The 258,793-nt window shown below is 41.5% G+C and overlaps 20 protein-coding genes across 44 annotated transcripts; 9 read left to right on the top strand and 11 right to left on the bottom strand.

The window, feature by feature from the left end:
* The first annotated feature begins 738 nt into the window (after window positions 1-738).
* Window positions 739-14,803, top strand: gys1 (glycogen synthase 1 (muscle)). 2 transcript variants are annotated; one of them, XM_012882246.3, is made up of 16 exons: window positions 739-880; window positions 2,568-2,686; window positions 2,810-2,991; window positions 5,774-5,965; window positions 6,970-7,155; window positions 7,335-7,479; window positions 7,600-7,717; window positions 7,848-7,968; window positions 8,049-8,155; window positions 8,257-8,316; window positions 10,154-10,346; window positions 11,906-12,032; window positions 12,115-12,210; window positions 12,302-12,465; window positions 12,548-12,628; window positions 13,559-14,803. In XM_012882246.3, exons 2-16 carry the CDS (start codon window positions 2,569-2,571, stop codon window positions 13,796-13,798), a joined length of 2,130 nt encoding a protein of 709 aa, XP_012737700.2. In that variant the 5' UTR covers window positions 739-880; window position 2,568; the 3' UTR covers window positions 13,799-14,803. The 2 variants fall into 2 exon arrangements, with proteins under 2 accessions (XP_012737700.2, XP_035988077.1); XM_036132184.1 differs by lacking the exon at window positions 739-880 and adding an exon at window positions 902-978.
* On the bottom strand, window positions 14,801-21,662 carry aspdh (aspartate dehydrogenase domain containing). The gene is made up of 8 exons (XM_036132186.1): window positions 21,511-21,662; window positions 21,338-21,395; window positions 21,087-21,231; window positions 18,836-18,920; window positions 16,972-17,121; window positions 16,528-16,751; window positions 16,295-16,434; window positions 14,801-15,040 (listed from the first exon to the last, which is right to left on the bottom strand). The coding sequence occupies exons 1-8, from the start codon at window positions 21,577-21,579 to the stop codon at window positions 15,003-15,005; spliced, it is 909 nt and encodes a 302-aa protein (XP_035988079.1). The 5' UTR covers window positions 21,580-21,662; the 3' UTR covers window positions 14,801-15,002.
* Window positions 21,663-21,689: 27 nt separating this feature from the next.
* On the top strand, window positions 21,690-24,974 carry tmem86b (transmembrane protein 86B). 2 transcript variants are annotated; one of them, XM_021308493.2, is made up of 4 exons: window positions 21,690-21,758; window positions 22,164-22,469; window positions 22,618-22,861; window positions 23,654-24,974. In XM_021308493.2, the coding sequence occupies exons 2-4, from the start codon at window positions 22,419-22,421 to the stop codon at window positions 24,103-24,105; spliced, it is 747 nt and encodes a 248-aa protein (XP_021164168.2). In that variant the 5' UTR covers window positions 21,690-21,758; window positions 22,164-22,418; the 3' UTR covers window positions 24,106-24,974. The 2 variants fall into 2 exon arrangements, with proteins under 2 accessions (XP_021164168.2, XP_012737704.2); XM_012882250.3 differs by lacking the exon at window positions 21,690-21,758 and having other exon boundaries at window positions 22,119-22,469.
* A 196-nt stretch (window positions 24,975-25,170) lies between these two features.
* hspbp1 (HSPA (heat shock 70kDa) binding protein, cytoplasmic cochaperone 1) lies at window positions 25,171-28,488 on the bottom strand. The gene is made up of 8 exons (XM_012882247.3): window positions 28,331-28,488; window positions 27,992-28,122; window positions 27,416-27,632; window positions 27,114-27,338; window positions 26,852-27,007; window positions 26,112-26,208; window positions 25,803-25,914; window positions 25,171-25,443 (listed from the first exon to the last, which is right to left on the bottom strand). The coding sequence occupies exons 2-8, from the start codon at window positions 28,109-28,111 to the stop codon at window positions 25,363-25,365; spliced, it is 1,008 nt and encodes a 335-aa protein (XP_012737701.2). The 5' UTR covers window positions 28,112-28,122; window positions 28,331-28,488; the 3' UTR covers window positions 25,171-25,362.
* Window positions 28,489-29,064: 576 nt separating this feature from the next.
* Window positions 29,065-38,756, top strand: tufm (Tu translation elongation factor, mitochondrial). Its single transcript, XM_036132185.1, has 10 exons — window positions 29,065-29,169; window positions 30,591-30,637; window positions 30,731-30,869; window positions 30,975-31,141; window positions 31,609-31,878; window positions 32,015-32,147; window positions 33,693-33,797; window positions 37,649-37,800; window positions 38,023-38,142; window positions 38,320-38,756. The coding sequence occupies exons 1-10, from the start codon at window positions 29,133-29,135 to the stop codon at window positions 38,488-38,490; spliced, it is 1,341 nt and encodes a 446-aa protein (XP_035988078.1). The 5' UTR covers window positions 29,065-29,132; the 3' UTR covers window positions 38,491-38,756.
* Window positions 38,757-48,457: 9,701 nt separating this feature from the next.
* kcnj12b (potassium inwardly rectifying channel subfamily J member 12b) lies at window positions 48,458-55,410 on the bottom strand. 2 transcript variants are annotated; one of them, XM_012882297.3, is made up of 2 exons: window positions 54,863-55,410; window positions 48,458-50,652 (listed from the first exon to the last, which is right to left on the bottom strand). In XM_012882297.3, the coding sequence occupies exon 2, from the start codon at window positions 50,528-50,530 to the stop codon at window positions 49,259-49,261; it is 1,272 nt and encodes a 423-aa protein (XP_012737751.2). In that variant the 5' UTR covers window positions 50,531-50,652; window positions 54,863-55,410; the 3' UTR covers window positions 48,458-49,258. The 2 variants fall into 2 exon arrangements, with proteins under 2 accessions (XP_012737751.2, XP_021164154.2); XM_021308479.2 differs by lacking the exon at window positions 54,863-55,410 and having other exon boundaries at window positions 48,458-50,149; window positions 50,334-50,475.
* Window positions 55,411-64,153: 8,743 nt separating this feature from the next.
* LOC105939884 (trichohyalin) lies at window positions 64,154-76,841 on the bottom strand. Its single transcript, XM_036132176.1, has 11 exons — window positions 76,522-76,841; window positions 76,333-76,443; window positions 71,355-74,219; window positions 67,623-67,770; window positions 67,349-67,454; window positions 66,889-67,045; window positions 66,743-66,811; window positions 65,950-66,036; window positions 65,710-65,818; window positions 65,528-65,610; window positions 64,154-64,548 (listed from the first exon to the last, which is right to left on the bottom strand). The coding sequence occupies exons 1-11, from the start codon at window positions 76,579-76,581 to the stop codon at window positions 64,492-64,494; spliced, it is 3,852 nt and encodes a 1,283-aa protein (XP_035988069.1). The 5' UTR covers window positions 76,582-76,841; the 3' UTR covers window positions 64,154-64,491.
* A 201-nt stretch (window positions 76,842-77,042) lies between these two features.
* Window positions 77,043-82,166, bottom strand: LOC118560769 (myosin phosphatase Rho-interacting protein-like). Of its 2 annotated transcripts, none has more exons than XM_036132175.1 (7): window positions 81,629-82,166; window positions 81,226-81,289; window positions 80,159-80,432; window positions 79,902-80,007; window positions 79,698-79,785; window positions 78,560-78,669; window positions 77,043-78,409 (listed from the first exon to the last, which is right to left on the bottom strand). In XM_036132175.1, the coding sequence occupies exons 1-7, from the start codon at window positions 81,646-81,648 to the stop codon at window positions 78,142-78,144; spliced, it is 930 nt and encodes a 309-aa protein (XP_035988068.1). In that variant the 5' UTR covers window positions 81,649-82,166; the 3' UTR covers window positions 77,043-78,141. The 2 variants fall into 2 exon arrangements, with proteins under 2 accessions (XP_035988068.1, XP_035988067.1); XM_036132174.1 differs by having other exon boundaries at window positions 79,698-79,788; window positions 81,629-82,164.
* Window positions 82,167-83,707: 1,541 nt separating this feature from the next.
* Window positions 83,708-86,635, top strand: natd1. The gene is made up of 3 exons (XM_012882300.3): window positions 83,708-83,889; window positions 85,598-85,716; window positions 86,151-86,635. The coding sequence occupies exons 1-3, from the start codon at window positions 83,799-83,801 to the stop codon at window positions 86,265-86,267; spliced, it is 327 nt and encodes a 108-aa protein (XP_012737754.1). The 5' UTR covers window positions 83,708-83,798; the 3' UTR covers window positions 86,268-86,635.
* Window positions 86,636-90,834: 4,199 nt separating this feature from the next.
* Window positions 90,835-95,265, top strand: tmem11 (transmembrane protein 11). Its single transcript, XM_012860242.3, has 2 exons — window positions 90,835-90,973; window positions 94,257-95,265. The coding sequence occupies exons 1-2, from the start codon at window positions 90,927-90,929 to the stop codon at window positions 94,771-94,773; spliced, it is 564 nt and encodes a 187-aa protein (XP_012715696.1). The 5' UTR covers window positions 90,835-90,926; the 3' UTR covers window positions 94,774-95,265.
* Window positions 95,266-97,099: 1,834 nt separating this feature from the next.
* On the top strand, window positions 97,100-103,196 carry dhrs7b (dehydrogenase/reductase (SDR family) member 7B). Of its 3 annotated transcripts, none has more exons than XM_036132227.1 (8): window positions 97,116-97,227; window positions 98,238-98,294; window positions 99,292-99,484; window positions 99,569-99,687; window positions 100,482-100,692; window positions 102,014-102,106; window positions 102,203-102,355; window positions 102,496-103,196. In XM_036132227.1, the coding sequence occupies exons 3-8, from the start codon at window positions 99,331-99,333 to the stop codon at window positions 102,699-102,701; spliced, it is 936 nt and encodes a 311-aa protein (XP_035988120.1). In that variant the 5' UTR covers window positions 97,116-97,227; window positions 98,238-98,294; window positions 99,292-99,330; the 3' UTR covers window positions 102,702-103,196. The 3 variants fall into 3 exon arrangements, with proteins under 3 accessions (XP_035988119.1, XP_035988120.1, XP_035988117.1); XM_036132224.1 differs by having other exon boundaries at window positions 100,479-100,692; XM_036132226.1 differs by lacking the exon at window positions 98,238-98,294 and having other exon boundaries at window positions 97,100-97,227; window positions 100,479-100,692.
* Window positions 103,197-104,510: 1,314 nt separating this feature from the next.
* Window positions 104,511-125,673, bottom strand: cramp1 (cramped chromatin regulator homolog 1). 3 transcript variants are annotated; one of them, XM_036132223.1, is made up of 21 exons: window positions 124,126-124,285; window positions 123,348-123,724; window positions 120,751-120,947; window positions 120,509-120,662; window positions 119,986-120,069; window positions 119,093-119,141; window positions 118,913-118,998; window positions 118,489-118,612; window positions 116,100-116,181; window positions 115,460-115,994; window positions 115,101-115,408; window positions 113,675-113,852; window positions 113,391-113,557; window positions 113,224-113,298; window positions 113,057-113,138; window positions 112,783-112,899; window positions 112,450-112,604; window positions 110,600-110,786; window positions 110,247-110,414; window positions 107,583-107,728; window positions 104,511-106,289 (listed from the first exon to the last, which is right to left on the bottom strand). In XM_036132223.1, the coding sequence occupies exons 1-21, from the start codon at window positions 124,173-124,175 to the stop codon at window positions 106,176-106,178; spliced, it is 3,435 nt and encodes a 1,144-aa protein (XP_035988116.1). In that variant the 5' UTR covers window positions 124,176-124,285; the 3' UTR covers window positions 104,511-106,175. The 3 variants fall into 3 exon arrangements, with proteins under 3 accessions (XP_035988116.1, XP_035988115.1, XP_035988114.1); XM_036132222.1 differs by lacking the exon at window positions 124,126-124,285 and adding an exon at window positions 125,586-125,673 and having other exon boundaries at window positions 115,101-115,994; XM_036132221.1 differs by having other exon boundaries at window positions 115,101-115,994.
* A 2,886-nt stretch (window positions 125,674-128,559) lies between these two features.
* jpt2 (Jupiter microtubule associated homolog 2) lies at window positions 128,560-135,355 on the top strand. Its single transcript, XM_012882284.3, has 5 exons — window positions 128,560-128,718; window positions 131,209-131,360; window positions 131,725-131,876; window positions 133,046-133,118; window positions 133,936-135,355. Exons 1-5 carry the CDS (start codon window positions 128,663-128,665, stop codon window positions 134,169-134,171), a joined length of 669 nt encoding a protein of 222 aa, XP_012737738.2. The 5' UTR covers window positions 128,560-128,662; the 3' UTR covers window positions 134,172-135,355.
* A 4,183-nt stretch (window positions 135,356-139,538) lies between these two features.
* Window positions 139,539-183,076, top strand: mapk8ip3 (mitogen-activated protein kinase 8 interacting protein 3). Of its 13 annotated transcripts, none has more exons than XM_036132195.1 (34): window positions 139,540-140,546; window positions 150,334-150,454; window positions 150,772-150,842; window positions 152,133-152,224; window positions 152,774-152,797; window positions 154,173-154,224; window positions 156,358-156,583; window positions 156,666-156,768; window positions 158,525-158,643; window positions 159,270-159,281; window positions 161,493-161,510; window positions 162,263-162,320; window positions 163,468-163,620; window positions 165,551-165,599; window positions 166,615-166,766; window positions 167,008-167,064; window positions 167,221-167,388; window positions 168,633-168,759; window positions 173,294-173,344; window positions 174,231-174,317; window positions 175,625-175,774; window positions 176,548-176,713; window positions 176,816-177,013; window positions 177,359-177,536; window positions 177,626-177,745; window positions 178,010-178,090; window positions 178,187-178,254; window positions 178,375-178,523; window positions 178,642-178,813; window positions 178,901-179,014; window positions 179,463-179,501; window positions 180,779-180,943; window positions 181,936-182,082; window positions 182,429-183,076. In XM_036132195.1, exons 1-34 carry the CDS (start codon window positions 140,247-140,249, stop codon window positions 182,554-182,556), a joined length of 3,915 nt encoding a protein of 1,304 aa, XP_035988088.1. In that variant the 5' UTR covers window positions 139,540-140,246; the 3' UTR covers window positions 182,557-183,076. The 13 variants fall into 13 exon arrangements, with proteins under 13 accessions (XP_035988090.1, XP_035988088.1, XP_035988087.1 ...); XM_036132194.1 differs by having other exon boundaries at window positions 168,600-168,759; XM_036132192.1 differs by having other exon boundaries at window positions 154,173-154,278; window positions 168,600-168,759.
* A 1,016-nt stretch (window positions 183,077-184,092) lies between these two features.
* nme3 (NME/NM23 nucleoside diphosphate kinase 3) lies at window positions 184,093-195,757 on the bottom strand. 2 transcript variants are annotated; one of them, XM_012882270.3, is made up of 5 exons: window positions 195,657-195,757; window positions 193,756-193,886; window positions 193,561-193,662; window positions 193,312-193,424; window positions 184,093-184,851 (listed from the first exon to the last, which is right to left on the bottom strand). In XM_012882270.3, exons 1-5 carry the CDS (start codon window positions 195,700-195,702, stop codon window positions 184,737-184,739), a joined length of 507 nt encoding a protein of 168 aa, XP_012737724.2. In that variant the 5' UTR covers window positions 195,703-195,757; the 3' UTR covers window positions 184,093-184,736. The 2 variants fall into 2 exon arrangements, with proteins under 2 accessions (XP_012737724.2, XP_012737723.2); XM_012882269.3 differs by lacking the exon at window positions 195,657-195,757 and adding an exon at window positions 195,200-195,334.
* A 2,680-nt stretch (window positions 195,758-198,437) lies between these two features.
* mrps34 (mitochondrial ribosomal protein S34) lies at window positions 198,438-202,268 on the bottom strand. The gene is made up of 4 exons (XM_012882266.3): window positions 202,160-202,268; window positions 201,612-202,033; window positions 198,988-199,030; window positions 198,438-198,864 (listed from the first exon to the last, which is right to left on the bottom strand). The coding sequence occupies exons 2-4, from the start codon at window positions 201,927-201,929 to the stop codon at window positions 198,566-198,568; spliced, it is 660 nt and encodes a 219-aa protein (XP_012737720.1). The 5' UTR covers window positions 201,930-202,033; window positions 202,160-202,268; the 3' UTR covers window positions 198,438-198,565.
* Window positions 202,269-204,498: 2,230 nt separating this feature from the next.
* spsb3a (splA/ryanodine receptor domain and SOCS box containing 3a) lies at window positions 204,499-211,980 on the top strand. Of its 2 annotated transcripts, none has more exons than XM_012882265.3 (7): window positions 204,499-204,716; window positions 206,812-207,024; window positions 207,238-207,418; window positions 208,723-208,910; window positions 209,005-209,107; window positions 209,201-209,326; window positions 210,651-211,980. In XM_012882265.3, the coding sequence occupies exons 2-7, from the start codon at window positions 206,899-206,901 to the stop codon at window positions 211,034-211,036; spliced, it is 1,110 nt and encodes a 369-aa protein (XP_012737719.2). In that variant the 5' UTR covers window positions 204,499-204,716; window positions 206,812-206,898; the 3' UTR covers window positions 211,037-211,980. The 2 variants fall into 2 exon arrangements, with proteins under 2 accessions (XP_012737719.2, XP_012737718.2); XM_012882264.3 differs by having other exon boundaries at window positions 206,809-207,024.
* A 2,490-nt stretch (window positions 211,981-214,470) lies between these two features.
* Window positions 214,471-226,488, bottom strand: atp6v0ca (ATPase H+ transporting V0 subunit ca). The gene is made up of 3 exons (XM_012882296.3): window positions 226,225-226,488; window positions 220,424-220,607; window positions 214,471-215,633 (listed from the first exon to the last, which is right to left on the bottom strand). The coding sequence occupies exons 1-3, from the start codon at window positions 226,298-226,300 to the stop codon at window positions 215,429-215,431; spliced, it is 465 nt and encodes a 154-aa protein (XP_012737750.1). The 5' UTR covers window positions 226,301-226,488; the 3' UTR covers window positions 214,471-215,428.
* Window positions 226,489-230,649: 4,161 nt separating this feature from the next.
* On the bottom strand, window positions 230,650-237,176 carry ypel3 (yippee-like 3). The gene is made up of 5 exons (XM_012882294.3): window positions 236,803-237,176; window positions 235,310-235,428; window positions 235,109-235,152; window positions 234,472-234,580; window positions 230,650-231,880 (listed from the first exon to the last, which is right to left on the bottom strand). Exons 2-5 carry the CDS (start codon window positions 235,424-235,426, stop codon window positions 231,791-231,793), a joined length of 360 nt encoding a protein of 119 aa, XP_012737748.1. The 5' UTR covers window positions 235,427-235,428; window positions 236,803-237,176; the 3' UTR covers window positions 230,650-231,790.
* Window positions 237,177-240,891: 3,715 nt separating this feature from the next.
* On the bottom strand, window positions 240,892-254,321 carry gdpd3a (glycerophosphodiester phosphodiesterase domain containing 3a). Of its 3 annotated transcripts, XM_036132205.1 has the most exons (11): window positions 254,082-254,312; window positions 253,714-253,780; window positions 252,029-252,071; window positions 248,773-248,908; window positions 246,530-246,575; window positions 246,285-246,403; window positions 244,774-244,863; window positions 244,416-244,549; window positions 244,146-244,205; window positions 242,047-242,098; window positions 240,892-241,717 (listed from the first exon to the last, which is right to left on the bottom strand). In XM_036132205.1, the coding sequence occupies exons 3-11, from the start codon at window positions 252,043-252,045 to the stop codon at window positions 241,589-241,591; spliced, it is 783 nt and encodes a 260-aa protein (XP_035988098.1). In that variant the 5' UTR covers window positions 252,046-252,071; window positions 253,714-253,780; window positions 254,082-254,312; the 3' UTR covers window positions 240,892-241,588. The 3 variants fall into 3 exon arrangements, with proteins under 3 accessions (XP_035988098.1, XP_035988094.1, XP_035988097.1); XM_036132201.1 differs by having other exon boundaries at window positions 253,714-254,316; XM_036132204.1 differs by lacking the exon at window positions 244,774-244,863 and having other exon boundaries at window positions 253,714-254,321.
* Between the last annotated feature and the right edge of the window lie 4,472 nt (window positions 254,322-258,793).

Below are 258,793 nucleotides of genomic sequence, written 5' to 3'. Positions count from 1 at the left end.
TCACATGCTTGTGTAAAACTCCCTGTCTTGTTTCACTCAGTGCCTACTCTGTTTTGGAAAACTCACATTTTTGCAGATTATTGTTAGCTCAAATTGTGAGTTATAAATGACCAGAGAACGTTTTCAGACATGTTTATATTTGTGGGTTTACAATACAACATGCAAATAAAAAGATCTAAAGAAAACTTGCTCACAATCAAATGACAGGCAACTTATTTTTTATTGTCAGTGTTTTGTGCCTTCTCCTCCCATGGCTATGCCGCCCTGGGAGGAGAGCCTTATCACCCTTGTAAAAATCCATCCCTTTGTTAGATAGCTGATAGACAGTAACAAGCAACAAAAAGGATCTAAATATGCAAGTAAATAAAAAATATTAAAAAGTATTACATTTTATTCCATAATTGTTTTATCTGTATAATTCCAGTAAAACATGTCTTTCTGATTAATTGAACTAAAAATGTGTTAAATTTTTGCCTATTTTATATTTACATGCAGCTGTAATGTACCGTTCAAATAAAATATTAACACAAAAAAACTGAACCCCTTTAATTTTTGTTCAACCAATCACGTGCCTTTGTTGAAGAAGGAAACATCCAATCATCTTCGCGTTATTGCGGAGGCGGAGACAACGACTAGAACCTGACCAATAGGGGCGAAGCTCATGAATAATGCGTCAGCAGGGACTCCGCATTCGGCCCCTCCTCCTTCAGCTCCACAGCGTTTTGTAGCAAACCAATGTGAGTCGGTGACATTTAACCATAGCCGCCGCCCCCCTTCTTCCTCCCTCTCACTAGTCTCCACTGTTTTCCACCTTTACGGACTGACCGCGACAGCTGCCAATGCTTAGCTCCTCTTCGTGAAGCTGGGACAAAACTGAAGGGTGAGTCGACCTTTCTATTTTATCCCCACGCCGCTGTGGACGAGCTTATATTGCGGGGGGGGAACGCTCTGACGGACTCGGCCTCTCTGAGCTGCGCTGTAGGTGCTCCATGTCACGTCCACCTCGCCAGCCCATTAAAGGAGCTCAAGCATTCGCACATCGGCATGCTGTGCGGACGGAGAGCTCTGCTCGCGAATTTAAATCGCATTTCAGGGCGTTATTTCCCGCAAGAGTCAATTTTAATGCTCGCTCGGGCCTTCCGGAAAATTACTACTCTTACCATTGCGCGCGTATCGGCGAGGTCAAACGAGTACAAGGCTATAATAGTCTCTGCAAACTGGTTTATTCTTGCACAAACTAGGCTAAATTCACCAGAAACCGTCTGCAAGAAGTGGCAGCCTGAGGGGCCCCTGACAAAAGTTCAGCTCCAGCTAAGAACACATTCAACGATAGCGGTTTATTCATTTGCTACTTTAATTGTATCTAATTTCCTGTTAATTCAGTAGAAAATGTAGATCTGCATGCAGTAGGCTATAAATTGATCTAGGGCATTAAAAAAAGGCTCCCCTATAGCTGCTATGATGGTGGTCCTCTCCATTTAGGCCTTAGGTCAGTCTGTGTGGTGTGTCCCTTATGTCCACTGTAGATGCAGTTCAGCATAAATCTCCAGTAGTGCGAGGTCTGCATGCTACTTCTTTATGCATAAACATGAACGGAAATGGAAAGATAGATAGCTGGGAGCGAACCCCTTAGGTTGGGGGTGGGGGGGAGAAACCCTCCCCCACCCTATTGTATGTTCATGTGAACAGGGGCCCATTTTTGTAGTTTTCCATGTGCCTCCGCTCCATGTGATTTCAACATTTCACAGGGGAGAACTTCAGGTCGTGCCAAAATAAAACCCAACGGATCAAGTTTGTACTTGCTCATCTGTGGCTTTTTTTTATTTTATCTTTTTTTTTTTATTGCAACCTCATCCTGTGTAACCTAGTAAGGGACAGTATGTTGTAATTTCACTCGAGCAGGAAGAATCCACCTGTCTGAATCATGCACTGCCCTTGAGAAAATGGCTGTTGAGAAATTTAAAGTAAAAAAAATGTGAGCATACTAAAGCAAGTGCTTAGATTATTTAAAAACAAGCCTGGTGGGTAATGCTAATTTCTCTTATAAGTAAAATAAAGAGATCGATAAATTCAAATTCTTGTACGTTTTCGCATGACTAAATGAATCCTTTTCTCTTTTTCGTGGTTACTCTCAGTGATTTAGGTTTCCGCATCAGAAGGAAAAGCCTGTTTATGAAATGATCTGCAAAAAACTGCTGCGTTCAAGCTTATAAGTCAAAGAAGTGAGACAAATATTTAAAAAAAAAAACTGTTAATTCTGTGAAAGAATTGGGAAAGGCGGGGTTTACGTCATAGTCAGCTAATGTAATGCGCAGTTATTCAAGAGGAAGTTGCATTTCACGCAACGTTTTAGGTATGTTTGATGTCAAAGCGTGTGCTGCACCAAACAGCAGCTTGATAACTGAACTGCTGTTAACCGTGAAGCCGAAAGCAAACGGAAACATTTGACGGACCTCAGGACTTTCCCCCATCCCCCGTGTGATTTCAGAATGCCGCCTGAGGGACTGCCGGACAGTCACGTTTTGTGTATACATAGTTGTAAAGAGTGTGTTTCTATATTTACCCAGCATGCCGCTGGCTCGCAGCCTGTCCGTCACGTCCCTGTCGGGGCTCGACGAGTGGGACGAGGAGTTTGAGTTGGAGGATGCCGTCCTTTTTGAAATTGCATGGGAGGTCGCCAACAAAGGTAAACTTCCCTGCATGTTTTGTGTGGAGAAAGAATAAAAAAAAAAAAGCTCAAATTTATTTTACACAATTAGGTAAAAGCTCTGACCCTGGTTTGACTAATTTTTGTCCGGCTTGCTTGAAGTTGGAGGCATCTACACCGTCATCCAGACCAAAGCCCGTCTGACCGCAGAGGAATGGGGGGAGAACTATTTCCTGGTGGGTCCCTACGTGGAGAGCAACGTGCGAACCCAAGTGGAGCTGATCGAGCCGACCAATCCCGTGCTGAAGCGGACCATTGACAAAATGAACGCCAGTGGCTGTAAGGTACTATCATACATACCAAACACACATGCATTCCACTCATGGACAGGCCTTTTTTATTTATTTTTTGCTCGCAGCGATTCACAGAACCGAATTTTGAATCCATTCTTTGAAAAGTGATCAGCGATTTATCCGGCGCCCCTCCTTTTAATCTGGGCCGCTCTCTGTCTGCTGTGTGTTGTGTTCCTGACGACAACTCGAAAGCCGGTGACATTTCCCCGCAAAGGTTAGAAGCTGTATCGATGTCCCACTCTCTTTCACACAGATGCTCTCCAGAAATAGATGACCGATTGGGATAGTTTTAAGTTTTTTTTCTGCTGTGTCACTCAATGCTCGCTGTGGTGTTAGGTGTCAAAGCTTGAAACTGCGCTGGGGCTATTTTTTGAGCGCAGCCGTTTCAACAAAGCCTGTAAAATGTTCAGCTATAGAATCATGCCTCAGAGCTTAATAAGATGGAATGATTTCAACAGATTAATTTGTTGTTTGCAGTCTCGTATTGGTCTGAATAACTACTCAATTAGAGGAAGGTAAAACCATACCTGGAACAGTTAAAGTGTGGTCGACCTGCAACTGTGTTTAGGAAAATATAAACGTTGCAAAAGCATTCACACTTGTGGAACTTGTTCTCACTTTGTCTTGTTACTGAAGCTTCTGTGTATTTTGTTAGAAGTTTGGGTGAAAAACAAATGCATATTTGTTAAGGTGGAAAATGATACATGGTTTCCAAAAGCATTTCCAAATAAGTCAATACCCAATATATTGGGGTATGTTGACTCTTTGCACATCTAGAGTAACATTTTTACCAATTCTTCTTTGCAAAATAGCTCAGCCTCAGTCAGACTGGATGGAGAAGAAGTGAGAAATGCAAGTATCCCTCCAGTCTCTATCTTTTGCAGCCTATAACAGATCTTTTCCTCTAAGGTTGTCTGTGCTGAAGAAAAGCGTCCCTCCAGCACAGTAACACCACCTCTTTGGGGATGGTGTGTTCAGGGTGATATTCAGTGTTTGTTTTCAGGGACATAAAGTGATTTGCAGTGCAACAAAAAAAAACTTTTCCCCTGAAGGCCAGATTGGTGGCGTGCGGATCAATTAGTTGTCCTGGCAACAGTATTTCCCACCTGAGCAGTGGTGGGAGAAGCTCTTCCAGAGTCACCATGTGTCACTTGGTTGTTTCTCTGATTCCTGCTCTCCTTGTCTGATCTTTTTGTCCAGATCAGGGCCAACCAGTTCAGCATCAAGAGCCAGAATAAGATTTACAAAATCTCCACACATAATGCAAAAGCCTTATAAACAGCTTTAGTTGAGTTACTGATAGATTGTAGTGTAATCTGGCCAAATTAGCTTTAAAATGCATGGGTAGAACTCAGTAGAGGAGTAGTCGAGGATTGCATGTATTTTTTTTTTTTCTCTCCTCTTGTTAGGGAAAGGGTGGGGTTAAGTTGTATGTGTGCTCTACCAACAAGTGAAAATGACTTGTTATGAGGTGACGGCTGTCTGATTCTTCCCTATTGGATCTATTCACGTAACTCCAGTAAGGATGGCTGAACAGCAGACATGTAACGTGTCAGAATCAGCTTTACTTGGCCATTATTGTGTGCACATGCATAACATTTGCTATGCAATATAAACTGTGTAACAGTATGTTTGTTTGTTTTTTATGTAGAGAAAGAATATGGGGAGGTTGTGAAAGTGTAATATACTTAATTTTTTCATAGCAGTATAGCTGTCTAATAAGGCTGTAAAGTGTAAGTTGAACGCAGGCGGAAGTTGATCTATTTTTTAAAATAAAGTACTACAAAAACTACAGTTAAAATGAGAACCTTGACAGATCAGTCCAATCCATGTTTGGGGGTTTCAGAGTAAAGGGGGGAGTAAATACAAATGCATGCCACACTTTTCAGATGTTAAATGGTTAAGTTATGAACAACGCTTTGGGCTGGGTGATATGGCTTAAAAATAAAATCTCCATATTTTTATTTATTTTTTTACAAAATCCGATCAATCGATTTTTCTTCCCTTTTTTTAGATTAAAAAACAAACTGTAGAAATTATTACTAAAAACTTACTTTGATTTCAATAATTTCATCTGTGAGTTGACCTGAATTCAAAGTGCAACTTATTCCTAGCTTTAAAATATGCTTCTAAAACAAGATAGCAGGCCCTGCGCTGGTAAATAATGAAAATATTACACAAAATATTTGCTGATAGTTGTATTACACTTCTAAGAAGCATCTTCACTTCACTTGTGTAACTTCATGGCAACTTAAATGAATAAAGTAAAGTGCCTTGTCTACAAAGGTTTCCTCTTTTGAGTATCTTGACAATATATTTTCCTAAACATGTGTTTAGCATGGCATGCTATTACCAAAACAATTTCATGTTTCGGGACTGATATAGTGCAACGTTTCATAGAATCCTAGTAAAGTGCATTGGCAAAAAAATAAATAAATAGATTTTTCAAAATTAAATCTTCAGGAGTTGCAAATTTTGAATTAATCAATAAAATTGGTTTATCACCCGGCCCTAACACCATATATTGTTTTCCTTCCACCTAACAATTATGAGCTACTTTATGTTGGTCTATCACAAATAATGTTAATAGAACAATTCTAAGGTAAATCCAAAACCAATAATGCTGTTATGGCTACAACTCCTAATATTTATTGCTGCTTAGAAATAAAATTGTATTTTTTTTAAAGCAGAAACCAACTTGCTGACCTTCACAGGCAATTTGTTGCGGCATATTTCTAACCTTCAAACTTGATCTCCTCTCATGTTGTCGCAGGTCTACTTCGGCCGCTGGCTTATTGAAGGCAGTCCTTACGTGGTTCTGATTGACGTGGGCTTCACTGCCTGGTCTCTGGACCGCTGGAAGAGCGAGCTGTGGGACATGTGCGCTATCGGCGTGCCGTGGTTCGACCGCGAGGCCAACGACGCCGTTTTGTTTGGCTTCCTCACCGCCTGGCTCCTGGGAGAGGTCAGCTGCTGGGTTTGAGTGTGTGTAATGTAAAAGTTTGATATCTCTGAGTTACATTTCTTGCTGTATTTGCTTAAGTCTGTGAAAGGGGGAAAACCAGGAGGAGGTAAAGAAAAGAAACGTCTGGTTTAGAAATTATAAATAGTGGTGTCACTGTTTTTCTGTAATTCTTCAGGAAGATTAGAAAATTTGTTTCTTACTACTTTGTTGTGGAAGAAAATTAAGGAAAGTACGATTGCTTTAAATCAATTTGCTGAAATCTATTTTTGAAAAACTGACTGTTAAAATTAAATGAGGAATTGCATTCCAGCTTTAAAATAATCCTAATAAAGTGGTAGACAGGTATTTATGGGTAATTAGAGCAATTAGCTTCATTTTGATTGATCGGAACTAAAAAATCTGACTTGATTTGAGTAAGTGAATGTTATAAATAAATAAATAAATAAATAAATAAAACAGGGCAAAAAAAACAACGCAAGGAGTAGTATTACAACTAAGTATGATAGCTCTCTTTTCTTGGAAGCTGGTTGTTTAAAACTGAGTCAATATTAACTTAAAAATGGGCGGGGGATGCAGACGGTTTAGGTTTGACGTTCATTATCGTGTTTTTCAAACTCTCATGCCGTAGTTGGTTCAAATTCCAAAAATGTATAAAAAAAAAAAACAAGGACTCCTCAAACCACGTGGCAATCAGCAGGTGTGTTCCACGTAAAAATTCAGCTAGAACGTGGCAAACCTCAAAATCGTCTTTTATGAAAAGAACAGATCATGGGTTTTTGCTCTCTTTGCAGCCAAAATAGTGCAGGAAACATCTGACTAGAAAAGAAAACACAAATAGGAAGTAAAAGGTGACTTCCACTGCAATGTAATGTCAGAATTAACAAGTTATCGAAGTATGTGTGGACAACATGGGCTCTTAAGATGTAAATAAATGTTCTGCGGGAGCTCACACTTTCATCTTACTAAAGTTTTTTTTTTTTTCATTTCATTTATTGATATTTCAGTATGCAGCTCAGTCCGAGGAGCCGCCACATATTGTGGCCCAATTCCATGAGTGGCTGGCTGGTCTGGGCCTGGTGCTGTGCAGACACAGGCAGCTTCCCGTTGCAACCATTTTCACCACCCATGCTACGCTGCTGGGTCGCTACCTGTGTGCTGGAAATGTGGACTTTTACAACAACCTCGCACAGGTACATTTTAGGTATTTTGTCTATGGCATGCCTTTGATTGGAAAATGGTTTGGCCAATATCTAACAGTAGATACAGAATTAGATTTTATTTACATAGAGGAATTGGGAAATTGAAAGGCGGCTTGTTTTATTGAATATGTGGTTCACTCGGTGTACTTCGTCCTTCCTGCCCTGTTCAGTTCAACGTGGATAAAGAAGCCGGGGATCGGCAAATCTACCATCGCTACTGTCTGGAGCGGGCGGCTGCTCACTGCACTCATGTCTTCACCACTGTTTCACAAATTACAGCCATCGAGGCCGAGTACCTGCTCAAGAGGAAACCCGGTATGTTGAGTTGGACTTTCGGGAAAATGTTTCTGATGGTCTTTGATGTCGCAGAGAGATTACGTCTCGCTGATTATGGCTCTAATGTGTTTATGGACGCTGTTCTCTGTTTGTCTGCAGACATCGTCACTCCAAATGGGCTCAATGTGAAGAAATTCTCTGCTATGCACGAGTTTCAAAACCTCCACGCTCAGAGCAAGAGTCGCATTCAGGAGTTTGTCAGGGGGCACTTCTATGGGTCAGTACTGAAAAGATGACGCCGCACATGTTCAGCCAAAGACTTTGAATGCTAAACATTGGAAGGTTAATTTAACCGGATTGTGTAAAATAAAGACGTGGTACTTACTGCTGTTTGTCCTGACCGCCAGGAACCTTGACTTCAATCTGGACAAGTGTTTGTTCCTCTTCATAGCTGGAAGGTACGAATTCTCCAACAAAGGAGCCGACATCTTCCTGGAAGCTTTGGCCAGACTCAACTATCTACTGAGAGTAAGTTTGTGCGGTGGTTCTGCTGAACGTGTTGAACCTGAGGTGTTCAGAGGCGAACCAAGAGTTCTGCTCCTCCGCAGGTCAACCACAGCGACGTGACCGTTATAGCCTTCTTCATCATGCCAGCCCGGACCAACAACTTCAACGTGGAGACCTTAAAGGGCCAAGCAGTCAGGAAGCAGCTCTGGTGAGGCTGTTTTTAAACATTCTATATATATAAATCTGCTTTTTATAGCTCCATTTATTTGACTAAAGATTTTTTTTTTTCTTTTCTGTTGCTCCTGGCAGGGATACAGCTCAGACTGTGAAGGAGCGCTTTGGAAAGAAACTTTATGAATCTCTCCTAGTGTACGTTGACCACATTTAATGCACCTCTATGCCGAGCTGTGTGTTTTTGAACGACATCAAACTCTAATAGATGCAAATTTCAAGGGGGGAAAAAAAAACAAGTACAGTAGTACCCTTAAGTTTTCTCTTCACACTCTAACCATAAAGCCAACCTTTATGAAATAGTGGCACGAAGAAAGCCATAAGAAACCCTGTTTGCAGTTTGCCACACAGCAAACATGTGGTAGGAGCTGCTCTGGTCCGACGAGGCCAGAACTTAACATTTAGGTATACACACAAAAAAAAAAACTGTGGAGGAAGAATAACGCTGCTCAGAACCAATCATTTAATTGCTACAGTAAAACGCATGGTGGTGGCAGCATCATGCTTTGACAATGCTCTTGTTGAGCAGGCACTGGGAAGCTGGTCAGAGGTGATGGGGAAAGTGAATGAAGCTAAAAACAGGGCATACCTGGAAGAAAGTCTGTTAGACGCGTGAGACTGGTGCAGAGATTAGGGCTGAAAGATTTTCGAAAATAATCTAATTGCGTTTTTTTTTTCTTAATATTGCGGTTTTAATGCAAATTTTTTTTTTCAGTTTAATTTATCATGTGTTTTAAAATATATACAAACAACAAATCATTTTGTTTCCTCGCCATGTGGATTAGTTGCTAAAAGACCCACAGCATATTGTAGGCAGATTGCGTTCTGCCTACAATATATTTCAACCAAAATTGCAATTTTGACTTTTCTCCGCATTAACCACAAGCAACAAAAATGGCCTCTAAATAAAGATGTTTGTAAACAAGGACTATTTTAAATATGAACTTTTAATGTTTCTATTGTTTAGAGAACAGCTTTTTAATTTATTTGGACATCAATCCTTGTTGAACATAAAGTGCAACCAACAAGCAAGTCTATGTATTAAACTGATTGACCAGTACTTAATGCTTTGTATGATTATATAAACTCTAAAACAAGTAATAAAATTTGATTATCTCACTGCTGCAACTGCCTTCCCTTGCATGTGGAGGCAAACCCACTTCACACATTTTACTGACACCTAATGGACGTGTCTAATTCCCTAATTGTTACATAGCCAAAAATTGCAGACCTCTGCGATTTGGAAATTGCGGGGTTTTTTTTAAATCACGATTATACTTAAAATGCGATTAATTGTTCAGCCCTAGCAGAGATTCAGCTTCAATGACTCCAGATATACAGTCAGAGCTGTGATGGGTGGGTTTAGATTAAAGCATTTTTCTATGCCCAGTCAAAGCGCAGATCTAAATCCAATGTAGAGTCTGTTGTAGGACCTTTTAAAATGCACTTTTACAGATGATTTCCGTCCAATTTGCCAGAGCTTGAGGTATTTGCTAACAGGCATGGGCAGAAAATGTACGCCTCTAGATGTGCAATGCTAGTAGAGACATGCACCAAATGACTTGCAGCTGTAATGACAACAAATGAGGCCGGATGCACTCCAGACTTGTCAGATTTTTATTGGCAAGCCATTTTGACAACCGTGTAACATTTTTCTCCCACCTAACAATGCGCCCTACTTTGTCTTAATCTGTTACATAAAATCCTAATTAAAAGCAGTCTGTGGCTGTTGCATGTCAAAATTGGAGGGGCAAAAGCGTACAGGGTCAGGGTGTGAATTATTTTTCAAGGTTCTGTGTTTACATTCAACACAAAAGACAACATTTTATTGATGATCGTCAAAACAAAATGCACTAATTCATCTGTTTTAGGAATTGACAGATTGGCTAAAAAGTTTAGTCCAGTTTATTAGTTATCAAAAGGTAAATTAATTACACAATTAGATCAACATGTTTTTTTTCTACTTACTTTTTAGAGGTCAGCTGCCAGATGTGTCAAAGATGCTGGATAAGGAGGACTTCACCATAATGAAGCGCGCCATCTTTGCGACTCAGAGGCAGTGCCAGCCTCCAGTCTGCACCCACAACATGCTGGAGGACAGCAGCGACCCCATCCTTAATTGTGTCCGCCGCATCGGCCTTTTCAACAGCTCTGCTGACCGAGTCAAGGTACAACACCAGATGGGAGGCTGAGCTGACAGATCAGGTGTCATCTTTTACGTGTGTACATTGTACCTAAATCATTGGACACGTATACATTCCTCAATGGCAATGCAGTGCACTTTGTCGTCATGCGTCCACATAAAGGTGCAGTCCCCATTTTGGACCAATAAGGTGTCTCGATGCTGTAGCAGATGGCTTTATTATAACTTTTTCAGAAAGTAAGCACCGTCAGCAGGTGGAATCTGAGAAATGTGAAAATTGCCAAGATCGGGCACCAGACCTTGCAGCTGCTCAAGGTTAAAAAATTGCTCCTGTGATTTGGAACAGCAGCCATTTCTTTAGATCTTCACGTCTTGTGTATTTATTTATTTTTCTGTGTGAGAGAAAGAGGTCCTGCTTTCTCCCCCACACACAGAGTTGTATCAACATGGCGACCCAGGTGTGACCCTGACAGGAGAAAGTTAAAACTATAGTTTCACGGTAAAGCTAAGTGCTGCTCTTCAAAGTAAGAGTGTAACTAAGTATTTTAACCATGCATGGAAAACAATGGTTTTGGCTTTTCAAAATAAAGCTCACAGAAGCATTGCTTGTCCATGGTTCAGTTTTTATAAAGGTAGGTTCCACATTTGTGGCAGTCGGGGTGTGATTGGGTTGAACGTGGCTCTAGTGTTAAAAGACCTTGAGTGGTTATTATGACTAGAAAAGTGACATATAAATTTGTTTCATTTACTAGGGCTGCACAATTAATCGCAATTGCAAAAAAACACGCAATTTCCAAATCGCAGATGTCTGCAATTTTTGGCTATGTAACAATGAATACGACCATTAGGTGTAGGTAATATGTTCAAAGTGGGTTTACCTCTACATGACAGGCAAGAGAGCTGCAGCAGTGAGATAATCTAATTTAATAATTGGTTTTAGAGTTTATATAATCATACTGTTTTTACCAGAAACTTTCAGGAATCTCATCAAAGCATTTAGTAGGGGTCAAACTGTTTAATACATAGACTTGTTTGTTGGTTGCCCTTTGCACATTATGTTCAACAAGGATTGTCCAACTCAACAAGCTCTTCTCTGGAAAAATATTCTGATTTAATAAAAACAGTGACATTTCTTGTTTTAAATAGTCGTTGTTTACAAAGATCTTTATCTACAGGTCATTTTTGTTGCTTGTGGTTGATGCAGAGAATTTAAATAAATTTTAATCACAATTGCAAATATGGTTGAAATATATTGCAATTTAGATTTTTGGCAAAATCGTACCACCCTACCATTTACTTATCATTGCAGGCTATAAACTCAGCAGTTAGGGCATGTTTGCCATAAACCAGCAAAGAAAAATGTATTTAAATGTTTGAACGTACACACCAAGGGACAGCCACCATTAAAGTTTCTTCACAAAGTTCCTAATTTACAGTTTCTTTTTCTTTATTTTGTGAGAACACTGCAGACAACTAATTGTGCGACTTTTATTATGAGTAAAGAACATTTTTCTGCTTAGATTGCTACCATAAACCCAACGGTTCCTTGTTCTGGTACTGAATGGCTTTTTCCTTCATCCACAGATCATCTTCCACCCAGAGTTCCTTTCGTCCACTTCTCCTCTGCTTCCCATGGATTATGAGGAGTTTGTCAGAGGCTGCCACCTTGGTGTCTTCCCTTCTTACTATGAGCCTTGGGGTTATACACCAGGTACGACACATGGATGCTGACATCTTTGATATGTTTATCGTGTCATGGTCGAATCACTTTGCAATGTTTCTGTCATCAACAGCTGAGTGCACAGTGATGGGTATTCCATCTATATCAACTAATCTCTCAGGCTTTGGATGCTTCATGGAGGAACACATAGCAGACCCCTCAGCGTATGGTGTGTATCTTTACACGCTTTCCCTATTTATTATTTTTTATTTTTTTGATGAAAAGGATTGCATTTCACATCATGCCTTTACCCCTGATAGGTATTTACATCCTTGACCGACGCTACAAGGGAGTCGACGAGTCGTGCAACCAGCTCACCTCCTTCCTTTTCCAGTTCTGCAAGCAGAGCCGACGCCAGCGGATCATCCAGAGGAACCGCACAGAGCGCCTGAGTGACCTCCTTGACTGGAGATACCTTGGCAGGGTACGGTTACAAATCCTGAGAATAATCTTTTAGCCACGCACTAACTTTAAATTGACCTTTTTGCCCTTCTCTTCTGCTTTAGTATTATATAGCTGCCCGTCACATGGCCTTGGCTAAAGCCTTTCCTGACACCTACGCATATGATCCTCATGAGCCCGCCTCGGTAAGATAATGTGGGGTATAAAGGCAGAGGATAAAATGTCATGTTTTTTTTAAAGATGTAAACAAATGAGACCAAGATAAATGAACTCAGAACTTCATTGAAGTGGGAAGAATCCTGCAGGATTTGTGCAAACACTTTAACTAAGCCCCAGTTGCACCTGAGTTATGGTGGTCCCAAACCATGATTCTGCCTCTACCATGCTTCACTGTGGGTAAGGTGATCTTTTGCTTACGTTCAAGGTTCTTTTTGGACCAAATTTGGAAGGATGATCAACCATTTCAGTTTCATTTCCCTACAAATGTGTGTTTTGCTAAATTTAGCCAGGCTTTGATGATGCTCTCTTCAGGACAAATAGAGTAGATTGCTGTAACATGTGCTGCAAATATCTCCTTTAAAGTTGCCGTGGGCCTCTTGGCCACCTCTCTTACCAGCTCTCAGCTCATCTTTTTATCATTTTGGGGGGAAAATGTCCAGTTCTTGTTGATGTCAATGTTACACCATAGGAAAATCCTGGTTACCCTTCTCCTCACAGATTCCTGTAGATTGAATCCCTCTGATTTTTTTGAAAGCTCTCGCTTTGAGTTTTGACAAAGGAAACCTCATTAAACTCGTTGCAGGAACCTCTGAACTCTTATCTGGGTTAATCAGGGGTCCTTTTTATGACAATAGGTGTGTAAGAACGCCTATTTAACATGCATTTGAATCTGGTGGTCAATTCCAGGAGTGCACACTTGGGCAGCCACAGTATTTTAGTTTATGTTTCCCTCTTTCAATTGAATTGTGGAAAAGTCCTTGAATGATAAGTCTTGGTCCATTATCTTTTTTTTTTCTTTTGTTTAAAGTTTGCATCATAAAAAGTTGTATAGTCATTTTGTCCAAAGTTTGTTCACCATTCCAGCTTTTAATCGAGATCCCGCTTTTGTCTCTCAGGCTTCAGGCTTCCGCTACCCCCGGCCGGCCTCTGTGCCTCCATCGCCGGCCCTGTCCCGTCACTCCTCCCCACACCACAGCGAGGCTGAAGACAACGACGAGGACGAGCGCTACGACGAGGACCTGGAGGCCGAAAAGGACAGGGTGAACATCCGCCAGCCCTACAACCTGCCGGTTAAAGGCAAAGCCGTCCTCGGAGCCGACGAGAACGGAGAAGACGAGGCGAGCGAGAAGAACTGAGGCGCGCGCACACACACCCGTATGCGTCACAATACATGCTGAACCTCACTAGTGAAACGTCATCTGTTGCAATCATTAGTCATCCTTGCACTACAAACTTGATAAATGGGTGCGGCTGTGTTCATGCTTGATGAATTTAGTAGTGGCTTTCTGTGAAAAAGAAAAATGCCTCGTTTTGTCTGTCTTCCCCAACCAATGCGTACCTCAGAACCGTCAGCCAGTTTTTTGGTTTCATTTCAAATACACCAGCACTGCAACCAGTAGTAGGCTGAAGAGATTAAAACAGCAACCAGTGAACTAAAATGATAGCCAAACCCTGTGTTTCTGGAGTAGAGAACTAAACGTGAATAATTTAGATCTAAAGCATCGATAAGCTAACAGAATTGATTAACAACATTAATTTCTGCTTGATTCTAACCAGGGTCAAAGCCAGGAGAAAACAAACGGCATAAACCTCCATCTTTTCACCAGCTTGTCTTTGTGTGCAAAGCAAAGAGATTCTCCTTTGTTTTAGGTTTCTTGTAAAATCCTTGTTAATCACAAAATGTCCCAGATTGGAAATGAGATGGAGCGCACACACACACACACACACACACACACACACACGCCCAGTAACAAGTAGCATCAGATATGAGATGACGAAACCTCTCCTTCAGCTCAGTGTCACATGTTTTCATTGTTTGTTTGTTTTTTGCCTTATTGTGTCAGTTTTCTCATGATGATTACTAATGAACAACATTTCACATCTGTTTAACATATGCACTTGTGTGGAGATAGTTTATGATGGTCAAGGAAGTACTGTGAAAAGAAGTGTTTGTGGAAAAGAAGGGAAGATGAACTTGTGCTTTAGGAGCGGAGTCACGATGAAGGTTGGATGATGATGGCTTTACCAGGGGGTGTCTTGTCACTGTCAATCCTCAGTATGGATGCATACCGTTTTGCTCCAGCGTTGCACCAGATGAACGTCAAATAAAATTAAGAGATCTGTTAGTATTTTACAAATGATTTGTGTCTCTTGTTTTTATTCCGAGCATACAGTATATTGAAACGCGTCCAAAGGCCGGCAAGTATACAGTGCAGAGTAGAGCTCCGCCGTGCACGCACGCATACCGCGTATCCATCCTGAGCTCTTTAATTTATCTGGGATTTGGCTCGGGATCTTCCGCCTACATTGCAGGTAACCCTCCATGGTCTTCTTCCACTTTCAGCACAAGTAAACCGTGCCGCCGTGACCTCTGCAAACTGAAGAACAACAAAAAAAAGAGAGATGCAGCAAATTTTATTAAAGCCAGATAAATCTCAGTAGAGGATGCAGCTTCATGTACCCTTACGGTGCCTTGCAAAGGTATTCAATCCCCCCAAGTACATTTTCACGTGTTGCCTTACACCCACAAGACTCAATGGATTTAATTGAGATTTTATGTGACTGAGCAACACAAAGGGAGCACAGTTTTGAAGTAAATGGGAAATGATACGCGGTTTTCAAAAATGTATTTCTATTAGATGCCCAAAATCTATGCCGTTCATTTTTACTCAACCCCCTTTACTCTGATACCCCTAAATGCAATACAGTGCAACAAATTGCGGTCAGAAGATTTCCAGTTAGTAAAAATTGTCCATTTGTGCATAAGTCACAAATTCGGCTTTTTTCTGAAGGTCTGAGGTTTGTTGGAGAACGTTAGTGAACAAACAGCGTCCAGGAAACGAGTCGGGGTTGAAGTGTTAAGCAGGGTTGGATTATATAATAAAATCCCAAGATTTCCACATCTCACAGAGCTCTGATCATCGTCATCATCCAAAAAATGGAAATGACATGGCTTGCCGCCTAAACTGACAGTGTGGGCAAAGAGCTGCAAACAGGCCTGTTGATATTCTTGAAGAGCAGCAGAAATGCACATCTCAGGCGGGCGAGTCTGTGGAAGAAACAGTTTTTTTTTTTGTTATGCACACCACAAATCTGGCCTTTATGAAGTGAGTGGCAAGAACAAAGGCATGAGGAGTACCGTTTGTAGTTTGTCACAAACAGTGCAAGGGACACATTAAACAAGTGGAAGCAAGGTGCTGAGGTTGGATGAGACCAGAATTCAACGCATTTCACCACATGCAAAAAATGCTAGGTGTTGTAGAAAATTAGCTGCAGGGAAATATGGTGATGGCAGCATCATGCTGTGGGCATGCTTTTCTTCAACAAGAGATGAGAAAGCAGGTCATCTATGGCAGCTTGGTGGAGCTAAATGAAACCATAGTTGGTTTCCTAGTCAAAGTCCAGAAGTAAATCCTTAAATCTGTGGCAAGATTTGAAAATTGTTGTTCACAGAGGCTCTCCATCCGGTCTAATTTAGTAGTTGGCAAAGAAAATTGCTGCAAACGTAACCCCTAAAAGTGCAAAACTGGCACCGCAGTTTTAGCTGTAATTACAGACATACTACAAAGCAAAGAGTCAGAGGAGCTGAATACACATGCACGCCTGCACTTTTCAAACCTCACGGCACTCACTGAGCAAGCTGTTCCAGAAGGAGTTGTATGTTGCACTGCCAGTCACAGCCCCGAGTTTGGCTGGATTCCTCCTCACTGTGTGCACCGAGAAACCGTCAGGCCCAGTCACCTCCACCTCCACCACATGAAAGTCTCTCAGCCTGAGCCGGGTGAGACGCAGTGCCCGATTACTCAGACAGAAAAGGATCAGCCTTCTGAGTTTTGACGTGTAAAGTAAAAAAAAAAAGACTCACGCCGTGTCTGACACGATCTCTCCCTGGACGCCCGTGAAGCCGAGCGTTCCTGCGGCCACGGCCGCCGCCGCCATGGTGTTGACGTTGTTGGGAGCGAGAGGACACAAGTCGGCCACCGAGCCTCTGAACAAAACCCGTCTGCCCTCCCCTTCCGTCCAGTCACCGAGGACGTCGCCGGTCAGTCGAAAGCACGACGGATGCTTGGACATCCTTATGAACAAAGCCTGAAAGGATTCCAGATGTTTTTCAGAAACATTTCATGCTCAGTGTGTGTGGGGGTCTGCTTATTCAGCTGCTCAGGCTTATGTTAGTCTTCCAAAAGCACAACTCCATATGTGCTGAGTTGATTTAAGCTTAACAGAATCGAGTGCAGTTAACACACTGATAAAAACGCTGATTTCTCCTGCAGTTTATTAAATCTCGGCATCCCGGCCATAGGCGTACCTTTAATGTCCCACTGTTGTTCATTCTTTGGATGTCCTGGCCTCCCCATAAGGCCCCGCTGGGGATATAAAGCGTCCGACCGTGCTGTAGAGACACCTGCCGCAGCTTCTGGTTCAGATCGGGATCAGAGAGGGCAGACGGAGAGCCCACCTGCAAGGTTTAACGTGTTATGAAGCATGGTGTGTGATTATACGGTGCTCATTTTCATGTGAAAAAATTAAGACATCTCATTTCATACTTTAAAAAAAAACACATTTCACGTGTTGATCTTTCTCATTTCGCATTGGAAACATTAACTTGTTTAACATTCCTCTGCACTTCTTTTCCTGGAATGCTCTTGTTGTTTAATGCAAAAGATCTCCTGTGTTCTGGCGAGAAAAGGATTGCGTTTTAGACTCGTCTCTAAAGAACATTGTTCCACAAGTCCTGGTCTTCATCTGAGTTCTCTCCTAGCATTGGGGCTTCACGTTTTTCCTCAGAGGCCAAAGGTTTCCTTCTTCCGTAAAAGTTAAAGCTGTCCAGTCTCCTCCTGATCTAGAGACTTACTGCTGTTCACATCCACAGTATCAAGAGTCTACTGTAAGTTTCACAGCGACGTTTGAGAGTTCTTTGAAGACTTCTTTTAGTGTCTTGCAGTCGGCTCTCGAGGGGGAAATTGCTTGGACGGACCCGCCTGGTCATGCTGACATTTGTTTTGAATGGCCTCCAGTTGTCAATTTTTTTTTTTTAATTCTTCAATAAGTGAAACATCTCATTTCAAATAGTTTATCCCTTACTAGACTCATAAGGTTTTACATTCTCTGCTTTGTGAAGGCCTCAGTCTGGTACTCTGATCTATGTAGTTCACTCTAAGTCCAGCAGTCAGGAACAACAAACTAAACGATTCTCTGTCTCCTTTAAAAGGCTGGGTAATGATGTTCTCATCATGTGCTCCTGATGTGATAACTCTGCCTACTACATTTCCCCTTCACCCCCTTAATAGACAAATTATACTGACTGCTTGGCAATTATGTCCATTTGCAAAAGACGTGGACATTCAAAGAGTGGAAGCCGAAGGAGGGCAAACATTGTTTTGTTTTAAAAATGTAGTTGGCAAGCTATAACCAGCTGACTGGACTGGTCTGCCAAATAAAAACCCTGCTGGTGATTAGTAGCACTCTGGTATCACCTTGTGGTGCCACTCTGTTAACAAGCAGAAAAGGTAAAAAATGATATTAAATTCTGCACTATAAGCAGTTAAAAACTACCATCAAACTTAGGTTTTTATGGTATATTTTTGCTTGAGCAGATGTTTAAAAGTCAAAATTAGCAATAAAAATGATACAGATATATCATTTCTGCACCAATCAGCATGTCACATTATTATTACAGCAGCCATTTGATCAGTTGTTGCATTTCTATTTTCAAATAAAAACAAGTCGAAGTCATATATTGTTTAGTTTCTAATATGGTGATACTGGTTATCATGCAATAAATATTTTATGATGCCCTAAATATGTGTTCTGCAGTATATCTGACTTTCTGGAGAAGTATGATTCTCTAAATGAGTTAAATAACAAATGCTGGAAGGAAATGAAAGATTGTTAAGAAGTATATAACAGTTAAATACCTATTTTTACAGCTTAAACTGAGATCTTCTTTACACAAACTTCTCAGCTTTGCCATCAACAGCAAAGAATTTTTTAGAAAATCCCAGTTTCACATTCAGTAAAAAAAAAAAAATCCTTCAGAGAAAGGCTTTTCTCTTTGTAACCTATTAATAAAAAAAAATTACAAACCTCCAGACTCTAGCAGAAAATACTTAAAGTAAGTAAAATGAAAGTAAGTCTGTAACTTAATTATCCGCGAGTGAAAAGGATCTCACCATGAGGTGGGACTTAGAGAGAAATTCGAGTCCAAAATCTCTCACGATCTGTGGATGGCACACCTCAACGATCACGTCACACCGCCTGCAAAAGCATCAGCAGAACAGCTGTAAGAAGCTCTGAAGCTCAATCCTCGCGCTGCTGCGTGCCAAACTTTTTCACATTCTGTCACGTGACAACCACAAACCTCCATGATCTTACATCATACGTCGTAAAAAGATTTATTGTTTTCTGAAATGTTTGACAAATCCTAATGTGTGGTGTGCATATCTATTCAAATCTTCTGAACCAGTACCCGGTAGAACCAAGTCTTTTGAGGTTTGTCTAAACCAGCTTCATCCATCTGATGTTTTTATTATTATTCTTGGAAAAAAAATACTTCAAGCTCCATCAGACTGGATGAAAGCAACGATCTCTGAAAATAAACTTTCATAAACTGCCAGAGATTCTCCACCTGGATGTCATATCTGGATTTTGACTGGGTTGTTCTGACACAGAAATATTGATCCAAACCAGCATTTTAAAGTAATTTTGTTTGACACAGTCGTGGCCTCAGCCGTGTTCTATGATGTAGTTTGTGTAATTGTAGTTTGCTCTGTCCTAGGATCTCCCCTCCACCCATTTCAGGTGGTCAGAAACAGAAGGACTCTGGCAATAATAACATCCCTGTTAGTGTCTCCCACCCCAGGCATGAACCTGTTGCAGAGCTGGAGAGCTCCTTCGGACTGCAGCATCCTAGGTGCACAAAGGAGCGTTATCACAGATACTGCCTCCCAGCAGCCTTTATACAACCATCACTGCTCCCTACAAACTCAATAAGTGCCCATCACCTCTGCTGTTCTTGGACGGTAACATTGTAAAATGCAACATTCAGTTTGATTAAAAACTTCCAGTGAGCAAAACTCAATTCTCTTCCACATGTTTATGCTCATTTTAAATAAGTGCAGTAAACTGTGGATAAAAACTGCTTGATAACTTACAATATTTAAGTGGAGTCCACAGATAAAAATTAAGTATTTGAAAGAGGTGGAGACTTGTGCAGATCAGTTTAACCTCATTAGCGGATGTTTTTTTTTTTTTTTTTTTTTTTTTTTTTTTTACCATAGTTGTCGCCAGACAAAACCATGAGCAAAGCTTCTCTTATGATTAATGGGATTTATTCAATAATATAGAATACAGGACTTTCTAAGAAGATAACACTGTGATCTGCTGGTTGTTTCATGAATCAAACATAAATAATTTACACAGATAAACAGTCCAAAATGTCTTGTTAAATTGCAAATGAAGAATTGCATAATTCCCAACATGGAAACATAATAAGGAAATATGAAAAGTAGCCTGGTATCCAGACAGGATGCTACCTGCAAGCAGATGAGCTCTAAAGGTTGATTCCTCAAAGAGAGCTTACTCTCACAATTAAATTAAATCTTCTCAAAATTATCAAGTTAATAGAGTTGTGCAAACTTAATGTGTACAACTTGACAACCCTTCAATTTTTTAAGTTTGCAAAAAAAAAGGTGAGGCAAGGAGTTTCCTTTTTTTTAAGTAAAGGCAACTTAATGCATCTTACAGTGTATGCCATTCTTGTAAATAGTCTGTTGGTGTTATTTACGTGCATAAATACACATGCATGTTTTGCACATATCTTGAGATCTCCCTACTCAGTTGCACACATCTTTAATTTTTTTATTATGATTTTTGATTTAACAACCAGTAAGTGCACAGTATTTGTTTCTCATGTTGCAAATTTGCCCAACCTGTTCAGTCTCCTATTTTTATTTTTTTTCATTATATTTTTACTTTTTTGTAAAAGAGAGAGACATGAGATTATAGCAGAGTGGTTACTTTCGATCCCTGATTAATTGAACAGCTGTACCTAAGATGAGACTAAATTACACACAGGTGGACTATTTACTAATTTACTGACTTCTGATAGCACCCTTGGCTTTTTTTTTTTTATAAGGTCACTAAGGTAAATAGGTCTGAAAGAAAATACACTCCACACTTTTCAGATTTGGTTTTCAAAAAATAACAAAAATAAACACGATTATGGTTTTAACATGACATGATGTGTGAATGGGAGCTCCGACCATCTAGTAAGAAATCCAGACAGGAGGCAAGGACCAAAAGTTACTCATTACTCAGGCTATTGCTCGGCTAACTCTAAAATATGATAAACTATATTGCTGAATCTTTTTTAACAATGTGATACTGATACTTTTGCAAAGTGCTGTACGTGTGTATTCTAACCTGTTTGCAAAGGACGACAGGTCATCAAGTATTAGTTCAGCGGGGACCGAACCCTGGAGCTTGTCTGGATTCCTGTTCCAGACAAAACCCAGAACCAAGCCAAGACCGGGTCCAGCTTTGAGGAGTTTGTCCACTAGGAACTGCCCTAAATCACACACACACACACACACACACACACACACACACACAACCACATGTTGTCAGAGAAACAACCATCAGTCCTCCAAGGAGTGTGAATGCGGGGTTCATACCTAGGTGTCCATATCCCACAACTCCGACTCTCAGAGAGGAAGACTCAGTGTCCATAATCTGTGCAGGTGACAGAAGAATAAGGAAAATCCACATTTAATGCAATAACATAATGCATAGGTCTGTTTTACCCTGAGGCTCTAACGCCGCTGCTCCATATAGCGGTCTCCTTTACCTGATGCGCCCCTCCACAGCTACGTCTTCTGCTTTGAACAGCCAGCCACAGCTCAAAACTAGGAATCATGGGTAAACAAAAGGACAAAGTTTGACTCTGAGCAGCTTCAGTTAATCATTGTTTGCCTGGGACAGTATTAGACGAGAGCGCTCTTCCTCTAAGCACCTGGATTTCAGTTTCGGATCCGTACGCAAGGCTACAATAACAATCAAAACTCTAGTAAAGACCGGAGGTTAAATGACAGAAAGGTAGTGAATTTATTAGAATACGAAGGGGCATCAAAGGTCATGAACTTCCGTTAACCTTTTGAATCATTTGTTGCAATTTCTGAAACTGTTTGTAAGGTTTCTAAATGATGTACCTTTTAAGTCTACAGCGTCGTTGATCATCTTTCCCTAATTTTAGTTTAGCTAACTGAATTATTTCAGTTTGTGGGAAGTATATTCACAAGCAATGTACTTCTAACAATTCCCTATTTGTTTTGATTAAAAAGCTTTATTTAGAAGCAGGCATGTCTCAGTATAAGCACCAATTTTCAGATGTCTATGTCTGACCTGGAAAACCTGTCTTTTCTAAAAAATCATAACTGCACATTTAAATTCCCAGCCATTACACGTAGTTCGACTTTGTCCCCCGTTTTCTGATGTCATCAGCATATTAGCACCGGAAAAAGGCGAAAGGTCAGCCGCTTGTCCATGAGAACTTGAAACGAGGAGAACATTGATTATCAGAGTGCAATCAGACAAGAAGGACCGGTCTAAAGTTCGCGCTCGTGGAAATCCAGCGGAGGGAGAGGAACGGCGCAGATTCAGGTCGACGGACGCAGGAGAACCATCTGAGGGCCGCACACTGGTGCCAAGACAGACCCGCTGTTAGTGAAGGAAAGCAGAAAACTGAGCTGGGTGAAGATGGACATCCTTGAGACTGATGCCTATGACAAGCGCCTGAGGAGAAATATGGTACGTTTTACCTCTATTTGCTGTGACTTAATGCTCTTATAGAAAAACCAAATAGATAAGCTGCTTAGAGTGATCAGTTAAAATATCTAATATATATAAAAAAATAACAAATCTCCCTTTTATTCATTTCTTTTTATTTTTCTGTCAGTCTTGTGCCCTTCTCCTCTCTCTTTTGCCCTTCTTCCTGTCCTCTGCTTTATACTTCTACCTCTGGTCTCCTGACGCGGCCCCGTCAGTGGCGTCCGCAGGTGTCAAATCAGCCCCGGCTCTCCTGTTGGCCGTGGTGGTGCTGAGCTGGAACGGAGGTCAGAGCGTCCTGGGTGTGGCGGGGGGGCTGATCTTCTCCGCGGTCGGGGACTGCTGCTTGGTATGGCCAGAGTATTTCATTCATGGTAAGCTCAGGCAGAGCAGATGCAAATGACTTCAGCTTGCAAGTGCACCACACACATCATCATACAAGCCATTAGCATGATTCCCTCTGGGACATTCTAAAACGCTTAACGTGGAAAAAGCTTAACGTGGCTTAAGGTAGGAAAACAACGAGGAATCATCACCAAATTTCGCATGGCCATATCTTGTCATGAAGACTTAAGCCTGTCAAAAAAAAAAAAAAAAACGAAATCCAACGATTATAGAAGATATCTCACATTAACGTTTTCTTCTTCATTGGCGCCTATGGCGAGAAAAAGGCTTAACGTGGTTTAATGTACTTAAACAATGCTCAGTGATCACCAAATTTCTCTTATATATTGCTTATCATAACCACTTAAAACTGTCAAAAAATCGAACCCAAAGTCCAATTATTATGGACGTTATATGACATTAAGTATTTCATAGGCATAGAGGCTGGCTATATGAAAGCAGAAACGCTTAATGTTAGATAACGTCCATAATAATTGGACTTTGGGTTCGATTTTTTGACAGTTTATGTGCTGATTAGGAGCAATATGAAAGAGAAATTTGGTGATCATTGTTTTCCTACCTTAAGCCACATTAAGCTTTTTCACATTAAGCTTTTTCACGTTAAGCGTTTTAGAATGTCCCTTCCCTCTGCAGGCAGATTTCTAAACTGTTACCATTGGGCCTAACTAATAGATAATTGTTGAACAGAAGTTTTGTTTAATCGTGAGTGGATGTTTTTTTTTTTATTATTATTTTTAACATTACAAAACCATCTGTTTCAGGAATGGGTGCCTTCGCTGTGGCTCATCTGCTCTACGCCGTCACCTTCCTATCCAGTCGTTACGCAACGTACTCTGCCTCCTCCCTGAACCGCGTTCTGTACCTGATCCTTCTTGTCGTGGGAGGAGCTTTTTACATCTATCTTTTCCCATTCCTGCAGAAGGCAAAGAACTCTGATCTGCTGACTCCCGGCGTGGGGATCTACTTCATCCTCATCGCCGTCATGGCCGCTTTAGCCATCCGAACCCGCCACGCAGCTATCTTGTTGGGGAGTTTGTCCTTCATGGTGTCCGATGCTTCACTGGCCCTCCAGGTCTTTAAGGTTTTGCCGCCAATTGAGCACGGTCAGATTTTTGTTATGGTGACATATTATTTGGCGCAGCTGCTGATTGCCGTGGGTGATATAAGAGCAGCGGAGGACAAGGATGACTTTTCGAAATGGAAGCGGTCCTAAACTGGATCCCTGAGGTATCCCTAAAATCAGGAGTGTGTATCCTGTCCCTTTTGTCCTCTGTGCCTTTCTTTTGACCAAACCCATAAAGATGGGTTAGTTTGTTAATCAAGATACTAGTAAAGTTCAAAGCTTAATGTGAAACGAGCATGGGACCAGCGAGGAACACATGACTTTGAGAATCCAATGATATTCACATTTCTATTTAAACACTGACGGTATCAGTGGGGGGCATGTTTAGTGTTTTGCCAAGGTATTCACACCCGTTGAGCTGCTTTGCATTTTATTTCAACAAACTGCATTGTATTTTTTTGGAACTTATTGGTGATTTTTGCCTATTCTTCTTGGCAAAATAGCTCAAGTCTAGACTGCGTTTAGTTTCTGAACTTTCACAGGACCGTTCTAACACGTGCTTTTATCCAACCCATTCCACTGAGACTCTGGCTGTATGTTAGGGGAAAGGATGTCCAACTGGACAGATCTAAAACTGCCTGTTTTAGATCTGTTCCCACTCCATCTCATGCAATTCAAATGGATGCTTTACCTTCTCTGTGTTTCATCAAGATCTGCAGAGGCTTACCAATTAAACAGGATGAAAACCTTGTATCATTTTACTTTCACAAATTTGTGTTTTTTTTAAAGTGTAGCTCTATTCCATAAAATACACAGAATTATATCTATATATAGAACAACTCAAAGGGGTTGAATACTTTTGTAAGGCTATGTATATTCAGTGATTTATTGTTAAATATTTTTATATGACATTCATGTTAATGCATTGATTCTACATGGGATGCCATGACGAAAACTGCCCATTGAATGTATAAGAACAGCAGTATTTTATTTACAATAAATGATATTGCCAAAGTCCATAACTGTGAGAGTTTTCTATAAAACGTTGACAAATTGATTCCAATTTTCATTTTGTAACCTTAAAACTACTACAATGCTGATGTGTCCATTACAGCTGTAAATATACTAAAAACATAAATAACCTTAAATTATTTTTTGGGAAAACTTGGGGTTACATAAAAGATTAAAAGAAGAACAAACAGAGGTGAAAAGGCAGCCGAGTTGAACAGAAACTTTATACAGAACAGGTATTTACACGGTAAAATCCAACATGTGGATTACATGCAAAATATCAACATCCACGGTGGTAACAGATGTTTGCTCCACATCCATGAGCTCATGAATCTTTTCATTTTTTTTCTGAAGCCAAAACAGGTAAGATTAAAAAAATATATAACAAAAGCATCCTCAACGATCCATCCCTACGTCATCCGTCTGCTGCCTGTTGAAGCACAAAAGTCTCAAACGCTCACAGAAGTCAAGTTGCTCCTGTTAATGTAAAAAAAAAAAAAAAGTAAGATGGCAGTAATGACCTAGGATTAAGATAATCTATGAAGCTTGGATTTTAAATATAAGCGTCACAGTTCCTAGTTCTATCGTTTTACATATAAAAAGCATATTTGTCTGTCACTGTACTTAAAAAGTACATTGCTGATACATACATAGCTTGTGAACTTTTTCACATTTTATCACATTACAAAAATAGTTTATTATTATTGACCAACACAAACGGATTTAAACTCTGATTATCTTTCAAACAACAGCTTCCCTTTCAAAGTGTGGAAAGTTGAATACTTTTGCAAGGCATTTAGATGTAATTTCAACCTATGATTGTCATTTTTATTTACCTGACATTCCTCTTTTCCGTGGAGCTCTTTGGTTCGCTGCTTTAGTAATTCCTCCAGACCCAGAGCTGGGTTCCTGCAGTCTTCAAGCCCTTGCGGAAAATCCTCCACCAAACTAGACACACAACAAACAAGGTTGGACCAGAGTACCGAACAGGAACCATAGCTTCATGCCTTTTAAACGCCGGCTTTGATCATTCCTTTACTTATGCACGGGAAGGGGTCGGGCCAGAAAGCCGCGAACCCAACGAAACACCTTAATTACTGCTGACATTGAGCAACAAGCGCGGAGAGTTAAGAAACCTTTCTTACCAGCAGAGAGCGCCAAGCACATGCTCATGGAAAGGAGAGTGTGGCATGCGGAGAACAGAAACTAGCTGCTGCACCATCCCCATCGACACAACCGTTTCTGTTGGAGGACAAGCAGAATGGAACACGCTTCAGTTCTGATATATTGCACGCTCAGTGCGTCAGTGTTAAACTTCAGAGTAAAGAGGAAAAGAAAAGTTAAGACAATCAGGGGAAATATTTTACCCTGAAGAAGAGGAGCTTATAAAATACAAATCAAGAACTTTTGAAGCAGATTACTAAAAAATAGAATTGAAATTGCACTGCAACTAATATATACTGTATATATATATATATATATATATATATATATATATATATATATATATATATATATATATATATATATATATATATATATATATATATATATATATATATATATATATATATATATATATATATATATATATAAATAAATAAATAAATAAATAAATAAAACAATAGAAGTGAGTACACCCCAAAGTGAAATTTATTGTTAATTGAATTTACACAATCATTTTATCATGGATCACATAAATTACTGACACCTTTTTATAAGCCTTCATATTTTTTTTTCAAATCAATGTATTAAATTATTTCAGCTATCACCGACTGAAATGTTCATCCGGCAAATTATTTGGTCGGCTGCGGTGATCCCAAACAGAAATCAGCATAGATGAATTATCAAAGGAAGATTATCAGCAGTGGTCTCTCCCTCCTACCTTTGTGTTCGGGGTTTGAGCTCAGCAGACAGAGCAGAAGGAAAGCAGACTTGGTCCTGACTTTCTCGTTTTCAGACTGCATGCCCCTCATCAGCACTGAGAAGCCATCGTGAGCGACAAACGCTTGCAGCCCAGCTTCCTGCTCTCGGACCAAACCTGCGGCGAAGATTTAAGCTTAGAGATTTGTCCACAGAACCCCGCGTCTCTTTGGGTACCTCTAAAGACGATTCAGCACGGAGGCCGTCGAGCCTCCGGGACTCACATGAGACGGCGTACAGGGCTTTCACTCGGACGGTGGGATTGGGGTCTGAATCCGTCAGCTGCAGCAGCTTTGGCAGCACGTCGATTTTAAACAGGTGTTCCTGGACCTGGGGCATGTTCTGAGCACAGGAGGCGAGGAGCTGGGCGGCCCGCCACCTCAGCCCGCCCTGCACATGACAAAGATACCTGGAGACGCACAGCTCCAGTCCACCAAGAATCATCAGATCTGCAAAGAGCATAAACAGGATGAAGCAAGTATATATATGTGATTGGCTTTCATGTTATAACAAAGCTTTTAAAAACCTCTAGCGTTGTCCAGGTTCTCGCACAGCTCAGACAACATGTCAAAGGCCGATTCTCGCTCGTCCTCCTCGTCTTCCTCCCTGTCTTCTTCTGCATCCGGCTCCTTGTCATTCGGTTCGTCTTTCCGCAGGACGGCCAGGCACTGCTTCATCTGCTCCACTTCATCCATCTGACCTCTGCAGATGTCTGACAGAGCTTCCCTCAGCCACGTCTTCCTCTGAGGGAAGGGACGTTTTATCAGACAGGATGAAAAACAATGGCTGGTGAAAGCGCTCGCAATGTTAATTGGAAAACTTCTTTACGCTATAACCATGGACTGGATCTAATTTATTGGGATTCGGATGTGCTTCGGAAGATCATTTTCATTAATTTTCCTGAAACGTACCATTAGAGGGTAAACATATTAGCTATTCCACATGACCATGCGTTACAACATTCAAATGACTAATTTGACATTAATGGCCACTTCTTTAAACTCATGATGTTGGATTAACCTTACTGATTATTATTTCCCTACTGCAGTCCCTACAGGACTAGACTCTAGAACTGCTATGGTGGTAGATAGGAGGCACTTACCTCCTCTGACATTGGCTCTGGAGGGGATGGACCCTCAGCAGCTGATCCAGCGTCCACCGCCAGCTGCAGGACCCCCTGAAGGTTCTGGGGGTATCTCCGGTTCTGTCTGTTATCTGACATGACTCACACAGCTGTACAATAAAAAGACACATTTGACACTGGACTAATTAATCTATCTATTCGTATATACAAACAAATGAGTTATTTTGACGAGAAAAATGCCTATTCGAGTTTGTTTGATAGGATCAGGAACTACACAAAAACAAAATGAGTAAAAAAGGATCTGCATTTCTAAGTTAACGGCTCGAAAACAGACAGAAATAGGCATGATCGGCTCACCGTTGAAGCGTCCCGGTAATCGGTGTTGTGACTGAAACAAGCTGCTTCTCTCTAAACTAACAGCGGGCGAGCGCGTCTCCTGTTTATAGACGCAGACACGTGAAAGCGCTAGAACGTTCCAGCTAGCCGAGCTCACCAGCGAGCCGCCATGCTTTACCGTAAAAAGTGAAGGCAGCGGGCAAGCAACATGTGCGAGTGGCTTTGCAAAAGAGGCCTGTGTCCAATTTTAAACAGTTTCCGGGTTTGCATGATTTAAGTAATTGTATCCATTTTATAATTACAAGATGCATCCCTCAATAGCTAAAATACGCCACAATAAGGTTCGCCGTGTTAACATAGTTACGGTAAGTGAGTCGGCGGGCGTACAAAGAGTAACGTTACAGTTTAAATTTAATCCCCCACTTTTAACCACAGACTGCACAATTTATCTTCCTATATAATCTATTACGGTAAGCTTAAAGTATATTTTCATGAATTTAAAATGTGTATCACTATTTATTGCTGACTCATCATACAAGAAGTAAAACACAAAGATGGGTAAATGTTTAAATCATACCTAATGTTTTTTATTTCAATAACATTGGGAAACTTGTAAATGATAAAGTTAAAATCATCTAACCAAGCTTCTCTAGTAAAGACAGTTACATTAATGCACAGACAAACACAATGCGACAAAAAAATTACCACAAAAAATATCAGTTCCAAACGCGCGCACACGTGCACGTTCACTGCGGCAGCGTTGGGCCGGGTCAGGGTATCCTCTTGATATTTTCATCGTCTTTGGTTTGTCTAACTCTCCAAGATGGCGGCGCTTGTGGGGCTGCGTGCCTGTTTCTCCGGTAAAAATGTTTAGATTATTTAACTTTTTGATTCGGTGTGTCTGTATTAAAGTTAATTACGCTGCAGAATAATTCATAATTTCCAGAACAAAACGCCTGAGTTGTTTTAAGGAGGATAAACGTGAGAGACGGGAGGCGATGCTGCCTCTTCCGATAGCGCAGCAAGGTCACGTTACCAGGTTGAGGGTTAGCTAACGATAAACGGATAAAGTCTGACACAACGAATTGCTTTTAATAATAGCAGAAGACAGCCATTTACACCAAATATCAGTTTATCAGAAGAATAACTTCCTGTGGAGATCACGGTTGGGTCAGATGGTGTGTTCGCTTCTTAGCTGCTGCAGAGCTCCTCAGACGTAAAGCTAAACTCTTGCTTATTCTTGCCTGGACTAATTATGCAATTAGATTTTTGGCTTAATTAAATAATAATAATTAAAAAAACTGCAACCATCGTTCACCAGTGCCTTGAAGGCGCAGGGTGTAGAAGCAACAGCTAAACACCGATTGTTACACAAGTGCCCAAAACAGTCCATCTTGATTCTGGGGATCCGGGTTCGAACCCCGGCTGCGTCAACAAGGACGTAAACAGTCTGCCGAGCATGTAAGCAAGATAATGAGTTGCTGTGGCGACAAATGAGTTAGAGAGCTGCCAAAAAGACTGCTTCTCTTTAAATAAGTGGCCAAAATGAGCTGACCTCGGTTGAATTGCGTTTAGACGTGGAAAATAGTCAGGTGTCCTTTTGGATATGTCCCCAGGTTAGAGCCAATAGTGAATGTTAGTTACCTTAACCTTAGATTAACCGTGAAAGGCTGCTTCTTTAATGAATTAAAGCCACACTTAGGCTTTAATAGAACCAAATAAGTACATGATTTAAATAGCCTTTATAAATCATGAATCATAATTAGATGGTTTAAATATGCAATTTAAATGTCTTCAAAGATTAAGTTGCAGTCCAGCTGCAATTTGGAGAAAGATCATGCAATATAAAGTAAATACGTCTTTTACCTGACCAGTAGGCGTGGAGTTTAAGTGAAAATACCATAGATTCACTGCCTTTATACAAATGCTTGATAGGTTTGCATATTTTTATAATAGAAAGGTATTAGTTATGCATACCACATTTGATTAAATTCATAGTTGATGAAACACATAGAAGTGGTTTTCAAGTCCTTATTGCTCAGAATATTAGACAGATTACCCAAAAGAAGTAGCCTACTTGCCGGGACCAGGGTTGTGTAATTAAACCAAAACCAAAGAAATAAATAACTATTGGCAGAGGAATCTGAAATGATGAAAACAGAAAGGGAAAAAAAAAGTTACATATCCTCAGTTGGAGCAGAAGTATCTTCACAAACGGGAGTTGTAATCTATTTAATCTAAACAACTATAAGCTAACCGTATTTGTATCTTCTGCCCTCAGCCCTTCAGCTCACTTCTCCAAGCCTTCTGCACGGCTCCTTCAAGCTCGTAAGCGCCCGGACGGATGACCATTTTGTTTTTTTCAGGCCGTTTCGGCGTCGATTTGTGTGTTTGAGTCCCTGTTTTGCTCTCTCCGTGCAGTGCGCCGTGCCTTTGAGTCGGCGGACCTATGCGGCCGAGGCTAAGAAGACGTACAGCAGAGAGAAGCCTCACGTGAACATCGGGACCATCGGCCACGTGGATCACGGCAAAACCACCCTGACTGCAGCCATCACAAAAGGTAGAGGCCCTGAGCCTGAAGCCCAGGAGAGAACCTGCTAGGTTCTCCTCATGGTCGCTTTATTTTCACCCCTCTCTCTTTTTTTTTTTTTTTTTTTTTTTCCAGTGCTCTCCGATGCCGGTGGTGCAAATTACAAAAAATACGAGGAGATTGACAATGCTCCCGAGGAGAAGGCCAGAGGAATCACCATCAACGCCTCTCACGTGGAGTACACCACAGCCAACAGACATTACGCCCACACAGACTGCCCCGGCCACGCCGATTACGTCAAGGTAATCTGCTTTTGCCTTCTTCCTGCACGCGGCGTGGCTTATAGGTGGAGCCGTGCTGCCATGCTGTCTGGGATTTGGTTTTTTAGCATCTTACGGCAGCTAGAGAAGTATGGGGAAAAATAAGAGAATGAGGAAGAATATTTGAATTTCCAGACTATATTTACTCACCCATTGCTGTCTTTAATATTTTATCTGCCCATCCATTCGTCAGTCTGTTTGTCCACATGGATGTCCATCAGGGCTATCCTTCCGTTCCTCCATTCATCCATCCATCCAGATGTTTTTCTGGCCAGCTATCCTTTTATCCGTTTGTCTTTTTAGCCTTTTGTCCACCGTTTGTCTGTCTACTTTTATATCCATGCAGAACTTTATTTACATTTAATGGGTCAAAAGCGGCCTGAGATTGGAGCTCTGGGTGAAACCTCATTCAGCTCGATCCCTGCTGATAATTTTTAATTTTTTTGCAGAACATGATCACGGGCACGGCTCAGATGGACGGCTGCATCCTGGTGGTGGCGGCCACCGACGGGCAGATGCCCCAGACGCGGGAGCACCTCCTGCTGGCCAGGCAGATTGGCGTCGAGCACGTGGTGGTTTTCATCAACAAGGCCGACGCCGTGGAGGACAAAGAGATGCTGGACCTGGTGGAGATAGAGATCCGCGAGTTGCTCACAGAGTTCGGCTACGCCGGCGACACCACGCCCGTCGTGATTGGCTCGGCCCTCTGCGCCCTAGAGGTGGGGGGGGGAAATAAAGCCACTAAATTGTCATAAAATAAAAAAAATTTATTTCGACAGATTTATTTGTTTTGACTGGAATCGTTGGCCCTGGTATAATGTATTTCATGTTGGTGTTTTTTCTGCTCCGTCGTAGAACAAGCAGCCTGAACTGGGAGTGGATGCGGTGATGAAGCTGCTGGAGATTGTGGATTCATACGTTCCTCTGCCCAAAAGAGAGCTGGAAAAACCTTTCCTCCTGCCCATCGAAGGTGTTTATTCAATCCCAGGTAAGCCTTTTTTTAATATATATATATATATATATATATATATATATATATATATATATATATATATATATTCCGGTGTTTTATGGGTTTGCCCATAAAGTGTGATATTTGATGGACTACAATGTTTCCCTTACCATTCTACAAGAATCAGAACAAAATCTGTGGAGTCTGTTCTGATGTTATTCCTGACAGTCTGTATCGCTTGTGTCAGGAACGCCAGACCCGACCAGATAAATGTGTCCGTTTTCTGTTGTGTGTTCAATAGAAAAGGACACGTTTGTTTATTTCACGTGGAGCCCTGATTACTTCAATATACCGAGAACGTTCGCCTCATACAAATATGATGATGGTCACGTCTGTTTAAACCCGATTATTGCAAACATTAAAGCGCCGCGCAGCACGTTCTCAACAAGTAAACGATTCTCTGATCATTTTCAGATGTCGCGAATCACCAAAAGTCTGCCTGTTGGAAACAAAAACCCACCTTCCTGCGTCCGTCAGGGCTGCTTTACAATTGGAAAACGCATTTTTGTTGCTAGGTAGACCCTGAGAATGGATCAGAAGCAGATCCCAAATGTAATCAAATTAAAATTGAATAAAGTTGACGCTCAAAAATATTCTAAACTCTGCCAGATCTAGATTTAAAGAGATTTTTATTCAGTCAAGAAGTAGGAAGGAAGAGAGGCAGGTAGCCTTGAAACTATACCCATGTATAAAGATACATGATAGAGACAGAACCATAAAAAAGAGAGACAGAAGATGGAGGGAGGTAGAAGATGACTGCCTGGATAAAGCTGATATTAGTGGAAAGCTAAGTGGAAGAAAAGTCTTTGCAACCCCCCCAAAAAAGAAGACGAGATTTCTTGGGGAAAAACTGGACTATTTCTAATATAAAACAGGTTTCATTTTATTTCATTTCAAAGTTTATTTGGTAGGGACCTACCCACATCGGCATAGACAAACTGAACAACACAGCAGTCTCATGTTTGCGTCATTCGCAGCACTTTTCCCTAGATGGGCTTTTTTTTAAAAAGTACCTCTAAAAATTAAAGTGATAGTCATTTAAAATAGCACAACATAATATTGACAACATCTACAAACAGTAAAACGTAAAAACATCAAAAATGGGGACAGTTCTGTTTTTGACATAACCAGAGTTTTGTTTGTTTTTTTGAACACACTAAAACTGGTTACAGACTTTAAATCACCAGGAAGTGAGTTCCAAGCTGCAGATCCTCTCACGGACAGAGCCCTTTGAGCAAAAGCGGTTCTTCCAAAGGGGACCTTACAATGTCCATCGGAAGCCGCTCTAGTGGATCTGCTATTGCCCTGCACTCTCTGAATGCAGCTGCTTAATGGTGTAGGTGCATGTCCACTTAAACACTTAAAAATTTATATTAAAAGATTGTAATTTATAAATTTAGGAAAGTTCAAAATGTCCAAAACGTGACAGTGGTGGAATCTGATTGTTTTTTGATGTGACAGCCAAGTTGGGAGCAATGAATTTTAAAACATAAACTCAGAGTTTTTCTGTCCCCCCCGCAGGCAGAGGGACCGTTGTGACCGGCACGTTGGAGAGAGGCTTGATCAAGAAAGGAGACGACTGCGAGTTTGTGGGTCACAATCGTTCCTCCAAGTCTGTGGTTACAGGTGAGTGAGCGCGTCGTGTGTGGACGGCAGACTAATCAATACATGGCTTAAAATGGGGTGCACTGCAGTAGTATTCATACCTTCTTCCTTGTTTTTGTCAGTTTCAACCGCGAACCTTAGCTCAGGGGTCACTAATTAAAAATCAGCAGGGTCCAAAAAAGGAAAATCAACAACCAGTAAAGGTCCGGAGACATTTTTAATTACAATCTGTTACTTTAAACAGCATTTAATAGTGAAATAAAATGCAGGTGTTTATGCATCCACCTTATACGTTGACTTTTTAAATAAAATGATATAAAAATATGTTTTTCTATTTTAAAATCTAAAGTTCTTTTTGAAATACAGAAAAACAATCTTTCAGTTTGGTATATCGACAATTTCCTGACTTTCACATCTTTTATGAAACACCTGAAGTGACCTTTTTTTTTTTACCTTTCTTTTTTATCACTTAATGAGAGAAATGGACTTTAGGCTGCCCTGCAATAGACCTTAACCTGGGTTTATATGGCGACAAAGCCATTCTCAAGCACATATCAAGGTGCTCATTCGTACTGTGCCTTTAAAATCGGCTAGTTTCTCCGTACATATGGCTGAAGCAAGCGGATATTTTTGAGAAAATGAGCTTTGCTTTATTTCGCAAGGGAATTCATTGCCGCTAAATGTTGCTGCTTTTGATGAGAGCGACTGTCTCGGAACAAATGAGACAGGTTATTTTGCTCCCACCTGGCAAGACGAACAGGTACGCGTCAGTCCATTCTTCTATAAAGACTTGTTTTTTGTGTCTACTTTCTTAATTTTTGAGCACGCCATTTCACTTTTCTTTCACCAGTTCACCACGCTTCTTCCAGCAGTCCACTCTTTCTCTGCTGTCTTGTACTCTTCGTCTTCTCCTTTTATCCCACCGCTCGGCTTGCCACAGGTTTGCCGCTCTGTATCTAAAAGTAGCTAAACAGCCGCAACCCTGAGTGACACAGCTCATTGGCTAATTTGCATCACGTGCAGCCTGGTGCCGGACGCTCCGGGGGGCTTTGCCATATTAACAGGCAAAGCGGCGCAAGTGAAATTTAGACAACATGCAGTCATTTAGAAATATTTCAATAGAGTTCGGTCCGGATTAGCCAGCAGGTGGGTCCGGATCCGGACCTCGGTCCGCTAATCCGTGACCTCTGCCTTAGCTTATTTAAATCTGAAAAGTGAGATGTGCATTGGTGAAGTGTTCACTCCTAATGGGGAAAGGGGTACAGCGAACCTACCCAGAGATGGTCGTCCACCTAAACTGACAGGGAAGCGTTGATGGGAGATGCAGCCAAGAGGTCCGTGGTAACTCTGGGGGAGCTGCGGAGCTCTACGGCTCAGGTGGAAGGATCTGTTGACTTTTTTTTTTTTTTTTTTTTTTTTTTTTTTTTTTTTTTTTCCCAGTGTCCTGTCTAGCACTATGGCAATAGGAATTGATATCTCAATGCCAGATGGAGCTCGACAGATTTTGCTTTTACAAGTGGAGCAAACAGCTTTCGCCATAGTGCTCCACTTGATTTATGCTAGTAAATAGCTTTATTATGATTCCTGCAAGGAGAATTTCAAATTATATGGACATGACAATGGGAGAGTAAAGGAAGAACAAAAAGTGAAAGAAAAGAAAAAAAAAAGAGTAGAGGTGAAAGAAAGAGGAGATAAAAGGAAGAGAATGATAAAATGTCCTCTGTCTGCTCCATCACCTGGAAAGAGACACAAAAAGAACAGCACAACCAACAGACATAAAGCAACAGATACACTCTAATAACACCTAGATGCCATTGCTAAATCATATATATTATTATGTAAGCTGACATGTGTAATGTGATATTTGAAAAAAGAAAGTGACACAACATAAATAAATAAATAAATAAATAAATTATAAGATTACTGTATATAAGTGAACACTTAATACCTGGGACCCAGCACCAGTGGGAGATGTGAAAGTGCACTAGTTTAGGTGAAGATTATCCAGAAATAGCTTGATAGTGATTGTGGAGAACCAAAGACCCACCTTCCCCGAGCACAGAGGCAGGCGTCAGGGGACCCGTAACCCCGGACTCCCAAAGGGGTCCCTAAAGCAGGTCGCCCAGGAGGGGCCGACACAGGATATCTGCAACCCCCCCCCCCAAGGAAGGAGCAGAGACGACCCCGAGGAAATCCCCCAGCCACCGCAATGTCGACGCCCTCAAGAGCCGCGGAGACGAGCCCGTGGGCTCCGCCGGCAGCCAGCCCCGCTGAAGTGGTCCCGGCCATGGGCCCTGAGGGCCAGAGGCCCCAGGGGCGCCCCGCCCCCGCGACGAGGGCCCCGGCCGCCCCCCGGGGGGCCAGGCCCCGCGAAGAGGCCGCCAGGAGCGGGCCGGCGCACGCCCGGGAACCCGCCCCAAACCCGAAGCCAACTAATGCGCCAGGGGGCCAAGGCGCCCGCCAACGAAGTGGAGGAGGGCGGGACGTGGGGGGATGGGCTCCGCACCTATCGGAGACTTGAGATGTTCTTGGGAGAGGGAGCGGACCACACCCATACCTGGAAAAAAAAAAAAAAAAAAAAAAGTCATTCACCCCATCCCTCCCTTGTGCCCCACTCGCCACACACAGAAAAAGAAATAAAAAAAAAAAAAAAAAGACGCTGTACACACATTCCCACATAACACTCACATCCAACACTGACCAAAGGGGGGGGGGACACCCCAAATCGACTATACGACTGCTTGTGCCCGACCCCCGGCCCCGGCCCCCGACCAGACGCCCCCCGGACCGGGCCCCCCCAAGAGGGCGGGCCAACACGACCCGCACGAGCCACCCGGCCAGAGCCCCCCCCTCCCCCTAAATACCTAATAAACCCACTCCCTCCCCCCACCTTACCCTTGCCATCCCTGCCCCCCGACCCCTGGGGGGAGCGGAGGCATCAGCCCCAGACCTGGTAGGCCGCTGACTGCACACCGCAGCCCCCCGCCAAGACCCCGGACACAGTGGCCCGCACCTCCTCCAGGCCCCAGACTCCTTGCCTCCATCGGAGAACGGGGGTGTGCAGAAGACCCCGACCCTCCCTACGCCTGCTCAAATGTTGTGTTGTTGCATGTTGTTCTCAAGTGCGTTTAAAAACTGGGAGCGCCGAAGGGGATGCACGGCACAGCCCACCCCCCTTTCGGAAGGTAGCTGTTGCCAGCGCACCCCCTCCGTGTGACTGCCCAGAACCCTCAATGTCTAAGTGGGAGAGGAGGTGAAGGGAGCCGTCCGAGGTGAGGCCCACACAACATAAGCCCCCTCCCAGACGTCTTCCCCCCACCCCCCCCCCCTACCATGGCCTATATGAGTGTGTGATGTGAAAAATGTTTGAAGTGAAAGTGTCTAAGATGCAAAGATGGAAGGATCTGTTGACTGCCATTAGTCTGGCCTCTGACGGAGGAGGGCGTTGTTCCAAGAGAGCCACAGGAAGTTGTTTTCCACAAGGCGTGTGGGCGACACTGCAGACATGCGAGACAAGGCGCTTTCAATTAGAGGAAATATGCTGGTGGAAACATGCTCGGAGCTGTAACTGCACGAAAATTGGCTTTTTGCAACCTGTTGACTCAGGGGACCAATGACAAATGCGTGCCACACTTTTCAGATTTGTATGTTTAGAACAATTTTCCTGGCCTAAAAGCGCTCTTTGCGTCGACCTGTCATAGAATCCCACTCAAACACATCGAGGTTTGCCGCTGTAACGAGACGAAATGTGAAAAACGGTTCATTCACTTGTTTACGTTACGGAAGCAGCCGGCCCGCTGGACCGCGCGGGGCTGAACACAGAAATCCGACCGTAAACCTGTAAGCAACCCTTCTCCCGATCTTCCCTTCAGGTATCGAGATGTTCCACAAGTCTCTGGACCGGGCCGAGGCAGGAGACAACCTGGGCGCGCTGGTGCGAGGCCTGAAGAGGGAAGACGTGAGGAGGGGGATGGTGATGTGCAAGCCCGGCTCCATCATGCCCCACCAGAAAGTCAAAGCCCAGGTAAGAGGGGATAAACGACGTGTCGTCATATTTATTGTCCTCCAAATTAGTCCAGGGCTGAAAACGTTCGGATTTTGTGAAGGCAAATTTTCCACAACTATCAGATATTTAAGCCTCAAACCTTCGAAATATTTTAGTTTTGAATCAGTATTTTCTGTTGTATCTGTTTGAAATGAGGGCCATTCACTAACGGGATTCCCCTTTTTGTTTAATGTTGCCCAGGTTTATGTTCTGAGCAAGGAGGAGGGAGGCAGACACAAGCCGTTCGTCACCAACTTCATGCCCGTCATGTTCTCTCTCACCTGGGACATGGCCTGTAGGGTAACTCTACCTGCAGACAAGGTGTGCATCTACCAGGCTCATTTCCTGTTGTGTTTTTACACGTCGACAGCTTCTCGTAACGCTCTGCAAATAATTAGCCTAGGTTGAGGAGGGGGTTTGGAAGTGGGACACTTTGGCTCAAAATTGTAAACCAGGTTCTTGCCAGACGACAAATGTGTTACTTTTTCCCTTTTCCAGGAAATGGTGATGCCAGGAGAGGACACGTCGTTGACGCTTACACTTCGCCAGCCCATGGTGCTGGAGAAGGGCCAGAGGTTCACTCTGAGAGATGGAAACAAAACCATCGGTACCGGCCTGGTCACCGATATCCTGACCGCGACAGATGAAGATCAGTGCAACTGGGGCTGAAGGGAATAATGCACCATAGGCTGGGCAGGGCTGGGGATTGGAGCACCAAGGGATACCAGGGGGGGGGTCTGTGAGGGGGCTGGCTGCCAGTCAGATGAATCTACTCAACAGAGATACAGAACACTGAAAAATAAAACGCCTAGGCAAGACAGAAATGCAACGATCTGTTGAGCAGTTCAACCCAACCAAAATACCTGTAATGGCTAGCCAAGACTTCATGTTGGTCAAAATTACGTCCTTTATGTAATAAAATGTATTTAATAATATAACTGGCTTATTTGTTTTGTGGCGCTTAGTATCACTTAGCTGACTGTGTTAAAAATGGAAAGAAATTTAATAAATTCACACCAAATCCTAAAAAAATGTTGCGTAAGTTTGAGGTCTTGGGGCACAACTGAGCTCATGTGAGAAGTGTCCACCTCCGCATGCTGTTTGATCAGTGTACCACAAGGGGGCAGCAGAGGCGGCTCAGCTGAAGTTCCGATTTTATGAAACGGAGAAACAGACGCTTCACCGTTCATTTAATATAGATTTCTAATTTATTTGTTTTTAATGGATTTATTTTTATGTATTTTTTTTTTTTTTTTGCATGTTATTTAAAAATGAGGATGATCTGATAGGAAGAAAACTGTGAAGTACCTTGAGAATGACTTGACTTGTCATACAGTTCTTTCTTTGTCATACACCCCTCGAACATTTCCACGTTTGGTTACATTACAAACATAAACATTTTTTTATGTTACAAATCTTTTTATGTGAGGTTTGTAAAGTTTAATGCTGCAACAGAATTAAGTCATTCGTAGCTTCGAGCTGTGTTTCCTCCGGGTCGCTTCTGTATTTAGCTGCATCTCACCTCCAATCTGCTCAGACCAGCTTCTCTTGTGTCTGATGTCGAAAAGCCTCCTCGCAGCATGACGCTGTCACCACCACGTCTTTCTTTGTGCATTGGATGACCAGGACTATGCGTAGTTTTCTGCCATATGTAGGATTATGCATCTTGACCAGAAAGTTAAATCATGGGCCCCTGACCAGAACACCTTGTTCCACATGTTTGTTGTGTCCCCTGCGTGGGGTTTGATGGTGACATCTTATTGCTTTCTTCTTGCTGCTTTTCCATTAAGGGGGAAATGATGCTTTTTAGTTTTTCCTTTTCACTTTGGACGCATTCAGTGGTGGTTTATGTAAAGTGGAAGAAGAATCGTCCCTTACCCGAGCTGGCCATCTCTGCAACTCCCCCAGAGTTCCCTCCAGCCCGCTGGCTGTTTATGATCTAAGCCTGCTTTAAACTTCGCTCCTGACCTCCTGTGTTCCTCGGTCACGATGCTGCTCGCTCACTAATGTTCTCTCAGAGATATTAAAAGCCTTCAACAAACAGCCAGAGGTTATATGAGAATAAAGTGCTTAAGAATAGAGGCGACTTCAGAAAGCTGGTTGCTTTGGATTTATTTAGCTGTAGTTGCATTTGGGAGGATTGAATACAAATCCATATCACACTTTCTAGTTTTTTCTTTGTATAACCATATATCCCTTTCCCTGAGCTTCACAATTTACCAATGCGTGAGGGTAAAGGTGTGTTTAAAATATACTGTTGTGTTCAGATTGAATCCCAGCTGGTGGAGAGGAGTCCGTCGGTGTTCCTGCTGCTCGTAGGACGTCCCTTGGTTGCTGTGCTTGCTGTCGGTATTTGAGTCAGAGTCTCCTGTAATCCAATCGGCCTCCCGCTGTAATCAAATACTGAGCGTCTGCAGCAGTGAAGGGCCAGGAGCAAAGAGCAGCGCTGAGTGATGTGCTCAGCTGGAGGACCAATGTTTCCAGGAGCAAAATAACTCAGAGGTTCAGACGGTTTCAGCAACAGTTGCTGTACAGTAAACCTGATTCAAGCAACCCAAAGTTGTTTTCCTTTCTAAATTTAACAGCTGCACAACACATAGTGACCTCTGGTGGTTTTTACACACGATAGGCTTGACTGAATACAGTATGGGCTGCTATTTAGTCGAGGGATTGTCCAGGTTTAATTTGGTTTGTGGCAGCTTTGTTATTTTAGATATTGAGACATTATTGCTTCAGAGTGACAACAGTTTAGGAGACGTTTGTCCTTTTTATTAAGTTCAGTGTTTTTTAGTGTATTTCCAGATAAAGAGCTTCAGCTGTTAACGGTTCAAATGATTTTCAGGTCCTACTTAACATTTTTTTCCCCATGTCATAATTTAATCGAAATAGGACCAAAAGTAATAGAAGTTCATATGAAGTCATTTGCGAGCGGTTGAACAACAGTTTCTTCCAGATCTAATCAGCTCTATGGCCGGTTTCCTTTGTCTGCTCTTCCCACCCAGGGTGGATTCTTCTTCCATCCTCAAGTTCACGTCTTTAACCTCTGAGCTGCCCACGCCCGCAAAAAGAATAACACAATGGCACTCAAACCTTTGGACTCTGGTGGTGCTGGAAAAAGGACCCGCTATGAAATATCAAGAAAATGTTAAGAGTGGCTGTCCTTGACGTGGCATGTCTGGATTGTATGTCGGCTCTTTGAGCCAAGAACAGCTTTAATATCTTATTGTATTCATTGAAAAAAAAAAAAAAACAACAACCCTACAGTGACTAGGATGTCTTGTATAAGAGTGTCAATGAGTTGTTTTAGCGATAAAGCAAGTTAAAAAAGCATAAAAAGGAGCTTTGTCTCAAAGGTTTACATACAATAATCTTCAGCATTAGAGTCAGAATAATTTGAGCCTTTTAATTGAACTACTAGTTATCAAAAGTGGAATTATTACACAACAATGTGATTTAAAAAAACTTACTGGGTTCATAAATTTCAATTTTCTGTGGATTGACAGGAGGAGCGGTCAAGTCCAGACACCAGTTTGTTGGTGCGGAAAGCCTAAGTTCCTTTAAATCAAGACTAAAAACACATTTGTTTAGGACTGCATTCGACTGCACTAGTTAAATAGTTGAATTAAATTTTTATTTTATTTTTTATATATAATCCAACTGCTTTTTCCTACTTGCACTTTGCATTGTCTGTGTACTGAATTGTGCTATAAAAATGAATTTGCCTTGCCTTGCCTTACAAACGGATGTAGTTTCTCTGTAACTGGCAAAGAAAACATTTAGCAAAGTAAAAGTGAGATTGTATGAATTTAAACTTGTATATGTATATCAGAACTGAATACATTCAGACCTCCTGCACCCATCATTCAAAGCCCAAAATGACTACAACATCCATGCCTATGATGAGTGTATGTAAACTATAATTTTGCAAAGCTTACATTTCCTCTCTGTTTATGGTTACCCACTTTCGTTAAATAACAAAAACAGACATTTGCTAATATGCTGTCATGGACAAGGAAGTAATAAAGAATAGGAATATGTAAAACAGCAGATAAATCAGAGGTAAAACATAAAGAAAAGTCCTGTTGATCAAGCTCTATTGATGAAGACCTGTAGATGAAGAGTTGTTGGTCGAGATCTGATGACCAGGACCACTTTAAAATATAACAAGAAAGTTAATCTGCTTGGTGGAAAAGCGTTTAAACAATAAAGGTGGCTTATTGTATTTATTTTTTTGCATAGTACTGTACATCCCTGAAAGGAAACCATTATTGTAAACATGTCTTTTTTTTCTGAGAGTATTGAATTAGCATTGTAGGACTCTGTAAACAAACACGTTAATTTCTGACAGTAATCTCTAATTTGATAGCGGCTAATTAGCGATGAATCGATGGTGTGCTGAAGGAAGTGCAGCTGTCAGCGTAGCACGGTGTTACTCTCCTTGTCTAACCCCTCCACCTCTCTCTGGCAGCTGAAGGAAAGTACAGAGCCGCCGCAATTAAGGCTGAATGCGGCTTTCAGCAGCCCACTCTGCGAGCTCGAAGACTGACCCCACACGACTTCTCCTCCTCCACCCCAGCCGAGTGGGTGGGAAACGTCTCCTCAGCGCACCTTCCATCTCAACCAGCTCGTCTCGGAGGATTCAGCTCCACGGAAGTGACAAATTATGCTCCTGTTGCAAAAAAAAGGAGTAGATTTACTCTTTTGGCATCGCGTATGTCAGGTCATGACAAAACTGATATGATTTCTGAAGACAGACGAAGAGCATGTCTCTACAGGGCCTACATTATCACTACCCCTAAAACTTCTGCACACCTTTTCATGTCACGACCAGAAACTTCAACATTTTTATCAGGATTTTCATATAACAGAGTGTTCATTTGTATGCCACCCCCCTTTTAGTCTGAAAAACCCGTAAATAATATCTAATGCAAACAACTGCCCTGAGAAGTAATATAATTAGTAAATACCACAATTACATACCCACCAACCCATGGCTGTCCATCTAACCTGATGCAGCCAAGATGTTCACGGTGGCTCGGGAGGAACAACAGAGGCCCACAACTCAGGTGGGAAAATCTGTTTCTGTCATGCAATGCACAAGTCTGGGAACAGTGGCAAGAAGAAAATCCCCCCCTCCTTCTGGGTTTCCAACAAGCCTAACAAGGACTGTACAATGCAAAGTCCTTGTCTTCACAATGTCAGTGTGCGCAATATTAATATGGTAAAGAAATTGGAAACGTCATACTTATAAACGTGCCTCTACTCACTACCTGGATTCTGCGATTGCTATAAAGCAGACCAACACTACCAATGTAGACTCAAGAATTTCGAGTTGGGTAAATCTGGCTCCAGAAAGTAAAAAAAGTGGAGGACTGCTTTAAATATTAGCCCCTGTCTATGCTGTGGAGCTGGAAATGCAAAACAGTGGGAGCTAACCTCTACAGTCTTTTTACTAACTTAACCTGGATTACCAACCTACAAGCATTTATTGCAAGTCATGTCACCATTGCAACATTAACCAACAATATTTCCACAATTTCCACAGCAAAACATGCTAGTAGCAGTATTGTGGTGTGTGGACGACTTATATCAGCGAGGAAAGGGAAGCCTGTCGGAGTTGGTAGTAAGATAGGTGGAGCCAGTGTGCGATTTGCAAAAAAAAAAAAAAAAAACAGAGGGGGGGATCATTTAAAAAGTTTTATTAATGAATATAAGTTTTATCATTAATGGTTAGCTAGCAGGTGCTCTTTCAGGTAGCTAGCTAGATCCAGAAGGTTAGACTACTGTTTTTAGACTTGCACCATTTTCTGTCGGGACTTGGGAGTGTGTATTAGTTTACTTTAACCGCTTTGAGCAGAAAACTTAATAATACTCTTTAAAAACAAACAAAAAATTAAATTTACAAATGTGAAGGACACAAGACATGGTGGGGGCATCACAAACAGCAAATCGCACCCAGGGTGGAGCTGATTGCAGAACTTTTTTGCCACAGATACCAGCATCACCCAGTTGAAAGAAGTCGTAGGCCACAAAAATGGGATTTATTTTCTTTTTTTAAAATAGAAAATGGAAAAAATAATTCCATAGCTTGTGTTTTTTCCTGCTGAACAATAACTAAACTTGCAATATTTTCCTAAAATGTCCAAAGCAGTCAGAGCTTTGTAGAAAACGGATCCGTAAATGATTACACAATCAAGACATACTAAAGAAAAATACAACAAGCCACAATTATTTGAGCAAAAGTCATGAGATGTTTGTGTTCTTACTTGCTATGACGTTAAAATGAAAAGAAGGGACTTTAAGCAAGCGTTGTACCTATCGTTTTCCATTTTACTAAGATTTTAATTTTGTCAGTGAGAATCTCACCCTAAGAAGGTTTCCTTTTGCAGCCAACGCCTGCACCGGTGGGCCAAATTTGTACCGTTTGTGAATAAGAAGATAAGAAGCTGCACAAAAATATTTTTAAGGGCCACGGATGCTCCTTGTGCAGGATTTTGGACACCCCTGGTTTAGATCCAAGCATATGCCAGCGTTAGAATGGCCCAGTCAAAGTCCAGACCTAAAGCCAGCTGAGAAGGCTTGAAAATGCCCTCCGTCCTATCAACCTGAGCTTGAGCTGTTTGGCAAAGAAGAATGAGGCAGAAATGTCAGACTCTAGATGTGCGAACATCATGAAGAGAGGATGTGATGTGTGTAGAGCTCAAGGTTACAGCGGAGTGTCATGAGGAAGAACAGCCCGGCCTTTTCCACGTAGACGCGAAGGCGTTCCTGATGGGTTGTGTAAGAGTGAAAGCAGAGACCTTTGGCCAAGTTGTTTTTCAAACAGCGTGTTCGCTCCCTCCTGACCTGCTGATCTCATGTTAAAACTCTCCACAGATTGCATGTACCTGCAGGGTCTGACTGTCAGGGACAAAAGGTAAAAGGTTGGCTTGGTCGCACCTTATTGTGGCGATCTAGAGATCTTATTTGTACTCTGTCCATTTCCAGGTTGTGGTTTCCCGCAACAAAGTAAAAGAAAGCAAGGCAAAAGTCGGGATAAAATGAGAGCAAATAAATCCACTTTGAATGTTATTTTAATTTCTGAAGCAACAACAAAAATAACAATAATAATAATGAAATTACTTATTTATTTCCCTCTCTTTCTTTTATTTATTCTTATTACCTTTTCAATCCAAAAGGAAGGAAATAAAACCAACTATTTCCAAATGAATCCTCCTCTTTCTCCAGGAAGTTCTGACCTCGCTCTTGGTGCCTTGGAATTGCCATTTGGGCTCCAGAGTGATCTGATTCTCCTGTCTTCGACACAAGTCAGCAAAAAATATTTATGTTTGGGAAAAAAAAATGTGCTGAAACGGGCATCAGGTGTGCAAAGCTAACCCACATAGAGCTTGTGGTTTGACTAATGTGGAGGGGAAAGTTATTTGTCTCAGCTAGCGGGAGAGAAACAGTCTGACCTACTGTTTTTATCGCTTATCTACTGGGAGGAAGACAGACACTAAAGATGAGCAGTTTAAGGCGTCTCATAACAGTACGTTAGCATTCTAATGTACTAAATGATTCTAAATGATTTGCAGCAACGTGAGCAGATCACATGGGACCTTTGAAGTGAGCGAAGCCTATGTCGTTACGCTCCATCAAGCATTAATGATTTATTAAGGTATTGTCTTTCTGAAGGTTTTTCAGTGTTGTTCATGCACCACATTGAACAATTTTTAATATGCTTTTAGAGCACAAATCTGTCCTGACTGATGACATGATTTTAAATCACTTTATTTAGACTCTCTTGTCTGTGCGGACCTTTGAAAAAACAATTTATTTTACTTTATCCACTTACCTTTGCTTTTTCTGTATCTGCTTTAATTATCTGGTAGCACAATGTGTTTAAAAATGAATTATAAACATGCTACATTTGACCTTTCCCTAACATCTTGAATTGAAATGAAAGTCCCTCCCTACAAATAGCAGGAGCTGCTTGGTGGTGAAGCTGATAGCCTTGCAGCAAGAAGGCCCTGGCTTCCCAGAATCCCAGTCTGGGCTCTTTCCACATGCCGTTTACTTGTTCTTACCAGTTCAAGCGGGGTTCTCTCCCAATATATGGCCTTCCCCCACAGTTCAAAAACTAAATTTTTAGGTTAATTGGTCTTTTTAATATGCCCTTAGGGACCCATAAAGCACATACCTGTATATAGTAGGAACTTAACACAAATGCCTACAGTGATCTGATGTTAAACCCAGGAAGAAGATGGTGAGTGCCATGCTTTGTTTTCATTTTTGATCCTTTTTGCACAAACCTTTTAAACAATGTAATATGTTTTGTTGTGTCCCTTTGCTTTAAAAGTGCCAAATCATTTTAATTGCATAGCACCATAGCAATACACATTAAAAACCTATGTTTAACATGACATATCAGTGATTTTATTCTTTCAACCTCATGATTTATGTATTTAGCCTTCATTTAACCAGGTTAGTCACATTCAGGTAAAATATCTATCTTACATTTTAGGAAAATATTCAAAAATGGAAGATATCTTTTGTCTAAAAAATCTGCTCCTTTTTTCATTCCTATGATTCATCACTTCTGTGCTTTATAAAATTCCTTGACATTTTTGTACAGTTTCTATTAGTTTTTTAGTTTTTTTTTTTTAGTTAGGACATTAGCTGCAAACCCAGATGCCTTCATTTCTATTTAAAAATAATAATAATTCATGAGACAGAACAGCTCTAATGCAATGTGAAAACTTGTTCTGATTTCTGTCAAGCCCTGACTCCCACGCTGGAAACCCTCATCAGCAGCCGACGCTGTTGTGACCCACCAGTGTGTTACCAACAGCAGAGGTTCTCCAGCTCCTCAGCACCAGCATCCCTTGTGTAACTGAGCCTGAGCAATTCGCCACGTTCTCATACACCTGTTCTCATAAATGTGCTGTAAAACTGCTCTGTAACCAGACAACATGGAGCAACAACATCCTGCAGGATTAAGGTAGATGGACTTGTTAAAGTATTCATACGACTTGAGCATTTCCCACATTTTAGCATGACACACCACAATCTGCAATGTGTTTTACTGGGATTTTATGATAAAACAACACAAAGTAGAGCATGATGTTGAAGAGGAAAGAAAACCACACAGTTTGGAAAACTTTATATGGATAAACATCTGTGTGAGATACACTGAAACTCAGCCCCTCTGGACTTATACTTTGTACAGTAGAACCACCTTTCTACTGTACAACTAAGGACTGAAACGTTTTCCTATACTCGTCTGTAAGACACAGCATCTTAAGCTTAGACAGACTGGATGAAGAGTGTCAGTAATTCCAAAAAAGTTAAAAAAACAAAACAACTGGACTTTTTTTCAGAAGTTTGAAGACGTTTTGCTTCCTATCCAGAAAGCTTTCAGTTCAAAATTCAACATTTTAAATTGAGAAAGCTTTCTGGATAGGAAGCAAAACGTCCTCAAACTTCAGGGAAAAGTCCAGTTGTATTTTTTTTTTCTTTTTTGGATTGACCATGACCTGGATGACTGAGAATCTTCACCAGTGTCAGTAAGCATCAGTTTTCAGGTCTTCCAACAGGTTCTTGGTCAGATTGAGGTCGGAGGACTTTGACTAGGCCATTCTAACTCCTGAAAAAGCTTTAAACTGAACCTTTCTGTTGTAGGTCTAGCTGTGTTTTTAGGGTTATTGCTGGCCTCTGTCTTGGTCATTTTCACAACTTTACAGGATTTCTTCAAAATTTACCGTTTTTAACTACATCTGTCTCCCCATTGGCCAAGAAACACTAGCCTGTCCAGCCAGACTGAACTACACGGCGCGTCAATCAGTTTGGTAAGGCTCCATTTCCTCCGGGCCAAAACAGACCGGACCAATCACAGCGCGGGAGGTGTCACTCTCAGTGGCAGAATTACCCATAATGCAGCAGTGCTTTTCTGCTGCCATAACAGTCAAGATACATACAGAGATTTTTATTGCTTGGTGCCATGGAAGATTAAGAAAGTGCATGTGAGTACATCATGTATCCTCTGATTTTTTTAGACAAAAGTGGCAAAAAAATTTTCACTGAAGTTTACTTCATGGCATGACATGTTTCACGGACTACAAATTGAAAAAACAGAGCACGTCGCTTGGAGTTTTTTGCGTTACATCCATAGTTGTCCGACTGGCTCCAACCTGATGATGCTGACCCTGTTAGTCCCGCCTTTATAATCGTGCTTTACCAGCTCCTTACCAGACTGATATGCAGTGTATACAGCAAGTCAGTCTTGCTGGCCAGGCTACAGAAACACATCCCCACAGCATGATGTTTCCACCATCGTGTTTCATACAGGTGGGTCCAGAACTGCAGTTTTAGTCTTTCCCTAAACAAAGCATATTGGATGAAGCAAGAGTTCAACGCTCAAATCGGCTCTATTTATACTAAGATTAAATCACACACAAGAAACACGTTCAGAAGGCAGCTGGACTTGGCAACCTGTCCACGTCTTGCCCAATGGGCCACTGGAGATAGGCATCAGCTGCCCAGCAAGACCACAAGGATGAGCGTTTATTGACAGTGGGTGGATGAATGGATGGATAAAGGCAATTAATTGCACTTGTGTAATACCAAAGAAAAGACGGCTAAACGAGACCGCACACCACACTTTTCAAAGTTTTATTTGTGAAAACGTTTTAAATCCATGTGTCTTTTCCCCAGGACATCCCAGTTCTTCACTGCATTCTGATGATCCATTGCATAAAATCCCAATAACAAACACTGAAGTTTGAGGTAATGTGACAAAATGTGGAAACATTCAAGGTGACAGGCCGTGATCTTAAAATATTTATTAACCTTAAGGAGACTTTTTTTTTTTTAGTATTAATCTGGCAGTGACAATTTTTCCCCTTCATGTGGCAGATTATCTACCCCGACGACATGTGTTTCCATCAGTGGGCTGTTTCCGAGTCAAGCTGTCAGAATCAGAAACAGACGTATAGTCTTGCAGCTGCAAGGTATCGATGTTGAGATGAAAACCTGTTTTCTGCAGGAAGAGCTCGGTGGAATATTCTATGAATTTGCTTTACTAAATTATACTCTTTTCTGTGTTTAATCTTGCGTCCACACATAGTCCCGTCGAAGCTGTGAGGCTTTTCTCCAAAATACGTAAATATAAAACCATGTTGATTTCATGCACTTCAGTATTAGGGTGCTTTGCAGTGAAACGGGACAGTTTTCGTTTGCATCTAATAAAGCTCAAGAACCGTCTCAAAAGGAAGAAAAGAAAAAAAAAAGCATGCTTCCCGTGAAGTTTTGAAAGTATTCCTTGTGTGGCGAACATGGAGAGCCACTGGTCTTCACGCTGTGACGAAGATGTCCTTATCGGCGTCTTTGTGTCAGCAGAGTGACATTCACAAGCCGACCCGCTTCAGCCACATCAGTCCCACAGCCCGGCGGATGAAGGTTAAAGAGCTGATTCTCGTCGAGAAGATGGCTGATTCCGTTCGGTGGGGGTTAGCTCCGACGAACACCTCTTGTCTTTGTCTTTCTCCGCGTCTCCATCCGCATCCTCGTCCCTGCTGATGAAGGCCAGCTCGTTCTCGTAGCAGAAGGAGTTGGCGCCGGACGCGGGGAACTTCCTCGCCTCCATGTCTTTGGCGCTGCACCCGGGGGTGGACGGCACCTCGAAGGTCTTGTGGAAGTAGGCGTAGTCGATCCTGTACTGGCTCCGCTCCTCGAAGACGACGGGCTCGAAGCGGTGGCCCCACAGGATCTCGGAGGGCAGGTAGGAGCTGCGCGCCTGCGTCGTCATGGCCGTCGCCTCCACCAGCCCCTCCAGGATGATCACGATCTCAAAGTCGGACGTTTCCAGGTCGTGCTTGCTGATCCCGAACAGAGGACTCTCTTCGTCGATCTCGTGGATGACGGTGAGGGGAGCGACCAAGAACAGGCGGTCTGTGCCCTTGTCGTAGCCGACGTTCATGTCGATCTGTTCCAGGGGAATGTACTCGCCCTCCTCTGTGTAGCGGGGCTTCACCATCTGAGCCCTAACGTGCGCCTCCACAATGTGGCTCTTCCTCAGGTTGGCAACCCTGAACATGAAGCATAGCTTCCCGTCCCGCATGGCGATCACCGCGTTGTGGCTGAACAGCAGCGTCTCCGCGCGCTTTTTGGGCCGCGCCATCTTGGCCATGATGGCGCCGATCATGAAGGCGTCGATGATGCAGCCCATGATGGACTGAAAGACTACCATGAAGACAGCCGCTGGGCACTCCTCTGTCACACAGCGAGCCCCGTAACCAATGGTCGTCTGGGTCTCAATGGAGAACAAAAAGGCCGTCACAAAGGTGTTCACCTGTGTGACACAGGGAACAAAACTGTCATCCCCCCGGTTGCTTTCCATGTCACCGTGCAGGAGGCCGATGACCCAGAAGCCCAAGCCGAACGTCAGCCAGGACACCACAAACACCAAGCTGAACAGCAGGAACATGTATCGCCAGCGGATGTCCACGCAAGTGGTGAAAATGTCTGACATATACCTTTGGGACTTCTCGTCCATGTTGGAGAAGTGCACGTTGCACTGGCCGGTCTTGTTGACAAACCGGCTGTGGCCTTTGCGTCTCGTGTGGATCTTGCCGTTGCCGAAGCTGCCCACGGCCGGCATGGTGCTCAGTCTGAGTCCTTCTTCTTCACAGGACAGAAAGCTGCGGTGGTGGTGGGCCCTGCCTACGCTCATGCCGCAGTGGAACACAGCCAGGGGGGGCTCTTCACGCAACCGGCCCGGCTCAGGCACAGCTGAGCCAGCTCACAGAGGCGCGCAGCTCTGTTGGGCGAAAACTTAATACCAGTCGTCGACTCCTGGAGAGGAAGGACAGACAGAATGTTATCATCAAAACACGAAACAGGTACAAAAAAGACAAAAAAATTATAGTATGATGGAAAACATTGTATCAGCCAAACTTTAAGATAATCATTTTCATATTTCCTTTTAATTTGGCCCACAGAGACACCAGGCAACCTCCAAAATGCCCTTCCTACAAAAATCACCCAAAAGGTATTGATCCGTGTCTGTCGTCCTTGCTTTTAGTCTTGCATGATCGGAACTACTCTGGCTCATATTGTGCACATTTCACAGATCATCAAGGTACAGAAATAGCCAGCTAATTCAATGCCCTGCCATTTTATGTGACGTATCTTGTTTTCCCTCCAGCTGGCACAACTATCAGAGGCACTGGAGCACTGCGATGAGGCTGTGTGATTCCCTTGCGAAGGCCAAAGTGGAACGTAACGGGGGCTAAAAAAAGATGGGGCAGAAAACTGGGTATTGAAACGGAGGTCGCCTCAGATACAACTGGTTCGATGGCGACTCTCAAAGTCATCACCGAAGATATGTCACCAAAATTCTGTAAAGATAGACATGCTTTATTTTTATTGACAGCTTAAACTACACTTAAAGTTTCAGATGTCTAATTAAGATATCTTTTTTTGAATTATTTGTTATTAATTAAGTAATTAATTATGTAGCTACAGCAGGTCTCCAATTATTTAAATGAAAATCCCTCAGATGATCCATTTTGAAACTGAAACATTCCTATTTTTGCGTACCGCTGTCTGGGCACCTTGTAAGTTTAGATATTTGCTGCGATACGCAGGTGTGTCTAAATTTTTTGTGTTGTTTAAATTTGTTTCAGAAAACGAACTTACACACCGACTGACTATCATCAGCAACGGAGGGAGTTATCCCCTCTCCATCAAACATTTTTTTCTTCCCATACCCTGCAATGAGCTAAGGTGCATGAAAATAGCCCATGCTAAGGTCCACATCTCTTTTCCATCACTTTTTAATCTTTAACAAGTTTTCTTGCTACGTAATTCCATTTATGTTTCTTCATCTCTGATCAGGTTCCTATTTCTCACTCATCAAACCAACGCCACAGTGTGTTACTGGTGTGCTCAGGGGGATGTACAGTCTTACTTATCCTATATTCAAAATTTTGGCTTGTAGTGAAAAAAGGTCCTCTTTGGTCTCATCTTGCCAGAGCACCTTCTTCCATGTGTTTGTTGTGTTCTCTAAGTGCCAAACCGCAGGACTTTTCTTTCAAGAGCCTGTCCTTCAGCTCATACTTAAAGGACAACCTCATCGTGTCACATAAGCAGATTTTCCAACATGAGCTGTGGATCAATGCAGCTCCTCCAGAGTTCTCATAAGCCTCTTGGCTGCTTCTCTAATTAGCCTAGGAGGGCGACCATGATCTGGCTGGTTTGTAGTGAGTGAATGAGCTGAACCCATACTTTTTTGAAATCTAACCGAACGAGGCTGTTTTTTTACACGACACACTTAAAGTGAATGCAGCTCGTCCAGACGTGAGGTAACGGCACTCTATCTGAGACTGATTGAAAAATTTACTCTGTCTTTCTGTGCTGTTTTAAGTCTCCTGTGACCAAAACTATATTTATGCCACCTGAATTATTTTTTAATTATTTTGGTTTGGAATAGTTTTTAAAATGTTACTCTGTGTTTTTATATGTTTGGATGGTCTGGCACCTGAAGTCAATCAGTTTTAAAGCATGTGATGTCCTCGTACAAACAATTATTGAAGGTTTTAGATGAAATGCCAAGGATGTAGCCTCATTGTAAAATCCACAAAAGGTGTAATACTCATGATTTGATAGTTCTATGTGTCAGTCTTTTTTTATTGACTTTTAGATGTGTTAAAAACCTTGCCACAGAGGAGAATACTAAAATTATTTCAATGCCACTCACAGCCGGAGTCCAAACAAGGACAGCTGTAAACAGAGACCACATTCAAGCAAGGTACAAAACTGCAAGAAAATTAAATTAGGAAAATTATCTTTCTCATTCAAATGGTCCCATGTTTAGGGAATAATAAAAAAAAATACTTTACAACTTTTACATTTCATGTGGACAAATGGCTAAAACAGAGACAAATATGTGAGCAGTGAGACTTGTTAAGCTTTCACTACATAGCACTTTTCATAGAAGGGTTGTTTAAATTATTGTTATGGATGTTCTTTTAATGAAGTCTTGTTTTACTGGTATTTATAAATAGGTTCCTTTGTGATAGTAGTTTTTTTTTTTTGCAACTTAGCCTTTTGCTGGAGGGCCAAAAGGCCGGACAAGAGTCTTTTTTAATTGTAACACTGATTACTGTCTTCATATTCAAAAACATTTGAAATAAATAATTTTCTAACTAGGTGACTTCTGAAATGAACATATTTCACTTATTTCAACTTATTTCAAACTCATCAGTTCTCATTATATATATATATATAAAAAAAGTAAAACCTTGTTTCATCCACTCCATAATTCACTGCTAATTTGTGTTGATCTGTCCCCCCAAACACTGACTAAACTAGATGGAAGTTTGTAGTTGTAACATGAAAAAATGTGGAATTGTTGTGTGAATAGTTTATTGGGAATTATAAAGTAAACACACTGGTTTAGATCACTAGATGCTGGCAGATAAATATAATATTGACATATCGAGTAAAACATGTATGCCTTTTACCACCACCTGGGATATCTGTGCCAACCAGAGCTTGGTTTGTAGTCATGAATTTTGAGCTCTCACATATATTATTTGACATTCATTATGTTCACATGCCACATTTCCCTATTTCTGCACATGTTTTGTAATTATGCATCAGACCAGTGTAGAACAAGTAATGAAGGGGTATAAAATGAAATTAAGAGCAAAACAGCTATTTCAATTGTATTCTGCAACATAAAACCAAAAATCTACTGTTGTGCAAAGGAGTAACTCCTTGGATTTTTTTCCCCTGAAATTTATCAAGAACTACACAAAAAAACTTGCTACGAGTAACAAGCAAAACCAGGAGTGGCTTTACAAGGTTTTTCACGGGTGTTTAGAGGAGATGCCAGGCGATCAATTACATTTTGGAAACTGTAGTGGAGCATTAATAAAAAACAAATAAAAAAACAAACTGACACAGCGATACATAAAAAAAAATAAAAGGTTATAATTCCAAGAAGTCTGTTCATGTTTACAAAAGAAACCTGAACACATGGCTTTGTTTCTAGCGGGAGAACCTAGTTTTAAATGGAGGTGTTATTGCTCAGCCTTGGTGTTTCCATTGCACAGCACTGGCCAAGCAGCATATCTAATGTTGACATTTAGAAATAGAATGCAAAGGCTTAGTACAAAGCATCCTTTGGCGTTAAACATAGTCCGTGCTTGAATTGTACACGGAGATACTAACACTGAACCACAAGACTCACAGGCATTGGAGAAGAAAACTGATCCGGTTTGCATAACCAAAAATTCACACTGTCATATCTGGGTCATTCCAGCCCATAGAAAAATTAGGATTTTGTCTTTTTGCTTTCTCTGATATTTATGATTCTAATAATAAAGTTACCAAATTTTGTCAAATAAATGTAATGTCGTGTAACAGATCGAGTCTGTGTCTTAAATTTGGACGGGGGCATCCACCATAAGGAATGCTCCAAAGGAAGCACAGATATGCGTTTGCAATAATACAGTAACACTTTTTGAATTTGTTTTAATGAAGCTTGCATAAGGAGTCCTGTAACCTGCCCCACCAGCGTCCCCATCATGGATCTTGGCTGACTCCCTGTGTATGCCCTTCATTTAACAGGTGTATGCAATAAAATGTAGGGCAGAGGCAAATTCTCTGCACTGAGACAAGTTTGTCTCCAGGAATCCAACTACTCTTCAAACTACAGCAGCTGGTAGTACATTTGCCATGTTTTTTTTTTTGCATGCTTCAAGTTTTGTGCATGTTTTATGCAATCACTTCTGTTTCCTGATGATCTAGTTGCTAGGAGGCAGAATGTGAGTTTCTGAGGGAATTATTATTTTCTTTCTTTTTTTTGTCCGCTTTCTCACAAATCACACTCTGCCTGCTGTGCTGTTATGTTAACGCTAAAGAGACGGTGAGGATCTTTCCTGCTGCGAATTGTTCTTACTGAAAATATATCTGAGCTGAAAGATGAGCAACAATCCGACATAAAATCCAGCTTCGCCCTGATTTGCTTCTGTGACTAAAACAAAAGAAAACTTACCTTTCGTTCATGTGCTCCTGATGAAAGTAGATCTTCTTTTAGTTTCCTTTCTTTTCTAAAGCTTCTTTTTAGCCAAATTGTTGCATGGTTTTCTTCAGGCTCCTTCCACTTCTTCTCGTCGGTCAGGGGTAGAACCACTTTATCATCCCAAGAAAGGAAAGCGAATAACCAGTGAATATCTTCATGTTCCTCCCAGGTTTAAAATTTATATATTTCTCCACCAAATCTGGCAAGGTTTGGCTTGATGTCCAAGGGGTTCAGAAACCGACTAGAAATCACAGAATGACTTCAGCCGAGCTCTGAAGTCATAATTTTCACTCTCAAAATAGAACAGCGGTCTAATTAAATAAATTCAGGGCCTGCTCATCCGGTCCAGTCAACAATTTGTTTCTTCACAGCTTCTCCTCACAGCAGCAGCAGCAGCGACCAGCAGTCTCTCCTCATCCACGTGTCTCTCACTTTCTTAGTATATCTGCCATCTGATCTTGTTCTGCTGCGTATCCCACTCTGTATCCCACATCTACTGAACTATTGCTCACAGCTCAGCTCCGGTCCTCCCCCCCTCCCTCCCTCTCATAGTGTCACTGTAGATACTTGGCATTTGGAAATGACTACATGCTCTTCCACTGTGAAGTGTTGATGGTCAGCTGATGATAACTGCTGATGAAAGGACCAACTGGTTCCATCGGGATGAACGTGTGCAAGCATGACCTAAACATGATGACTAAAAGTGATCCAATAGTGGGATAAAAAAAAAAAAACGCCAGTTTTACTGTACTGATGAAGACGCAGTCAGTACATTCAGCGCCTCTGCAGTTTTGTATTTGATCATGGAAAATATTTCCACGAGAACTAAGTTAGTTTTCATTTAGACTCATTATGAAATTGGAAATTTTTTATTTTGAATACACTCACTGCAAAAAGGAACTAAAAGCAAGTAAAATTTTATTAAAAGTTGTATATTTTTCCTTTATTTAGCGGCTAAATAAGACTATCTGCCAATGGAATGAGTATTTTTACCCCTAAAAATAGATCATTAGATATCCTGCACTTGAAATAAGATAATGGAGACGAACTGTTCATATTTTAAGAGCAACAATCTTATTTTATTGGCAAGTAGTCTGATTTACCTGCTCAAATCAAGGAAAAATACATTAATATCAAGAATATTTTACTTATTTGTAGTTTCCTTTTTGCAGTGCTTATATGGCGATTCACACTTACTGTAAATTTATTATTTTACATGATATATCAGTTCACAGGCAGTTTTTTTGTTTAAAAAGTGAAAACATCCATGTTAAAATGCCAAGAGATGTATTAGACAAGTCAGTTAGGTAAGAAACTGTAAAAGTTCTGAAAAAAAAAAAAAGTAACCTGGTTACATAAGCCAGGACATTGTGTCCAGTCCCTATGAACTCACACTTTTCATCAATTAAATCAAACATAAAAAACATCAAATGATTTAAAAAAAAATAAAAATAAAAAACACACATTAAAAAAAGCTCTGCCCAGGATGATGTGCCCAAAACGAGCTGCAAGAACACCCAGTGTAATTTTATTCTTTTACCCCCGGTAAAGAGAAAAATATTCCCTGTTCCAGTGGACGGTATATAAAGATTTGGCTGTTTTCTTCCAAAGAATATCTTCTGTGAGGATGTGTGATGGCCTAATTAAGGTAAAAGTGACCTTTTTGGTCACAATTGCTAAAGAAATGTCTTTCATACAAAGACAATGCAAAAAATAACCAAAACAACATCGGATCCACTCTGCAACATGGAGGCGGCATCATCTTGCTGCCACCTTACTTATCTTTAGATTAGGTTGAGGATTTGGAAAGGTGATTGAAATCATGACAGGTTTTACATACCTGTCAGTTTTTACACAAAACCTTCAGGTGACAGACTGAAAGCATCACTCTGGGTTCAAATATACACTGAAAGCAATAAAAGATGACCTTCCCCAGAAGAAAAGCGAAGATTTGGAACGGTCTCACTGGAGTTCAGACCTAAATCTGATGGTCGCTTCCTTGACAAAACATATCCTCACAATTTGATAGATTTGGAGAACTTTATTAAAGGGAACATATCAAGCTTTTCAGTTCTACTTTTTCACATTGAAACCATTCAGTTGTGCTCTATATAAACTGGAACTGCAATGCTTTGGGCTGAATTCCTTGTTAATTTATCCCCACGTCCCTTTCTTTTCTACCTATGTTCTGAGGTGCATCTGAAAGCAACTCGATTTGGTGCCGTCTCTTTAAATCTAAAGGAGTAAATTGTTCACACCCCCTCCAGGTCGCATTCGGCTATTTTTGTAGTATGCTGTGGGATGGTGTGAAGAACAACCAAACATTTTGACTTATCCACTTGTAGCTTTGGCATCCTTCAGCTTGGACTACAAAATTGTTCAAAGAAATAAAAATGGCGGATCAGTGAGTTGGAAGTCCAAGACTTTTATTAGCTGCACCTCAGCAAATATATATTTTTATAATTAATATAAAGATATCTGCGCAGCACATGGAGAGATAAAATGAATTTCTTTCTGCACTCCTAGTATACAACAAAATGTATTTAACTGCTAAAATTTGCATCATAGGTCCCCTTTAATGTAAATATGGTGAATATTGTCAAGATGTGGGAGGCTTCTCCCGAATGCTGTAATTGAGTTAAAAGGTGCTTTAACCATGGCCTCCTCCAGCAAATGCTTGTTAATTAAACAAAGATAAGACAATTAACCATATGTGCATTAACCATATTCAGCAAAACTCAGTAAACTAGCAAATACTACAAAGTTTCTGATTCACCTGCACTGAGTGCACAAGTTGCTTTGTTGTACGGCTGAATAACATCTACTAAAATATTTATTTACAATGGGATTTCAAAACAAATTGGAAAACAGAGTGAACAATATGTGAATTTGATTTATTTTTAGCCTCTACAGCTTGTTTGGAGGAAACTAAAGTCAAATTGGTCTTTGAGTCACCCTATATTTACAGTAGTAAAGAATACTTGACGTATCTGAGTCTGAAGTGACCATGGATGGGAATATTCTTGAGGGGCAAAAAAATAACCACAACACACAAACATTTTAAAACAACATAGCAGAAAACTAAAAGGAACATAGCTGCTTACTGTGGAGATGTCCACTGTGCTTCATAACAGAACTGTAAATGGGTTACAGGTTCAGTTAGGAGATGACTGACCAGATGGGGATGTTGACATGAAGCGTGCCGCCGGGACAGAGTAAACCCTTGTTGTTGTACGGAGCGAGTTATTTAAAGGCCTCCTTACTGCAGCAGCACAAAGTGGGCCGGGTTCAGCCAGTTCCAGTGGTTGGTCACACTTTATCGCCTTTCAGACGACCAGTACACCACTGGGTTATCCGTTTCACTGCCGGGATGTTTACCTTTAATGTTGGGTCAGATGTGAGAGGGAAAAAAAAGATTTGTTTGGTTTCATCAACTAAACTGGGTTGGTTTAAAATTGTGCCTTCTGTTGTTAATTTGCAGATTTGCATTCATTTTGGGAATGCTGTCAGTGTTTTGGTTGAAATCAAAAACTCTCATGTTATAAGAACAAATTTATGTTCATAGAAGTCATATAGGTTCATCAATCACCCTGATCGTTTTGTTTGAATTCAATTCAATTCAATTTTATTTATATAGCGCCAAATCATGAAACATGTCATCTCAAGGCACTTTACAAAGTCAAGTTCAATCATATTATACAGATTGGGTCAGATTATATATATATATTATATGCACTATTTTCCACTATTCTTTTGGACTCATAAAGAAAAAATACTTACTCACTGAAAAAAATAACAAAAACTACACAAAATCAGTATATAGAAAAATAGCTACGGGAATATGCCGTATTTTAGAAATATAGCATTTCTCAACACAAAAAAAATCTCAAATGCTTTCAGAAATGCACATCAATTTCAATGATAATAAAAATAAAAAAATTATCAATAAAGGTGGATTTTAAGAAATGTGCATAATTGAATCTAAACTTAGTAGCTAACAATTTACTGTTCAATGCTCTCTTTTTACTGCTTCTTAGCCATTTTCCGGCTTATTTTTGTCCAATTGCAAAAATCTACAAACCTCCCCTGGTTTTCTGAAGAACTTTTAACTTTTCAGGTTTTTTCCTAGTTTTATTTTCAGTGACAACAGCTTCACTTTAACAGGAATCTATGCAAAGAAAATAACTGCAGACATGTTGTTCTTTATTTGGTTTGTTTTTCAGATAAATTTGCAGCGCGTCTGCATAGTTAGCTTTTAGCGGCACCTGTAGTAAAATCCTTAAAATAAGTTCATCTTTCTTTGCAGCACCATAATCTCATTCTAAAAAACGTACTCTGAGAACATTTATGTTTTAGGGAGGTAAAATCCCAGGCTGAAGAAATAATTACTTCTACCAGCCCTCCTGCTGTTAATATTTTTGTCAAAACCTTTTTGCCAGCGACCAGCGCTTTGTGTTTTTGTAGAAAACTGGGCCAAACAAAGCTTTAAAGGTGCCAAAAAGAAACCTTTTCTGTGCCTCAACATTTCAATGTTCCAACAAACCAAATGTTCACGGTTTGTTCCTGACACAGTTTACAGGAAGAAAATGAGTTGACTGTATTACAGTTGGCTCCTCAAACATCAATCAGGCGCACCATCCTCCAGGCAGAGGCTGGTGTTTCCAACCAGGTGCCAAATTTATATTTGTCCCAAGTGAACAATGTGGGATTTATCCATTGTCATGGAAACGCTGATAAATCCAAGTTTGAGCAAACGAGTTGCATGTAGGTCACACTCCTCTGGACCTGACTTATTCAGACACTGTCTATTTTTTTGTTTCAATGGAGTGGGTTGAATTCAATCACTGAAATAAAATGAAATAAATAAACATTTTGTTTTACCAACAGCGTCACACGTGAAGGCAAAAACGAACCGCTGGGATGCTGTCAGCAGCAGAGTAAACACAACAGAGGAGGATTGGTTGTGGAAACAGGCTGTGCTCACGGCTCTGAGGCAGCCTCTGCACTGGTTGCAGTAATTGATCTCTGCTTGACTAAATGGGCCACTTATTTTTACAGACCGAGCAGGTGCACCTGCACACCGGTGTTTTTACATCAGCCGCTGATCAGTCATGAGGACCTGGTTTGCGGGGCAGCTCGACTCGGAAGAAACCCTGCAGGTGCTTTTAAAATACCCACTCCATCCCACATGTAGGAATGCAGAAACGAGCTGAAGCAAAATTCATGGTGGAGACGATGGTTTCTGATTTGATTCAGCATGCAGTGCTGCTTTTATTTATTTACCAAGATCGAACTGGAATGCACAAAATGTAACATAAATCTATCTATGCAATTGGGTCGTACAGAACAGATTTGATTATATGTTTCTGTTTGTCTTGTAACGTGTCTGGAGATGACATTCGTGGTGTATAGATAGACTTGAATTGAATTTGGTTGAAATATTTTTTTAAAGCATTAAAACTCTGAATCCTATAGCTCTTTGTGGCTATTGTACAACTTTTGCACAGCGGACTTGTTGAGACGCATCTGTCTGATTCAATGCAAAGACATTTATAGGGGGAAATAATTTGACTGCCAGAGAAAACTAACGCCACACAGTGCCTCTAAGTATTCAGAGCCCCTGTCCAACCACAAACAATCATTTATTTTCTTAGGTTTTATGTATTTGGCCAGCACAAAGTAGCATGTGAATGTAGATAAGAAATAATTTATTTATATGCTTTTTTTAACAATAAAAATCCAAAAAGTTTGGATTTTGTTTGTATTCTGCCCACCTTTTTCAGTACTTTTCATGCCATTTTAGCTGCAAATTCTTGCTCATTCCCGTTTGCAAAACAGCTTATGGTCAGTCATATTGGAGAAAAGAGTCTATGAACAGCAGTGTTCAGGTCTTTCCTCCCACCAGCTCTGACCAGCTTCCCTGCAGCTTTCACAGAGATCAAACTTTGATCTCTGTGAAAGCTGCAGGCCTTTAAAAACTCTGACCATCACTGCCCGTCGCACCGAAGAGCAGGGATTGGTCAGACTTTTGGTTCTGCCCTGATCCCCCTCTGTCTCTTGAGTTCTGGGGGTATCACCTTATCTATTGGTTGTCCCACATGCCAATCAATCCGACGTGCACATGTAATGCCAGTGTGCGTGAACGTTCCTTGTTAGTTTCTGCTTGCCATCTGTGCATGCGCACTTTTATTGTTTATGTATCCAGTTAGCTTAGCGGTTAGCTTCGGTATTAGCCTTTCCTTGTAGCTGAGAGACTACAATGAGAGACCCAAGAAGCAAACTGTGTTCATGTTTATAAGGAGAAGAAGAGGAAGACCTCAGTAGAAAGACCAGAGTGGATTTGGGAGTGTTATGGATTATGAGGTTACGGATGCTGCCGCTGCAGAGAGCAGTTAGCGGAAACAACAGATAAACCAGGGATATTGGAGACTCAGAGGCTGACATACTTAGATTGGACAGAATGACTGATTAGGGGTAAATGGTCAGCTTGGTCACATCTACATTATTGTATGATATTGTCCACCAATGTGATGCAAGAAACACAGATGTCATACTGGGCACGCCCTTGTATAAGTGTACACAATTGGTCTTACATAATGCTTGTGTGAGTATGGGTACTCTCTCTTGCATCCGGAAATCGACCGATCTTGCATTGGTTTGTGCGTGAGACTCCATTACTGAAGCTGTAACATCCCGCTGTCTTTTTAGATTAAATATGTTAAAGTATATAGTAGTTTCTGTTTCAAGAGTCGTTTTATTACTACATAAGTCTATAATAGAGAAGACCTTTGAGGGTAAAGAACCTGGGGGTGGACCGCAACTGGTTGCGATCAATTCTTATCAAGGGATTTTTTCACACGCTCCCCCTGAGGAGTGGAAGGCAGCAGGTCAGACGGTCTTCTGCATGCGCAGTTATTCAAAAAGGGACTTGGGGAAACATCTGGGAAAATCGCAGGCCCTAGTTTTAACACAGATGCACATTGTTGGGTTGGTTCAAAAAACAAAATGAAAAAGATTAGAATAATGAATTTTGTGGATATTTGGCGACAAACTGTGAAAATGTTCAAGGCGGGTGAATACCTTCTAATGGTGCTGTGTGTAAATTTTTGTATTGTTAGGATTTGTTTTTTAAATATTACACTGAATCCAGCCTAGCCTAGCCCCCCCCCTCCCTCCCCTTGGTGTGGGCAGCTAAGCGACTCTGCTTCTGCCTTTGGCCGGGTCTGCTTCCATACACATGTAGATTTCTGTCGTACCACCGTTGACAACTTTCAATCATTCAACACTTTTCATGTCTACGCGATACGGTAGACATGCTTACCCGTCTGACAGGAAAGTTCAGAAATGATGTTTGTGACGTTTCAGCTGTCATACAATCTAATCCCGCCAGCTCACCCTTCTACTTGCAGGTGCAGAGAGATTGGAGCAGCCTTAGTAGGTACGTTCTCAGAGTGTCAGCTCACATGACTTGAGTTTTTCCCCAGTGGAGGGTGAGTGTTGGGTTTTAACGAGGTGCGATGTTCCTCTGAAGCAACATGACTCTAGGGGACAGACGTGCATCCTCTGACCAGCCTCTGTATCATGTGATTTATATTTACAGAAATCACATCTGCTTCATTTATTTCCCAGTGTTACAAAGGAATAAAGAGGAGAGACCCCAAGTGCAAAATGAAAGTTCATTTCCCCTACATGTCATCGACGCTCTTAGAGGCACAGTGAAGCATTTAAGTGCTCAACACGTCTGTGATACAGAGTCTGTGGGACACGTCTGCTTTCTGGCCAACTCTCAGGAATAGTTATGCAGCGGGAAGATTTCCCTCGTGTCTTTGGTGGCACTGAAACTTCAGACTGTTTCTCTGCAAATGCAACAGGAGTGCGACTGTGAGTGTCCGCTGCTGCCATTAGTTAAAATGCTGACCCATTCTTTTCGTTTTTCTAAATACAAACTATATTCTTCTTTTTTTGCCTTGAATCAGTCTTTGCAGCCCATTTTCCTTTTATTTTTCTGTGAGTTTTTTAAATAATCTACAGCATTTTCTAATTATTAACAATGTCCTGCGTCAGACTGGTGACCTGTCCAGGGTGTACCCCGCCTCTCGCCCAGTGAACGCTGGAGATAGGCACCAGCAACCCCCTTAACCCCATGAGGGAATAAGTGGGTCAGAAAATGGATGGATGGATAACAATGTTCTCCAATAAGATATTCAGCACACGCCATGAGTTATGTGGCAAATCTGTTGCCACACTGAAGCAGACATACAGAATTACTTAATAAAATCATGGCAAAAATATAGTATATTTTTCACTAGCACACAAATTCTTTAGGTTCTTTCTCAGTTATTCAGAAATGTATGCATTTTTTTAACAAATAGTAAAAGTAGAACATATGTGGCGTGTTGTTTTGTACATTTGAGGTTAGATTGAAATAATTTTAAAACCTAGCAGAGACCAAATCTTTTGCACATTAAAGGATCCATAAACAGACAGAGGGAGGGTTGGGGATTTTCTTTTCCAATGACTGTACTTCTTTAGATATGAGAAAACCAGACTTGTGCAACCTTGGGTTTTAAGCACTCTGATGCACAGATTCAAGTGTCTGAATTTCCTCTTGTTTTAAATGTAAGGCTTTCCACTTTGCACATCTCCAACACAGCCGATCTGCAAAGCTTCACTCTTATACTTCACTTATACTGCACTCTGTGTTCAGTGATTTTTAGATTGTTAATGTCATTTCTAACAATAAAGTTGTTAAATATTTCATACATAAAATAAGGAATATTTTAACAACAGGTTTTCTAAAATAACAATAACTCCGATTTATCTTTTTTAAGTAATGAATTAATCTCCATCTCTACAAGTATAACAAGCTGTAATATAGATCTAAATGTCTCCTATTACTTTTAGTACAACAGTCTTCAATGTCTATCAGGGATTTGCGCAGTGATAGCCAGTGTTTTGGAAACCAGCCAGTATTCAAATATAATGTTTTAGTTTTTAAAGTGGTCCAGTTCTTTATGAGGGCAGCCCGTTAAAAACCCTAGCAGTGTAAATTGAAACAAATTAGTCTGTTTTAAATCCAAAATTATAGGGTGGCTACATTAATGTTGATTGGTCAGATTTTGTTTTGTTTTATTATCATGATTTAAAATTGGTGATTAAATGACAGTTTATTCATTTAGTTTAATTTTTGCAGCTGGTTCAGATAGTGATGCAGCAAACGGATTTACAATGATGAGATTTTTGCTAATAACCCAAAACAACGGGTGCAATAAACCATTTTAATGAAAACATCAGCGGTAAGTCTACAATTTACAAAATCCATGTGAAATACTAGAACCTGTAACCCAACATACTGTAAATACAGCACAATTTTAACCTGACAGAGCTGGCGTTTGCCAGCAGTGCATCTTTAAATATAAAAAAAGACTGCTTCTTGCTCCCTCTAGCGGTCAAGCCTTCAAGTCATACTCCAAATGAACAAATCACAGTAAACGGAGGATCTTGAACATAATGTCCACTGAACAGCAACAAAAATGTCTCTTTATGCACAAAATCCCAGACATCGAGCAGGTTTCTCGTGGAGTCAGTTCACCTCCTGTTAATCAGGACGACTCAAACGACTTCATCCTTTCTTGGATAGAATGGCCGTCTTTTAGACTCTGGAAAATAGAAGAAGAAAGAAAATGAGTTAAAAAGAGAGCTGAAAGAGAGGGGATGCTTTAATTCATAACTGGCCCAGTTAATTTAAACTATTTAATTAAACCCTTTGCAACTAATAATCCAGAGTTTCTTTATAATACAGCTGCCAAGAGTCGTACTTCTCTTGATCTGTGCATTTCTTTAGCTCCTTGTAGGGATTCATGGCAAATAAAATGGCTTCTAACAATTAAAAGACAGCTCATGTTATACTTTTCAATTCTGGTAACTAGATAATCCCTCCCTCAATGTTAGTATAATTAAATGAAACATGATCTTGATCCAAATGTCTATATATAGTATAGTATAGTATAGTATAGTATAGTATAGTATAGTATAGTAATACTTGAATGTATAATCTTGTGAAACAATATTTCATAATGTTATTTTTTATTTATTTCCGGAAAAGACAGTGACTTGTTGCACAACATCAAAAACAAAAAACGCACTTTAGTAGATAGAATTAAAACTATATTTCATTTTATTTTAAAGACAACAAAGGTGTCGAATGGTCTCACATTTTACACAAAATCCTTCGAATACACCTTTGAATTCATGGTGGATTCTAGGATGGTTAGCTGGCTGGCTCCTGCATCACCAAACCACGACATTCAGTATAAGGCTCTAGTCCTGATATGTTTATGATGATGTCAAAAAAATATATTTTTCATGACTGGACAAATGGCAAGTAAATAAAAAGTTAGTGCGATCCTATAGCTGACCATTGCAATAACCTTAATTAATAAATAATTTGAACATCTACACCACTCTCTCTGTGTGCTTCCACATCATGGATGCTAAAATCAAACTGCCTGTGTGAGCACTAAAGAGCAGTGAAGGTCCATCCTAATGTCAGGATCTATTTTGAAAGTTTTTCAGAATGGAGTTAAATGTGGAAGAAAAAATAAATTAATTAAAGGGCAGAAATGTTGGTGCTGGTACCCTTGATCTGAATCCTCGTATCTGACGCAGAAAGGATGATTTCTCTTTCTTTCTGACAGCAGGGTTGTTCGTCACAGAATCGTCTAGAACCGAAGACGGAGCAGGAGAAAACGTTTTAATAGATAAAAAAAAACCTTACTCCGCATTTTTTCATAATAAAGTCAAAGCGAGCATTTTCTCACCAACATGGCGTCCGGCTGGCGTTTCTCTGCTTGGAGACCAGGTGGCAAACTTGGCTTCGTGGTTGTTAGGATGGAGTGCCTTCAGTTTATTCTCTGCATAAACTTTGTCCTAAAATACAAAGGGATGGTCACATTTTAATTGTTGGTTTTTCTATATTTAGTTTGTGTTTTATTTAGAACTCATAAAACAACTTCATTTAGTACAGCAGCAAAAACAAATCTTTTTTTTTTTTTTTTTACCATTCGAGCGATCTGTAAGTCCTCTCTGAGAGAGAGAACCTCCTGTCTGAGATGCTGCGTCTCCGCCTCCTTTGTCCTCAGAGTCATCTGAGAAAATGGGACTAATACATCAGTACCATGCAGTACGACACACACACACCTTAACCCCCGAGTCGTTCCAAATATGGTCATGTTACACCAAAAATGTAATGTGTTTTATTGGGATTTTATATAAGACATCAACACATCAAATGTATACACGAATGTATATGCACATATACGTGTAGGTACGTATGTATGTAGGCGTATAGATATATGTTTATATATATATATATAGACCACTATGAATATAAATAAGACATCATATGCCCATTCCTATTTCTTTTTGTATTTTTTGGTATTCCTTTTGATCCATTGTATATATGAAGATTCACTGTATATAACTGAATGCACCTTCCCTACTCTGCACCTTCTTGTATGAGCCGACGTGACGAGTGAATTTCTCCATTGTGAGATCAATAAAGACTATCTTATCTTATATTATCTTATCTTAACACAGACTAGCGCATGGTTGTGAAGTGGAAATGTGTGACGTGAATTTCTATTTATTTGAAACTCTGCAGAACCATGTGTTGCTGTAAATTTTAGCTGCAGGTCTTTTGGGGACCGGGCAGAGGTCAGAGACAGTTCCTGCGAGTTTTTTTGTTTCGTTCGGTTTTGCAATCTCAGTCTCAGTCAGAATGGATGGCGAGCATTTGTAAACACCTAGTTGGACCTGGATTTAGATCTTTGTCAACATTTCAGGGACACCTACTTCCACCTGGTAGAGGCTGTTGACCTGTGCTTGGTTTCCTGGAGGCTCAGACATTTCTTCTGGCTCTCTCTTAACAGGAGATGAAATACAACATTAAGTCTACGGACACGTAAAGAGTCTAGAGGCGAAAAAGACGACGCTTCCACCTGCTTCTCTTTGAGCTCCTGGTTTTCTTTCTGGTGCTGCATCGCCGACTCCCTCTCGCTCCGCAGCTCCTGGCTCAGCTGAGAGTTTTCCAGGCATTTCTGCGTGTGCTGATCCGACAACGCCTCCAGCTCCCTCTGCAATAATTGGATCTCCTTCCTGCGACGGAAAAAAAAAAAAAGCAGAGGCACGGAGGATGCTGGACAGTTAAGTGAGTTCTGCAGGAAATCGCATCAGCAAGTGGCAGTTATTTGATTGATGAAGCGCAGACAGAAAGTAGCAGAGCCATAATGAGTAGCTGTGGGAAAACAAGTTTTCACTGCTGAATAACAATAATGAAATGAAGAGAAACAGAGAATGACTTATTTGGATTTCTTCTTTGAAAAATATAACAGTAATGTTTTGCGTGGAGACGCAAAGGAAGAACATTTTGGATCCAAAAGAGCCAAAATGGTGACCTACTCATATTCCAGGTGGAGTCCAGTGATGTCGGCGCTCTCCCTCATCTGCTGAGTTTGTCTGCTTCTCTCCAGCTCCTTTTTATGGGCTCGCCGCATTGCGACGATGGCTGTGAAACGTAGAAATTCATCTTTATATATCTGCTCCTGGAAATACAGACTTGTGTTTTTTTTCCCTTTCGTGATTAAGCGCTCGCATTAAGCTTTCAAAAGCTGTTTACCCACTGAGCACGATTCCTCAAATGTCTCCGAGAAAGAGAAACAGGCACTGGACCTACCCGACATGGTAGCAGCTGTCTCCTCCTGCAGGAGCTGGTCCTTCTCCTTCAGGAGTTCAGCTACCTGCTTCTGATGCTCCTGCTGGAGGTCCTGTATCACCTTCCTGTGCATTTCCTCCATTGCAGAAAGGCCAAGATCGCATGAAGCCTGTTGGAAAGTGAAGAGACTCGTTTTTGCAGCAACAAACGTGATTTAAGCAGTCAGTGCTGTTATTGCTAAAATAGAAAATAAAATCAAACACAAACATGATAATTTTGTCGTCGTCAGGTCTGATACCTCAGAAGAAGAAGAAGCACCGTGAACTAAAACCCTCAGTTAGATCCGTACTGTGCAGGGCCGGCCCAAGGTTGTATAGGGCCTTAAGCAGAATTTGATTCTGGGCCCCACTTCCTGTTCGGCCATCGCCACCAGTAACGGAGGTTTAAATCAAATTTAATGGAATCTGGGAGATGTGGATACATTTAAATGGCTAAACTTTAAAAGCACTCGTGGAAAACTGGTTGTTATTAGCTGAGTTGCATTTGTGAACAAACCAAGCTAAAACACAAAGGAAAGATTGAACTTGTTGCATCGGATTGTAATTGTAATTAATTTTCCTTTAAATTAACATTTTTTGATCAACAATTTGTGTTAAAATTAATTATGTGTGTCCCCTGATGGTTTGTGATCACTATACATCAGCTTAGATTGTGTGTGCCTTGGGCCGGCTCTGCTTCTCTGCACAGCACCATGGTTTGTCTCCAGCTTTTCCTCTTACAATAAAAATGTATTCTGTTTTTAGCTTAAACAAGATGCCCTTTTCTAATTGTGCTATCAGAAGACTATGTTTACTTGTAGGCATTTTTTGCTCTCTTTGATTTCAGGATCATCCAAACTTTTCAAAATGTCCAACTTTCTTGCTTTAAAATGACAACTTCAGATTCATGAGCAACGGCTTCTCTCAGATAATTGCTAAAACCCGTCTGGCCTCAGTATTACAGGTCAGTGTCGGAACAATCCCGGGGATTTTTCTAACACCGACCCGTGACACTGACATTCAGGTGTGTGTGGAGGGAAAAAACTTTTGCATTTATGGAGCACTTTCTGACAATTAATCAATGCATCTGGCTGCTTCTTACTCTTCTTCTCCTGTAAGGACGTTTCTATACATTCTTTATGCATTTTAGTTTCAGTTGCTATAAAGTAGGCTATAAAATTATGTGATATTTGATATTCTGTTCTATCAAAATTAGTCTTTTGAACACAATGCCTTGCAAATCTTTTAATTCCTGTTAAGCCGTCCAACTTTGTATTAAGAGTTTGACAGCAAGTAGCACATTTATAGTATTCCAATTATTATTTTTTTTACAAATAAAAGTCTGAAACGTGTGGCTTGCCTTTGTATACCTCGCCCCACAAACACATTCTGACACCACTGAGTAAATCCTGTGCATCAAGCTTCCTTCAGAAGTCATATGTTTGGTAAAGAATTTCTGTTTTTGTGTAATTTATGTCAGGATTTAGGTTTTTGTTGTGTTTTAAATGGACTTTTCTGGACTAATTAGGTTCCACTCCCATCTACCACCAGCCACCAGTCATCGTCCAATCCGCTCCACCTGCTGCACTCATTGCTGCAAACTCTACATATACCTGCCTCATTCATCCACTCACTGCCAGACTGTCTCGTCTTGTCTCATGTCCACGGCCGCCGTGCCGCTACCAGTTCCTACGTGCTCAGCCCTCACTGACGTATGCTGCCAGTGTTTGTGTGCTGAACAACTCTGCCTTGTTTCCCTGTGAGTTCCAGCCCAGCTTGTTCTGCCTGTTCTGGTGGTTCCTCGGCCCGCGTCGCCTGTTCTTGTCAGCTCCTACCTTCATCACTGGTTCTGGTCTGATCCTGCCCGCTATTCCTGTCCTGGCTGGGTTATAATAATATATAATAATATAAAAGCAGATGTTCAGTGAAGGCTCTCAACGGTCTGCTGGAGAACATCAGTGAACAAATGCATCATGAAGCCCAAGGAAAACAGCAGAGAAGCGAGGGAGAGTTGTGGAGAGGTTTAAATCAGCCTTTGGTTATAAGACAATTTATAAAACAGGTTTTGAAGATCTCATGGTGCACTGTTAAAGCTACGATCTAAAAAAAAATGGACAAGGTACGGCACAACTGGAAACCACAGCCGCCCGATGTATCAAATTGCGATAGCTATCACAGTATCAATGTTTGCAATATTGTAAATTTTATATATATTATGTTCTAAGAGTATTGCATGCAAAGTGTACATGCCAATAACATATTTGGGCTATTGGATAGGTTTCATGGCCCTCGGTGCCCTTAATGAATATTCTCAGTGTCTGAGATGCTAAAACTCCAAAAGAGTGGTGGAAAGAAAAAGAAAAGAGTAAGTTAAATGTAGGTTAGTTGTAAAAAAAAAAAGAAATAAAATAAATTATTGCAGTATTCAGCAATGATTTTGGAATTACACATTTTCCGGATATTGTGTAGCCCTCTGCTACACAATGCTACCAGGATATGAGCCTTGACCTAAACTGACAGGTTGTTCAAGGATAGATTAGTAAGAGAAGTTGCCCATGATGACTGTGGAGGAGCTGCAGAGATTCACAGCTAAGGCAGGAGAATCTGTTGACAGGACGTCCAGAACTTGTGCACTCCACAAATCTGGATTTCATAGAAGACGTTAGCAAAATGAACACCCGTAAGAAGATTGACTCACAATTTGCCAGACGCCACACAAGAGAGAAAGAGACAGCAACCATGGAAAGACTGTCTCTGATCAGAGGAGACCCAAATAAAACTGTATGGTCTACATGCAAAACAGTCCATATGGTGGAAAACCCACACTGCACATCACCCTAAACAAATGAATGAACAAATCATGCTATGGGGATGTATTTCTTTATCAGGAGACTGGAGAGAAGGTTCTGGGTGTATTTTCAGGACAACAACCCTGAACATGAGTTTAGATGAAAGCATATCCATTTGTTAGGACGGCCCAGTCTAACGTATAAAGAACAGGTTTAAACAAAATTCCGGCTTTGCAAAGATGGTGAAGGCATGGCCAAAAAAGACTTATTTCAATAGTTTTACAAAATATTTACGCAGGGGTACTGAAAACAACTGCACGTCCTACTTTACGGACTTACATGAAAACATTTTTAAAACCATAGTCTTTCTCCCACTTCATAATTTCAGTGTGTGTCGGTTGTGTTAGTTCAACACACGAAATCGCTTTGTTGACCAAATGTGGAAGAGGTCAAGGGTGTGAATACTTCTGGAAGGGACTATACACTGCAAAAATGGATCTAAAAATAAGTAAAATTTTATTAAAGTTAGTGCATTTGTCCTTGATTTGAGCAGGTAAATAAGATTAGCTGCCAATGGAATGAGTACTTTAACCCCTAAAATAAGATAATTAGATATACTGCACTTGAAATAACATGATGGAGATGAGTTGTTCCTATTTTAAGTGCAAAAATCTTATTCCATTGGCAAATCATCTTATTTACCTGCACAAATACACTAATTTTAAGAACATTTTACTTATTTTTAGTTCCGTTTTTGCGGTGTAGACACACCACGTTTGGCAACCACCATTTGCACTCTGGTCACCCATTTAAAGACACCATGAACACGGTTCCACTTTCTAAGAAATTGCTTCAGATGTACCTGGAGCTCATCCATAAGCAACAGTGGAGAAGGTAACCATTGAACCAAAAAATGTATTTATTACCTGCAGCTTTTCCAGATCCTTCAGGTAAGCTTCCCTCATGGCGGCTCCATCAGCTTCTACGGCTTTGGCCTCCTTTGCGGCGGCCTGGTCAGGCAGAGAGGAGTCCCCGTCCGTTAAAGGAGGAACCGCCTCTGTACAGAATTTGTTCTGTCCCTCTTTAGAAACACACGATGTGGAGTAGTAGCCGTGCAACTGCTTCATCTCCTCCTCGTGGATCTGCTGCAGCTCCTTTATTTTCTCTTGAAACTCTGCCTCGAGTTGCTGGATCCGCTCCTTGTGATAATCCTCGACTTTCTGCATGTCTTCCAGGAGTCTTTGGTTCCCGCTCTCGACTGACATTATCTTCTGCTCCGCCTGCTCCAGCTCCTCCCTCAGGGCGCTGTTGTCCTCTTGAAGCTGGTTCAGGGCTTCGTTCAAAACCTCCCGCTCCTCCATGGCACGGCAGAGCTCCTGCTCCTTGCAGCGTTCTAGGGGAGTGCTTTGCTGAAACTGTTCTATGTCTAAATAAAGCCTGTCAGACAAATAAATCAACTTCACCTGCTCCTGGAAAAAAATCAGATCAGATGCAGAAACGTGGTCCCCGCTGTGGTTCATGCATTCCTGGACCTGTGTGTGGAGAGCAGGGAGCTCCTGGCACACCTGGCACAGGAATCTGGCCCTCTTCTGCAGCCGAGACATGATTTGCTCCGACAAACCTCTCTTCTCTCTCTTGCGCCCCTCCTCGAGTCTCTTCTTTGTGCTTTGTTTTGCCGCTTCGCCTGAATCCTTATCTTGCTCGTCGTAAGGAGACAACTCGGAGGGGCTGATCTCTGCCAGGCCTTCCCTTTGACCCGGACTGCTTCCTCCGGTCTCGCTCTGCTGCTGAAGTTTTAGAGCAGCGTAAACGAGCTCGGCTTCGGCACAGAACCGTCCAATCACGTTCTCCAGAAGCTGACCGCCGTCGCAACCGCCCCTCCCAGGCTCCATCCTTCCTTCGGCTCTTAGGCTCAGGATTTGGGCGATCACGCTTTGGTAACTATGGACCAAATCACCTTTGTCCTCTCTTCTGACCTCTGCGGACAGCTCGCAAATGCCATTTTGGTTCTGCAGGACAGACAGCATCTTCTCTACGACGAACAGCTCCTTGATCAAGTACTTCCCGACGTCCGGCACGCCGTGCGACGGATGGGTGCTGGTGAATTTGGAAGCGATGTCTCTCTCAGCTCCAGCTAGTTTCTCGTCGCTGAGGATCCTGCCCCCGTCTTTGCTCGCGTTGCGCGACTCCTGCTGGAGTCTCTCCGCGTCTCTCTCCCCCTGCTGAAGGCAGCCGGCGACCCCGGCCAGCTGGGCCTCGATGTCGGGGACGTCGACGGCGGCTGACTGGAGCCTCTCCCTGCAGGCTTGGACGACGTTCAGGGCCACCTGAAACCTGCCGACGAGCATCCTGCAGCGGGCCTCCGTCTCCTGGGCAAAGCGCTGGCTCTGCTTGGCCTGGCTGTGGAGCAGCAGGCTGAGGTGCTGGGCCACGGCCCGGCTCTGGGTCAGCTGGGAGCACAGGTGGGGGTCCTGGCAGCTGACGTGACCCTGCTGCTCCTCCAGTCGCTGAGTGATGTCTCTCAGTTTCTCCTCGGTGACGAAGAGCTTAGTTTCCAGCAGCTGGATCACGGACATGATTTTTTCGGGATCTTCTCCTGCAGCCGTGAGGCAGTGGGACGACGCGTCCACTGAGCGAGACCGGCTCCTCACGTGCTCCAGGGAGTCGCCGCTGTTCCCTTGGAAGACCTTCGCGAACGGAGAGCTCGAAGGCTCGAGAGTAGGTTGTGTGTCTTTGTCCCCCAGCTGAGGAGGAGGACAGGCGCGAAGTCTGGTCACTTGGTTCAATTTCACTTCTGTCTCCTCTAAGCTGTTACCCAAGACCTCCATCTTCAGCAGAACCTCACTCAGCTCCTGCTCCTTCCTGTCCAGCAGTCTCTCATAGCCCTCCCGTATGTCCTGTGCCTCCGTCTCCCTCTGCTGCACCTTGCCCAGTGCCACCTGCAGCTCCTCAGAGACCCTCTCGTATGCGTGCTCCAGGTTGTAGTAGTGGGTTTCTTCTGTTTTCAGCCGGTCCTGCAGCATGCCCGCCTCCCTGTCCGCCTCCGCCAGCTGGCTCTGCAGCTCCTGACAGCGATGGTCCAGCTGCTCCCGTTCCTCCTGCAGGCGCTGCACGGCTGAGACGGTGCGTGCCAACTCCTCCTGCAGTTGCTGCTGCGCCTCTTCGATCTGTCTGGTCCACGTCTTCGTCTTGGTCAGGCTCTCCAGCTGCTGCTCGGCCCTTTCCAGTTTGTCCCGCAGGTCCTGGGAGTGTTGCTCGGCCTGGGCCAGGCTGGCAGCCAGGCTCCTCCTTTCTCTCTCCTGACTCGCCTGGAGGAGCAACAGGTGCTTCTGCAGCCGGGCCTCTTTCTCCGCCTGGGCGTCCTCGTAGGCGCGGAGCTGAGCCGACATCTCCCGGAGGTGTTTCTGCAGCTGTTCGGCCTCCTGCTGGAGGCTCTGCTGGCTCTGCAGCTCCTGCTGCAGCTGGGCCACCTGGGACTCCGTCTCCCTCCTCTTTTCTTCACTGGCGTTCAGCTGGGCCTGCAGGGAGGCCGTGCGGTGCTCCCACTCCTTCTGCTGCGCCAGGAACCGCTGGCGATCCTGCTCCAGATGCATTTGAGCGAGCGCCGTGGCGTCCCCCGTAACCAGCAGCTGGGCCTGCTGGGCCAGGAGGTCGACTCTTCGCCGGAGCTCTGCCTCCCTGGCTTCCTCGTGACTCCTCTTCAGCTCGTCAATCTCCTTGCGGAGGTTGTGGTTTATCCTCTGGAGCTGCTGGAAAGTTAAGGCTTGCTCCGGTGACGAGATGGTGTCTTTCTGCAGAAAGTATCAGGAAAACGAAGATTCCCATCTCATAACTCTGAACTGTGACATAAGCCGCATTTACACTACACTTGTTAAACCGATCCATGCCGAGCTCGGTCTGAGCTTGGTTATGACGACCGTTTACATATCACACTAGCACGGTTCCTCGCCTCCTAGTGACGATCCGCGGTACTACTGCTCTCTAGGATTGAAGGAGGGACTCAAGCAAATCAAAATGGAGGTGTCCGTAACATTCAGGAAGTTATGCTTGGTTATAATTCTGATACTTTGTTGTTTGCAGGGAGTCAGGCGAAGAAGGCAACCTTTGGTGAATTTACCTTGGTAAATTTGCTATTGGGACTTGGATAAGACAAACGAACGTCTAATCAGGGCTTACAGACGCAGGAAACAATGACAGACGTTGAGGTTCATCACAATGCTAAACAGAATCGTCACTGAAAACCGTGTAAGGAAGCCGGGAAGGAAGCTAGTAATTTTATGAATGTCTGAAATCGCAAAATTAGTCAGCTGACTGTAAGGAGATGACGCGGTCTGCTTATGCGCTCTTTGTTATCTGAGAACTGAGCCAGGGAAAAACTGGGACCAGTCCACCCATCGAACTGGTCTAGATTTAGTCTGGTTGTGTCTGGTCCAGTTCAGTTTGCGTTCAATTTACACTCAAAAGTTATCTCAGTTAACGAGCTCGGACTGTTCTCTGCATGGTCAAAAAAGGTTAGTGTAAATGATGTTTTACTTGGGTTTTTACAAGCCCACAGCATCACTGATCCTCTATACCACAGGTGTCAAACTCAAGGCCCGCGGGCCAAATCCGGCCCGTCAAGGTAATTTATCTGGCCCTCAAGAGCCAAAAAAAAGCATATCATGTCATAAAGTAAAGGCATATATCCTTTTAAAGTGTATAAAGTGGCTAAAACTGTGCCTCCTGTAATGTAACTCACCCCAATATCAGCTTTTTTTGCAGATAAACTGTATAAACTGGGCCTAAGGGTGCTACTTTTATGTTACTGTGCATTTTTTATACCTCTATCTGAACTGGAATGAAATTATGAAATGAAAAGTATCGTCTATACACGTGCAACCGGCCCTTTTCATGACTTCATGACGCCAAAGTGGCCCCATATAGAAATGAGTTTGACACCTCTGCTCTATACAGCGACCCTCAAACTGGGGTCCCTGGACCCCTCTGGTTCCAAGAACCACAGGTTGTGTACCCGTGAAATGCATGTTGTCTGGCCTGAGGAGGCACTGCTGAGGATGCATCGGGGTTGAGCTAAGTGACACAATGGACAAATATTTAACTCTGTCCACTTCATTAAGTCAGGTAAAAGCCAAGTCAGCTAAAATTAGGAAGTATGACAGCAGTTACATCAAGTTTGGCTTTATCAAGAATGAGGATCTAATCTCCACCAAATCTCTAATATTAAGTGTATTTATATATATATTTAAAAACATACATAATTCCTAATGTATTTAGCAGTACAAAAGGCTGTTTAAAAATACGATCAGCATGAGGAATTTAAAGGGGTTCTTGGAAAAATGTTACTGCTGCTAAAGGGGTCCCTGGCCACGAAAACTTTGAGAAGCCCTGTTCTATCAGTGGGAATGATGTGTTTTATTTTGTTTTCCAAAAATGAATCTTTTGTTTCACTCCGGCTCCGCCTGGACTGTGAGTTTCTGAAAAGGCCCGTCTTAGCGTCATTGGGGCGAAGAGTTAAAGCCCCAGCAGAGTTTAGTTGGTCGACTCCACATGTTCACGCTTGTGATGGTGGTCCAGAACAGTTTTATTTTAATAGCAATCTAAAGGTTGCCAGCGCGCTGCTCACTGTGTGATGTGCAAATAATAAAGTATTAAATAATATTTTGAAGGAAGTGTTAGGGATGCAAATAATTGTACGAGCTTTGATTCTGCTAAAAATAATTATAATTTTTGCACCATTTTGCAAAGGTACTCAAATTGACAGATTTTCAAGGTACGCTTCTGCCACTGCAAAATAAAATATATACATTTTTTAAGCTGTTTTTTTTTTTTTTACACATCTTTACCAGGGATGTCCACAGATTTCTGGACTTTAAAGATGCGAATGTGTTGTACTTTTTATCTTACCTGTAAACAAAGAAGTTTCCCTGAATTAATCTCTCTCTCCTGTTGTAGCTTGTCCTGCAGATTTGTGTTTAGTTGCTGGATTCGTGACAGTTCTCTTTGCGTTTGTTGCAGCTGTGGAGAAACAGCAACAAGCCTATGAACAAAACTGCAGGTAAAAAGAACTACTTGGGGTTGCAGTTGTCATCTCACCTCTTTGACAAGTTGCCCAGTTTGCAGAGCGTCACGGTCCTTTGCACATGTGGGGCTCATCGGTGCCTGTTGCTCTTCCTTCTGGGGCTTAGCGTCACATTCCTGTGAACTCGGCCGCTCAGCTGCAGTCTCGCTATGTTCCCTTAAATCCTCGCCGTCTGACAGCACCACCGTGGAAGAAGAGCTGTCACTCTGGAACCCCTCTACCGATATGGATGCATCCGTCACACCTGGGGTAAAGGAACCAAATCACAAACAACAGACCTTGATGTTTACACGTCTTTTCTTCTCAGTTTAGGGAAAAATAAAATGGGGGTCATAATTATTTAATGGGGAGGGGGGGTCAAATTCCTAATGGGGCTTTGGAAACGAAATTCACTTAATGCCAGCATGGCTCTGTGCAAAACAAAAAGAAGTAAATACCTGACGTGATAATCTTAAATTAACTGTGATTAATTAAATTCTTTAAATTCAGTTCAGTGTATAGCCACCTGGCTACAGTCAGACCTACAGAATCAAAATCATTCAATTAAATAGAGGTTTTCTTAGGACATGAAATAGACTAAATGATCGGAAAAAGCAACACATCATTCCCCAATCTAATGACATTCAAAAACAGAAACAAAGTTATTGACACCAGTCTGTCTGAAAAAGCTTATAAAGCCCGTCCAGTGAACCACAGTGAGATCCAATATCCACAAATGCAGAACACATTGAACAGCGGTGGACCTCAGAAGTGGCCAACCAACCAAAAATACTCCTAAAGCTCATCAAAACTTCATCCAGGAGGTCGCAAAGGAATCCAGAACACCATCTCTAGAGCAATGCAGGCTTTACTTGCCTCAGTTAAGGTCACTGTTGAAGATTCAACAACAAGAAAGAGACTGAACAAACTACCAGTGATCCTGGCAGAAAACTGGACAACTAGCCAGAACCCTGAATTCTGCTCTCTACTGGAAACTCCTGAAGGAGAAAGCCAAGCCATAAGCTCAGGGACACTTAGGTTATGCAGCAAGTCAAGGACTCCAAACACACCAGCAAGTCGATCTCTAAAAAAAATAAGTTTTTGACAAGTCTATTAAAGGCCCACACTTGAAACTGAATGAGATGCCATGACAGGTCGTGGTCAAAGCTGTTAAAACCAGTAACGTTTTCACATGTAGGGCCAGGCTTTTGTTTTTTTAACGAATTAAATCATCCAATTTGAAATGCTTTTTGCATTATTGGGCGCGTATTTGTCTAATCCTAAAATTTATTTGACGACCTGCAACACTAAAGCGTGACATAAAAACAAAAATAGATGACACTTGCAAGGGAGCAAGCAGTTTTTAAAGCACTGTATGTGTAATTAATTAAGAAAAGAAGATGCAAATCAGGCATAGAAAGCCAAGAAAGCAACCAGGTCCTTTTAGCTGGTTGAGTCCAATAAAAGCTTTTCTCATGACTAACATTTTGCACAAGAAGTATCTCAAGATGGGGGAGGGGAAAAGTATGGAGCTCTCTGCAGACCATCCACACCTTAATGTTGCTAAACGTAAACATTATCAGTCAGTGTTCCTCCATTACAACCAGCATAGATCTCATACTTTTACTATTTTTTTTAAATCAAACATGCTAATATCATCTAATTTGGTGACATGACTCGCCGGTCTTAGTGGTCTCCACATGAAGGTGGCGCTGGGCTTCTTCTTCACGCTCCTCCTGCGGCTGTGGAGGACCTGCAGGTGTTGGAGCAGGCGGAGAAGAGGGCGAAACGGGGCGGCGAGGGGGCGACGAGTCCAAATCAGCCGGGCTTTGTGCTCCTTCTAATTGCTGTTCAGACGTCAGTTCTTGCTGCTGTCCGCGCCACTCGTCTTCCAGCTCGTCTTCTTTATTCTCTGCAAGGGAGCTGGGAGGAAGAATGGCACTCCTTTACACAAAGGGTTGAATGTTTACTCAAATTAGGGTTATTGTGCTTTGTAACGTACTTCACGGCACCCTAAAGAGAGACGAAATGGACATATCGTACTGGAAAGTTCGACAACAGCTATTGGTCTACCTTGTGTCGACTTGCTGAAAACTGGGCTGCACATTTTTAAAAACGGCCTGCACCCAGTTGCGTCTCATCCCGGCGGTCATTGCACACAGTGTGTACACCCCATCTTTGATCTGTGGAAGCAGAGATAGTTTTGCAGCATCTTGTCGTGATTGATCTAGGGCGCATCTCAAAGGTGTGCACACACCTCTTACAATGAAACAAACAAGCAAAACCGTTCAGATAAAAGGCATTTTAAAAAGTCCAGCAAACCAGTGCGTATCCTCTAGCAAAGTCTTCGCTGAAGCACCTTTTATTTTCCAGATTTGTCTTTTGTCAGGAGTCTATCAGCATCTCTTGTGAGAACGTCTCTTCTCACGCCACAGATTTTCTGTCAGATTTAATCCTGGACTCTGGCTAACACTAACTTTCTTCCCATGAAGTCCTTTCTGTCTTGATTTGGACATATGCTTGTCTCAAACTTTCTGGAGGATACCTGAAGGTTTCGGTATGAAACTACTTAGAGGTCTTTGGAGGAAATGTGACCCCCCAGCATGATGCTGCCACCGCCATGTTAGCCCTGTAGGTTTGGTTTCATCCGTCATTTACACATTCTGCCAAAAAGGTTTTGGGAGATTGTAGTCAGATCTGGATGTTTTCTTTGGATATATGTATTTTTGTTTAATTACTATCAATTTTTACCCTGCTCCGTAGTCCGGCAACACACAGAATAAATGAGAGAGAACACGACCGTTATCTGTTTGACATTCTTGCAGCTTCCTTCTTGTTTCTTACATCACTTTTGCTAGAAATTATCAGCTCTTGAAATGCAAACGCTGTATAAATAATTCAATGAAATACTCTTCACCAGCAAGATACCTTTTTAAAAATCAGCTTTTTTTGAACGGGGGCGTGTAAACTTTTGACAGCCACTGTTTGTCAGAGATCGGCAAGTTTTGAAATCCAAGGAATAATTTGAGATGCAATACCTTATTGAGTCTGGGTGGGGAAAAAAGACAACTTATCGAGTTTTAGAAACAAATTATGTCTATATTTTTGATCTTCTGCAAATTTGACTTCTGTTCTTGTTTACAAAACGTTATATTTTAATTAGAATAAACATTTTAAAACATGGTTGAAGACTTAAACATGTACAATGTACCTGCTTCTTTTCTTTGCTGGTTTGATGATGACATATAGCAGTGGAGACCACGGAGGAGGAGGAGGAGGACGGCTGCAGCTGAGTGGAGCTGCTGTGCGACGTTAAGAATAGCAGAAATGTTTAGATCAGCAACACACAAATAAGACACTTTTCAGAAGGAAAAAAGACCAGAAATTTAAAGTAGACAAAAACTTTAAATGCAACCTTATTCTCTCCACAGATGACGACAGCCTGCCAGAATCCAGTGTTTTCCTCCCACTAGCTTGTCCTTTTCTGACTTTTGAACTTGCATCGGTATTATGTGTATCTTCTATAGAACCAGAAAGTAAATATCAAAGCAGCTCAAATAGATTTTGTTTTTTTAAATCCTTAAAGTGATTATCATGCTTGCATAGCGGATCTTGAGACAAATATTCAAGACAGTTCAAATGAACTTCAAAATGAGCAAACAGAGCGATTACCGGCGGATCTTTCATCAAGTCTGCTGAGTGAGCGGCTGCTTCTCATGAACGGAGCGGCAGGGAAGGAAGAGGCTTGCAGGGAGGAGAAGCTCCGGCTGCTCCTCAGGCGCAGTGCTGGCTTTGCTGGCTGCGATGATGGTCTGGTACCCTGGTACCCTCGGTTACCAACGGCTTTACTCCCAGCTGCTGTCGACTCGCTTCCTTTGATGCTTCTCCCGCTGGTTTTAGGAGCGCCGCTGGAGCTCTGCTTACCTCCAACACACACTCTGATCTCCTTTAAGAGAGAGGTGGGGGAAAAAACACAGAGTTTACTCACAAAAAATGTGTGCGATGTATCAGTAGCATCCTCAGTTGAGATATCAAACACCACAAGCTTATCCCCAGCCCGGCTTGGGTTTTTTGACACATGCAATCCAATAAACCTCGGGGAGAGGCTTTTAATCCTGACAAGAGGTCTTAATTTACTTAAGTACCATCTGACCCACACAACTGAGGCCACAGACGGAAACAGACACAGACACACACACACACTTTAGACTTAATCACACTTGATCATCTCCATGCCACCACGTATAGACCGTCTACCACAGTGTCCGCAGATGCAACCTCAACAACTTGCCGAGGCAATGAATCTGCGCCTGGAGCCAAAGGCAGGGAGAAATCAATGGGAAGAAGGCTGAGGAGGCCTGACTTAGCGGTTTGTGCAGACTGTAAATACACCGAGCTGATCTTCAGCCATTTACGGCGGCATAAATCTGACAAAACACATGCGGATCTCACATTATAAATCTGGAGCAATCAAGACTCATATTAAAGAGAACTTTTAAAATCCCCATAGTGCAACATTAATGCTAGAACATTGTTCCTGGCATAAAGTTTTAAATGGATTGCTGCATATATTAGAGATTCATATGGATAAATACAATGTATTCCCAATTGCTGGATGACTTATTTGTCTACAGAGTACAGATACAGTCCTAGTCTGAATAGATCTTTGCTTAAAAGCCGTTTAGTGTTTGTATAGATCTACTTCAACACCATCCTGATATTTACATGTTAATACTTACATTTTCTCTGTCCTTCCTCACAGGTTTGTTGTTTTTTGTGCTTACCACCAGTGCCTCGTTACACCTGTTATGGAAACACACTGCAGGTAAATCTCACGTCTGCAAAAGGTCTGTGTAACGTTGCTTTTTCTGAATCATCTGGGAAGTGTTTGAATTAACTTTGAGAAAAGCATATCTCTCTTTGCAGTCCGAGAGGTCCGAACCACAAAACAAAAAAAAAGCTCCTTGTGTGTAACCGGAAATATTCCTGCAACTAGTACAAGTTCTGACCAGATTTTTTGCTAAATTAAATTAAATATATTAACAGCAACGCAAGTTCTGCCTTAAAACATTTATACAAATGTGCAATATCTACTGGATTTACGTTATATAATGGATTGTTTCTTAATGCCTGCTGACTTACCTCTGCTTTTTGGATGCCATCTTTGCCTACAAAAACTAAGACGAAGCTAATGAAAGCGTTTTTGTTCATATGGTTATCCAGTGCAAAAAAAAGATCAGCCTGTCTGGCAGAAACCAGGGAATAAATCACAGACAGGTGAACACGACGACTCCCAAAGAAACCCACCCACACGTAATCCTTCACAGACTTGACACACTCCATTAGAGTTTGGTGGGATTAGTCCAACAGCTCGACGGGATTACCATGCTGTGATGTTAGAGAACGTGATGCACCAACCAAAGTTCTCCAAGTCTATCAGATTGTGAATACATCTTTCGTCCACAGAACTTCCCCAGGCCATTGCACAGATTGTCAGATTTGAGTTGGCTCTGATTAGGGCATTTTAAAACTTTGATTTTCCTCACAAGAAGTCATTCCTTTTCTGATTTGGATATTAGGAGAGTAAATCATCAACTTGATCATGACACGATGTAATATCGACCTGTTTGGATGACTATACCATATTTGCCACTATCACAAAGTCAGTTACTATATGATTTAGATCAAATTCAATTCACAAGTCTGTGAACGATATGATGCAGTATCATTTGGCCATCTAACACTATGGTTTACATTAACTCCAAAACTGATTTGAACATTTTATTTCTGAGCTTTTACAGTTGATGATGATAAACTTTATTGTCCCAAAGGAAATTTGTCTTGGGTACAGACTCTGGCTGCTACGTAGTCCAAACTAGGTGTCACACTTCATTCACACATAAAAACACTACTATAGAAATTCCATTATAAGAAAAATAAATACATAAAGAAGCATTAACATTACATTCACAATAATATTTTATTTTTTATAAAAACCCTTCTTTAAAAAATCTGTTATAAGACATAATGAATACATTAAAAAAGCATATCAGTTTAGTTTAAAATTTTGGATACCATTGCCTATTCCACTATTTACTGTTTGATTCTGTTTATTACTTTAATGGAAAGCGGAATAAATGAGTTCTTATAGCGGTTCAGTCAACAGGCGGGGACTCTAAGACGTCGACCTGAAGGAAGAAACTGATACTCTGAATAAATAATATGAGTGTGGTCTGAGATGATGTTCTGGGCTTGTCTGGTTATTGTTTCATTGAAGATGGTCTGAAGTGAGGGGTGCTGCTTGACTCACATCAACTTTATAGCTCTTTGAGTCAGGCAAGTAAGTTTGGCCTTCATTTCATTTTGATTTATAAACTTAATTCCATTGAGACCTGCTGTTTTTGTGGTCCGATAGATACAACATCATTTACTCAATGTTTAAGTGAAATACAATATGGGGAGATTTTCTTTCCACTGTCGCTTCTCCAGGAGTGAATGCTGCTTGTCGGGACTTTGATGCAATCAACTGGTTCCCTTATATAGGACATTTTTGACCAATCTGTATAATCTGATTGAATTTGACTTTGTAAAGTGCCTCGAGATGAAGGCTCGAAGGCTAAGGAACCAAGGAACTGCCAGGCACTGCAGGAGGCCTAGAGGAAGACCGAAGAGGAGATTTATGAATGGAGTTAAAGAGGACATGGAGATAGTTGGTGTGAGAGAAGAAGATGCAGAAGATAGGGTTGGATCAGACATATCCAGCTCCAGTCCTTGAAGGCTGGTCTCCTGCGTGTTTAAGATCCCTCCCTGCTCCAGCAAATTTGATTCAAATGAATGATTTACCATCGCAGTCTGTCATCAAGGCCTGCAGAGGCAAGCGCTCATTAAGTTAATCTGGGTTGAACCAGGTCAACATCTAAAACATGCAGGACTACGACACCAGCCCTTGAGGACTGACTTTGGACATCGGCAAGTTAGATGGGGGCAGATGACTCGCTTTTCCCCTGAAAGGCAAAAACCAAAAAAAGTATAAATTTTTGTTTGTCCGCACTTTATTAAACCTTATAACGACGCTTTGGTGAACAGAGCCAAAAAGTTTGGATCATCCTCCGAAGTCCCACCGCCGCGTTCTCCGCTGTGTGACATCTCGGCACCTGATTGGCTGATCATCACGGGACCTCACAGCTGATTCGGTGGGATGGAGTGTTTTCCTCTACCTCGATCATCATCACCACCACCATCATCATCGTGTGTGTCCCGTAGCCATTTCTGGTTAGCAGAGGAAGCCCAGCAGGCCAGGAGCTCTGCTAAAATGGCACAGGCCAATGCGTTTGAAGCCAGCAGCTCCCAGATCCAGGTGGAACACGACAGAAAGCGGCGGCAGTTCGTCATACGGCTGAACGGTAGGCGCTTACCTGGAAACAGCTGGCGCAGGCTGCTAGCTTGCTAGCGTTAGCTTCCTGCTCTGCTAACATTGTTGTCGCCCCCCCTCTCTCTCCCTCTGTGAAGGACTCCCAGCTGCCATTTCAGGCACAGCTGCCTTGTTTCACCTCAGTGGGGAAGACGTCTAAGCCATGACACGGAAAGCTGCTGCTTTTAGAAAATAAACTTTGAACAATACAGCCTCAGTCAGTAACTGCAGTCAGACTGGTTTATTTTTAACACCCGAGGCTGTTTAACTCTCCTCTGTACCAATGCGGTACAAAGTGTGGGAAATATCGGCTTTATTTTATTTTTTACCCCCATTTTTTAAGGTTTTAAACTAACTGTCTTTGCGTTTGGGTGTAAGTGACGTGTTTTATGTATCCTGGTGTGTACATGCGTGCTGCTCACTTTCATTTAGTGCGTGCTTGGCGTGTGGAGCTATGTGAGGAGCTCTCACACCATTGTTTCCATCGTGGTGAATGGTGATCTTCAGCCCTTTCTCTTTGTTCAGCAGCAGCTAGACTGTTTTTCAGGAACCCTATAATAATACTCGGTTAGGATCTATTTTTAAAGGGGGCATATCATGCTTTTAAATTATTCTTTTTCACATTGAAAGCATATATTGGTCTATATAAAGTGGAACTGCAATGCTTTGGTCTAAATTCCTCCTGAATTTACCCCCATGTTACCCCTTTTTTTTACCCCTGTTCTGAGGGGTGTCTGGGAGCAGCTCGTTTTGGTGCTGTCTCTTTAAATGCAAAGGAGGTACGTCAAACCCCGCCCCCCTCCAGGTCGCAGAATTCCACTTCACCCCATCCAGCCATTTTTGTAGTTTGTGGGGGGACGGTGTAATGAACAACCGATGGCTCATCCACTTGTAGTTTCTCCATCCTTCGGCTTGGACTACAAAATTGCATTGAGAAATAAAAATGGCGTACTCGCAAGACTGGCAAGCTGGAAGTCCGTGGCTTTGTTTAGCAGTTCCACAGCAAATACCGTGACATAATTGTTAAAAAAAAAACGTAATAGAAAACTGAACTGCTAGAAAAATATGAACATAAAGAAATCTATGCCGCACCTGGAAAGGCTACATTAAACTTTTCTGCACTCCTAGAGCCTCCCAAGTACACAACAAAATGTGTTTATGGGGTAAAAAAGTGGATTTTGCATGATATGTCTCCTTTAAATATGCGCCATATGGGCAGTTGCTTTTATTTGTGTGTAGTCAAGAGTAGGGCTGTGTTAAAAAAAATAGATTTTCCAATTATGAACCGATTCTCATATTAATACCAAAAGACTGATTCATAAAACCAAAGATTGATTTAATAATAATAATAATACTTTTCCACTGTGAACTTAGACGTATGAGTTGGCATTTCCGGCTAACATTTCATTCCAGGAGGTGAATTTTTGATGTCATCTTTTTAATAATGCACCTTTGGTTTAATAAAGTATTTTTTAATTGAACTTAATAGAAATAGCAGCTGTAGATGTCTCTGGTGTCCTCTGTTTTCTACCCTGGATCTGTTTGGGTATTCTGCCCCACAGCATGTCTGTGAAAGCTTACAGCCGCCATTAACTATCGTTACTTTATTGATCTGCTGTTGAATGTCACATATGTTGATTTGCTTGGGTGTAGGCCTCAAAGCAATCACCACGCTAACGTGTGTGTGTGTGTGTTCTCAGGATCCCACGATCGAGCGGTCCTCCTGTACGAATACGTCGGGAAGAAGACGGTGGATCTGCAACACACAGAGGTTCCAGATGCTTACAGGGGGAGAGGAATTGCCAAACACCTGGCCAAGGTTAAAACTGCAGCTTTCGTTACTTTCGCGTTCGGTAGAGTTTGTTGGGGTTCGCAACCAAAAGTCTTTCCAGACAAACAAATGCATCTTTCATGTAAGCAACAGGAAATTCTAGGAAAAGCCACTTGGTTCATAGTTAAAATCTGGCTGTATTTCAAAAAGTAACTGATGTCATTGCCACCAACATGCTTCCCTGGGCTTTAATGCGAAGCAGACCCACAGCATGACACATCCTCCTCCGTACTTAGCATTTCCCTCATATTCATCTTTTGTTTCACGCCAGGACCTTCCACATTGCTTTTTGTCGACTCAAGCCCAAGCTCAGTCTTACCTCACCCGTTTCGGTTTAAGTCCTTATAGAGTTTAGCAAGCTCAACCTGTTTATGTTTGTGATAGCAGTATATTAAAATGAGCTTATCGTTGTTTAATTCCAGGCAGCCATGGATTTTGTGGTGGAGGAGGACCTGAAAGCTCATTTGACGTGCTGGTACATCCAGAAATACGTCAAGGAGAACCCTCAGCCGAAGTACTTTGAACACATCTACCAGTGACCTCACATGGGACCGAGAAGGACTGAGAGACAGCGACTGTGCGGCAAAATGTTCTGGGTGGGAGGTTTCCAGGACGCGACACAAACAAACCTCCCCAAGCCTCGTTAAAGCGCAGAAAACGAGCGAACGCCGATTATCTCAAACCACCGCGTCAGGTCGGGTGGACGTGGACCGCTGAAGCAAATCACGCCGTACCAGACTGGCAGAGACGAAGCGGCCCGAACAGTGAGGGCTGCGACCTCCGGGACGTCCTCCTCGCCGCTGACGTGAAGCATTCGCTGATTGCAGCACGTCGCCGTCCTCCTTTTGGACTCGCTCGATCGGGAGATACAGGATCAGACCGATTTTTGTGTCTTTTTTTTTTTTTTAGTATTCAGATGAGAAGCAATTGTCGCACTTGCATTCCTAACATTTTTCTAGATCATTTTACTTTTGATATCTGCCAATATTACTCCTTTTTACTCTTAAAACAGTCGAGTATTGCTGAGTGCTGCTGCTGGGGATGGAAAAAAAAAGGTATCGTTAAAACTGGTTTATTTTAGATAATCAAAACGATTGCATTAGTGGTCAAAATATTAGTGATTTTAAATTACTTTATTTCCCTTTCTCCTTTTTTTTTTTTTTTTTTTTGCCAAACACGTTTTTTTTTTTTGATGATTCATCAATAGGGTCAAAGGTGTGGTGATTTATAAATAAACCCCAAGTTAGAGACTCTGATATCAGGACAATTTAACACTTCAGTGGGAGTATCAATAATCACTTAGGCTCAAACCAGCAGCAGTAACAGCACTACTAGAGTCAGGGCATTTTTTATTCCTTAAAGTGTGTTAATCCTTACTCTCTGATTCAGAAAAAAATAGTTTTCTCTTCTCACACCGCATGGAAATAAACTGACGAATCGGGGATTTTGCTGTAGACAATCAGTGTTGAGCGGACCTCATATATATACCTCAGGCTAACTCAACACACTCCGACACACTTTCTACTGATAACTGCAATAAAAAAAAAACTCCCTTTTGTATAACTTTTATTTGGGTGGCATAAGGCTATGAATTGGCCAAGGCAATATTTTGTTTTTCTTTTGTATGTAGGTGTTTCTGGTAATATTTATCTTCTGTTAAATGAGAGCTATGGTGGTTCAGTCTAACAGATGGGTCCCGATGTTCTTGTTCTGCTGTTTTATACTTGATATTGTTTCCTCTCTACTTGTTCTGAATAAATAACTCGTCACAAGTCGGTGTGCGTATTTGTTAAAAACCGGGCATTTAAGAATTTATGAAGTGCTGTTATTAGTAAAAATTCTACAAGTTTGCCATGTAATTTTATTCAGACATCTTTATTCTGATACGCCCTAAATGAAGTCCAGTGCAACAATTCGGATGTCGTGCAAAGGAGCTGAGGCTTTTTTTAAATGGAGGTAGCTGGCTTATTTATGGGTAATAGTGTAAAGAGGAGTTAAAAACAAACGTTTGTCCAAACTTTTTGGAGTTTCCTACTTTCACTCAACTTTGGCGCGTCTGCAGGAAGAATCGTGTCACTAAGATGTGGCAAAACGCTCCAAGGAATTCAGGACTTTGAGGGTCCGGACAGCAATGACATCACGTCACCACATAATTACACAGCCTTTAATGACAAAGTAGTTTATTAGTTTTTTGTCCTTAAATTTGTTTTAGTTTGGTTTATTAATCATATTTCCAAAAAGTATATTAGTTTGATAGTAAACATATGATTTAAACGGGAGCTCTATGTGGTCCCGCCCTTTACTTTGGATGATTTAATGTCTGATTATAGATAAGTTGTCATGCTGACAAATAAATGAAACGAAGTGGGTTTTTCTGGTGTATCATAGTTAATCATTCAGCGTTGGAGGAAAAGAATTTACGTCAGATCGGTAAACAGATTTGCAGATTGATTTTTGAGACTGATTTGTGTTTATTACATGGCAGCGTAATTTAAAAATGTTAAATTTTGTTCTGATCTGATCAGAGCACCTTCTCCCACTTGTTTAATGCGTCCCCTACAGGGCTTGTGGTATATTTTAACATTTGATGGTCATACAAGTCAAATTTGTGGAGTGCATGACTAATGGTTATCTAGCCGACAGATTCTCCCACCTGAGCTGTGAATCTTTGCGGCTCCTCCAGAGTGATTGCGGGCCCTGGCTGCTTCTGTGGTTAATGATCTCTTTACCTCGGCGACCGGGTTAGGCGGGCCCCCTGTGGGTTAGGTTTTATCTGGGCCACGCTCTTCCCATCTATATACAATGAATTGAGGAAGAAACTATTCGGTGATTTCTGAAGGCAACTGGTTGCCCTGGATCTTATTTAGGGGCATCGGTGTAGAAGGGCCCGAATACAAATGCTAACAACACTTTTCAGACTCTTATTTTTTAAGAGAAAATCATTACATACCTCTACTGCAATGAACAATCACCAGACAACAAGAATTTAATCCAGTTCATGTTGGACTTTACATAATAACATTGAGTTTGGCGCCAACAGATGGTAGCATGAAGAACAACATCAGGCATTCAATTGTCCTCAAATGTTAAAAAAAAAAAAAAACTTTTGATCTAAGTCTTGTCAGTAGTTACCTTTAGGCCTGTAATGCTTTGTGTTTATTTGTTTGTGTATACTTTAATTTATTTTTTTTACCTTTAATTTTAAACTGTCTATTGCATCATTGTAATCCTGCGCCTACAGAATACTTTCAGAGAGCTTTGCAAAGGTAGCCATTATACCTTTCGAACATTGTGACACAACACAACCACACATTTCAATGCATTCTATTGTTGTTGTTTTTTTATGTGATAGACCAACGCAAAGAAGTAGATAATAGTGAAGCGAGAGGAAAATTTAAACCAGCGTTATAAAAATTCTTTACATAGAAATTCTGGAAAGTTTATTGTGCATTCTGTTGCCCTCTTTAATTTGAAACCCTTAAACAAAATCCAGTGGCTTTTACAAAAATGACGAAAAAAAGCCTAATCATGTAATAATTATTATTTTTCTTTCATTTCTCAATCATGGGATAGTTTTATTGGTCTGTAATGTAACAGCCAATATGCCTGTGGACATTCTCAGCGATCCCGTTCACTTCAACATCAAACAGGCTTCAATTGGAGACAACCGGACTTTTCTTCAGTTCGTCATGGGAAAAAAAAAAATACAGATTTTTAAAAAAAAATTTCAGAAACAACTGAGCGAAAGTCCGGTTGTATCCGATTTAATCCTGTTTGCCATAGCTGCCAATTTTAATTTATTTTAAGCATTATATATGATATGCCTGAAGAAGCCATGTCTTTAGTTCAAGCAATTTAACAGACATATTAACATCATGAGAATATCAATTAATCACGTCCTTGTGAAGATGCCTGCTGGAGATGGTAAAGGCAGCGTCGTCATCCACAGTGAAACAAATCCAGTTTTTGGAATCCAATACTCCAAAAGCAGCATAAAGAGCCAGAGTAGAGTTTGCAAACGCACTCAGTAACAAAGACCATGAAGACATTCCCTGTTGTCTGACGAAACTAAAATTTAAAGTTGTTTTTTCTTCCATCGTCACAATTGTTATATTTGGAGGAAAAAGGAGGGAGCTTGCAAGCTTGAGAAGGCCACCCTAAAGAGCTGCAACATGTTGTTGTTGGGGCGTTTTGCTGCAGGAGGGACTGGTGCACATCTCAAAATAGATGAAGTCACAAGGAAAGTATTATGTGGGAATAGTGAAGCAGCATTTCAAGAATTCACCCAGGAAAGCTTTGACATAAACGGGTCTCCCAAATGGACAATAAGCACACCGCCTAAGTAGTCATTTAGATATTAAAAACCATTCTGGTAATCCTGACGTAAAACTGAAAAAATGAGGGGGGGGGGGGAATGCACGTGGCTTTATATACATTACATGATCATATATGGTATCAGCTATAAACAGTGTATAAAAAACTTAAACTTGTCAACACTCATTTTTTTTATCAAACTGGCTTGAAATTAGATACCTTAAGCCTTGCAGCTATATATAGCGGTATTAAATATCCCTCCAGAGGTTCACTTTGCATTGATACGTGATGCGTGCGTCACGCTGGCTGGAACTTTAAGCCGTCACATTATTGTCCGCTGCGCAGCATGTGGTTTAAAGTGATCTCACATTCCTGAACGTAGTCCTTATCTTTGTTACATCCGCAGAGCGTCAGGTTACGGCCGGTTGGACAGCAGCCCTCACACACACACACACAGACACACACACACACACCACAATATGGGTAAGTGTCCAGAAATATACTCATAAAACCGCAATCCAACAGAAGACAGCTGTATGTACGATATGTTGCAGTCATATCTAAGAGGCGTATTATGGCCACCCTTTGTTTGATTACCGATCGAATATCTAAAATTCTTATTTCAATTTGTATTAAAATTGTTGTTTAAAATTAAGTAGATTTACCTTTTATTGTTTTGACGGGTTTATTAAAAGAAAATCTCGCATGACCTCTCAAACTTGTTACAAAATACGTACAGCGAGTACGCATGACCTCGTAGCATCACGGGAGCTGTAGTCCGTCCATGCGGACACAGCCACGCGGAGCACACGTTCAAACACTACGGCACCCAAAATGCTGAGCGAGGCCATACGTCAACCGAAATCACAATCGTATCTTCCAACATGGCGTCGCTGGGAAGGAGGCGCGGTGTCCCAGTAAGCAGGGAGAGGTCAGTTACTCCAAATTTTGCCCTTAAAGTCTGTTTATTTCCGCAGGACGCGCGGTTTTGTCGACGTCCCACCCGGTGCTCGAACGCGCACTTCATTCCGGGTTCGACGGTTGAGCGCCAACGGCAGAAAACGTATTTTTTTTTAGCCACCGTTAGCTGCCGTTAGCTACCGTGGTTAGCAGGGAAACAAACTAGCTGCTCATGTGATGTTTGGATTATTTCAGGCGAACCGCAGGAAATGTGGAGAGAAGTTGCATTGCGACACGAGTCGGTTGGGAAACTGTTATTTTTTTTTATTTATTTTTTTTCTGGGTACCGTGGGGTGGGGAAGACGCCTGGGTTGAAGTCCGGCTGGGCTGCGGAGCGTCCGCGGCTGGGAAAGTAAACGCGTCCTGAACTTAGCTGGACAGCCGTCCAAACTTTTCAGCATGCAGGGGGGACTAGTGTCCCCCGCTCGGGGACACTATGTCCCTGGTTACACACGTCCGGACCGAGCTGTATTATCATGTAAAACGACCGCTTGAGGAAAAGCCCGCTGTCAAAAAATAAACTTAGATTAGTTTTAAGCGTTTGGTGTTAGGAGTGGCTGGCATTTCATCCGCGGGATTTGGCGGAACTATGCGTTAAACCCAAATCCAACAGCTTATATAAACCAAACATTTAATTCTATATATAGTTATATATCTATTGATGTGTTATACATCTATTAAACCTAACCAAAACATGTATTTAGGTGTAAAAAAAATAAAATAAGACCCATCTTAACATTCCACAGGGTGACATTTTTTAATAATAAAACAACTTTTAAATAGGATTGGTTTGATATACAAATAAAATAACTGTTTATTTCCATCATAATAATCATTTATTTATTTATATATATATATATATATATATATATATATATATATATATATATATATATATATATATATATATATACACATACACACACACACACAGTGTGCTTGCCTGCATTGTTGATTGGGGGGTTATTTTCAAGGCAAGTACAAACAAAAATAAGTGATGTGGAGCTAATGAGAACAACACAAATTAAATTGATCTTTGCTTCACCAGAGACCCTCTTGAGTACCCAGGACCGCAGAGACTGACTGACGTTTATTTATGCTGCGTTCGTTTACCTCCGAGATAGCTAACCCTAAACCTTCATCGCAGTGCAAGCTAATAACTATGTAAATGTCTCAATGTGTTGGAGCTTTAAACGGTTTCAGCGTGTTTAGGGCCGCCGGTACTGTAGTAAATGATTAAATGAAATGCAAATCACCAGAAGCGCAGATTAAGGAACTTTGCTGCAGCTATGACTGACTTTTATATGCTCGGCAGCCATGTTGGATTTTAAGGTGTTTGAGAAAAAACCTCCAACTTTGTCGTTCGGAGTTCTGACTTCCTGAGAGTTTACTTTTACATTTTGCAATTAGAAAAAGTGGAAACTTTTACCTTTAGAGTTACGCATAGTAAGTCTAATGCTAATGGGTAAACATGAATTTCATTAATGTTTTTTTTTTTTGTCTTTATACAAGGCAGCATAGAGAAAAAAGTATTGTTTTAAAATCTCTTTCAAGGTGGTGATACTTGGAAATCTTGACTTTTAAAAAAACGACGACCACTGACATTTCTTAAGCAGCTCTTTAGGTTTTTACTGAAATGTTGTAATTTTCTCGCTACATATAGTCCAAATCATAGTTTATTAACATGTCAATTGCCCTTTGAATTCATCGGCAAGCAATAAAGAATAATCTGTGTCTCTGTTTGTGAATGTGCGCACGTTAGTGAGTGCCATTGAATGGAAAAGCTCTAATTAAATCCAGTCAATTTACCTGTTTACTTTAGCAAACCACTGTAGGCAATTAAAAGCAAATATCAAAGAAAGGAAAGGAAAAAAACACCAGAAATAAACAAGACTAGACATTGAAAGAGAAGAGTGGAGGTAACTAAGGATTGCAGGACGGAGGGAAAGGTGTTTGTGTTGATGACCAGGTAGACTGGAGACGCCATCAGCTGAGGATGCCCAGATCTGTAGAAGTACAGAGGAAAGGAGCCTCAGTGTCAGCCTGCTGTTCTTATCATCCAGGTCATCATGTTTTCTAAAAGGTTTAAAAAAAAAACAACTGCCTTTTTGGGCTGGGCGATAAATCGGTTTAATCGATTAATTCCAATTTACAATTCTTTAAGATTTCATTTTTGGAAAATCTGGATTTTATTTTGCCAATACACTCATTGGGTTTCCATGAAGAGAACAGAATGCGATGATGAATATATGTTTAGGCAAATATATTGTCAAAATATTGTTAAGTGGAAACTTTTTTTTACCATATTACGAGGTACTTCATTTACTTATTTGCTTTTTTTTTTTTAACTTATTTTGAAGTTCACAAGTGCAGTGAAGCCTGTTCTTAGCTCAATGAGTAATACCACTACCAGCAAATATTTTGTTATATTTTCATTGTTTATAATGGCACGGCTACCATCTTGTTTTACAAGCATGTTTCACAGCTTGTTTTTAGTTGCACTTTGAATTCAGGTCAACTCCCTGACGAAATGCTTGACATAAAAAGCAAGGTTTTAGAACAATTTCTTTAATTTCTTTTTATACGTTGAAGCCCTCAAACAGCATGAGGGCTTCACCGTATAAAAACCGAGAGTAAAAATACCAAAGTTCGACAAAATGTCTTCTGACGAAAATCCAAAACAAGGAATGTGCGGCGCGATATCGCTGCTGCTGCTGCTGCTAAACAGCCAAGTTCGCCCCCCTTGAACGGCGGGGAAAAGTGCAGGATTCGTTCAGCCAGCTGACCGGTACAGTTTAGCAACAGGTGGGGTACGGGCCGTGCTGTGCACTCTGTGCTCTGTACCGTTAAGTAAAAGTCTGGCGCTCTCTCTACTCTCTGGTTAGAAAGAGTTCAAACTTTAAAAAGAAGGCGAGAGGGAACATTTCTAAAACCTTGTAGACTTTGGCGCTAAGGTGTCAGATCAAAAGGATTTAGGTGTTTTAAACATGATCCTGCTCTGAGGTTGTTAAAAAAACTAAAGGTCAGGCGGTATTGGTGTCAAATGTACATTTTCAATATACCATTTTTTTTTAAAGGCAAAAATCTGATTGCAGTTAAACATAATTAAATTGATCGGGAAACTGGGGTACTGGTGTGACTTAAGCCAATCTGGAAATGTTCCAGCATCAGTTGCTTGTTTGTTTTTGTTTTTTTAAATATCGCGCCGTTATCCTGTCGACTCACCGCTGCCCTTCCCGTCTGCTTCTGCCCAGGGGAGTAATGGCCGCGTCCGACTGCTACATCGTGCACGAGATCTACAACGGGGAGAACGCGCAGGACCAGTTCGAGTACGAGCTGGAGCAGGCTCTGGAGGCCCAGTACAAGTACATCGTCATCGAGCCCACGCGGATCGGCGACGAGACGGCCCGCTGGATCACGGTGGGGAACTGCCTGCACAAGACGGCCGTGCTGTCGGGCGCCGCCTGCCTCCTGACGCCGCTCTCGCTGCCCGTGGAGTACTCGCGCTACGTGGCGCTGCCCGCCGGCGCCCTCAGCGTGGCCTGCGCCGCGCTCTACGGCATCTCGTGGCAGTTCGACCCCTGCTGCAAGTACCAGGTGGAATACGACAGCCAAAAACTCTCGCGGCTGCCCCTGCACACACTGACCTCGTCGACGCCCGTGGTTCTGGTGCGCCGGGACGACGTCCACAGAAAGAGACTCCATAACACGATAGCGCTGGCTGCTCTGGCGTATTGCGTCAAGAAGATCTATGAACTCTACGCGGTATGATCGCGCCCCTGAAGAGAAATTAACAACCATGAAAACAGGAAGAAGAAGAAAAAAATATCTACCATTAAAAACAGAACCTGCCCACCTCCCCTCCTCCGGATGTAAGACAGGTGGAAAAGCTCCACATGTGTGGTGGGCACTCACCTAAACTCTGATCAGAGGGATATAGTTAAAGCTAGAGAGAAGTTCTTTTTTTTCCCCCGTATGTTTCCTTTACTCCTAAGTGACGACTACAGCACATAGTACCTTTGTGCCACCTCCCCCCCCCCCCCCCGGTCCTCTCCGCCTCCATCCCCGATACGCAACCAGCGGGCTAGAGCAAAAGGGAAACGGCTGCAGTTCCTCCGGACTGAAATGGCTTCGGGTTTGAAATGGGACGATGTGTTTTATGTACCCGGCTCGTTTTCTTCCTCGTTTTGCTGTACCCCCCTCCCCCTTTGTCGCTGATCATTGCACCACAGTTTCATTAAACATTAGGATATTTCAAACGTACTTTTCTGCATTTTATTTTCCCTGCCGGCATTAAGCAGATTCTCCCCGGTGTCTGGGAAAACGAGCGGCCCGTTGGAAGGGCCGCCCCGGGTTCGGCCGGCTGCTTTTAATCCAATTGAGATCACATGAGAAGCTGGTATGGCTCCTCTGAAACTACGTGCGTCACGTTAACTTTAAGGGGAAACACAATGTAGAGACTGTGCACCGCTGGAGACAAAACCAAACGATCGAGCTGACAAGAAATGCAACAACTGGACAATAAAACTATTCTGACATGAATTTGTTGACTTTTCTATAGACGCTGATTAAATGCTGAGTTAAATGTCCGTCACGGACAGGGAAGGGTCGCTGCCATTTGAGTAAACAGTTTTTATACACTGGCTTATTCCAGTAATGATTTAAGGCTTTTAAAGTTGGATTTCAGCTGTTTTTGCAGTTACAAATAATCACACAACCAACGACTTCAGTGATTTTCAAACGCAGGAAATGGATGAATGCATTTAAATTTATTGTTGGGCTTCCATAATCCATATATGATCCAAGTCACACAGACACCCCACACGCTTTTTAAGCATAGTTCTGTTTTTTTTTCTTCAGTATCCGAGAGCTAGTTTTTATGTTGTTTTTTTTAAATTACCGTCCCGTTGAAACAGCCAGTTCTAAACAAGTTTCAACCATCCGACCCACACCGTGACCACCAGGGCTCTAACCTGAACTTCAGTGTTACGTCCCCATGGACTGAGGGGGCCCGCCAAGTAATGAGCCCCTGCTTCAGTAGCTCTGCCTCCGAGCCCTGCTGAAATGCCCATATGGACGAGCTAAAAGCTTTCTACGGTTTTGTGGTCACACGAGGAAAAGACTGGGCCGTTTGGCCACAATGACAAGAAGATTCAAGGTGAGGCCTTAAGACCAAATCTGTACCAGCTGGGAAGCAGGGTGGTGGCAGCATCATGATTGGGCTCTCTTGCTGCCAGTGGTGTTGGCACGTTCCTCAACGTGGATGTAATAATGAATAAAAAACATATTAAAATCAGATTTGGGCTTCTATTTCTCGTTTGAGAATGAAGTCGCATAAACTACCCCACCCTGCCAAAAGTATGGTGCTAATAAATCAGAAAAAGCCTGGAATAGCTTTCTTGCTGATGAGTGTGTGCGTTCACTGAAATTTCTATTCAAGTAACTTGCACTGTGGTGCTGTTTCCTCATTATGCTATCTTTTTAAAAGAAAAAGACTCAAAAGAAGCGAAATTAAGACAGCAGCAATATTTAGAGAGTTGCTTTTCAGTTTATCGATACTCAGATCTGGAAACTCAGCAATGGCTGATGGATTTGGAAAAGAACAGGAAGATGCAGAGCGCACGAGGCCTAGGTTTGAAATTCAACTAAATGAAAATCCCTTTAAGCGCTAATTATGCCAGCATCTTCTACACACAGAGTGAAATGATTAATTCTGCCAAACAACCTTTGCAGACCAGGGGAGGGAAGGCAGGTTGGTCATTTCTTAGATGGTTTGCAGTCATAACTAGTTGCAGGAAAACCGAGCGGCCCACCAACCATTAATGGGGAGATTAGTTGATCTGAAGTTGGAGGTGAGCGCATCTTCTCCCAACCATGCAAAGCGCACGTCTTTGTAGGCAACTGTGACCAAGCAGCTGATCGACCAAAGCGGCATGGAGAGTAAAATAAACAAGATAATCCAATAACGCCTTAATATGATGCTCTTAAAAGCGGAAGCGTGCCAAATCCCAGCGGGTTTTAGAAAAAGCTCGCTTGCTTTGATTAGGTTCTTTTTTTAAAAAAACGTTGGTGACGTGAAACTACGCTTCCCACAATCCTGCGCGAGAGCCGCGCGCTGGTGGGTGAAGCTCGTCTAGAAACAAACCGACGGGGCAGTGGGGTTTTCCTACCAAACCGGAAGTGCCGCGTTTCACTGAAGCGCACGTTGTTTTCTGCACAATTCAGGTGAGCTTTTGGTTGATTTTTAATTATCTATATTTAAAAAATCTACTTTTATCAAGGTTAGGGGTTATTTGCGTCAATAATTATAGTTAGCGTTAGCAGCGTGGGTCATCCATTGGCAGCACGTGAAACTGTGCTGTTTCATGCTTCTTTATTTAGCCTAATTTGATAAAACTTGGTCTGATGTCGTCATTTAACAGTTGGTCACACTTGGCTTTAGATTTTACACAATTTAAACGGAGGTAGCGCAGCCTATAAACGCATCTGGTGGTCCAGAAAGTGCCTGGATCCTGGGTCGCTGTCAGCTTTTATGTGGAGCAAGCCTCCAACACACAGACACAAGCGTGATCCCACTACTACTGACTCCATCTACCTGGTTCTAAGCATTAATGTCAGGATTGACTGGATAAAGATTTGGATTGGCTCAGACGTGGGCAGTAGAAGAAACAATAGTCACAACTGTATCTGATCCACATTGCTTGTATACCCTTGTTGTCAAGCTAGATTAATGCAGTACACTCATGATATATATATATATATATATATATATATATATATATATATATATATATATATATATATATAATTAGTGAAGGTATTGTTTTACTCTGTAAACATAAAATGACAAGTGTGTGCTCATTGCAGGGTAATCCACCATATTATCTACAATATGTTTCAGCATGTTAACTTTAAATTAATATCATTAGCGAAAATATGATTTCAAACGCAGCTTTTGATGGATTGAAAGTCTAATGCTCTCCTTTTAAAACTGTCATCCCTTAAATAGAGAACAGGGAAAAAATATTTTATGATTCATATCTTGAAAGTGCTTTCTTAGAATCATGCACAGCTGTTCATAGTTGATGAAACTGGGTATCTTAGATATACTGTGAAGTACTTTATAGGAAAAAAAACGTTATCATTATTATGATATATGATATTATTATTGTGACTATAAGTGTTGAGATGGACACAAACCCTATTGCCAACTTCACTGCTTGTTTTTCTCGCAGCGATTTGCATTGAGTTGCTGTGAACAGTGATCGGAAAGAGTGAAATTAATCACAAAGGTAATGAAAGTTATCATTTGCTCCTTTTTAGCCCTGAAAGAAGCATTGTGCTTGCATCACTTCAATGATCTTTTAAATTGCTCAAGGGAAAAATTTAGATTTTTATTAATTATTTTTTTATTTTGTAAATCAAACATGTAGAAGGGTTTCTATAAAAGGGGAGTGGGTGTTGAAATCATTATTTTTTTTCCCAAGCCACATTTACTTCCAACGTCATTACTGCTTTGCTTCAAAAAGGCTTCTCGGGCAAGGATGTTGCTGTCAAAAACAAGTTCACAACCCAGTCAAACATTCATCGGATCCTCAAAAACGTCAAGGATAGGTTGCCACCAGTGCAGAGCTTGCTCCCTAATGGCAACCGGGATGCTGCATGCTGCCCTGGAGTCAAGAACGGTTGCATAAAAGCCTCTTTTGTCAAAGTCAGATATGAGTAACAGACTGACGATCTCCAGGAAGCATCCAGAGGGAACTGCTGAGGACTGACTTTAGGTGACTTTGGTCATTTTCACCAACCAAGACTCCTTCAGACTGTTTTGGGAAACCTGGAGAAAAGCTGATCCCTTCCCTGAGCTCTGGGTAATGAGAACATCCTGAGGGCATTTCTCTCCCCGGATCTTAACCACCATCAAAAACCTGTTCACACGCTGCATGAAGCTAATGACCTTGCGTGCTTCAGCGTGCCATAGAAACAGCTGATAAAAGGATGTATTATCAGTGTAGAAGCTGATGTCGTCATATGCACACGGGCCGTTGTCATGCAGATAGTTGGATGCTGTGAGGAGGTTCTGCCGAGAGGCGACCAGAAGCAGAAAGTCTGGCTCTACGGTAAAAATGCTCGAGGTGAAAGAAGCGACTCAGCAAAAGACCTTTCAGTTCAAAACTCAATGTCCCCGACCACAGCACGCTCTGACTGGCCCATCTACACATGACTTTACATGTTGTAATATTCAAAGCTCTGCTGGATGGAACTAGCGATGATGCCGGTGTCTGGCTGCAGGTATAACCCGTGAGGAGCAGGAAGAGTGGTCGTCCGTCCATGGAGCGCGTCATGGGAGGAGGAGCCCTTCCTCTGCTTCTAACAAGCCTGGGAGTCTTGCTGCTTTACCGGGTCCTGGTGCGCCTCAGACGGGGGGCTTCCGTGCGCGGAGCTGTCGTGGTCATCACAGGGGCCAGTTCCGGGCTCGGAAAAGGTGCGCCTCTCATCCATTCTCGCTGCAGGCGATTGGCACCAAGTCTCCTAACGATGGCTGCCTTCTTTCCCCCTCCCGATGCAGAGTGTGCACGAGTCTTCCACGCTGCAGGCGCTCGGCTCGTGCTTTGTGGAAGAGATGCGGCTCGCCTGCAGGAGGTGGTCCAGGAGCTCAACGCAAGCTCCACAGACATCCAGCAGCAGGTAGGGCTGGGTGATAAATCGATTTAATCGATTAATTTGAATTTACAATTCTTTAAGATTTCATTTTTGGAAAATCTGGATTTTATTTTGCCAATACACTCATTGGGTTTCCATGAAGAGAACAGCATGTGATGCTGAATATATGTTTAGGCAAAATTATTGTCAAAATATTGTTAAGTGGAAACTTTTTTTTTACCATAATACGAGGTACTTCATGTACTTATTTACTTTTTTTTTAACTTAGTTTGAAGTTCATACGTGCAGTGAAGCCTGTTCTTAGCTCAATGTGTAATACCACTAGCAGCAAATGTTTTGTTATATTTTCATTGTTTATAATGGCACGGCTGCCATCTTGTTTTACATGTTTCACAGCTCGTTTTTAGTTGCACTTTGAATCCAGGTCAACTCCCTGACGAAATGCTTGACATAAAAAGCAAGTTTTTTTAAATAATTTCTTTAATTTCTTTTAATAAAACAAAAAGGAGGAAAAAATCGATTAATCAGATTTGGTATGATAAAATCGGAGATTTATTTTTTAATCCATATCGCCCAGCCCTAGCGGCAGGTAGGTAGAGATCCCCAATAAGAGTCTGAATGCACCCAGAGACATGATCGGTGATGTTTCCTTTTTTTTTTTGAAGCTTCATCTTGTCACATAAAAAGGGAAAGTGGTATAAATATAGTTAAATAGCCTTTATGGTCTCTATTAACAGAATGAAAGGGGGCGGGGCTTTTGAGTCTAGGAGAGGAACAGTTTGACGTGATTTGCCGGCTTTGCTCCGTTCACCCAGCAGACCTTCACTCCCAGCACCGTCGTCTTCGACCTGGCCAAAGCGGACACCGTGGAGAAAGCTGCCGAGGAGATCCTGAAATGCCACGGGCACGTAGACGTCCTCGTCAATAACGCAGGGATCAGCTACCGCGGCAACATACTGGACACCCACGTGTCCGTTCAGAGAGGCGTCATGGAAACCAATTACTTCGGTCCCATTGCTCTCACTCAAGGTTGGTGATGTGCTTGAGTGGATCGTCTGAAGTCCCTTTCACAGTTTACCTGTTGGAGTGCAGCGAAGCAAATATGTAGACTTTCAAAGCCCTCCTTACCACTTGACCCTTTCACGTTTTGCCGCATTAGAGTCCCAAACTTTAATAATTTTGGGGATTTAATGCGACTGTCCAAAACAACGTAGAGCAGAATGATTAAAGTTAGAAGACTTCGGGATTTTGGGGATCGGAAAAGTGTGCTTCTCACTTGTATTCCGCCCTTCCTCTGTCAAGACTCTGTTGAACCACTTTTCGCTCCTCCACCAGCTTCGCTAAAGCTCAGTCAGAACAAATGAACTCTCTCTATACTCAGATGGAGTAGCTACGGCCTTCTTCGTCGTCTGCTGCTGGTCCGGTAAAGGAAGACGTGAAAACGTTGCTCTCACATTGTCCTCCCTGCACTGGCTGCTTGGACGTTTGAAGATTTTATTTTTAGTTTTTAAATGTTTAAACGGTCATGCAGCTCCTAGTAGACGAGCATGTTGCCAGCGGAACCGTGAGGTCGGCGTAACCTGCAGCTTTTAGACGATCCTCGGACTCGTCTTGTGAGCCGAGGAGACAGTTTTCTCTGCTCTCACTGTAAGGATGGCCAAGAGCTTGAATGATTTTTAATTATCTTTTAAAAACCTTTTTTAACTTACCAGGCTGGTTTTTGTTAATAGTCTAAATTTTCTTTTCTTTTTATGGTTTTAACTTTTCCTATTCTATTTGTTTTACTGTAGATTAAGTATTATTTTCCTTATTTTATTCCTCATTTTATTTATTCTTGTCTCTTTGGGTGTGTAATGCCCTCTATAAATAAAGCTTAATTGACTGACTGAATGAAGAGCTTCTGTAAGCTTTGAAGTCTAAGACTTGCCACTAATTCTCACCTGGATTCAGGTCAAAACTTTGACTAGGCCGTGAACATGCTTTCATCTAAATCATTCAGTTGTGGCTCTGGCCGTCGGGAGTAGTGTCGTTCTCCTGCTGGTAGTTGACGTATCACAGTAACAGGGGGGGTCTGAATGCAAATTTCCCTCACACTTTTCAGGTTTTTATTTTATATATTGATAGCCTTGTATTTTTTTCCTTTGGCGTCAAAATTATGCACTACTGGAGGTTTCTGGTTCCTCACGCCGTTGTTTTTACTAAGACGTTGCGGTTCTGCGTGGTACAGTCACGACGGTATCCTAAATTCGGTTTGAGCGTGTACTTTTTGAGAAAACAAACGTCGAGTATAAATGCGCCTCGTTGTGTTATGGAAACATTACCTCTCTCCGTTTCTCTGCTCCCTTCACAGCGCTGCTGCCCTCCATGGTCCAGAGACGCAGCGGTCACATCGTTGTCATCAGCAGCGTCCAGGGAAAGATAGCCATTCCTTACAGATCTGCTTGTAGGTTGACTTCTTCTCTTTTTCTCTCCTCCGGGACAACAGAAAGTCAAGCATCACCAGTGTCTCCGTGTTGTTGTTGTTTTTTAATGTGAGCAGATGCAGCATCTAAGCATGCCACGCAGGCCTACTTTGACTGCCTGCGGGCAGAGATCGGCCACTTTGGGATCCCAGTGACAGTGATCAGCCCCGGGTACATCCGGACCAACCTGTCGGTCAACGCTGTGACGGGAGATGGCTCCAAGTACGGAGGTGAGCCATCCTAAGAGCAAATGCCGCGTTATGAATAGGACGGAGAGTCATTATAACGTCTCCTATTTGTAATGAAGCTTTTAAATAGCCGTCTCTGGGTCAACTGCTCTTTAAAACTCATCATTGTTGTATCTTGCCAGTTGTGGATAAAACCACGGCATCAGGTTGGGACCCCAGGGACGTTGCGGGAGCCGTTCTAAAGGCCGTCCGTCAGAAAAGCAAGGATGTGGTTTTGGCTGGACCTCTGCCCACTGTGGCCATCTACCTGCGCACACTGTGGCCCGCCCTCTTCTTCAGACTCATGTCGTCTCGGGCTCGCAAAGAGCAGAAGCGTAAAGACGAGTGACCTGCCGCCTAAAGGTGGGGGTGGGGGGGGGGCTTATGTTTGAGTGAGTGGGACCAGACCCAGACGCTGGACGCCAGAGGCCAAACGGTTATGAAATGTGGACAGGCTGTGCTCTTTGGCGACTCTTCCCACCGCTGGACCCGGTTCCAGCTCTGGCAGAAACCAGTGGGTTCTTACACAATGTGTGATTCTCGTTAAATTGTTCTTTATGTTTCTGGGACATTCGTTTCATAACTCATCTGTATATAAAAGGGGACCGCCGTTTATCTTCATTTCCTGTTTAAACGAGGCTGTTTTGACAGACTGATACATTTTTCAGCCTCAGTATTTCAACCTTCCCGGCATCTGGTACATTTCTCCCGACTTACTAACTTATTTTGCTCAAGGAACAGTAAGGGGGTTATTATAAAGTAATTACTAATAGTTTGTTGTGTTGACAACCGTCCTGTAAAGAAATAAAATGTGTAATGTCCAATTAAAGGAAAAAAAAAGATGTTTCTTGCTCACCGTTACTGAGGCTCCCTTTACTGGATCAGGACCCTCCAAGACCGTCACAACCTGGCAAATCTTGCTGGCTTGTGGCAAATTTGAGAGGAAAGTGTGAAGACAATCACTATTGCTCTTCTAGAGCCCCCCCCCCCCCCCCCTTGTCCAATGGGAACAAATCATGCACATAAAACGCAAGTTTATTAGTGATCACATTGAGGTTCTAAATCCTAGTTGATTTTCTTTTTTTAAGAACTATTGTGCAGATGTTTTATAACCCACATGGCGTATTCTCCTTGACAATGCCATTTATGGCTCCAGGCCTTCCCGTTCACAGCGTGGCAAACAGATTTTGCATTTGAACTTAGGGCTGGGCGATATGGATTAAAAAAATAAATCTCCGATTTTATCATACCAAATCCGATTAATCGATTTTTTTTTTCCTCCTTTTTGTTTCATGAAAAGAAATTAAAGAAATTATTTTAAAACCTTGCTTTTTTATGTCAAGCACTTCGTCAGGGAGTTGACCTGAATTCAAAGTGCAACTAAAAACAAGCTGTGAAACAAGCCTGTAAAGCAAGATGGCAGCCGTGCCATTATAAACAATGAAAATATAACAAAACATTTGCTGCTAGTGGTATTACACATTGAGCTAAGAACAGGCTTCACTGCACTTGTGAACATCAAACTAAGTTAAAAACTAAGTAAATGAAGTACCTTGTATTATGGTAAAAAAAAAGTTTCCACTTAACAATATTTTGACAATACATTTGTCTAAACATATATTCAGCATCACATGCTGTTCTCTTCATGGAAACCCAATGAGTGTATTGGCAAAATAAAATCCAGATTTTCCAAAAATGAAATCTTAAAGAATTGTAAATTCGAATTAATCGATTAAATCGATTTATCGCCCAGCCCTATTTGAACTCCAGCCAGTAAAACTCAAACATCGTTCAGTGTGCCAGAATCGAACCTGTGTGCAATTTGGAGGTGTGTGCTCTTCAATGAAGTTGAAAGCCCTTTGACACAGAAGCGCACACAGAGGATGTTGGTCATGAAACTATTCCTGGCTGTGGATGTTGTGGATCGCTTGCTGCAGCTGATTGGTCACTAGCGCAATGGACAATAGAGTTACAATAAATTACTTGCAGCACTGGAGGCTGTAGCTTTTATCCTGTGTGGGCCCATGTCTAAATAACATGAGCCCACAGAGGCCATATGTTACAGATGAGCTACCGCTGCTGCTATCAGGCTTCCCAAGCTGCACCCGGATATGCTGATACCAGCAAGTACACACAATTAACACAAGAAACGACAAAGTGGATGTTGCATCTATCTTTATACACTGAACAAAAACAGCTCTTACAAAACTTAAAACAGGTTTATCCTCTTAAGATGCCACCTTAATATTAAGTTAAACAGAGAGAGAAAAAAAAAAACACTTTAAGAAATGTTAATAAATAGTCCAAATATCAATTTTACATTATGTTACACAGGCGCTGAATATTGGAATTAGCATTTGTACAAATCCTTCAACAGAAAAAGACAAAACTTTCCAGGATAAAATACAAAACCTGCCACTCGTTCCTTATATATATATATATAGAGACTCTAGTGTCACAAAATGAAGCCGTTTGTCGATGTTTTATGCATCCCAGAGCTTCCACACTGTGACGTCAAAGCCACTGAGGCGCTAAAAGAAAAGCAACGTATTTAAATAACTTTTGCGGAATGGTGATTTTAAAAAGCTGTCCTGCAGTTTATGCTCTAATGTGTGATGATGCAGGAAAAAGTTCCCAAAGATGAACCCTGAATCTGAGTCTGGACCAACAGCAGGACGCGTGTTGCAAATCCCTGCAGGGGGGGGGCAGGAGGGACCTGGGATCTTAATGAGGGAGATGAAATGTGAGAAGGATGAGAGGCCAATCGGGCTGATGTTAGCTATAGTGTTTGTTAGTTAACAGTCAAAGGGGAATAAACCTCAAGGGAGGGAGTTTGAAATAATGACAAAACAAAAATTAAGACGAGGAGCTACTATGGCTTTAGTGTTTCATTCTTCTGACTGCTCACCTTTCTGCTTTTTAGGTCAAGGGTAAACCACTGTTTTTTTTTGTTTTATTATATGAAAAAAAAAACAGAAACGTGTGGGGGAAGAAAAAAAAAAAAAAAAAAAGCACCATTGAAGTAATCCGGGCCACAAGATGCACGCATTTGATTGAAGGGAAATAATCTTCATGATCCAGGTGCATCCATAACTGAAAACGTCCAACGTTCACATAAAATAAATAGGCAAGCAGATGAAAAGTTAATGAAATTTGTCTTTTCAACCTTATAGGAAAAAAGAAAAAAAAAAAACGGCTTTTTAGCAAATTCTCCCATTTGAACTAATACAATATTTGTGAATAACAAAGGACCGAGTGAGGAAAGCTAACTTGAGCTACAGAAACATCACTTCGGGACACGATGATGGATGCCGTCGCTGGTTTGTGCTACGCATTTACAACTTCATTGAAACATGTACCTCGTGGTATTCAGCCTCTGCAGCCATACGTTAGGGGAATAAAATAAAATAAAAATAAAATAAAAACCACACTGCAGGTCGGATCTGGCACATTTAGACGGATTTCCACATTTTAGGGCTCGGATGTCGGAGTAGAAAAACAGACGGAGACGAAGGGTGGAGTGGTGAAAATGGTTTGTTCAGACATGGCATAGTAATTTTTTTTTTCCTTGTACATGAGGTTGTGTTTTGTAAACACGTTTATTCGTCTAAAGTGTTTGATTTTAAAGGGTGTCTTTTTTTTTTTCTTAACCTTAAAGAACAGTTCAGGGAAACCGACGCTCAGGTTCCACTGTTATTATTGCACTTATACTCCAGGGCAGGGGATGGCTTGGGGGGGGGAGGTCGGACCTCCTCCGCGCTCCTCCAGAGCGTTAGGGGAAGCCACAGAGGAGTGATGTGCGTCCTCCGGATGGCTCTGTTCCTCATGGAGGAGGGATGGAGGGCTCGGTGACGGCCAGCTCCTGAGCCAGGTCGTTGAAGCGAGCGATGTAGTCCACGCTGCTCTCGCTCATCATGCAGGCAAGCTGGGAGTCCATCTGCAATCCCAACCAGGAAGAGGTTAAAAATAATGATGTTGGCCTAGAAAAAAATACATCTACAAGAGCATAAGGAGCGAGTGGCAATTTCCCTCGTTTGAAAGCGTACTCCGTGTTCTACTCTCGCAAAATAAGAGATCATACAAAATCCTTCTAGAAGGCGGGAGGCGTGTCACAGGGCTGGACGATAATTCAATAACGATATATATCGATCTATAGACGGATATCGATGATAAAAAAAAAAAGGGTCAATAAAAAGTTCAATAGAATAACAGTTTTCCTTCCTTTAGCATTCTAGCCATGTAGGTTAATAATACAATCGTTACATCCTCCCAACCAATCACACACGCAGACCCAGGAAGCTCCGCCCCCTTCAAAGAGTTCAGAGAACATGTGTTGTTGTTTTTTGTTTTATAAACTTGTATTTTTGGTAAAAAGATCATTGAATAAAGGGTTGAGTTTGAATTCAGTGTTTGTGTGTTCTGTATTTAAAAATGGGTCGTTAAGCAGCAGCATAAAACGTCCAGGGCTGCACTTAAAATATGTTTTAAATTTGTTGATAATTATCGATATGATTTCAATTTTATCGATGTGCTTTTTTTTTTCTCTCTATATATATCGTCCAGCCCTAGGGTGTCAGAGGAAGGTGGGGAGACAGTAGCGTCTGGCAGCATGACGCTGCCTCTTCTTCACTGCAGAGATGCTGTTTTGATGCTCTCCTTGTCTAGCCTGTTAGTTTAGGTGGAGGCCCTTGTCTGCAGTTGTTGCAGTATTAATTTTTTTTACATTTTCAGATGATGAACTGAACAGAGGTCTGAGATTTTCCAAGCGGGGGTATCGTTCTATAGCCTAAACCTGCTCTAAAACGCCTCCACAACTTTGTCCTTGAGCTGACTGCTGTGTTCCTTGATCGCCATGATGCCGTTTGTTCACTGATGTTCTCCAACACACCTCCGAGGCCTTCACAGGTCAGACGGATTTATAAAGAGGTTGAAACACAGGTTTTAAGAGACATCTTTAAAAGCCACTTATCGTTTTCCTTCCACTTTGCAAACATGCACCACCATGTCTTGACCTATCACATTAAAATACGTAACGAAGTGTGGTGCAAAGACAACATTGTTCTAAAACACGGGTTAAACCACAGGTGACGAGTCACACGTCACCTTCATTCACGTTGCTTTAAAATACTTCTGCTGGTTGTTGTCATCGTTGCCCACACGGAGATGACTGAGCATGTGCAAATGAGGAAATGAAATGAGGCACATTTTCTACAATAAAGGGATGATTTACCTCTGCCACGTCAGGAAGGCCACGGGACTGGAAGGAGTCATGGGAATTGCAGTCCAGGAGACTAGGGCCGAGCAAAGCTGTGCCGCTCGAGGGGCCGGAGGGGGTGAGGGTGGTCCGTCTGCTCTTATCAGGGGAAACCATACTGGCTGGAAGGGTAAAAAAAAAAAAAACACAAAAATAAAGCTGGGCGATCAGTGAACATGGAGGGCAGCAAATATGAGGAACGAAAAGAGGTTTCCCTTTTTATCTTTGGCAGCTGAGAGTCTAACCCTAACCCAGTTTTTCCATGATTCTGCGATCGTGGAAATTAACACAAAAATCAACAGATCCCTGCATTTTTTCGCACTAATGTAAAATTTTGAATTTGTTGCAAATTTTCTGCAAAAATTGTGAAAAAAAAACAACAACACTGGATTTAAGTGACTGTGTACTCCAACCAGCAGGTGTCAGTATTTCTTTCGTCTACTTCGCTGCTTCCTCAGCCTCACTTGATATCAGTTAAAGTCCGAGATCAAATATGGCGAGTAGCAAAAAGTCACATTTACCATCAAACATAAGCAAAAAGAACCGAGCAAAGCAGCATGCCTCTGTTCTCAACGAGAGTGGTGAAAAATTATTTTGCACGCCTTGCAATAAGGTACTTGACCACCGAAGGAAGTCGACAATTGACCACCATTTCCAAGGAATTAAACATCAACATGCCAAACAACACAAGAAAAGGGGACAATAGAGGCAAACTGCAGCTAGGGCTGGAAGATAATTAAATAACAATAAACACATATCGATGATAGAAAAAAAAAGTTCAATAGAACAGTTTTCCTCCCTTTTGCATTCTAGCATATGATGTAGGTTAATATTACCGTCGTTACATCCTCCCAACCAATCACAAACACAGACCCAGGAACGCTCTGTCAATAAGCTCCGCCCCCTTCAAAGAGCTCAGAGAGCACGCTTTCTTTTTCATTTTTTAAATACTTGTAGTTTAGGTAAAAAGTTGGTCGATGCGCTTTTTTTTTCTATATTGTCCAGCCCTAACTACAGTAAACTGAAGCAGCTGAACGAAACCAGGGAAGAAAATATTTCATTTATCTCGGCTAATCATTACCTGTGACTGCACGTTACAGCTATGTGAGGATCAATAATTTTAGCACCAAATGAAATGAAATCCACGGACACCTGGCATGTCCTGGCATGTTGTCGCATTTTAAATTAGTCATTGTGAAATGAGCACTTTTCTAAACACAATGGGCTATATCAGTGTCTGCTGTTGTTGAGCTATTTAAGTTCTTAAAGAATAAAAATACGCGTCCTAACATCTCCAGGATTAAAGGACTGATGTCTCAGCAGGATCTGGAAAAACTAATCCATGCGTTTATATTTAGTAGAATTGATTACTGCAATGGTGTTTTCACAGGTCTGCCTAAAAAGTGGATCAGACAGCTGCAGCTGATCCAGAACGCTGCTGCCCGCGTCCTCACTAAGACTAAGAAAGTAGAGAACATCACCCCAGTTCTAAAGTCCTTACACTGGCTCCCTGTATCTCAGAGAATAGACTTTAAAATACTTCTGTTAGTCTATAAATCCCTAAATGGCTTAGCACCTAAATACATCACAGACTTGCTATTGGTGTATCAACCAAAACTAAACAAGGAGAAGCAGCATTTAGTTCCTATGCTCCGCTTATGTGGAACAAACTTCCAGGAAACTGTAAAAGTGCTGAAAGCCTTTTACTTTAAATCAAGATTAAAAACACATTTGTTTAGGATTGCCTTCAACTGTTGTAGCTAAACTGTTTTTACTGAAACATAATTAGTTCAACTTTGTAGTCCACCTGTTTTTAGTGTTTGCTTTTAGTTTCTATTTTCCCATGTTTTATTTTGTTTCCACATTTTATTCCAACTTGCTTTTATTCTGTTTTATTTGCCTATATTTTAATCATGTAAAGCACTTTGCATTGTCTCTGTACTGAAATGTGCTATACAAATAAATGTGCCTTGCCTATCTGCCTGCTTTTTTCTCTCATTTGTTTTCTTCTAAATTTAGATTTTACAGAAAAAAAAAAAAAAGATCACAATTCCTTACAAATATTTCAATAGTAGCACAAAATCATTGACTTTGCAACAAAAAAAAAAAATTACACAAAAAAATGATGAAATCCTGGAGTGACTGATTAGCGTGCAAATACCTGAAAGCACAGAGCTGTTTTAAAATGATACCTTAACAGGTGTATTTTCCTAATAACAGCGTGTCAGGTTTTAAAGTCACTTTGATCAATTTCTAATCTGCTGAAAACAGCACCAGCTTTTTGACGAAGCGAGAAAACACTGCAAAAACAGAACTAAAATTAAGTGAAATTTTCTTGAAATGAGTGTATTTTTCCTTGATTAGAGCAGGTAAATAAGACTACTTACCAATGGAATAAGATTTTTGCACTTAAAATAGGAACAATTCATCTCTATCGTCTTATTTCAAGTGCAGGGTGTCTAATTATGTTATTTTAGAGATGAATTGTTCCTGTTTTAAGTGCAAAAATCTCATTCTATTGGCAAATAGTCTTATCTACCTGCTCAAATCAAGGATTTCAAGACATTTTTACTTATTTTTAGTTCCCTTTTTGCAGTGAAGAAGGGTTTGCCTGACTAGTTCAGCTAAAAGCAGACTTACAGAGGAGGCATCCCAGCGTGGAGTCAAAGGAGTCGCTGGGGTACCACTGAGGGTCGTGGCTGGGAGAGGGGATCCAGCCCCTGGACGGGCTGACGGAGGGAGAGGAGGCCAGCAGCTTGGAGGGGTCACCGTTACCCAGCTTGGCTGCAGAGAGAGCGGCCTCCTCATCTGCACGAAAACACGTCAACAGGTTAGGAAAGCAATCTCAGAATTTCAGGTTGAAAAGTGTTGAGGGTGAATGATTAACTGATCAAAGCCCCTTTAAATACTGCAGGTAAATCTCTCTGATTGGAGGAAACACAAAGGAGTTACGAGTGGTTGTCTCCTAAACTGGAGCTCTGGATAATACGTACTGTAGTTGGTTGAGTTAATGGCGAGTTCAATTATGGAGTCGCTGATGTGCGTTTGAGGTTCCCCGGGGGTGAGGGCCTCCTCAGGGGGGCCCGGCAGAGAGATGTCCAGGAGCGAGGCCACGCTGGGTGGGGAGAGGAGGGAGTCCCCGCTGCCTGTCGCTCCAGGAGATGGAGGAGGCAGCCCGTTCTGTGGAAACAATAGGCCCATTATTCAGCCGAGGGTTTGGAGCAGGTATTTCGCAACAAAATCCTTTTATTCTCAAGGTGTAAAAGGGGGGACAGCGTGCAACAACGCAACTAATCTCAAACTAGATGCAGTCAGGACTGCTACATATTTTCCGTATAAAAAGCCCTGTGCCTTTCTAAAACTCCAATTTACCCGTCAATTTATCCTCATTTTCAAAAGACAGATCCACACGGTTTGAGATGTGACATGTAGAGTATTCAGACGGGATGGACTGAGGGATGAACACATCCTCCTACGCATCTTTCACATCAGATTTTCTGACTTTTCCAAACTCATTTTACAGAGGAGGAAGCCACAAGGAGGGAAGGAAGGAAACAATGAAGTACGGAATGAATGAATGTAGGGCAAAAAAAGCATGGACAGAAAGAAGGAAGGAAGGGATGTAGGGCATACAGGAAGGAAGGAAGGAAGGGCATAAAAAGGACAGAAGGAAACAAGGGATGTAGGGTACAAAAAAGGAAAGGAAAGGAAGGAAGGAAGGAAGGGAGACAGAAAGAAAGAAAGAAAGAAAGAAAGAAAGAAAGAAAGAAAGAAAGAAAGAAAGAAAGAAAGAACGTAGAGTACAAAAAGAAAGGACAGAAGGAAGGGATGTAGGGCATCAAAAAGATGAACAGACGGACAGACAAAAGGAAGAAATGCAGGGTACAAAAATGGAAAGAAAGGAAGGAAGGAATGTAGGGTAAAGAAAGGAAGGAAGGGAAGAATGTAAGGTAAAGAAAGGAAGGAAGGGAGGAATGTAAGGTAAAGAAAGGAAGGAAGGGAGGAATGTAAGGTAAAAGAAAAGGAAGAAGGAAGTGAGGAAGAATTAAGTCAGAATGAAGGAAGGAATGGAAGTAAGACGGAAGCCTTCCTCCGCCTTCCTTCCTGAAGGACCTTCGGCCTTCCTGTCCTTTCCGAAGGCCGAGGAACCAATGTAAGGTAAGGAAATGTAAGGTAACGTCCGTAGTCCGTCCGTCCGTCGTAGTCGTAAGTCCGTAAGTAAGGAAGGCCGGACGGAGAGGCGGAGGCCGGCGGGGAGGAAGGAAGGAAGGAAGGAATAAAAAGGACGGAAGGAAAGAAGGGACGTAGGGCTCAAAAGAAAGGACTGACAAAAGGAAGAAAGGAAGGGATGTAGGGTACAAAAAAAAGGAAAGAAAGGAAGGGATGTAGGGTACAAAAAAAGGAAAGAAAGGAAGGAAGGGATGTAGGGTACAAAAAAGGAAAGAAAGGAAGGAATGTAAGGTACAAAAAGGAAGGAAGGCCCCAAAAGACAGGATGATAAAAGGATGGGAGGAAAGAATATTTGCATCTTTTACATGAAAACCAACATAAAAAGTGCTTTGATTGGAACAACTTCTTTTTTAGAAATGTAGATATTTATCATCATTTAGACAACATGACTGTATCTAAAGTATTAATGAACAAATATTCTTCCTATGTAGATGCAGAAATGACTTACATTTCCATAATTCTAAGACAGTGAAGGAACCCTTAAAAGTACGTATCAAAATCAAGAGCAGAGCAGCAACATTAGCCTAAAAACACCTGGAAACCTGTCTGCACATGTAAGACGGGCAGGATTGCATCAGGCCTTAATGAGCTGCGTGGATGTGTTGCTCCTCACCTCTGGGACACTTTGCTGGAGGAGCTGCGAGTCGGGCGCTCCATCGGCGACGGGCGCTGCTGTGAGGAGAGCCGCGTTCACCGCAGGGGCCTCCACCTCCCGGCGGGGGCTGGCGGGGATGATGCCGGCAGACTTTGCTGCCAGGTCGATGGCGCCTGGACAGGTATCGACAAGTCAGAGCCACAAAACGCATCTGAACATCACGGCGACTAAAGCACATTATTGGGAACTGGGATCGGTGGGTCAAGATTAGACAACGCAATAAAAAAAAAAAAAAAAAAAGGAAGTTGAAAATCATTTAAAAAAAATGCTTTGTTGAACGAAAGTTCATACTGGAGAGCTGGCTGGGTGCTGCGGAGCCCGGCGGCGGCGCAGGAGGCGAGGTTTTGGTCACCGGAGGGCGGGAGGACGGAGCCAGGCGAGTGTTGATTGGCCGGAAGGATCCAGTTCCTGGGGAAGGAAGCAGGAAGTGAGAGAGCAAGCAGTCAGAGTTGTTGTTGAAAAAGAGGAAATCGAGTCCATTTATTTAACCGTGACATAAAACCACGAGCAGTTCACACCGTCGGCTTTTAAAACATAATCGGAGAAAGAAATAAATAAAAAGTACCTGTGGCCGAGGAGTTGGAGAGGATGGAGAAGGAGCAGACGTGTTGAGGAGTGTCTCCTGTTGTCCTGGGCAGGAGTGTTCGCTGGGAAGGAGAAAAGTGCACGCTGACAGTGAATAAAGCTTTTAAACGACTACCGGCGCTTATTTTCACGGTTCTGTCCAGATACCTGAACTACGAGAGGTTTCCGAAACTGCCTGTTGCGAGGTTTTCTCTGTCTGGAGAGGAACAGGTCCGACTGCATCTGAGGGAGAGGAGCACACAGGCTAGTTCCTGGCCGCGGGGTTTTTTATTTTTATTTTAGACAGACACAACGCGGCATCGAGGCGCCCTTACGCTGATGGAGTCCAGCTGCTGCCTGAACGCCAGCTGAGCCTCCTTGTTGGGGGAGAACATCCTGTTGTGCCGCGAGCTGTTGGGCGGCAGCGTGGTGGGCACGGCGAACACGCTGCCTTCAGGGTCGCCGGCCGACCCCAGCAGAGACCGGGGCAGGTTGCGCCCTCCTGAGGGGGGGGGAGAGGAGGAACAGAGTGAGTAAAAACTACACACCTGAGCTCAGCAGGTACCAACCACAGCAGGTTTTAGGTCAGCCACAGAGGTCCCACAAAAGTCCCACATACCAGAGGCAGCGGCGTTGGGCGGGAGCGTCCTGCCCCCGCGGACAGAGGCCTGCTGCCGGCCCAGGCTGGGGCTGCGGACGCCTGAGATGGGGCTCTTCCCTGGAGGCGTCAGGGCTTGGTTCTGCTCCTCCTGGCTGGTCTTAAGAGGCGACGTGGCTGTGGAGCACACGTCTGAGGCCTGCGGGGAACAGAACGCACACCACCCAGTCGTTAGCATTTAGCCGCAGTCTGACTGCTACCAACCAGCGCCTGCTCCTTTTGCTGTTGATCAGACGCTCACGTCTGTCTAGGATTAGACCGGACTCACGCAGATCGACGCAAACGTGAACCATAAATCCTCCCTGAACTAAACTAACGCATTTTTCGGACCATACGGCGCATTAAATATTCTTCCCAAGTGTGTAATATCACTCCTTCACATACACAGCTCTCTATCTCTAACAGGAGGACAGAGTAGCTGGACTACACTGCCCTGTTTCTAACATAAGGCCAAAATAAACTTAACTTTTATATTGAACTAACTTACTAGGTTTATTGTTGCTAGTGCGTACTCTGGGCTGCCTAAAGGCTCCCACAGACTCAGCGTACTGTGCGCATACTGTGAGCTTAGTGGACTCTGTGCTGATGTTTTACCTTCATAGTCCAGCGTACTGTTGCCTACATTTCTTGCCTACAATTCCCACACTTTCTGCCAGTGGGAGGAAGCAGCAGAATGGATGGTAAAATGTGTGATTAGCTAGCTGACGTGAATGCACTTCTAGTTTCTACAGAGCGGCTTCATAGCTTACCAAAGTCATTCTTACACATTTTAACAGATTTTTGAGCGCACTGTACCACATAAAATAGGTCAGTAAGCACAACGGTAATTATATATATATAAGGTGCACCGGATTAAAAGGCATGCCTTTAATTTATGAGAAAATTAAAGGATTTTAAGTGCGCCTTATACTCCTGTGGAGGATTATTGCAGAAGATTGGCCTAAACGCAACTATGAAACCCTTTGTCTTCACCCTCTGGCTCATTTGACCTGCTCTAAGCTAAAGCTACATTATCTGTAATGTTATACACAAGCAGGAAGATTTAAGTGCAAAGCTGCAACAAAATGAAGGAGCGGTTCTCTACCAGTCACAATTTGGACACCCGTTGGTCACTCAATGGCTGTTCCTTATTTTTATCACTTTCCACACTGTAGAAGCTTAATAAAGACACCAAAACTGCTCAGCATTATGGAGTCAACTAAAAACTGTGGAATAACTCTAAACATCTTTTATATTTCCTCTGCTCTGATGACTGATGTTCTCTCTGTGAGCTTCCTGGCGTCCAGTCTGGGAGGACTTTCCAGACGCCGTAACAGAAACAAAGACGTCGCTGAACGAGCTGCTGCTGTCCCGGCGTCTGGCTGCCGGCGTACGGCTGAATCCTCACCAGAGGTTTAGGGTTGATCTCGGTGGAGACCAGCTTCAGCAGGCAGCGCAGCACTCGGTTAGTCCTGTGGGGCTTGTGAGGCTCCGAAGCTCGTCCGTCCTCCTGGCCGCTGGCGGCGAGCGCGGCCGGCTGCCACTCGTACTCCAGCTGCAGCTTGCCCGGCTTCCCCAACATCAGGTAGAGCTCGGCCAGGGTGACGTTCTCCGCGTCGCGGGCGCTCCACCCCTCCTCTCTGATCTGCTCCACGGTCCGTTCTTTGGCCGGTGTGGCAGAGCCCTGCGACGGGCTCTCCTCCGAGCCGCTCGCCGCCGCCGGCCTCGCCGAAGGAGTCTGGCTCAGCTCTGAGGAAGAGCTCGCCATGGTCTGCTCCTCTTTGCACTGCTCGGACGGGAGGTCTGCGCCGCCGTTGGCCTCCGTGCCGGGACACGTCCTGCCGGCCTCCGCGGACCCCGGCCCACTCCCCTCTTCTGTTTGCGGGGTCTGAGAGGAAGGAGCGACGGGCTGAGCTTTCTTCTCCTCCACCTTTCCACAACCGTCTGGTGAGGGTTCGGCGTTAGAGGGCTCGCTCCGGCGGCCGTCGGCCATAGAAGCGTTGGCGGCGGCGGCGGCGCCTCCCCGTCCGGATTTGCCGCCACCTCTGGGAGGCGGCGCGCTCTGGATGCCGAGGATCTGGACCGCCGGCAGCTCCTTGGCACTGGGCCGGCTCTTGCCGCTCTCCAACCAGTGGACGGTGCAGGAGGCCTTGGAGTGGACCACCCGAGCCACGCCGGGCAGCGTGGTCAGGGTGCTGTTCTCGGCCGGGAAAAGAGTGAGCTCCTGCCGCTGGGCCTTGCCGGGGGAGTCGGGGCCGGACCGGCTGCCCTCCAGGGCCTCCCTCTCCATGAGGCTCTTCAGCTGGAGCGCCGGCGTTAAGGACAACCAGCAGCTCCGCTTCAAACGCACCGCAGATTACCGAGAGAACAGGTTTTTGTCTAAAAAGGAGATGTTTTAAAAGGATACAATTCGCTGATCTTGGTACGCCCACTTCTGTTTCAGATACTCGATGAGGCAGGAGACTTTCCTGTGGAGCTCCACCACCATCCTGTGTGGGAAAAAAAGATGAAAACAAACACAAAGGTTGTCTCAAGACCTGCTGATGTACCAGCTGCTGTATTACAGGACGCCTCTCCTCTATAACAATACTACGCTCTACACATATTAGACAGATTAACACACCCTGCAGACACAGTTAAGCCCAAAGATCAGTAATCTCTGGTAGATTTAGATTTCAAATCAGCTTCTTTCTGAAACGGAGGTCTGTTTACTATCCCAGCTGTCAAGCACGGTGGTGGTAGCGTCATGCTTAGGGCTGTTTTTTCGTGCCGGTGTATGTACCAGATCTGCTCGGGCGCTTTCCCCGATGACGTCACAATATGACAACGCCAGTCAAACAAACTACATCGTGCCCGCGGTGTCCATTTGTTACAAATAAATTTTATTTTGTTAATTTACGGTTATTTTCCAGTAACTTAATCGAGGCATGAAAACTTTTAGCATCGTTTTGGAATGCTTCTGTGGTAGTCTGACAATTTAATCGGTAATTTTGCAGGATCAAAGTTACGTCTTAAGAGATATTTCATTCCTCCAATTTTATGAAAAAGTTGTGAAGGGAAACTAAACCATAAACTCTCCATTTTTAATAAAAGTCTGCAGCCATTTTAATTTTATCACGGCATTCGTCGCTTCAAAATCAATAACGTTTGTTCCTCCTTTTTCTACTGATTTTACTATGTTGTTCTTTCTGATCACATGTTTTTTATTCCAGATGAAATTGTGATGAATTTGATTAATTTTTTTATTGTAGTATTTGGTATATTTAAGATATATGCTGGATATATTAATATGGCTATCCCTTCTGTTTTTGTTAACAATATTTTTCCAAAAATTGAAAATATTCCTGCGGAGCCAACTGTCAAATATTTGTTGATTTTTTTGTAAAATTGGTTGAATATTTATTCTGTCATTTTCAGTGTGGTCCTTGTTAATCATTATACCTAAATATTTTACCTCATTTTTATCAATTAAAGTCGGTTGATTATTTTGAATTGCTAATATTTCACATTTTTCCATGTTCATCTTTAACCCTGAAGCTTTATCAATTAAAGTCGGTTGATTATTTTGAATTGCTAATATTTCACATTTTTCCATGTTCATCTTTAACCCTGAAGCTTTTGATTAAAAAACGCTAAATTAACTAAATAAAATTGATTCGTTACAAATGCAGACCGCAGGCTCAATGTAGTTTGTTTGAGTGGTGTTGCCATAATGTGACGTCATCGGGAGGCACAGGGACCGTGGAGAATTTCTTCGTAAAAACTGTCCGTTTACAAAACGCAACCCCGCTCTTGAAGAAAACCTACAATCCCGCTATAATTACATTAGTAAGTTGTCCGGACCAATCAGAATGTTTTGCGTAATTGTGCAAACGTTAAACCAATCATGTATACTGACGTCATGGGGAAACGCAGGCCCCTGAGCAGATCTGGTACCTACACCGGTACCACTGGTGCACCATACAGAATGACGATTAGGACTACCTTTGAATTCTTCAGCTCTACCTGAACTGATCCGCAAGAGGGTAAAACAGGGGATAAAGCAGTCTGATCTTCAGCTTCTGGAATGGACCCGACTTTAACGCCATCTTAAATCTAATGGCCACATTGGTCAGTTTACTGTCAAATAAAGGCCACTGGTGCCTCAAAATGAAAATAAATCAAAATGTTGCATCAGGAAACTGTTTTAAATGGGTTCCTCCTGCCTTTCTAATAAGAAGAGATGTCAAAAATCAAGCCAGAAGTTTTGGATCTCTTGGTTTGTTATCTTGTTATTCAGCACGGTTTGATATTTTTTAAAGTTGACCCAGCACAGACCACGCAAAACCCAACATAAAGTCTCACTGTTGTGAAGTTTGTTTTTTTTTTCTTTTTAAATCACGGACATTTTTATTGTATAGCCGGTCCACTGATGAAAATAAAAAAAAAGCTGTTATAATAAATAATAAAAAGGTCACAAATATCAGGGCATGCAGGCGAACGATCAGTGTCCGTAAACTGGTAAATGGAGCTGAAGATTACTGTAAGCTCAGAAGCTGCAGCTGCAGACGGGGACCATCTTAAAAACTAGATGAAAATACTCTGAAGCAGGAAATCAAACCGCTTCCTTTCCAAAAAGAAAAAAAAAGAAAAAAAACTTGATGAACCATTGAACTTTGCTGCTGGAAAATTTAAAACATGAACGCTCAGTGAACTGCACGGCTCATAATCCACCATTTTTAAAATCACAAAACCGTGTCACCCAAACAGAAATGAAAGAGAAGACGGAGCTGAATGGAGCTTTTCACATCCCGTACCTGAGGCGGGGATTGTGGGCCAGGCTCTGAACGCGGGCCCAGGAGTGGTTGCTGCGCGGCTGGAGCTCCACGGCCATCTTCAGAGGGAGACGCACCGGCTTCTGGTCCTCTTCGTCGCTCACGCCTGCGGGACGGAGACCGTTGCGTCAGAGGTGAACAGAACTTTTCTGTCATACACACGGCCAACATGGCGGTGAATCGTCGGAGCAATCGCTCCCGTCTTCGCTCTGTCCGTCCTCGTTATCTATCCAGAGTTACCGTGGAAACATGGTTAGCGCGCTCACTGACCGATCCGCCGCCCCCGCAGATCCTGTGTCTCATCGTTTGGGTGTTTTGTCTCCTTAGAAACCAACATTAAGGGCCTACAAGTTGTGTTTTGCATACGGGGGAAACACATGTTTGCCGTTTACGTGCGGATGCTCACCGTCCGGGTCGCAGAGCTTTTTCAGCGCGCGACACATGGGGGCTTTGATCCGCAGGTTTCTCCCCTTGGAGCGCACCGTGGTGGCCCTAGACAAACACATATGGGTTTTTGTTTTAAAGTCAATCCGAGTCCTCGTTCAGACGTTCTCGTCACTCAAACCGAAGACGGGGGCCACCTTACCCCTGCTGGATGAGTTCGTTCAGCTTCGCCACGTTCTTCTCGTCCATCACTGTCGGAGGTGAGAGACAAAAACAGAGAGCTGGTGATGCGGTCGTCCCGCAGGTGAAGCATTCCCCCCCGTGACAGATTTAATCACGTCCCTCGTGTCCCGGACAAAGAAGACTAACAAACACGGTTTCCCTGAGACGGGACGTATGCCCCGTGAAGTTTTCCATCGTGTTGGAAAAACAAACTTGATTTTACTGGGGCTTTATGTGATGGACCAAAACAACGCAGCGTAAAACGTAGTTTTATGTGATCAGCCAATGAGACGGAGCTCTTCCCCCGTCGAGCACCGAAGTCTAGAGCTTTCTACACCTTAGCTTAAGTTCTTTGGACAGAAACCCAAAACCCGTCTTTTCAAACTCACTTTTATGCAGTAACCCTGTTTGTTCTATGTTGGTTTGTTACAGGTATTCATTTCTTATTTCACTGCGATTCTCTTTGTGGTTTTTATCTTGAAAATCATTGTAGAAAATAAACCTATTTACCATTTGTAAAAAAAAAAAAAAAATAATAATAATTCAATCTGATAAATGTTCCCTAACCTTCTTTGTAAAAGGTACTAAAGCTGGGTCAGACTGAATGGAAAGCATCTGTGAACATCAGTTTTCCAGTCAGCAGCAGATTTCATTTAGGGGTCTCTGGGGGGTAAACATGCCGCACTTTTCAGATTTTACGCCGTCCTTTTTCTTCCACCTCACAATTAGGTGCTACTTTGTGTTGGTCTGCCCCATGAAAGCCCAATAAAAAAAAATTGGCAGAAGTTTATTTCTGTCACAGAACGTGGAACAGCTGAGGGGTTGCAAATACTTTTGCCCGGCGCCGTCGCACACGGAGGCGCTCTCACTTACGTCCGCCGACTTTTTTGCGCAGCTCAGCGTAGCAGATGAGGCCGTACAGCTCTTGTGACGATTTTTTCAAAACACGGGAGTACACTGGAAAGAAAAAAAAGGGGGGCACAAGTCACATGTCTGGTGCAAAATAAGGACCGCGTGTGCGGCGCAAAGATAACACAACCAGCTAGCAGGCTATAAGTGAGGACATGGCTTCGGCCTTATCTAGAGAACTTTTTTTTTATCTTATGTATAAAATGGAGTCTTGCCAAACAGAACAAACACCATGCTGAACCTGTTTGTATTTAATTAATGTGTAAAAAGTCCCACTTTAAAAACATGCATGTTTCCTATTCCTAAACCTTTAGGACCACAAACTGAAAGAGGAAACTAGACCTCGCCCGTGGTCTAGTCATAGCTAAGTGACCAACAGCTTCCACAGACATGTCAGGTTAGATACGGAGATAAATGTCCTCCAGATCTGACAGACTCCCTTTCAGCTGCAGCTTGTTTGGAGGAAAATGAAGAGAGGGACGCTCACCGTTGGCAAAGTCGATGTGTTTGGAGATCTTGTGCCAGGTGCGGTAGTAGAAATGCCGGACCTGCTCCTTGTTCTTCACCATGTTGGCCGGCTTTCCTCTCTTTTTGTACTTCATCGCGATGTTGTTCTGGATTGCCTCGAAGTCCTTCCCGTGCTGAGGACGACGCCGGCGAAAAGGTACGTATAAAACAGGGGGGAGTCGCGTGTAGAATCTGCAAATCCATCTTGGCGTCGGGTCTCACCTCATAGAGCCCCTCGAAGAAGCTGTTTTTGTCCTCGGCGCTCCAGGACTCCCACTGCCGACGGGCTCTCTTCTGGTTTCCACCCTGCTCCTCTTTCTCAGCAGACCCCTGGCCCTTGGGGTTCTTGGCAACGCCAGCTGCCGAGCTCGCCACGGACTGCGCCACGGCCCCGTGGGACGAGGGACCATTTTCTGCCCCTGTTATCCACAGAAACGGAGAGATCGCTGCATTTGTATTAAAAGGTGAAAGAGCGGAGCCTCGTTTAAAGACGCCAGAAAGGCCGAGCTCCCCGAAAGCTTTCAAAGCACAAAGACAACTTTTGTTACATAGTAGGTGATTTGCAAGACGTTAAAATAAACGTCTTCGAAAGCGCAGGCTGTTATTACAGTGTGCGACGTGCGGAGCGTCACATCTCTGTGGTTGAGCTCTGGCGAGGAGGCAGGAAAAGCAATCAATCCCTTCAGCCAGGCCTGCGGCGAACCGATCCAAAACCAACCGCGTGGCGGGCTCCGCTGGCCAGAGTTACCCCAGCGCAACGCCAGGTGTCATAAAGCATGCACCATCTCAGTTCCTGTTGCAGAACCACCATGGTATGTAAACTGGCTTCCATGCAGAAATGGGAGTCCATTTACTTAGATGAATGAATTTGTGGAGAGCCAGCCGTGACCTAAAACAGATCTCCTCAAAAACAGATTATTAACTAATTAGAAAAAGTAGCTATTTTGGTCTAAATGTCAGATACGTGTAATTAAACAGCTACTTTTTCTAAGCCAACAATACATAGAGAAAAAGCATCAGTCAAACTTTCAATTCTTCCCACAGTAAACTTTTGATTCAGTTTAATCAAAAAGCCGACGCCTTTATAGATACTTTTAAAAAGAAAATATCCCAGCAGAGCCAAAATAGAGCTGTGTTGTTATTGTCTTTTTTCTGGACTATTTCCTACACGGCAGCATCTCAGTAACAGGGTCTAAAATGAACAGAAGCCGGATGTTTCTGCACCCATCTATCTCACTTTGACTCAGAGATGATGATTTTTTTTATCGGCACGGATCAATGAGCAAAGGTCTTGCTTTTATTTGGTATAACGGAGGAGGCCTGATAAACAGAAATTCTTAAGCTTGAAACCTGGCTGTCGTCAAACACAATCCTCCAGCTTTTGTTCAGCAGTCGGCTGAAGTGTTCAATGTTGTAATCGTAAAAGACTATACTAGTGGTAGGGGATCATATTTTATGTACCATGCAATCAACCACTACACTACAAGTTTGCCCAGGTGGCTCAGCTTTCATTGTCCTTATAGACGCGTCTGATTTAGATCTGAGTGAATGAGACGCTAAAACTCAGGGATGGTGGTGGGGACATTGAGACGATAGAAAACAGGGAGAGCAGTGTGCAAAATGTGGGTTCATTTAATTGACATTATATATATATATATATATAGCAATGTACTACTGTCCAGGTATTGCGTAGCCCCAGCATTACTTCATCTGTAAACGTTTTACTACTACTCCTGGCAGCAGTGTGGGGTCGGACTGATTAAATCATTCACCAAGCCATAAAAGTATCCACACGTCGCTTAAAATACCGTTTATTGCCGCTGCTTTTTGTTGACGTGCGGAAAAGCGAGATCCAACAACAATCGGCAACAATGCTGAAACACGGACCGCTGTGACAGGTTGAAGCGATGGATCTAAAACTAGATGTCCAAAATAATTATTTTCCTTTTTCAAAAAAAAAATAAAAAAAATCACAACTAGGGCACAAAAAAAAAAAAAAGTTTTTTCTACAGAGCTATATGTAACAACACCTGGCTTAAACACTCTGGTGTTACATGTGTGTAATTAGGCAGCAAACCCACCTCAGCTATACCTCATAGAGAATCCATTAAAGTGAACCCAAGAAGAAGGTGGGAGGCACCAGAACCAACAATGAGGCTTTGTTAACGCTTCAGCAGAACCACGGGCTGATGAACTTAAATTCATGCAAAACGGGTGGCGAGCAGGTACTGAATGCATATTACACAGACGTACTATTCAGTCACCAAAAACCGTGTAAATGAGAAGTCCTTCTTTATCGCTCTTATGCAATGTTTTCATTTCCAGATAAACAGAAGTTATCTTTTATTAGCTGTAAGCCATTTCGATCAAAATGAAAAGAAATAAACACTTGAATAGTGTTATGAATTGATATGAGTTTCCCATGCTAAAAATGTAATCACTGAAACACAGTAACCTTAATTATATTCTAATTTATTGAGCTGTACCTGTGACTCCTTCCATGTTCCAGTTCTATAAAAAAAAAAGAGGCGTGTGTCCTCATTGTCATTACGGTCAGTTTCAGAGAAACTGTGGCTGAAAATAGTCAGGGGACACCCTGATATAAATGTATGTTCCGGCCTTTCCTCCTGTTAATAGAATAATGTCGCAACTTCGGCTGGAGCTGCCACAAGTACATCACTGCGACCCCACTAAGGGCTAGAAATCATCAAAACACCGAGTTTTAGATATTAGACATAAACTATAAACACTGCTGCGAGGCTGAAAGTGACAGCTGACCACCTGCCCGTCCACTTTTCCCCTCTGATCGGCCACTGTACCTTTCGATTTCGCCCCGCCGTGTCCATTGATGGTGGATCCGATTGAATCCTTCCGTATCCGTTTGCTGGGAGGTCGGACGCTCGATCGCAGAAAATGATGCTGGTCGTGACACGGAGGGGCGGGTTCCGCGGAGCCGTGGGGCTGCTGGCTCGGACCCGCGCCGGTCCGGTTCGGCGGGGACGCGGGGAGCACCGGGGCCGGACCGGAGCTGGGACCCGTGGTTGATGGATTAAGAATTTCCACTCGCTCCTCTCCCTTTGTACTGCGCTCGTCGCTCCCCGGCTCTCCGCTCTCCTCCTCGTCGCAGCCTTCGGGCTTTCTGGACGGGTTCTGCCTCCCATCGACGGCGATCGCCTCCCTGGAGCCCAGCGTCATGCTGCCGGGGACACATTCGTGGAGGGAAATCGTCAGATTAGGAGCAAAACGTTGTACAAAATCAACTTCTAAAGACGACGGTCACTGTCTCTCAACATGGCCGCCGCTGTTTGTTTCAAATCCCCTCTTTCGGTCCCGTCAAAACAACGCACGAATTTAGCAATTAAAACAACCGAAACGCATCGACATCCACAGCCCAAACTATCCCCTACCCCCCGGCGGAGGCGTCGTGCGGGGAGCGGCTGGCCCCCCGAAAAAACGCGCACCGATATCGTAATAAATCCAACTAAAATTCAAACGCGAGCGCTTTTCGGTTTAGCGCCCTGCAGGAGCGATGACGAGCGAGCCCCTCTCGCTGCATTCGACCTCTAAATAAAGTGTTTGTTTCGGCGCCGTTTTTACCCATTCTCGAGCTCTTCGGAGGCGGAACACGTCTTCTTTCTCTTCACCATGAGTCCTGCCGCTTTGCCTGGCGATTGCCGATCAAATTGCGCATAATCAAGCCGAAAGCGGTCCCTCCGCTGCCTGCCCTCTCCCTTGCTCCTGCTCCGACTGAGCTGAACTCTGCGCAGTTCAACTGTTTTTCTATCAGCAACAACATTACTCAATGAGCTTCTTTTTTTCTTTTTTTTCTTTTTTGGTCGTGTGTGTGGAATAATAAATTAAAAAAACAACTTAAAACGTTTTTTTTTTTTGTAATAAAAAAAATAATTTAAAAAAACATGCCCCGTAGGAAGTTGGATAAACAGTTCGCCAAAGACCCACTCGGCCGAGCCCATTTAAAATAAAGTAGATAGTTACACAGATATGATTGCGATTAGACTTGAGAACACGTCACAATCGCCTGCAGAAATTAGATCAGCGTTAGGAATCATTTAATGCACAGATTTCAACTTCAATGCCTGAATTTACTGGTTAATATTTTTTTTCCACACACCCCCCGACATAGGTAATAAACCTCCTGAATTGACGCCAATCAGTCTTTGTGTGCACCAATGAGACACGAAAAGCTGGTATTGAACTGGAATGACAGCGTAATGATAACAATTAGATCTGTCCTGTGATTTGCAAGTAAACCTGCTGCAATCCTGCAACGTAACAATAACCAATTATTACAATAACCAAACGAGGGAGTACAAATTTGCAGTACAATTAGTGTAAACAATAAACATTAAAATTGAAAATAAAGAGGCAACACCACGCTTTTCCAAAACATTTAAAAGCCTTTATGCATCCCAGCTTAAAGCTCACTCTCTGACTGATCCGGTATAAAACACAACCCTGATAATTCCCAGAGTCGTGAAACAAGTTTTTAAATGATTTGATATGAACTTGGGGATGTGAGGTCTCCCTCTCCTCTATAATAACTGCAAAACAGGCAGAGTGGTGTGCCAATAATTTAGTGCTTCACGTCTGTAAAAGCTTTTTAAAGGTAGTCTCATGTCAGCAAAACTGTTACACAAAAAGAGAGAACATTATTCCAAAAAAGTTAAATCACTTTTCGCCCCTGACGTGTGACTATTCAATGAGCTTTATTATGGCCGTATTCTCTTATAATATCTGACAATATATTAATAAATACGTGAAACACGAGAAGAACTGTTTTGTAACCGCTAGCCAACAACAGCCTTTGTTCTTTAAATGTGAATTATAAATCATTTAGCAAAGAACCCCCAAGATGCTACCTAGGATAGCTGCTACGTAGCGTTTGGTTAGCATTTACGGTTTGGTTAGCTAACATTAACATTAAGTCGTTGAAACACATTTAAACGTCGCTAAACCTCCTAACTAAGAAATAGAGTTTAATTTATAGCCCAGTCCTATCAGCATTATAATAATATATAGCAAAATTGAAGTATTACCTGAAGTTCAAGCTTCGCAATGGTATTCCTGACCGACAGGAAGGCTAGCATTGCTAACCGTCTGCAACCTCTTACCGATGACAGCTCCTTAGGAGGCGCGTAGTCCCGCCTACTACAACTCAAAACAAAGACTCTGATTGGCCCACAACGCGCAAGGGCGGTAGTTTGAATGTTGACTGACAGCAATATCCGCCAATCGTTATTGACAAAAGACCACACAAAGAACCAATTGTGTTTTCTCTTCCTGCCATGCCCCGTAAATTGTCCAATCAGAAATCTTGAAAATCAAAACCAGTTAATTTGCTTATGATTGCAATTGTTTTGCGTCGTAACATTTTATCGGACAAACTGTGCGCTGTATGACGGATGTTTGACGACCAAAAATTAAACGGATGGAATTTAGAGGATGTGTTCGAATTTGGCTCAGGTGTATCCCGAAAAACAGACATGGAACAGTAGATTCTCCATGAGTGTACGTCAATGTCGCCGCCATATTGTGAGTGCCATATCCGAGTAAAAGCAAAATGCAGGCAAGTCAGTTCAGTTCCAGGGTCTTTAGGAAAAGCTATGTTACTCTGTGGTAACTCTTTAAATGGGAGACACATCTTTTTAGTTAGTAACTGAATACATTATAAGATAAACAAACACACGTAAAAAAAATAAAAATACCAGGGAAATAACTTATTATAGAAAATTGTATTTCTTCATATTGAAAAGTATACATGTCCTAAGACTTTATTTGCCTTTACACAATTTGGTAAAGCCCATATGGAGATGCTATTACTTTGTAAACTACTGGTCAATCTGGTATTTTGAGTTTCACATATAGACACACATTATATTGGCTTTTATGAGCGCTAGTGTGTGGAAAAAGCTAAAGAAATTCAGCAATATGTCAGGAAGACATCCGTATACATTTACAAGTATGATTTATCCTATAGTACTGTATATACTTATCTGATACCAGAATGTTCCATGTTTATTAGTTAAAAAGTTCCAGCTGCTTGGAGCTGGTAAGAGACATCATTATACACAATGTAATGTGTCTGTGCCGACATACACTGAAAGACCACTCAAAGTGGAGGAACCTATTACCCCAAAAGTAATTTAAAATCCCCGATTCCAATTTGCAAACCCACTCAAGGACAAAGACTGTATGTTTTGTACATACGTCCTATAATTTAATACAAATAAAGTCTAAATGTTTGGCCTACGTTGTGATATTTAGAGGAAAAGGGAGGACACTTGCAAAGCTTAGAACTCCCTCTCAACTAAAGTATAGTGAGCAATCATCATATTGTTTAGGTATTTTGTTTCAGGGGCCACTGGTGCACTCCAAAAAATAGAATAGATCATCTATTATGGCGTAATCTGTCAACACTATGCAAAAGCATTAAACTTTCAGGCTGTTAACTTTCCGACTGAAATCAGTCAAGTGCGCTAAGTGGTTAAAGGGCAACACAATTGATGTTTTGGTTGATCTGAAGTCCCATTGAAAATTTGTCAGCAGAACTAAAAAGACGGCCCCTGGAAGTAACACTGGTTCTGTCAGGAAAAATGGGCCACAACTCCAGCATAGGAAAAGCTTGTGAAAAGATACCTAAATACTTGACCCAAATAATACAGTTTAAACGGCAAGGGTAAAAATACTTAGGAAATATAATTATTTTAACAAAAATTTGTTCTAAAATGAAGTGAAGTAACTCAATTTGGCTTATATGTTTTATTTATAATTTTGTTCAAACAGCATTTTACAGGTCAAAAATAATAAAGTGCATTACAATAAAAACAAGTGGAACAAAACATAGAAAATAAAGAAATAAAATAAAGGATTAAAAAAAGGATTTCTTGTATTGGTTAATAGCCTTGTAGCAGCATTTTGAACTGATAAATGTTTATTGATTATTGCTGTACAGCACTTTGTCGCAGCTGCTGTTGTTTTAAAGAGCTTTACAAATAAAGTAGTAGTAGTATATTATCAAGAACATAAAAAAGACTGTTACAATAATCAAGATTAATTCAACAAATAAAACCATGAATTAAACCACAAATAAAATAAGTAAACCTCAAATAAAACCACAAGATAAAACCATGAATAGTTGTCTCTAATTTGGCTTTTGACACCAGAGTTTGCGGCTAATAAATGTTTCTCTGAAAAGAAAGTTTTTTGATTAATCCGCAGCAATGATATACCAACGACATGGCAGAATCCAAAATATTACCAAGGTTTCTGACATTTGGTTTAAGAGAGAAGGTCAATACATAAAGAAACTATTTTTTTCCCTAGTATTCTCAGGGGAAATAATTAGAATTTCTGTCTTTTCAGAATTCACCTGCAAAAAGTTGTCACAGAGCCACTCTTTGATACTAGTACAATTCATCAAGGAGGACAACTTTAGATATTCAGCTGGTTTAAAAGGAGAATAGGGCAGAATATAGTCAACATAGAAGTGAAGACACATCTGAAAAGTGCTCGATTATTTGTCCAAAGAGGGAAATATACAAAACAAAGAGGATACATTCCATGACTGAATCATTTGGTACCCCACATGGCAGGCTCTTAGAGTTATTAAATATAAAAATAATATATCAAAATCTATTTAACCCAAGTTTTAGTGATTCTTCTTATATATGGAAAACACAGTTTTCTAGCATCATTTCCATGGAAATTATTGCAAACTTGCCACTCACAATATGGCAGATATTTTTGAGTATCGTTTCTACAGGCTAAGAAAGCCACTGAGGCGTCTACTATTCATTAAATTTAAAACTTATAAAGAGCCTTAATGTACCAAAAGAAACGGTTCACGGTGTACACAATGACCAATTGTACTTTCAGAAATTAGACTCCACCAATCATCTATCTTCACTTCTCCGGGTGAACGAACCGAATGCACCTTAATGACGCTCACTGACTGCTGACCAATCATAATCCTCTGCGTCACAGCTGGGCGGAGTCAAATTCTTAGGGAGTTTTGTTGGCTGCAGCGCAGACAGGGGGCGAAGTTGCTGGTCGTCTAGTTGGCGAGCCGAAGAAGTTTCCTGCTTAAACTTGACGTAGTTCAAACAAAACCACTATGACTTCGACGAACATGTTCCAAGGATTGGATAACACCGGGAAATCGAGTTCCAGGTGACTATAATTCCCGTTAACAGCCAGTTTTAGCTGAAAAAGCACTGGAGATAAAGGTTGTCGGATAACGTTTTTCGATTTCTTGCAACGTCACCTAGCAATACAAGTAAATAAACACCAGGCTAGCAAAAATGTATGTTTCAGCAGAAGAACTTTACATAATCTGTCGCGGCCTTCTTTCCCAGCTTTTCATGTAGAAGTATTATTGTTTAAGTCAGACTCAAGAGTCAAGGTAGCCTCTAAGCTAGCCTGCCAGGCGTTGTCTGTCCCTGCGGAAGTGGGAAATGCGCTTCAGACTGCTCGTCTTTGTATTCGCCAATAACCGCGGCGTGGTCACGTTGCTCTCCTTACACAGGAGTCTTTTTTTTTTTTTTTTTTTTTGTCTCGTTGTTTTTAAAAAGCACTTGAAAACATGCAAATAAACTCATTAAACAGTAAATGGTAGCTGCTGTAATCCTGTTCTATAGAAATAGCCTCAAACTAACGCATGTTTTAATATGGACAGCTTTATTCCCGAGTACATATAATCAGAGAACATGTCATTTGGCTGCGTTTACTGATTTTTTTTTTTTTTTGCCTGCCACATCGTACAGGCAGATCAGTACTTTTCTATTCATTTTTTCTTCATCTTTTTTTTTTTTTTAATATGGCATTCTTTATGCAGCTCTTTAACCAGATCCATTGTGAAAGTACCAGTTTTCAGACACAAGTCTGAATTTCTAAAATAAATGGTTTATTAATACGTTTTTAGAACTTGTGTAGACGTTATATATATTAACAACAACAACAAAGAAAAACCTAAATATCTCTGTATATACCCTGAAATTCTACCAATTGTAATTACGGTAATAAATATTTATAGAATATAATGCGATGGTTTTAGAAACAGCCAAAGGTTGACTGAACATCTAAATATGCACTGCTACCTCCCCCCCCCCCCCCCCCCCCCCCGCCCCCCCTTTCCCCCTGGTTATGGCACCATACCAATAATATTTATACCAATAAAATTGAACTACAAAGACATTATAGTTGACCTTTTTCAGTTGTTATTTGTATTTAAGAGCCAGGCAGAATGATTAACATTTGTGTCTAATTTTGTGTTCGAGAGGAAAGGCCTTTGACTTGCTGTTGTTAGATTGTTAAATCGTTTATTATTAATTTATTGCAATTGCAGCTGGGGCCTTGAGGATCACTTCTGTCATGATTGATCATTAAATATTAATATTAGGAGCAGAAGCGATGTCCGTACCATGTCGGAAAGCAGGTGCCGTTACTTTGACCCAGTTCAGCACTTAACCATGATTGAACAGTTGTTCTAAAAGATGGATGAACTAAAGAATCGACACACAAGTTGTCTTTACCATCTCATGTTTGTGTTGGCAGGTTTACCGCAGTTTGGACGGTCGTCATTGCTGACTGTAAACAGTAGTTTCTATATGCGTTCCCTGTAGAGTTGCTTACCTTTCATGTGAGGAAAAGGTCTGAAACCCTTTCCTAATCCAGCGTGTTTCATGATGGACACAATTAAACTCTTCAAAAGAATAAAGAAAAGTTTAAAGCTGAACCACTTTGCTGAACTTTATGCAGCCATCTGTGATTTGCTGAGTCAGACCGAAGGAACGGTCAGCATTAATCCATGGAAAATGTTATTTTGTTGAAGCTTTTTAATCGCGTCACTTCTACTGAAAATAGCTAACGTTGAGTCGTCTTCTTCCAGTAACGGCCTCAAACCCCAAGACTGTTATCGGCGGCATGATTTGACTGTGACTGGGAACGATGTGTTCACAGACAGTAAAAGGATGCGATTTTGTTGTTGTTTAGTTAGTTTAAGATCAGCGGATAACCGATCAGGGCCACTCCAGCATAAAATAGTCTCATTCCGCTTACCAGCCGCATTCTCAATGCGAGGTTGAAGTCACCGACCAATAATTAAACTTCTATGCCGTGTTTAAAAAAAATTCTGAATGAATTTACTTGTTCGATTTAAGAAGCTATACGATGATTGAGCCCTTTGCCACTGACTTAAAATGGAGGTTTTATTGATCTCTGTTCAGGGAATGAGCTTTAAGGAAAAAGGAGTTTTTTTCTAACAAATATTTAGGGAAATGGGAGTCAAATTTTAAAAGGTTAGGTTTATCATTTTATATGGAATTTAAGGTGCATGTTTAATAAATGTGGAATTATTTGTCGATTATGTCTTGGAGATATTTATCTGTAAATGGCTGAAGACCACTTTAACATTGTAGAATTGTGAAACAAAGTTGGTAGGAAGTCCTGGCATATTTTTCTATACAGCTTTTTTTCTAAGCACTAGAAACGTGGTGTGAAATCTGTTTAAAACGTCTTATGTTTGACCCTTAATACTTTAAAATGCCACACAGTGTTGTTAGGTAATTGATATGGACTTTTCTTTATGCTCGTTTCTTTCTAAAGGAGTATTTGCGCCTGAATGAGATCAGAGCCTGTAAGTCATTTTGTCTTTCCATGCAGGGTGCTGCAGCCTCCTGGCGGCGGCTCCAGTAACCTTTTTGGCGGCTATGAGGACGACAGCGCCCCATTCAGACGACCCAATAAGATGGCCTCCAAAGTGTTCGCCCCACCAGAGGAGCCCCAGAACGTATCGAAACGCTCCAATCCTCCAGGTCAGACTTTTGCTTTGTTTTTTTGTTTTTTATATTTGATGTTATTCGTTTGTTTTAGTGATGTAGGTGAAAACTAAACCAGTCAAAGTCCTTTAGGGAAAAAAAAAAAAAAAGAAAATCTAAGTCTCGTGTGAAAGTTGTGGTCCTGATGTTATAATTCCAGTAGAACTGTACCTCCTAGATGCTCGCTCACAGCTCACCTCTGGATTTTGTCAGGCGTCTGATGAAACCCGACCGTTTCAGCCGCGTGGGGTGGCTTTCTAGGTTTTGGGTACAGATGTGGTCTAGCTGTAGGGCCTCCAGTGTCGTCCAGGCTTGATGACTGCTGCAAAGTCTGAGCACATAATGTTGATGTTTTGCGCAGGTGGGAAGAGCAGTGGGATATTCGGTGGACCCGAAGCACCGGCTCAGCCACGGAGACCCGTGCCTCCAGGTGGAGCATGCAGCAACATCTTTGGGGCTCCAGAGAGCGCGCCTGTTCAGAGCCCAAGCCGCAGCCACCCCAACAAGCCAAAGGTGGGTCAGAAAGCCGTCTCTATACCGGGCGCCGCACATGGCAGCCCACTGCTCCCCAAGGGTGATGGGTTAAAAGCAGAGAACAAGTTTTGTTGTAATGTATGTTTCAATGACAATAAAGATGATATTACTTACTTATTATATTATTACTCTAGGTTAGACCGGTCTCTTTGATCAAGCCTCCCGTTTCTGTTATAGATATTACACATTTTCTGTGTCTTAACTACATTTTCTTCTTAAAACCCTTTCACACAATTTTAGTGTTCTTTTTTTATTTATTTATTTATTTATTTTTAATTTTTTTTTACAAAGGATGCTGTGATTGGCTTTAGTCTCTTCCATACATGGTAAATGTTCATTTGGCTTCTGAAATTGAACCCTAACAATGGCATTCGTTTTTTTTGTTTTTTTTAGACTAGAAAACAATTTCTTATCTCATTATTATAAAATAGTTTTTTGTGGGGTTAAAGGAGCCTGGGAACGGAAAAACTTGCTATCAACATCACATTTAATTTTTTTTCTGTTTCATATTCCATCAAGTTCTATGAAAAAAAAAAAAAGTTAATCTTTTCACCTTGATGCAAAAGAACAGTGCTGCTGGTTGATAGTTTGGCTGTTTTAATTTAAAATGTATGATAAACCTGCAATTACCAGTTCCACGGGATGCACAGTTTCAGGATCGGCGTGTCTTAGGGTTGTGCATCTTAACGCTGTACTATATATAGTTGCCTGAGCTCCTGTGCCATTGATCAGGGTTTTAGCGTGCATGGAGGGGACATGAGGGTCATAATGGCCCTCTATTGTCTCTCGTGTTCATTTATACAATAGCTACTTAGGCCACAGCGTCACCAGAGGTAGCCTAATAAAAAACAATTTTAAGTAAGAAGGGGAAAAAAGGAATTGTAAAGCAAGAAAAGTCTCTTTGGTACATTTGCAGGAATCTTGATTCAAATCTGGAGTGTTGTGTCATATTCACTGTGCTTCTGGACTGTCCAGAAAACCTGCCGCTATAGACAGCATGTTGTCACGTCTTTGTTACACAAGGAAACCTGCTTTTATTTGTTTGCAGTTTCACATGAAGCAGATTTTTTTTTTACCCACAGCAAAACCACGAGACTGAATAGATCCTCCATTTTTTATTTAACAGAGAATTGTGTCTTTGATTGCAGGACAATCTAAGCGTGGGACCTGAGCCAGAATCCCCAGGTGTGCCAGAGTCCCCAGGTGAGCCGGAATCACCAGGTGAGTCAGGGATGTCCGTGTTCAAACTGGGATGTATGAAATAAACTGGTTTTGCTATGAGGCATCAATACGGGGATAGGCTAGCCCTTGATCGTACGCTTTCCTATGTATGGCTGTAAATCTGGTGTTTATGGAGAGACTTTAAAAAGCTTATCCAACAGCTTATACCTCCAAGCAGACATGGTTTTAACTACAGGTCTGCGGTGTTCACATAAGCGCGTAATTTGTTCCTGATCCGCGCCGTATTGCTAATGCAGTATATGCTCTTTAGTAATATTGGCAGGTTTCTAATCTAAAGGCTTTGATCCTTCGCCTATTACATACCAATACTGGCTGTCTGCCGCAGCGACATGGGATGAATGTAGTACAATCTTAGGTCACGTGGAAAAAGACTCTTATTTTCAGGAATCCAAATCTAGCGAAACAATTTCCACCACTAATCTGCTGCTTATTGTAGAACCCCTCTCGCTGTTTGGGATGCAGACCGTATAAGACTTTAGCTCTACTGTATTTAAACGCACAGAGTACAGAAAAGGCCTAAAACAACACCTGCAGGAGATGCAGTTACCTCCACGCCGGCAGCTTTAATGCATCGGGGCGAAATGTGCAAATGGGGCCAGAGATGTAATCGGTACGTTGCAGTAAATGATTTAGAGCGACTGTAGGGGTGGAGATGGCAGCTGTTTCTCTGTTTCTCCACACAGAAGTTACCCATCCCAGCTGAGGCCCCTCCGTGTTGGACATTAAGCAGCGTTTTATTCCGAAGCCTCCTTTCTGGGCTCTCTGTAAGAAAACGTTCTGCTCTTTCTTCTTAAAGCACCCGAAGCCAAAGTCAGCCCACCGGCAGCGAAGGAGGAGATCGCCCCCCCGGCTCCTGTTCCAGCCAAGGAGGAGCCCCCGGCCGTCTCAGCCAGTCCAGAGCCCAAAGCGGCGACCTCACCTCCCGACGACACTTTGCTGAAGAACCACGAGCCTCACCTGGGACCTAAGCCTCGCTCTCACAACAAGGTCCTCAATCCCCCCGGAGGAAAGTCCAGCGTGGTTTTCTACTGACGGCCCGAGCCAAGCCGCGTCTCCCACTTTGTTCTGTCTCTGCTTCCATGTTAATGCTCCTCTCATTCCTGCGCTCCACCTCTGATGCTTATTCCAGCTCCTCCATACACAACCCGCCCGCAGATGTATTCCTCTGTCGGTGGCGTTGTCCGCATCAGATCACTGGTTTGTTGCGTTTTCTTCTTCTTTTTTCTTTTTTTTTGTTGCACTTTCCACTCTTGTATTCTGAGTCTCGTCTTTTCATTTTTTTTTATTTTTTTTTCAAACTCCCCCCCTCCCTCACTAAATACTGCAATGATACAATCACACACAAGTCAATCTGCTAGCTAGGCATCTCCCAATCCCTGCCACTGTACGTTATGTCCAAACCCAGCTGTGCGGTTACTGTTGTCGTTATTTGCATTTTCAGGATATTGTAAAATGATTGGATGAAAGCTAGATGTACGAAAGCTAAATTTGAAATGCTGGTACTGTTTTCAGCCCCCAGTGGACCTAAGTTGATATTATCTGTAGATGGAGTTGATTAATACACTTGGAATGGGTTTCGGTTAGGCGAGATAAACTTTCTCGCCAAAGTTTTGTGCAAAAAAAAAAAAAAAAAAAGGAAACGTTTGCAGAAATTCATCTTGAACTTCAAGGTTTCAGCATTGTAGCGCAGCGTCAGATGCCTTATCAGCGTTTTGTCATCTTTCTGCCTTACTGTTTCTCAATGCTCAGTGTCCAAACACAATCTGTGGTAAATATGGGTGCCAAAAAAAAAAGAGTCAGAGATGAATGCTGTGATGGATTTCCAAATGTTGCTGCCTCCTAAAAGAAATTCCACTTTGATTGTATGTGAATGTGTTGTGCGGGCTCTTCTCTCTGCTCTGTCCTCGGCTGCTCGCTCCGTCTGAGAACTCGCCTTTCCCCCTCGCTCGCGGCCGACCTCTGTTTTATGTTTTAAATTAAAACGGCTGAAGACATGTGAACTCTAAGCAACCTCGCGGCCCACCTGAGTGCAGGTGGGCTCCTCTACGACCCCCCCCCCCCCTCCCCCCTCTTTCACCCACGTCGTTAAGCACAGACGAGTATTTCTGATGCCAGCCTGTCCCCTCTCTCTGTCGATGTGCCTGGCAGCAAACGAGTGCAGCAGAAGAAAGGAGTCCTGTGTATTGAAATAAAAAAAAACTTGTTTTGCATCGAAAGCTTGTTTCTGTTTGCGTTCCTTCAACATGGAAACGTCGCCGAAAACCTTGATTTCACTTATCGGGTGAAATCGGGGTAAGTTGTGGAGCCGCCGAGGTGAAGGAGCTGAAGCAATAGCTGGTGTTGGCCCTGGTTAGAGCAACAGGCTGTCACAGGTCTGACACAAAGAAAACAGCTACGCACACATTCTCACTTTGATGCAATTTAGATTGGTTACATAACCAGAAATGTGTTAGTTTGTTTTTTTTTCATTCAATTTGAGGAAGCCAAAATGCACAAAATGTTAGATTGAAAACAAAATCTAGAGACAGGTTTGCTCCACCCAACAATTAGAAGTTTACTAGAACGACGTGTTATTAGCTTAAAAACTAGTGCCTTGTGTTTTCATGTCCTTTACAACCACAAACTTCAACGTTTTGTGCTGGGGTTTTATTTGGTAGCTGAGCACAAGGTAATGCGTTACTGGTAGTTGGATGCCAGGATTTCAAAATGTTTTAAAAAAAATAAAAAAAAGTGGACAAGATCCTTTTTGGTCCCCTGATTCAGGGCAGACACCTCCAGCAGTCTAGATGGCATAAAAGTTCACTTTTGTGGAAATGAAACGCTATAAAATCTGCTGCTGTCTGTATTCTGAACTACATTTAGCTGCAATCAGGCTTTACCGTCTTAGCATATTTAAGTTTTTGTCCATCCTTTGCAAATTAGTTTAATTTTCAAGTCTTGACACAGATTGTCAAATAGGTTGACTATTACTATTATATTACTATATATTAGGTTGGGTCTTTAAACATGCTTTCACCTGAGCCATATATATTTAGTGTTATGCTGTTGAGTGGTTTTACCTCCACTCAAGTCTAAGAAGATTTCTTTCAGGATTGCCCTCCATTTATCTCCATCGATCTTCCCATCTTTCTGTCCATCTTTTTCCATTCCTGCTGAAGAAAGCCATCCCTGCAGCACTAAATCATTGCTGTGGGGATGAAGCAACAAGGGTGCTGCGTTCAAGGTAATACGCATCAATCCGTTTTCTAACACACAGCGTGTTGCATCCTGGCCAAAAAAAAAAAAAAAGTTTCATTTTGATCTCCTCTCACCAAAATCTTAGCCTTTTACGTTTTGCCACTCGTCGATAAAGAGGAAAGTGGGTTGATCATCGGACCTTTGCGCCTGCTTCATGTTGTCAGACGGGTTCTACTCATGCAGGCATTTTCTACGGCTCTGGTAGTGATCAGACCTAGTTAAGTCATTCAAAGGTGACAAACATGAGAAGAATAAAATTGAATAGGGGATCTTATATCTTCCTTGTTACTTGAATTTCCACCTGTATGTCTTCATACAGGAAATGTTAAGATATTTTTGTTATGTCAGCCTTGTGTTTTTGCTCTATGTAAATTTGCTCTATGTAAATTTACATAGCATTAATACTCTAATAAAAATATTTATTAATGTTGAGGGAGAGTGTTGTGACAGTTGGAATGGAGGTTTATGCAGCAGATTATCCTGTAAAATGAGAATAATTTCTAATTTTCAAAATTTTTGGTGCGCATTACTGTTTGTTACCTTGGAGTAAGTGAGAAACGAGGAAAACGCAACATAAAATCCTTCATGTTCCCCTCATGTATTCACTTGCGTCTGCTCACGGTTGTGAAATAAATGTTTATTTCCTTTTCTGAGCTTTAGTCTTTTAGTTTCTAAACTGAGTGAAGCGGTGAGGGAGCAACGCTGCTGACTCATTTCAGAGTCACAAGACTTTAACAGTGACACATTATGGGAGGTATTATCACTTTAAAGGCTTTTATTGCATCGTGTACTTTAGTAGATCTGCATGAATGAAGATAACATCGGAGGATTCATTTTAAAACAACGTGTAAAAGGCTTTGTCATACTTATGTAAATTAAAGTACTGCCTCTTGTCATCCACATGAAGGGATTTATTGAATATTTGAGGAGTGTGTGGTCGTTATTAGCAAGATTCTGGCTTTAGTTATTCATGCAGACACTTGTCAAGTTTTCCCCCCTGTGAGAAACCATTACATTTCCGTTGTAGTACTTTCAACATAAAACTAAGCAGGATTAAAAAGCAGTAAAATAACCTATAGCTGCCATATAACAGGAGAATCCAGGCTAGTATTCAGTAATATTGTGTAGACATATGAACATATGGATAATTTGGTTACCAATTCTTATGGTCGCTTACAAAATCTGAAACAAATGTTTTCAAGAACGGTTTTCCTAGTAAATTACTTGTTTAGACTTTTTTGGATAAGGATGCCTTTTTTAAGAAGTGGAGACTACAACATGTAAGGTTTTACTGCTTGGTTTAGGGAAACAAAGGCTAAGAAATTAAGATTGTGTGAACAGGGGACTATTCATATGAATAGTCAATAATATCAATAATTGAGCTTTTTTTTTTTTTTTAAGAAATTACATTCTCATTTTGGAGATAAAATAAGAATTCCTTTATTGTCCCGTGGTGGGGAAATTCAGGTGGGACAGTGGTAAACACAGACAGTTGCACACAGTTATTAGCAATGAAAGAAGAAAAAAGAACAGTCTAATCTAAAATATAGCTCTATAGAAACACTAAGAGTAGAAGATAAAAAGTAAATACCAGAGTAAATAAACATTGCACAGTGGAAAAATATTTATTTAACAGTGGAAAGACTTCACCCTCTTTACATAACACACAATAATACTATATAAAATGTGCATGATAGTGTAGCAGCATCCCAAAGTAGCTGGTGGATCTGTGTCTGTGAAAGTCCACCACCAGCTCCTTTGTTTTCCCTGCATTTAATACGAGGTGGTTCTGCTGGCACCAGTCTACAAAGCCCTGGATCCACTGTCTGTACTGGGACTCATCTTCATCTGTGATGAGACATCTATGTCAGAGTCATCTGAGAACTTCTGCAGGAGGCAGCCTGGTGAGTTAACGGGGAAGTCTGCAGTGTATAGGGTGAACAAAAGCGGTGCCAGCACAGTTCCCTGAAGGCTGGTCAAACCTCAGGAAATGCTGGTTAAGCTTATTCTCCCATCTGAAGTCACCTACAGCCTGGGCGTCCTGTTTGTGCCCTGAGATGGCTTTTAGGCTCTTCCAGACTTTTTTTCCCTGACTACATATTAAGTAAATATGTTAGTCAAGAAAAAAATCAAAACAATAAGAAAAGGCAGATTAACCATGTTAACCACTGAAATTGAGGTCAGATAGAAAAAACAAAACCCCAAATGCAACAGTGTCCTTTTCAAAGCGGAGACAGAGGGAGCAAACACTTATCAGTTCTTGCCCAATCAAACTCACATATCGTGCTTTTACAGCCTATATTTTAAGTATTTATACCACGCTTTGCATTGCTGACGATGTATAAACAAAGCTGAACATTTTGTCATTTAGACACGTTATCTATGGTTTAGGAGTGGCTTGACACAAGGAAGGCAGCATTGTAGCCCATGTGGGATTCATCTGTATGCTGTGGCTCTTGAAGCGTTGACGTAGCGCACTCCTTCTGAAGCTCTCCCAAATTCAGCAATGGCTTTTGCTCGACATTCCTCTGAAGGCTGCCATCATCCCTGCTGCTGGTGCACTTTTTCCTTCCACTCAACTTTCCATGTTCAAGCATGAGCACAGCATTTCGAGAACAACTAGCTTCTGAACATCTGTCAAGTCAGCAGTCTTCCCGGTGACAGTGTAGGCCATAACATGGCCTGTAGATAACATTTATATGTCAAAAAGGATTTAAGAAACGGTGTAATATAATGCTAAAATTGTCTGAGAGACTAAAATTAGTGTTTTTATTATCTGTCACCTGTAATCGTCAAAATTACAATATACATTACACTTACTCTGTGTGTAATTAATGTACATAAGTTTCACTTTATGAAATAAGTTACAAAAATTAACTTATTTTTTCGATATTCTATTTTTTTATTTTTTTAGATTTACCTGTAAAGTCCCATTAAAACACAGGTTTTCAAGATGATGAAATCTCCAAAGTTAGAAACACACTTGAAAGCCAATATCAAACATAAGCGCTCCCTGCTGCTTAATTAATAGTTTATGCGGGACTAAAACAACGGGCCATACATGCATATAATGAGTTACGCAGTCCTGGCGGTGGCCAGACGCATGGAGGCCGCTTTTATTTTGAAACCCTGCAGCCGTGTCCTGCCTGCGCTTTCCGCCTTGACTGATTGCAGACGGCGTGACGTGGGGCAGCCTCGGTCAGCTGGCTCCTCCATCTGAACGGCAGGGAGAGCCTCTCCCAGAGGGAGACATCACCATCAACGCCCGACGCAGCTTCATCGGCGGCCCGCCGGAAGAGCAGCAAGACATGCGAGGGAGGCGGCCGTAGGAGGCGGATCGGGCCGCAGCGGCGATCGGGAGACGGGGGATTATTTATTCGCCTATTTATTTATTTATTTGTTTCCCCTCCCTCCGCCCCGCCAGTGTAATGGCAGGGGTCCATGGCCGCGGCTGCTGAGAAGCAGGTGCACCATCATCGACGGAGGCGGCTGGTTCCTCGGCATGGGCTGGGAGAGGGCCGAACCCCGGGCTGGATCACTCCGTGGGAGGGGGCCAAAGGCTGGGCCGCGGCTGGGGGCCAAAGCCTGCTAAGACTACAGCTCTGTGCACATCATCAGCATATTTTAACCAACATTTTCCCTTTTTAAAGCTCAAGGTTATCCACGCGTAAAAGGCGCGTCTGCAAAAAAAAAAAGAAAAAAAGATGGAATAAGCGTCTCCAGCGGAGGAGGAGAGACCGTGATTGAACATCCTCTAACCCCCCCACCCCCCAGTGGTGAGTGGATCATAACACCGTGACACTCCAGCCTTACAGGCCCGAACATTTGAGCGAGCCTCGCTTGGGGACAGGCTGAGGTCCAGCAGCCAGGATGATGGAGATAGACGAGGTGGTGTACCAGGACGACTACGGCTCCGGCACCGTCATGTCGGAGCGGGTGTCGGGCCTGGCCAACAGCATCTACCGCGAGTTCGAGCGGCTCATCCACAGCTACGACGAGGAGGTGGTGAAGGAGCTGATGCCGCTGGTGGTGAACGTCCTGGAGAACCTGGACGCGGTGCTCACCGAGAACCAGGAGCACGAGGTGGAGCTGGAGCTGCTGAAGGAGGACAACGAGCAGCTCATCACCCAGTATGAACGGGAGAAAGCGCTGCGTAAGCAGGCGGAGGAGGTGAGTGGCACCCCCCCCCCCCCCTCACATCCTCTCCATCACCTCCTGCCTTCAGCCACGGCCCTTCTGGCAACGATCACTGCTGGGTTTTGAGATGTTTCTGTCTGTTTGATTGTTTTTACAGAGCCATATCATGTGCCGCCTATAACAGTGGAGGCATTACAGAAAACAGCCTAAGCTACAGGCAGTCTGGTTATTATCACCCTGTAGCAGAGCCGGCCCAAGGCACAAGCGCACCAGGCTGCTGCCCATAGGGCCCCTGGGGCCACAAGCACTTGTTAAACTAAAAACGTCACATTTTTAAGTAACGAATGAGCCGACCTTTAAATTGTCTTTGATTTTTTTTTTTTCCTGACTGGCAAGTTAGGGTTAGGATTTTAATAATTGAAAAGTCTTTTGAAATTAAAGGATCAATGCATTTTCAGTACACAAAGCTCACAGCAATGCCAGATGAAATCAGGTTGTTGTTGTTTTTTTTTGCATCTATGGCCTCCAAGGGCAACACGGTCCTTCTACCAACACGCACAACCAAACACATGCCCTGTCCCCCAGTGCCAGAAAAGAAAGAACAAACAAAAAAAAACACCTTTAATGGTGAAACTTTTCAGAAACACTACGAAACCGGATTCTGTTGATCGTCTAGACACACCAGTCAACATCAGACAGATACAAACATTCGGGATCAGTGCAAAAATAAGTCAGTTCTTGTCTAGTTCTGACAACCAAATAGCTTTATTGTCATTATGTAACCTTAATGAAAATTTGGTGAGACACCAGCTCAGAATCCACACAGGTCATTCAAATCAAGACATAATGTTGAATGCACCGACAACACCTGCTGAGAAGCTGAAGAGCGCCCAGTAGGCCTTAGCATCTGGTAGGATTTAGATGTTTGAGTCAAAAAAGACAGAAAGCAGTCACTTCATAAAACGATGTAAAACACTGTGCAGTCGCATTGGTGCTTTAGACCAGGCATGTCAAAAGTGCGGCCCGGGGGGCCATTTGTGGACCCTGGAGTGATGTTGTCTGGCCCCCCAATTGCATTTCAAGAAAGATTTAGTCTACTGCAAAGATTTGGCTGATGGAGATGGAAACGTTTTATTTTTATTAGTGTAAAATGAATACAGACAGGTTGCGATCTTATAACAGAAAACGTTGGGTACAACATAATGTATTCATCTTTCAGTAACCACGCTTTTTACATTCTGTTTAATTTCATAGTAAATATGACCACATCTGTCTCAGGACTTTAACTCAGATGAAAACTTTTGTGCGTTAAAAGCTGTTTTGTTTTTCAAATAATTTCTCAAAATGAGCTAAACACAGCAAGTTTTTTCAAAGAAACACTGGCCTAAATCCTGCTCTCATATTGCTAGACCAAAAAAGAATTCAGTTTTGTTTGTTTTTTATCAGTTGATTCTAATATAATTTGCTTTTAATAAAGCAAATGTGCAAAACCCCATTTTTAACTATGGCTCTACAGCGATTTAACATCATTTTCCTTCAGAAAATCGGACTAATTTGTTTAATCAAAATTATCATATAAAAATTCACAACATGATTTTTGGGTAATTTTTCATTGCTTAGTATTTTTTGGCCCTCGAGTACTTGTGACTTAAGAATTTCGGCCCCAGTGCCAAAAAGTTTGGACACCCCTGCTTTAGACCGAACAATCCCAGAGAAGTTAAACGTGTGACGACTGGTCATTAAAACTGAAATGTTCAAGTTAAAGAAGTCTAAAATTTGCATGAATGTCTTGAGCAAACACCCCCTGAGAAACTGAAGCGTGCAAATAGAGATTACCATGTTGGGGACCGTGTGTAAATAATTCTCAGCCGCATCAAGAACCTGTGGAACCAGCAGCATGTTTGTAAACATGTAACAGACTCTGGTGGTTTATTTGAATGGCTGTGGTGACGGCAGTATTTTCTAACAGTGATCATTTATGGCCATGCAGGTAAATAATTGAGGAATTGTTCATGGAGCAGTTGACGGATACTTTTTCTTTAACTGATAGCACAGAAGAGCCCATGCTACCATGGGGAGAAACCAAAGATCAACCTTATTAATACACTGCTAGACTGTCATTTTACACGGGGGAAACAAGTGTTAGTTAAATAGTTACGATAACAATCATAATTTAATATTGCTAGTTTTGTCCCCATAGTATCTTCATGGTAAAATGAAAGATATATACATATATTTTTTAGCAACAACGGACTTAAATTGTTGTTCTAAAATTGTTACAGTAAGCAAAACTGTTCAATTCAAGTATTTTATGCCATCCCAACAACATACTAATTTGTGTGCTGGATATGCGCGGGAGGTCAACTCCAGCATGTTCTTACATGGGCCTACAGCCACCTTTGCTAGATGCAAAGCAATCCTTCAGCTGCTGTAAGTCACAGCGCCTTTAGCCGTCAGAAAAGCAATTCATCAGTAATAAGTTTCACTTATAGAGCGCTGTCCCTGGGCCTCTGAAGTATATTCAAATCAACAATGAAAGCTCACAATATGCAAACTCCAAAGTAAAGAAAAGGTAGATTGCAGGTTATTACTGTACTTAGTGATAATGACCCGTCTGCAGAGTCTGGAAACAGTACGTAGCTGAAGTGCAGCATCACTCTTGGTGGGTAAATACACTTGACAAAACAGGAAGAACTGAAAGACGATACAACCGTGTGCATCAACGTGTGACCTATTAAATTAAAGTGTTTTCGCTCTAAACCTGTTGAATGTGACTCATTTTGGCTACAAAATATACCATACAACTGTATTTTCAAAATGAAGAGAAATGCCAGGACTCCCTGCTTGATTGTAAAAATGGAACAGCAGTGGTGACAACCTGGGATTTTAAAAGATACAGAGGATCTCAACATCTCAGACAAGGTTATTTGTCTGTTAGCAGGGATTTATGTACGGTAACCCACAAAGTAATACTGGAAACAACATAAAATGAAAATAAAAAAGCTAAATACTGAGCTGAGTGGCAGCTCCTCAGTTACACAGACGAACAAAAGCAATACCCGTTAACAAAGCCGACCTGAGGCATAAGTGAACTAACATCCCGCTTTGGGCCCTCCAGGCCAGCAGGGGGCAGAAGAGCATTTCAGTTATCACAGAATATCCGGTCCTATTTCTCACTGGCTGCTAAAGGATTGATTATGTAGCGACTTCCAGTATGATAGCGCCAGCTGCAGTGAAGCATTTTGTGTTGGTAGCTAATCTTACGTAGTGAGCTGTATTTCGGTCAGTGGAGCCAGAAACATTTCATAGGGGTGGCCGGACGGGGCCACTTCACCTATTGGGGTGGCACACTGAAACTAAAAGCCATCATTTCAGGATTTTGTTCTACTGTTGTAGTAAATCTGCCTGCAGAAAACTATCAGAAAGACTTAAGTCAACGCCTACTAACATCTTTTGGTTTATTGTTTGATTTTTAATGTTACTAATGATCTAACATGCATAGACCAATAACAGTATATTTTGAGTTGAACAATTACTTTTTGTGTAATTATATTAGGAATAAGGTGTACATTTGTTCATTTATTGAAATATAAGTAGATACTGGCAGATTCAAATAAAAACACTGCTGACTGTGTATCATGGGATGAAATGCTAAACTGATGCTACTACAATTTAATTGTAGTAGCATCTGGCTTATAAGATGCCAGATGCACTGAATTAGATTATATTTTCACCTCCTTTCTTCGTCTGCAGCAAATGAGTTGACAAGGCATATAAACATGCAGGCATGTTTAATCAGGAGTCCCTTTGTTCAGGTCTTTTTACTCCCAACCGTTAGGTGATGAAGGGACTAGCAGGTACAACATTACTCTGTTTAAGATGTAAAAGCTGATGCTCTCACGTGTTTTTACCTGTATTTCCTCTGCAAGAGACAGTTTACTAAAAAAAAATGCCGATCCAAATCCACAAAATGTGGAGGAATAAGGTGGATAGACCTCAAAGCTTCATGTTCGCTGCCAAGTTTAAAGATAAGCCTTCTTTATGTTTTGTTTACATTTATTTAAGATTCTAAAAATCTCACATATGCTCTAGTCAGACCCAAACAAAAGCAAAATAGTTTGATAGCTACAGCTTGATAGTTACGCTAACGGTCATATATTTAATAGTTTAATAGTTTCTGCTGGTTGTTTCTGAGCTGAGGATGCATTTCATGCAAACTCCAACGTATGCAAATCACAACAGCTAACAACTGTATTAAATTCAAACCGTCTGATGCTAAGACATTTGTTTTGAAAGGAAGAAAAAAAAACTGGACCTAGCTGCAGACCAGAATATTCAATCAAACTGAAAACCTCAGGTTCCCAGTTCACTGGATTCTGTTGCCTTCTGAAGCTTCATCCCAACTGCGACTCGTTTAAACTTACCGGCCAGAGTTCACTTTAAAGTCAAAGTCAGGTTACACACAGATCGTGACAAAATTATTAGTTCCCCTTTGAAAATGTCTCTGTTTTAGAAGTATTTTTTGCAAGAATATGCTAAATAAATTTAATATGCTAAATTAATATCTAAATCTTCATTCCTACAGAAGCGAAACCTAAAATTGCACATTTTGATTTGTAACTCTGTAAACTGCAAATTGAAGCATTTTTAATACATATATAATATATTTTTTATCTTTTATCTTTGTTCTGTAAATACCTAGAGTAAAAGAAACATTTGGGTAAGTTAATGAACTAGAGCAGGGGTCACCAACGGGGTGTACAGACAAGTTATGGTCCTGCAGCCTTCATCCAAGTTAACAAAATCACTGAAATACGAGAAAGGTTGTTTTCGTAATGAATAAATAAAAGTATAATAAATCAAACACCGATGGCACATTTGTCCATGATTAGCAACGAGTTTAGTGGGTCAGGGGCGTCCGCAGTCAGAACGGGTACCCTGCATGTCTACATCTTTCCCTGCCTCAACATAACCAGACCTCTGGCCAAGATAGCGACATGCTGAGGACTTAATTCAAGCGGAAACACACCTAAAACATTCAGGACCGGAGTTGGATATCTTAGGCTCTTTTTTTCCACTAGGTGACTCGTGTTTATCTGGGATAATCATTTTTAAAGAGTTACTCTGGTCGTGCGTTTTTTTTCACTAGCGTAATAAAGCATGAACAGTGGTCGTATCTCAAAGCGATCTTAAGTGATTGTTTTACTGTGGAAGCTGGAAAGCTTTGAATAAGTTAATGAGTGACTCGGATCACGATTGCTCTCATGTCTCAAGCAGCAGAAAACGTGTCCCCCCCCACCCCCCCTCCTTCAGGTTCAACACCTCACCGTTGGTTTGTTCTTTACATGAAGCGATCCTCGTCGTTTTGTCTGACCGTGAGGTCCGTGGGGGGATGGGACGACGAAGTCCTTGCAGTCGCAATCAAGGAAATCAACAGCGCCCTGGTACTGTGACTCGATTTGTGCTGATGAGGAGACAGAGGGATAAAACCAAGAGAATGGAACAGGCTTGAGTTAATGGAGCTGTGCAGAGGGGCTCAGGTCAGAAGGCAAAAAGCTAATAAGAGAAAAAGGCACGGGACGAATCTCACAACGCATTAAAACACCCACTTGTAGGGAGCGTGGAGCAAAAAGCAGCTCAGATTACGAGGTTGTAGGGAAACAAAGACAGCACCTCATAAATCAATTCCTCCATTACCCAATTATAAAATAAGATGCTCTTTTTTCTTTCTAATGGACTGATCCGCTCTCATCGCTGAGGATCGCAGGTTTTGTTTGACTCCACCTGTATTCATCAGTTTTGCTGGTGATTAAACCTTTTGCTCAGAAACGTTGCCCAGACTCAACCCTAGACGAACAGGTTCGAGCCGACAGCGAGTCAGCGGAGATTCACGGGGATTAAGCAAAGTTTTTCAGCATTTTCCCCGCTGCTTGTCGCTTCACGGGTATCACACATTATAAATAGCTAAAACTGTGACCAGACTGCAACAAAAAGCACTTAGCCGGGGGAAGTAAATTAGATCCACTCGATCATTGCAGGGATACCTGCTGAATTATTCATCTGGGACAGAATGTACTTTGTTTTATTTTTTAATTGTTATTTTTATCTGTTCTAAAAGCGGTACTTTTACATCTATTTACAAGACAACTGCATCCTTTGCCTGTGCCTCTACGTTGGGCGGTTTTAATAGCAATCCTCCTAAGATGTGCAGATATGACAGATACAAAGTCAGTGGATGAAGGACGTTTTTTCCCCAGTCCAAGGTGATAGGATTATGTTTTATGATGTCAGCTGCTCTTAATTTAGAACAACTATCCACAATGAAAACAACTCTGGTTACAAACAAAAAATATACATGAGTAGACATTTTTTTGAGCTTTGATCTTCTAAAGAAGTAAACTCCTTTAGGCCTAAACATGTTGCTGTTTATATGGGTTTGAGATTAGATGTGTGTAAATTAGTATTTAGGGAACAAAGAAAATGGAGCACAAGCACATTTTACTTCAACATTAGCCCACAGGCAAACTTTGTGATTCACTGCCTTGCAAAAGTACCGTTAACCCTTTGAACATTTGTGACAATTAAAGCAAAAAACAACAAAAAGACTTAGACAACTTTATTTGTCATTTTGTATGCACAGAGTGCATACAGATGGAAATTTCGTTGCATACAGCTTGTAAATTGCAGTTAAATTAAATTACAGTATAAGGTGCAGCAGTGATTTAAAAGTAAACAATTTAAATGTAGACAATGCAGGAGAAGTCGCAGTGTACAAGTGAGTGTTTTTTAAAAACCATTTGTATGTGCAGAATTGATTGTGCAAATGGCATTAGTGCAAGAATACAGCTTGTAATTTACAGTACATTTAAAATACAGTATAAGTTGCAGCACTGAATTTAAAAGTAAAGCAATTGAAATGTAAACAATGCAGGAGAAAGTCACAGTGTACAGGTGAGTATTTTTTTTAAAGAAAAAAAAACAAAAACAAAAACAAAGACAACGTTTTATTCAGATTTTATATCACAGACAAACACAAATTAGCTGATAATTGTGAAGTGTAAGGGAAGTGATACATGATTTTGAAAATGTTTTAACCAATAAAAGAGTGTAGCATGCGTCTCTATTTATTCTACCTCAGGTAATGCTAAATAATTGAGCCACTTTGTGCTGCAGTCTGCACTTCTTTTGTGGATGTCTCTGTCAGCTTTACACATGGAGGCTGACTTCTTCCCCGTTAAGCATCTCAAGCTCCGTCAGGTTGGATGCATACTGTCTGTAAGGATCAGGTTTCCAGGATCTCGTCTGGTTTTTAGGTCTGGACTTTGGTTCGTTCTAACAAAGGAGTATAGTTTGAGCTAAACCGTCCCAGTGTCGCTCTGGCAGGTTGTCTTTCCAGCCGGACGGCGAACCTCCAGTTCAGTCTCAGGTCTTCTGCAGCTTCTGCCAGGTCTTCTTCCAGGATTGCCCTCCGTTCATCTCCCCATCAGCTCCGTCCAGCTTCTACGCGCTTGCTTTAAGAAAGACTTCCCCACAGCATGATGCTGCCCCCTGCCTTGTTTCACCATGTGGATGGTGTGATTCAGCAGATGTGCTCTCTTAGCGTCAGGCCTTACATTGTAGTTTGCATGTAGGCCAAAGCAGATCTGTTGTGGTTTCATCACGTGTGGAGGTCATGTTAATCGTGCCCCCTGGTGCACACCGTAGTAGTGAATGGGACTTCTTATGGCTTTCTTTGAAAAACACGCTGTCTTCTGGTCACTCTTCCATCGAGGCCAGGTTTGTGGAGTGGATAATTAAGAGCTGAACGTCATTATCTTACCTGAGCTGTACATACACCATAATGCCAAAGGGTTCAATATGTTCTTGGTCACTTCATGCTTGCTCAGTATGAGGGATTGCTGCAAAGCCATGGACAATGCAGACGACTCTCCCTGTGGCTCTACGCTTCTCCAGGAGTGAATGCTGCTTGTCGGGACTTTGATGCAATCAACTGGTTCCCTTATACAGGAGATTTTTGACCAATCTGTATAATCTGATTGAATTTGACTTTGTAAAGTGCCTCGAGATGACATGTTTCATGAATTGGCGCTATATAAATAAAATTGAATTGAATTGAATTAAATTGGTCGACCCTTTGCAGCTCTAACAGCCTCGGCTCCTTTGGGAGGGGGGGTGTCCACAAGTCTTTTGAGTGTTTATGGAAATGTTTTACCAATCTCCCAGAAGAACATTAGCGAGATCAGACGCTGATGTCGGACCAGAAGGCCCGACTCAAAGCCTGCGCTCTGATTGATCCCAAAGGTGTTCTGTTGGATTAGGGACGCTTTGTGGGTCTTTATGGACCTCGCTTCGTGCTCTGGTGCACAGTCATGTTGGAAGATGACGGGACCATCTCCAAACTGTTCCCACAACGTTTGGGAGCACAGATTTGTCCAAGTGTCAATGCTCCCAACGTTGGCTCCCACGGCCTACCACTACATGGCTGAGCTGCTGTCCTTCCTAATCGCTTCCACTTTGTGACAATGCCACGGACAGCCGACTGAATTTTTTAGGAACGAGGAAATGTAACGACTGGACTTGTCACACAGGTGACATGCTTACCACAGAACCATGCTGGGATTCACTGAGCTCCTGAGAGCGACCCAGTCTGTGGGCCTGGGTGCTTGCTTTTATACACCTGTGTGGTTGTAGAAGTGACTGGAACAGCTAATTTTCATTATTTGGACGGGTGAGCGAATACCTGTGGTGAAACAGTGTGTCTGCAGTTCCTCCAGAGTTTAATACCTAGCTCTTGCTGCTTCTCTGATAAGCTAATTGCAGATTTTGGGGTGATGTACTGAGCATTTCTCTGTGAGATGTTTAAAGGTTGAGATAATGTTTTAGAACCTAACCCTGCTGTAAACCTCTCCACAAATGGACCTGTCTGCCGGGATCCTTTGGTCTTCATGTGGCTGTTCTCGATACGAGTCTCTGGGGCTTCCACAGAGCAGCTACATTTCTACTGAGGTTAATTTATAAACCAATGGACTCTGCTTAATTATCAAAACCTTGAGTGTGTTGGTTGTTATTTAGGGGCATCAGGGTTAAGGGGGCAGAAAACCAACGCTTGCCGCACTTTCCAGATCTTTGTTCATACAAAATGTTGAAAACAACGTGTCATTTCCTCTCGCTTTTACAATCACAGACTAATTTGTGTTGGTCTATCAAATGAAAGCTCTATAAAGTAGAATATAATCCATGTTTGTGCTGTGACAAAGTGCGGAAAGGTTTTCTAGTCACGGATCCCCTTGCAAGGTGCTGCATTTAGCGAGGTGTTTGCCTTCAAAGATGAAGATTTCTTTCGTCTCCAAAATCAACAATTCATGTTGTGAACAAGCGCGTCTCCTAACAGGTAGTAGGGGACATTTCTCTATCGGGTTTAGTCAGACTATTCCATATGCTGTCTCTTATCTCTGCTGCATAATAATTGTGTTTCTGCGGTCTCCCTGCAGTCAGAGGATTACAGTATTAAGCCTCTGTGTACTTGCAGCGTTGGACAAAAAAGGGCGGCCTTGTGTGCAGCTTTATGAAAAACCCAAACAGAGACACAGACGTGTTGAGCTCCGAGTGGCTCGGTCCCTGCTTTGTACGCGCCAAAACAAAAACTGTAAAATGTGATGCCAGTCGTGTTAAAACGTGACAAAAGCACACAGGAATGGCCCCAACCTGGTTTGGTAACAAATCTGATCACCATAATACCATAAAAGCCCTCATTTGCTTTTGTTTTGTTTTTCTTGAGTTGGTTTGATGTTTAGGCGCTATTGTTTTTCTCCCCTCCTAGAAATTCATTGAATTTGAGGACAGTCTGGAAGCGGACAAGAAGGAGCTGCAGATGCAGGTGGAGCTCCTGGAGCTGCAGGGGAAGCAGTTGGAGCTGAAGACGAAGAACTACTCCGACCAGAGTGAGTGCATGTTCTGCGTGTAATGAACCAGGCTGCAGAAACCAGATGGGACCAACCTAAAACCTGGAAAAAGTCATATTTTTATTAATGTGATTTATCCTAATTGAATCATGTTCAGTCTTTGCCTTTTGTCAAGCACCATAATAATAAAGAACCAGCCTGCGAGCATAGGTGAATACAAGAAAAAGAAATCACTTTTAGATTTTACCCTTGTGGTTTTGAGAATATTATTGTTTATTCTGTGTTAACTATCTGCCGACTGGTATCTTTTATTTTATTAGAACTGGAAAGACAGCTTTTCCTTTTTTTTCTCGCAGTCACTCGTCTTGAGGAACGCGAAGCAGAGATGAAGAAGGAGTACAACGCTCTTCACCAACGTCACACTGAGGTAAGCCACATTAATTAATTTATTTATTTTTTAGCTTATTTTCTGCATGTTTTAAGGCCTAGACGGGCTGTCCTCTACAAATACAGAGATATCTTTTCTTTTACTCGAGATTTCAAGAACAGACTTCTTTTTGGCCAGGATATGAGTGCAGAGGTCCTCATAGGCCCCTCTCACTACTGCATTTGTCAGTAAATTAACCACATGAAGAATTTGTTTTAACAAAATCACAAGTGTCACACTTATTCACAACCCTGACGGTTTCTATAAAACAAGTGATTTTCTTTTTACTTTTCTTATTTTACTTTTTAGGCTTATCAGAGTATATATGATCTTTTTTTTTTTTTTTTTTTACCAATCCCTTATTTACTCTTTCTGTGGTAATTAGATATGGCATGACACTGAGACCATTTTTTTAGCCACTGGAAAAGGATTATGGGTAAAAAGCGACTTCTTCCCACAGCACAATGGAGGACGTGTCATGCTATGGGCCTGTTTCCTTTCCAAAAGCGTTGTCAGTGTGCTTAGCATCATGAAGTTACATGAAATACCCCTGACCAATTAAATGTAAAGTAGGATTTTTTTTTACATTTTTTATTTCTGTATAAGATTATTCTACCATGATAACAGACACATTTTAGTTCTGGGCTTTTAAAGGTCTAAGGTGCTTTACATTTATTTTAAATTACTACTGACAGTTTCTTGGTCTCGACTTAAGAGGAAAGGAGATCGGGCTTTCTCTGTTGTTGCTCCAACTCTGTGGAACAATTTACCTTCTTCAAATTAAATCTGCTCACAGCCTGGATCATTTTAAAATGCTTCTTAAAACGTATTTTTATTCTTTGGCTTTTATTTGAAGCAGTGTTTCCCATTCTGTTTTGTTGATTGTTGTTGTCTTTTTGTAAAGCCCTTTGGTGCAATTTTATACCTGTTTTGAAAGTGCTATATAAATAAATTTGACATTGACATTGACATAAATTAATAATCTAAAATGCTCAGAAAAATGGTCAAATAAATATATTTTTAATATTTGATAAAAATATCAATAATAATTAGTGTAAAGTTTAATTAAATAAATGTTTGTACATTAATTTAGTTTTCCTTAGAACAAACAGATATTTGTACAGTGTATTTGAATAAAAATCAGCACAATTGTCACTGTAGGGTATCAAATTAAGCAAGCAGATTCCTTTATGGTAGTCCTACTTCATAGTGGACCTAAAGCTTTAGCCACGCTCCCTGTTTCAGCTGCGCCACTGTTTTAACAGCAGTTTTCATTGCGCTGATCCACAGATGATCCAGACGTACGTCGAGCACATAGAGCGGTCCAAACTGCAGCAGACGGGGAGCAACAGCCAATCAGAAGGCCCCGGCTGTGGACGAACGTGAGTGGGCGGGGCCTCGTGGGGTCGGCTTGTCTCTGTCCTTCACTGATGTGTGCATTTGACTCGTAACTCTCACACGTTGTCTTGCTGGAAGTGTTTCGCGTTGTTTTCGGAACATGTCAGGCTTTTTTTTTTTTATGCGTCATCATCATACTGTGGAGAACAGCTTGTCTGTCTCACTGATACAGATCAGAGGCTGTGTGCCAAAAAAAAAAAAAAAAAAAAAGAAAAGATAGCAGCCCTTTGGGAAATCACTGGAAAACAGGAAATGTTGGTAGTTATTTATCAGCTTGCAGAGCTGAGCAAGACAGAGCCTCAGGGCGTGAGGAAAGCCAGGAGTGGGACATCTGGTGCAGCTTCAGTCAGAGTACTGCACATTAGTCTTTTCCTGCATAAATTGGTGCCGCGTAGCAGAACTCCAAAATGCATTAAATCTAAAGGTGTACCTGTGTGTTTGAGTGGCTCATCACGGCATGTTCTGCTGTCTTTCACTAATCTGTCTGTCTTGTCTGTCCTGCTGGCTTGCTCTCTGTGCTGCTGTTTGCTCAGGCAACGCCACACATGGAGGAAAAGGTAAATCGATCATGGTCCCATAGCTGCCCTCTCTTCCCACTTTTCCTACAGACCGACCCGCTTGGAGTCAGAACGTGACTAACGGGAATGCTGTCACGTAGAAGTTTGAGCACCCGGAGTCTGTCTTTAAAAAGCTGAAAGTGATGCACAAAGTTAGATTACGCGTTTGTTTTCAAGCAAACCCATTTGGTTTTAAAATCTAGTACTTTAACATTTTTTTAAAACATGAGAAATTGATGAGTGTTTGTTTTTTTGGAGGATTTCTAGGGGAAGAACTTCGGGCCGCCTCACAAGCACCTTCTTTTGAGGCCATAGCTTTATTTTTCTATTATAATATAGTAATTATTAGTCCTTAGGTTTATGATCCTGATGCTTACCGCATCTTGGGAATCAAAAACCCAACTCACGATTATTATATTATATATTATATGCTCCTTTCGTGATTATTCTCAGAACCTGAGTATGATAACAGTAGCAAACAATCAGGCGCATCAAAACAATATCGACAAGGAGTGCTCAAACCTTTGTATGCAGCAAGTAAAAAAAAAAAAAAATCCCCTATGCATTGCTTTGACAGTTTTTAATGCTTGTAAAAGCTGTTTATCATCACGAATGCTCTGAGTTCATATTCTAAAATCAGCTTTTAAAACAAGGAACACATTAAACCGTGTTCAGAGTCTTTTGGAGATTCCCTAATCTACCTTCTCCTCTTCCTCCTTCATGTTTTTCCATCGTATTTTGGTCGTCTTGCCTGCCCTGCTTGTGTGTTGTACATGGTGTATCTTAAATGACAGAAAATAAGTTTGTTCACTGATGTTAGCTTGAAGTTTGGGGTCAATCAAGTAGGCTGCAACTTACCTTAACTTTTTAATGGCTGACCACTGTTTAAACTGAACTTCTTACACACACACACATATATATATATATATATATATATATATATATATATATATATATATATATATATATATATACATACATACATACATACATACATACATACATACATACATACATACATACTAGGCTATATAAAGCTAAGCTCTCAAAGTGAAAGCAACTATAGTTTTAAAACTGTTGAATTGTTCCTTTAAAAGAACAGCAATGTCTTTCAGAGACTGTAATTTGATGTGTGGTGCGTTCAAAGACTATAGTTTTGTTTTGCCATCTTAAAGCTTCCGATAGGGACCCCCAGTCCTGTAGGGGAAGAAGTGATTGGATGTGAAACATATTTAGTGCTTAACAAAAGGAATCATAAACCTTGAACCTTTTCACTTTGTGCCTCATTACAACCGCAGACTTTAATGTTTTTCAGACATTATTCTAATCTCGTATCTTTCTCCACCCTTCTCTCTGCCCCCCTTCCCGCCTGCAGCAAAGCGGAGCGCCCGCCGTCATTGAGCCTGTACCCTGGTGGCGAGGGCATGGTACGTGGGGGTCTCGGGGGGGCTAGGATGATGCCCGGGAAAGACATCTGGCAGGTCAGCGAGCTCGGCCATTCCACCTTCAGCTCCGCCTATCAGGTGGGACAGACAGGGGGGCCCTGTCCTCGTCCACGACTCCCATGAACAGCCCTGGGAGGTGGAAGAGGGAGGGGCTAGCTGCTAGCATCATGGCTGCCGCCCACGCTCATGTAGCCCTCCACTCCTCCCACGCCTGCTTGTGTCGCTTAAAGAGAAAAAATACATAGTTTTAACCCCATCAGCCCTGACCAATCTGCTCCTTTAAAGTCTAATTTGCATGTTTATGAACATTGACTCAAGCAAGCAGGGATCCCGTTCAGCTGGGTCATTTTCATGCAGTTTTCTTTGTAGCTGTGTGATTATTGTACTGTGGGGCTTCCACCATGCGTCGTTGTGTTGGGCTTTACGTGCGCATATAGCTCATGGCTGTGTTTCAAATGTTTTAAGTTAAAGATGTGGGACTGTTAAATGTGTTTAACTGGAAAAGAAACTGCTACGATACAATAAAAGTAAGGCTAGTGCGGTGAGGGCTGTCAATCCTGGGTTTTAGCTAGCAGCTAGCAACTTAGCGCTGCAATTTTATCCGAGACGCACAAAAGAATATTGCATTTATTCCTAATCAGAAATTCTGATGGGTATGATTTGTGTAGCACTGTAGAGAAATAAAAATAGCACAACAGAAAACCATTACTTGGTTATTGCTCCTGTTTACGCTAATGTTAGCCCTGCAGCACAGCTAGCTGCTGCAGGAAAGTTGAAAAGCAGCAGTTTTAACATTTCCTTTAAAAAGCTGTGGGCTTATTAATGGCTTGTTAGTTTATTATTGCCTGGAAGCAACAATGTCAGTTTGATATCGGGAATGAAGGGATGACGTCAACATTTTGCTATCAGTTTCTTTAATTTTGAAGTTTGTTGCGTAATTTGGGCTCATGGCTTTTCTGAAATGAAACCCATACCAATTCTGGTTGATTTTTGCAAACCACTCAAGGTTTCATCTTCCTTTGAAAAAAGCTTTATCATTAATGGTATTTAAAATATTCATTAATATAAAATTTATTATTTCAAATCTAATCAGTTTATTTATATATCAACAATTTACACGTCTCAAGGCACAGAGTCAGTTTGGAGCCTTTATTCTATTTGGACCGCTTAGTTGTCTAAAAAATAAAATTGTGTTGTTTTATTCGTAGGGATATAAATACCAAAATCTGTAGATCTGCAATTAAGAAGGTCAGATTTCACTATTTACTGCTTCAAGTGCTGTTGCTGCAGCTTAGCTAACTGCTGCAGCAAGTTAGAAAAGTAGCAATCTAAAATGGCCATGAGCTATCTTTATAAAAGTAGTAGTTGCAATTGTTGCATGTTTAGGGATTTTTGCATAAAAACAAGAGATTTCTGTTTTATTGTTAATTGCAGGATTGAATGGAGGAATACCAAATGAAGCAAATTTTCATTTCAATTCAGTATTCTCAAATTTTTTTGAGATTCTTGCCCTTGGTAGATGGGAAAGAGTTGATTGTTGTTATGCAAAAAAAAAAAAAAAAAAAAAGATTTTGTAATTGATCGTTAAGGGGTTAATTTTTTAATAAAAAATTCTAAAATAAAAACAGATCAATTATAATGTTCTAAATCCATTTGTTTTAGATTGTTTCATTTTGTTAGATTTATTTATATATATATATATATATATATATATATATATATATATGTATATGTGTGTGTGCATGTATACTTAAAAAAAATCTAGATCAGATAGGGTAGTTTTCACCTTAACTATACATTACTGAAGCATTAATATTACATCAAAACATAATGGATACCATCAAATCTGCTTTAAAGTGCGGTTTAGTGTATTAAAATGCTGTAAAAAAAAATCCTCTATGTAAAGGATAATTGGAGGAATCAGGCTATTTCTCTTCTAACTCCACTAGTTTTAAATGCTTTAAAACCAGCGAGATGAACTTCTGTTTTAAAGCAAACGCCTTGCTAAGACGTTATTTATGAAAGCGCTCCGTGTTGTTTCATCAATGATCCTCACTTACTGTGTTTCTCTGTTGCGGCCGCGTCGCCCCTTCATCTGCACCGCCACTCATCCAGGAGGACGGATCGGAGTCCGACTCGGTTGCGGCCACACCCAGCAGCACAGGAAGCAAGTCCAACACGCCCACCTCCTCCGTCCCCTCCGCCACCATCACCCCCATCAACGAGGGCATGCACTACGACTTCGACGCCATGAGGGCTGGGAACCGCAGGAAAAGCGGCAAGCGTCTCAGTCGGAACATGGAGGTGCAGGTTTCCCAGGAGACCAGGAACGTCAGCATCGGTGAGAGGAAGTCACGTCAGCTTCGGTTTTGTCGGCTCCCACGTACAGCTCTTAATGGCATGTGAATGCGACTGTTGTCCAGGTATGGGAAGCAGCGATGAATGGTCCGAATTTCAGGAAATAATTGATTCCACACCAGAGCTGGAGATGGGTATGGATTCCAGGGTGTATGGAGGAGGAAACAGGTACGAAAATCCAGCCTTTACATGCGACTGTCAGGTCGTCATAAAATGTCACACTTTCAGGAGCAATGCTGCTATTAGCCCACACAGCGCCTTGCAGAACCATTCACACCTGTTATGATATACGTACATATGTGCAATGTTACTACCACAAACTTCACTGTGATTTGAACTTTCTATGATTGGTCGGCACGACGTAGTGCAAAATTGGAAAGGGGAAGGAAAAGCATGCTTGCTCTTAATTTCCTTTACGGGTAAACATCTAAAACGTCATCGACACCGTCAGTGAACCCCTGGGAACACAGGAGACAGGGATAAATCAGGGATAAAATTGTGACAAAGTTCAGAGCAGGTCTAGGTTATAAGACAATATTAACAGAGCACTGTTCATTCCAGCATCCAAAACAGTAAAAAGAGCCTGGCACAACTGCAAACCTGTGCATCTAACCTTGGTATCTGTGGAGGAGCAGCTGCTCAGGTGGAATAATCTGTCAACAGGACAGCCGTTAGTCATTCACGCCATAAATTTAGGCCTTTAGAGATGAGCTGCCAGAAGAAGCCATTGTTGAATGTACGCCTTAAAAGGTCGCACTGGAGGTTTGCCACAAGCCATGTAGGCAAGCAAACATGTGGATGATGCCAGAGCAGATGGCCTAGTCAAAGTCCAGACCTAAATCCATTTGAGCAACCATGGATATTTATACGTTCAGAGAGACTGTCCTTCCAGTCTGACTAAGTTTGAGCTTTTTTAGACAGCAGAGTCTGTAGATGTGCAACGTTGCTACAGACCTGCACCGTAAAAACCTGTAGCTGTAATTACAGCAACGCATGAATGTTTTAACCCAGGGGGCAAACACACGGCCCACTTGTCAGATTTCTATTTGTGAAAAATGTTGAGAACCATGCATCATGTCCCTTCCACATCCTAATTCTGCACCGCTCTATGCTGGCTTAGCACATAAAATCCTCACAATGCCCGCGTGTTTAAAAGGTTTTATCATTGATTCTATTTGGGATTTTTTTGATCAAGCGTGTGATTATGATGTGAAAAAAAAATTTGAAACGGGTATACCAGCTTTTGCAAGTCGCTGCATCTGAGTGTTTGCATCGCCACGACGTTTGTCTTCTCGGCTCTTCGCTTCCAGAGACACATCAGCGCAGGGTTTCCCTCCCAAAACATGGGAGATAAACGCGTCTTGAATCATTCGATGTAAAGTTTCAGAACAAAATACTGTTAGACTGTAATGCAGGGGTCTGCAACCTGTGGCTCCTTGGACCTTCCACGGTGGCTCTTAATAACTTTGGCAACAAATTATATTTTTATTATGGTATTTAAATGTAATAATGATAATAAAAGCAGGTTTTAGCAGTTTTTTCTTGTAACAATTGCTTTTAATTTTTTTAAAACAGAATGATGCTAAAAGTGCCAGTAATATTTAATTTTAAATCAGTATTTTTTCACTATGGTGGCAACTATGATTTTTTTTTACATCATTATCCACAAATATCAACATCCTGGTTTTCTAAACCTCAAAATAGACATAAAAGGGCGTTTCTTTAAAGATGACAACATATTTCCTACAGTAAATTATAACATTTGCGGCTCTGAACGGGTTAAATCAAGTGGACTGGAGGCAAAATGGCTCTTTAGACTGTAAAGGTTGCAGACCCCTGCTGTAATGGGTAGGAGGGGTGTTCTTGCATACACACGACCAGGGAGAATGAGTTATTTATTTTTCTTTAATGCGTTTGGTTTCAGTCCTTCTCAGGGCATCGTAAACGAGGCCTTCGGCATCAACACGGACTCGCTGTACCACGAGATCAAAGACGCCAAGTCGGACATCATCGGGGACGTGGACGCGGGCGCCGAGCTGCTAGGTACGGTCAGGACTTTGGCTTCCTCGTCTCCTTCTCCCATTTGATTCCCCCCTGTTGCATTATCTGCAGTTTTAAAGTGCATTTTTGCTCGTCCTGAATTGTAAAGGCTACAATCACTCCGATGTCACTCAGATGCATGACCGTGTTGCACAGAGGCACCAGCTGTTTTGGATTTTGCAGAGCTGCAGAGAAATATCCTTCTTGTGAGGCTGGGTGTTTGCCTTTCTCTGCATGGGAAGCTGCCATCCACAAAAAAAAAAAAAAAAAAAAAAAGTGCATCCTCACACGTTGGATCATAGCCACAATTAACCCCAGCAGTCCATTCATGCAGCGCTATTTCCATTATTTCTTTATTATTCCAACCTGCTTGTTTTTTTTTCCACTCCTTTTTTTTATGAAACAGATGCAGGTTTATTCGATTTATTAAATATTTAGTGCACTTTCTACTTCACCACAGTTTTTGTTCCTGGGTTTTTTTTTCTTTGTGGCAGCGCTTTGGGAATTATTTAAACTGTGTTTGAGTGTCCCGCAGCAGGAATCAGAGGAGAAATTTGACCCGTGGTAACCTTTCACCCATTTCTGTTTTGTTTCTTCCTTTTATGTGCGTCTGCCGGTGACTCCCATAGGCGAGTTTTCAGGTGTGTATCCTTTCGTTTGTGGCTGCTATTCTTTTTTTTTTCCCTCTCTTCACTTACAAAACTAAACCTTCAAAGAGGGTATATTACTTGGTGTAGAGAAATTAATAGCGTAGTTTTAAAAGTAGAACATTATTTTTAGTGAACCGCCCGATCAATCTGTTGAAAAAGCAGTATCAAATCTTTATTTTCTTTCATGTTTGTTTTTATTATTATTTCCTAAATCAGTGGATCTGATATTCTGACAAAATTTTAGACATTTGGTGTTTTGATTTTGAATATTAAAATATTTTAACAATATAAAATCATTTTTAAATGTCAGTGGAGTTGTAAAAGATTTCCTTTTAAGTCCCGCCGAATGTAAATGAATAAATGACTAAAAAGTGCTGGACAGTTTTAATTGTTCTGATGATACATTTTCTTCATATTTTGAATAGAATGCAAAATAAAACTTTCAGTCAGTTCGAACTAAATGCAAAGAAGTGATTTTTTTTTTAAATGCAAGAGATCCCAAAAAATGTGATCTACTCTGGCCTCCTATTTTACTCAGCTCAGTTTACGGTCATTTTTTTCCCGACTAAGATCTGTTAAGGTTTTGCCGACCAAAACGTGAGCAAAATGACAATGTGACGAGTACAAAATACCGCTGGTCAAAAGACGATGACTGAGACTTAATTAAAATGTGCTCTGAAGGAGAGCCGGTGCCAGGCTGGTGAGAGTTCTATCTGACGGTGTTGATCATGCAATAACACAGCACAGACCCTCCCCCACGTGTTGCTGCACACTGCTGATAAGCTAGCAGAAAGAAAACTGAACGAGAAAGCAAATCCTGAATACTGGAAATATTTTAATTTTTTTGTGGAACGTAAGGGAAGTCATGGTTCGGAAACTGAAGGTGAGCCATGTGTCACTTTACCTGACTCCGCCAGATAGATTTGCTCCGCATATCCATCTGGAAACCTTCCGTTGAAGTAATTTTGGGAAGGGGCGAATATACTGGTTAGCTGATTGGCCTATGTTGGTGATAGACGGGCCAAATGAACCAATCAGATTCCTCGTCACTCTGTTACGAGCGACGACGAAAACACAACCACAAGCCAAGCTACTCTTGCTGCTGCAGGTAAAGGCTCGTTAGCTCAGCAAAGAAATACTCTGTAATTCCGATAAAACTTGCTCGATAGCCGCGCTAACGCTAGTTTCATCGGCTGAAGCCGCCATGTTCTTTAGACTGAACTGACGCGCTTCCCGTTGCGTCACACCTCAACCCGCCTCAAAGCCAACGCTGATTGGACGTTCGTTTGGTGAACGGCTCCAAATTTTCTTCAACGGAGAGTAGCCAGACTGATCTGCGAGTGAAACCTTGAAAGCTCGCGAGATCAGGATGGTCTCACGAGGCTATGTGTCACTCTGATCCAGGTAAAAAAAAAAAAGAAGAAGCAACAAATAGGCAGACTTTTCAACCAGCTAATATCAGCTTGTTATACTTTGATTACTCTATAAAGTATAGCCAAAAGGTTTCATATTGTGTCCAATAAGCAGGTAAAAATGACTAAATGTATGTTTAGTTGAGAAATTATTTTATATTTTTTGCTTAAGTCTGTTTGTCAAAATCAAAATAATAATAAATAAGTGTTTAACAATGTAATAACTGCAATAATGAGCATATTCTTGTATTTTAATAGCAATAATTGTCCCCACTGCTGTCAGATTTTATTTAGTGGTATCAGAATAAAAGGGGCAACCCCACTTTTTAGACTTTTACCTAAAACCAAACATTGAAAAGCCAGGTATCATTCCTTCCCCTTCCTAACTGTGCTCTACTTTGTCAAGCTCTATCCCATAAGATCCCAGTAAAATAGATGTGAAAAAGATATCTAGTTAAGTTTAGGATCTAAAGTTAATCCTAAAACCTTCATTCAGGCTCTCGCCTCCACGAACAGGACTACACTGATGTGGAAAAGGAAGAATAGCCTTTAGCGGTTCACCCACCAGTTTTGAATGAAGCAGAGGTTCCTGCTGGAGTCTAAAAGAAATAGATGACACAATAAATCACCGGCGTTTTCTCAGCAGGTGATTTATTTACTGACGTTCTCCGGCTTCACTTTAAATCAACAAATGCGTCTCTTCAGATTCTGTCTCTTTCGTTCTTGTCTATAATTCTTTTCTCTTTCTCGTCTCACTTCCTCCTGTCTTTTCTTCCTCTCTTGCCTGCAGTCCGTGATGATTTCTTCGGTAAGGTGTCGACGGCCATGCTCACATTTCACTCCTTATATCCTCCCTGGCTTATTTAAACATCATCTTTGTTTGTTTTTTTATATCTGCTTTTTGTGTCTTTTCGTGTGTTTTTTTTTTTTTTTTTTTGCCACCTTTGCGCATTTGACTTCTAAAGTTTTGATATCCGTGAAGAAAATTGTCACAGAAGGGAAAAGCCAGCAGTGTCTGGTCATTAATGAAGGATGTCCCTTAAAAATACAATCCCAGGGTAATTTTGGGTATTCTTTCCCTTAAAACTAAAGCTCTTTAAGACCCAGGGACCTGTTTGCATTGCCCTTCGTTTGTTTTTCCACCTTCTGTCATTCATGACATTTCGTTCCTGTTGGGATTATTTTTTCTTCCTTAAAACGTTTTTGTGCTTGGCTTTTAGTCGCACTGTGCTTGCTGCTTTCATTGATTTGTTTCAACAGTTTTCTTTTTGTTAAGTTATGATAATAAGAAATGAATGTAAGGCTGATAGATAGAGCATGACGTGACTAACTGCTATGGTTAAGAAATCAAACCAAATGTTTTTTTTGTTGTTGTTGTTGATGAGGCTGCTCAGAGAAAATAAAATGATAGCAAGAAAGCAGTGCCAGCGTTTTGGTGGTGCAGTCTGGATATACTTTTAATATACTTTTAATTAAGTTAAAAAGATAAATATATTAACAAGTCAGCTTTGGGATTAATGTACTAGTTAAATGAATGTTAAATAAATGTTTCTGTTCCAGGGATGGGAAAGGAGGTGGAAAATCTTCTGACGGAGAACAAACAGCTTCTGGAGACCAAGTAAGAGTCATTATGCTAATAAATTAATTTCACTCTTTTGATCCTATGCACGCGTGTATCGTGTTTACAAAATAGATACGACAACCTCCGAGGGTGAATAAGCCACAGGATAAATTCACCTTTTATTGTTTACAGCATCAAACAGCAAACATTTCATCCTTAAGTCCCCGACTTCCTGTTTCCCTGGCTTACAGATGTTTTGTCTCACAGACACTCTTTTCTCTTTGAATGTCTTCGAAATGGAAGAAAAACTAAAATCATGCTGTTCAAATGAGGAAGATGAATTAAATATGTGCTTGCACATATTTACAGTCAGTGCAATAATTAAAACGACCAGAACTGGGACAAACAGGGTCAAAGTGGGTCTTCCTCCACGCAGGATGAGGAAGATGGCAAAAAGAAATCTCCACAGCTCACTGTTATTAAAGCAAGAAGTGGAGTCCTAGAGTCATTAAGTCCTCATAACTGTTCTTGTCAGGCTGTTTTGCCCATCTTTACCAGGGGTTCCAAAAAAAGTAAAAAACAAAGCAACTGGACTTGTTTTCTGTAGTTGAAGACGTTTCGCTTCCTCTCCCGGAAGCTTTCTCAATTCAAAAAGTCTGGAGTAATGATGAGTAACAAGGGGTGCGGTGATGTCGTCTAGATACAGATGCAGATATTAGAATATAATCATAAATGAAATGTACTTCCGTAGTTCAGATCGAAAAAGAAACCCACATATTAAATGGATTTGTTGCGCACATAGTGCATATACTGATTTAGTTTATTTCTGTTGGTTCTGATAAATAGGACTGAGAAAATTAGAATGACACGTAGGCTCAATAAAAAGCTAGTAAGTCACAAAAGGCACATAAATGGAAAGTTAGGTGGAAGGAAAAAGTGTGGTGGAGAAAGAAGCTCAAGCAACAGGGACAATTGGAGTCCAGAGAGGATTTGATGCTACAATCATCAGAAATAAAAACTTGAAATATATAGAATTTGTTCATTTTAATTTTGGAACTGAGTTACTGAAATTAATTCACTTCTCAATGATATTCTAGTTGAATTTAATCGAGATGTAATTGTATTGTGGAAGCCACTGTCGTGTTACGTAATACTAGGAAAACGAGAGTATATTCACCCTTATTGTCTCTCTGATGTTTTCCAGAAATGCTCTAAACATTGTGAAAAACGACCTTATTGCCAAAGTGGATGAGCTGTCAAGTGAGCAGGAGGTGCTGAGGGAGGAGCTGGAGGCGGTGCGGCAGTCCAAGAACAAGGTGGACGCCAGGATCAAGGAGCTGGAAGAAGAGATCAAGAGGTGACGGGAACGTGTTACTCTCAGATTTGCTCTGCAGGGCTGTTGCAGGTGGCTTCGCAGTGGATTTACATCAAGAACCTGTTCACCTGTAATCTAAAACTCAGGGAGTGTAAAGTAGCATCTCTGTCCCAGCAACAGTAACATGATAGCGTTAAATACCCGTCTCTCTTGATGTGTGCAAACATAACAGGCGAGGTGGAAAAGGTCTAAATGTGGACGTCATTCTCTCTGTTTGATCATGTTTGTTCGTCTCAAACTCTGAAAGCGCTGCTTTGGGCTTAACAAAATCTTCAATCAAATGTTTTTTTGTTTTTGCACAAAATTAATAAGACAAAGAATCCACTGTTCTTCTGGTTGATCTAGTCCAACACCAGTGGAAATACACGTCTAAATCATATGTGCTTGTGGAATTTTCCATGATACGTTTTTAGCACTAAACATTTAGTTTCATATGCAATAGATTGTTTTGAACCAAGGGGATCATCTAGACCAGGGGTGTCAAACATACGGCCCGCGGGTCGGTTCTGGCCCGCCGAACAATTTACTACGGCCCGGTGGCTAAATGCATTATCATTATTAAAAAAAAATAATAATAAAATAAATCCAGTGTCCTGTCTGGCAATGTGGCAATAAGAATTGTTGTCTTAATGCCAAAAAGAGCTCATCAGATTTGACTTTCACAAGTGGAGCAGTACGGCTTTTGCCATAGTGCTCTGCTTGATTTATGAATGTGAATAGATTTATTATGATTCATGCAGGGAATATCTCAAATGGTATGGACACTACAATGGGAAAGTAGGAGAGGGAAGGAAGAACAACAAGAACAAAAGAAAAGGTGAAAGAAAGAGGAGATAAAAGGAAGAGAATGATAAAACAATTATTGAAAAAAACATGTACTTTGTTTAATTGAAAATCTGCAGTTCCTATATTATCCACGAGGGGCGCTGTGTTTTAATCAGCAGATGGTAGCACTGAGCTTCAGATGTGGAAAATTGATTTTAAATCATTTCTTAATTTTTATCTGTTTGATGTATTTTGTCATGCAGGACAGTGTTTTTAAGTTCCAAAAAATGTGAATAAATGTTTTTCAACATTGTACAATCACTGTGATCAGTTCTTATGCATTATGCACAAGTAAATGTTTAACCGAGTAAAAGTATTGTTGAAATTGCACATATGTTTCTTAAAAAAGCTGAGGTTATTCATAATATATTGTGTAAAAGTGAAATTCATTTAATATAAAAATCAACAACAAGTCCACATTTATTAGTTCTATTTAATCTTGCAATGAGTTTACTCGTGTGGCCCTCTTGAGTTCAGATTAAGCTGTATGCGGCCCCTAACCCAAAATGAGTTTGACACCCCTGATCTAGACCAATTATTCAGAGTCATAAAACATACATATTGGGTTTTAATTTTTAAAGTCGTATCAAACATATTTACTGACTTTTTTTTTTTTTTTTAAAAGAGGTGACCTGACGTTTCTTGTTCTCGTTTCTGTAACCAATGCGCCCTCTGTTACATCCAAATGTGTAAAAAGTCTTCAACAAATACAAAAATCATGACTGACTGATCGACCAAAAGACTGTGAAAGAATAGGCGTAGACCCCCACAAGTAAAAACAGCTATGAAGAATAATGATGAATATTAATACAACAAATACACACTATGAGTTGTAAAAACACAGTAAAATGTAAAGCAGGGTTTCAAATTCAAATTAGAGCATCGCTCTGATATTAAAAACGATCCTACAGCATAATTCTTCCTGGCTTCCTAATGTGTTGGATCATCCAAAGGAGCAGGGCTTAAGACATCTACGTCTAACACAGGCTCACAGTCTAAAGGTCCCCACTCTGAACACTGAATTAAGTAAATGTTATTAAATATGTATAACTGGGTTGTTTTTTTTCCCGTTGCTTTGGGACTACAGGTTGAGAGCAGAGGCATGTCGGGACTCCAAAGACGAAGTGGGCGATGATGTGAGTAAACTGGCCTCTGACCTCCTTACTCCTGTCCTGTATACAACATTTGTTTGTGAAGAAATGCAGGAACGCCTGTCCACAAACCCTCTGCAGCACCTCCGCAATCACTGGCAAGGTTAGGGTAGCAGAGATTGTTCGAAAGCCTCATATTCATCGTCATTAATTTGGCTAATTTTGTTATTCGGTGAGAAAAAAAAAAAAGCACCACGTGTTGAGCCACGCGCGTCTGGGGACACAGTTATTCACCGGTAAAGAGGCTTGATTTTGTTTCTGGTGAACCGTCATCCCAAGTGACAACCAATTTTTAGTTTTCCGGCGGACTCCACCAGATATTTAATCGAAACCTCCTGCAATTTCAAAGAATTAAGCTGCAGATCCTCTAGCATACTTACTCACATATGCACATATTCGTCGTTTGTTTCATAGCTGAATGCTGGGCCTGGTGAAAAACACACACAGTCCCAGTGAAGTTGAGTTAAATTAAGCTGAGACACATCCTGCTCACTATTTGCGGTGGCAGGATAAATATAGATCTTCATCCAGCATTTTAACCTGTAGTTAAAAAAAATAGACCTCTGTGTCATGTAATATATAGATAGGGAAAGAAAAATGATGACTTATTAATTAGAAGCTGCTAGTAGCTCTGATTAACCTAAAAACATATCTACATAAAAATATTTCTGTAAGTATGACTTGATAATTCTTGTTACGGGTGTCAATAAATTTGTGGCAGAAGTTATGTTTTTGTAACAATTATTAGTTTCTCCACTAAATAAATGCAGTCAAATCGAAGGAGATATTATGCAACTGCAACTAAATTTTTTAAGGTTTTGAACACATTTTTTTTACCAACATATGAATGCCACTGTATGTATTTTCTTTTTTTATTGAAGCGTATTTAGTTGGGTAGGCCTTACACAAAAAAAGCAATTCTATCGTAATGTATCGTCTTGTTCAATTTCATGTTGTTAAAGTTAGTGAGTAAAAGTGCCCTCTCCTGTTTTGGGTTCAGTTTTCGTCGCCCATGCAGGACGGAGACATGTCGATGACCCAGCGGCGGCGCTTCACTCGGGTGGAGATGGCCCGTGTGTTGATGGAGAGGAACCAGTACAAAGAGCGGCTGATGGAGCTCCAGGAGGCCGTGCGATGGACCGAGATGATCAGGTACGCATTTAAAGATGCGCTTTTGACAAAAAAATAGGTACATCTCAAATTTCTCCCTCTTAAAAAGAATTTTGTCTAATAGTGGGGGGAAAAAAAGTTGGATTTTTGTCTTCCATTGCCTTCCTTTCTTAAATTTAATGTATTTTCGTTACCTTGTTAAATTTCCTCTTGCCTTTTGTTAAGAGTAATTTGTTTTTAACAGAATATATCACTGTGTGAGAGCTCTTCTCTCTCCTCTCAGGGCGTCCAGGGAGAGTCCTCCAATCCAGGAGAAGAAGAAATCCACCATCTGGCAGTTGTAGGACTCAGCCTCTTTTTATAAAATATTTACTGATATAAAATGAAAAACTTCTAAAGCAGACGATTATATGATAATAATTTGTAAGACTTTTTTTAAATATGGATTTTTTTGTTAATATTAATTTCAAAACCCTGATTTTCTCTGCCCCCAAAGCTTTGCGCGTCTCTTCAGCACCTCGTCGAGCCCGCCGCCCGTCAAGCGGCCGTACTCCAGCGTCAACATCCACTACAAGTCGCCCTCGCCGGCGTTCAATCAGCGGCGCAGCCACACCATGTGCCAGATCTCCACCTCCAACCGCACGCTGGAGTTCTTCCCTGAAGAGTGAGCAAAAGCAGCCAGATCCAACCTTAACCGTACTCACCAGCGTACCTTCATGCCTGTCCTGGCCTTACTTTGCTTTGGTCTGCGCGCCTGGTTGCTTGCTCGCTTCTAGCAGCCTGCAGATCAGAGAGCCTCCAGCAGACCTGCTCTGTTGAAGGCTTGATAATCGGTTCCTCAAAAAAGCAACTAATCACTGCGGCAGACAGATCGTACTAAGCAATCTCAAAAAAAAGGTAAAAAAACAAAGCAACTGGACTTGTTTTCCGTAGTTGAAGACGTTTCGCTTCCTCTCCAGGAAGCTTTCTCAATTCAAAAAGTCTGGAGTAATGTGGAGTAACAAGCTTTATACAATTGGCAAACAAAGGCCTTGTAATGGCTTAGATAACATGCAAAAACTTTTTGAATTGAGAAAGCTTCCTGGAGAGGAAGCGAAACGTCTTCAACTACGGAAAACAAGTCCAGTTGCTTTGTTTTTTACCTTTTTTTGGAATGACCATGACCTGGATGACTGAGAATCTTCACCAGCACTAAGCAATCTCGTTGGCTTGAAAATTAAAAAAAATGTTTGGTAACACTTGAAGGGGTGTACATAAGACTGACATTACACTGTAATAAACATGACATAACACCTGTTATGAACATAAATGACTCTTTATGAATGTTAAACACTGTTGTCATTGTTATTCTGTAAATTATTACACTATTAAAGCTGTTGACATTGTTTAAAATGTCTTTGTTATGACAACTTGACATTAACAGAGACAAGGTTAAATTTAGGGCTTGATTTGGGATTTGGTTAAATTAAGGGCTTGATTTGGGTTTTGTTAAATTAAGGGCTTGTCATAACAAAGACATTTTAAACAATGTCAACTTTGCTTTAATAGTGTCATAATTTACAGTCCTAAACATTCGTAAAGAGTCATTTATGTTCATAACAGGTGTTATGTCATGTTTATGACAGTGTAATGTCAGTCTTATGTACACCCCTTCAAATAAAGTGTTACCAAATGTTTTCTAAAAGACAGACTTTCAGGACCAACAAGACCAGTAACTAATGTTGCTAATAGGAAACAGTAGCTTTGCTTGTGCTTTCCTCGTCTTCCTCTGCTCTTCATTTTTTTTTTCTTCTTTCTGATTCGCGCTGCTGGCTGGCCAGGCTGCTAACGCTTCGCCTTCTCTCCCCTCTCTTCCCCCCTCCCCGTTGCTTGCAGACTGGCCAGTAACGGTGTTGCGTCTCTCCTCAGTGACTCGGCGCTCATGGCGCGCCGGGAGCAGCGGCGCGAGCAGTACAGGCAGGTGCGCGAGCACATGCGCCGCGACGACGGCATCATGCAGGCCTGTGGCTGGAGCGTGCCATCTCGCCTCAAACAGGTACAACGCAGGCACCATGGCAACGAGACCTCCAATGACCTCTCTAAGATCCTCTTTCCAAAGAGCCAGAACGTCTTGTAATAGTTTATAATCCTTCTCTAAGACCTTTGGCTGGTTTTGTCATTCATTTTGGGTCTTGTTGTTCCACATGACAGCATGTTGTAGTGCATGATTCAGAAATGACAAAAGCAGACAAGTGGAGGACAAAAGAAACAGACAGTTTTTCTTGGCCATTCTTCAAAATTGAAAAAAAAAAAACAAGAGAACTATTCACGTAAGGTGGACTGATGTTGATCTTCATAAATCTGAATCTTTTAGAAGTAAGTTTGCGCACACAAGCAGTGAGGATACTGAGTAAAATCACAGAAGCCAAATTAACACATAAGATTCACCAGTAGGGTTGTAAAATAAAAAAAGTACATTTTATTATAAAATAATCAAGTTCTCCATACCAGAAGAAACAAGTTATTTATAGAGACTAACTAGTGTCAAAGTCAATATAAATTAACTCATTCACATTTGCCCACGTTGTTGAACTTCTTTTGACCGCAGCCAGAGACACTCAGATGCTCATCTCAACAATCTGTTGTTTAAACTCTGTTAACAAGCTAAGCAGAGACAGAGAAACATATGCAACCCTCTTTATCAACAACACCAACAGGCGTGCTTCGGTGGCGCAGTGGTTAGTGAGCATGACCAATATACGGAGCGAAGGCTTTAGTCCTTGACGTGGCCAACCCAGGTTCAACTCTGCCCTGTGCTCCTTTGCCGCATGTCTCTCCCCCTCTCTCGTACCCCCTTCCTGTCAGCCCACTGTACAAAAAACGAACCACTAGTGCTGTAAAAAGCTAAAAAAAAACCAAAAAGTAATCAACAACACCAACATAAAAACGTTGTTTGGAGGAACCTTCGCTATGAGGCTAAAACAAAATGTCGAATGACGCTAGCTGATCTTTCGCTCTAAGCTAACGCTATGACACTGCTGTTTGAGAGCAGCTTAAAAACCTCGTTAAATATTTCCCTTTATAGCTCCTGGATCTGCAAGAGTGAAGCCGGACAACATAAGCTAATGCTATCTATTTAAATATTAGCTTCTCTTTTTTTTTTTTTTTTTTTTATTAATTATACAGCTGAAAAACCACAAGCATGAAAACCCGGAAGGCCGAGACAAAACTCAAAAACGTGGACAGCATGTAAACAAGCGTCCGCACAAGCATGGGCACACAAATGAAGACAGGACATGGATATTTAAAACTGTACAGGTTGACAATCATTGTCAACAGCCAATGCCGGGGGCACAGGCACACACACACACACAGCAGAGTCAGCTCCTGTTTAACTTTCAGTCTTGAGGGAGGGCATCCAGTCTCTCAACATAAAATAATAGAGGGGCCCAAGTTTTATAAAATTTTTGTATCGAACCTCTAACACAAAATTTGATCTTCTCTGACTTAAGGAACAGGGACAGAAATATTAGCTTCTCTGACACAGACAGCCCAATGATGGTGCTCTGTCTGTCTAAGCTCCACTGTGTAGATGCACTTCTGCTCTATTCTGCTGTGGTACGAATTAACAGGACAATGCTATTCAGCTTATAGCTGGCAACAAAAGAAACCAGTCCATTACTTCTTCATAAGTCATCGGAGGCTAATGTGGCTAATAACAGCACAGAATACGGTGGAGCCAGACTGAAGCTGACAATTAGAGCAGAAACAAAATAGGAGCCTATAGAAACCTAAAATTGCATGGACCAGATCCTGGATTATGCTGTAAAAATGTTTTGTATGTGCTCTTTTGTCTTTCAGTAGTACGATTGTATTGTATCATCAGCAAATTGACAGGCAAAAGGAAGCACACAGTTGCACACTGAAAATAAGCAATTGTAATAAAATAAGAAAAACATATTACTAAATCAAAGGTATATACTTCCATAAAGGATATTATCACTTATACTAAGTATAACCAGGAAGTGACACTTAAATTATATATGTCTCTAAATGACGCCCTAATAAAAGAAGTTGGTCATATTGTAATTTATAATATATTTCCTTTCAAGCAGAAATCCTGTGCCTTCTAAAAAATCTTAGCACAGTATAAAAAATGCCAAGAAGTATTTTTTTTTTGTATCAGTTTAATGTTTGAATTGTAGTATTGTGACAACCCTATTGACCAGACCTTCCTCCTTGGCCAGCTTAGTCTAAAAAACCTGATTTTTATGGAAAAACTTTGTTTGAGACCAAGATTTGCGAGAATCTCAGTCTCTTTGCGTAGAGGAACAATTGTGATCTTGAAGACGGCTCCAAATTTGTGAATTGCTCTTGGAGAACGCTGTGCAATTAATTTCCTTAAAGGAGAACAGCATCAGTTCCAGGATTTTTTTGCAGATGTCTGCCCCCTCTGGTGACACGTTGAAATGACACCAGTGTTGTGCACGTGCATGGGACAAGAGGAAAACCTGCACAGGTCTTTTGTTTAGAGGCGTAATGTCCTCTAAAGTAAGAAAGCTATAAAAGTTAGCCTGTGTTCTCTCGCTAATGTGCCAATGGCAGCGAAGACTCAATGAAGCAGCTATAGGTGAATGAGAGCGCCCAGCGCATCACATCCCTGCACACACCAAAAGGATTCAGCCCGAATCACGCTCTCATAAACTGGCTAATGGAGCCTATAGAGGCAACTGTGGTAAATACAGGAAAGCTCATTTTACACGCCGGGCAATTGTAAGGGCACGTATGGGAAAGAAAATAATATTTAACTTCAAAACGTGCACTATGTACTTTTAACAAAAGAAAAAAATAACACTCCTCTGACTTGAAGGCCTGAAGGTGGACTAAAAAAGTGCAAAAACTGCCAATGTCGCCCAGAAAGCATAACAATCACAATAAAAGCTTAATCCTAACTTAAAACATAAGGATTATGGGTATCTTAAGTAATGTAGATTGTCAACTTGCAGATCTGAGAGGATATAAATCTGTGGGATCTGAAGCCCATTTCTGTGTGTCCAAATACTTTAAGTGTCCTTATTAAACTTTATGAACTGAATACATTAAGATAACATAGTAACCTGTTTTAAGACTTAACTTGAAAGACCTGAATTATAAACAAAACTTAACACCCGAGACTTCTTACGCTGACATAAAAAAATAAAATCATTGTACAATTTATCATCAGCTTTGATGTTTTAAACCAGCTGGAAAAATTTTCCTGTATTTTAAAATAGGTTGGTCCTTAAAAAGAGTAGTAGAAAGTTTACTTGGTTTCAAGCATGCAAGTGCACAATGAAGTCAGATATTCACAAATACGCTGTATAAAGAAACACATCCGCTTTTTTATCCCACTGTCTGGGGTTTAATCGGACTAAACTTTTCCTCCTTCTTTGTAAACTTTCTTCAAATTCACAAGTTTACATAGACTACTACTACTATTACTACTACACCTTTAAACTATTTAAGAAAGCCCAGATGATGATGTCAAGGCTTTGAAGGCCTCTGATAGGTTAATTAACATCAGTTTTAACTGGAGGCGCACGTGTGGATGTGTCAAATCAAAGGAAATCAACTAAGATATCAACAACTCTGGTTCATCTCTGGGTACAATGACTGATAGTCTAGTCCTGTAATGAGACGGGCTGAAAGGCCACTCAGTGTGGAAGAAGCCACTCCTCCAAAAGCTGCCTTAAAAAGTCAGATTACAGTACATAAAACCATTCAGGGGCAAAGACGTTAATTTCCTGAGATGGAGGTGAACAAAAACTAAAGTTGAAGTGTTTGGCCGTAATGTTTAAACGTTACATTTGGAGGATGTCTGAGGGAGGGGCTGGTGCACTTCACAAAACATGAGCTCATATAGAAAGAAAATTATGTGTCTCAGGATTTATACACCAAGAAGTCCAAGCTTGCGATTTAACAGGTTTTCCAAATGGGCAAGGACCCTAAGCGTGCCGTCAAATAATTAACAAAGTGGCTTTAGGACAAGGACAACAAAGTCAGTGCTTGGGAGTGACTGTCACAGAGCCCCGATCTCTTTCTGACTCAGTTACACCAGTTCTGCCCGGAGGAATGGGCCAAACTTCCAGCAGAGTATTGTGAGAAGCTTGTGCAAGGAAAGCTTGAATGTTTCATTAAAGTCCTGCAGTTTAGTATCAAGAAACGTTATTGTCATCATGCAGCCATAATGAAACTTTGGTGAGAAGTGGGCTCTGAATGCACGCATAACACACAGATACAAATCAACAGCAGCCATGAAAAAAGGTAAACAAAAGGCAAATCTGCCAAATAATGAGGAAATGTTGGTAAATTCAAACAAAAATTCTCATTATTCTGATATTTAGTAAACAAAAATCATTTCAGTCATCCCAACTGACCTATTATGTCTGATTTAATGCCAGACAGAGAAGAGAGTGCTCGTGTTTTTGTGCAGCGTATATAAATGTCTGGCTTTGAGCGTTGCTGCCGGAGCGAGGTTGATTCTCTCGGCTCTTGAGGCCGATGGCGCGGCGTGTTGGTAGGCAGGTGGCTCTAACTCTGGTCTCCCACAGACTGGTGGTCAGACGGACGGCGCTAAGGACAGCCCGCTGAAGAGACAACAGGCAAGTGAGACCGACAGAGAGCCAGCATGCGCCTTCGTGGCTCCCCCCCCCCCCCTTCTTTTAACCTTCCACCTGAATCTCTGACCCCCTGCAGAAGCTGCTAGGGAAAGACGTTTTGAAATAAAAAGAAAGGATCACAGGATGCAGGATTTCTGATCGAGCTGAGAAGAAATGCATGAAATTCAAGCCATAACTTTTTATTTGTAGGCATGATGCGGTTGAATACTTGTCACAAAGTGACCCTCGTAATGATGAACCTTACAGGCCTTCTTACCCTCCGCAGCCTTTTTAACCTTCCTCTGTCTGTCTCAACCTGCCCTGCTTAACGGACTTCTTAGCGTCTGTGCTTCATCTTGGTGTTTTCTCTAAAGAAAAAGAAGCTTTCCAGTTATGAGACTGTTTGTGTTTGTGATCAGATCATATTGGGGGGCATTTCTCCATGTGCAGCAGCTCTGGCTTCTACAGTAACCACTTAATTGCTCCACTCCCCTGCTGTAGTTTACAAAAAGTCTAAAGCACAGTGGACTATAATTGTTTTGTCAGAAAATGTAGACATTGTGCATTTTTCTTTTCACACATAGATTAGACAGTAGTGCTTTGTACCAATGAGCAGACATATTCACTATTATAGAGGTATTAGCTTCTCTTTACGCTGCTCTGTTTTCCGGATCTCTCAAAGCTCTGAATCTTTAAAAGTAATGAAGCTTTGCTTTAATTCCAGTGGCGCCACTGATCACGGCTATCGTGCATAATTATCAGACAGTTGCATTTTTGTTTTTATGGCGTTTTTGTTGGCGCTCGGAGAATTTTGAGATGCTGCGAGCAAACCAGACCATAATTTATTTCCCTGCCGGTCTCCTGACCACTCATCATTTTTCGCCTGCAGACCAATGAGAAGGAGGATAACCGCATGAAGAACGTTCCTGTCCCGGTGTACTGCCGTCCCCTGGTGGAGAAAGACCCCAACAGGAAGGTGAGACGCTTTCAATGAGCCGAGGGTATCCTTACCTTACAGATGGGAACGTCTTACTACAAGTACCTGATTATATATGTGGAGGCTGAACATGTCCGGAGGAATTCACAGAGACCTGGTTACGTTCCCCGTCTGTTTTTTTTTCTCTCAAATCTTAAAATATTTGAAACACTGACGTCATTTTGTGCAGTCTCTATTGACTTGTGACCGTATTCACCAAGATTCCTCAGACTAAAAAGTAGCTCTTAGTGACGACACTTTAAGAAAAATCTTAAAATATCCCGAATTCTGAGATTTTTCTTAGATTTTTACCTCATTAAGATAAAAGTTATTCACAAGGCGCCTTAGGCCTTAAGAGAGCTCCTAAAGTAACGAAATGTTAGGAGTAGTGAGGAGGACAGTTAGCGAGAGCGTAAGAAGCAGGGAGGACGGTGGAAACAGAGAGAGCTGATTGGCTGATCCGTCGTCTAAACGGTGGAGAAATTTACAAAGAATATATATAAAATAAGAGAGAAAGTATTTTCTGTATTACATGATAATACCAGTAGCATAAATGTTCATCTATGTGTGATGTCATCTCCTCGGCTGGTGCGTAAAAGCACCAAGACACGCAGAGAAAAAGATGCATTGATCTGCGGCAATACCTCAAAGTCCGCCTATTTGATCCAATTTACCTTTCAGCACTCCTTTATTCTCCTTCCAGAGATGGTTTTTTTTTCTCCACCTTTTTTTTCTCCATTTTATGCCGGTCGTTTTGCCTGATACGACCGGCATAAAATGGAGAAATGCTGACAGGCGCATTAATGTCAAATAGATTAAGCAGTAAAATGACTGGCGAGTTTAAATAGATAAGCAAATGAAAATGACGACGAGGATGTAAGTAAGGCGCGTTCAAACGTTTTGGTGCGAGAATCGATCAATTTTGCTTAGTTTCATCATCATATCTCACATTTCTGAATCCAGTCTAATCAGTTCATTGCTCTTTGATCACTGGGAGCACATTTGTGATGTTTTTTCTTGTACTATCAACCAACCATAGCTCTTAGAAGACAGCGTCACACCTAGCAATGAGGTCAACCACACCTCCTCACTGATTTATCAGCAACTATCTGAATCACACTGAAGCCTTTTTTCCAGCTAGAACATAGTGAAGTTGGTCGTTCATCGCTCTGAACCCACCAGCACCTTATCCTGAAGAGTTTCACGAGTTCAAACTGCTTTGGCGTAACTCTCTTTAAGAGCAGACTTGATCTGCTGGTTTGATTAATGTTTTTTTTTTGTTGTTTCTTTTGCTTGTGTGCTTGTAGTTGTGGTGTGCAGCAGGAGTGGACCTGGCAGGATGGAGGGCCAGCAGCCAGGAGGGGGCGCTACCCAAAGCACTGTCAGGCAGCAGTGACCCCCTGCAGACTGAGGAGGACCGAGGGGACAAGAAGAACCCGTCCCCCGAGAAGAGGAAGGTAGAGCATTTTAAGCGAATCAAGAGACGAGTCCGTCAGCTCCTCTGCGTCTGGTCCACTGAGCTATATAATACACTGCAGTGCAGATTTTGCCGAAAAACTGTCACTGGCCGCCATCTTGCTACTCCCTACTCTCACAGAATCCCATAGGATTTAGTTGCAACAACAAGCAGTTTTCTGGCTGTGGGAAAACATTTCACAGGTAATTCTACAGTCAGTGGATGTACTAACACTATCAACTACTGGGAAATTAGGTGCTGAAATATTTTACATGTTATTCATATTAAATATATATATATATATATATATATATATATATATATATATATATATATATATATATATATATATATATATATATATTAAATAAATAAAATGCAAAGTATTTCAGCACATGACTTTCTCAGTACTTGATAGTTTTAGAACATAACCTAAAAGTATATGGCATTTGACATTTTGAAAGTTTTAAGCCCCCCCTGAACATGAGAAAATCCTCGTTATTCGATGCTGTAGCGCACGTATTCCCTAGTTACTGGGGGGAATAGGGAGTACCAATATGGCGGCTGGTGGCTTCAAAGCGACTCGTTCTAACAGCCGGCGATTAGTACTCCAGTGTATAATATAGCTCAGTGGTCTGGTCACGTTAATGAATGAAGTTTGCCTTTGATATCTCAGTTTTAACGTTAATCAATTGAGTTTAAGCACAAAGCTGTTTGACAAACCGCGAGTGGCTCTTTCTTTCCACCTCACCGCCATTTCCCCCTCTGTCTCAGTCTAAGGAGCTCCAGGAGACAGACAGCATGAACAGCCGCGTGTGGATCCTCACCAGCACCCACTCGGCCAGCAAAGTGGTCATCATCGACGCCAACCAGCCCGGTTCGCTGGTCGACCAGTTCAACGTCTGCAACGCCCACGTGCTCTGCATCTCCAGCGTGCCAGGTCAGGCTGAAAGACGGCCCCTCGGAGGCCTGCCTGTTGTGACGCGAGAGCTCCCCTCTGTTGTGTTTGTCGCTCACGGTGGCGCATTTATGGTTCATCCAGCTGCAAGCGAGAGCGACTACCCAGCGGGAGAGATCGTGTTGGACCCGGGCGACGGAGGAGCGGGGGGCGGAGAGGACATGGGCGGGGTGGAGGGGATGTTGGCGGGCATCACGCTGGTAGGCTGTGCCACAAACTGCAGCGTCGCCCGTAGCAACTGCTGCTCGCGTACCGACACGCCCATCGTGGACAAAGGACAAGGTGGGCTCGCCATAGATCCGCCGTCTTTCAAAGGCATCCGAACCGCTTGGACCTTTTCACGTTTTTGTCACGTTACAACCTCAGACGTCAGTATTTGTATTAGGATTTTAAGCCACACGCCAACATAAAGTAGCACATATTTGTGAAGGAGAAGCAAAACTTATTTCAAATGACCATGTTTCAAATGTCTAAAAATTCTGGTTTTCCATCAACCCCGATCAGCTTTTCTGACCCTGTCGTTGTTCCTGTGTGACAAAATACGAAAGGGTTCAAGGGAATGTGAATACTTTAGCAAAACAAACCTTAAATCCGTCTGATTTGATTTATGTGGCGTCGCCCCTGTAGCCCCCACTGCTCCCCCCATGAACGGGAAGATTCACCCCGCCCAGTCGGCGGAGGAAGCCACCGAGGCCACCGAGGTCTCTGAATCCACGGCCAACCACGCAGAGATCGGATCCGGCCGCCCGGGTCCCTTCACGGAGCACGTCTTCACAGATCCTCAGCCGCGCCCGGCCAGCGACAGGTGAGAAGGCCGACCCCGGCCGATCATCAGAAAGTGTACCGACGACCGCACTTTGTTGAGGCTTTCAAAATGGCCGTCTGTCCACACAGGAGCACAGGCCAGTCCAAAGAGGAATCCTCCCAGCCCGCGGAGTCCGAGGAAGGAGGGGAAGAAACCAAAAACTACACCAGCGTGGCCCCCACCATGTGGCTCGGGGCACAGAACGGCTGGTCAGCCTAACAGCAGATCTACTCTTACGCTCTTTCCTGTTTACATTTGTCAACGATTCACAGTTTGACATCTCTTATGAAATATCGAGTCAGCAAAACACTTTTGTGATGCAAGGAATATGTAGGAATATGCAAAGAAAATGTAAAGGGGTATTTTTTTTATAGCACGAATATATTAATTAACTTTGACTTCCCATCCCCCCCAAATGAGACATTTATGCCGTTCCAGTTCTCTCACAGCTTCCTCCCCTGTTTTCCTCCAAGGCTTTACGTCCACTCTGCTGTCGGGAACTGGAAGAAGTGTCTCCACTCCATCAAGCTCAAAGACTCGGTCCTCAGTCTGGTGTAAGACACGTCCCTCTTCATCGCAGCTACTTTTCATTGCTCCCGTGTCCGGTGTCCCTCTCAATTCTCCCCGCCGTCTCTGACGTCTGCTTTCAGGCACGTGAAGGGTCGCGTGCTGGTCGCCCTCGCCGACGGGACGCTCGCCATCTTCCACAGATCGGAAGGTACCGGCGTCTCCGTCGTCGTTTTTTCCGCGTCGCGTCGCCGGCCACCGGGCGCTTCAGCCTGCCGTGGCGGCATCCTTTCGCCTTAAGAGCCCGCTGTTTGTTTTTTCTGCTCCTCAGATGGCCAGTGGGATTTGTCCAACTACCACCTCATGGACCTCGGCCGGCCTCATCACTCCATCCGCTGCATGGCGGTCGTCCACGATAAGGTGTGGTGCGGCTACAAGAACAAGATTCACGTGATTCAGCCCAAAAGCATGCAGATCGAGGTGAGTTGAAATAACTGAATCCATCGTTTGGCTTTTTTTTTTTTTTTTTTTTTTTTTTTTCTACAGTGCATCAGGCTGTTTCCGGCTGTTTCCCACTGATTCTCTGATGTCTCTGCAGAAGTCCTTCGACGCCCACCCCCGCAGGGAGAGCCAGGTGCGGCAGCTGGCCTGGATCGGCGACGGCGTGTGGGTGTCGATCCGCCTGGATTCCACCTTGCGTCTGTACCACGCGCACACGCACCAGCACCTCCAGGACGTGGACATCGAGCCATACGTCAGCAAAATGCTGGGTGGGTTTAAATCCGTTCAGTTCGCGGGGGGGGAATAACGTTCGCCGTGGCTTCTCTTGACGTGCCGTCCGCGGTTTTGCGCTGCAGGTACCGGCAAGCTGGGGTTCTCGTTCGTGCGGATCACGGCCCTGCTGATTGGTGGGAATCGTCTCTGGGTGGGGACCGGAAACGGCGTGATCATCTCCATCCCTCTGACAGAGAGTAGGTGCTTCCAGACCAAAACCAAAACGTGAAAGCAGAGCGGCAGGAATATTCAGCTCGAAGTTGTGAAGAAATTGGGTTTTTGGTAGAAATTTGAACTCTATGGCTGTAACATTTAATGCAAGTGATCTAGTGGTAATTGCTTACTAAATTAGTTGTGGCTTTAATGCGGTACGAAAAAAGAAACTGGTTAATTGCCTGAACTAAAAGCTCCCACCGGCTTGTATTTCTGCAGAGTTTTCCTTTAAAACCTGTAGAGCAGCATTTCTTACCCACATTACTCTCCACCTGACCACCTCCACTCCTCTCCAAGCAACTTCTCCCACCTTTGTCACTCCTCTCTCTCAGGGTGGTTGCACCTCCTTCTCCCAGTCTGGGTCATAACTTTTCTCTGTTGCTGTCCTCTTTCTCCCGTCTCCCATTCCCCTTCTGCTCCACCTCCCCAAAGCGGTGGTCCTTCACCGGGGACAGCTCCTGGGTCTGAGGGGTAAGTGGGAGCGCTCCCTTCCTCCTGCTGTGCTGATCTGACCGCTTCTCACCCAGTCAAACCTTCATGTGTCCTTCAGACCTCCGCTGAACTGCATTCTCTTAATATCTACATGGTTTTTTGTTTTGTGTTTTTATTGCTTTGGGTCAATGGGACAAGTGCAGTCATTTTTTACTTGACTTCAATTATTATTTTTATCACATTTCACTGATAAGTTGCTTCGCATGACAGTTTTTCACATTTTTGTCATTTTTTTTGTCCTGTCAATGTAACGTTTTATGCCGCATGCGATGTCTTTGATTTAACGCAGGGGTGTCAAACTCATTTTGGTTTAGGGGCCACATACAGCTTAATCTGATCTCAAGAGGGCCACACGAGTTAACTCATTACAAGATTAAATAGAACTAATAAAAGTGGACTTGTTGTTGATTTTTATATTAAATGAATTTCACATTTACACAATATATTATGAATAACCTCAGCATTTTTAAGAAAAGTATGTGCAATTTCAACAATACTTTTACTCAGTTAAACATTTACTTGTGCATTATGCATAAGAACTGATCACAGTGATTGTACAATGTTGAAAAACATTTATTCACATTTTTTGGAATTTAAAAACACTGTCCTGTATGACAAAATACATCAAACAGATAAAAATTAAGAAATGATTTAAAATCAATTTTCCACATCTGAAGCTCAGTGCTACCATCTGCTGATTAAAACACAGCGCCCCTCGTGGATAATATAGGAACTGCAGATTTTCAATTAAACTAAGTACATGTTTTTTTCAATAATTGTTTTATCATTCTCTTCCTTTAATCTCCTCTTTCTTTCACCTTTTCTTCTTTTCTTCTTGTTCTTCCTTTCCTCTCCTACTTTCCCATTGTAGTGTCCATATCATTTGAGATATTCCCCGCATGAATCATAATAAAACTATTCACATAAATCAAGCGGAGCACTATGGCAAAAGCAGTAATGCTTCACTTGTGAAAGTCAAATCTGATGAGCTCTTTTTGGCATTAAGACAACAATTCTTATTGCCACATTGCCAGACAGGACACTGGATTAAAAAAATATATATTATTTTTTTTTTTTAATAATGATAATGCATTTAGCCAGCGGGCCGGACTAAATTGTTCAGCGGGCCGGAACCGGCCCGCGAGCCGTATGTTTGACACCCCTGGTTTAACGTGTTATTTTGTTTATATATCATGTGGGACTTTCTCATGAACCTTACCGACTAACTTCTGATGGATATGCTTTCGCTTCGTCAGCCAATAAAGTGTCTCCGACGTCCTCCGGCGGCGTGATCCATGTGTACGGCGACGACGGCTCTGAGAAGAGCACCGGCAGCTTCATCCCCTACTGCTCCATGGCCCAAGCGCAGCTGTGTTTCCACGGACACCGCGATGCTGTCAAGTTCTTCGTGTCCGTACCGGGTAACTACGGACCGTGACATTGTGCTGCTATCGTCTGTCTTTTGTTGGCATCTCTGAGCTGTTGTGTGGCAAATTAAAATATTCCACCATTTAGAAACAGTTTATAAAAAGATGAGAAGCTGCTTCTTATATATATATATATATATATATATATATATATATATATATATATATATATATATATATATATATATATTTTTTTTTTTTTTTTTTTTTTTTTTTTTACTTTGGCATTATTCTTATTTTATTGGATCATTAATGCTATTTAGAGCTGCACAGTGGCGCAGTGAGTAGCACTGTTGCCAAGAAGATCCTGGGTTCGAGTCCAACCCTTTCCCCGGGTCTTTCTGCATGGAGTTTGCTTGTTCTCCCTGTGCATGCGTGGGTTCTCTCTGGGTACTCCGGCTTCCTCCCACAGTCCAAAAACTGTTAGGTTAATTGGTCTTTCTAAATTCTCCTTGGGTGTGAGTGTGTGTGAATGGTTGTTTGTTTCTGTGTTGCCTTGCGACAGACTGTCTACCTGTCCAGGGTGTACCCCGCCTCTCGTCCATTGAAATGCTGGAGATAGGCACCAGCACTCCTCACCACCCCATGAGGGAAGGACATGTTAGAAAATGGATGGATTAATGCTATTCATGTTCCAAATTTATGAGTGCACATAATGAAAACCCAACAGTGCCCAGAATGGAGCCTTGTGGTGCTCCACATGGAGCTGGGGGAGAACATATTACAAGTCATAATATTTTAAAGCTCAATTTGGGATTTCTTTGGGTTTAAAAGATGCTTAATATGCCTGTCTAAATGTCATTTGCACAGGAAATTTAAAGCTTGAAAGAACAGCTAATTCTTATAAATACTTTAAACCTGGAGATCAAGACGTTTATAAGCCATTAATTGCAGGAGAATTCAGCTCTAACATTTTTTTTAAAATACAGCGGTGATTTATCTTTTCCAAATGGCTATTTTCTATATATATATATGTTTTTTTACAGGTAATGTTTTGGCCACTTTAAACGGCAGCGTTCTGGACAGTCCGTCTGAAGGTCAGGGCTCCACCGCGCCCACAGAGACGGAGGCGCAGAGCGTTCAGAACGTGTTGGTGTTGAGCGGAGGAGAGGGCTACATCGACTTCCGCATCGGTGAGCGGCGACGCTTGACAAACCTTCCCTCCCCCAGCTAACATCTTTTATCTACATTTTTAGTTGTAATAATCTTTAGAGACAAAATGGTTAAAATGCATCATCATCTTACATGACTGTACAAATATATATTTTTTTCAAAAATCCAAAATAAAACGAATTCTTCACAGCTACACCGTCACGTTTCTATCAAATGTTTGTTAATCCAAACAAAGGTGTTGTGTGTGTTTACTGAATGAATGACCAGGTTCTGATGGACAGAGATGTCTCACTATGATGAAGCGTGGCATTATTGACCCTGACTTTGTCCGTTTTTTATTTATTTCCCCCCCCCCCTCCCCTGCAGGGGACGGAGAGGACGACGAGACGGAGGAAGGAGACAGCAGCGGTGGCGCTTCGCAGATGAAACCCGCTTTGAGCAAAGCTGAGCGAAGCCACATCATCGTCTGGCAGGTGTCCTACGTGCCTGAGTGACGCCTAAATCTACTTTAACCATATACCCCAACGTCTCTTTGAAGACCCCCCCTCTCCCCACCCCCGGAAGCTTCCAGCAACTTAAACTTTGTAATTATCCCCTGGTCATGTAAAAGTTCCCTTCTGGCTCTGAGATAATAAACCCTCCAAGCTGCGCATTAAATCCCCCCCGTCCCATCACCTTTTAACTTTAATGCCTTGTAAGTACCTCCTTTGACCTAGTTATCTGCTTGCCATCCTGTGTCTGTCCCACACAGGGCATTGTAACCATCATCATAAGCCTTGCAACTACCTCCCTCCTCTGTAACCATCAGATACTCACCCTCTAAGCACACGTTATCTCCTCCTATACTGAACCTCGGCTGCATCAGGCCCACAGTTGCTCCTGATCTTTTTGCCGTTAAGTTCGTCATCCATGGAAACTTGCGTCTAAAAACAAAAAAAAAAAAAAAAACGAGATCAGCAGATAGAGCAACGTGATGGTAGATCAGGTTGTATTTTCCCAACAAAAAAAAAAAAACAGAGAAGATAAGAGTTAAAGGAACCTGTTGGTCCGAATGATGTTGAACAAGTTGGGAAATTGTATTTTTTTTCCCACCATTGAAATGATTTATAAACTATCTAGGTTCCATTTAAGTACATGCAGAGCCTTGAAAGTCTATTCATACTCCTTCAACTTGTCTACATCTTGTCATATTACAACCATAAATGTAATTTACTGGGATTTCATGTGATAAGGTAATAATTAAAATGGTTTCGGGTAAAAGGGGGTTAAATACTAATGCAAATCTTTGAGATTTTTTTAATTAGGAAACATTTTTGACAACCATATAGCCTTTCATTCCTCATGTGTCTGATCAGGTTCCTCGTCCGCTGCTGAAGAAAAGCATCCCCACAGCATGACGCTGCCACCACCATGTCTCACTGTGGCCATTGTTTACTGATTAAGTGGCATTTGGCTGCATGAGATTTTATTAAGGAGCATCAGAGTACGGGGGAGGATGAAGACAGACGTACGCCACACATTTGGCATCAAATCCATTGAAGTTTGTGGTTGTAACGTGACAAAATCTGGAAAAGTTTAAGGGTTGGAAATATTTATTCAAGGAAGCGTGTTGCATTCATGCTCAACGAGGAAAACCCTGTAAAAGGGAGGCGCAGCCGCAGCAGTGTAAAGCAAAGGAAAGGCCAGACCGTGTCCACATCCTCTCAGACCGGCCCAAGCTTAATGTCTCCATCCTTCGGGTCCTAAACAATCTCTCTCTCTCTCTGATTGGCTGTTGATCAGGTGCTTTGGTACGAAGCAGGAAAACAGTGGCATGTTGTTACTTTATGTACAGGGATAACTGTAAATGTCCAGACGCACTGAAGCCCATCCTCTTCGTTCAGTATGGAAACTCGTGCGTTGATCTCTATCTGTGCATTAAATATTAAAACATATTCGTGTGCCGAACGCCGGAGTGTGTGCAGTTTTTTTTTTTTTTGCTTTATGTTTAAGGAACATGCAACAAAGCAACAAAGCACAGATCACAAATGTTTTCGTCTTTCGACTTTTTTTTTTTGTACAAGTTTAATACATATGTTTGCTACATTTAATGCAGTTTCATCTCAAGCTGTAAGCTGAGCCTGGTATAAAAAATACAAAAGCAATAGTAAAGAGTCTGATGCTGTTGAAAAGCTGGAAACTTTACATTCAAGTACTTCCACATGATCATTTTTACACCCATAGAGGACGTTTGAAGTTACTGGAAAACAGGAAATGGAACAAGGCCGTGTTTTCAAGTGTCAGCCAACCTCACTTTGGGAGGATTTAGTGTATTTACTACTATAACTGGAGACAGAAACTGTTTGTGATTTTTTTAAAAATCAAAAATCTCATCATTGAGTCACAATTACCTTCATAATTCCAGAGTTTCTTATTGCAGCAAGTCAAACTTATAGTTTAAAAGCTAAAAACATTCATAACTGGTCCTAACAAAACCCATTTATTTAGTGCACCTTTGCTTTTGTTAAGATTATCTAACTTTACTTTGAGCAAAAAATGTAAACCAACGAGAGAAAGCGGCAAGGCAGAGACGGCCTTTCTTTGCTACTTAGCCACAAACTACTGAAGCTAAACAGGCTAGAAGTTAACTGAGGTTTGACGCTTTAAATGAAAGCTGCAGAAGGTGCGTAAAGCGTCAGTAGATCCAGGTCTTGGTGCTGCTCTCCCAGCGGTGGAGCTCACTCTGACGGAACCAGAGAGCGATTTCTTTCTGGGCGTTCTCCACCGAGTCGCTGCCGTGGATCACGTTCCTGAAAACAGAGCTTTGGTCACTTTCCCCACACCACATTAAAAAGAGCGTTCAGAAATCATCAAAGTGTAAATATTCAAATAGTTCTCCTTTTTTTTTTAAATCAGTCAATGACTTTAACAAAAAAAAAAAAAAAAACTATATTCCCTCACAATGGAGGAACTGAAAAAAAGCCTTTAAGGGTTAAGGGTTCATTAAATATTAAATAGTAGGTAACACTTTATTTGAAGGGGTCTACATAAGACTGACATTACACTGTCATAAACATGACATAACACCTGTTATGAACATAAATGACTCATTATAAATGTTTAGGACTGTTGTCATTAATTGTCATTCGGTAAATTATGACACTATTAAAGCAAAGTTGACATTGTTTAAAATGTCTTTGTTATGACAAGCCCTTAACTTAACCTAATCCCAACTCAGGCCCTAAATTTAACCTTGTCTCTGTTAATATCAAGTTTTCATAACAAAGACATTTTAAACAATGTCAACTTTGCTTTAATAGTGTCATAATTTACCAAATGACAATTAATGACAACAGTCCTAAACATTCATAGAGTCATTTATGTTCATAACAGGTGTTATGTCATTTTTATGACAGTGTAATGTCAGTCTTACGTAGACCCCTTAAAATAAAGTGTAACCAAATAGTATTAATGGTTACTACAGCACTTTGTTTTTAGGTTTAATATCTTACATTTAACCAGGGTCCCTACACATTTTCCTCTCTAAAACTTCACACATATTTAGACTCAAACTTCTAGATGAATTTTCGCTGCCTTTTTTTTAAAATCACATCTGGGGATGTAATAACCTTACACAGAAGTCTGGTCTCGTTATCTGTGGATTCTAACAAATAGTAAAACAGTTTTTTTTTGGAGTCGGGCATCGGTTTATTTCTCATCTTTAGTTGCACCTGGATTGCGTTACGTTGGCTCTGTTCAAACTCTGGGCTTCTCAAATAAGGAATGGAGCATCTTAGGCTGAATGCAGATTGTCTATTTGAATTTTAGCGACTTTGTTTTGCTTGAAAAAGCATTTTTGGTCCTGTTTGGCATCTTAGACGTCATGCAAGTTCAGCCTGGATTGAAAATTTTCATTGAGACCAAACAGTGGATCAGTTTTTATTCATTATAAATATTAATTAACTCAACAACCAAAAGACTGATAAGGAAAATGCTCGAATCAGGCAAATGAAAGCATGTCAAATCAATTTTATTGTGAGTTTGCATTTGCCGAGCATTGTTGCTTATCTGGAACTGATATAATAGCAAATAATTCCAGCCTTTGAGACTGAAAAATATTAAGAATAATAAAAAAAAAAAAACATTTCTGTCCCAACCCAGAACGACCAGGTATAGATGTATGTCTCTGCAGAGATGCGTTTCTTGTTAATTGGCTTTTACCATCTTGGCTGTTTCTGTAATTATTTATGTAAAAATGGCTTCATGTTGGGAGATTTTATCCATCACCGCGAGTCAACACGCCCCACTGATCAACCAGACATCCCGTTTAAAGCGTGCAGACGCTGCGACCCAAGCTTACGTCACGCATCAGAACACATGAAGCGAGACAAAGCTCCTGCTGCCACAGCTGATCGTCTTCTCCTCACAACCACATTTTTTTCCCTGGCTACAGTTAAAGTCACAACTTTACATACACTTATCGTAGGCTTGGAAGTCCAGATTTTCTTTATATGTATATCAGGGGTGTCAAACTCATTTTGGTTGAGGGCCGCATTCAGCTTAATCTGATCTCAAGAGGGCCACATGAGTAAACTCATTGCAAGATTAAATAGAACTTTTTGTATTAAATTAATTTCACTTTTACAAAATATGTTATGAATAACCTCAGCGTTTTTAAGAAAAGTATGTGCAATTTCAACAATACTTTCACTCAGTTAAACATTTACTTGTGCATTATGCATAAGAACTGATCACAGTGATTATACAATGTTGAAAAACATTTATTCACATTTTTTGGAACTTAAAAACACTGTCCTGCATGACAAAATACATCAAACAGATAAAAATTAAGAAATGATTTAAATTTTTCCACACCTGAAGCTTAATCTGCTAATTAACAGCGCCCCTCGTGGACAATATAGGAACTGCATATTTTCAATTAAACGAAGTACATGTTTTTTTTTCAATAATTGTTTTATCATTCTCTTCCTTTTATCTCCTCTTTCTTTCACCTTTTGTTTTTTTTTTCTTCTTGTTCTTCCTTTCCTCTCCTACTTTTCCATTGTAGTGTCCATATCATTTGAGATATTCCCCACATGAATCATAATAAAACTATTCACATTCATAAATCAAGCGGAGCACTATGGCTAAAGCAGTACTGCTCCACTTGTGAAAATCAAATCTGATGAGCTCTTTTTGGCATTAAGACAACAATTCTTATTGCCACATTGCCAGACAGGACACTGTTTTTTTTTTTTTAATAGTGATAATGCATTTAGCCACAGGGCCGGATCCGGCCCGCGGGCCGTATGTTTGACACCCCTGCATATATGAACTGATTGTCCTGTTGGAAGACACAATTCATGTCCAAGTTTCCACCATCTTGCGGTTCCCAGGCTATTCCTGAACAACCTTAAGCGGTTTTCTTTCTTCTGAGGGTGACGATTTGGGTACAATACTCCCAAATATACAAAAAAACTGGTGTAGGATTGGATAAAGCAGTCTAACGTCAAAACCTCAACCGTGTGTTATTGATCGATGCTTAGGGGTCAGATATGCAGCTAGAATAAGGTCAGAAGGCTGATGCCGGCTGCAAGGAGCATGTGGGCGAGGCACAGCTGCCTTTTACGTCACCAAACATCCGTGAAGCTACACGTGTGTATCTGTTACGGCTGCAGTCAGTCCTGGCCGTATTTTCCTTGTCGGTTTGAGAGACAGGCCTTCTGCAGGTGGGATGCATTTCCCTGATTAGTGCTCTGCTGCTTTAAAGCTGCTATGCTTGCAGCAGAGGAGAGGCTCTCTTCCTGCTCTCCCTCCTCAGAGCCCCATTTGGTTTGGTTTGGAGCTTGTCTTATGGTTGGGTTTTGTTAGGTTTGTTTTGCATTTGCTTATTTCTGGTTAGTCATGGTTTCTTATTTTAGGTATTCTCTCTTTGGGATTTTATTTCTTTAGTATAATTTAATAAAATTCAGTTTTAATTTAAGCAGAAAATCCTTGTGTGGTCTCCTTGTAATGTTATCCCACCAAACGAGCCTGGTGGACGTAACATTTGTGGGGGCTCGTCCAAATTTAGGTGGACCAATTGTGCTTAATTGGGCTCATTTTCGTGTTCAGGTTGCAGTTACATGCCCCTGACTTTGTCTTTTCCTGTTCTATTTTTGTGGTTGGAGGTCCATGAGGATATTGGCACTTTTGTTTGAGGAGGGAGAGAGAAGTCTTTGTTTTATTAGGTAAGTGCTGTCTGGTGTTGGTGGTTTTGGCAACTCCATTTTAGACGACCCTGTTTATTATTTTAGTTTGTTATTTTTGGGCTGGACTCTGGGCTGAGGGCACCGCCGTGGTTTGCTGCCTGAGAGGTTTTCGACCTGGAAGGATTTGCTGCCAGCGGTATCTTGGTGCTTCAAGTGCCTTGGCTCTTGGAGGAAGGCCTGAAGACTAGGCTAAGGTTAGGCAGGGTTCTGGTCTCTTAGTTAAGTGTAGGAAAATGGAGACTTGCCATCTGTTTGTACCACTCATGCACTTCCTGACAGTGTTTGGTTACAGTGTTTGGTATTTTCTGACTAGTTTTGTAAATTGGATTATTTTATTCAACAAATGGATACTGTGGTTTTTTTTTTGTCTTCCCCAACTGTAAAGCTACTGAAAAACAAACAAAAGGAGCAGATCCGTATAGTAGCTGAACACTGTAAATTGATTTTGAAGCTGTGAGATATGTTGTGTATAAACCTGTTTTCTGAGATGTCTGTCTTAAGTGTCTCTCTTGTGTTTGTATTGTGACCTTTGGTGTTGTGGAGCGGTTAGCTACTTGTGGTTGGATCACATCTTGTGTTGCTGGCTGTCTGAAGCAGTAACTTTTGAGTGTGGCGGTGGACCATGCTGATGGTGATCCTTTTTGTTGGTGTGACTCTCCACATTTTGTTGGTCACTTGTGTGACTTGTTGACGTGGTAACTTGTGGGTTTTAAACCACTTGGTGTGTGTGAGACCATTTGTGTTGTGGGGTCAACAGTTCTTAGTATGTTTGGATTATTAGTTGCCACTTGTGGTATTGTGTGGTAACTTTGTGTAATAATCCATTTGACTGTTGTGCTCCCTTTTTGGGTCACATGTTGCCATTGTCTAAGTCATTTGTGTTTTGTCTTAATGGGTGTTTTTATTTTATTTTTTTTACATCAGGTTAATTGGTTTTTCAACAACACATCTAGTTTTGTTTCAATAGTTCAGCTCCTTCTAGTGACTCCTTTTGCTGCTCCTTCTTTGATTTCAGATAGTGATGGACCAAACATAACAAGGAAAATGGTTACAGAGGTCCTAGGTAGGATCCTCTGTTTTAAGGGGGGAGGTGTTACGGCTGCAGTCAGTCCTGGCCGTATTTTCCTTGTCTGTTTGAGAGACAGGCCTTCTGCAGGTGGGATGCATTTCCCTGATTAGTGCTCTGCTGCTTTAAAGCTGCTATGCTTGCAGCAGAGGAGAGGCTCTCTTCCTGCTCTCCCTCCTCAGAGCCCCATTTGGTTTGGTTTGGAGCTTGTCTTATGGTTGGGTTTTGTTAGGTTTGTTTTGCATTTGCTTATTTCTGGTTAGTCATGGTTTCTTATTTTAGGTATTCTCTCTTTGGGATTTTATTTCTTTAGTATAATTTAATAAAATTCAGTTTTAATTTAAGCAGAAAATCCTTGTGTGGTCTCCTTGTAATGTTATCCCACCAAACGAGCCTGGTGGACGTAACATTTGTGGGGGCTCGTCCAAATTTAGGTGGACCAATTGTGCTTAATTGGGCTCATTTTCGTGTTCAGGTTGCAGTTACATGCCCCTGACTTTGTCTTTTCCTGTTCTATTTTTGTGGTTGGAGGTCCATGAGGATATTGGCACTTTTGTTTGAGGAGGGAGAGAGAAGTCTTTGTTTTATTAGGTAAGTGCTGTCTGGTGTTGGTGGTTTTGGCAACTCCATTTTAGACGACCCTGTTTATTATTTTAGTTTGTTATTTTTGGGCTGGACTCTGGGCTGAGGGCACCGCCGTGGTTTGCTGCCTGAGAGGTTTTCGACCTGGAAGGATTTGCTGCCAGCGGTATCTTGGTGCTTCAAGTGCCTTGGCTCTTGGAGGAAGGCCTGAAGACTAGGCTAAGGTTAGGCAGGGTTCTGGTCTCTTAGTTAAGTGTAGGAAAATGGAGACTTGCCATCTGTTTGTACCACTCATGCACTTCCTGACAGTGTTTGGTTACAGTGTTTGGTATTTTCTGACTAGTTTTGTAAATTGGATTATTTTATTCAACAAATGGATACTGTGGTTTTTTTTTTTGTCTTCCCCAACTGTAAAGCTACTGAAAAACAAACAAAAGGAGCAGATCCGTATAGTAGCTGAACACTGTAAATTGATTTTGAAGCTGTGAGATATGTTGTGTATAAACCTGTTTTCTGAGATGTCTGTCTTAAGTGTCTCTCTTGTGTTTGTATTGTGACCTTTGGTGTTGTGGAGCGGTTAGCTACTTGTGGTTGGATCACATCTTGTGTTGCTGGCTGTCTGAAGCAGTAACTTTTGAGTGTGGCGGTGGACCATGCTGATGGTGATCCTTTTTGTTGGTGTGACTCTCCACATTTTGTTGGTCACTTGTGTGACTTGTTGACGTGGTAACTTGTGGGTTTTAAACCACTTGGTGTGTGTGAGACCATTTGTGTTGTGGGGTCAACAGTTCTTAGTATGTTTGGATTATTAGTTGCCACTTGTGGTATTGTGTGGTAACTTTGTGTAATAATCCATTTGACTGTTGTGCTCCCTTTTTGGGTCACATGTTGCCATTGTCTAAGTCATTTGTGTTTTGTCTTAATGGGTGTTTTTATTTTATTTTTTTTACATCAGGTTAATTGGTTTTTCAACAACACATCTAGTTTTGTTTCAATAGTTCAGCTCCTTCTAGTGACTCCTTTTGCTGCTCCTTCTTTGATTTCAGATAGTGATGGACCAAACATAACAAGGAAAATGGTTACAGAGGTCCTAGGTAGGATCCTCTGTTTTAAGGGGGGAGGTGTTACGGCTGCAGTCAGTCCTGGCCGTATTTTCCTTGTCTGTTTGAGAGACAGGCTTTCTGCAGGTGGGATGCATTTCCCTGATTAGTGCTCTGCTGCTTTAAAGCTGCTATGCTTGCAGCAGAGGAGAGGCTCTCTTCCTGCTCTCCCTCCTCAGAGCCCCATTTGGTTTGGTTTGGAGCTTGTCTTATGGTTGGGTTTTGTTAGGTTTGTTTTGCATTTGCTTATTTCTGGTTAGTCATGGTTTCTTATTTTAGGTATTCTCTCTTTGGGATTTTATTTCTTTAGTATAATTTAATAAAATTCAGTTTTAATTTAAGCAGAAAATCCTTGTGTGGTCTCCTTGTAATGTTATCCCACCAAACGAGCCTGGTGGACGTAACATTTGTGGGGGCTCGTCCAAATTTAGGTGGACCAATTGTGCTTAATTGGGCTCATTTTCGTGTTCAGGTTGCAGTTACATGCCCCTGACTTTGTCTTTTCCTGTTCTATTTTTGTGGTTGGAGGTCCATGAGGATATTGGCACTTTTGTTTGAGGAGGGAGAGAGAAGTCTTTGTTTTATTAGGTAAGTGCTGTCTGGTGTTGGTGGTTTTGGCAACTCCATTTTAGACGACCCTGTTTATTATTTTAGTTTGTTATTTTTGGGCTGGACTCTGGGCTGAGGGCACCGCCGTGGTTTGCTGCCTGAGAGGTTTTCGACCTGGAAGGATTTGCTGCCAGCGGTATCTTGGTGCTTCAAGTGCCTTGGCTCTTGGAGGAAGGCCTGAAGACTAGGCTAAGGTTAGGCAGGGTTCTGGTCTCTTAGTTAAGTGTAGGAAAATGGAGACTTGCCATCTGTTTGTACCACTCATGCACTTCCTGACAGTGTTTGGTTACAGTGTTTGGTATTTTCTGACTAGTTTTGTAAATTGGATTATTTTATTCAACAAATGGATACTGTGGTTTTTTTTTTGTCTTCCCCAACTGTAAAGCTACTGAAAAACAAACAAAAGGAGCAGATCCGTATAGTAGCTGAACACTGTAAATTGATTTTGAAGCTGTGAGATATGTTGTGTATAAACCTGTTTTCTGAGATGTCTGTCTTAAGTGTCTCTCTTGTGTTTGTATTGTGACCTTTGGTGTTGTGGAGCGGTTAGCTACTTGTGGTTGGATCACATCTTGTGTTGCTGGCTGTCTGAAGCAGTAACTTTTGAGTGTGGCGGTGGACCATGCTGATGGTGATCCTTTTTGTTGGTGTGACTCTCCACATTTTGTTGGTCACTTGTGTGACTTGTTGACGTGGTAACTTGTGGGTTTTAAACCACTTGGTGTGTGTGAGACCATTTGTGTTGTGGGGTCAACAGTTCTTAGTATGTTTGGATTATTAGTTGCCACTTGTGGTATTGTGTGGTAACTTTGTGTAATAATCCATTTGACTGTTGTGCTCCCTTTTTGGGTCACATGTTGCCATTGTCTAAGTCATTTGTGTTTTGTCTTAATGGGTGTTTTTATTTTATTTTTTTTACATCAGGTTAATTGGTTTTTCAACAACACATCTAGTTTTGTTTCAATAGTTCAGCTCCTTCTAGTGACTCCTTTTGCTGCTCCTTCTTTGATTTCAGATAGTGATGGACCAAACATAACAAGGAAAATGGTTACAGAGGTCCTAGGTAGGATCCTCTGTTTTAAGGGGGGAGGTGTTACGGCTGCAGTCAGTCCTGGCCGTATTTTCCTTGTCTGTTTGAGAGACAGGCCTTCTGCAGGTGGGATGCATTTCCCTGATTAGTGCTCTGCTGCTTTAAAGCTGCTATGCTTGCAGCAGAGGAGAGGCTCTCTTCCTGCTCTCCCTCCTCAGAGCCCCATTTGGTTTGGTTTGGAGCTTGTCTTATGGTTGGGTTTTGTTAGGTTTGTTTTGCATTTGCTTATTTCTGGTTAGTCATGGTTTCTTATTTTAGGTATTCTCTCTTTGGGATTTTATTTCTTTAGTATAATTTAATAAAATTCAGTTTTAATTTAAGCAGAAAATCCTTGTGTGGTCTCCTTGTAATGTTATCCCACCAAACGAGCCTGGTGGACGTAACAGTATCTAAGCTTGTATGTATAGGTTATGTTTGCCGTAATAAATGAAAAAAAACTTACAATATTTAGCGTTTTGAGTGCATACGTGACATTTGATACCGAGCTGAACGTTAGCGCTGCTAAAATACTGGTTGCACGTGTCCAAGATCGGGATCAGATCCACAGCTTGTAAGCTAACGGGCCGACTCACTTGCCCACTTCCACACAGAAATCCCCGCGGATGGTGCCTGGCAGCGAGTCGGCAGGGTTGGTCTCGCCCAGCATCTTGCGAGCGGTCTTCACAACGTCCAAACCCTGCCACACCTGCAGAAAACAACCCCCCAAGGGAACAAAACAAAAAAACGCATCAAAGGGCTGCAGAGAAACTTTGACTTTTACATCAAAATATTAATCAGGGCTGAAACTCTCTTAATGGCGTTGGGTGGGTGGGGGGGATTACCATTGCAACAACTGGTCCAGAGCTCATGTATCTTATCAGCGTGCTGTAGAAGGGCTTGTTCCTCAGCTGCCAGTAGTGCTCCCTGAGAAGCTCCTCGGACGCCTGGTGGGCACATGCGAACAACACAAGCGAGTTAATGCGGCCGACTGTGTCTCTGACCCAACTGGGCTGACCCCACGCCACGCATGTGAGTACCTTAACAAGTTTAACGGCCACAAGTTTGAAGCCTCTCTTCTCGAAACGACGCACTATTTCTCCCAGCAGCCTCCGCTGCACGCCGTCGGGCTTCACGGCGATGAAGGTGCGCTCGTTCACCCCCGTCCAGCCTGCAATGGGATGAAGGAATTCAGCTTCACACTTAAAGCGTCACTGGCAAACTAGACATAAGACTAAAAAGGGTCGTACTCGAACTAGCATCCCCGAACTGGACGCAGTTGGATGTTTTTTTTGCATAAATCCTAAAGGAATAATTTCACCACATTTAAATAGAACAAGCCTCTGTTGTTGCTTAATAGGGAAATGAGATGCGGTTAGATTATCAAAGAAAAAGGATTGCTGCCTGTTTTTTATTTTGGCCTATCCTGTAGTAGTGATGCCCATCTTTACATTCATTCACATCCTTGTTTGATACATACCCGCTACTCTTTGGAGTATTATTATTTATTAGTAGTATTTATATTTATTTGTTCAGTTATGTGTCGAAAAGCGAGCAATTATTGTTAGAGGTACATTTTCTAATACAGAATGTTTCTATCATTTATGCCATTTCTGCACTCGCTTACTTATGGAAGACAATCTGAAGTTTGAAGCCTGAACCGTGATTCTCTGCAGCTCACTCACTGCAAAAAGGGAACTAAAAGTAAGTAAAAATTTCTTGAAATTAGTATATTTTTCTTTGATTTGAGGAGCTAAATAAGACTATTTGCCAATGGAATGGAGTGTTTTTTACCCCTAAAATAAGATAATTAGATATCCTGCACTTGAAATAAGATGATGGAGATGAATGGTTCCTATTTTAAGTGCAAAAATCGTATTCCATTGGCAAATAGACTTATTTACCTGCTCTAATCAAGGAAAAATACACTGATTTCAAGAAAATTTCACTTAATTCTAGTTTCCTTTTTGCAGAGCTGAAGGCGACTCTGATTTCAAGCTGTGCCCTTTGAATAAAAGCTTTTTTTTTTTCTTTTTTTTTTTTTTTTACTGAAGATGTCTATGAAGAAATGATATAGGAGAGGACTGTGTCAACTAATTCTAGGATTCCTGAAGGCAAAGTGGTTGCGTGCACATTCATAATACAGTAAACGGAGCAGACAAAAAAAACAAAAAAAAAAAACATCCTTTTAACTTAGTAAAAAAAAGCATGCGTAATTTTCATTTTTCAATCAGCATCGCCACCTAGCGGACACTCAGAAAAATGCTGACATCCACAATTTAAAACTCCACGCATTGATGAAATCCGCGCGCAATCCCAGCATCTCCGCGCGTGGAGGCTCCTCTGCAAGCTGTTCCGCGAGGTCGTTGTGTGTATAAGGAAGCCCCCTGCACCGGGAGCCCTAAAGGCTGCACCTTCACGTCACGTAAAGCGTCAGCCCCACGCGCCCAGATCTAAACCTCCGCGCCACAGCAAGCCTCTCACCGCCTTCATCACTCCGAGCCTGTTTGGGCGCCTGACCTCCCAGCTCCCGCACATCTCGCCGGGACCTTTTTGTCGGCGTCATCGCGGCAGCCCTGTCTCAGTAGACTGCGCGCGAGCACAGGTCGTCCCAGTAAAGCAGCGCGCGAGCCCCTGAGCCTATAATAGGATGATGAATCAACTTTTCTGACAACGGGGAGCACGCGGCGCGCAGCGGGAGCCGAGAGCGCGCGTTGGCTGGCAGTAGTTCAGCAGTCTGGGTTTGTTTCGGTCATGTTTCACGGTCCAGGCCACCGCAATGCCCCAGCTCAAGTTTAGAGAGCTTGGTCACGCGCCGCTGTACCCGGGATAACTGCTACCTCTCGGCTAACCGTCTCGGCTCCCCGGCATCTCCTCCTGGAAACTACAGCAGTGAAACTCAGCTGCAGCTCAGCTCGCGGCGAACACACACACCACCAACCTGACTGGAAGACGTGGGCGAAGATGGAGAGAAGCAGGCAGATCATCGTCGATGCACGGCGGAGTGAACTGACTGACTGAGACCTAGGCTGGGAGGATGGAAGAGGGAGAGCCCGCTACGTCACGTTGCTAAGGAATGCCTCAAAGGAGCGCCAGGGCGGTATGGCAAAGCGTTATATAATTTAATAGGCAGACCAGCCTATCCAAAGCAGGCCATGCCAGCAAGTACACATTTCTAGGTCTGTTTCTAGCTTTGGGGGAACCCTGTGACAGATGCTGTCCGAGAGCCCCTGGCTGGCTAAACCACAATGAAAAGGTTTGGAGTTATTAATTAGATGATTCACAAACATCCAGCCATCTGCTGCTCTTCACAATGAAAACGGGCAACTGTCGTAATAATGTCTCAAGAATATTAAACGTCTTGATTTGAGCTCCTTAAGCAAGTTAACTTTATAAAAGTTATAATACGAGAAGAACAATAATTCATATTTATAGGCTTTAATTAAACATTGTCAGATCTCAGATCTTACCCTACAATAACAAAATAAACAAATAAAATCAATGGAGTGAGCAAAGAAAAATCAAGATAGACTGTGGTCTGGAATTAAAATAATTATATATATATATATATATATATATATATATATATATATATATATATATATATATATATATATAGCCACAGCTTATTACAATTTATTGTTATTTGATATTTTAAATATATGTATCAGACAGCAGATAAAGGCTATCTAAATCTTAATTCTATACAAATGATTAAATCTAGATAGAGATGGTCCATGGTCATATTGTTTATTGTTTTTGGGAAAAGTCTGTTTGTGATAACAATTGTGATGTATCATGATGTGGATAAACTAATTGACAATGTCTGCAAACTCCCAAACCTAAAAGTATATTAGGAATTGTTACTTTTTTACTCTTGTTCCACTGTTGGTTCCAAGAGAACGTCAATAAATAGTATGTCTGAAAGTAGTATTAGTGTAATTAATAAAAGGTAACTTTTTAAACAGCTTTGTATTTGTGTTTTTTTTGTACGGCGATGCACACAGTCATACCTCCATCATTTACCAGAGAACACTAATTAATTTAATTTAGTTACTTTTTATCTCTTTTATCATTTTTGCCATAAATACCATATGATATACATTTACTTGCACTTTCATTGCTACCCAGCAACCAGTAACTTTAATAGCTTGTAATCATATTTTAAAATGTATAAATATTTATCGATGCGCTCTTTGAACTAACAGGGGAGAATATACCAATAGTAAAAATCACAATTCTGTGCGGTTTTACTTGATAACAAATCTCTCACGATGGCGATAAACAGTACGTTGAATGCTCATCCCTAATCTGGATTTCAACCCAGGTTTTTGTAATCCCATCAACTGTAGAGTAATAAAGAGTTTAACAGTAATAAACTCAGAGGAAACACATGAACAGAAGTTTATCAAATGAAGCTGATAGAACGTGTCCCAAAATATCTTTTAAAATCAATGACAATCAAGAGGCATGGTGTTTGTTTTTATCTCTGCCTTGAGCATAAATACTGTGTATATTGACTAAAGCCTTTAAAAATTACTTTTGACTCAAAGTTTCCTCTGGGCGCCACAGTTGGCTGAAAGCATGAGAATGAGCAAATCATAACTCCATCATGGTCATCTTTTCCACCAGTGTTTTATTTATTTTTTTTAGTTTGTATTCTGAACATAAAACTCTCACAACACGAAAAGCAACTGTGCCCACAAAACCCTGACTCCTGGGAAAGGTTTAAAATTCAAAAGCATCTTTGGGTTAATAGAGCATATTATCATTGGAGCTTTAGAACTGAAAAGCTCTAAAGATTGGAGTGTAGTTTGATTATGTATTACAAGGAACTGCCATACTCATGGTACACAGGACAAACTTTGAATAATTCAGAAATACACTGAATTAAAATAAATAAATAAAATCACCACGCATCAAAAGTAGATGTCAAAAATGCTTTTTGATCTTTTTCCAGACCCAACTTTGAATGTATCTTGCACATTTACTGCGTCACATTTCAATTTGTCAACGAAATTTCTAAGTTAGCTCGACTATATAGACTATTACTTAAAAATATTCTAGTTATTCTATTCTTCTCATCCTTTAAAACATCCTATATGATTAAATATGAACAAGCACTCAACGTTGTACTTTACATTCCTTATTAAAAGGAATGTATTTAATGTCCTAAACCTTTTGGGTAGATATCTTAGCTTTTTTTTTTTTTTTAAATGTAGATATTTTTTTGTCGTTATTCTCAGCTATCAGAACAGAACATGGAAATATGTTTCTGATTAAAGTAGATGTTTGTGGTCGATAAAAGAAAATTACTTTGTGTAGTCCTGAAATTTTTTTTTTTTTCATTTCAAAACTTTAATTGGTCGGAAAAACTCTGGCCCTAAAGCAAATTGTTCCTCTGCACAAACTGACTTTGCTGGTGGGCGAAACGTCTACTATTCTGGAAAGATAGTGACATAAATTAATCTTCTCATGGGCCGTAAACACACCTCAGGCCACACTTTGGACACCCTTGATTCAGTTTATATAAAACCAAGTTTAAATGAACTCAATCTGTGCGGCAAAGCAGAAATGAAGTGTCAGGGATTAGGTTTAAATTAGGTTCTACACCAACTGTATTAAAAAAAGGATTTTACCCAAACTCAACACAGCCGTACATGTTTTCTTTGTGCAAATGAAGACACACACACACACAAAAAAAAAAAAAAAAATCACTAAATGAGCCAATTGGATCCCACTTTTAATATTTAGCACATCACACAGACACACAGTTGTATATCAGATAAAAAGAAAACCTCATTTGAGTCCAGGACGCAGCAAATGAATCCCTAACGAACGCATTCTGCTTCACACCGCCGTCCCTTCTTTCCTCTGACTCTCTTGTTCCTGTCTGCGGAAATAGTCTTTGTTGAACACCACGTCCCTCTTCAGAGGCAAGGCCGGCTCCTCTGTGGCTGCGCGGCCCCCGGCTCTCCCCCGCTGTGCCAGCAGCATGGCGCGCAGCAGGGGTGGGTAGGGGACGTAGCGCACCGGGGGCTCCGGGAGGGGCTGGAAGTCCCTGAACTGCTGCTCCATGTCTCTGGGAATCAGGCGCCAGTCGTGGTACATCACCTTCTCCATCTCCTTCACCTCACTTTCCTGTTTGCCTAAGAGGTACATTTGATTTGGGAAGAGGTCAGGATTTTTAATATTCTACTTTCGGTATACTGATATCATGCTGCACGGGATCCTAATAAACCAGATAAAGTTCAACAGAGTCTAAACTTTACCTTTATAGGTGAGGATTCCCCATGCTCTGCCATGATCCATGTTCTAGCAAAGCAAAGAAAACAGACTATTCAGTTCTCAGTTGGGTGTTTAAAAAACCAAAAAACAAAAAAAACATGTATTCTAATGATTTGTAAATAGGTTTGCCACATTAATCTGCAAACCCAGCACTCACTTAGTGGCCGCGATACAAAGGATTAGCCTATATCTACGAGAGGTTGGCCTGAGCAGAGACCAATGTTATCGATTTTAGGGGAGAACAAAGTTGAGCTTTATTGCTGTTTCACGTATTACTCCATAATGCCTCAGTTTGCTCTACGATAAACCGAGCATTGGTGAAATACAAACTTCACCAGTGTAGGAGACTCTCAGGTGGCCATCAGAACCAGCTGGGCAATAAGAAGTGCTCTGTAAAGGCTAAGGTAAGCATCCTGCCCGTTCTGAAGCAAAGCCTTTTCTCCATATGCATACGTCTTCCTTTGGGTCCACACATGCAGACGTGGAAAAATGTATTGGAGCTCCTGGCAAAGAAGTGGACAAAGCTTTTAAAACAGCTTGATCTTCTTTTGCAGGGGGGGAAAAAAAGTGGATGGTAATGAGAAATTATAGTGCTGACACAATCCCCACTGGCACAACGGCCGGCACCCCCAGCTGCCAATGCTTTCTGCAACATAACCAACCTGCACTTTGCACAAGATACGTGTAGTTGTTATCCTATTCCTGATGATATTACAATTACCATTAACCTGCATTCTTTCTTATTCTAAACCCCCACCGCTCTCCCTGAGCTTTACTCTGTCAGTCGGTAATTATAAACACCGGGAGTGGGCATTAAGGGCAGGTAAAAGTCCGTCCAGCAGGCCAAATATGCAACTACTATGTAAAATGTAAATGCGCAACGCCCAAAAGATGTTATTAGAGAAAATATTGAGTCCTAAGCAGCTCTTAGCAATTACAAGACTGAACTGGACGATACGACTGTGATGAGAGCGCTCTGGACGGCACTTAGCCGTATCCATGGTTGTAGCATTAAAATGGGAGGGACTCCAGACCATCCAGAGTCTTTATTTGAAATCTCTTGGTTTCTAAAAGACTTCGTGTTCCTCTGCACTCTAACAAAGTTAGAGAAGTCCTTGGAAAAGAAACGTGGCCCACAGCATCACAGAACCTGTGATGCTTAAAGGTGGGGATTAGAGGTCGACTGATAAATCGGCCGGCCAAATCTTTGTCCGATATTTGCGTTTTTTTCCCTGTATCTGTCGGCCGATACACAGATCCGTCAACATAATCAGCTGCCATGCCTTGAGATCACGTAAAGCACATATATTGCCACTCCATCCCTGGTAGAGAGTGGCTGGTAATGTGGTAAGACTGGGCGCCAAGAACAAGGGTACGATTTCAACTTTTGATGTTTTAACCATCTACTTTAGCTGTATCTGGCCTGTGGAAGTCTGTCTCTGTCTCACTGTGAGAAACAGCAGTGTGTGTGTCTGTATCTAAAAAACCCGCGTCTGATCGCCAGCTGAAGAGCTGCCACTGCGGTGTGCGTTTGTTCCCATGGAGAATTATGCATCCACCTAAAAGTTATTATCAATCACTACACCTACAGCATCTAAATTTCCATAAAATAAAGTCCATACACTGCAGTGGTGGTCAGTGTTTTTCTTCTCCTCCACGCTGAAATAACTAAAGAAGCTCTTTTCTCGCTGTGACAACACAAAGCGCTGCCATAAGAGTCGTGCTGCATGTTTCTTTTTTTTTTCCCCTTTCTGTGCAACTTTCAAACTGCGGTCAGAAGTCCATTATTTATATTCGCTGGTTTAAAAATCAAGTTTTGAGACGTGTGTAACATTTGTTGTTATCGTGTAATTTTTATCATGTAAACGGAGAAAAAAAAACCAATATTGGCCACAAGAATCAGCCCAAAAAATAAATCAAATAAATAAAAATCGGCAGCATATCTCGGGTATCGTTAGACTGATGTTAGAATAATCTGTACCTGCCTTAAAAAAACGGAATCGGTCAATCTTTAGTGGGGGTTATTACCTTGCATGTGTTAATGAAAATAGTAATAGTAATATCATCTTTATTGTCATTGAAACATACATTACATTACAACGAAATTTGTTCTCTGCTTTTAACCCATCACCCTTGGGGAGCAGTGGGCTGCCATGTGTGGCACCCGGGAAGCGTTCTGGGGTTAAGGGTCTTGCTCAGGGACCCTGGGGATCGAACCAGGTACTTGCATCCTTCTCAGAGCGCAAGTGCAGGCGCACAGCTCTAACCACTAGGGTAGAGCTGGGGTTAAGTGCCTTGCCCACGAGCACATCGACATGTGGCAAGGGAAAGCTGGAATCGAACCCACAACCTTCTGATTGCCATACGACTACTCAACCCATCAAGCCACAGTCACCCAAAGCAGCATTTTAGCCTCATTTGTGTCAACTGTGGCTCAATGGTTAGGGTCTTGCAATCGGAAAGGTTCAATTCCAGCTTCCTCCTGTCACAAATACCGACGTGCCCCTGGGCAAGGCGTTTAACCCAATGTTACCTACTGTTCTGCATATCAGTGAATGAATGTGTGCGGCTGTGGGCTATAATGCAGAGCAGCTTTAAGTGTGCTCACCTCGGCTGTGTAGTCCACCTTGACCCTGGTGACCTGCCAGTAGCTGGGCTCTGGGTGCTCCTCCAGCCAGGACTTGCGGGTGAACATGCGGCCCACTCCGAACATCCGCATGCCGGCCAGCAGGGAGAAGAGGCGGCTCTCCCGGCGGACGTCCTGCCAGGCCAGCGCGGGCAGCATCTTCCCGGTGAGAGGCCGCCTCATGGTCTCGTAGTCCAGGGAGTACTTCTGCGACTCCCTCGGCCGGGACTTCAGCTCCCGGTACGCTCGGATCTTCCGAGCCATCTCTGCGATGAGACGGAGGCGCTTCTTCTTCGCCATGGCCGAGAACTGACAGACAGCTGGGTCACCGTTTTCCTCTGAGGGGCCGAAAAGGGTCGCTGCACCGACCCGGTGAGGGAGGACGCTGTGTGAGGGCAGCGGAGCTAAAAACGCGTCAGAATGCACAACAAGAGTCAGTGAACAGTAACAAGCTGGCACCAGTAGCTCGATAGTGCAACAATGATGGAATATATTTGTTTAAATTCCTGGAAATGGCTAAAGAAACTTACTTCTAGTTGACCTCAGTTAGCAAAGCACACATTTCCGCACACTTGGTCCGGTTGTAAATAGTCCCGGAAAGAACTGCGACTGAAGTTTGGTTCCGCGGGAGAAAAAAAGTTCCGCATGATAACAATACGACTGCTATTAAAACTACTACTTTAATAATAATAATAATAATAATAATAATAATAATAATAATAATAATAATAATAATAATAATAGATAAAAAAGAGTTGAGTAGGTCCTTTGGACGGGTTCTTCATTTTTGAAAGGTTTCGTCTCTTCTCCAAGAGACTTCTTCCGTGTAACAGGTACATTGAAGAAAACACAGGTTACCTGACAGGTAAAATCAGCCTTGTAAGCACCAATCATAAGGCTGATTTTACCCATAACTAATTATACCTGCCTAACCCTAACCCTAATTTACAAACCTTCATTTCATCACATCACCCCAGTTCTGCAGCAGCTCCACGTGGTCCCTGTTCAATTCAGTGTTCAATTCAAAATCTTTCTTTACACATTCAAGACCATTCACCACCTCACTCCCCCCCCCCTACCTTTCTGATCTTCACATCTCTACTCCCCCCTCACTCTCCTCTTCCTCATCTTGAATTCACTTCTGTTCAACAGTGCTTACTCTCTGTGATTGCTGGTTCATTGTAACATTTATTGTTTAATCTTGCTTTCTTGGTATTATGCTGCTTGATCTTTAAAGTGTCCTTCAGTGATCTGAAAGGTGATTTTAAATATAAGGTATTATCATTTGTGTTATTATTATTATTATTATTATTATTATTATTATTATTACTGCTATATTAAATAATTTAGTTCATTGGTTGGTTTATAGGCAAACACAATGCACTAACTGATCATTGTGCAAGTTGAGGTATTTAACATCCTCTGTTGTAATAAAATACAATAAAGTCTGAATACACTAGCTTATTGTAAAAGTAAATATAGCTAAGCAAAAAAAGTAAAATAATGGATTTGGTATACAATATATACACTATGACAATATGAGCAGTGAAATCGTGAATATTGGACCATTGTGTCATCAGTAAATCTCAAGGCTTTGACAGATGGATTTCCTCAGGTGCAGTCATTGGTGTAGAGGGAGAAGAGTAGTGGGGAGATCACACACCCCTGGGGGGCGCCAGGGCTAATTGTAGAGGACAGGTGCTGGCATGTGAATCATCCTGTATACTCAACTAATTCACGCTTCAGCTTTCAGCAGCATCAATTTAGAATTTTAATGCACAAAAGATCTTCCAAAAAAGGGGGTGAATCATTTTGATTTTGTGTACAGGTTACTAGTTTCTTTCTTTCTTTCTTTCTTTCTTTCTTTCTTTCTTTCTTTCTTTTTTAAAGGCCCTTGCTGTTAACAAATTTAGAATCTCTGAAAGCCTTCAGGGTTTATGAGGCTTCCTTCAAATGGAGAAAACACGGGTTTAAAGAGTATAAATAGGTCCTTCTGCATAAGGCAAGCGTGACTGAGTCAAATCAGGACTGAAAACATTTTTATTTACTTCGGCTTTTGACTGAATCTGATTAACGAACTGTTTGAAATAGTTTTTTCTTTTGTGCCTTCAGTAGTTGTATTTTAATTTTTTTTTTCTTTTATGTTACAATTTAATGCTTATGCTGTGTTGTTTTCTTCTATTTTTCGTTTAATGTCCTGTAAAGCACTTGGCTTCCTTTGTGCATGATCGGTGCCTTATATATATATATATATATATATATATATATATATATATATATATATATATATATATATATATATATATATATATAAAACATTCCTTAAGGTTGTAAACTAATGACAGGGACATTCTCCTTCAAAATTTTCTAGTTCATAGCGGAGTTCCTGGTTTTGTTGATTACCGCAAGTGGTTCAGGTCAAACCACCACTATGTTTGAATATTGATATGATTTTTAAAAATATTAATCCCTGGAAACTCTCCAATTGATGGCATGTACATGTAGTTTTCCTGACCTCCTGGATAAGTTGTTGAAGCATCTCTCCTGTGGGGCTCTCTCCATTTGTGGATAATGAGCTCTAGTAACCTTTCCAGACTGATATATGTCACTGACTTTGTTTCTAGGATTTATTTCCCTCTTTTAAGACGTATTAGCTTACTTCCTGTTGACAGACAGCGTCTCTGTATTTTATGTTTTTTTTTTCTTCGTCACAAAGGACCAAATTGGTAGGCAAGTACATTTTATAGCACTAAAAATGCTTATTGCAGTGCATTTATGGGTGCAGATTTTAAGAAACTCGTGTTTTTCGCAAATGTTTCTGTTTACTTTGGCTGCAGATGCTCTGCTGTCAGACAGTCTCCACCAGCTCAGCTGGGGGACGCGGGTCTGGACCTTCCTGTCAATTAGCTCCTCCTGCATTTGTTTACACGATCACAGTGGCAGAAAGTAGGTCATGGAACAACGAAACAAGACGAGCCACCTCCTCACTTCTTGAGCTTTAACTATTTAGCGACACCAGCTATCACAGGAGCGACATCCCCGTGGACCTGTCGGGTTTCCGTGTCGCTGGAGGCCAGAGTTTCACAGGTAACGCTGCCTTTTTTTCATGCATCGCGAGTGGATGCGCGCTAACAGCTGCTAGCCGCATCATGCTAACAGCTGCTAGCCGCATCATGCTAGCTCTTTTGCTGCACCACTAGCAAGAGCCCATGTTCTGTTTATGCTATAAATCACGACAAACAGCGATTTACGCATTTGCGCACACATAAATTGGATCAAACATCAAATTTCTAATCCCGTGACGTTATTTTGTGTTGCCATTTTTTTCAGGCTAAGCTAAACCCGAGGAGTTAGCTTGCATTAGCTGCTTTGTTAGCTAGGCTAAGTGGCTGAGGGGCTGCTAAAGAAAACATGTCACCTCTAACATTGCCTTAACAGGGATGTTTTCTTTAATTTATATGGAATAAGATAGGCTTTGCTATGTGGCTTTATGTGTTTTATCTCTGTCGCTTTATCCAGACTGTAATAATGTCCGGGTTATGCTTATTTTGGATGTCAGGACACCCGATTTAACGTAAGGATCAAATAAATAGATTTACAGTATGGATGCATTTGGCTAAAGATGCAGTGACTACAGAGAAAAATGTTTTTCTGGAAGGCATGACGACCACGATCTGCAGCACGGAACACTTTTCATGGAGTAAAACAAAATAAAAACGTAACTCCGTAATTACTCTTAATTACTCCTTTTTTATGAGCACTTTGTCTAAGAAAATGTTTGTGCTAACAGAAAATAAAATGGAAAAGTGCTTGTTTTCAGAAATTCAGTTTTTTTTATTTAGTTTTTTGTTTTGTTTTTTTAACCCGGGCGTTTTGTATGTCTTAGGGCTGCCTGCATCGGTATGGAGGTCTGAAAGTGCCACAATAAAGAAAAAAGAAAAAAGAAAAAAAATGGACGTCTCGTTATCAATAAATTACTTAAAGGTGTCCTTAATAACCCATACAAATATAGCTTAATATCTATAAGAACAAAATGAGCATATTGTAAGAAAAAAAAAATTATTTAGATTTTTCTGTCTACTCTGCCTATCACTGTCAATAAGCAGAGCTACCACTGCTTATTATTCATTACTGGGAAACTGACACTCTTTAAAGGTTACCTTCTAGTTGTCTTTTCATTATAAATGTGCGCAAAACATTGTCAATATTCTGCTAGTTTCGATAAAACACGTTTTTGCAATTGCGGTGTTTCCATTAAATAAGAAATGCGATCAAAATTATACGTTTATTCACGTGAGTCTCTCGTCCATGAGGGAGAAGCATTTGAAACTAAATTTTATCTTTTCCACTGGCGCCACTTTTGCCGAGCTTTCTCTTCTCCGCCAGCTATTTCTGTTTCAGAGTTTTTAATTTTGAACGTGAGTTTTGCCACGGCTTGTGGAACCCCGCTTCCTTCATGGCCTCTTCAAAATCTTGGTGAATGCTCACATTTCTTTGCTGTTTTTAATCTAGCATGTTGGTAATACCCCTGTCACGAGCTGAATGTAATAAATATGCCGTCTTCTCATGAATCCAAACGTGTACGTGCCATCATCCTGCTACTACTTCCTGTTATCTTCTTCATCTATTTTAACACTAGCAGCATCCGGTTGTTGATCACATGACTCGAAAAAAAAAAAAACAGTTTTTATTGCAGTTTTGGTAAATGTACCAATTTCGATATGGCTGAAAACCACTTCAACCTAGTGCAAAAACCTTTTTACGGAGAGTTTTCCATATTGCCGTGTTTCCATTAAACAAATTTGTTTTCGTAATTACAATTTGGGCAATTTTTTTTTGGTCAGTGGAAAAGCGATAACTGACTGTCTAAATTTCAATTTCATAGAAGACTGGAACGCAGGAGATAAACAAGTAGTTGACAAGTAGCAGTAAAGTGGTGAAATCATATCCAAGTGCATTACAGCATCGGAACAAACCAACAAATAAAACAGTGAAATAACTTTAAAGTGTTTTAAAATAAAATGGCTTCATGTGTTCACCGATGAGTTGTTCACATATATATGGCCTAATTGGCTCCCAGATGTGCCCACATCCCTCACATAGATTATAGAGCAGGGCGTGTTTAGTGTGAAAACCTCAGCGAAGTTTATCTGACGCGCGCTGGTTTGTTTCCCCTCAGCAGCCAGACTAATGCCGCTCCTCAAACATCTGGACTGAACCGGGATCGAGTGGCCGAACTCTTCTGCCGGCGGGGACCGCTCGCTTAACCATGTCGAGGCGCAGCAGGAACAGCCGAGCGTGGCGCTACGTCTGGGGCGGGATCCGGAGGGATGCCGACGCCCGGGCCCTGGTGCTGGCCTCCGAAGCTGAGCAGTGGCGCTACGACCGGCTGGAGGTAACCATGTCTGATCATACGCATTAAAAACAGCTGATTCGGATTTTGATTATCCATGCGATTTAAAGCCGAATCTGCCTAAAGCAAAAAAAAAACAAAACACTTGCTTAAATGAGTTTACTTCCTCCATCAGTTAAGCCCTGTCGTGTTGACCTATTAAAATGAGACAAGGCACGGTTCTCCTACTGAATGCCATGAAATCTCTCTCTAAAGTACAGCGATTCTGACTCGGAGGCGGACTACTCGGCGGTGATGGTTCCTCCGGTTCCCAGCGCTGTTCCCGTCACAGGAGAGTCGTACTGCGGCTGCGATTCCCAGGCGGATACCAGCTACAACCCTCGGCTGCGAGGATTTCACCAAGTCAAAGACTGCCACTGTGGAGAGGACGACCAAGGTGGGAAACAGCTGCAGCGCTTCACTACCGACCCCCGGACAGCTCCGATTTCTAAAGGATGGTAGCAACAGGTTTACACTTGGGCTGCACAATTAATCGCATTTGCAATATAATCGCAATTTTTAAAAAAACAATTTCCAAATCGCAGGTCTGCAATTTTTGGCTATGTTACAATTAGTGAATCAGACGCGTCCTTTAGGTGTCAGTAATATGTTTAAAGTGGGTTCGCCTCCACATGGAAGGGAAGACGGTTGCAAATTTTATTATTTCTTTTAGAGTTTATATAATCAATACTGTTTTACCAGAAACTTTCAGGAATCTCACCATAGCAGTAAGCACTGGTCAATCAGTTTAATACATAGACTTGCTTGTTGGTTGCTCTTTATGTTCAACAAGGATCGATGTCCAAATTAATTAAAAACTGTTCTCTTGAAGAATTAATAAAAACATTAAAAGTTCTTGTTTTAAATAGTCTTGGTTTACAAACGTCTTTATCTAGAAGCCATTTTTGTTGCTTGTGGTTAATGCAGAGAAAAGTCAAAATCAAATCGGAATTTTGGTTGAAATATATCGTAGGCAGAATGAAATCACTTCTGCCCAGCGGATCTTTTAGCACCTGATCTGCACAACGATGAAACAGATTGATTTGTTGTTTATATATGTATAAAATGACATGATAAATTGAACTGAAAAGAAATAATCACATTAAATCGCAAAATTAAGATAAAAAAAAAAAATCGCAATTAGATTATTTTCCAATATTGTTCAGCCCTCGTTTCCACACAGTCTTGGAAAGTCTGGAGCTTGCTTCTGCGTATATTCTGGGATGCTCGAATCTTTATTTAACAAGATTAACTTTATTAAGATAAGATAAGATAGGCTTTATTGATCTCACGTTGGAGAAATTCACATGTCACATTGGCTCAGTAATCAAAAATCAGAAGAAGGTGCCAAAAGTAGGAGAAGGTGCATCAGGTATATACAGTGTGTCCTCGTTTATACAGTGGACCAAAAAGAAGTAGATAAGAATAAAAATACAAAATAGAAATAAGGCAGAGGATGTTTTATGTACATTCACATTATATCTTGAAATAGAGATAATCTGAGTTAATCCAGAGTCCAGAAAGCAGTGTCTGCTACTGACGTTATGGTTGATGTTTTTTACACAAATGATCAGAAATTTGATTCTAAAAAAACATTAAATATCAAGATGTGCAGGGAAAGCCTTTTTAGCTGCATAATTCCAGCCACCGGCGTTTCATTTCTAGTTTGATGTGCCGTCAATGCGACCTGTGACGTTTCAGATTTCGACTGGGTCTGGGACGCCGGCAGCCGCTCCACCGCAACGTCGCTGAGCTGCGACAACCGCAAAGTGAGCTTCCACTCGGACTACAGCTGCGGCACGGCGGCCGTGCGCGGCTCCAGGGAGCTGGCGGACGGGCAGCACTTCTGGGAGATCAAGATGACGTCTCCGGTGTACGGGACAGACATGGTGGGCCCTCCGGCGTTCGCTGTCGGCCTTGACAGTACGAGGAACGTTGAGCAGAAGCCCGTTTTGTGCTGACATGGTGGTTTTCCCCCAACAGATGGTCGGTATCGGAACGTCCGACGTCAACCTGGACAAATACAGGCAGACGTTCTGCAGCCTGCTGGGGAAGGACGCAGACAGCTGGGGTCTTTCTTACACCGGTAAGGTCAGGCTCGCCCTCACGCAGCATTCCCCTCCCCCCGCGTCAGACATTGCTGCCTTGGTGTGACGGCCGGGACGCTGTGTCTTTCCAGGCCTGCTGCATCACAAAGGAGACAAGCTGAAGTTCTCCTCCCGTTTCGGGCAAGGCTCCATCATCGGCGTTCATCTGGACACGTGGCACGGCACGCTGACGTTCTTCAAGAATCGAAAGTGTATAGGTCAGTAAGGCTCGCCTTAAGCAGTGGGTCAGGTGGAACCAGATGTCTGGATATGAAGCCCGTATTTACGCTAGGGTATATCGGCATTAATGTTGGTACATACAAAACTGGGCCGGCATTAATGACTGATGCTTATTCATATTTCTGATGGGGGGAGGGGCTTGTGGTATTTATTTGTCATGTGATAGTGATGCAGTGCAGGATGATGAGACAGGAGTGCGTTAATCATAGAAATATCGCTAAGAGGACCGTGTTAAAGGCATACTATGCAACATTTTTCAGTTAATTAATGTGTTCCATATCGTTTTGGATGATTAAATGAGTCATTTCAGGTCGAACAAAGGTTTTCTCGGCCGCCCTGGTGGTCTGTGGGGGAAATACCGCACTTGCAATTGCAAGAGCTCTCGGCCCGCATTCACAGGCTCAGAAGTCTCGTGCAAGACCGCGAGAGTCGGTCTTGCTTTACGGCGAGAACTCCATGTGTTTTTGCCCTGCCATTCACTATATGCACGCGCAAAAGCAACAACAAAGAACCGCGTGTTAACGTCAAATGAACATGCAAGCATATCGAGTTTTTTTTTTTTTTAATTATTATTATTTTATTTTTATTTTTTTTTGAATGTTGGCGAGGCGGTAGCGTGCCACGCTACCGCGGCGGCCGCCTCGCCAAGATAGCGCTGCGGGAAGCTTGATGTTCATACTTTCACTGTGTTAGTCATTGTTTGTACTGCCGTTTTTCCACTTTTCGTTGCGTTCGCCTGTCTGCTAAGCTCAAAACAACCGCGCCTGGTTTGATGGAGAAACCAGAACAGCTGAGCATCTTTACAACAGTGCACTTTTACTTTCGCCCTCTGGGGGGAGCCTCGCTGGAAAATCAACCCCGGTTGCATAGTATACCTTTAACTCTGGAGGAGCTGCAGAAATCCAAAGCTTACAGGGTTAAATCTGTGAGGAGGATCAATATTAGCCGTGGACTCTAAAAAAAAAAATCGGAATTTTATGGACCAGTGGCTTGATGAACGCTGGAGCAAAGCCCCCTTTGTGGTTCGCCACCAGCAATGTAGGGCACACAGCAGGAGAACGGCCCCTTAACATGCGGCGTTTGAAATGGCCTAGTCAAAGTCCACACATGAGAAGCTGTAGCAACACCTAGAAGCTGATGTTCAGAGATGCTCTCCATCCAATCCCAGAGTTGCTGGCAAAAAATGTCACTTTTAGGGGTTTGAATACTTACGCCTGGTGCTGCATGCCACTGTAAGCTGAACTTGGACCGTTTTCGTGTTCCCCTAAACCCGATCTGTCCGTCTGTGTGTTTTTAACGCAGGCGTCGCAGCCACGGAGCTGCACAACAAGAGGTTCTATCCGATGGCCTGCTCCACCGCGGCCAAGAGCAGCATGAAGGTCATCCGGTCGTGCTCCACGCCCACCTCGCTGCTGTACCTGTGCTGCGCCCGCCTCCGCCGCCTGCTGCCGGACTGCATGGACACGCTGGACGTGCTGCCCCTGCCGCCGGGCCTGCGTCAGCTCCTGCACAACAAGCTGGGCTGGGTGCTCAGTCTGAACGGCGCCAGCGCGGAGGACGCCGCCGACGGGGCCGAGCGCCCGTCGCCAGGAGCGCCGCCGGCCGGACCGCCGTTCTCGGAGAGCGACTCGGAGGGCTGCGCGTCGGACCCCGAGGCGTGTCAGAGGAAGAGGTGCCGCTGGACGTGACTGGGAAGACGGCGGGGTCGGTCGAGCAGAGGGAGCCGCCAATCTTTACTGTGATCTTTTTTCCCCTCTCATGTCGGCGTCCCCAGGTTCACCTGTACAAACACACGATCACAGCGCTGGCCGGCCTTCATACGTGGGAATCGGTGCGCTGCTGGAAGGTGTAATGCACAGCGGCACTCTGACGGTCACGTAAGGCCCAGTGTTGGTGGTCCATCATTCTGGTTATCTGCAAAAAAAACAAAAAAAAAAGAGCAAAACATCTGTTCTGTGGTGTTTTTAATCTAAATGTTATCACCGGGCTACGGAGGCGGTTCCATTGCTTCTGATCGTTTTATCCGGCGTTAAAAAAAAAAAAAAAAAGGAGCGGACGTTCTGCAGGGACCTTCACACGAGTTAAAGTGACGCCATTTTTAACCCTTAGAAGTGAAAACAACGGGGGAGCACTTTGCCTCTTATACTCCTCGACTAACAAAAAAAAAACATGTTTTTGTCTTTCTGGAAACGATGGTGATTAGCTGCGCTGAAGGCTTCAGTTCCTCGTACCGTGGCTGCGTTTATACCTCCATCTGTAGTCTGCGGCTCCCCCGGCGTCTGCGTCAAACACATTTATGCACATTATTTATGTTGTAGGTTTTAAAGCGTGAGTTTCTATGCCAATGGATTCAACATTAAGCCTTTTGTAAAGTGTTTATGCAAAGAGGTTTTTTTGTTTTTTTGTTTGTTGCTCCCCTTCAGGAAAGGTTCGTCTCTCGATCGTAAGCCCTGACACTTTCCTGACTTTATTTTTTCTTTTTTTTACCATTTTTATCCCAGTAATTACTTTTGTCTAATTATTGCTGTACAGTTTCATGTCTGTAAATAAACTCAGAAAATTGTGCTCTCTCCTCCATTTAGGTAACGTTTTCTCTGCTCCTCTCACTAATAAACCCACGTAGTCGTAGTAATTTTTTGTGTCTGTGTTTTATTTGATAAGCAGCTCATTGGATGCAAAGCAGGGTTTAGGTCCGGGGGCGGCGAGGGCCACCGCAGGAGTCGATTCGGATCATTAATCCGCTGAAAGACCAAATTACATGTTATCGTTTCTGTTGGAGAAATATGAATGTAATCATTTTATTTTTATGAAGTTACAGCATTTGGTTTGATTTAAGAGTTTGCTTTCAGGAAGGTTCTGTTGTTTTTAACCTTAGTCAGGGAGAACAAATGGTCCTCCTAGATAAGGAATGCCTTGCCTTATCCAGCTGTGAATGAAGCTGGTGACTGATCACCATCCGCAATAAAACTTGCTCGCTTCTTTGTTTTTAACCCCCATGTTGTAAATTCCTGAATCCTGACCCTTTTTTGATGTATGACAAATAATAAAGGCAAAACGACAGATGGCCCAGCGCATACGATCCCAAACTGTCAGGGAGTAAAAGTTCTCCGTCTAGGTTTATCCTCTGTCCTCTTCTATAGAACTAGGGCTGAACAATTAATCGCATTTTCAATATAATCACGATTTAAAAAAAACGCAATTTCCAAATCGCAGAGGTCAGCAATTTTTGGCTATGTAACAATTAGTGAATTAGACACGTCCATTAGATGTTGGTAAAATGTTTAAAGTGGGTTTGCCTCCACATGGAAGGGAAGACAGTTGCAGCAGTGAGATAATCTAATTGTATTACTTGTTTTAGAGTTTATATAATCATACATAGCATTAAGTACAGGTCAATCAGTTTAATACATAGACTTGCTTGTTGGTTCCACTTTATGTTCAACAAGGATTGATGTCCAAATCAACTAAAAGCTGTTCTCTTGAATAATATTCTGATTAATAGAAACATTAAAAGTTCTTGTTTTAAATAGTCCTTGTTTACAAACGTCTTTATTTAGACGCCATTTTTGTTGCATGTGGTTAACACAGAGAAAAGTCAAAATTGCAATTTTGGTTTAAATATATTGTAGGCAGAACGCAATTATTTCTGCTCTGAGTTTAGATGCTGCGGGTCTTTTAGCAACTAATCTGCACAGTGAGGAAACAAAATGATTTGTTGTTTGTATATGTTTAAAAAGACATGATAAATTAAACAGGGGGGGGGGGGGGGAATCGCATTAAATTGCAATATTAAGAAAAAAAAAAAATCGCAATTAGATTATTTTCCAAAATCGTTCAGCCCTATATAGAACAGTCTAAACTTGTGCGGTTTTCGTTCTAGGATAAAAGGGGTTATCTTTAATAACTAACAGTTTCAATGGTAAGGCCGTCAGATTTGTATTTCAAATTTAGTTTTACAGAGTATGACATGATCCCTCAGAGCCTCTGCTTTGCTTCAGCGTGGGGTAAGAGAGCTACTTCTGCAATTATGCAGCCCTCTTTTTCCACCTGGAGATAAAAATTGAATTAAGGTCACTAGTGCCACAGAATCCTGTGGTTTAAATCTAGCTGGCATCTAAAGTTTAGAATAAAAAGCATGATGACCCAGAGGTGTGGAGATGTTTGTGTTCGCCTCCATGACCATGGTCCCGGCCATGTTTGAGCAGGAGAACCTCCTCCAGCCTCCTTTATCACGCTTCCAGCTGTGTTGTGGCTCTGACTTTTTTGGGAATTTTGAACCGAGAATCTTAACTTGAAGTGAAATCAGCTCCTCCACAACATCCTTTAAACCCCTTTTCCTGCATCATGCAGGGTTCCTACAGCATAAGGCAAGTTAAATTCAAGACTTTTTAATGCCACTTGATATAAAAAGTTAAGACCAACTTCAAGATAAACTTGGTTGCGACAACTTCACCCAAATGTTTATTTTAACATAAACCATTACTTTCTGGCCCAGTAGACATGTTTAAATTTTTGAAAAAACATTCCATATAGGAAGAAAGCTAAAAAAAAAAACAAATTACATATATATTTTTTTAACTACTCAACTGAATTCACAAACTTTGTTTTGTTCCCTACTAAAATAAACTATAAAATGAGTTTTAAAAACCACAACATAACCAGTGCCAACTCTTTTTGGCAGCTATGGTCCGGCAACAGTTTTTATTGGTTCCGCTATCGGAACATTGAGAAGTTCGGTAAATTTAAAAAATTATAATTGTGTCAATTATTTTACTGTTTGGTATGGATTATAAAAATAAAATCCTATTTATGACCTGGTAACAATTTTAAGACCTAAGAAAGACTGATTTAAGACATTTTAATGCCAATTAAGACCATAGTTTTATATTACAGAATTCAATGCCTTTTAAGACTTTTTAAGAATCCGCAAGGAACCCTGTGCATGACTGCAAACCACGGGATCCAAATAACAGCCGTATTAGTTTTTAGCTACATCCTCAGGTAAAGGACCACACATTCAGTCTGTGTTGTTCAGATTTTAACGTATGGTCTAGTTTCACATAAATAACCAAAGTTAACAGTGCAGCTCACAGAGTCATGAAGACGAGGAGAGAAAAAAAACTGAATGGAGGAGGTTGAGTTTTATTTGGAAATCTGACAGGCATGGCTGAACAGTGAGCTCCCACTTTGAACAACAAAAAAACAAAATAAAGACAGCAGCACTACAAGTAAACAATACTAGTGTCTGAGAATGTCATATCAAACATAAAATCACACATTATGCACTCAGATCTCTCACACACACACACACACACACACACACTCATCTCCATGTGAACATGTGGACATCCTCCAATAATAATCACACTATATCCAGAGGAATCCAAGCACAATTACCCACAGTGCAATAAATCTAACTATACACAGATAATTTATAGATTTTATGTATATAGAGAATTTCAATAAACAGTTCCATTTAGACGGCTTCAAAAATCTTCATAGCTTTCCATAAATAGTGACAAAAAAAAAAAGTTTCAGAGATTCAAAGATGGTTCCCAAAAAAGAACATGAAAAAAAGAAAAATTAAATACCAGTGTGCACAACTTTTCAGCAGCCTGAAAAACAGATGATTAAAATCCACCAACAGAAGACGGAAATCAAAAAGAGGAATGGGTGGATGAAGGAGAGGGGGGGGGGGGTAAACGTTGATACTCACACTCACAGCACAGACTGGTTACTACGGTTACTGGGGGGTGGGAGGACTCTGGATCACTGTACAGTTTTAAGATTAGACGATATAATCAGGCAGACTGTCCACACATCATCTCACAACAAACAGTACATGTTCATGCCCGTTCTGTACGCACAAGACCCGACACAACCGGATGGCTCAAAACAAAAGGGAATAGGTCACATCTACAGAGGACGGGGCCGTCGTCAGCGGCGGCTGGCCGGCGTGTTTCTGCTGCCATCCCATCCTGTCAGATCCGCGGGTTGTCATGGAAGAAGGTGAAACGCTCCTGTTTGTTCTCGCTGCGTCGACGTGGAATGGATGAGATGGTGGTTGGACGGAGAGACGCTTATTTTGTGGATAGGATGAGGGCCACGATCAGGCCGTAGAGCCCCAGCACCTCGGCGAAAATCAGGATGAGGATCATGCCCACGAACAGCCGGGGCTGCTGAGCGGTGCCCCTCACCCCGGCGTCGCCCACGATGCCGATGGCGAAGCCGGCCGCCAGACCGCTCAGGCCCACGCTCAGACCGGCGCCCAGATGCAGGAAACTCCTGAAGCAGAGGATAGAAGGGGGGGGGGGGAAACAAAGATTTCATTAGGGAAGATGCATTTATACACTGGCCAGAGGGCGGAAACAGACAATTTTCCTCTTTAATCACCTGATCGGTCATCAGCTGTTCAATACTAGAAAATCTGATTATTTCCTCATTCCTAAAACGCCAGAAAAAAACCCAACATGCTCCTTTTTCAGTCTATAAATACAACCACCAACAGCATGCGCTTTATTAGCTTAACAAATAAATTAGATAAAAAGGTTAGGGACATAAATGGGGACAGTTATGAAATCTATCCATTTTATGTTTATTTCATAAACTAGAAATGGACGTCAGGCGGCAAAAACCTGGTTGGTGCGTCTCCAGCTGACCAATTAGAAATATTAAACATGAGCATGAACTTTAGCTAATGAGGCACAGAATCCACCGACTTACATTTACAAAGAAAACTTATATAGAAGCAGCTGGAGTAAAGAGCAGAGAGCGATTCTGTACCTTTTTGTTTTGTTTAACAATGTTCTACTTTATTTGTTTTAGGTCTTTGCACAAGTCTTTAATATAAAAAGGATTGTTTAAGTGGATAGAAATAATTGTCATGCAAAGTAAAAATCTAGGAGCAACTCAAACCCAGAATAAGAAAAAAATATTTTTTTTAGAAAAAAGCACCAAGAAATCACCTGGAGACCAAATTTGCCGTTTTTCCAAGAGCGTTTGAGATTAAAACCTCAGCAGCTCTTCTAAATATCCGGGAAAACAACAATCGGTGTTTACCCGCAGCCTCTGTGTCTAAATGAGAAACATTTACATGACAGCTGTATCATGTGATTAATATGCCCTGTTATTAAATAAAATAAAACACTTAGTTTGGCTATAACTTCAGCCACAAAAGATCAATTTAATAGTTTTTTGGATGTTTTGTCAAAGTGACTTAATTTTACACCTGGTAAACCAAGACAAACATTCAAACTAGATGCTAAGATCCGTTTATAAGCGTTAAAAATGTTACATTGAGATTTTAAAGTTAGTTAACCCTGTTTTACAGCGACTGATCTGACATCTGATTTATGAAAACTGTAGATCAGCACATTATTAACCAACAGCTCCTCCAACACATACATTTTGATGTAAATATGGTAAATGTATTGTAAACTAAGATTGCTTTGATAAGGAAATCTGGCAGAATCTGACTCTTTTGGTGGTTCTGGTTTGAGCAGCTTAGCTCGGCCCTTAGGCAGGTCTGAACAGTAAAAACATTTCATATTTCCCTGGTGAGAAGACGTTTTACACTTAGACATGGTACATGACGAATGTGTGCAGCACTGCGTGTTTGAGGGGGGGAAATTATTCACCTTTTAACTTGTACTTTTTCATTTTGCACAGCAGTGTAAACGTAGGACAAGGAATAATCTATCCCTCAGTTTAAAAAACAAACAAACAGGATGGGTTGGAAGCCAGTGTTGCCAGGTCTTGCAAGTGAAACAAGCAACCAGCTCTAATACATCTACCTTGTAAACAGTGTAAACAAAACAAGCCCAGAGTTACTGATAATGACCAGACATGGCAACACTGCTGGAAGCCTGGAACAGTGCTAAGCATTTCTAGAGGTCCATTTTCCCCTCCATCGTTAGACTCTTTCACAAACGTGCAAAAAAATCGAGACTTTTTGGGTTACTTATTGTTGTAACATCAATAATATAAATATTGCTAGACTTAATGTGCACTATTTTTTATTTTTTTTAGTGGCTCGTTTTTCGTACAGTTCCCACTTCACGTGGCGCTGGTAACGAGCCCAGAAAGCTTGATTAATCTATTAATTAAAGGGTTACGGTCACACAGCAGCACACTGTTTACAGAAAGAAAGAAAAAGGAGTGGATACCAGCGTCTCTGTGAGAAATGGGAGCCGACCGCATCATAAGAAGAGGAAAAGTCAGAAGAAAACAACACAGTGATTAACAATGTTTTTTTGTGGAGCTGTGACTGCTACTGTTGTGGAGAAGTCTGTGTGGATGTGTAGCGAGAACCAAGACAGTGATGAAAACGGTAGATGAATATGTTGAACATCTGCGTACTTGTTATTGAAACCCAATAAAGTGGATGCTAACCGGTCTGCAAACACTTTCTAAACTTAGTGATGGATGAAAAGTCAGCATTTCATTCATGACCGTCCACAAACAGATAACATGTCCACTGCAGAGGATGTGCAGACGCCAATTTTAACTGTACATCGTCTGTCATGATGAAATTCAACTCCACTTCTTAAAAACCAGTGCGCTCCATGTTTTAGATGAGTCTCTGGTTAAACGTACGGCTGAATTACATCCACAGCATGTAAACCGGTTCTGCAGGAGCCAGCTAATGAACCGGTCATTGGTTTGGGTTTGTTGGACCAAGGAAATGTCTAAAAACTGAGTACCCAGGTACAATCAAGGACTGGAGTGGCTTAAGTGTTTCTATCATGTTTAGTAGGAGGATTGTTGGTTTGTATATTTTTGTCTTCTAAGTTGACATAAATAAACGAGTACAAGAAAAAAAAGAAACATTAAGTTGGGACAACAAAGTGGCTTTTCTATTCTTCACCCGTCCTCCTCGGTTTCACTGGTAAGCTTAGGATCCACGTTCTGCTACACGTCTTCTGGCAACTAAATAACCCCAAGGGATGCAAACAATAACCGACTTAGGATTCATTGTCAAACATTAGTTTATTAGATTAAAATTTGTTTGATACGATCAACTGATCACGTCTGGTTTGACGGACCTTCTTTCAGTGTTGTAGAGTTTGTTTAGTCAGTATTTTTAAACAGCTGGCACAATAAAGTTATTAATGATGTGCCCTTCATGTCATAGATAGACCATCGACACGAGAAAACAGGTTTTTAAAGAAAATGGACGCTTATCATTTAATTGATAGTCGACTGATAAGATCAGTCAACTTTAGATTAACTCAAATCGATAACAATTGGTTTCAACGCTGCAGCAGCTATCTAGGAGACAAGGCTTGGAGAAGAGGGAAGAGACTCGCCCCCCTCCCAAGACAATAACTGCAGAACGACTGGGGCTTTCACAGGAAATCACCAATAACAGAAGAAAGTCACTAGATTTTATGCTAGCCTCCTTTTTGAAAAAAGGTTGCTTATCTTGTCTGAAAAGTTGTTAAATATAGCAAGAAATTGATATAGCTAAATTGGCAGCAGGTGTGTCGTCAGATTAGAAACATACCCGCCGCTGGTCTTGTACTTCCTTCACAATTACTGCAGCGAGCGTAATCTGCAGTGCATTTTGGGAAGTGGAGCCAGACTTTGGACCGGTTTCTATCAGCCATGATTGTTTCTGTTCCCTTAGTGTCACAGTGATGCGTTTAGGTACCGTTTGATTTTACGTGAATCAGTACCCGGCAGTACCAGCGGGATCGTTGCCTATAAAAGTGCAGAATTTGGTACCCATCCCTAGGTGAAGGAAACAGGAGGAAGGGAAGGTAGGATAAAAGGAGGAAATAAGGAAGGACAGATAGAAGGTAGGACAAAGATGGAAGGACCAGGGTTTCCCCGCCGTATTATAACCCTTTACCCACTGAAAGAAGGAAGGACAGACGGGGTTAGGAGAGAAGGAAGGACAGACAGGGTTAGGAGAGGAAAGAAGGACAGACAGGGTTAGGAGAGGAAATAAGGAAGGACAGACAGACAGGGTTAGGAGAGGAAATAAGGAAGGAAGGAAGGAAGGAAGGAAGGACAGACAGGGTTAGGAGAGGAAAGAAGGAAGGACAGACAGACAGGGTTAGGAGAGGAAGGAAGGAAGGAAGGACAGACAGGGTTAGGAGAGGAAAGAAGGAAGGACGGATAGAAGGTAGGACAAAGATGGAAGGACCAGGGTTTCCCCGCCGTATTATAACCCTTTACCCACTGAAAGAAGGAAGGACAGACGGGGTTAGGAGAGAAGGAAGGACAGACAGACAGGGTTAGGAGAGGAGAGAAGGAAGGACAGACAGACAGGGTTAGGAGAGGAGAGAAGGAAGGACAGACAGACAGGGTTAGGAGAGGAGAGAAGGAAGGACAGACAGACAGGGTTAGGAGAGGAGAGAAGGAAGGACAGACAGACAGGGTTAGGAGAGGAGAGAAGGACGGACAGACAGGGTTAGGAGAGGAAAGAAGGAAGGACAGACAGGGTTAGGAGAGGAAAGAAGGAAGGAAGGACAGACAGGGTTAAGAGAGGAGAGAAGGACGGACAGACAGGGTTAGGAGAGGAAAGAAGGAAGGAAGGAAGGACAGAGAGGGTCAGGAGAGGAAAGAAGGAAGGAAGGACAGACAGGGTTAGGAGAGGAAAGAAGGAAGGAAGGACAGACAGGGTTAGGAGAGGAAAGAAGGAAGGAAGGACAGAGAGAGTCAGGAGAGGAAAGAAGGAAGGAAGGACAGACAGGGTTAGGAGAGGAAAGAAGGAAGGAAGGACAGACAGGGTTAGAAGAGGAGAGAAGGAAGGAAGGACAGACAGGGTTAGAAGAGGAGAGAAGGACGGACAGACAGGGTTAGGAGAGGAGAGAAGGACGGAAGGACAGACAATATTTCCGAATGTATCATCATCACATGATCACTACACATTACGCGCGTTGAGAACAAATGACTATTAGCTGATTTTAAGCAGCACACATTCAGGCCACCTATAGCAGTAATTTATCTGCTGATAGTTGTTTCATTCATAAGAAGAAGGTAAAGAGGAGGCGTCCCAGTCGAGTCGGCCATCTGAGGAGAAACCCCGGCTGTAGTGACTGAACCCACTCAGAAGACGTCCTCCTTACTTGTAGAGACTGACTCTCTCAGAGATGTTGTTCGCTATCAGCACGGCGACCACCAGCCCGTAGATGGCGATGATACCGGCCATGACGACAGGGATGATGGACTTCATGATGAGCTCTGGCCGCATCACAGACATGGCCGCGATGCCTGTGCCACTCTTAGCGGTCCCATAGGCTGCTCCTAATGCTGAGAAGAAAAACGACAGACCAAGCAGTCCACATTAATTCACCTTTTCCCTCCAAATCCCCCGTCCTTAAAAAAAAAACAACAACACAGAGGAGATAAAGCTTCAGCTTGCATAGCAATCTGGGTAAACTGCTGCCAACGGGTGTTGCTCAATCCAAAATTGAACTAACAGAAGCCATTTAAATGTCAGTTCTCCCAGGAATGATTAAATATTTAAAGAGATCATCTCTGTAGCTCAAACTTGAGCCTTCTCTCTGCCCGGCGGTCGCCTCATGTTTTATTAATGCCTCCTCGTGCTGTAGTTAACGCTGCAGGTTCCTGCTCCACGTATATATCAACCAACAACTAAACAAAAAGGCCAGAGTCCTCTGAGGCCCGGCCCTTTAATCACAACGGGAACATGTTTTTTATTTCCTCCACATGAAGCGTCACAGATCAAAGCACCGTTTCTCACATCTGCACATCTGTCGCTGCGCCGCTCGCATCGCAGATTCATCTAATCCCAGCGCTGAGCGGACATCAGGTCAAGAAAAACGCTCATCACCGCATGCAGCTTCATCAGCGCAGTAATTCAGCCGGTTCATGATTTGATGCTTTTCACATCAGATAAACTGAACCTGAATTTTTTAACAATCTTCAAGTATAGTTTCTGTTTTTTTCTAGACTTACAGCAACAGGAGGGTTGGAAACAGGCCTGCCTCTACAACGAGTGGAAAATCTGATGTCATTTTGGTGCAAGTGCAGCAAGAGAAATAACGAGGTGCAACTATAAACTGATGGTGGGAATCGTAGTTTTTAGTTTCCATCATCGCTGTGACAGCAAATGATTACAATTTAATATTCTGCCCAGGTCAAATATGCCAACGTAAACTGGTCCAGCCCTTCTGCAGCATTCCCACTGAGGTGGAGTATGACAACTGCTTTATAACGAGTGAAATTCAGGGTTCCCACACCTTGGTGAACATCAAATTCAAGGACCTTTCAAGGACCTTTCAAGGACTTTCCAGGACCAATTTCCTCAAATTCAAGGACCACATGTGGCGGCATTAACCTACTGTGACCGCTAAATATCATATTTTAATACAATGCAAATTCAATAAAAGACTTAACGGCATAGAAGTTGTTGGGTCAGAAGCAATGCAAGAAAGTGGACTTAATTTATAGCCTACATTGATGTTGATCATATTCATAGCCTACATTTAAATCCACAGTACATGGCTATGCCATACTACATTACATATAAGATGTACATTAGCCTACTGTTTCAAGGAATTTTATGGAAAAAAAGTGCAGCATTGAGATGTTCAGAATTATATCAATTTGTTTCACTTACTTTCATCTTTGATTAAGCTAGTTTTTGACTTTGTCTCTGAAAAGTCGCTAAATATAGCGACAAAGTCGCTGAATTGGCAACACTGCGTGAATGTAACCTATTGGACGCACGTAGGCCTAAACCACCAACTAACGAAGAAGAGCGAACGTACTTTTGCAAATTAAAAGTCTGCGGAATCAACATAATTTTAAAAGATCTTGTGGTAGTAAAATAATGACACACGAGTCGTCATCCGTGTGAACTTTCAACCCCACAAAAAAATTCAAGGACTTTCAAGGACAAGGTGTTTTTTTGGCTGTTTTCAAGAACTTTCAAGGGCCTTGAATTTATTTTTTCAGATTCACAAACTTTCAAGGATTTCAAGGACCCATGGGAACCCTGGAAATTACACCATAGCTCCCCCTGTTTTAAAAGGCCAGATTTCCTGGATTCAAATGTCCAGGTTTTGCTAACAGCTTGTGTTGACAATGCTTTAATGTTAGTCTGGTTTTTATGACGTGTATACTTCCTAAATCTTAGTACCACACACGGCTGGAGTCTGTTTCCAACTCTCTGTGATAAAAGGCGGTTCTGCAGCTAGTTTTGGCATCTGGACCAATTTAGATCAGCTCCATTTGAAGAATTATTAAACAGCTCAGGATTGATCTACTAAATGATCTTTGATACATTCGTCTATTTGCATTTTTTTAATCGTTAAAACCCGTCTGATATCCAAACCAACCCCTGCTATGCCCAGTTTCAGATCTACAAGTCCAGACCCTGATGTTAAAAAAAAAAATAATTAAAGAAAAAAGTTTTAAAATAGCAGTTTTCAGTTTTTTTAATGAGCTACAAAACTCAAATAGTAAACAGATGGCAAACAAAGTTATGATTTGTGTGTTTTTAAAAATAAAAAGCATTTAAGTTTTTGAAACTGAAGGTTTTTACTTAGAAAAACTAAAACATTTCCACATTCGCTTTTCTTCTTTTCATATTTGTCCAGACCAGGAAAATGCAGTTTTAATACTCAGAGACTGTGTTGAATATAAATAGAAATCTGACAACAGTTCTCTTGTAGCAAAGAGTCACTGGTGAAACGCTAAAATAATCTTACTGCCATTTAGACAGCCAGACAAATTTGGTTAAGGTTCAGTTTAATAGTCTGTTAATCCCTCAGGGGGATCATTAATTATTAAACATCAAAACGCATATTTAGAATTGGTAGCCTAAAACTCATTTAATAAGTTTTTTTCCCCTACAACTATCTTCTAAACAAACATAATTTAATGTTTAAAGAACGTATTTCACTTGAAGCGGGATAACCTTGGTGTGTATACATGAAAGTCGGTGCGCTGCTGCCAGCTGGGCTTCAACCAGAGATCGCTGCTGGCTGAGACGTCCCTACGAAAACAAAGTGTCAGCTGCTTTTTGGGGTTACGGTGTTAAGTATCTCCAAATTTATAAAACATAACCAGAACATAAGACGGCATAGTCAAGAGTTATTGTTGATTTGGATTAACAAAACTGATCTACTTGGAGATTTTTATTATTATTATTATTTTTTTTTTTTAAATCAACCAATTGGTCTCATAAATAATGTTTTCTGGCATCTATATACCAAAAATCAACTTATTTCACATTAAAGAACTTCCTTAATTAGTCCAGACGAAGTGCAGTTTCCATCAAAAATTTTAAATACTTCAAATTTAGATTTCAGGATTTACTATATTGTTTCTTAAAAAGCAAACATGTTAAATGCGTTTTGTTTCTCAATTTTAAAGCTCTTTTACACAAAACTCTATTATGATGAAACCACTCCTTGAAAATGTTCTGATTATGTACCAGTAAAGCAATTGGAAAGCTATTAGTTTAGACAACACTGTTAATTTTATTAGCCATTTCTTGTTTATGTCTGAAGAGGATCGATTTCTGATCTGGTAATCTGACTGCAACTTTTGGAAACTTTAGGTAATCATCTTAGATTTAAACAGATGTTGGCAGGGTATCCCCCTGAAGCGTGTCGGCCTTGCTGCCATTTATACAGGGGGACACCTTTTGGTTAGTCTTCTGTTAAACTTTTTAGGATTACAAACACTAGAGATTGGCCGGCCAATGATCGGCTCGTCTGTGATCAGCAGATTAAATACTGAAAAGTTACATTTTGTCCCCCGTTCTAGTTAAAAGTAACAAAACTGATGACTTCCCTCCTTTTGGTTTATAAAACTTCAACTAGGTGTGGACGATACGACCATCTTGAGTTGCAAAGGACTAAAAAATGAAGACGAGCTGCAAAAGCAGAGATCACACATAAAAAGGCACAATCTGTGCTTTTGCTCAGACGCCTCCATAAGTTTCTTTGTCCTCCTTTTCCTTCAACTTAAAATAAATTACCAACAAATAAACAATGTTAACGGGCTAACACAGTGACCGGTTCAAATGATCTTAATTGCAATAGTAGCAGTACTAAATAGGTATTGCCATTTAAAAAATAAAACGACCAGTAAAGCTAGATGAAGTGATTACACATTAAAAAGAAATCTGGTTTTTTGATCCCTCATCAAACACATTGTTTTGGCATGAAATGCGGGGATATTTAAACCACCGGGTGTTAAATTTATCTGCATTTTTGGACTTTACAACTGCACAAGTACGGCTTTTTACAGCCGTTCTGTCCTCACTAGTGCAGAGGGAAACCAGAACAGGCGTCTCCTGCAGCAGCTACGAGCTGCTCATGGCTCACCACAGCAATAATATGATGGATTATGCCTCTACTTATAGCGTTAATACAGCAAAACCGTCCCAATAAAAGCATTACGAGCATAAAGTTAAATTAAAACAGCACCCTCTCTGCTCATAAACAACACGTTGGGTGCTTTGCGTGTGCAGGCAGCAATTTGTCACCAACAGCTGTGGTTTAATACAGAACTTTATCACTTAATACAATTTTCTATGTGCTGGTGGGAGAGTGATGAAATTAAAAATATTAGTTTTGTCTTGAGTTTTGAATAAATTTTTTGACGCAAGCTGGCAAAGTTGTGCAAACTAATTTTAGAAATGAGACGCTTTCTTTCCCCTTTAAAAACTATCCATTTAAATAAGGAAAATTATGAAAATAGTAACCCAGATTTTTTTTTTTACTGTGATAAAAAACATGATTTGATATTTCTTTCATATCACCTATGTTCAATAGCGACCATTAGCATGAACTTTTTTAATTAAAAACAAATTTCCCTAACCTTTTGTCATTTGTTTTTAACATAAATATGGGACATTTCTTCAATTGCAGTACATTTTTTGAAATTTGTGCGTTTAAAGCAACAAGATCTGGATCAGACAAAAATGTGCAAGTCAGCCCTAGAAGAAGACGGGAAATCAGTATCAGCTAGGTAAAACCTGACAAGTGGATCTCTAATAAACATTGGAAATAAAAATGTTTAAAAAAAAAAAAAAAAAAAAAAAGACTAAAAATGGGATCAATGGATTTCCTTCTTTGTAATTTAATGAACTCACGGGTGACTGATTTTTGTACCTTTGTACTAATTTATTATGTCCACGGATAATATATTACACCTCTTAGGGACCTGATTTACTACTACCAGGCTAAGTAAATCTTTAGTGACGTGCATAAAATGCACCAAACATAATCAGCCCGTTAATCCTTCTGGGCTTCATCAATTACAGAGTATAAAAATAAATGTTTACAAAAGCTTGAATCAAACCCACTTGGATTATATTCCTTCAACAAAAAAAATCAGTTTAATGTTCAGAGAGTGGAAGTAGTCCACTGCGCATGCTCAGAGGGCAGTGCAGGATGAATGAATGGATGGATGGATGAGCCCTTTAAACTGTCAGCGATATTTAGGCCTCCGTGTTCCCTTCCTCACTCCCCTTCACCAAAAAAAGCAATAAACGACCAGCGTGATTACCGCAGACCCTTAGGCTCGGTGTTTTTCATTCATTCATCGTGTTACATCTACGCTGCGGAAGAAGAGGAGCTGCCGCCTCGCTGGCAGTGTGCGTCAGCAGCCAGCGGCAGACAGTCACAGCCTCAGTTTAATGTCAGGAGCTCCACCAGAACAGAGGCGGACAACAGCCATCGCCTTCCTCCGTGTCCCTCCGCATCATCCCTGACAGGTGTACGAGCCCCCAGCGCCACCCAGAAAAAAAACCCCCACCGACACGGTTTGTATGAAGGTCTTTTTATTATTATTATTAATTACCGCCGTCTACGTATAAGCTAGCATGTAAGCAATAGTTGTCGGTTAAAAAAATAAAATAAGGAGCAGGAGGTGCTGGTGTAGTTACCGCTGAAGACCATGGCCGCGGAGGCTCCCATCACGGCGAAGAAAGGTGAGTACTCGGGGCTCTCCTCAGAAGACATTGTCGCGCTTCCCTTCGGACGACAAAGCTCAACGGCGCAATATCCTCTGTCTCGCTCTCTCTCTTCGGCGGTGGGGGTTCCCCTGTCCCACCGTCACCTCTGGGCAGCTTAGAACACCGCGAAGCAGCGAGGACGGGCAGCGGCAGCTCCGGCGGAGAAGAGGAAAATGGCGAAACGGAAAAAGTCACGTGACCGACCGTGGCGGAAGGATCCAACTGCGTTGAGGCGGGTGTGCCCGACTAACAACTCCAAAATACACGCTCGTGGACTCGTGTTTCCTTTTGAAACCGACGAAAAATACCCTAATTTGATATTTATTTATCAAAATAAATTTGGTATGGGTGCAAATAAGTGTTTAAATAAATGATTTTGGGCCCTTTTTGTTCAGTGGTATGTTCTGCTGCAAGTGCACACTGACTGCAGCTGAAACCAGTCACATCGCACTGGCCTGTTAATTATTGGTACCAAATGTTCACTAAATACCGCCGACAAAAAGCGACCGAGCTCTATGATTTAACATGAAAAAAAAAACAGCGAGTAGATCCTATAATGAACGCTACTCAGACCAAGGGACCAGAAACGGAGCCCGGAGGAGTTTGCGTCAAGGTGACACTCCAGTGAGGATGTGTGTTTTCTGATGTCAGCTAGAGAGGGGGTCTCACCTCGTCGTTTAATGCTCTCGTTTTGCAAAACTTTGATTAAATCTATTTTTTCAGCCTGTTTATACACATTTATAATCATTTCAAAATAATATTGCTTCAAGTAATTTAATTTCTCAGTTTCTCCTTCAGATCCAATTGCATATTTGTTTTTTTTTTTTGTATTAGATCCTAAGATGCTGAATTAACATAATTGAAATGTACACTTAATGGTTAAAAAAATTACAAAGATTAAAAGCCAAAAAGCTCTTATTATGAATCACCTGCATTAAATTTCATACCTATTGGAACCAGTGGTGAAGATTTTTTTTAGGCTTTTTAATAGGACTTTAATTGGTATAATGTAAATTTCACAGTTTTCTAAGTTGATTACAGTATGTCCAATAGATTTTGATTCCTATTCTATGACTCATTGTTACCCCGGGGATTAAATGTGTTTAAAAATGGGTAGGACATGCCTTTCAAGCAAGGGGGGTTTGTGTTAAGCTGGTCTGGAAATTACTACAATAAATACCTACCCATCTAAATTTTTGTCTACATTTTTGCAAATAAACACAGCCCTTTTTAATGAGATCACCATTAAAAGCTCAAAGATTTGCACATAGCGTCTCAGACACTCAGTTACAGGAATATTTCACCCGTAGAAGAGCACTACGTGTCAAATGCAGACACTTTGTTGTTCTTAGTCACAAGCTCTGGATTTGCTTTTGAACAGAAAACAACATTTTCAGCATGTTTCGACAACTTATTTGATTAGTCAGTGATGCTGCAAGTTATTTACCTTAGAAAGATTTGTGTTGCCAGAAAATCTTTACCCTGCTACCCTACCCTATTCCATTTACCCTATAGTCTGGATTGAACCTTTATTTTATTATTTTTAATGTTAACAAATTTGAATCCTTTTTCATTTGCTGATAAATTCCCACCCAGACCTCTGGGATTAAAAATAAAATGCATGCGGGCCTTTTGACGTCCCCCAAGTTATCATGTGATAGTGCTTTAACAACAGTTTTTACAAGTGAAAAGTGAAAGAAGGGTTACTGAAAATGCAAAGCACACACATGACTGCCAGTAGCCTCTCTATCACATGGGAGAGAAATTTGCTATCAGTTTCAGAGCTCTTTCATGTGACCAGTTCCTGCTGAGCACATGCCTTCTTTGCAGTTTGCAAACTTTCTTCTTTGACAACCTTATCAATAAATGTTCAATTAGAGGGAAGGACAACCAAATGTTAATTAAAAAATAATAATCTGCACCACAGATAAGGAAATAAGTAATAGAAATAAGAAATAGTTTGCAAGCTTAAAAATAAATAATAAAAATAACAGAAAAGAAAAGATGAAAAGTGGTAGATTAATTCACAAGGAAAACAACTCACCAAGAAAAATACAGCATCATCAGCTCATCAAATGTGATACTACTGACCTCTACGTATGTAGTATGGAGATAATGTAGACGTAAACGTGCCTAAATATATGGTTTTGATTTAAATTGTGCCAATATTCATTCGGTCTAACGGGTTCCACAGCGCCATCTGCTGGTGGACATCCTGAACTGGTTGCAGAACCCGGGAGGAGGCGGAGTTGGACATCTGGGGGGGCGTGGTCTGCAAACCGGCCGAGACGAACATCTCCACCTGCTGGACAGCTGCAGAAACTACAACCATGTTTTAAATTAATACTCAAGTACAATTTAACCTTTTATGGGTCAGCCTCGTTAAAGGAAAGGCAGTTTCCTGCATTTGTTAGCAATGTCCAAGCACTGCTACCAGTGAGGTCATTAATGACATTATAGAAACCTTAGATATTTTATAGCCATTTTCACTGACCTTTCTAAGGTTCCTCATGGCATTTTGTGTCAGAAACAATGTGACATTGGCTTGACTGACCATGCTCTGGCTAGGCTTGATCCTCATCCGTCAAAGCCAAAACAACGTGAGTACGGATCCTCTCCTGGCCTTTTGAATATTATTAATGGTGTACATCAGCAGTGTTTTGGACTTGCACTGTTTACTGTTGACATAAATGATGTAGGTCAACTCAGAAAGGCTCCTGTTACTGTTTGCTCACACTGTTGTTCTTGCTTTTGAACAGCTGGAGTCTGCATTTGATATCATTTAACCACAAAACAGCTCAGACTGGTATTAAATGCAAAGAAAATTGTGCCGGCCATTTTACCTTCAGTTGTATCCCAGAAGGTTCATCTGTTGAGCCTACAAATATCTTAGTGTAATAATTAATGAAAAACTAAAGCTTACATTAATGATCATATTTTTAAAGAAACTGAGGCTAACAGGTTTCTTTTTCTTTTTTGAAACAAGTCATGTTTTGTTTATTTTGTCTTGATGCCAGGAAACATCTTGTAGCATCCACCCTTTTGCATCTTTTGGACTATGGTGACATTTTATAAATTAATTTCTCCCAATTATCTTCATTTATTAGATTCAGCTAATCACAAAGTTTGAAGATGCATAACTGGAAGCAGATACATTATGAATCACTTAACTTTGTATTCTTTAGTTAGTTGGCCATAACTGTCTCCATTCAGTTTTTCCATTGGTAAATTATTTTTTCTCCTATTATTCCATTCTTGTTTTTTACCTCAGTATTAGTCCTCTTACATGTCAACACACCAGCTCCAGTTAACATTCGAGGGATGTAATTTCTCTATCATTTAATTTTATTTTTTTTATTATAGGGAAATCTGTCATTTGGGATAAACAAGTACTTCTAGATGTGCAACGTGAAGACACCCCTGCATGCACACAGAAAGAAAAAACAAAACCAAACAGAGGCCATTAGGTTTTACATTTAAACGTGACCCGATATCCCAGTAGACCTAAGAAAATGGTCAACAGGACTCCAAACGTGTGCTCCCCAAATTGATAGTGAGCCTTCAATCAGCTGCAGTGAACTATGGCTCAAAGCAAGTAGCTTAAATGTTACCAGCTGCTCAGGAGAATGTGCGAGGCAGAGGCAGCAGAGAAAGCTGCAGCTGGCTCAGCCTGCTCGTACATACAGTACCTTTCAACCCCTGAAAATGTTCCAGATTTTGTCACATTACAGCCTCAAACTTCAGCGTATTTTACTCAGACCAACACAGCACAGTGTATGATTGGAAGGCAAAGTGATTCAAACTTTTTACAGATAAAAAAACAAAACAAAAAAAAAAACAAACAAAAAAAAAAAACATACAGGTGTACCGTGGAGGGTTTTGGACTAAAGCTCTTTCATGCGTTAAAGTGGCTTAGCCGATGTCCAGACCCAGGTCCAGTTTCTGTGGCAAGACTTGAAAAGTATCATTCACAGGAGTTTTCCTTCCAGTCTGATTTCTTGAGCTATTTTGCATATGGTACAGGAAGCAGTTCATTGTTTTGATTTTGCACTACCTTGCTAGTCTATTACATAAAATACAATAAAAACACATGCAGTTTGTGCTTTTAATGTATCAAAACGCCTTTTGCAAGGCACAAACGATGTATTTTGCACATTATGAAACATTTCTTACTATACCGTGCTTCCTTTACAGTACTTTCCAGATAATTTATGAGAAAATAAGTACCTAGAATGCAAATTATCCCCAGAATATGAGGCAATGATGTCTCAGTCAGCGCCTGTAATATTAGTCTACATGATGTGTGCTGTGACTACAAAAGTATGCGGGGCAACAAAAGACAACTCCAGCAGAAAGTGTACAGAGAATCTGTATTTTAATGAAAGACCAGGTTAAAATAAAAACCACTTTAATGAAAGCAGACATTTAAAAATCACCATAAATATGCTACATCTATCCTAACCACAATTTGCATTAACACAGTGAAGCCGATGTGTCGATAGGGACTGCTCAGTGTTAGGTAATGCGCAAAACGTATACAGGATATAGGTCTCGTTAGCATTAAACGGGAGTAAAGCTATCTCAAGTGTGCAGTGAAAAAAATAAAAATAAAAATATTCTGGAGGTAAATCAGTTCCAGACTAATGCTTCACAACACCATCCAGCTTAAGATGCCTCACTGCAAACGCGCGCGCACACATACACAACGTTACACCTGTGAACAGAAGACTCGCTACAGACGGAGAAATTCTTGCAGATTTCTGTTGGCTTGAATATTACTAACTCAATATCCCGACTGCCTTATTATTGGCTTTAAAAATAATAAAAAAAATAACATGAATTAATAATATAATAAAAAAAAATAAAGAGCTCGCCTGCTGCTCTATGTATTCCCATATCCTCCCTGTATATTTAACTCAAAGGTCAACCATTGAAACAAGCCTTGGTAATGAAATCCGTTTAGGCAATATCCATCAAAAGCTGCACCTTAAACTCAAAGGAAAGAAACAAAACAAAAAAAAAAAATCCAAATAACAATCAAGCTCCTTAGCTTTGATTGGCCTTGTGGCTTTAAACGCCACACGGTTTAGCGATCGCTGTAAAAAGTTGGATCTTTCGTGCGTTAAAAGGCTTTAAAAAATAATAATAAATCCACCCCACACCCGGTACCCGTGTAACTACACCACTCACTCACTCTCTCTCTCTCCACACGCGCACAAGCCGTACACTTGAATCAGTCCCCAGAATCACTAATCGTCGGGATGAAGGTCTCGGTAAGTGTGTTGGTGAAAGAAACGTGAGGAATAGACGAAGGGTAAGGCATCACATGCTATTCTTAGCGAAGCTGCATGAAGTAAAAGTGTGGCACAGCAGTGGCTCCAAGGCGAGATGAGGACGATATACTTGAACCCTTTCGCGTCGAGGGGATGCGACTTCTTTTTTTTTCTCCCCCCTCCTCCTCTTAAAAAGTCATGAAGAAACATGGCCGTTGTCTTTTTCAATCCCAGCCGTTGTCCTTAATCATATGGGACAGCTCGATGATGTACTTCCCCTCTTTGTACTTCTGGCTCAGTTCGAAGGCCTGCTCCTGCAGAGGGAAGACACAAAGCTTTAATCAAGAGAGTGCTCTTTTTTTTTTTTTTTTCCCCCCCCTCTTCTTTTTATTAAACCGGTCCGACTCTTTTCCAGCTGGTCAGAAAGTCTTATATCATGCTCTGTAGAATCCAGGCACGGCCCAGCAACCGGTCCCGTGGGAAACTAAGGCTTTAAAAGCTGTAGATGCTAATCCTGTTCAGAAACACTTTACTATACTGGGTAAAATCGACCTTCCATCCTGAAAGTTGTCAATGCATTATGTATTCAGAAAAAGGAGGTAAAAAAAAAGGCTCCAGGCCTGTAAAACCTTGATAATCCCTAGTCAGACTTTTGGTTCTGCTCTCACCCCCCCTCTGTCCCTCAGGTTCTGGGGGTTTCGCCTCATCTATTGGTTATCCCACATGTCAATCATTCTGATGTGCTCACGTGCATATATATATATATATATATATATATATATATATATATATATATATATATATATATATATATATATATATATATATATATATATATATATATATATATAGAGAGAGAGAGAGAGAGAGAGAGAGAGAGAGACCACTAAGAATGTAAATGAGACATTTACATTCCTATTTCCTTTTTTGTATTTTTTTTTGGTATTCTTTTGATCCATTGTAGATATGAAGATTCACTGTATATAACTGAATGCAGATTCCCTACTTTGCACCTTCTTGTATGAGCCGATGTGACGAGTGAATTTCTCCATTGTGAGATCAATAAAGACTATCTTATCTTATCTTATCTTAACGCCAACGTGTGAACACGTTCCCTGTTGGTTTCCGCTTGCAGGCTGCACATGGGCACTTCTAGTGTTTATTATCTGGTTAGCTTAGCGGTTAGCCGTTCATTGTGTTTCCGCTGTTCTCCCCCGTAGACTCTGAACATGGCTGAGAGACGCAAGAAGTGAACCGCGTTCATGTTTATGAGAAGAAGAGGAATGCTCTGTCTTCTGTAACCCCCAGTCGGTCGAGGCAGATGACCGTTCATACTGAGCCCGGTTCTGCTGGAGGTTTTCCTTCCCGTTAATGGGGAGTTTTTCTTCCCACTGTCGCTTCATGCTTGCTCAGTATGAGGGATTGCTGCAAAGCCATGGACAATGCAGACAACTCTCCCTGTAGCTCTACGCTTCTCCAGGAGTGAATGCTGCTTGTCGTGACTGTGGTCAATCAACTGGTTTCCTTATATAGGAACATTTTTGACCAATCTGTATAATCTGACCAATCAGTATAATATGATTTAATTTGACTTTGTAAAGTGCCTTGAGATGACATGTTTCATGATTTGGTGCTATATAAATAAAATTGAACTGAAAATTTAGGACATTCCCCTTTAGAGCAGGTAAGACGGTCTGGCGCATGAGCAGTTGTTCAAAAAGGGAAACTTCTGAAACATAAAAATAAATTGTCGAGCCTAACTTTAAGTTGGGCTTTCGAAACGGTTAAAACTGACGTCAGGGAGGTTTTAAGATAAGAGGCCAAACATTTAAAGGGCAACGCGTCACACCGCTGAGAACATCTGAAGCACTCCAGGTTCTGCTTGCTTCGGTTGTGGTCGGTGTTCACGACTTGACAAAGAAGAGACTGGACCAAAATGGCTTCTGTGAGAGAGCTCCAGGAGGACGACCCCACGAGACGTTTGGGAAAATATTCTGCGGACTAACAAGACACAAGTGGGACTTTTTGTACAGATAACTGTTGCCAATTTGTTTTAAATAAAACCAATTAGATAATGCTATGCAGGCGCATTTTTGTTTTAAACCCAAAGCTATGATATTCAGAATCTCATACCAGCCCAGGCCCCTTAAAGTCTAATGTATATCATTGTGTACCTCAGTAACGGCCATTATTCTCTACGGGAGGCGGAGATAATCTATTGCTTAAAATGTATATTTTTTTCTTAATGTGAGTCGCTTTTAAAAATCAGAAGAAAAATTAAAAAAATCCCCGTTTGTGTCTTTTTGGGATTTTATTACGTTTCAAATGACCTGCAGAGTTTTAAAGCACAACGTTTACAGCAAACAGAGGTACTCTGTCACAGGAAACAAATACTGGCCCACCCAGTTTTTGTTTTACTTAACAGCATTACCATTGCAAAACACATAGGAAGCAACTGGCATGCATTGGGGGCATTATGAGAGGAAATCCACATAAAAAAAACAAACAACTCCAGCAAGCTTTTTTTTTTTTTTTTAGCCAGGGCTGCTGTGTCAGTTTAGATTAAAAGCATATTCCTGCGTTAGAACGGCCTAGTCAAAGTGCAGACATGAATCCTACTGAGAACCCGCGGGAAGGCTTGAAACTGAAGTTCAGACGCTCTCAGTCTAATCTGCCATGCATCCTTTACCCTTCACTCCACAATCATGCACTACTTTGTGTCAGTTCATAACCGGAAAATCCACATATAGTACAACAGCGAACGAGGGACGAAATGAGCAAGATGTATGAATACTTCATTTGCTATGTGCTTGAACATGAAAACAGTGAGAAACATATTTTATTTTTTGTAATTATTGAGCAAATCCACAGAGAGCTGCTGGAGGCGCAGTAAAGAGTTACTTACATATTTCCAGCCCAGAGTGGTGTGACAGTTTTCACAGTAAATGTCGGCCACTGCGTGGAGTCCCGTAAGCAGCAGCCTCTCCTCGGCGGGACCACAGCCCACGTTGACCCTAAAAATGAACAGCAGGGTCACCGATCAGCTGTTTTTACTATAAAGCTTTCTCTCCCTCCACAGTACAGAAGTGGCTTCCTACCACAGCGGCTGTCACATATTTTTGTTAGAAACATTTATAGAACAAGAAGCAACAAGGGTATTTCTTTTAAAAAAACAAAACTATTATCAAGATTTCAACATGTCTGCTGTTTAATGGCCTCCCTCCTGTTGCTGTGCATTGCTGACCCACTTACACAAAATTAAGCAATTACCAGAGTAAAGTGACCCAACTTTGAGGTCTAATCTGCAGAAAAATAATCTAATCATCTGCAGACGGCGTGGTTTGCATAAACACTTTCGATATCAGCAGTGTGTTTGGATGGAAAAAAAAGAACATTTCAGAAACTCGTGCTTTGGAAATAGATCAGAGATTGCCAAGTGGTTCAAAGAGGACATTTGAGGAAGTGGAAAAAAACAACACAACAACTCATGATTAAATAAAGAAATCTGTTATGAAACTTGCGGCCGTCTCCAGAATACTCACACTGAGTTAAAGAGGTATGCTCGTCCCTGGCTGCCTTGAAATGACTGAAACAAAAAAAGAAAACAAGCCCCCCTCACTTTCATGAATTCATTCGTGTCTTGTATATTTTACTATTTTTAATACATGTGAGAAGCGTAAAGCAGCATGCAACGCGTAGCACCCGAAATAAGCATTCCAAGAAAGGCTTGGCAGCATGTTTACCTTTGAGATAAGATCGTCGTGGTTTGCCAGATGGGCGCGGCAGTGCACGCAGCTGTAGCGGCGGTGGCAGGAGTCCAGGTAAGCCTGGAAAGTCTTGGCTTTTGTCAGCTTCACCATGTCTGCACAGGGGAAAAGGAAGGGAGCACATGGTGCATTACTGTATACGGTAATCCAGGCAAACCTGCTTTGGATTTCATTAGGTTGAACAGAAATTCAGGTCAGGCCACGGTTTAAACACAAACTGATTTTGTTGGTACTGCACGCAGCTTTCTAAATCAGAGAGAGTTCAACTTCTGGGAGTGGAGAAAGTTGGTTATGGTCTGATCTAGAGATGCACCTATTAGGGTTTTCATGGTTGATACTCATTTGAGGTCTTGGCGACTGACTCCTAATTTTTGTTCTAAAAACTAAAAAAACACACGAGAAAAAAAAAAAAAAAAAACTCTTTGGTAGTTTGTAGTTTTGCATACAGAAGAAAACGAAGAAGTTCCAAAAAGTATTGCAATGCTTATCAACGTATATGTCTCCAACCTACATCTGATTTTTGTTGTTGTTTTGTTTTAAAACTGACTTAATGTAACAGATTTTCGTTACCATTTGTCATTTTGGACCGATGAGAGAAAAAATACAAAAAAAAAATTTTGGAAATTAACTGGTGCATCTCTAATCTAATCATTTGATTTATGATCCTTAAATTCCTTACATTTTCTATTCAACTCAAAACTACTGCAGTGCAGTTTAGGGACTTTGTGTCCTTAAAATTGACAAATAATCAAAAACAATGTCCAGCTCAGAAAACCTGCCTGATCGGTGCAGATTTATATCTGACCTAGACTAGAGCTGTTCCTGGTCCAAGTTGATTTACAGTTTTCTCCATAGTTTCGGCTGCCGACTTTAACCGATCCCAATTTTTGTTTTGTTTAAGAGCACAACAGTGAAAATAGAAGGGAAAAAAAATGGTAGTAGTTTTAGATCAAACGCATTGAAACGTGTATCTGCCATGATCGGCTCACCTCTAATGCTAAATTTAGACCGTCTGAGCCCTCACAATCTGAACTGAAGTCTGGTAAAACGCCAAATGTTGCAAGCGACATTTCAATCTAAACAAACCCCCTGCCGTCTCGTTCTCACTTAAAAAACCAACGACACAGTTTCTCTTTGAGGAAGTAAACACGCGATCAGCAACACTCGGGTCCAATTAGCAGCCAGTCGCGCGATCCTGTACCACAAAAGACGAAGCAGGAAAAGACGCGGTTCGAGCGTGCCTTCCTTCCTGTTTCAAAACTATTTGCATAACCCGTGTTTGGCTCCAGCTTTTTAAGCCGATTTTCGGCGTGCAGGGCCGTTTTCGCGCCGACAATCGTCCACGCGAGCTCCTAAAAACGGGCCACGACAAAAAACGTTACAAAGGACATCACTAGTAGCATGCTAGCTGCGCTAAGTTGGTCCTAAAAACAAAGACGGATGAAGCGTTTCCCTCCGTTACCACTCACCTGCTAAAACCGAAGTTGTGCAAAGAATATACAGCGGCCTACGATGGCTGACAGCTTAATAACAGAAGGAAGAAGGCAGACAATGTAGACCGTGGAGTCCAGCGTTTAGCTCGGCGCTACAGCCCTCCACGCGCTGACCGTTGGAAAAAAATAACCCTCAGCTCTGATTGTTTTTGTTGTAACGGAGCCCACGTTTCCGTGTTTTTTTTTTTTCTTTTTTTCTTCCCGCCTCAGAAATGAAGGTCCTGTCGCAGCCTTTTCCCAAAACGGGAGCTGGAGTGGGGGGGGGGAGAGACCTGACAATGCTGGCAGGGTTACAAACCAGAAGACTAGCGCGTTCCCCTGCGGAACAAAAATGCAGTTTGTTTATGGAAGCACGCAGACGGAGGAAGGGTGAAGGGTGCAAAACAAACCCCCGTCGACCAATCACAGCTCCCGAATGACGTCCCAGAATGTGGGTCAACCAATCAGCGCCGGCTTCGCAGGAGCCTTTTATGGCTATCAATAGGCTTGCTTTTTGATCCAGTTTCATAAATGTTGAGTTGTCTTCAGCGATGGGAAGTCCGATTCTTCTCCGGGATTCAGATGTTGTGGCTCCGCCGACGAGAAAGAGTCCGAAATTTCTAGTTCCACACTTAGGACTTGCACTAACTTTATAAGCGAGGCGAGTTTTAATTTACAGACGTTGTTCAAAGTAATCATGATTAACTTTATATAACTATTTTATTTAATGTTACAGTTAAGATCAAAATATTCATACCACAGGGGGATTTAGATGTAAAATAATTTTTATTCAACCAAGAGGTTTGTTTTTAATTGGAGGATGCCTTTAATTGGTGATAATAAAACAAGCTAAACAGAAAATATATTTAGAAAATATATACCTTTTTAATCAAACGTCTTAAATTATGCATGCTCTTCAAAAATAATTAAGTTGTTTGCATGTTTGCGCTGTTATTTTGAAGATTAATCATTGGTGATAGGCTCCAAATCTATTTGAATGGAAGGCCTCCATGCCATCACCCTCCATAGATTCTCTCTAAGATTTATGTTGGGACGCATGCAGGGCAATGGACAATGTTAATATTACTTCCAGTCAGAAGAAACAAAATAAAAAATAAATTTAAACCTACGTATATCCACCAGTTGTGATAAGACTTTTGGCTCTTTGTGTTAAATCAAACTAAAAATCACAATACAATTTCAAGCCATCACAGTCGACTTTATTTGGCCATGATTGTGTTCAAAATCAAGCTATCTGACTTTGGTTACAGAGCTCACACTGTACAGACATTTGATATACAACATAAAAACATTTTTTTATGATGAGAAAAGAAAATCAATCACCCTCACATACCAATATGCAAATCAGTAGGCAACTTGGGGTTAAGTCCCTTGCTCAGTAGTGCATCAACATGGGACAGGGGGAAGCCGTGACAGCCATATTGGATACTAAATTTGGTGGCTGCTTGTGAGCTCCAAGTTTCCTAGTTGGAATTCCGACTTAAGGTGTCCCTCCTTGTATTTGCGCTGCAAAAAGGGAACAAAAAGAAGATACAATTTATTTGAAATGTGTCTATTTTTCCTTAATTTTAACAGCTAAATAAGACCATTTACCAATGAAATTTGTCTTTCTACCCCTAAAATAAGACAATTAGATATCCTGCACTTGAGATAAGATGATGGAGATGAATTGATTCTATTTTAAGTGCAGAAATCTTGTTCCGTTGGCAAATAGTCTTATTTACCTGCTGAAAACAAAGAAAAATACACTAATTTCAAGAAATTCTTTACTTACTTTTAGTTCCTTTATTTGCAGTGTTGAACTGCAAAATTGGAAAAAAACACTTTTAAATACAAAATAAAACACACAAGTATGCACCCTGAAGTCAGCATGATGATTAGGAAGGTTAGAAATCACTGAGTAGCTCTGAGGCCAATACATATTCGGCTACCCCATTTAAAGACAAATACTGTTAGCAATACTTTGTTGATCTGCATTGCTAACGACCAGTAGCGGTGAAACAATTAAATCCCACCACTTTTCCAACTTCTAACTATGGTTTATGGTCTTTGTGTTCAGAAGCTGATTTTTTTTAAGTTACTAGTTGGATATGCGACAAGAATGGCCCAACCATCAATACAAACTGACAATTAATTTCTTAGTGCTTTATTCATTCCAGCATTTGTAATGGTGTGTTATGCTACAGACAGTTGTATGTGTGCAGCGGACTTTACAAAGTACCAGCTTCCTGGAAACGTTGTTAGCCATTTTCTATTTTGGTGGCTGATGTGGCTTCGGAAATTTCCTCCTCAGGAGGATTTCTTTAACGTCAAACTTAGAAATTCAGTTTTCTGACAACAAATTGAAGAGACAAGAAAAAAATTTAAAGGCAGCTTTAAACTAGATCTCCATATTAATTTGAACAATCTCAACAATTTGGCATGAACAGAGCATAGCTAGCTCTCTTCGCTGCTTGCCAGTTTTGACTATTGAAAGACACGATATTGCCTAAAAAGAAGAAATCGAGGCGGTTTATTTTGGTTTTTGTGACCGCTTTCAAACCCATTTGAAAAGTTCTTCCCAAAATCTACCAAGAAGTTTACCTTTTATAGATTGTCAGTTATAACATCCTTCCTTTGCGAGCTTTAGGGTTATTTTACTCTCAAATCTGAGCTAAATAAATGATTGTCTATTATTGATGAACTTATAGAGTCAAACACCAGGTTTCAGCACGTCATGTAGTTTCTGTTGTTCTGCTGACCACCAGTTGAAAACCTGGACATGTGACATGACAAACAGAGATGGCTACGAAGAACATTAACAGAAAAAAAAACCCAGCCTTATTCCTAGAAATACATCAAATGACATTTCATAGACACATTCACGGATTCAAATCTTTTCTCTTTGGAACTAATGTAACGAAGAGCTAGATTTGCTTTATGTCGTTTTAACTCTGTTGTCACACTACTCAGCAGACAGTTCAGACAAATCCAGCCGTTGTTTCGCCCGCAGGCTGATTGATTATCATCGCTGCAGTGTGGCCGGACTTTGGCCCCGGCTGCCAGGGAAAAACAGGGACGCAGATGAGAGTCATTGCACACGTTAACTATTAGGTAGAATAAATGGATCAAATCCACATGTACAGCATCATAACAACAGTACCCTGCATGTGTGTGGCGGTGCATTTCCAGTTCAATGCAAAAGTATTTACGCCCTTACACGGTTTAACTTATTTTTTCCAATCACAACCACTGACTTTAGCAGGGGGGGTTTTGTACAAGGAATTAATGTGATAGAATGACACAAAGTAGTTGTGAAGGAAAAGGAAACAAAGTGCGGCGTGGATTCTAATTTGGCCCGTATGTGATACTGCTAAATAAAATCCACTGCAATCAATTGCTTAAAACAGTCAGCTAATTAGTGAATATTGTCTACCTGTGTGTAACTTAATCTCAGAAGCAATCCAGCTGTTCTGTGAAGGCTGCAGAGTTTTATTAGGGAACAGAACAAATGACAGCATGAAGACCCAGTAACACAGCAGACAGGTCAGGCAGAAAATAGTGGAGAAGTTCAAGGCAGGCTTATACAGACGTGGGCATCTTTGCTCAGAAAAACACGTATCTCTCTACGTAGTTTTACTTTCCCTGTAGTAATATTACTTTGAAGCAGGTCTACTCTTGTTTGAGAGTTATTTGCAGCTACTCTACCGCCTCCGGTAACTTTTCTGAATAAAGAACAAGAACGTTTTATTCAAAAATGCATCAGACAGTTTGTGCTAAAATGAGACTTCTTGTTGGTACACTTGCTTCATTGTTCTGAAGTTATTTTCTTTTTGCTGAGCCCTTTGGCTCTCAAGTGAATGTCGGTAAATGGTGTATTTTGTCACTTGAAGTACTTTGCACTGGTGTAACGTGTTACCTGCTGAATTTTTTTTTTTTTTTTTTTAGGCTTTTTGTTGGGGGAAATATTATTTACAAAAGTTTCTTTTTTCCTAAATTTACTGTGATCATTTTGTTTATTCTTACCCCTTTTCATTTCATTCTTTAAAAAAAAAGCAGAATTTGCACATAATGTTTTATTTCTATTGGTCTGATTACATCATTTTGTACAAATTAAATCAGATCTCAAGTTTTCTTTACTTGAGTAATTTTCCAAATGGCTACTTTTAGCTTTTAAGAATGGTAAAACAATAAAACTACACAAATCCAGTAGTGAAACAGACAAGATAAAACTCCAATAAACCGACTGAAGTTAGTGGTTCTAATGTGAATAAATGTGAAGCGGTTCAAAGGATAAGAACTTTAGCAAGGCAGATTAAAGCGCTGCTAAAATGTACCTATAACCACCTTTCTCAGGCATTCCGTCTGCCTTCTTATTTCTAACAACACAAAAGACGCACTTAAACCAATCAATAGTGTCAGAAAATAACCAGTCAAAACAAAGCCGTGTTTGTTCTGGGTCTTATCGCGGCTGGTCAGGTGACAGGCCGCTGCTGGTGAAACATTCACTCAATAACCGTCTCTCTCCATACTGACCCGACTATTTCCATACAGTAGATGTGATCACAGTGTCAGCAGTGATTGAGGGTTCTGCGTGATGAACGGCCCGATTGAAACCTTTCATTCTATGTATCTGCTCGCTCTTCAGCGACACAACTTTCTGCTAATCCTGTCAGGGCTGCACTAGTAAGGATCCCTCCCTCTGCCCGTCTGGTAACGTCTGTTTTGAAGTCCTTAGGTGCTCCCGCGGTTCTTTTCTGGTGCTGCCGGGACGCTGCCGGGCTCAGTCCTGTCTCCTGTAGGCGCGCATGTAGTTGGAGAGCAGAGCTGGATAGTCAGTCATGACTCCTGTGGCCCCCAGTTCAAACGCCGCCTGAATGTCCTCCTCTCTGTTGCAAACAAATAAATGCACCTGCAGTGGCAGACAGACAGACCATTGAGACAAACAGTGTGGATGAATAGCTGATCACACATTATTATACTCTCATATACATCTCGGTCACGTATGGTGTATAGAGTGGAAGTATATTATTATCAAATCAATTTTGGTCCAAGCTGGTCCAATGAAGGAAGTTTGAAGAAGGCAGGTTCCTGCCGCTTGTCTGTAAATAGTCGGACGAGCGCTAGAAAAGAGTAATCGCTCAGGAAACACTGAGGCGCGTCACACGGGTTCATATTTTGTCATCCAAAAACACACGTCCAAGCTGCACAACCGTACGTTGACAAACCGTAAAGCGGTACCTGTATTCCACGGGCGGCGAGGTGTTTAAAAAGGCTTCTTCTCATCGTTATCCTGAAAACATTCAAAAGAGAAACACATTCAGGAATTAAACGGGTAAAAAAAAACAAAAAAAAACTAGGACAGCTTGTGTGTTTCTCTGCCATGTTTTAACGTATGTATACTTAATATTCATTTTAACAATTGAGAAATTCAAGTAATATCAAACAATTGAATGAAATAAAAAACAAACAAATACCATTGTTTGTAAAACGTATTTATAAAATAGTTTTCGTTGAGGAAAATCATTAGGACACCCCTAATTCCCACTTGAAAGGGTTAATGTTACACATGTATGTATCACGTCTGGTGGTTCCCCAGCATTTTGAGTGATAGTTGCTCTGTTTGAGCCTGAGAAAGCTCTCGCTCTTGTTGATGTGGCTCTAAACATCAGAAACAGACTGATTAACTTTCATGGACAGCGAGCACGTCGGGAAACCTTTGCTCTCATAAAGACCAGACTGAAGTTTGCTGAGAAAGTACGTAGACCAGGACCTCTGCTATAATGTTGTCAAAGCAGGTCAGTGTAAAACTGAATTGTTTAGACACCAAAACAGAATATATGTTTGATGTAAACCTAATACAGCATTCCAGGAAATGCATATGATTGGTTAATGAGGAGGAAGTGTCAGGGGGATGTTTAGGGATGTTTTGACACTGGTACGGGGACAAGAGGAGTCTAACTGAAGTTATTTCAGCCAGAGGAGGGAAGTCTGCCTATTAGGAGTTAGGGTGTCCCAAGTTTTCCCTCAGACATACACATTCTTGTTGATTTATTTTTTATTAATGCGGGAAATAAGGTTAAGTTTGGGTGTTTAGCTCTTGTTAAATCACTTTCTTTGTCAAAGATAAAGAATGCTCAAATTTTTTGCATCTTAATCCATAAACGTGCACATTGAATGTACAGTCCCCAGGTAAAATGTACAAAACGCCTTAAAATAAAAGTATTACAATAAATTGACTTTTTTTATTGCAGTAGCATCATCAAAAGAAGAAGAGGAGGAAAAAGTCAACCTTTAGTTTAAGTACTTTATCCAGGAGAAGAAGAAGAAGAATCACACAATAAGAAAAAGTGCAATCAGTGCCGCTCTTTCAAACAGTAAAAAAAACTTCTTATTCTCCTTTAACATTTCACATGAGTGGAGCAAATAGAGACAGGATCTTTGACCATCTTTGCACAATCACTCTGGATCAATCAGACTCCTTGCTTCAGCTCTCCCCAAAGTTTCCCTATAGGACTTAGAAGCGACAAAGCCATGCAAGAAGTTAACTTTATTTCTTGGGAACCATTTCTGTGTTCATTCGGCCGCTTTGGTTTCATTTTTGCATTATCATGCTAAAAAAATAAATAAAAAATAATCAGTTTTTGGCCATTTTCTGTTTAACATACTGTATGTTCATCGTTTGTTTCGCCCCAGACTCACCTGGAATGCTGTTGCCTAAGATCTCAAGCTTGATCTCATCTGACCAGAGCACATGCTTCCTGTTATTGTCCAAGTTGAGCTCGGCATACTGCACATGTCTGCGCTGGGGTTGGTAGGGCAGAAAATCATTTCCACTGCTTTCCCTCTAAGCCTAACCTTAGCGTGGTTGCTAATTTCTTGTAGCTGTTTCTAACATTTTAAAGCTCAGCGCATACAGTATCTGCCTTACTTACTTAACTGGCATCATTTATTGTATTTACCATTTTGGAAAATGGATACGTAAACACACTGTGTACTACGTGTGAATAAAAATGCTTCAGTTACACTTATTTTAAAGAAATTGTAAGTTGAGAAATAAAAAAAATATTTCTCAACTTGGGACCCCCCCTTTTCATTAGAAACGTTCTTAAATTAAAGATTGGATCAATCCAGCATTTTTTTCTCTGTGTGTAATTATGATACTAAACTGGATTTTTCTATTTAAAGCTTTATACACATATTTGCCAGGGTTTCCACCTTAATTTTCACACAACTAACTTTGAGCTTGCGAAAGGTGTTATTCCATATTTCCAGTCGGGCCATTGACAGTTTTTTTTTATTTTTATATTACACAGTAGATTCTCAAAAATGTCACTTACATGTCTATTAAAGAAACGACCAGTCTTTTCTTTAAGATGTTCTCCTTAGGGATGTAGGTCCTATCAGTGCACAACAAGAAAGAAGACAAAAGACAGGTCTGTAAGGTAACACCATATATTAAACATAAAGTGAAAAACGAGTAAAAAAATTAAATAAAATGCTCCACAGGGGCAGAGATCATAATAAGGTGTCAGCACCTTGAGCACAGAGCTTAGACTTTCTAACCAGAACAAGGTATTTTACAGGGTAAACCGGCTCTGCAAACAAACCTGTTGATGATGCGCGGCAGGTAGAACTGCAGCAGGCTCTCACCCAGGGGGACAAAGGGCAGCAGGCCAGTGTAGAAGAGGAGCAGGAGCAGGAGGCCGCGCTGCATTGAGAAGCTGTAGGGCATAGCGCTGTTCTGCATGGAAACACAGACAGGGGGTTTTAACAGATGGAGAACGACAGACAGCAGGGGGAAAAAAAAGAAAGAAAGCACACGCTAAAACGTCACAGAAGCATTTAACATTTGAGTTTCCACCATCACTGCAGCAAAGCCGCTTTTACAGCAGGTGAAATGGTGCTGAAGGTCTTTCTTTATCGCGCCATGAATGCAACTCTGTCTCCCCCAGCTGCTCAACGTACGATACTGCGGCACTTGGTCAGGATGGTGGAGTCCACGGAGGCCCACACGGTGATGGCCTCCCTGTTGTAGCGTCTGACCATGTCTGACACCTGCGGGCACACAAGGGACATTTGGCCGTCTGTGGATCTGTAAGCGTGACCAAAAAGCACAGACTTTCCACGCTGCGCAGCCTCCGTCCAGACAGGACATAAAGCCACATTGCTACCCTGAACGTCAGCATAGGACCTAAATTAACTAAACGCAACCAAGTTCCAGACTGAAATTCTGCACTTTGTCACATATTTATCTGTTGCATGGGAGAGAAAAACAAAAAGTAACTAGTTGTTGTGAAGCGAAAGGAAACACGGCGGGTGATCATGCTGTGGGAAATGCTTTTCTTACAGTCATTAGAGACAGATCATGATGAAACATCTGATGTAGGGGGAAAAAATCATACGTAGAATTACATTTTTAAAATCAACATCCCCTTTATTCTACACTGGAGTGCTAATCACCGTCTGTTAGAACGAGTCGCTTTGAAGCCACCAGCCGCCATATTGGTACTCCCTATTTTCCCCCAGTAACTAGGGAATATGTGCGCGACAGCATCGAATAACGAGGATTTTCTAATGTTCAGGGGGGGCTTAACACTTTTAAAATGTCAAATGCCATATACTTTTATGTTATGTTCTAAAACTATCAAGTACTGAGAAAGTCATGTGCTGAAATATTTTGCATTTTATTTATTTAAATACATATATATAACATTTATAAATATATAAATAACAATATACAAAAACATATATTTACATATATGTATACATCTATATACATATATACATATACGCATACTTATATATACATATATATATATTTAATATGAATAACATGTAAAATATTTCAGCACCTAATTTCCTAGTAGTTGATAGTGTTAGTACATTCACTGACTGTAGAATTACCTATGAAACGTTTTCACTCAGCCAGAAAACTGCTTGTTATTGCAACCAAATCCTATGGGGTTCTGTGAGAGTAGGGAGTAGCAAGATGGCGGCCAGTGGCTTCAGTTTTTCGGCAAAATCAGCACTCCAGTGTATTATATAGCTCAGTGTCGGATACCCCTGAATAAAATCTAGCTCAAACAATTACCTTTAGAAGTCACCTTACCTCTTCTGTATGCATACTTTTATATGTACAGAAATAATAATAAAGACTTGTGTAATCCCCGTTCCCAAAGTCAATTAACCACCCAACATTTTTTGCCGATCATTAAATCCCAACGTAAACATTACCGTATTTTCCGGACCAATAAGGCGCACCGGATTACAAGACGCACCATACGTTTTTAAGAAAAATGAAGGATTTTAAGTGTGCCTTATAGTCCGAAAAATACGGTAAAACCTATGCAAGTGGAAAAAATTGCTACAATCAATATTCCCGCCGTTCATTACTGATTTTGTCCTGCATATTTGGGGAAATGTAGGCAAGATGAGGCTGTTTATACGTCCGCCATCTTGTTCTGGAGGTTCTGTACCTCTTGCATCAGCTGCCGGTTGTTCTCCTTGATCTCGATGCTGATGGGGATCTGAGGGAACTTCCTGAACACATCCTCCAGAAGAGCAATCTTCCTATCCGTGCCGGTGCTGTAGTGGCCTGGAAGGTGGGGAGGGCGTGAAGAGTCAGCGGGTCTTAAGCAAACAAACACCATGTGACCAATTCCTTGGCTAAAAATACTTTCATTAATGATTGATCGTCAAGAATAAAAGAGAAGGAACTGGCCTGCGTAGAACGTCACCTCCAGTGTCTCCTCATACAGAGGCAGATCCTGAAACAATAAAAAAATATCTTGGGTTTTAATAGCAGGAATATTAATGTTCATTATGCTAGAATGTTGTCACATATGTGGAGATATTGGTTGCAGGCTCAGTTGCCTTCCAGCTCTGTTAGTGCTTGCGACATACCAGGATGTAAACATTTACCTGAATGTGATCCAGCACTTGAGCAAACACTCAGACACAAGCTCAATTTCTCAAGACAAAAAAAAAAATACAAAGAGTGCAAGTTCACCTGGGCGTTTTTTTTTTTTTTTTTTTTTGCTTTTTGAGCTTTAAGATTTTCTAGCTCAGAGATGCATTTATGAAATTCACCAAGTGATTACCCTGAGACCTTAAATAAAGTCCGACAACGGGCTCTTTCAGATTCTACCCTGCACAACTGTCAGGTCATCACTCATCTCTTTATAGCCAGACCTTTATGCCGTCTTTTAAAGTTAACTTGATCAGTATTTTCTCAGGCGTTTCCTTGGACTTTGGCTGCTTTTTTCACTCATTTGCAGTCCTGAACCTGAGACTTTTCAAATGTTCGTTCTTTAATCTGAATCCCTTTTAACTTGTTCTTATTTCTGAATCTTACCATAACACCAAAGATAACTCAGCTTCACACATAAACGGTTCTTGGCACTACTGAGGTGATTTACAAGGAGCAATTAGCTTAGAACATGTGATGATCGGCTGAAGTAGGACGGCTCGCTGGCATTCTAAAAGAGTTTCAATGTTCGTCTGACGCTTATGTTTTCCCTTCATTCCTGTAGCTTCTACTTTCGACCCCCAATTTTTTAAATTTTTTTAATATATTTTTTAAAGAAATGATGTCAGTGTGAGACTTTCAAACCCATGAGGACTTCACAATCTGCTAAGCAAGGTGGTGGCAGCATCATGATGTGGGGTGTTATTACTGGCAGTGGTGCTATGGGGGTAACAGGCAAATATCATTGTTTATTTATGCTTTTATTTTGCTTTTATAAACCATAATTTGGCGATAAGAAGTTTTCATCCAGTGACAATAGCAATAAACTGGAACTAGTATGTGTCGCTCCTTTTTTAAATGATTTGTTTCACTATTTATTGCCTTAGAGGTTTAATAATGGCTGGAATTACAAATCAAACTATGATTGGATGCAATTATTGTGTACTGTTTGCAGCAAAGTACTCAGCTTGATAATATTTCGGGGTTTTTTGTGTATATGAGGCTCTGACTGTAAGTATTGATAGATTTATACCCAGAAAGATCATTTTTATTGTCATTGCAATGATATTTTGATGAGGAATTAGGTCTATTTCACCCATCTGTTCTTTGCACAGCGTTCTTTCATGGCCTTGTACAGCGTAGAATGAGGTGAAACAGCAGGAAAGTCCAAAGAGCAACCATGAAAACCCTCCATAAAGCCTGAAAAACTAACTGTGAAGTGTGGGTTTTCAAAATGCTTGCAGAGTCTAGTTTACGTCAACTTAAGCGACTTCTTTAGTTTAGTCAGTGAGGAGAATCAGAACGTTTTTTCAAAGTGAAAATCAGTATTTTTACAAAGCTGATTGATGTGAAACACGAATAACACAATCACGCTCATCTCTCTACGTCATACGTGTTTTATGGTGAACTCCTGCGTTTTCCATGCATCCAAATACTCGCCGTAAAGCAGCGGTGTCCAAACTTTTCATCTTTTGGGCCAAAACTGTTAAATCGAAAACGCTTGAGGGCCAAAAAATGAATGAAAATAAATAACATAACCAACAATACTGACCCTGCCAAACAAAATATGAACGTTTTAAGAAAATATATGAAGCTGTATTTAGCATATTTTATTAAATGAATTCCAGTCAGATTTTAATGGGCCAAAGTCTGCGTTTGAGTAAAAGTCGGCCTTTTTACTATGAAATTAAAGCAAATGTAAACAGTGTGCTCACTAAAAGACAAATGTTATGTGTTGTGCCGAACATTCAATTAAACATTCAATTGTAAGATTTTAACTTGTCAGTAATAAATCTACCCTAATTAAGAATAAAAAGTTTCCATCTGCAAAAAGCCACCAGCGCTGATGGGCCAAATCCTTCTTGAAATTTAGTTGGAGGGCCGCACAAAGTCAATACAGGGGCAACACTTTGGACACCCCTGCTGTAAAGCATTCTAACACTAGTGTTTAGGTTGCCGTTGTAAATAGAGAGAAGCGGTGCCTTGCCCTGTCTTACCTCCAGATTGAGTGAGGAGATGGTGACGTCGCGGCCCGTCTGCCTGAGCAGGTTTTCGTCGTGAGAAACCACAACGTGTCCATCCTGTGTCAAGTGACAGTCCATCTCCAGCATCTCTGTGCCCTCTTCTACTGCACTGATAACAAAAAAGAAAAGGCCCTGTGAGGAGGCACGAGTCAGCTGTTTGCTGCAAAGTCGGGTCTGATCTGAGGCCTAACCCTGCCTAAAGTCTACACACCACAATTTGCCCCTTCTGCCAGAAAGCCTGGAACAAATAATTAGTCGAGGCCCATCAGGGCTGACCTACGCTTGACTTGTACAGGTTGAGGGTCAGAGCCGCTAATGTCTCTGCAGACCCCACACATCCTGCACACAAACTGTGGACTTTTATCCTCAGGTCGGGGCTGCAGAGCACTATTTGCAAATAAGCAGCCGCCGCGGAGACAGTTTCTTCCCCCAGGCTGTCTCCCTGATGATCACAGTGAACACGTCACAGCCCGACTAGTCAGCTGCACTACTGTGAAACAAAATGAGTATATATTCGATCTACAAGCTCCTTTTTTCTGAAAAGATACTGTTTATATGTTTATACCCAATGTCTGCTTATTGTGAGCTCTGTAACCAAAATCAGATTCCTTAATTGTGCGTAATCCAGCCAATAAAGATGATTATTATTCAGGGGAGACCATGACCAGATTGGTACTTATAGGGACGAACAGAAGTTTAGACACACTCATTATCAGCATTAACATCGTAATAAAACTTTTTCTATATCACTAACAAGCCTTTGTCCATCCAGAAGTCAGATTTTAAAACTTGAAACACAATTAGTGCAGCATCAGTTGGCAATGGTCATAGATAAGTCATTTTCACACAATATGTAGTCAGCAAACACAACCCTAAAAATTAACAGACAAGTTATACCCAAAACTAAAAACTGTAGACTATTCCTGACTCATTTACAGACGCTTAACCACCAGAATAGAAAATTCAATGTTTTAAGCCTTAAATACTGTATAAAAACCTTTACGGCTGCAAAAACATCAGCTGAAAAATAAAAATATCAAATACAATTTGACTTATTTTCGTAGTGCCAAATCGCTACAATAGTCTCCTCAAGGCCACACTTTACAAGACAAATAGATCCAATCACAGAAATATATATAATCAGATGAGTCAAGTACAATCTAACCGTGTAGACAGATGCATTTCTATTTGATCCTAATTGTAATAAAATGTAGTCAAATTTAGTTTATAATGGCTGTAGACAAAATGATTTTTTTTTTTTTTTAAATCAGCTAATTGGACAGAGTCATTGACTTTGCAGCAATCCTTCACTCCGTTCCACCATGTGTAGACAGCAGGAGGGAGCCCCTGCCCATCAACAGGCAGGAAGAACATAAAAGTGGTTCTTTTGGGGATTGATGTGGTTCAGTGTAGGAAAACAGAAAACAGGGGGGGAAACATAATGTCTCAAGAAGGGAGAGGAGGTGTTGGCTGAAGGAGATTCAAGCCGGGATGAGAAGGTGTAAGAATGTGTGGTGGTGGAGAGTCTCCGATAATCACGGGTCCACACGTCCCACTCTAATGCTCCTGATACCGGCCCTGAGGTCGTCACTGCAGAAGACTGCCAGAGATGGAGCTAAAGCCCCAGCAGGTTTATATGCAGCGCTTCACCTTACGTGATATTAGATGCAGTGTTGATGCAAACAAGCAGCCCAACACTGATGATTGCAGAGAGTAGAGAACTGCGTCTGCTTTTTTCCCCATCATGTATTCAGGGCCGCCCCAAGCCTCCATGGGGCCCTAAGCAAAATGTGATTTTGGGGTCAATATATGGGGCCAACCCCGGGAAGCAATGGAGTCAAAGATAAAGCTACACAAATACAAACACGTTAGTATGGTTTGTTATTTTTAAGACATAAATTTATCTCGTTTTTAACTAGCTAATTTGCCATTACCAGCTTGGCTACACAAATCTCTTTTATAAACATCAGCCTACCAAGCAAGCCAAGATTGAAACATATCCTTTATCTCGACATTTTTACTCCGCTTCCTCTTTCTTCCTTTTTTCTTTTCTTTGTTCTTTTTTGTGAAATTGTGGCATCTAACCACCTGTGTTTTAGATGTGCGGTGTATACGCATGTCTGGAGGCGGGAGCCGGCGTACACTTATTTATCTTTTTTTTTTTTTTGTATTGGCAGGAGGCACCGGTGCAACAAAGCTTTAGTTACAGAGGCAGTAAGAATAACTAGGCAGCACTCTGTTGAAATTGTGTTTATGCACGATATTTTTGATCATATATCACCATTTAAACATGGGAAAAAATAACTTTTTTTGATTGCTCTTGGGAGCCCCCTAGTGGCCTTGGGGCCCTAAGCCAGCGCCTAGTTCGCTTATGCCTTGGGCTGGCTCTGCATGTAGTATTTTGAGATTTGGAGCCCTCTTGTTCATCTCATGGATACTTATCAGTCGTTTTTGTCCAACTGTATCTCTTACTAGACGGTAAAGGAAAAGCTGATTTGATGCAGGCATACAACCCCACTATGATAAATGTGATGTACTCTATGGCCAAATAATACCAATTTGTCGTTTGCTGAATGGTATATATAAAAAAAAGGAAAAATATCAGGTAGTTTAAGTAACATCAGCAGTCGTAGCGTTTTGAAGGTTGGTGCCCTTTGGCTGACTGTATGGGCCTTGTGAATTTAAAACACTCACTATTGTTTGTCAAAGTGTGATTTTATGTTAAGTCTCATTATTACAAGGAAGATGTGGCGAGAGACTGTGAGTTATGCCAGATGCTTGATGACAGTAACAGAAAAGTCTGCACTGCAAAAAGGGAACTAAAAGTATGCTAAATTTTCTTGAAATTAGTGTATTTTCCTTGATTTGCGCATGTAATTAATACTATTTGTCAATGGAATAAGATGTCTGCACTTAAAATAAGAACAGTTCATCATCATCTTCTTTCAAGTGCAGAATATCTAATTATCTTATTTTAGGGGTAAAAATACTCATTTTACTGGCAAATAGTCATATTTAGCTGCTCAAATCAAGGAAAAATACATTAATTTCAAGAATATTTTACTTTTAATTCCATTTTTGCAGTGTGCAGTTTTTTTTTTTTTACTTACTACGGGCATTTAACCTTGATTTAGTGAGGGTGTATGCATGTATTTGAACCTGTGCCTTTTCCTGTTTCAGTGGAGTTCAGTCTTCTTTTATAACTTGATAAATGTAGCAGTATACTCACTGTGTGAATGCCTCCATGGTGCTTTCTATCCTCTCGCCTGATCCTGAAAACAATCAGAGAAGCCAGAACCAAATCTGAGCTACAGCACAGCTGATATAGAACTAAATAAAATTCTGATTTACGGACCTTAAATACCTGGTAAATACAAAAATAAGCATTGCTTCATCTGTGGTCACACCTTTCAGATAGCTAAACCACAACAGCTCCTGCCTTTGATCACAGGTCATACTACGAAAGTCAAAGTAAATCTTGGGCTAAACTGCAAAGTTACGCGCAAACAGAACTAGTACATCTAAAAAGAATTTAACATTGTGCAATATTTTTTGCCAGTCATTTCAAAAACTAAAATGGATATTTTATAGGGAATCATTACACAGAGTAAAATATCTCAGGCTTTTACTTCTTGTAATTTTGATGATTACAGGTAATTTTGGCTTACAGGTAAAGAAAACACAAAATTAATTGAATAGACCAATTAAAAAATGACGTTTTGAGCACAAATGCCAGGCTTCTGAAAAGCATGTCAATTTCTATGCCCCCAATACCTGGCTGGGCCTCCTCTTGCATGAATTACTGTAAAGATGCGCCGTGACAGAGACGCGATCAGCCTGTGGCGTTGCGTCGGTGTTCAGGAAGCCCAGATTGCTTTGATAGCTGCCTTCAGGTCATCCGCCTTCTTGGGTCTGGTGTCTCTCATCTTCCTCTTGATGATAACTCAGAGATTTTCTATGGGTTCAGCTCAGGCCAATGTGCAGACCACTTAACCACAATACACCCATCATTCTCTGACCGCCATCTGGAGTTTGATGCTCAGAGGAGGAGTGGGCCATCTAGCTGGCTGCTGGCGGAGCCCCTGGAGGCTTCTGCACTGTGGATGCTGGGTAATATCCTGGGCCACACTCTCACAAACACCTCTATAGAGATAAACCTAGCTTTGGCTGTATTTTTCAGTGATGTTATCAAAGGTGATGGATGTTTGTACCTGTGATACTTATTGGTTGGTTTTGCTGTTCTTTTTATATCCCTTTCTGCAGGTGTAGAAGCAGACTCAGAGGATGTTATCGTGCTCTTTTTTTCCTCTGCTCTGTTTTACTCCACTTTAATGTTTTTGCCTCACCTCTCTCGCTTCCTTTCTCTCTCGTTTACCCGTTTCTGTGTCCATTGAATTTGAAATAATCCCAAAATAATATTTAATAACGCTTTTTTTGCACGAGTATCAAGCGGCGCACTGTGGCGAAATCAGTAACGCTGCACTTGTTCAAAGTAAATCTGCTGGGCTCTCTTTGGCATTAAGGAAGCAATTCTGAATGCTACACTGCCAGACATGACACGTAAAAGAGAAATGCTAAATTTAATTTCATCGGAAAACAGGACAATGGGCCATTAATTGCACTTTTCCACTATATTCTATTTTTTTTTTAGATGTACTAGTAATTTGTGCACAAGTTCCATGGCTGTAAAGACACTTTCAGTAGCTGTGAACTGATCACAATGGTTTCAACCTACTATTATGAGAAAACATGTTTTGAAAATCTACCAATAGCAAACATTTTAGGATTTTAATCTATTTTCTTCCCCTCGCTCCTCCTCAGATAAGCAGCTGTGATCTCTGTACCTCACAGCTGGATCAAGGCTCTCTCTCTCTCTCTCTTACTGGCAGCCCTCCAGAGTCGCCACCTTCTTACCTCCTCGGTGTGAAATGTGAGTGCAGTAGAAAGCCGTCTTCTTCCTCCGGTGGAGACGGTGGGGGTTCTTGAGCAGATATTGCGAGATCAGTACATATAGTCCCAAAGGGGGGAGGACTAAGAACAGAAACATGCTCATCCTTTCAAGCACATCCAGTAAGTCTCTGAAAGTTCTCACAGTTTTTTTAGCAAAAAAAAATTTTTAAAAAATAAATCTTATGTAGCAAATAACTGTTCTGGAGCTGTCAGCTCTTGTCGCGTTACTGATGAGAAACGAAAGCTTATCGGAGGACGGGCACGGATGCCTGTTGAGAAAGAAGGAAAAAAAAAACTGGACAGACTGGTAAGACTGATGAAACATGTCCCACCTTCTCTCCCACAAGTTTATGAAAGTTTGCTCTGATTTCAGATCAACGCTGCAGCAGACCAGAGCTGTAAACACGAGTTAATGAAACACCGGCTCGTAAGCCATTGGCCTCGCCTCTGTCGATGGCAACGCTCGTCCCTCTATCAAACTATGTGCGGCTGGGAGGGGAAGGGCGCTGTGTGTCATGCCTTTCTGAGGCACTCTTTCCAGGTTTGCTTTTGTTCTGCTTCACCATTGACACACCGCCGTTATAATCATATTAAATCTGCCTTAGGATGACCTCATCCTGCATAACTGCTGAGGTTATCTGAGGGGTGGGAGGACTACTAGGAGGACTACTAGGAATATTCAGCAGGTTTCTTCGTGTGCTTTTGTCTAAATGACGCTTGGGGAGACGTGGGCATTCAGAAACAGTGACATGTTTGCATCACTAAAAAAAACAACCTCTATATCAACTACAAAGTCAGCATCTAGCCGTATATTGTTCAGCTTCAATGCGACAAACAATGCAGCGGTGCAACGACTACAGAGTGCAGTCAAATGCTGCATTAACCCTGGTGACAGCCAGAACACAGGAAGCTATTCACTGAATATCCAGCATTGTCTCATATCCGCAGCCTCATGCTTTTGACATTTGGCTGTCCATTTTTTTTTTAAAAGCGTGCAGCTTTAAAAAAAAATAAAAAAATGGTGTAGCGTTCACACTTGAGGTATGTTTGAGTGGGAGCCGCCTTGCTGAGACATGCTGCGAATGAAGCAGAACCGCCAGAAGGGGAAGGTAGCAGCTTTTACAAGGACACGTACATTCCCACGACTCAAAGTTCACCACTGAGGGAGGGTTCACAAGGAAATTTGATACGGATCTGCTACGTTTGGGCATGTGTGATATATATATATATATATATTTTTTAAAGAAAACCACATTTGGGATATGAGGCGTCTCACTTGAGCAGGTGGCGAGACCAAATTAGCTTTCTGTGGATGGGAAGAGAGAATCATTCAGCCTTGTTCAATCAGGAAAAATAAATAAATAAAAGACATAAAATGATTTAGACATTTAATTAGCTCGAGGGCTCAAGACATTTTTTTTTTAATTTTCAGCTTTGGGATATGGCAGCTGCATGATAATTTGGTCTGTTATCCAGACCACACAGAACACAAAGGTGACTCTTTCCCCCTTTTTTGCATTTGTTCTCCATTCTGTTGTGTTTTTGTGCGCTCACGTCACTCTATGTGTTGGTTATCTGGATCATAGGGCAGGGTGCTTGCTCTTTTTCCAAATTAAAATTCCAGACTTTTTTAAAACTGATATTTTTTTCCCCAAGACCTTAACTTTATGTACTTGTATACTTGTGTACCTACTGCCTACTTCATTGGTTGAGATTGTACAAACTGTTTATTAGAAATGTTAATTTTTATAGGCTAGTATTCAATGAACAAATGCATTATTCACAGTAAATTATGCTTTTACTGATGAAAACGTTTCAAAACATGAAAATCACAAGTACATGAATTTCACATCAAACAAGTGTTTGATTCCATTAGGCTAATACAGTACGTGACCAGTTAGTAAAATTATAGTTTTATAGCCTACCTTCCTATTTCTCATTTCACAATGCCTTTGAGCATACTGTAAAATTCTACCATACATTTTTTCCCATACTTTATTAAGACTTTCACTCAAAATTCAAGACTTTTCAAGGTCTGGAAAACAGTGTTTCAAAATTCCATACTTAAGACTTTCAAGACTGGCGCAAGAGCCCTGTATGGCGACATCGAGCTTAACTGCATTTAAGACGAAAAAAACAAAACAAAAAAAAAAAAAAAACATGTCAATCTTGCTGCCTCACACAGACTGTATGCTGTTGGACAGATCGGGGCTTCATGTGATGCTTTTTGAACTCTTTCAGGCTACGCCACGTTATCAGGCCGCCTCTATTTCAGTGATTCTTGATTCTACAGATCTGGCAGTAAATTGTCCCGGGTGAGCATGGTGAGATTGACATTTTCCTTTTTATTTTAATGTTATTTATTTTTAGTAAATTCAAATTTTAAAATTATCAGGTCATCTCTGATCTGAAATTATATATATATATATATATATATATATATATATATATATATATATATATATATATATATATATATATATATATGTCTCTCTTGTAAGCAAAGCAATACGACAATAAGGAAAGTGTAGTAGTAGCAGCCCTTTTTTCAGCCAGCTGACACTGTGCAGCAAAAGGTTTTTGTGGGCTACCATGTTTTGCTCTGTTAAGCCAGAGAAAATTAAATTTCAAGAAAGCTAAGTTAGGTTTTTTTGTCTTCAGGGACATTATTCCTCACTTTGATCAATATAGCTAGTCTAACTATTGCCATCATGCAGGTTTTACAAATGCACAAGGTTTTATTGCGTGAAAACATTTCAGTCTGTTTATCGCTGCTTTTGGATGGGCCTATGTTGTAGCTTGTTTGACGAGCTTTAGCTAAAAAATGAGTGAACTCTAAGAATCTTACATCTGGACTAAAAATGGAAAGTCTGTTCATGCCAGGAATCACAGTCAACACTGGGGGCTGAGCACCCCTAAAGGTCAGATCCTAGAATCGCCCCTGCTCTGAATCAGTCATTATTTTTAGGGATGCTTGAGCACCCTTAAAATGGCCTAAATACACCACTGAGTCGGACTCAAAAGCAAAAAGAGAAGAAATAGGGGGCAAATACTTCTGTCACAGCCCTTTGAGCCAGCATGTGGAAGTTTGAACATTTGTGGATTAGAAAAAAAAAAAAAAAACATCTTGAAATTCAACTAATAAATTCAATAAATAAGTATTTTGTTATTCCACCCTGAAGGCAGAACAGCACAATGAGTGGATGTAAACCTCTGATTGTAGGTCTGGTTAACATAACGCCGTTCTGAAGGCTTACTGCCCCCTGCTGTTGTCTTTGAGACCTCCAAGCTTCACAGCTTTTGCTGCAAAAACAATAAAAAAGACAAAACGCACACCAATATGAACAAAATGGGGGTCATGACACAGGCTTAACAGCTTGATGAAATTTTTATTCAATTACATTTATATAATTCTGTTTCTGTTAATCATTTAATTAATAATACCCATAGAATATACAGTCTATAACTCTCAATAACTCATATCTCCTTGACAATCTCAGTAAAACGTCTGAAAATAAATCCTTACACGATCTGGTCGGGCAAATTAAAAGACAAAAACTAATATGCTTCGGACACTTCCAATAATAATAATAATAATAATAATAATAATAATAATAATAATAATAATAATAATAATAATAATAATAATAATAATAATAATAATCGTAACAATCACGGCAATAAGAGAAAACACACACACACAACTATCTCCCTTTTATGTAAAAAAAAAAAAAAAGCATATCACCAATAAAATAGCATTAATAATAAGACCAACCATTTAAAAACATCTGCAAACAGGCTTTAAAGACAGGCAGGCCTTTAAACTCGTCGATGCAGTGAGACTATAGCCTCACACAGGAGGACGCAGCCCTCGGGAAAGCCAGAGGATGTGTGGAGGAGTGTCACAAGGACTGTTCTTTCATTAATACGAAGGAAGAGGTTTGGTCAGGTGGTAAATTAGAGAGAGAAAATGCATTTTTTTTTGTTATTAAAATAAAAAAAGCTTAGAGGCCTGTGTGTGCAAGAATATGTCTGGGAGATTGAAAACGCACAGAGGGGGAAATGACCCAAACAGACAAAGAGGATTCTTGGCTTCACGGTGCAGATACACAAACAGTCTTTACACAGAACGAACGTTTTTGCCAAAACACGCAGCAATCCGAACATAAAAGCTGTAACGCTACAAAACGACACATGGCGGGTAACCCAAGACACCTCGAAAAAGAGGGGACGCAGACGGAGAGCGCGTGGCTTGAAAGACAAAGTGCAGACGTGCTGATCGAGTCGGGATTGGACCGGCGTCCTGGTGTCAGAAGAACCAAGGGGGGGGGGGGGGGGGGGGGGGGGGACAGCTTCAGGCAAGAAGCGTCTAGGAGGACTAGGAGGCAGCCCTTTGAGTAAAGCATGTCGGGACAATCTGGAGGTGGAGCAAGAGAAATAAAAATAAAATAACCACATTCAACTAAAATGAAATGAAAATAAGAAAAGGCCTCCCACCGATCCCAGAATGCTGGTTATGGCTTCTGAGAGAACAGCGACGGATGCGACTCCACTCAGAGACGTAAAAAAAACAAAAAAACAAAACGAAGCCGGGGAGACCTGCATCACAGGCAGGTTGACAGTGATCCAGTGCAGTTTTGGTCCAGTTCTTTTGCTCTGCGGGCTTCGCTCCTTACTGATCCCAGCACAACCAGCAAAAAAACAAACAAAAAAAAAACATAAAATACAATCAGATAGTGCAGACTAAGCCGGGACCCATGAACAAGTGCTCCACAAAGCAGCAAATGCTCCAAATCAGCGGGGTCGATGAGCAGAGCTGAACAAGATGCACGGAGAAAGCTCCAGAAACAGAGGGAGAGGAAGGATAAGCGCGGACCGTTAAGCAGCACAGTGCAAATGTAGAGGAGGAACAAGAGGCCATGGGGATTACTGGCTGTGCACAGAGAAAAAACAATCACTTTCTTGGCAATAACCAATAAGTTTGGCATGTAACAGCATGAAAAAAAAATAAAAAATAATAAATCACAACCGTCACTTGTGACAC

Source organism: Fundulus heteroclitus, unplaced genomic scaffold, assembly GCF_011125445.2.
Source record: "Fundulus heteroclitus isolate FHET01 unplaced genomic scaffold, MU-UCD_Fhet_4.1 scaffold_48, whole genome shotgun sequence".
Classification (NCBI taxonomy): Eukaryota; Metazoa; Chordata; class Actinopteri; order Cyprinodontiformes; family Fundulidae; genus Fundulus; species Fundulus heteroclitus.
This window is presented reverse-complemented; position numbering and strand designations above follow the sequence as displayed.

What these genes read in the sequence shown, in the direction of transcription:
- atp6v0ca (XM_012882296.3), bottom strand. Translation starts at nt 226,300, where the DNA reads ATGTCTTCTGAGGAGAGCCCCGAGTACTCACCTTTCTTCGCCGTGATG. An exon ending in CGCGGCCATGGTCTTCAGCG is followed by an intron (nt 220,608 to 226,224) that starts GTAACTACACCA and finishes TTTTCTTCTCAG; the next exon opens with CATTAGGAGCAGCCTATGGG. An exon ending in GAGAGAGTCAGTCTCTACAA is followed by an intron (nt 215,634 to 220,423) that starts GTAAGGAGGACG and finishes CCTCTGCTTCAG; the next exon opens with GAGTTTCCTGCATCTGGGCG.
- natd1 (XM_012882300.3), top strand. Translation starts at nt 83,799, where the DNA reads ATGGCACAGGCCAATGCGTTTGAAGCCAGCAGCTCCCAGATCCAGGTG. An exon ending in GTTCGTCATACGGCTGAACG is followed by an intron (nt 83,890 to 85,597) that starts GTAGGCGCTTAC and finishes GTGTGTTCTCAG; the next exon opens with GATCCCACGATCGAGCGGTC. An exon ending in TTGCCAAACACCTGGCCAAG is followed by an intron (nt 85,717 to 86,150) that starts GTTAAAACTGCA and finishes GTTTAATTCCAG; the next exon opens with GCAGCCATGGATTTTGTGGT.
- nme3 (XM_012882269.3), bottom strand. Translation starts at nt 195,281, where the DNA reads ATGACGCCGACAAAAAGGTCCCGGCGAGATGTGCGGGAGCTGGGAGGT. An exon ending in GGCTCGGAGTGATGAAGGCG is followed by an intron (nt 193,887 to 195,199) that starts GTGAGAGGCTTG and finishes ATCCCATTGCAG; the next exon opens with GCTGGACGGGGGTGAACGAG. An exon ending in TGGCCGTTAAACTTGTTAAG is followed by an intron (nt 193,663 to 193,755) that starts GTACTCACATGC and finishes TGTGCCCACCAG; the next exon opens with GCGTCCGAGGAGCTTCTCAG.
- kcnj12b (XM_012882297.3), bottom strand. Translation starts at nt 50,530, where the DNA reads ATGAGCGTAGGCAGGGCCCACCACCACCGCAGCTTTCTGTCCTGTGAA.
- tmem86b (XM_021308493.2), top strand. Translation starts at nt 22,419, where the DNA reads ATGGACATCCTTGAGACTGATGCCTATGACAAGCGCCTGAGGAGAAAT. An exon ending in AGCGCCTGAGGAGAAATATG is followed by an intron (nt 22,470 to 22,617) that starts GTACGTTTTACC and finishes TTTTTCTGTCAG; the next exon opens with TCTTGTGCCCTTCTCCTCTC. An exon ending in GCCAGAGTATTTCATTCATG is followed by an intron (nt 22,862 to 23,653) that starts GTAAGCTCAGGC and finishes CATCTGTTTCAG; the next exon opens with GAATGGGTGCCTTCGCTGTG.
- gys1 (XM_012882246.3), top strand. Translation starts at nt 2,569, where the DNA reads ATGCCGCTGGCTCGCAGCCTGTCCGTCACGTCCCTGTCGGGGCTCGAC. An exon ending in GACTCAACTATCTACTGAGA is followed by an intron (nt 7,969 to 8,048) that starts GTAAGTTTGTGC and finishes GCTCCTCCGCAG; the next exon opens with GTCAACCACAGCGACGTGAC. An exon ending in CTTTATGAATCTCTCCTAGT is followed by an intron (nt 8,317 to 10,153) that starts GTACGTTGACCA and finishes CTTACTTTTTAG; the next exon opens with AGGTCAGCTGCCAGATGTGT.
- LOC105939884 (XM_036132176.1), bottom strand. Translation starts at nt 76,581, where the DNA reads ATGAGCCCCACATGTGCAAAGGACCGTGACGCTCTGCAAACTGGGCAA. An exon ending in CTGGGCAACTTGTCAAAGAG is followed by an intron (nt 76,444 to 76,521) that starts GTGAGATGACAA and finishes GTTTCTCCACAG; the next exon opens with CTGCAACAAACGCAAAGAGA. An exon ending in TACGAGGATTCAGATCAAGG is followed by an intron (nt 64,549 to 65,527) that starts GTACCAGCACCA and finishes TCTATTTTCCAG; the next exon opens with AGTCTAAAAGACGGCCATTC.
- cramp1 (XM_036132221.1), bottom strand. Translation starts at nt 124,175, where the DNA reads ATGGTGAAGAGAAAGAAGACGTGTTCCGCCTCCGAAGAGCTCGAGAAT. An exon ending in AGATCAACCCTAAACCTCTG is followed by an intron (nt 113,853 to 115,100) that starts GTGAGGATTCAG and finishes TGTTCCCCGCAG; the next exon opens with GCCTCAGACGTGTGCTCCAC. An exon ending in GGAAACCTCTCGTAGTTCAG is followed by an intron (nt 113,139 to 113,223) that starts GTATCTGGACAG and finishes TCTCCTTCCCAG; the next exon opens with CGAACACTCCTGCCCAGGAC.
- LOC118560769 (XM_036132174.1), bottom strand. Translation starts at nt 81,648, where the DNA reads ATGGCATCCAAAAAGCAGAG. An exon ending in ATGGCATCCAAAAAGCAGAG is followed by an intron (nt 81,290 to 81,628) that starts GTAAGTCAGCAG and finishes TTTCCATAACAG; the next exon opens with GTGTAACGAGGCACTGGTGG. An exon ending in TTTCAGCAAGTCGACACAAG is followed by an intron (nt 78,410 to 78,559) that starts GTAGACCAATAG and finishes TCTTCCTCCCAG; the next exon opens with CTCCCTTGCAGAGAATAAAG.
- mapk8ip3 (XM_012882251.3), top strand. Translation starts at nt 140,247, where the DNA reads ATGATGGAGATAGACGAGGTGGTGTACCAGGACGACTACGGCTCCGGC. An exon ending in AAACAGCTTCTGGAGACCAA is followed by an intron (nt 162,321 to 163,467) that starts GTAAGAGTCATT and finishes GATGTTTTCCAG; the next exon opens with AAATGCTCTAAACATTGTGA. An exon ending in CCAAAAGCATGCAGATCGAG is followed by an intron (nt 178,524 to 178,641) that starts GTGAGTTGAAAT and finishes ATGTCTCTGCAG; the next exon opens with AAGTCCTTCGACGCCCACCC.
- mrps34 (XM_012882266.3), bottom strand. Translation starts at nt 201,929, where the DNA reads ATGGCGAAGAAGAAGCGCCTCCGTCTCATCGCAGAGATGGCTCGGAAG. An exon ending in AGGTGGACTACACAGCCGAG is followed by an intron (nt 199,031 to 201,611) that starts GTGAGCACACTT and finishes TTGCTTTGCTAG; the next exon opens with AACATGGATCATGGCAGAGC. An exon ending in GGGAATCCTCACCTATAAAG is followed by an intron (nt 198,865 to 198,987) that starts GTAAAGTTTAGA and finishes TGTACCTCTTAG; the next exon opens with GCAAACAGGAAAGTGAGGTG.
- tmem11 (XM_012860242.3), top strand. Translation starts at nt 90,927, where the DNA reads ATGGCGTCGCTGGGAAGGAGGCGCGGTGTCCCAGTAAGCAGGGAGAG. An exon ending in GTCCCAGTAAGCAGGGAGAG is followed by an intron (nt 90,974 to 94,256) that starts GTCAGTTACTCC and finishes GCTTCTGCCCAG; the next exon opens with GGGAGTAATGGCCGCGTCCG.
- tufm (XM_036132185.1), top strand. Translation starts at nt 29,133, where the DNA reads ATGGCGGCGCTTGTGGGGCTGCGTGCCTGTTTCTCCG. An exon ending in AGGTGTTTATTCAATCCCAG is followed by an intron (nt 32,148 to 33,692) that starts GTAAGCCTTTTT and finishes TCCCCCCCGCAG; the next exon opens with GCAGAGGGACCGTTGTGACC. An exon ending in ACCAGAAAGTCAAAGCCCAG is followed by an intron (nt 37,801 to 38,022) that starts GTAAGAGGGGAT and finishes AATGTTGCCCAG; the next exon opens with GTTTATGTTCTGAGCAAGGA.
- spsb3a (XM_012882265.3), top strand. Translation starts at nt 206,899, where the DNA reads ATGTCGAGGCGCAGCAGGAACAGCCGAGCGTGGCGCTACGTCTGGGGC. An exon ending in GGCGCTACGACCGGCTGGAG is followed by an intron (nt 207,025 to 207,237) that starts GTAACCATGTCT and finishes CTCTCTCTAAAG; the next exon opens with TACAGCGATTCTGACTCGGA. An exon ending in CTGGGGTCTTTCTTACACCG is followed by an intron (nt 209,108 to 209,200) that starts GTAAGGTCAGGC and finishes GTGTCTTTCCAG; the next exon opens with GCCTGCTGCATCACAAAGGA.
- aspdh (XM_036132186.1), bottom strand. Translation starts at nt 21,579, where the DNA reads ATGATTCCTAGTTTTGAGCTGTGGCTGGCTGTTCAAAGCAGAAGACGT. An exon ending in GCTGTGGAGGGGCGCATCAG is followed by an intron (nt 21,396 to 21,510) that starts GTAAAGGAGACC and finishes TCACCTGCACAG; the next exon opens with ATTATGGACACTGAGTCTTC. An exon ending in CTGTCGTCCTTTGCAAACAG is followed by an intron (nt 18,921 to 21,086) that starts GTTAGAATACAC and finishes ATGCTTTTGCAG; the next exon opens with GCGGTGTGACGTGATCGTTG.
- hspbp1 (XM_012882247.3), bottom strand. Translation starts at nt 28,111, where the DNA reads ATGTCAGATAACAGACAGAACCGGAGATACCCCCAGAACCTTCAGGGG. An exon ending in AGCCCTGTACGCCGTCTCAT is followed by an intron (nt 27,008 to 27,113) that starts GTGAGTCCCGGA and finishes TCTTCGCCGCAG; the next exon opens with GTTTGGTCCGAGAGCAGGAA. An exon ending in GTGCTTGGCGCTCTCTGCTG is followed by an intron (nt 25,915 to 26,111) that starts GTAAGAAAGGTT and finishes TTGTGTGTCTAG; the next exon opens with TTTGGTGGAGGATTTTCCGC.
- ypel3 (XM_012882294.3), bottom strand. Translation starts at nt 235,426, where the DNA reads ATGGTGAAGCTGACAAAAGCCAAGACTTTCCAGGCTTACCTGGACTCC. An exon ending in ACGACGATCTTATCTCAAAG is followed by an intron (nt 235,153 to 235,309) that starts GTAAACATGCTG and finishes TTTTTGTTTCAG; the next exon opens with TCATTTCAAGGCAGCCAGGG. An exon ending in GCATACCTCTTTAACTCAGT is followed by an intron (nt 234,581 to 235,108) that starts GTGAGTATTCTG and finishes GTTCATTTTTAG; the next exon opens with GGTCAACGTGGGCTGTGGTC.
- gdpd3a (XM_036132201.1), bottom strand. Translation starts at nt 253,852, where the DNA reads ATGAGCATGTTTCTGTTCTTAGTCCTCCCCCCTTTGGGACTATATGTA. An exon ending in ACCATGGAGGCATTCACACA is followed by an intron (nt 248,909 to 252,028) that starts GTGAGTATACTG and finishes TTTTGTTATCAG; the next exon opens with TGCAGTAGAAGAGGGCACAG. An exon ending in TCTCCTCACTCAATCTGGAG is followed by an intron (nt 246,576 to 248,772) that starts GTAAGACAGGGC and finishes TTATTGTTTCAG; the next exon opens with GATCTGCCTCTGTATGAGGA.
- jpt2 (XM_012882284.3), top strand. Translation starts at nt 128,663, where the DNA reads ATGACTTCGACGAACATGTTCCAAGGATTGGATAACACCGGGAAATCG. An exon ending in GAAACGCTCCAATCCTCCAG is followed by an intron (nt 131,361 to 131,724) that starts GTCAGACTTTTG and finishes TGTTTTGCGCAG; the next exon opens with GTGGGAAGAGCAGTGGGATA. An exon ending in GCCACCCCAACAAGCCAAAG is followed by an intron (nt 131,877 to 133,045) that starts GTGGGTCAGAAA and finishes CTTTGATTGCAG; the next exon opens with GACAATCTAAGCGTGGGACC.
- dhrs7b (XM_036132226.1), top strand. Translation starts at nt 99,331, where the DNA reads ATGGAGCGCGTCATGGGAGGAGGAGCCCTTCCTCTGCTTCTAACAAGC. An exon ending in CAGTTCCGGGCTCGGAAAAG is followed by an intron (nt 99,485 to 99,568) that starts GTGCGCCTCTCA and finishes CTCCCGATGCAG; the next exon opens with AGTGTGCACGAGTCTTCCAC. An exon ending in TCCCATTGCTCTCACTCAAG is followed by an intron (nt 100,693 to 102,013) that starts GTTGGTGATGTG and finishes CTCCCTTCACAG; the next exon opens with CGCTGCTGCCCTCCATGGTC.